The sequence below is a fragment of the Haliotis rubra genome, unplaced genomic scaffold (genome assembly GCF_003918875.1).
Source record: "Haliotis rubra isolate DU_JTF1 unplaced genomic scaffold, ASM391887v1 Scf478, whole genome shotgun sequence".
In the NCBI taxonomy this organism is placed as follows: domain Eukaryota; kingdom Metazoa; phylum Mollusca; class Gastropoda; order Lepetellida; family Haliotidae; genus Haliotis; species Haliotis rubra.
Genome location: NW_025767166.1, coordinates 172,771 through 431,314, shown reverse-complemented (window position 1 = coordinate 431,314; position 258,544 = coordinate 172,771). Strand labels below are relative to the sequence as shown.

The window sequence follows — 258,544 nt, the reverse complement described above, 5'->3', positions numbered from 1 at the left end:
CAAAATGTCAAACGTAAAATATATACCGATATCTTTAGGACTACATAAATCATTTGGAAACGTGAAAAACACAAACAGTCCCTACATTTTGGACTACATTGTACTACTCAGTAGGTTAGTGATACGACCTGAGCTATTCTCTTGATACGAAGCCAGCGAACACAGTGCTTCCGACATCAAGTGATGGATTTTTTCCCCTCAATTTTACCGATTTTCAGCCCGGCTTGGCATCGTAAACTAATCTTTCATGGCAAAAGTAGATATGTGACCTAAGCATTACAGACCAGACAATGATTTACAGTCCCTGAACCGCATCATTTCCGCCCAGCCTTTTCTGCAGGGCTAAAACGCTAAATACACAGTTCATTTTCACCCGTAATTCACGAGAGTATCAATGGTCATTTAATAAACTTTCAGGACAAAAGTGGGGTGCGCAGCATGACACATTATTGATGAAATCGTGCCAAACATTTATATAATATGTTGTTTTAACCCTGTCGTGTTTTGCACGCACCCCTACAATTTTCTGCCAACACTCTCTGATGATAGTATACTATTCACAGTTTGCTAAGGATCACAAAAATTCACAAATTTACCGAAACGTAGATGTATAATTTGAAATTGTATCCATTTAAAACTGGAAAAATAATGATATGGTAACACGTCTTTAGGCAAACAGCCACTTTAATCTAACCTTATGCACTTGATATATGAGTAGGGGAGACCAGTGTGCATTGGAACACAATTTGTTTTATGCAGCCTATCTCCCATTCAAAATGGATTCACAAAGAAATAAACACATCTTCTAATCAACACTTTAACAGTGTATCAGGAAGCCAAATATTTATATCATAATCGTGAAATTAACTGAGACAGAATGATTTAAAAACAAATAAAAAATTGTCCAATACGCCCTAGTAGTAGCCTGCATTGAGACACAGGGGTGGATTGGGACAATCATTAACACAATGACGAATATAACTTCACAAGCACACAAATGATTCTAAATATCTTAGAATATAATTAGAAGTTCTGTATCAGAACCTTAACTTCGAAAAACAAGTTCTTTCTCAGAATCATACCTTCACAACAAACAACTAATTAAACATCAATAAGTTGTCCCAATGCACCCCGGTCTCCCCTAACCATAAAAATGGTTTTCATAGCACCAATCCACCATTCTGCAAGTCATGGAACGAGTCACTGACAAGTACAAAACACCTGTCAATACCATGTATGGGATCCACAAAATGCGATGACGTACTGAAACCTAGGATCCATGCTTACAATAAACATAGCTATTTAAATCAAACTTGGGCCCACATCATAGTTTTATGTTGAATCATTGAATTGATTCTTAGCAAAGTGGGAATAGTATATTTCAAGTACACTGGTTCTACTCTCTCTCTCTCTCTCTCCATGAGGTCATCCCTGTGGGACAAAGAGCGACCATAGGCCACGTCCAGTAATTCCAGCACGAGGGTGGTCAGCGGTTTTGGGATTAATTTGAAAAATAACAAAAAATGTCTCGGTTGACTCTCTCATGTAAATAATACATTCGGACTGCATTCCGTAATTAAGATTTAATGTTAAATTACAGCGATACAAAGATTACTACTAGTACCAATGTTGGGCAGCAGGTCGTCACATGCTGACTGCATGTGGTTGGTTGTTGTTTAAGGCCGCAAGAAGCAATTTTCCAACAATTAGTTTAGTTAGGTTTTACCCCACTTTCTGCAATATTCCAGCAAAATCAAGACTGGGGACACCATAAATTGGCTTCACACAATCTACCCATGTGGGGAATCGAACCCGGGTCTTTGGCGCGACGAACGAATGCTGACCGCCCCAAATCCAACTCTGTGACTACGGTCTGTCAGTGACCCGTGACGATCCGGTGTAGAATAGGTCTTCAGCAACCCTTGCTTGCCACAAAAGGCGACTAACGGGATCGGGAGCTCAGGCTCGCTGACCTGGTTGACACATGTCTTCGGTTCCCAATTGCGCAAATCGATGCTCATGCTGTTGATCATTGGATTGTCTGGTCCAGACTCGATTATTTACAGACCGCCGCCATATAGCTTGAATATTTCTGAGTGGGGCGTAAAACTAAACTCACTCACTCACGGTCTGTCAGTGATGGAACCTGGACAAGACATTCCAGTTACTGATATCACGAATCTGCGCAACTGGGATACAGTAACACGCATCAGTAAACAACGAGAATCACCACCCGATCCTTTCAGTCGCCTCTTGACTGATGTGCACGAAGTAATTATTTTTTTTAAAAATAAAAAATTAAAAAATAATCATGAACTGAAACTGTATGAAACATTAATTAAATCGTTTCTAATTCGGGAAAAAACAAATCGCCTTGAAGCCAGTGAGAATCCTATCTGTAGACCCCCGCATTGGGAAATTGTCGCTACCTGGCAACAAATCTGCAGAGACCAACATTTGTCAGCTACTAACAGGAGAAAGGACCCAAATCATCATGAAGCGGAAGGGAGGAGTGAGTGAGTGTGGTTTTACGCCGCTTTTAGCAATATATTCCAGCAATATCACAGCGGGGGACATCAGAAATGGGCTTTACACATTATGCCCATATGGGGAATCAAACCCGAGCCTTCTGCGTGACGAGCGAACACTTTAACCACTAGGCTACCCCACCGCCCCGGAAGGAAGGGATTCCTTGTCTGTAGAAACCTACACATATTAAATGGTCACTAAGCCGAGAAATAACAAATCGCAATGACGCCAAAAAGGATAATACATGTAAATACGACGCAGGGGCGGATACAGCTTTTGAAAAAAAGAGAGAGAGAGAGAGAGGGGCGCACTCTTGAGAAAGGGGGTGCACACTTCATTTTCCCATTTTCACACCAGATTCAGTGTATACTGGAGAACCGTGTTCGCACATTTGCAACCTAGTTCTGCTATGCTGAAGTAAATGCCACGAAAATTGACAATTTGTATGTTGTGAGTATCATTTGTCAAACACAAATGCTGTCAATTTCGAAAAAAGCCACAAACACTTTTCCCACTCTTATCAACGAGTGGTGATATATTTGATATCAAAAGGCAAGAGACAGTTTCTGTTCATCATAGAATATCATAGTTTTTACTTAATCTGTCGTTCTAGAGAAATTAAAAACGAAACGTTACCTCTAACAAGTTCATTTAAAGACTTACATCCAAGTGAACAAGAGTGGTGGAAGAGGGAACGAGTGACACCATTACATCATAAAAAAGCACATAAAAAGTAGTGCTAACATTTATTGCTTTGAATACTGCAATGCATAAGTTTCACCATTTCGTGGTGGCATTTTACGTAAATTTCTCTGTTGTTAGAACAAATCATGAACAAAAAAAACTTAATTGACAGTCGCCATCTTTGTTTACAGCTAAGTGAGATGAAAGTAGTCCGAAAATATTGACCAATCAGCAGTTATGTAAATCATGATAATAATAAAACAATAATTCATCACATCTTGTGGTAGTGTTGGAGACGTTGGAACGAGTACGTCTTACAGGTCCGTTACTACGTCATGTGGTAGTGTTGTAGACGATGGTACGAGTAGGTCTTACAGGTCCGTTACTACGTCATGTGGTAGTGTTGTAGACGATGGTACGAGTAGGTCTTACCGGTCCGTTACTACGTCATGTGGTAGTGTTGGAGACGTTGGTACGAGTAGGTCTTGCCGGTCCGTTTCTACGTCTTGTGGTAGTGTTGGAGACACTGGTACGAGTAGGTCTTGCCGGTCCGTTTCTACGTCTTGTGGTAGTGTTAGAGACGTTGGTACGAGTAGGTCTTGCCGGTCCGTTTCTACGTCTTGTGGTAGTGTTGGAGACACTGGTACGAGTAGGTCTTGCCGGTCCGTTTCTACGTCTTGTGGTAGTGTTAGAGACGTTGGTACGAGTAGGTCTTGCCGGTCCGTTTCTACGTCTTGTGGTAGTGTTAGAGACACTGGTACGAGTAGGTCTTGCAGGTCCGTTACTACGTCATGTGGTAATGTTGGAGACGTTGGTACGAGTAGGTCTTGCCGGTCCGTTACTACGTCATGTGGTAGTGTTGGAGACGTTGGTACGAGTAGGTCTTGCCGGTCCGTTACTACGTCATGTGGTAGTGTTGGAGGCGTTGGTACGAGTAAGTCTTGCCGGTCCGTTACTACGTCATGTGGTAATGTTGGAGACGTTGGTACGAGTAGGTCTTACCGGTCCGTTACTACGTCATGTGGTAGTGCTGGAGACGTTTGTACGAGTAAGTGTTGCCGGTCTGTTACTACGTCATGTGGTAGTGTTGGAGACGTTGGTACGAATAAGTCTTGCCGGTCTGTTACTACGTCATGTTGTAGTGTTGGAGACGTTAGTACGAGTAGGTCTTACCAATCTGTTACTACGTCATGTTGTAGTGTTGGAGACGTTGGTACGAGTAGGTCTTACCAATCTGTTACTACGTCATGTGGTAGTGTTGGAGACGTTGGTACGAATAAGTCTTGCCGGTCCGTTACTACGTCATGTGGTTGTGTTGGAGACATTGGTACGAGTAGGTCTTACCAATCTGTTACTACGTCATGTGGTAGTGTTGGAGACGTTGGTACGAGTAGGTCTTCCCGGTCCGTTACTACGTCATGTGGTAGTGTTGGAGACGTTGGTACTAGTAGGTCTTACCAATCTGTTACTACGTCATGTGGTAGTGTTAGAGACGTTGGTACGAGTAGGTCTTACCAATCTGTTACTACGTCATGTGGTAGTGTTAGAGACGTTGGTACAAGTAGGTCTTACCAATCTGTTACTACGTCATGTGGTAATGTTGGAGACGTTGGTACGAGTAGGTCTAACCATTCTGTTACTACGTCATGTGGTAGTGTTGGAGACGTTGGTACGAGTAGGTCTTACCAATCTGTTACTACGTCATGTGGTAGTGTTGGAGACGTTGGTACGAGAAGGTCTTACCAATCTGTTGCTACGTCATGTGGTAGTGTTGGAGACGTTGGTACGAGTAGGTCTTACCAATCTGTTACTACGTCATGTGGTAGTGTTGGAGACGTTGGTACGAATAAGTCTTCCCGGTCCGTTACTACGTCATGTGGTAGTGTTGGAGACGTTGGTACGAGTAGGTCTTACCGGTCCGTTACTGCGTCATGTGGTAGTGTTGGAGACGTTGGTACGAGTAGGTCTTCCCGGTCCGTTACTACGTCATGTGGTAGTGTTGGAGACGTTGGTACTAGTAGGTCTTACCAATCTGTTACTACGTCATGTGGTAGTGTTAGAGACGTTGGTACGAGTAGGTCTAACCATTCTGTTACTACGTCATGTGGTAGTGTTGGAGACGTTGGTACGAGTAGGTCTTACCAATCTGTTACTACGTCATGTGGTAGTGTTGGAGACGTTGGTACGAGTAGGTCTTACCGGTCCGTTACTGCGTCATGTGGTAGTGTTGGAGACGTTGGTACGAGTAGGTCTTGCCGGTCCGTTACTACGTCTTGTGGTAGTGTTGGAGACGTTGGTACGGGTACGTCTTGCCGGTCCGTTACTACGTCATGTGGTATTGTTGGAGGCGTTGGTACGAGTAAGTCTTGCCGGTCCGTTACTACGTCATGTGGTAATGTTGGAGACGTTGGTACGAGTAGGTCTTACCGGTCCGTTACTACGTCATGTGGTAGTGTTGGAGACGTTGGTACGAGTAAGTGTTGCCGGTCTGTTACTACGTCATGTGGTAGTGTTGGAGACGTTGGTACGAATAAGTCTTGCCAGTCTGTTACTACGTCATGTTGTAGTGTTGGAGACGTTAGTACGAGTAGGTCTTACCAATCTGTTACTACGTCATGTTGTAGTGTTGGAGGCGTTGGTACGAGTAGGTCTTGCCGGTCCGTGACTACGTCATGTGGTTGTGTTGGAGACATTGGTACGAGTAGGTCTTACCAATCTGTTACTACGTCATGTGGTAGTGTTGGAGACGTTGATACGAGTAGGTCTTCCCGGTCCGTTACTACGTCATGTGGTAGTGTTGGAGACGTTGGTACTAGTAGGTCTTACCAATCTGTTACTACGTCATGTGGTAGTGTTAGAGACGTTGGTACGAGTAGGTCTTACCAATCTGTTACTACGTCATGTGGTAGTGTTGGAGACGTTGGTACGAGTAGGTCTTACCAATCTGTTACTACGTCATGTTGTAGTGTTAGAGACGTTGGTACGAGTAGGTCTAACCATTCTGTTACTACGTCATGTGGTAGTGTTGGAGACGTTGGTACGAGTAGGTCTTACCAATCTGTTACTACGTCATGTGGTAGTGTTGGAGACGTTGGTACGAGAAGGTCTTACCAATCTGTTGCTACGTCATGTGGTAGTGTTGGAGACGTTGGTACGAGTAGGTCTTCCCGGTCCGTTACTACGTCATGTGGTAGTGTTGGAGACGTTGGTACGAGTAGGTCTTACCGGTCCGTTACTGCGTCATGTGGTAGTGTTGGAGACGTTGGTACGAGTAGGTCTTCCCGGTCCGTTACTACGTCATGTGGTAGTGTTGGAGACGTTGGTACTAGTAGGTCTTACCAATCTGTTACTACGTCATGTGGTAGTGTTAGAGACGTTGGTACAAGTAGGTCTTGCCGGTCCGTTACTACGTCATGTGGTAGTGTTGGATACATTGGTACGAGTAGGTCTTGCAGGTACGTTACTACGTCATGTGGTAGTGTTGGAGACGTTGGTACGGGTACGTCTTGCCGGTCCGTTACTACGTCATGTGGTATTGTTGGAGGCGTTGGTACGAGTAAGTCTTGCCGGTCCGTTACTACGTCATGTGGTAATGTTGGAGACGTTGGTACGAGTAGGTCTTACCGGTCCGTTACTACGTCATGTGGTAGTGTTGGAGACGTTGGTACGAGTAAGTGTTGCCGGTCTGTTACTACGTCATGTGGTAGTGTTGGAGACGTTGGTACGAATAAGTCTTGCCGGTCTGTTACTACGTCATGTTGTAGTGTTGGAGACGTTAGTACGAGTAGGTCTTACCAATCTGTTACTACGTCATGTTGTAGTGTTGGAGACGTTGGTCGGACGTTGGAGCTCAGCTCAGCACTAACTGTGACCTCATTGTCGACAAACGATGACATGCCGAGAAACCGGTGGCCTAGAATACCCTGTGACGTCACAGGGGTCGACGACACCCGCTCTGACCACCTGGGTCATCCACCAGACGCAGGACCGAGCGACACATGTCAGTAAGTCGACTGGTCCCGTCTGTGGCCACCTCATAACAAAAGGGTGTCGTTGATAAGGGATTTACAGGCTGATAACGGAACAGTCTGATGATATTTCTCTAACCGCAAATTATCCCCTACTTGGACCTAGGCTGTGCTGTGTGTACAGACAAACAGTGTGTGTGTGTGTGTGTGTGTGTGTGTGTGTGTGTGTGTGTGTGTGTGTGTGTGTGTGTGTGTGTGTGAGAGAGAGAGAGAGAGAGAGAGAGATGTGTGAGAGAGAGAGAGAGAGTGAGATGTGTGTGTGTTTAGGGGTGGGAGGGAGGGGATTTTGACATTTTCCCTCATCAGCGTATAATCAAACTGGACTCCGCTTTTAGCAATATCCAAGCAATATCGCGACAACATAAATGTAGCTTCACACATTGAAACCATTCAGGGAATCGAACCCGGATTTTCGTCATCTCAAATATTTGGCTACCCCTGATTTCGAAAGGACAAGCTGAAATAGTTCGACACACAGTACACACGGACTGACAATAACTCCATTCTACAGGCTTGACACCGAACTTTAACTCATTAAAAATACCTGAATCGTATGAGATAAAGTCAGAATGCACGCTTGACCTGCCGGTTGAAGATTGATGTAGGCCATTGAAAAAATGTAGGCCATTGATAACTGTTCCATCAACCTTTATAGTGCACTCTTGGATCACTCTCCTGACACACATACAACATACAGCTGTTGAGCATGCCAGGCTGCATATGATATATGTCACTTGGCACTGTCCTGCAAGTGAGCTGTCACAGATACTTCACGTAGGAAATATGTCAGAGATAGGGCTGGGGTGTCAGAGATCCAGATGCGGAGGGCTGCCAGAGATCCAACACAAACATGTTAGAGATCCAACTGCGGAGGGCTGTCAGAGATCCAACTGCGGAGGGCTGTCAGAGATCCAGTTGCGGAGGGCTGTTAGAGATCCAATTGCGGAGGGCTGTCAGAGATCCAATTGGGCTGGGGTGTCAGAGATTCAACTGCGGAATACTGACAGAGATCCATCATGGAGATGTCAGAGATCCAACTGCGGAGGGCTGTCAGAGACCTAGATGCGGAGGGCTGTCAGAGATCCAACTGCAGTGGGTTGTCAGAGATCCAACAGGGCTGGGGTGTCAGAGATCCAACTGCGGAGGGCTGTTAGAGATCCAAAACGGAGATATCAGACATCCACTGCGGAGGGCTGACAGAGATCCATCATGGAGATGTCAGAGATCCAACTGCGGAGGGCTGTCAGAGATCAATCTCGGAGATGTGTCCCAGATCCTACATGGAGATATGTCAAAGATCCTACACTGGAGATATGTCAAAGATCCTACACTGGAGATATGTCAGAGATCCTACACAGGAGATATGTCAGAGATCCTACACTGGAAATATGTCAGAGATCCTACACTGGAGCTATGTCAGAGATCCTACACTGGAGATATATCAGAGATCCTACATGGAGATATGTCAAAGATCCTACACTGGAGATATGTCAAAGATCCTACACTGGAGCTATGTCAGAGATCCTACACTGGAGATATATCAGAGATCCTACATGGAGATATGTCAAAGATCCTACACTGGAGATATGTCAAAGATCCTACACTGGAGATATGTCAGAGATCCTACACTGGAGCTATGTCAGAGATCCTACACAGGAGATATGTCAGAGATCCTACACTGGAGATATGTCAGAGATCCTACACTGGAGCTATGCCAGAGATCCTACACTGGAGATATATCAGAGATCCTACACTGGAGATATGTCAGAGATCCTACACTGGAGATATATCAGAGATCCTACACTGGAGCTATGCCAGAGATCCTACACTGGAGATATATCAGAGATCCTACACTGGAGATATGTCAGAGATCCTACACTGGAGCTATGTCAGAGATCCTACACTGGAGATATATCAGAGATCCTACACTGGAGATATGTCAGAGATCCTACACTGGAGCTATGCCAGAGATCCTACACTGGAGATATATCAGAGATCCTACACTGGAGATATGTCAGAGATCCTACACTGGAGCTATGCCAGAGATCCTACACTGGAGATATATCAGAGATCCTACACTGGAGATATGTCAGAGATCCTACACTGGAGATATATCAGAGATCCTACACTGGAGCTATGCCAGAGATCCTACACTGGAGATATATCAGAGATCCTACACTGGAGATATGTCAGAGATCCTACACTGGAGCTATGTCAGAGATCCTACACTGGAGCTATGTCAGAGATCCTACACTGGAGCTATGTCAGAGATCCTACACTGGAGCTATGTCAGAGATCCTACACTGGAGCTATGTCAGAGATCCTACACTGGAGATATATCAGAGATCCTAAACTGGAGATATGTCAGAGATCCTACACTGGAGCTATGTCAGAGATCCTACACTGGAGATATGTCAGAGATCCTACACTGGAGATATATCAGAGATCCTACACTAGAGCTATGTCAGAGATCCTACACTGGAGCTATGTCAGAGATCCTACACTGGAGCTATGTCAGAGATCCTACACTGGAGATTCGTCAGAGATCCTACACTGGAGATATATCAGAGATCCTACACTGGAGCTATGTCAGAGATCCTACACTGGAGCTATGTCAGAGATCCTACACTGGAGCTATGCCAGAGATCCTACACTGGAGCTATGTCAGAGATCCTACACTGGAGATATGGCAGAGATCCTACACTTGAGCTATGTCAGAGATCCTACACTGGAGATATGTCAGAGATCCTACACTGGAGATATGTCAGAGATCCTACACTGGAGCTATGTCAGAGATCCTACACTGGAGATATATCAGAGTTCCTACACTGGAGCTATGGCAGAGATCCTACACTTGAGCTATGTCAGAGATCCTACACTGGAGATACGTCAGAGATCCTACACTGGAGCTATGTCAGAGATCCTACACTGGAGATACGTCAGAGATCCTACACTTGAGCTATGTCAGAGATCCTACACTGGAGATATGTCAGAGATCCTACACTGGAGATATGTCAGAGATCCTACACTGGAGCTATGTCAGAGATCCTACACTGGAGATATATCAGAGTTCCTACACTGGAGCTATGTCAGAGACCCTACACTGGAGCTATGTCAGAGATCCTACACTGGAGATATGTCAGAGATCCTACACTGGAGATTCGTCAGAGATCCTACACTGGAGATATATCAGAGATCCTACACTGGAGATATATCAGAGTTCCTACACTGGAGCTATGCCAGAGATCCTACACTGGAGCTATGTCAGAGATCCTACACTGGAGCTATGTCAGAGATCCTACATTGTAGATACATCAGAGATCCTACACTGGAGATATATCAGAGATCCTACACTGGAGCTATGTCAGAGATCCTACACTGGAGATACGTCAGAGATCCTACACTGGAGATGCTATACAGATCCTACACCTGAGATGTGAGAGGACAGATGTCCTTTTCGTATTAATTTCTAAAATCATCAATGAGCGTAGGAAACAGCGTGGTGGTCTAACGTGTTTATACCTGGAAAGGTACCGTACAACCTTGACGAATGGGTTCGATACTGAAACAGTTGATAGCAAATTAACAGACAATCCCATCTTATAACGGGATTGTCTGTCGTAAGTCTATGTTATGAAAACATGGATTTTACGATGGTAGCGCTACGTCTGTTTGTACGTTTATGTTATGAAAACGCAGAAGTTGCGACGTCTGTCGTAAGTCAATAACTGTATCCCAGTTGTAAACCTATGTTAAAGTACGCGTCTACGTTAATGTATGTGAATTCGTCTTTTGTTACAGAATAAGTCTAAACTAAAGTGTGGGAGTGACGATTGCCCCAGTTCTATGACTGTCGTAAGACTTAGTTAAAGCAGTGCAGGCAGTTGCCGCAGTTCTACGATCGCGTTACGGAACGGGTCGAGAACGTGCGTGTAGAAACAAGCAGCGTCACGATGTACTGATTTTGTAAACTCGGAAGCAAATGGGGTGTGTCGACTTCCACGGCAACTACACATCCCTAGAATTTGTACCTTCATCGCGCAGGATACATTATTCACAGTAGAGTTTACGATTATTCCTCTGCCATAGTTTTAAATTATGTACCACGAAAATTCCATTATAAATTGCATGAAAACTACCTGCCATATAGACAGGCCAGAGCATAGCTGATATAGATACGTGCATGAAAGTAAGTATCAGCTGTCATCCATTGGCCAAAACGGCTGGCCGTCAACCCATCGGGTCCCTTGACCGACCACAAGCTAACAGCTGATTGGTTATAAATAGTGCAGCACGTGGAGGTAGGACGGCGTGAGCAGTGTCGTCTGCTCGCCAGATTGAGTTCGGCTGCTGGAGAGGATATCGTGCGAACTCTGACGCCCAGGTAAGGGAAATAAAACTTGAATCGAGACAAATCAGAAATTGTCATTGTAACAATCTTTTTGATAATACACCCTTGAAGGAGTTTTAATAATTTCTTTTACAGTTTCGTGTGTTAAGAGATATCATTTTTAACAGCCCTAAATGCTCTCCTCACATATTTTCCTTGCACAATATCTAGTTCCCGCTTTGGACAAGACAAGGTACATATCTGGATTCAGTGGTACATTAGAGACATTCGGTCATCGTTCTCAGAAAATGTTTCTGTGAATAAACAGTTAACTGCACACCTGGAGCAAGATGCTTTGATAACAGGTAACGGAGGGCACGTGCAAACAGATGACATCCCAGATGTTTCTCCGAGCCGTCAATTAATTATCGAAATGTATCCATAGGTTGTACGCACTGTGCCGATAAAGCCAGCGCTTTGTGACCAAGCCCCCAGGTTTGGACGTAATACCTACTTGCTACTAATCTTTTAAGAGGGATGTGTCCATATTGATTCTAAAATTTAACCCAGCTAACATTGTTCGTCGGCAGTGACTGGGCTCTGTCTTCGTAACGTTGTTCTGTATTGTTTTGTTTGTATAGTATTTAAAACAATCGTGTCTGGACAGGAAATGATATTATGAACCATGTCCAATGCATCGAGATACGATGGCGCGCTTTCACCCATGCCACCAAGTGATCCACTGGTTCCATTCAGTGGACTCGAACAGCAGGCGCTATGTTATAAGTCTTTACATGGTTCCGAATCCACGCACAGATTGTCGTTTTCTAACCTCTCAGTCTGTAGCCAGAGAACAGCTTTCGAATCCTTGGGTTCGACAGACATGAGAAATTCCTTCCCAGTTTGATAAAAAAAATATCTTGGTATAGCGGAAATGCATCAAGAGCGGAACACTATTTATCTTTGCGATGTACAGTATCCAGTCACTAAATGATGAAGTTGATGAAGAAGATGGGTAACTTCCTCGCTTTCTCCTCAACTATAGTCAACTTGACAGTTGGTCCCCATTTTTTAGGAGATGAAGTGCAGATCATGTGTCATGTGCCTTTCTTGTAAACCAACTGCTTGTTTAGGTGTTGAAGTGTAAACCTGGTGTACATATCTTGTGGGTCTATCAAAGGGGAAGTGGAGGCATAAATCTGTTTTTGTTTCAGAAAGCTTAGTACATTCCCCATGAACCAGTATCTCTACTGGCCAGTGTTTGTGAAGGCTTCTGGTATCTTTAGAAGGTGTATTCTATAACTCTAAGATATCAGTTTTCACATACCCCAAGACACACAATATACTAGTACCTCAGCCTAGACACCACTTGTGTAACATACATTTTGCCACGGGTTCCTCACATATCTGGATAACCGGGTTACAACAGGTCTTCAGCAACCCATGTTTGTCATTCCCGTTGAAGATCCGGGTTACAACAGGTCTTCATCAACCCATGTTTGTCATTCCCGTTGAAGATCCGGGTTACAACTGGTCTTCATCAATCCATGTTTGTCATTCCCGTTGAAGATCCAGGTTACAACAGGTCTTCATCAACCCATGCTCATTCCGTTGAAGATCCGGGTTACAACAGGTCTTCATCAACCCATGTCCCGTTGAAGATCCGGGTTACAACTTCCTGTTGAAGATCCGGGTTACAACAGGTCTTCATCAACCCATGTTTGTCATTCCCGTTGAAGATCCGGGTTACAACAGGTCTTCATCAACCCATGTTTGTCATTCCCGTTGAAGATCCGGGTTACAACAGGTCTTCATCAACCCATGTTTGTCATTCCCGTTGAAGATCCGGGTTACAACAGGTCTTCATCAACCCATGTTTGTCATTCCCGTTGAAGATCCGGGTTACAACAGGTCTTCATCAACCCATGTTTGTCATTCCGTTGAAGATCCGGGTTACAACAGGTCTTCATCAACCCATGTTTGTCATTCCCGTTGAAGATCCGGGTTACAACAGGTCTTCATCAACCCATGTTTGTCATTCCCGTTGAAGATCCGGGTTACAACAGGTCTTCATCAACCCATGTTTGTCATTCCCGTTGAAGATCCGGGTTACAACAGGTCTTCATCAACCCATGTTTGTCATTCCCGTTGAAGATCCGGGTTACAACAGGTCTTCATCAACCCATGTTTGTCATTCCCGTTGAAGATCCGGGTTACAACAGGTCTTCATCAACCCATGTTTGTCATTCCCGTTGAAGATCCGGGTTACAACAGGTCTTCATCAACCCATGTTTGTCATTCCCGTTGAAGATCCGGGTTACAACAGGTCTTCATCAACCCATGTTTGTCATTCCGTTGAAGATCCGGGTTACAACAGGTCTTCATCAACCCATGTTTGTCATTCCCGTTGAAGATCCGGGTTACAACAGGTCTTCATCAACCCATGTTTGTCATTCCCGTTGAAGATCCGGGTTACAACAGGTCTTCATCAACCCATGTTTGTCATTCCCGTTGAAGATCCGGGTTACAACAGGTCTTCAGCAACCCATGTTTGTCATTCCCGTTGAAGATCCGGGTTACAACAGGTCTTCATCAACCCATGCTTGTCATAGGAGGCGATGAACAAGACTAGGTGATCAGGCTCGCTGATTTGGTTAATGATGGATGATCATGCTTTCAATCACTGATTGTCCAAAAGCGATTATTTTCATCATATATGGGGTGTTTAACAACAAACATAAGTCTTGTAGAAGTAAACTACCAAGGAAACATTCAGCATTTTGGTTCACAGTTCCAGTTGTTGTGCATGCTATCTCCACTAATATTTCTACCTAAGTTCGAAGCTCCAATGGTGACCGAGCACCACATACTGAACTGCCTTAGTTGGAAATGCTATTGACCTGTTCTCCACGTGCGTGAATTGACCCGGTATATTCTTATCGTCTAGTATATATATGGAAATATTCAGCAAATATTCCAGTAAAATGGCGTGTTCCATATTAGGCGTTTCTCCTTATTAGGTATACGACAGGCCGGCCTTGTATAGAGTCATAAGTGAGCCTTGTTGAAGACAGATAGAATTAACAGTGTCAGATACAGTAAGAGAAACCACGCCACACTATGTGAAATGTTCGGTATCTCTTGACGTAAAATGACATTCATTTATGTCTGAAAGCTGTGTCACTTGTGGAGTAATTAGCAGATAAACTGTGTTGGAAAGTCAGAGGTATAAACGAAATTATAATAGCTCTAAATTTGTTTAATAACCGAACGAGTATCTCCATTCTACCATAACCGCGTTATTAACATTTAAATATACAACATATTGTGTTGGAAAATCAGAGGTATATAACGTGATTATATACCTCTGAATGACTTTTATTAACAAATCACAATCTAGTATTTACTGAAGTCAAGGTAGAATGGAGATATATATTTATTTCATTGTCTGATTGTGTGACCTGACCTATTTGGACTTGATTCTGTTAGGGAAAGAAAACCGAGAAAATTAAAACATGCACAGTTGAAAAAGTGGCCAGGATACGGAAATCGCTGTTCAGAGCTGCGTCACTTAACTGTGCCAGGATCTGCTGATCTTGAGTTCGCGGATCCTTAGACTGTTAAAATCATACTTGTGTCCTTGGATGTCACCAGTTCATGAACGTCATCCTTCCTTCAGTCCATAGTATAGTGAGACACGCTGTGATAGGAATGACATACAAGCTCTGTGTCAACCAGTTTTATCTCGCTGCTCGGTACTGCCACAGACAAGTTGCCACCAGGAAGGTGGCATCAGGAAATCAGGAAGGAACTGTGTGGAACGCACTACTTTTAAAATGGCGACTTTTATTCCAGACTCTGGTTTCACAAAGATTTTGACAAAGCTTTCGAAAAAGGAAAATTGTATCACTGAACAACGGAAACTAGGAATGTCTAATAGTGTCTATACATTATCAGTAAAGTACAGATTCTAGCACCTCTTTAGGTTCGTCCTATCTGAGATTCGAACCAACACACTAAGAGTTAGTTCCGGCACAATAGATCGCTGACTTTGTGATCTGGTATCACACTCACTCACTCGATCACTCACTCACTCACTCCGTATGGCAGTATAGACATATGGCAGTATATGTGTGCGGCCTGGTCACCCAGTTCTGGCTATATGGCAACGCTAAGTCAGTACATTCTGCCATCAGCATCTCTGGAGGACAAGACGTGATCCTATTCAGGGCTGATGGCACGCGGCCCTGATCGAGCACACGTGTGGATATTGGCGACTACTCCACATAGTGATGACATTCCACGAAAAATTCGGAATACGTTTCAACATTGTCCTCCTTCCCGAATCGTTCTGGGTATGATGGTGGCGTTTTTATTCCTTTGTGTCGTGGAATTTTGAAAAGGTTTGGTTAGCCCAGTGGTTTCGGTGTTCGCTCTTCAACCTAAACACCTGGGTCAAATCCTTCCCATGAAGACAATGCATGGCGTATCGTCTTCAAACACGTAGTTTGTCTGGAGCTCTGCCGTATACTAAGTACTATATATGTACGTTCTATGTTATATTTTTTCACTTAACGCATATCCCACATGCCTGCATGTTGTAGACCCCATCATATGTGAAGCCGGCGTGTTTTTTCTTGAAGTAATTCAGTGGTTTCCCTGATGTCATGGTGAGTGTCTCGTTGAGCTGGGAGTAGAGCCCGAACTGATGCAGCCCGCTGATGTTCACCGCTCTGTTGAATAACCGTGTGTGTTTACAGGCCAGGGTATACACCAACCTCAGTGCTATAACTGTCATAAGCCTATGTTCAGGTATGGAGTTTACGATCACACCGGTGTCTGTTTCACAATGTTATCACCGGACTACGACATCCGTAACTCAAGACTAACGTCAGTTACAGCGCTACGATCTCTTCGTGAAACCGCCCCCCATTCAACAAAACGATCTAAGCGTTTCAACTGTCAAAGTACAGATATGTTAGATTGGTGATGTTACGATAGTCTCAGCACTACGATAGTCGTAAGTGTATGTTAACTTAGGTGTGTTACGATAGTCTCAGCACTACGGTAGTCGTAAGTGATTGTAACTTAGGTGTGTAACGATAGTCTCAGCTCTACGATAGTCGTAAGTGTATTGTTAACTTAGGTGTGTTACGATTGCCTTAGCACTACGATAGTCGTAAGTGTATGTTAACTTAGGTGTGTTACGATAGTCTCAGCATGACGATAGTCGTAAGTGTATGTTAACTTAGGTGTGTGTTATAGATAGTCACTACGATAGCAAGTGTACGATAGTCGTAAGTTACGTATGTTAACTACGGTGTCGTTACGATAGTCTCAGCACTACGATAGCCGTAAGTGTATGTTAACTTAAGTGTGTTACGATAGTCTCAGCACTACGATAATCGTAAGTGTATGTTCAACTAACTGTGTTGTGATTCTCACGATACGTCTCAGCACTACGATGTGTTACGATAGTCTCAGTACGTATCGTTAGTGTATGTTAACTTAGGTGTTTACGATAGTCTCAGCACTACGATAGCCGTAAGTGTATGTTAACTTAAGTGTGTTACGATAGTCTCAGCACTACGATAGTCGTAAGTGTATGTTAACTTAGGTGTGTTACGATAGTCTCAGCACTACGATAGTCGTAAGTGTATGTTAACTTAGGTGTGTTACGATAGTCTCAGCACTACGATAGTCGTAAGTGTATGTTAACTTAGGTGTGTTACGATAGTCTCAGCACTACGATAGTCGTAAGTGTATGTTAACTTAGGTGTGTTACGATAGTCTCAGCACTACGATAGTCGCACTAACGATAGTCGTGTGTATGTTAACTTAGGTGTGTTACGATAGTCTCAGCACTACGATAGTCGTAAGTGTATGTTAACTTTGGTGTGTTACGATAGTCTCAGCACTACGATAGTCGTAAGTGTATGTTAACTTAGGTGTGTTACGATAGTCTCAGCACTACGATAGTCGTAAGTTTATGTTAACTTAGGTGTGTTACGATAGTCTCAGCACTACGATAGTCGTAAGTGTATGTTAACTTAGGTGTGTTACGATTGCCTCAGCATTACGATAGTCGTAAGTTTATGTTAACTTAGATGTGTTACGATAGTCTCAGCACTACGATAGTCGTAAGTGTATGTTAACTTAGGTGTGTTACGATAGTCTCAGCACTACGATAGTCGTAAGTGTATGTTAACTTAGGTGTGTTACGATAGTCTCAGCACTACGATAGTCGTAAGTGTATGTTAACTTAGGTGTGTTACGATAGTCTCAGCACTACGATAGTCGTAAGTGTATGTTAACTTAGGTGTGTTACGATAGTCTCTACGATAGCAAGTGTATGTTAACGGTGTGTTACGATAGTCGCACTACGATAGTCGTAAGTGTATGTTAACTTAGGTGTGTTACGATAGTCTCAGCACTACGATAGTCGTAAGTGTATGTTAACTTAGGTGTGTTACGATAGTCTCAGCACAACGATAGTCGTAAGTGTATGTTAACTTAGGTGTGTTACGTTTGTCTCAGCATTACGACTGTCGCAAGACTATATCCAGGACCCCGTCCTCAAAGCAATCGTAAAGCTCCCAAAGTAGAACACAGACTTACGACAGTAGTTTCGCCACGACTGCTTCGTTAAATGGGTTCCTCAAAACAATCGTAACGTTAAGATGATCGTAACTCCCATACTTCAACATAGACTTACGCCCGTCGTAGGTCTAAGATGGCTTTCATGAACGGGGCCAAAGTTGACTGAGACTGAGCACGAGTTGAGGTAGCATATCCTAGGTCACTGGACCAGATGTGACCCCAATGCAGTAGTGTCCATTATAACGACCAGCCACCACCACACAACTGGTAAAGCGAAACACATGTTAACACACATTTTATAATCATAATGTATGTTTCAGAATGGCAATACAAATGTATGACCCTGGCCGTAATCAGCGTGTTATCTATACAATACCCTTGTGTACACATACATATCGCATACCCATCTGACCCCAGTGACCACTAACCTTGACCCTTGACCCTGCGGTACTGATTACGCGTTTTCCATAGTCAGCATATTCACGTGTTAACTGAATGTATCATGGGTTCACACATGGAAGTCCTCCACTGGGCATTACAACGTTTATACAACACCGACATCTATATCAGGTACTGAAATGTGACGTCATCCGTGACGTCATTATCGTTTATCTTCATTCAATTGCCATAGTGAAAGAAAGTTCCGGGATTATCGATAGATGGTAGGTGTTTACAAGAAAGGTAAAATAGAAAAATATAATTAAATATTTATTTTTGCACAGTTGAAAAAGATCTATAGTTATATTTCGTATTTCAAATTGTTTGTGGGTAACGTTTTACAACAATGTATCTTTCGGAAGATTGAAAAGAAATGTTCCTCGTTATTTAACCGTCCAGCATGTCTATTGACGGAGGTGTTTTGTTGGGGTGTTACCCATTCTGACATAGAAATCACGTGCACTGCTCATACCAGGGTAACACCCGTGTCATGTTCCATAGGGTAGTTTGTAATAATAATAATAATAATAAGAAGAAGAATAAGAGTACTTTTATAGCGCCTCATCCACATCACCCAGGGACATGCTCTAATAACATATATACAGGTTCTATGTACAGGAAAGTTGACGTCATAGATATTTCTTGAAGAGGTGAGTTTTGAGCTTGGACTTAAAGACTGGGAGTGATGGAGAGGTTTTAAGATCCGATGGTAGAGAGTTCCAGAGAGCGGCAGCAGCATGAGAAAATGAATTTGCACCAAAGGTTTTGAGTTTGAACACAGGAACAACTAGCAAGAGTTGATCGCTGGAGCGGAGAGATCTTTCAGGTTTGTACAGTGTTATCAAATCATGGAGGTATGCTGGACCAATGCTATTAACAGACTGATAAACAAGGGAGAGCAGTTTAAATTCAATCCTCTCGCGGATCCGGAGCCAGTGAAGAGAACTGAGAGCTGGCGTAATATGAGAGCATAGCTTTGTCCTTGTGACGATGCGAGCAGCCTGATTCTGTATTTTCTGCAGGCGCTGTAATTGTTCATCAGAGATACCAATTAGTAAACTATTACAGTAGTCCAAGCGTGATAGAACTAGAGATCGAACGACGGTGGCCGTTGCTTCCATGGTTAAGATGTTGCGTATGGAACCAATATTTCGGAGATGGAAGTGACACATTTTGCACAGGTGGTTGATATGACTTTTCATAGACAAATTTGAGTCCAAATAAACACCAAGATTTCTTACAGAGGGAGAGAAAGGGATTGAGGATTGTCCAATGGAAATGGAAGAAAGCTGACACTTCTGCTGTCTTTGACGTGGGGCAATAATGATGGCTTCTGTTTTACTATCGTTTAAGACCAGTTTGTTGTTTGTCATCCATGACCTGACATCATTGAGACACGGCCTTAGCCTTCTGCTGACTGTCTGGACTTGGTTTAAAGCTATCCACCAATTGGGAGTCATCAGCATAAAAGTGCCGCCCAATGCAATGATCAGAGATCAGTTGTCCCAGAGGGTTTGATGTACATAGTGTACAGTATTGGTCCTAAAACTGAGCCTTGTGGCACTCCACATTCAAGGACATGTCTGTCTGACAGTGCCCTGTTAATTTGAACAGACTGTACACGATCTTCTAGATATGATGAAAACCATTTTAGGACTGTGCCGTTTAGTCCATATTCGATCTGTAGCCTTGATAACAATGTTGCATGGTCAATAGTATCAAAGGCGGCTGAGAGGTCTAAAAGAACGAGCAGGGCAATATTTCCGTCATCTACGGACATCTTGATGTTGTCCAGAACACCACTGAGAGCTGTTTCGGTGCTATGTGCAGTCCTGTAGGCAGATTGATACTTATCAATCAGATCGAAGTTCTGTAAATGCCCAAGCATCTGACTTTTGACAACTTTTTCAAGGACTTTAGAAAGAAACGAAAGATTAGAAACTGGTCGGTAACTGCTGAGGTTTTCGGGTTCCAATGATGGCTTCTTTATCAAAGGTTTAATTACTGCCTGTTTAAAGCACTTGGGCACTATTCCAGATGAGAGACTGAGAGATGAGAGTTTGTACCATTCATCTTCTGATGAACAAGTATCATCCACACCATAAACTTCACCGTTGTGGCCAAGTCTGTACAGCGTTTCGTTCCTTGCCTGTACTAAAATCGTATGGTCGTGGATCGAAATTGAGATGTGCCATGTTAAATGGTCTTTAACATAGACAGACCTATTCGTTTAAAAATTGTTTCTGACATACGTTAACTTAAAACCGTTGTTGTTTAACGTCAGTTGGGGAGTACTCACACAAAAAACGATTTCAGTTGCCTCTTGACGGCTTGTCAGCGTCTAGCTCAGGCGGGTTGGCCGGATTGAACAGGGGTATGCAATGGGGCTGAACAAGACGTCAACGTTTACAGCGAACGTGGATGTCGTTAGAGCGGAACGTCCTCCTTTGTACAGACAGACGCAGTTGTGTACATCTTTCTGATACTAATTTGCTGATGTAATGTAGCAAATGAATGTTTACAGCAAACATTGATGAATACCGTACACTGAACCGTGGGTTGTTACACTGAATCGTGGGTTGTTACACACACAACCGTCTGTTTACCCGGTACTGAGTACTGGGTTTTTCAGTACAACTGTCTTAGTCACTATCGGAGCCAGTGTCGTAGGGTGCACGGCACTGACGATGTACACGTCCAATATACAGGTCGTATATACAGACTCACAGAGATGTGTCTGCAAATTCCGCGTTCGTTTTTTGTCTAGTGCATAACGCCTCACTCACTCATGCAGTATTCGAGCTCTATGAGGATTGATTCTGAACCAGATAATCCAGTGTCTTGTATGTGGTTCTTGTTACAAAACTGTATGGTTTTTTTTTCAGAAGGGAGAGAGGTATTACATGTTTTCGTGAGGTTTGGTGAATATTAACATCAAGTGGTGCCCGGTTGACGTCACCATAACGTCATACGACTGCAGTGTAATGATGCGATAACATCATGCGTCTCCAGTGTGACGTCACGATTATTCATGAGGAATAATACCTGGTATATCCATGTGTTATCAATGTCAGATTCTATATTCAATGAAAACATTCATTATTACGTTTTATCACTCGCCTTGCCATGTATCGGTCGCATATATACTCCTATGTCTGAGCGTCTATTGTGTCGTTTGCAGGTACTATGTAACTTCGTCCAGTGTCTTGGGTTGCTGATCTACCTGCCATGAGGACAGGGTAAACACATCAGTGATATAAAACAATCAACAAACGAAACATGAAGAACGGAATGACTTCTAAAGGCGAGAACGCTGCTGAGCCTAAGCAGCAGGGTGGCTCGGCGCCAGAGACGAACCAGTCTGACGACCATGATGACATTATACCAGACGGAGGCTGGGGGTGGGTGGTGTGCTTTGCCTCTTTCATGATAAACTTTATTCTGGATGGAACAATGTTTTCGTTCGGGGTTATAATGCTGGAACTCTTGGACTACTTTGGAGAATCGAAATCTAAAACCGCCTGGGTGGGCTCTACATTGCTCGGGATGAGCATGTTGATGGGTGAGTACCCGTATGTAGAACCCGTATGTAGAATAGTCGTTAGAGCCCGCATGTAGCATTGCCTTCCAGTACAGCAGGTTTGTAGTCTCAATTCATGTCTATATAATTTATTTCCCCAATTTGGTATGTATAGACGTTCATCAAATATGTATATCTGATTTATCAAATCTATATCAAATATACAACTAGGAGCAAAGGAAATTATAGCTTAGTTGATTTTATGTGCGACATGATTTCCCCCTTGGTCGGCACTTAATGAATACTGCTTCACGGTTATATATTTTATTTATTTTTGCAAAATGAAACATTCGCATAATATACAGTTGCTAATGTATAGGTTAGATATCTATATCTGAAAACCAATACAGTTTGTATTTTCACAACAAATTCAAACCTTTGAAACCTGTTACGGGTCACGTGGTTGCAAATTTATTTGCTAATTGTTGACGAATGCTGGTTAAACATAATAACTGTACTTTCAATATTAACGATACTTTCTTTCACTCATCTGTACCAAACACCTATCAAATACTAGTAATCATCAAAAGTTTAGACTCACCTACAACACTCACTATATGCTATATATATCTATATGGTTACATCGAAGATTGATTTCTCCACTTGGGGGAACCAACTGCAAACCTTATGCAGATGAATTGCACAAGGATCATGCATCAAATTGCTGAAAAACATGTGCAAATATCGTGCATGTGAACAGCTGCGTTTTTGTGTAAAGTTTTGTTAAGAATTCGCCAACTTACACTGATTTTTATCATTTACTGAACTCAATAATCTTTTTAACGTTACGAATTTGTTTTACAATACATCAGTTCATGTGTAAACAATACCTATAAACAGTATGGAATGTTTTGCAAAATGTAGTTTAGAACAGTTGCCTAAAGTAAGTGGCTATAATTACACTAGTGAGTCTAAACTGTTGAAAGGAAGTATATATTAATTATATATATCTAGTATACACCAAACCTATATCACATACACAACACCTATAGGCAACAGATCGTGGCGCAGAACCTCTCGTGCGGGCCATCAATAATTGCCAGTCGCTGATGTCAGCAACTATCTCGTCAGCTATAGGCTGTACCCGATATTGTCGTTAATATCCTACAGGACGAACTGACAAACTACTTTGAGATTTGAATACGACGATCCCTTATTTGGATACGACGATCCGACGAGACCTTAAAAGGTCTATCACGGATGAAGCTATCTGGACCTGCCCGTATAATTCAATGTCCGGATTACTGAGGGGCTATGTTGTAATGCATCGATGCCCGAACCTTGCAAGATAAACAAGCAAGGTCAAGGTCCAATGAACTCATATTTTTTTAGGGAAGCAACATTGATCGCAAAGTGAAACCTACTGAAGCATTCGTTATCGCTGTGTAACGTCAGCTCTATAACACATCGTGCTTAATAACCTTACGTACCAGCTATTGATAACAATCGGGCCATGAACAAATCCAGTACATTGATAGTTCAGTAGTCTGTCTCACAGTCCCTGAACAACATTAATTTCCCTACTGCCAAGCCCTCTTTGCAGTGCTAAAGCCCTAAATAAAGCAAGTCTAGATTTCCTCAGGTTCAGGATCTCTGGTCTCCCTAGGGCTCCTTTACAATATAAATGGGCTTGTTTGTTACTATCAAAATTATATATATATATTCAGAGACTAAGCCTTAGTCTAATAGTTCAGGTACTATTACAAACAGCATCGCCTTGTGATCACCGCCTAGTCACTCGCTTCACCTTTCGACCGTAACGTGTTCTACCACTTCCGGAATTTGACGAGTGGTTACGAATGATTCCGGGCCGTCATGTGCTGTTGTATACAACTGAAAGGACAAAGTGTCCAAGATATGAAAAATTATACAACAATCATACATTAACATATCCCTGTAGGCAATCATTAGATATCCCCTGTTGGGCCTAAGTTTCATTATGGACGGCATTCAGTCAGGTGCTTGCAAACATTTGCATGGATGAATTTTTGTACTTCATCATCAGAGAGCGCAACAGCATTTGATGCTGAGGGTTATAAACACGTGAATGCGGCTTTACCTCCTCAATGTCAGGAAGACCAAAGAAGTAGACAGTTGCACTTGGGGAACGCTGCGTTATGACGCAGACGCCTTTGCTGCCAACCAGAGTGTAATCAGCAAGGTATGGAATTGATATCAAACATTTGGATCAGCTGAATTCAGACAGTCGACAGCATTCCAGTGACCACCATACATCGGGAAGAAAGTTTTTCCCTAATTGTGACAAGACGGCAAGACGTTGTGACTGCCACCACACTCAGAAATGACATGCGGAACGACATGCGCAATATTTTCCCTGTGGATGATTTACACTGGGCTGAAGGTTACGTCAATTGGAAAACCAGGCCTAGACGCCACAGGTGAATCCACATACTGTACAGGCTTAACGTCTTTCGCGAATTCCAGAATTCCAAAGTTTTCAAACATGACCTCGATGGTAGGGTCTCAGATGTATGGTTTGGGGAGTGACGGGACGACCTGGAAGGACCAATTACTTTAATCGTATAGCGGGGCACGGAGCCATGTGTGCACAACAGGGATGGCATCCTGTGCTGGTGCAAACGTACCGGACGTGTGGTGGTGTGTGGTCCATGCGCATAGAGTTCAGGTCACAAGTTAAGCAACGTTGGGCGTAGAGAGCTCTTCGATGGGTGACCATGTTTGGCAGCTTGACTCCTGAGAGTTTCTTGGACTTCAGTCCTGTCCCACAACGGTCTCACCTTAGGCAAGTGATTTTGTTTATAATTGCCTCTGTCCACCCAGCAGAAAATGGGTCGCCCGACGGAATTTGACATGTGACTATTAAACTTCTAGTGCCTCACAAGCAGCTTGGGTTATCCGGGGTAATAATGTCTGATTGCGCTTGGAACAGGATATAAAGCATGGAAATATTCAGCATTATTATTATTACGTCATCCTCTTGGACGATGACCTCGTCGTGCCAGTATCGTGGATGTCTACTAAGGAGACCATTGTCCGCATGGAATCACTTGACCTCACCCTTGAAACGAGCTGCAGACTGACCACATGACCAGGAGTGACTGAATGAGTGAATTTACTTTTACGCCGCACTATTCCAGCTATATGGCGGCGGTCAGTAAATAATCGAGTCTGTGCCAGACAATCCAGTGATCAACAGTATGAGCATTGGGATACGGTGACATGTGTCAACCAAGTCAGTGAGCCTGACCACCCGATCCGTTAGTCGCCTCTTACGACAAGCATGGGTTACTGAAGATCAATTCTAAACCGGATCTTCACGGGTATCCGGCAACCAGGAACTCGGTAGTGTTCAGACCAACAGTGGAACAATCTCCTTTTGGCAAACATTCAGACACGTGGATCAGATAAGAACTATTGATAGGTTAACGTTTTTAACAATAAATTTGTTTCTGGCATTTTCTTTATATTTTAGTTTTGGTCAGATGCTGTTATCTGACGGAGATCAGGTTGCTTCTAGGTAGCATGTTGTTTGTTGGCATTCTGTTTGCACATGACACCATCAAACAACATCATACAGCTGTAATACTGCTGAAACAAATATCTGCTCATGATATAGTCAAAATTGTACAATCGACTCTGATTTTGGTAGAGATGTGGAAATGATTTTGTGGCTTCCATTTCAAATGATGCACAATATTTGGGTTATTACTTTTTAAAGTAGAGATGCAGAGAAAGGTTTGAATGGAATATAAGAAGTCGTATTCTGATCTTGATTTAGTGAATACAGTGTTTCATTGGGTAGATTTATGGATATACTGCGGCAAGTATTTGATTTGATTTCATTTTATAACACTAGGTTTCCAGTGAGTAGTGACACTTATAACACTAGGTTTCCAGTGAGTAGTGACACTTATAACACTAGGTTTCCAGTGAGTAGTGACACTTATAACACTAGGTTTCCAGTGAGTAGTGACACTTATAACACTAGGTTTCCAGTGAGTAGTGACACAGTGTTCTGTACCGAGGCAGTATTTCGTGTTATGCCACTGTGTAGAAACACTGTTTAACAGTTGTAGCGATGTACTATTTCATGTCATGACACTGTGAAGAAACACTGTCTATTCCCTTCCTACAGGTCCACTGGTCAGTTTCTTGTTGCGGCGGTTCAGCTGTCGTCAGGTCACCATATTTGGAACGCTGTTATCCACCATCGGCTTCGTCACCAGCATGTTCGCCCCCAACGTTGAAACACTCATCATCACGTACGGCGTCATTGGGGGTAGGTCACACAACGCCACCATGGGCTTTGTTAGAGGTTCTTACAAATATACCTGAAAGGCGTAATTGGGGATAGGTCACACAACGCCACCATGGGCTGTGTTAAAGGCGTTAGAGGTTCTTACGTCTAACAACTTCCCCACTTGTTGTGTCTAGGTCCTGTAGGATCATGTCCTACAACATCCCTACAACATTGTTGTGTCTACGTCCTGTAGGATTAGGTCCTACAACATTGTTGTGTCTAGGTCCTGTAGGATTAGGTCCTACAACAGTGTTGTGTCTAGGTCCTGTAGGATTAGGTCCTACAACATTATTGTGGGCAGGTCCTGTAGGATTAGGTCCTACAACATCAAAATGTAACGTGTTATAGAAGGTAGGTTTTACATGTTCTTTGTGTCTATTAACTCTTGGTGTATATTACCAACGCGTATGAAAACCCTTTATCTTTGTCATGTTTAGGTATTTACCTCTATATTTGTATTGTCTGCAGGTATCGGGTTTAGTATGGTCTTCCTGCCAGCCATAATCATTGTTGGACTATATTTCAATAAAAGACGTGCCATAGCAACGGGCATAGCAACCAGTGGTTCCGGTGTTGGAACATTCGCGTACGCGCATATATGTGACAATCTTCTTCATGCATTCGACTGGAGGGGGACAGTTCTCATCTTGTCCGGCCTCGTTCTGAACTGTTTGGTATGCGGCTTCCTGTTCCGGCCTTTTGTGGAACAGAAACTGCGCCAGAAGTTTGAGAGAGATAACGACACGGGCGGAAGTAGTGGCTACGGAGGGTCCAGTGAAGAGAACGAGTGTGTCAAATCTAAGGAGGATATATACGAATGTTTGAAACCCCTCCTCAGCAAGAAGTACCGTGATACAAAGCCGGATGTGTTACTACCCATGGATCCATCCAACATGAGACAGGATACCGCAGCAAGGATGACGAAGAGCGCCGAGAACATCAGTCGTCTGCACGTTGCAGTTCCCCTACAGCGTTTACACAAAAGTACCCACAACATCATGATGAAGAACTCGCTAGACGACCTACAGGTGGAGAAGATCAAGCGAGGACTCTCCAAGCCGATTCTGCGGAAGGATATCTTCTACTCGGGCAGCATACGTCACCTACAGCAGTTCCAGCACTGTCGGACGTTGTCGCAGTTTCTGGCCGAGATGACCCAGGATATGGACGTGGAGGAGATAGAGAGTATTGACGAGCGCTGCCGCTTCAAGAAGGGCTGGCTAGCTCGTCTGAAGTACACCCTGGGCACGGACCTGTTCAAGAAGCCGGTCTTCCTACTGCTCCTCATCACCTTCACTATGTGGACAGGTCGGTACATCCTTGCATATATTGTACATGGGGACAGGTAGATACTGCACACCTTCACCATGTGGACAGGTCGGTACATCCTTGCATATATTGTACATGGGGACAGGTAGATACAGCACACCTTCACCATGTGGACAGGTCGGTACATCCTTGCATATATTGTACATGGGGACAGGTAGATACAGCACACCTTCACCATGTGGACAGGTCGGTACATCCTTGCATATATTGTACATGGGGACAGGTAGATACAGCACACCTTCACCATGTGGACAGGTCGGTACATCCTTGCATATATTGTACATGGGGACAGGTAGATACAGCACACCTTCACCATGTGGACAGGTCGGTACATCCTTGCATATATTGTACATGGGGACAGGTAGATGCAGCACATCTTGTACATGGGGACAGATAGTGCAGACCGACCACATAACATTCAGTCTGGCAGCTGGGATTAGTGCCCCATGCAGATTGGTGCATATTGAACGCTGAATTGTTTGGAAGAGGGTTAGGGTAAATTCTACATTCAACATTTTGAGAACGGAACTTTCTTCCAAAATACGGCTCCAAGTAGGTTTAATCCAGACTCACTCCTAACTGTTCATTATCGTTGTATCTCGTCAAAGAGAACTCCGTACGCATCATAACACCTGCAGCCATATTGCTGATTCCATACTGACTCTTGTCTCCATCTCCTCCAGTGCAGTCCGTGCCGCTCACGTATGTCCCCGACTACGCTGTCTCTATCGGCCTGGACAGGTCCCAGGCTGCCTTCCTCATCTCCATCGTCGGCATATCCAACACCATCGGCCGCATCTTCGCCGGCTTCGTCACCGATTTTTTCAACATTCGCAGCATCGTCATCTACATCTTCGCATTACTCACGGCCTCTGCTGTCAACTTCGTCCTACCATTTTGCAATAGCTTTGCCCTTCTGGCCTGCTGTGCGGGCGTCTTCGGGCTTTGTATGGGTGAGTCTAGACACAGCACCTGGCACAACACACTTACATGCAGTGAAATTCTAAGATAGAAATATGAATCGTAATTGCTGAATTTAACCCCAAAAAAACCCCCGAATGGTTGAAACATGCAAATGATTTTTTCTTAAATGTTCGTGAAAACGGAAAATAACGTATTATTTGATGTCTTTTATCAGATGATTCTCGTTTTGCATCGAACAGTTAGATTTACGCTTTGAATAGAAAACATACCCGTCGCTGAGAGTTGTCACATGGGCTACGATCATTGTACATGTCTTCCTGTTGCTGTTTCAGCTGTGGCGGTATCAATGCGGACAATCGTGCTGGCTGACAACCTCGGTATTGAGTACCTTACGTCTTCCTTCGGACTGGTGGCGATGTTCCAGGGCATGGCCTTCACAGTCTTCCCTCCCATAGGCGGTGAGTATACATGGCCTTCACAGTCTTCCCTCCTATAGGCGGTGAGTATACATGGTCTTCACAGTCTTCCCTTCTATAGGCGGTGAGTATACAAGGCCTTCACTGTCATCCCTCCTATAGGTGGTGAGTATACAAGGCCTTCACTGTCTTCGCTTCTATAGGCGGTGAGTATACATGGCCTTCACAGTCTTCCCTTCTATAGGCGGTGAGTATACATGGCCTTCACAGTCTTCCCTCCTATAGGCGGTGAGTATACATGGCCTTCACAGTCTTCCCTTCTATAGGCGGTGAGTATACATGTCCTTCACAGTCTTCCCTTCTATAGGCGGTGAGTATACATGGCCTTCACAGTCTTCCCTTCTATAGGCGGTGAGTATACATGGCCTTCACAGTCTTCCCTTCTATAGGCGGTGAGTATACATGGCCTTCACAGTCTTCCCTCCTATAGGCGGTGAGTATACATGGCCTTCACAGTCTTCCCTCCTATAGGCGGTGAGTATACATAGCCTTCACAGTCTTCTCTCCTATAGGCGGTGAGTATACATGGCCTTCACAGTCTTCCCTTCTATAGGCGGTGAGTATACATGGCCTTCACAGTCTTCCCTCCTATAGGTGGTGAGTATACATGGCCTTCACAGTCTTCCCTCCTATAGGCGGTGAGTATACATAGCCTTCACAGTCTTCTCTCCTATAGGCGGTGAGTATACATGGCCTTCACAGTCTTCCCTCCTATAGGCGGTGAGTATACAAGGCCTTCACAGTCTTCCTTCCTGTAGGTGGTGAGTATACATGGCCTTCACAGTCTTCCCTACTGTAAGCGGTGAGTATGGCCTTCACAGTCTTCCTTCCTGTAGGTGGTGAGTATACAAGGCCTTCACAGTCTTCCCTCCTATAGGCAGTGAGTATACATGGCCTTCACAGTCTTCCCTACTGTTGGTGGTGAGTAAAGAAGGCCTTCACAGTCTTTCTTCCTATAGGCAGTGAGTATACATGGCCTTCACAGTCTTCCCTTCTATAGGTGGTGGGTTTTGCCTTCACAGTCTTCCTTGCAATGGTTCGGGAAACTGCGTTTAACTCACTCACTCTGTCATCTGCCATTACACATTACAGTCAAGCAGCACATCAGTTAAACCAATCAGCGAGGTATTGCTGCCTACAGCCGTCCTCCACACCACCAGCGAGGTATTGCTGCCTACAGCCGTCCTCCACACAACCAGCGAGGTATTGCTGCCTACAGCCGTCCTCCACACAACCAGCGAGGTATTGCTGCCTACAGCCGTCCTCCACACCACCAGCGAGGTATTGCTGCCTACAGCCGTCCTCCACACAACCAGCGAGGTATTGCTGCCTACAGCCGTCCTCCACACCACCAGCGAGGTATTGCTGCCTACAGCCGTCCTCCACACAACCAGCGAGGTATTGCTGCCTACAGCCGTCCTCCACACCACCAGCGAGGTATTGCTGCCTACAGCCGTCCTCCACACAACCAGCGAGGTATTGCTGCCTACAGCCGTCCTCCACACAACCAGCGAGGTATTGCTGCCTACAGCCGTCCTCCACACAATCAGCGAGGTATTGCTGCCTACAGCCGTCCTCCACACAACCAGCGAGGTATTGCTGCCTACAGCCGTCCTCCACACAACCAGCGAGGTATTGCTGCCTACAGCCGTCCTCCACACAATCAGCGAGGTATTGCTGCCTACAGCCGTCCTCCACACAATCAGCGAGGTATTGCTGCCTACAGCCGTCCTCCACACAACCAGCGAGGTATTGCTGCCTACAGCCGTCCTCCACACAACCAGCGAGGTATTGCTGCCTACAGCCGTCCTCCACACAACCAGCGAGGTATTGCTGCCTACAGCCGTCCTCCACACAACCAGCGAGGTATTGCTGCCTACAGCCGTCCTCCACACAACCAGCGAGGTATAGCTGCCTACAGCCGTCCTCCACACAACCAGCGAGGTATTGCTGCCTACAGCCGTCCTCCACACAATCAGCGAGGTATTGCTGCCTACAGCCGTCCTCCACACAACCAGCGAGGTATTGCTGCCTACAGCCGTCCTCCACACAACCAGCGAGGTATTGCTGCCTACAGCCGTCCTCCACACAACCAGCGAGGTATTGCTGCCTACAGCCGTCCTCCACACAACCAGCGAGGTATTGCTGCCTACAGCCGTCCTCCACACAACCAGCGAGGTATTGCTGCCTACAGCCGTCCTCCACACAACCAGCGAGGTATTGCTGCCTACAGCCGTCCTCCACACAATCAGCGAGGTATTGCTGCCTACAGCCGTCCTCCACACAACCAGCGAGGTATTGCTGCCTACAGCCGTCCTCCACAAAACCAGCGAGGTATTGCTGCCTACAGCCGTCCTCCACACAACCAGCGAGGTATTGCTGCCTACAGCCGTCCTCCACACAACCAGCGAGGTATTGCTGCCTACAGCCGTCCTCCACACAACCAGCGAGGTATTGCTGCCTACAGCCGTCCTCCACACCACCAGCGAGGTATTGCTGCCTACAGCCGTCCTCCACACCACCAGCGAGGTATTGCTGCCTACAGCCGTCCTCCACACAACCAGCGAGGTATTGCTGCCTACAGCCGTCCTCCACACAACCAGCGAGGTATTGCTGCCTACAGCCGTCCTCCACACAACCAGCGAGGTATTGCTGCCTACAGCCGTCCTCCACACCACCAGCGAGGTATTGCTGCCTACAGCCGTCCTCCACACAACCAGCGAGGTATTGCTGCCTACAGCCGTCCTCCACACAACCAGCGAGGTATTGCTGCCTACAGCCGTCCTCCACACAACCAGCGAGGTATTGCTGCCTACAGCCGTCCTCCACACAACCAGCGAGGTATTGCTGCCTACAGCCGTCCTCCACACAACCAGCGAGGTATTGCTGCCTACAGCCGTCCTCCACACAACCAGCGAGGTATTGCTGCCTACAGCCGTCCTCCACACAACCAGCGAGGTATTGCTGCCTACAGCCGTCCTCCACACAACCAGCGAGGTATTGCTGCCTACAGCCGTCCTCCACACAACCAGCGAGGTATTGCTGCCTACAGCCGTCCTCCACACAACCAGCGAGGTATTGCTGCCTACAGCCGTCCTCCACACAACCAGCGAGGTATTGCTGCCTACAGCCGTCCTCCACACAACCAGCGAGGTATTGCTGCCTACAGCCGTCCTCCACACAACCAGCGAGGTATTGCTGCCTACAGCCGTCCTCCACACAACCAGCGAGGTATTGCTGCCTACAGCCGTCCTCCACACAAATCAGCGAGGTATTGCTGCCTACAGCCGTCCTCCACACAATCAGCGAGGTATTGCTGCCTACAGCCGTCCTCCACACAACCAGCGAGGTATTGCTGCCTACAGCCGTCCTCCACACAACCAGCGAGGTATTGCTGCCTACAGCCGTCCTCCACCACAACCAGCGAGGTATTGCTGCCTACAGCCGTCCTCCACACAACCAGCGAGGTATTGCTGCCTACAGCCGTCCTCCACACAACCAGCGAGGTATTGCTGCCTACAGCCGTCCTCCACACAACCAGCGAGGTATTGCTGCCTACAGCCGTCCTCCACACAACCAGCGAGGTATTGCTGCCTACAGCCGTCCTCCACACAACCAGCGAGGTATAGCTGCCTACAGCCGTCCTCCACATAATCAGAACGCACTCAGCCATGATTGAGCTGGAATATTAATGCCGTTTCACGCCTGACTCAGTTTAAGCTGAACTGAAAGACAAAGAAAAGGCTCCTATGTTTGATTTAACATTAACCAGGATGTGGTCACAGCAAAATGATGTATTTGGGGTGTTTGGGGTGACTCTTGTCAGTTGTGTTTGATATGTTAGAAATTTGGTTCCAAGCGTATACATAATTTTGCTAGTGAGTTTATATCGACCGTCTGTAAAATATAGAGCTTTTTCTCATACAGTTTAATTGACATGGTTTACTTTCACCATTCATTTAATCCTTGTGCTATTTACATGGATGTCAATATTGAAATGTTCAATATGATTTGCCTTATTGCTGACTCGCCCTTTAATGTAAACTGAATCACAAACCACAAAGACCGCCTCCGTGGTGTAGTGGTTAGAGCGTCCGCCTGGAAGTGCGGAAGCTCGCGGGTTCGATCCCCGACCGCGTCATACCAAAAGACGTTAAAATATGGTAATTGTTGGTCCCTGCCTGGCGCTCGGCATTAATGGGTACAACAAGGACTGGTCGGCTCGGAGTCAGTATAATGTGTCTGAGTTGGGGTATTCATGCTTCACTGCGGCATGGTATCTCAGTGGGCTAGCACTATAAAACCAGTTTCAGGCTAGTACAAGCAGCCGCACATACACACGCATGCACGTCGTCATATGAGCGAAATATTCTCATACACGACGTTAAACCCAATTCCACCACCACCACCACACAAACCACAAATCTCTCACTCACTCACTTACTCACTCACTCACACAAAATGTTAGTCTGTTTTGGAACTGACAAGCGGCCCTGTCGCTTCGGTGCCCAGTCCTGTAATATTGGTTTTGTACAATCCCAAAGCTAAGGTGATGTAACAGTGGTTTATCATTGACATTGTGCAATCACAGCGGTAAGGTGATCGGAAAAATACTTTAACATTGCCTTTGTACAAACTGAGCTTGATGGATCGTGACAATACTTTAACTCTGACTTATGCTTATTGGCAAAACGTTGTCAATATCGTCATTATAACCTGGACATCGTAGCTGTACTATAACCCTCATCTATCACACGCAAAATGCTGTGCATGTTGAACTATAAACCAGAAGTAAAATTCTTGAGCATGCCACTATTGGATTGACTGAGTTTGGTTTTACGCCGCTTTTAGCAATATTCCAGCAACATCACGGCAGGGGACACCAGAAATGGGCTTCACACATTGTGCCCAGCCACTATTGGACTTCAGCTTGGACCCAAAAGATGTATTCTCATGGTCAGGTTCCCCTGTGGTCGAAAATAGACGGGCCAGGTAAATCCCAGAGTAAAGTTAGGCCAACGTGATGTAGTGGATAAATAGTCTGTCGGGAGTGGACTTCTCTACCTATGAAGATTTGGGTTAGAAGTGGTCTTCAGCAACCCGTGCTTGCTGTAAGGGGAGACCAACGGGATCGGGTGGTCAGGCTCTCTGACATGGTTGACACATGTCATCTTATCCCAATTGCGTTGATCGATGCTCATGCTGTTGATCACTGGATTGTCCGGTCCAGACTCGATTATTTACAGATCGCCGCCGTATGGCTGGAATATTGTTGATTGCGGCGTTGTTCAACAAACAGACAGACAGAGTTCTCCGTGGGCAAGTGGGTCGAGTCTCTGGTCGCAGATCGTAAGGCTGATGGTTCAATCCCGTTTTGCGTCGTACTTGTTATTACCTTGCCCGATGCTGTGTATTAAGGGGGTAAAACAAGGATCGGTTGGCTGGGGTCAGTATACTGTCTAAGCGGTGTATCCATGATAGATTCGTCAAGAACAATCACCTTCATCGCGGTCTTAAACCCTGTTTGAACTCACCATATACCATTCTAGCCTCTTGACTCATATAGGACCCCTGACTCTATCTTGACCATCTTGATTTGTGTTTAGCCGACATGATAGGTCACGTGTCACTGGAATATGGGTGTGAGTGTTATGTACATATATGAATAGGGTCATTCAATATTTGTCCAGACAGCTTACGATGATTAAATCCCGGCCTGTTCAGCGGGTCAGTGACCCCTTGATCTCTGACCCAGTCAGGAGATAATCTGTCTGAGGTTTAAGGGCGAGGGTGTTACTAAGGATGTATCGGGTATTTCGGTAACCTAATAACTCTTGACCTTGACATTGAGGCAAGGGAAGATAACTGCCTTGTTAAAGAGCTCTTTCACTACAATATATTACCACAAAATCTCCACAAAATCTCCCACTTTGCCTCTGCATGTTTTATTAGAATTTCTCGGAATCCAACACCCCAAGAAAGTGAGTGAGTGAGTTTTGGTTTTACGCCGCTTATAGCAATATTCCAGCAATATCACAGCGGGGGACACCAGAAATGGGCTTCACACTTTGTACCCATGTGGGGAATCGAACCCGGGTCTTCGGCGTGACGGGCGAACGCTTTAACCACTAGGCTACAAACAGGCTAAATATATGAATGCACATAATGGTGGAATTTTGATCCTGATGATTTAGAACATCATTATAACAAAATTAATCTTGGTTCTGAAAAGATTATATTATCCTACTCATGCGCGGATCCGGAGGGGGGGTGCGGGGGTGCGCCCCCCGCCCCGTTTTTATGTTTTATGCCCAGGGTTCCGAGGATTGGGGTGCACCCACCCCAAACGAAAATCCTGTATCCGCCCCTGCTACTAAATACATACTACCTTAATAAAATTTATACTATTAACAATAACAGTCATTCAATCACTGAGCGTGTAGTCATAACAGTCACTGCTCCAAACCAGTCTGGTTTTTAGAACTGCAAAATGTTTACATGCACTGGAAGCAAGTGGGCAAATGGCACATGTTACGTGCCTTAGGCACACCTTAAACCTACCATCGCCCCTGTTCGACTGTGGGGCGGTGGGGTAGCCCAGTGGTTAAAGCGTTGCCTCGTCACGCCGAAGATGCGGGTTCGATTCCCCACATGGGTACAATGTGTGAAGCCATTTTCGGGGTTCCCCCGCCGTGATATTGCTGGAATATTGCTAAAAGCGGCGTAAAACCAAACTCAGTCAGTCAGTCAGTAGACATGTTAAGTTCGTATCGAGGCTACACTGCGAGTAGCTACGGTCTACAAGGGCCGGGTGTAATCTGTTTGACCTGCTGACCTGTCGAACTCTATCTGATACTATAAGTAGCCCAATCTCCATCTTATCTGGCAAACATTCCACCACAATCTTGTACATCTTGCGGTAAATTTCCGTGGCGCGTGTTGACGTGACATCCACGGAGTCACGTGACACCATGACATACCCGGTCAACGACCTCGGTACCGATTCTGCAGGAGTTCACCTATAACGTCATATTTGTCCGTCGCATTTAACAACCCCGACGTCTTGTCTGTACAACAGACAGTGTTAAATAATAGGTTTGAAGTAATCTGCTTATAGTCTGTTTGCATTGAAAACGTACCGATGAACTTCACTTTAAGCAAAAAGGAAAATCAAATAAAGTGACATTAAGACTGTGAATCCTCATAAATTTACCTTGCAAACTGAACATTTAAATCTCAGAATTCTATTTATTGTAGGACAAAAGTTGTTTAACAAACGATCATACGTTCAAATCGCGTGCGGTTCGTGATGAGCGTTAACTTAGACCAACCCTTGTTCTCGGTGTTTCATTTACTGTGCATACACCTTGTATTACAAACCAATAATAGCGATTTGAAACTATGATCGTTTGTTAAACAACTTTTATCCTAAGTTGAATAAAATTCTGAGATTTAAATGGTCAGTTGGCAAGGTAATATTATGAGGATTCGCAATCTTAATTTCATCTTATTCGATTTACTTTTTTGTTTAAATTGACATTCATCGGTACGTTTTCAATGCAAACAGACTATCTTTTATAACACCTGTTGAACACCTGCATGTGGCGCTCGCTCTCCTCTTTCATGAACACCAAGATGTCGTTGGCGTTACGGTGATCTACTGTCACTATCGAGGTCTTGTGCTTTGTCCTTTTCCCCCTGTCTTGTACACATATTACCCCTGAAGATCCGGGTTAGATTTGGTCCTCAGCATCCCATGTCCGTCGTAAGAGGCGGGTAAAGGGATCGGGTGGTCAGGCTCGCTGACTTGGTTGATGCATGCGTTGAACAATAACTGACTGACTGTGTTTAGTTTTACGCCGCTTTTAGCAATATTCCAGCAATATCACGGCGGGGGACACCAGAAATGGGCTTCACACATTGTGCCCATGTGGGGAATCGAACCCGGGTCTTCGGCGTGACGAGCCAACGCTTTAACCACTAGGCTACCCCACCGTCCCCCGTTGAACAATATACAATCAAACAAGATCTTGTAGGCCTACACATATATTGCGTTTCCAATGTCATTGTTTTATTGTCACTTGCTGGTACTCATGTAACTCTGATTGTATTACACTGTCCAGTAAACATGTTGTGTGCAACTGCCAATGCCTAGTACACCAGCACTGATCTATTGTACGAGCCGAGTGCACTGTTATACTCTCCCAGTTAGATATTATGAATCTATTTTTATTCAACCAACCTTTTTATAAGGAAAGACACTTTCAGATTTGTATTTTATTTTAAATCCTCTTTTTGCTGCACCCTCAAAGAACACAACCCGTTTGTCGACCCACCATCAAGAAAACCCTTCGAGAACAGCGGTATAGCTACAGTCGTAGCGCTACGATAACTTTCTGAAACAGGGCCCTGATCTATTGGCTGCACCCCAAACAACAAATCAGCTGTTATTCGGCACACACTAAGCGCTGCTTCGGTCTCTCGTCCTCCGGCCTCGTTACCTGTATCTGTGTAGCTGGCCAGATGTTGGCGGTGCCCCACATTGTGTGTTGCGCGTGTTCGCGGCTATCTGGCTTGTGTCTCCAGATGCACCGGTAACTTTCCTGCTGGACACGTTCTGCTGATAGACCACCTTTGGACTTAGGCCAATACAAACGTCTTGCGTTTCTCGTTTCCGCCAGATTCTGCTCGATAGCTGTGTGTCTTGTATTACACGCCGATCGATGTATGGTCTCGGCTTTATTGTATAACATCGCACCATTACAGTAGGCTGATAGCACCTGCAGTAGTCTGGACACATAGACCAGGGGTAGATGTCATGAACACTTTCTCAATCTTCGGGGGCACTTTTCAAACAAGACCGATTCTGAGTTGTTGGGGGTGGGTGGGTGGATGGGTGAGTGAGTGAGTCGATGTGCGGATGGGTTTGGGTGTGTGGGTGAGTGAGTGAATGTTTGTTTGGGTAGGTTAGTGAGTGAGTAGTGGATGCGTGGGTGGTTTGGGGTGTTTGAGAGAGTGAGTGAGTGAGTGAGTGGATGTGCGGGTGGGTTTGGGTGTCTGGGTGAGCGAGTGAATGTTTGTTTGGGTAGGTTAGTGAGTGAGTAGTGGATGCGTGGGTGGCTTGGGGTGTTTGGGAGAGTGAGTGAGTGGGTGATATGTCTGAACACTACCCTGATCCAGCTGTCAATTGTATCTCTATGTTAAGGACATCTCAAAGAGATGGAGTTCTTGACAGTTCACCACTTTGGTGTAATCCATGAAAACATATATATATAGAGAGAGATAATATACAGAAATATTATTGTGTATGCCTGCTATAGCAGATGTGGTCATGTTCATAAGATTTGCTGCGCTTTGAGTAATAGATTCATCATGAATTTATTGATATTGATATACCTATCGGGTACCGTTGTATAAATGCGACCTTGCGCTAAGGTGACCGTAACTCCCATACCTTAACATAGACTTAAGGTAGTCTTAGCGCTAAGGTTGTTTTGTACAGAGGCACCCAGCTTATTTGTAAATCTGAACACGATAATGAGACCCGTGTAGATCCGTTATACAATTTGTCTTCAGCGTTGTATAGCTGTCGTAAGTCATGACTCGATTGTTTACACTCAGCCGTCAAGTAGCGCTTTAAAATAGCTGAGTATGGCGCAAACAGACAACAGTACCATAATGATAAAATTATAAAATATAGTTCTCATTATTTCTGAGACTAACACATGTCAATATACTTTGTAGATTTTGCTCAAAGCAGACAAAGTTTCGAGAGCATTCATTCGATATACGTCAGCCAATCAGCACTCAGGCCTCTCATGATGTATATTTGGTCTGTTATATTTCCAGGTAAACTGTACGATGTAACTGGGACGTTCATGTCGCCGTTCCTGATGGCAGGGGCCATGTACGCCATCTCCTTCATCTCCACCTGCATCGTCACCTTCCTCAGACGCGGCGGTCCAGTCATCACCGTGGAGGAAGTGGAAATCCCGGCGGAAGACAACGCCGCATGATCGGCTATCATCGTTGGATTCCGTCATTCACCTCCGGGATGTGTTCCACGAAAATCGTGGAGCGTTTTAACTTTGCCGTCTGCAAAGTAGACAACTGTGTGTTTTGAATTGATCATTGGACATAAGGGCGTTTTATGTGTTGTGGCTCTAATACATTCTTGGACGCCACGTCTTCCACAGAAGGTCAAGGTTATAAGGGTTTGCGACTGTGTCTGTTCTTAAGAAGACTGTGTTAGCGCATTGCCGTGTTCATCACGCGACTGTTATGCAAATGCGATTGGACTTAGTTATTTAAAGATGAAAAACATCCGTCCCAGCCACATTCAATCGGTGAGCGTGACATCACATACTTATCTCGGAGCATGCAAACTATCGTCTCAGAATGCATGTCGCTCGGATGACAGTTGCCATGGTTCACGGATCACGTGACTTGGTACTGCCATTCATGTGGGTCAAAGAGTCACTATTGTCAGGTTTCCTGTCGGAGTCAGCACGCCCAAGGGACCCAATCCACAAAGCGAGTGTAACATTACGACCTGTCACAACTCTACAGAGAGCTCCGGATACAAGGTGTCTGGTATAGCGAGGGTGTACTGTAGCGAAACTATAATGTCAGCCACGTTTAACCAATATTCCAAAGACCGGAATACTAAGGTTTCGCAATCATTTGGATTGAGGAGGTATCTGTGTCCTGTAACAGTATTTTAACATGTGTCTTCCTTCAGAACGGGTCTCATGAAGGCCATGGGAGTACATTTGTCATTGCCATCTTTAAGAGCCTGCTGAGAAAACTATCTGTCTCCATGTCCTACTATATTTCCTAATGTGCCCATCATCTGTGAACTGTTCTAGTAACACATATATAATCAGTTTAGAACTCCATATCTATCATATCTAAGGGATTGGGTGGTCAGGCTTGCTGACTTGGTTGACTCATGTCATCGTATCCCAAATTGCGGACATCGGTACTCATGATGTTGATCACTGGATTGTCTGGTCCAGACTCGCCATATTACAGCCCACCGCCATATAGCTGCAATATTTCTGAGTGCGGCGTAAAAATAAACTCACTCACTCATATATAATGGCCTCTGAGCGTGCGCACTCTTACATCACTGAGCGTGACAATTGTCTGGGGTTGCCATTTTGCAGGTGTTGATTTTGACCTCCATGTGGAGATTTGGACCTTCATTTTGCAGATTGGGACCTTCGTTTCGTAGTTGGGGAGTCTGGGACCCCCGTTTTGTAGATTTCGACCCTTATTTTACCCACCGAACGCTCCCTCCCATCTCCCACTTTGAAAAAAATAACCAGGTGAATATTAGTTGTTTGACCGCATGTACCAACACTTGTTGTGGGGATCTAGTTTTTGAAGTGTTTATACACATAAGGTTTTCATGTTATTCTGTTTTGTACCTTATTTCTGTGATAATATGAGAATGAAAAGTTAAGTCTGTATCTATGCAAAGTGAGACTGGATAAGTGAGTGATCGAGTGAAATGGGTTTAAAGTCGCTTTGAACTGGGTGTCATCTCGGCGTGTCTGCTAAATGTGGGAAGAAATCCCGAAGGCCTGCAGGACTTTGACATATTGTTGGTAATAGGCAAAACGTCTGATAAGTGTAACTCTGAAGTGTGTGTGATTTTTTCTGAATAAAACAATTAAACAATTGTTACTTGTTACTTGTCATTTCATAATTCTGACTTTCACGGCTTTCACGGGGACTTTGGTGTGGCACTTAGTAGAGCTGTAAAAATAAGTTGGAGATCTAGTGTAGATTGTTTCACTTTGTGCGATTTATTTATTTAGTCAGACCGCAGGAAGAATACTTCATCTGTAGCTGTGTTGTGTTCAAAGGTTACCGCCACGGTCATTAATAATTTATGACTGCTTCACTCAACAGGTTATTCTAAACACGTTTAACAAGTTGATCTTACTCAGTGCACATGTCCATAGTTGGAAGCCTGGCTGGAGACTCATCAAACGCACCACTGGTGAGGTGAGGTGAGATTGGATTTAACGTCGTGCTTGAGAATATTTCGCTCGTATGACGACGTGCATGCATGTGTATGTGTATGTGCAGCTGCTTGTACTAGCCATGACTTAAGCTGGTTTTATAGTGCTAGCCCACTGAGATACCATGCCACAGTGAAGCATGAATACCCCACTCAGACACAGTATACTGACTCCGAGCCGACCAGTCCTTCTTGTACCCATTAATGCCGAGCGCCAGGCAGGGACCAACAAGTACCATATTTTAACGTCTTTTGGTATGACACGGTCGTGGATCGAACCCGCGACCTTCCACCCCCTGAACTCCCCACTGGCTCTGCCAACCCAAAAATCTTCAATGTGGTCAAAAATCTTCTCAAAAGTGGGGGTGGGGGGGTCCGAACCCCCTGAAACAAACACACACAACACACACGTACACGCGCGCGCGCACGCACGCACGCACACACACACACACACACACATACAAATCTGGATCCGGCAATGGACATGCACTTGCTGACACCATGATGAATTCACTGGAATATTCATAAAAGCAATGCAAAACCAAACTCACTCAACCATTGTAGACATGAGATGTGTGATCCTGTAATGGTCAAGGGACACAAGAGCCTAGGGTGCACTACCATGCAATCCTGGAATGGTCAAGGGACACAAGTGCCTTGGGTGCACTACCATGCAATCCTGGAATGGTCAAGCGACACAAGTGCCTTGGGTGCACTACCATGCAATCCTGGAATGTTCAAGTGACACAAGTGGCTTGGGTGCACTACCATGCAATCCTGGAATGGTCAAGCGACACAAGTGCCTTGGGTGCACTACCATGCAATCCTGGAATGTTCAAGGGACACAAGTGCCTTGGGTGCACTACCATGCAATCCTGGAATGGTCAAGGGACACAAGTGCCTTGGGTGCACTACCATGCAATCCTGGAATGGTCAAGCGACACAAGTGCCTTGGGTGCACTACCATGCAATCCTGGAATGGTCAAGCGACACAAGTGCCTTGGGTGCACTACCATGCAATTCTGGAATGGTCAAGCGACACAAGTGCCTTGGGTGCACTACCATGCAATCCTGGAATGTTCAAGTGACACAAGTGGCTTGGGTGCACTACCATGCAATCCTGGAATGTTCAAGGGACACAAGTGCCTTGGGTGCACTACCATGCAATCCTGGAATGTTCAAGTGACACAAGTGGCTTGGGTGCACTACCATGCAATCCTGGAATGGTCAAGCGACACAAGTGCCTTGGGGGCACTACCATGCAATCCTGGAATGGTCAAGGGACACAAGTGCCTTGGGTGCACTGCCATGCAATCCTGGAATGGTCAAGGGACACAACTGCGTATGGTGCACTACCATGCAATCCTGGAATGGTCAAGCGACATAAGTGCCTTGGGTGCACTACCATGCAATTCTGGAATGTTCAAGGGACACAAGTGCCTTGGGTGCACTACCATGCACTCCTGGAATGTTCAAGTGACAAAAGTGGCTTGGGTGCACTACCATGCAATTCTGGAATCTTCAAGGGACACAAGTGCCTTGGGTGCACTACCATGCAATCCTGGAATGGTCAAGGGACACAAGTGCCTTGGGTGCACTGCCATGCAATCCTGGAATGGTCAAGGGACACAACTGCGTATGGTGCACTACCATGCAATCCTGGAATGGTCAAGGGACACAAGTGCCTTGGGTGCACTACCATGCACTCCTGGAATGGTCAAGGGACACAACTGCGTATGGTGCACTACCATGCAATCCTGGCATGGTCAAGCGACACAAGTGCCTTGGGTGCACTACCATGCAATTCTGGAATGTTCAAAGGACACAAGTGCCTTGGGTGCACTACCATGCAATCCTTGAATGGTCAAGGGACACAAGTGGCTTGGGTGCACTACCATGCAATCCTGGAATGGTCAAGGGACACAAGTGCCTTGGGTGCACTACCATGCAATCCTGGAATGGTCAAGGGACACAAGTGCCTAGGGTGCACTACCATGCAATCCTAAAATGGTCAAGGGACACAACTGCGTATGGTGCACTACCATACAATCCTGGAATGGTCAAGGGACACAAGTGCCTTGGGTGCACTACCATGCAATCCTGGAATGGTCAAGGGACACAACTGCGTATGGTGCACTACCATGCAATCCTGGAATGGTCAAGGGACACAACTGCGTATGGTGCACTACCATGCAATCCTGGAATGGTCAAGCGACACAAGTGCCTTGGGTGCACTACCATGCAATCCTGGAATGTTCAAGTGACACAAGTGGCTTGGGTGCACTACCATGCAATCCTGGAATGGTCAAGGGACACAAGTGCCTTGGGGGCACTACCATGCAATCCTGGAATGGTCAAGGGACACAAGTGCCTTGGGTGCACTACCATGCAATCCTGGAATGGTCAAGGGACACAACTGCGTATGGTGCACTACCATGCAATCCTGGAATGGTCAAGGGACACAAGTGCCTTGGGTGCACTACCATGCACTCCTGGAATGGTCAAGGGACACAACTGCGTATGGTGCACTACCATGCAATCCTGGAATGGTCAAGTGACACAACTGCGTATGGTGCACTACCATGCAATCCTGGAATGGTCAAGGGACACAAGTGCCTTGGGTGCACTACCATGCAATCCTGGAATGGTCAAGGGACACAAGTGGCTTGGGTGCACTACCATGCACTCCTGGAATGGTCAAGTGACACATATGCCTTGGGTGCACTACCATACAATCCTGGAATGGTCAAGGGACACAAGAGCCTTGGGTGCACTACCATGCAATCCTGGAATGGTCAAGGGACACAAGAGCCTTGGGTGCACTACCATGCAATCCTGGAATGGTCAAGGGACACAAGTGCCTTGGGTGCACTACCATGCACTCCTTGAATGGTCAAGGGACACAAGAGCCTTGGGTGCACTACCAAGCAATCCTGGAATGGTCAAGGGATACAACTCTCTGCCTTCAAGGCTGCCATTTCCCAAAAAGCATGAATGAAGAGAGATTTAATCTGTGTTATTTTATTAGCAAAACAAGTACAGCGATAAACATTTTTACACATATTCAACATAGAAGCATGGACATAATATTGTTGTGTAAATTTACTTTTAATTACCATCTTTCTTCTATAAATAAAGTCTACTAAAACATCTAATAATTGTAAACTGATCAGTTTGTGGGTGAGGGAAGAGGCTGGGTCTCATAAAACAGTAAATTAATGTCAACTGATCTGATCTATTACAGGCAAAGGGTCCATGCCTCATGCCTCATTGTCATCATAATTGTTGCATACAGGGCCCTGTTGAAAAGTGATCTTAGCATTAATATGATAAACATTTTTATCAGGCCATAGTCTTGCATGATTTAAAAGTGTATCATAAATTAACAAGTCAGAGAGTGATACATTTAGAAAATGACCCCCTGGAAATCCACTAGCCAGTCGGGCCAGTGACTGTGGAGATTTACTGGCTTGAATGGATTTTTACTACCCACATGCTAGAGGGCTAGTGGCTATTTCACACACTGGTTGTAATGGTTGGTTGTTTGATGTTTAACGCTGACCTCAGCAATATTCCAGCTAGGTGCCAGCAGTCCAGGGGCGGATACAGCTTATTGAGAAAGGGGGGGATGCACAGTTCATTTTCACCCGTTTTCACGAGAGTTTCAGTGGTAATTAAATAAACTTTCAGGACAAACGGGGGCGCACCCCTATAACCCCCCTCTGGATCCGCCTACGCTGTCTGTGAATAATCAAGACTGGACCAGCCAATCCAGTGATCAACATCATTGCGGTTGTACTGTACTAACATTAGTGGTATGTTTTAGCTCTTATAACAGTAGATTATTATAATAATCATCATAATAATGAAATATGGTAAATTGTCAAGCAATCGATAATTTCATCTGGGTAACCATAAAGAGACAAGAAACAAACTATTCAAATAAACAAAATCACCCTGGGAAAAACATCTACATCTAATCAGAGACCATATGGTCTCTGGTCTAATTTTGATTATTCTGGAGTCCAGATCCCTGAAACCTCTTGAGCTGTGATCACATTAAGTATTCAACATCAACTACACACATGTACACTGTACTTGCATCCTATTTCCTCTAGATTTCAACATCAACTACACACATCCAAACTCAGCTATAAGAGCGAACCATGTACAACATGACGTGGTCAGACTTACTATCCCATTATTATTCATACCCAGAATAGCACAGGTACAGGAGCTCCCCTATTGAAGTATTTGATATGGATGTAAATAACAAATTATATTAGATAAAGGACAAATGAACCAAATAACTGTATGCAAAGGGATAAGATTTTTTTCAGCACATTTTGAGGTACTTTTGTGTGAATGACTTCATATATGGTTGAAATAATTAATCCTTATGAAATCAGCAAATATTCGATGATACATTTTAGGATCCATTCCATAAATTGTGGCTTTCGACACAATACCATTAAAATCACAAAGTAATACGACAATTTAAATTAATATTCAGTCAAGGTCTGGATATTGTAACCAGCTTCATGTGAGAATCTCTAAACTTACTGCAGAGAAACTAGCATCATCATCATAATACATATTTGCAAAAATAAGTAAAAAACACCAATATATGGAAGGCAGTGTGTTGCAATACATATCACACATGACAGGTTAATATGGCGTAGGAAAACACCGAGAGTGCTGTAACTTCTTTTGATTGTATTTGTCACAAGATTGGAGTTCGCAGATAACTAGACAAGTGCTTGCTGGGCTCCAAGCCTCTTTAGAAGTGTAACAACTCTTGAACATAAGGTTTGAAGGCAGTCTTCACATTTTCGAGCTGATCAATAAATATTCCATCACTGCTTCAAGATAAAAACATCAAGAGTAGATAAATTCTTTTCAGGGCCTCCACTGAACAATCATTCCTTTAAAACATAACCTTTTTATAATTTTATGAACACATTTTCTTTGTACAAAATTCCAGGTATCTGTTCAGACAGCTGACTATTCAATGATGGACAGATATATAGGAAACTCCACACATGCCCAATGTGTCTGTTAAGGGAAATTTGTCTGTCATTACTAGTCGACTCTCTTCACTTCTCATTACTAACTTCAGTCTGTCATTACCGACTTGGCCTAATCAGTATGTATTTTTAATTAGATTATTGGTATTTCAACTCATTCTTTCTTGTGTCAAAAACACAACACTGGAGTTAATAAAACACAAAGTGTGCTGTTTGATGATACAGAGGCACGTAAAACATAGTTATCAGCAAGACGAGGACATCACATGCAATAACAACAGAGAGAGGATACACACCAGAGGCAGATCCAGGCCCATGCTCAACAAAGTGATGGCAGTGCTGAGGAGGTAACTCTGTATTTAGTCTCAGGGAAAATCAGACGAAACAGTTTCATCTCACATACATTATCAATCAGCCCACCGAACCGTGGAATAATTACCTTTTTAATTCACAGATGAAGAACAGGGAAGAAAACTTTGACCAACATGAAGAGATCTTTTTCTTTTGTTTCATATACTTATATTTCACCCCACATAACATAAGTCAATAATAAGAGATCATGTTAACATGTTTCCAATTAACCATAAACCCTGGGAACTAATCCCATGAACAAAATAATCAGGGTCCTGATCCACCCAATGTTCGTAATGTTACAATCTATTGTAACTCTATACAGTCGAGCACCGTTGTCTCGATATTCATGGGACCAAGAAAAAATATCGAGTTATCCGAACTTCGAGACATCCGACCAGGGCAAATCATCACATACCACTATGAAACAAAACAAAATGCTTCTCAGTATGTTTTGATTCGATACTATAATCCGTTATCAGTAGTGTTTAGTCGTAACAGTGAGTACTTCCTAATTAATTCCTTCTTAATTAATCCTAATTAAATAACAAACAAGTCACACCTTCAACTTAATTAGCCCTAATTAGTTTACACTACCGGATCCCTTTGATTCATGCCACACCGTCTGTAAACATGTGGAAACAGGTTCTATGCCAAAACTTCCACATCCCAAAACATCCACATCCCAATACTACCACACATTGTTAAAACAACAACTCCTCATCTCCCCTGTTTCAGTTCAGAGGGGATAATTGCCCATGAAAGGTAGGTGAATATCAAGTTTCTTTGCAAATATCGAGTTAATAGGGTACTTTTGCTTGATGGGACCATGATATTATATTGAGATATCCGAAATATCGAGACATCCGCATCGAGTTAAAAAAGCTTGAATAATGATAAATTATGAAGGATTTTGCCAGGACCGAGATGTTATATCGAGACAACCGAGATATCGAGTTATCAGAGTTCGACAAAACGGTGCTCGACTGTACTTTACTATAGGCTTGCATTTGGCATAGTGCTACACATACTGTGGATACAGATTCTGGATCATGTCAAGGAACATAACTGTTTCCACTTCTTGTTTCTATCTTTACTGCAACCCCATGGTTCTGGAAAATACTTTTGTGAACCATTAAATAAAATTGAAAAAAGTAAGACAATCGAAGAACCATAAACAGTGGAGGTATATTTTCTCAGACACACATCGCAATGGCACAACAATTTCACCATGGTTACCTAAACTAAGTAATAAATATGTTTGACAATAATCAACACAGTCGAATGATGTTGTAAAATACAAGCAAAACAAAATATAACAACAGATGAATCATGGCTTGATTCATGAATCATAAAACAGTCTTGACAGCTGATATCGGATGAGAAATGCAACAGCGCTGCAGAATACCTGAAACAAAACAAAAATACAACATTGAGGGAGTAAGCAATCGTCCAACCAATATTACAATAAAAATTCCCAAAAGTTCAACAATGAAATCCTCTTACAAAATAAGAGGAAAAAATTTGAAACAAATAAGATACCTGCTTTTCACTTATATTACAGCTTCTAACCTGTCTGGGGCGGTGGGGTAGCCAAGTGGTTAAAGCGTTGGCTCGTCACGCCAAAAACCCGGGTTCGAATCCCCACATGGGTACAATTTGTGAAGCCCATTTCTGGTGTCCCCTGCCGTGATGTTGCTGGAATATAGCTAAAAGCGGCGTAAAATCAAACTCAGTCAGTCAGTCAGTCTAGTCTAACATGTCTAACTGACACTGACTGATATTGTGTGTTAGATACTGAGAATACACTGAAAATAACATAAATATCACCACTACTAGTCTTCATGTAAGTAGATATTTATTAGAATATTTGTTTGCTGTGCTAAACGATGTGTAAACATGTGGTACAAACTTTGTGGATTCAGATCCTGTGGGTGAGACATGTTTCATCTTGTGACAACATCATAAACTACGTATATCTAAGCAATCACTTTTCTTCCTTCTTCACTTTTTCTTAACAGTATAAATACACAAATTTACAGTTATTATAAAGACAAACAAGCCACGGTTTTAGAGTTTTTGGAGCAGGCGAAAGTTCTCTCACCTGAAAACCCAGAATTATTATAACGAGAGTCCTCTCATGTAGAGGTCCCATAAACTTGAGGATCAGGTTGTTGAGAGTCAAGTTGTTGCACTCTGTCAACTTCCCATCTTCCCCCTGCCCGTCCTTCACCTCCACCAGGAATAATAACCTCAGCACCTTCAGGCACAGGTCACCGACAGGGTGAAGGTCACCCTTTTTGAAGGTTGTGTAACTCATCCCAACTTTATCAGACTTGGGGTCATATCTGAAGTACAAATGGATACATAGGAATGACTATATAGCTAGGTTTCAGTCTATCTGCTGATCCTCAATGACTGGTTAGTATACAGTAGTTCTAAAAAGACCCGAAATTTTGCAGTTGTGGTTATTTGGTTCAAACATATGTTCATTTGTCTGTTTGTTGTTTAATGTCGCACTCAACAATATTCCAGCTATATGGAGACTGGACAAGACATTCTGATACTTTCAAATGATGTATTTAGGTGTTACAATTAGTACATATTTAGAACAAACAGTAACTTAACATTTATATATGTACATATGGTAAGTATTCTGAAACAGAGGGGTGTGGATTAGTGTTGAGAATTGGTTGAAATCTCATAATTGATGATTGCTTTATTACTAACGAACAATCATCGATAAAAATTGGTTGGCATCAATTTTCAGATTTTCTATTCAGGTCGTTATTGCAGATATGTATCACATGATGCACCTTGCTACTTTAAAGTGATGTTGATATATCATGAACATAAACCTTCTGGGGTCTTCAAGAAATATTCAGTCATGACTTTTCAGTTAGTGAAGTGAGTTTTCTAAGAATTAAACAAGTTTTCAGGCCCTGACAACGTCCTAGATATGTTCCATCATCAAGTGTTTCAAACACTAAAACAGTAGTTCCAAAATCGTTTGTGTTCGATTATGAGAAACTGTGATCGATTGCCTGGTCGTTTGGTCACTTTGACCAATCTTCAATTATTTCAATTAATTGGAACACCACTAGTGTGGATAGGGACGCACACATGCACCTCTCACTGCCTGTGTGCCTCCATTGAACCTGAGTGTTTCATATATTTGTGCAGCGTACAACTATGTGACGATCTGTCTCAGCCATGTAATACCTACTTGGGTAAGCGATGTCGAGGACAGGGCACCAGCTTAAACAACTGTGGCACAGAGTATAGGAAGTTGAAGACTTGGGGGACAAAGAAGAGCAGCATGGTCTTGCTGAAATGTCCCAGGATGGCAACAACTGCAAATGTCATCCCAGCAAAGTAGCAGAAAGTGTCACCCACAAACACTCTCGATGGGTACCTGGGGAAAAACAACACACAGGTTCACATGGAAGGCTGCAGGTGAAAGAAAAGGGTTGTGTGTGCTGTGTTGTGTTGTGTTGTTATGGTGTTGTGTTGTGTTGTGTTGTGGTGTGGTGTGGTGTGGTGTATGAATGGGTGGGTGTGTTATAATCAGATCATACAGTTTTTGATAAAATCTCTTACAGACAAAATGCTATGACTTGCTGCAATTACATTGGTCTGCAGTAACCATAGTAACCTGTGCACTTGATAAGAGGTGACCAGGATTGGTGGTCAGTATGTCAATATGGTTGACAGCATGTCACTGTGATGGAACAGTTCAGATATACACCATTGCTTTTGACATTGAGAGCTGAACATGAGTATTTATGGAAAAATCGTCTGCTATGATTTCTCTGAAAACACCTTTTTAGTCTCTTTGATTGGCATTTCAGAAGCTGATTAGTAATAACAAAGGAAAGATACAAACTCACTGTCGCTGTATGGCTGAAACAATGCTGATACGACGTTAAATTTTAACTCACTCACTTACAAACTCACCGTCGCTATATGACTGAAACAATGCCGATACAACGTTAAATTTTAACTCACTCACTTACAAACTCACCAGTTGTGATAAAGCAGCGCTGAACACACTCCAAAGAAGGGCATTATGAAATACATGGAGAACACATGGTTTGACCGATAATCTCCTGCAATGACAAATAGAACATCATGAAAATACATGTCCAAGATATCAGTCTGACTGGTCCAGCAAACATACAGAAACACTTCCACTGAGCGATTACCTTCACACACAGGAACACTTCCACCTGATGCAGCATGATGCAATAATAATAATAATGAAATAATATGACAGTCAGACACTGTTCAAGATACAATAACCAGTCAGCAGTGTAGCCCTTGCTTGTCATGAAAGCTTGTTAATATTTCAAGAGTTTATACATACAATAAATCCCCCATAACCTGTGAATACACATCACAGTTCTAAGTATTAACCAATGAACCAACCAATAGCATGGTTACAGCACAAGGGAAGCAAGTGAGAGGTCAGACCACTGTGGCAATGTTTCTAACTTAACAATGTGTGCAACATTTGTTTGACATTGCAACTTGACATTCACAACATCACTTCAATATCAGACAGTGTAGGGTTTCAAATTCATGTATAGAGTAGGGTTTATTTGACCTTTATGTCACAAGAGTTGGAAATAGGTTCCCTTTCATAAACTTGATTAAAACAGACTATATTAGTCTATAAATAGATACATGCCCCTACTAGACGACACAGCAACTGCGTGAACTGACAGGTAATTGAAGAACAATAGTTTAAAGTGTACACAAGTCTGTACAGTACTGTCAATGGTTGGAAGGGAATATACATGATCTACACCTACATGGCTACGTTAATAATAATAATATACATGTACTTTTATTCAGAGACATTTGTACAACAAGACATTTAAAATATGGCTTAATGAGGATATGGCACAGTATCCCTGTGATTTACCTGACAGCTCTATAAAGTTATGGATGAGTACAGAGATCGCGATGACCCAGGACTGTCCAACCTCCAAGCCATTGACTCCAGACAAAATGTTGATCGCATTGGTGCAAAACACAGCTAGCATCCCCATGTAGACATAGTACAGCAGCCCTGTGGAATATATACATAGTACTGCAGCCCTGTGGAATATATACATAGTACAGCAATTCTGTGTAATTTATAATATATAATCAGTAATCCTGTACACATCCTAGCAGGAAGACTGCAACATAATGCTCAGTATAAGAAAAGTCATGCCAACATAGTAGAGGAAACATTTTGATCATCAAACATAATGAACAGAATCCGGACATATTTCATGTATAGTGTCTGTAATATAACTGTGGCTTGAGACCTCTTGTACTTGCACAAAATAATAGTGTAAAGTTGATAACTAATACTGCTTCACATCACCCTTGTATTGCATACTGGCATCAACACTGCCCAACAGTATCTAAAGGCACTGAATATTTGATGAATCCTTACACCCTTAACATTCAACATAAGAAAAGTAAGTTTTCAATTTAGGGCTGTAACGAATACACTATGTTGCGAATATGATACGTATCACGAATATTAGGTAACGAATACGAATAATTATTCATGAATACAATATTGTAGTTAAATGATTGATGCACAATATTGAATGCCAATGGTGACAGTGTTAATTTGTCTCAGCAATAACCAGTCATCTCATGACACTCAAATTTGGTATGTAATAGTTATAGTTGACAGTACCTTGCGTGGCCTTGGCAAACTAACATGACTTGGGCTACTACAAGGCTAGTACATATTGCATTCTTGCATATCTCGTTTTGAAAAAAGGACATAGGGTTCAAGTAAAACACACTCCCTTATAAAAATTGTAAATATTCATGAATATTTGGTTCTTATGACCACGAATAATGAATTGAATTCATTAAGGGCTACGGTTCGATTCACCGAATATGCGAGTGAATCGTTACAGCCTTAGTTTTCATAGAGGTAAAATTACAGTTTTCATTTGGAAAATGTAGTACATACTTACAAAATGAATGATGATGACAGAACATCAGATAATACTCTGATGATCCATATGATAACATGCCTGTCTATAATATGCCCGACCCACACCTTAATGCATGCTCAAAGCACATCTGTATTACCCAGGTCAGAGGATCAGTTTGCATTTGACTTTAATTCTCATCTTTGAGGGCTGCAGGAGGTTAACATTCACATTACCATCTAAATCTACCAGGTACCCATTCACTGCTGGGAGAACACAGGGATACTTCCAACAGAGCCACAATGCTGCATGTGCTTCACTGTGAGGCTGGACATAAGCCCTAGAAAGTCTCAGGAGCTAGGCTGACCACTGACACATATTCAGCTTCTCTCCACAACCTACAGTGCTGAAGTTTACCTAATTTGTGACCTGAGTACTGTATGGATCAGACGCTGAACTGACACTAGTGACAGTGAAAATGAATGAATGTAAAGCTGCCACCATGTCTTACCTAAGTTGACATCATACCCAAGCAACAACCTAAGAGGTTTGGGTACAATGATGGTTGTAGAATTGAAGTTGACGAAGTACACCATCAGTAGTGGCAAGGATGCCATTGTCGGCAGTAGCAACTTGTGTCGCCATTTCAGATCAAGGACATCGTCGGCAAATCCCAGAAATATCATACAGCAGATAGACAGGAGGGCTGCTATAAACTCCACATACTGAAACAGTGTAAGGACTTGCTTATATTTCATGATTAATTATTTATTTAATTAAAGAAAGGGCTTTGGATTGACTATTAATTTAATAGCAAAACAATACATATTGAGCATAAATTCTTCTTGCCGAATAGGGCTTCAACGAGTCCATTTTCTTGGACTCGAGTACTCGAGGGGTGAGACTCGACTCGGACCCGAGTACTCGAAATTCATACCTTTCAAGCAAACAATAGCGTAATTTGCATGACATGTGTTCCGATCACACAACTGACTACTTACTTCATTCCGACTTCATATCGTTATGTGACTAACATTTCCCATTGGTCAGAATCAGTATTAGGATGTTTACTTGACACTTGTTTTTTTCATCGTTCTTCTTGTACTGCCTGCAAAACGCAGTGATATACCGCACAGGCGGCATTGGGTTATTTTTCTCTTTTCTCTATCCAGATCAAGATACGCCCATACATTTGATTTTTTTATCTTTCTCTATGTCTATCAATTGTCAAGATAGTTACCTTATCATTTTAAGAAGTGAAATTTCAAACGATGTATAATATTAACTCTCATCTGCAGACTTGTAACAACTAATACCATACAGCCACACCGTGTGAGGAGTAAACTATTTAATCTAGGTGTTAATAAAAACATTATCAGATGGGTTAAAGAATTCAGGGTACATAGTACTCAGTATGTCAGTGTAAATGGCTATCAATCTTCTTTTCTCTCAAATTCTACTGCAGAACCAAATGGCTGTGTTCCTTCATCCGTACTCTTCGTTTTGTATACCAATGACTGTTACTTGTCAATAAATGACGTGTTTACTGTGAAATTCGCAGTGACGCCACTGTACTGGCCTAATTTCCGATTCTGAACATTATTATCGTCAAGGCATTGACAAAACCGTAATGACAGTTTTTTATCAAACCTTTATTCAAAGTGTGTTGACCAACAATTTTCTATGTTGGTATGGGGGTCTGTCTCATTGCAACAAAAACAAGCTTTTCAAAATTGTTAATACTGCATGCAAAATTTCTGGGGTGTCTTTCAAGTATATTCCCTTTATCTCTGAGCGCCAGATTGTCACAAAGGCAACTAAAATTAGATTTGATAGTTGACATATTTAATCTCACCATTTTGAACTACTTCCTTCTGGACGCTGCTGTCGATTACCTTCCCTCAAAACAGAGTTCGACAGTCTTTCATACCATCAAGTATTCGTGAATACAACACATATTTTTTAATCACCATCACGTGATTATAACTAGAATTATTCAGCCTCTTTACCAATGTGGTTAATTGAATTATATCATGTCAGTTTTATTGTGTAAATAGCATTCGTTTTGAGCATGTAATTATTGTGTATATTTTTGTGAACTGTGTACATATTCATATTGAGACAGTTGGATGTATAAGAATTTCCTCCGGGATAATAAAGTTATATCTTATCTTAATATTAGACGTTAACGGCCGCCCATGCTTAGCACATGGCAGGCAGTCTGTCAACGTCAATAATTCGAGTTATCTCCCCTTTTCGAGTCCTCGAGTCCTTGAAAATGGACTCGAGTCCAGCTAAACCCGACTCGTCCTCGAGTACTCGAGTACCCGTGGAAGCCCTATTGCCGAACATAAAAAAATCTCTTGTGACACTTTAATATTGCACTGCCATGGCAACATTCCAAGCAGCCTTTTCATTGTCATATATATTCAAAATATTAAGTTTACTCAACTAACCGCTCACAATTGTAACTAATGATGGACATAATCATATATTTCATCATCACTAATTCCTTCGTTAGAAACCAAATTAAAGAATTGAAGTACTAAAACACAATGATAAGCATGATAAAAAACATCCATATATTCCTGTATAATGAATGAGATCATACATCTACTGGATGTTTACTGACAATGACAATGATCCTATCAGATATCATTCGCTGCTGGGTGACCAGACACATATTTAAAGCCAAGTCCCTGGCCTAAGGAGACAGCACATGCTACATGAGCTTCAACGTGGGTCAGGTATGAAGCCCCAGTAACATGGAGGCATCGAAATGCTAACATGGTCACCCATCTAACTACTCTCCTAACTCCACCTTCTTGGTGATAACCATTACCTCATGATAGGGGAACTTGGCAGCGTCGGTGTCCGACAGGTGCTTGTAGAAGGGTACGGGGATGAAGAGGAACATGACAATCAGGAACACAGCTCCACATATCACACCCAGTGCCTCTGGTCTGAAACGGAAGTATGTACAGTCAGGCCATGTTAATCCGAACACTTCCGTTTTTCATCAAAAACATTTGGATAGTGAAACATACAGACTACTGAAACAAAACATTATGTACACCACTACAGTAGAGTTACTTCCCTTTGACATACTGAGACAAGAACATAAGATCATATACATTTACATGTATCAAATGACTTTTTTTTACAGTTTGTATAACAATCAAAACTCAGAAACTCACTCGGGTTTAAAGAAATCGTGATGATTAACGGCTTAATTTTGATAGTGCCAGTTGAGTTTTCACAAGTGAGACCTATTAATTGATCAAAATGACACTAACGACATGTTCAACTCAGAAGTGTCACCTCACTTATCAATTACCATTGAAGTTTAACGATGAAGATCAGCACTAATCAATGGTGCTCACGAGGTAAGGTGATTATCCAAACTTTTTTTTGACGTACCGCCAGATTAATGAAGCAAAACCAAGTGTAATTAGCTAATCTGCTATTGCTAATAGCGTTAATAGCACATAGTATGCATAAAATTAAACTCATATGAGTTAAAAAAAAGTCATAGCTATGGTAGTGACAGTTCAAAACATAATCATGCAATTGGAGGGCAAAATTAGACTGAGTGTGGGTAGGTCATAGCTCTTAAGAACTGTGGTCTACATGGTGTGTTCATAAAATGAGTAATCAAACTGGTGATTTGTGAGAGCTGGCATTCCTATTATGCACTCAGTGTTTCCCAGATATATTCTCACACAAACAAGTTAGTGATATTTGGCATAGCTAATGTGCATAAGCCATGTCCTATCAGTGTAGTCTCCACTTGGTCTCCTAATACAGAATATAGTGCAATTTCCATTTATATATGTATACAGAGTGATCTACTTAAGAAGTAGTAATTGTTCATATTTAACACTAAAACAGACATTTTGTTGGATATTGTTTCAGTGACATTTTGTTTCAAGTTGCCATCACACTGACCTTAGATTACAATCTTGCAAACCCTTATATCCCATCTGTGCCTATTTTTAGTTAGTTGCAATTTTAAGCTTACTGTCATGATCATCCCTGACACAGTGGGCAGTTCTTGTATCCTCATGTTATAAGTATTCAGACACTTAAGAACCTCAGTTGCTGTCTAGATTATAGCACAAACCATCATTCAAGAATTTGCAAAGTCTTTGTTATGCCTCATTAAAGTGCAAGTGAGCAAAAAAAACAACAAAAAACGTATGACGTCTGAAAAATCTATGATCCGACAGTATAGGTTCCTTGTTAAAGAAAAAATAGGCTGAACAAATAATGATACGTGTTCAGCAGTTCAACCACATTCCAAATGTTCTGCAACTATATCACACATGTCCAGCAGTATTGGCATGTTTAGAATAGAAGAAACCTGTCTTTATGCTAGAGCTCTTTGTCCTACGTATACTTTCAATTTAGTCTTTGTGAAAACATTAAACATATTAGGCATTTCATGAAACGAAACGTGTCGACATGGGTACATATAAAAAATCAATTTCAATTCGTTTGTTCAGACATGTCCGAGAATTGATCATGTGAATGCACTGAAATGAAATGACAGCTGATGCAACACAACCCGCGGTACGTCAGCTGTAGGCATACTCACACTTTGGCTTTAGATCGTTTACTCATGTCCACACCAAACAGATTCGCCTTGACAAACATGCTTCCAAATTTTGGAATTATGTTTAAACATAGCAGGAAGCCACACGCAGACATAGCTGCGTTGATGGCAAGTGTCATTCCTGTGTCGCTGAAAGCCAGATTCATGGTTGTAGTAAATTGTTTCTGCCACGAACCAAATGCAGTCTGCTACGACGCCATGACAGATCACGCGAGACCTAACGCGAGATTCTGATACGGACGTGTTCGTGCTCTGCCACAGCACGTGTAGGCCGATCATTCGTTACTGTTTAGCTGTTCAGAAGGCGTCAAGATATCGCTGAAAGGAGCTTATAGGGAATACTGCTTTTATTTTCTCTGGGAGAAATTGTGTTGTATTACAAAAAGTAAAATACACATTGTAAAAACGCATTAACACAAATTGCTCAAATCCATTAGATAAACACCATTATAACGCATGTTTGTACCAAACAGAGGAGAAGTGTTACCTTATAATGATATACCAAAAAAAAGAAGAAAAAATCATTAAAAATTATGACTTATTACTGAAGTGAGTGAGTAAGTGAGTTTAGTTTTACGCCGCACTCCGCAATATCCCAGCTATATGGCGGCGGTCTGTAAATAATCGAGTCTGGACCAGACAATCCAGTGAACAACAGCATGAGCATCGATCTGCGCAATTGGGAACCGATGACATGTGTCAACCAAGTCAGCGAAACTGACCACCCGACCCCGTTAGTCGCCTCTTACGACAAGCATAGTCGCCTTTTATGGCAAGCACATGGGTTGCTGAAGACCTATTCTACCCCGGATCTTCACGGGTCTATTTAAGAGGGGAGGTAGCTTAGAGGTTAAAGCGTTCGACTGTCACACCGAAGACCCGGGTTCGATTCCCCACTTGAATACAATATGTGTGAAGCCCATTTCTGGTGTCCTTCGCCGTGATATTAGCGAAAAGCTAACTTCACTCAACCAATCTTATTTAAGAACTTAATACTGCAGGGATCAAAGACGTCAGGGATCGCGGTTAGTCTTTTAAAAGGTTTGCTTAAAACATCTGCGGAAGAGGGGAGACGGTTGTACTCCTTGTTGAGGAAATGAGAGGTGTAAGAGGCAGTTTTTTTGTGCTTGCCTTGTCTCTCTTTTCTCACTGTTAGATTATCAAATTAAGCACTGCATATTTTGCGAGCTGAAAGGACACTTTTGCTTTTTTTTGGTTTACCACAGACAGACTTGCATACCAAGAATGAAAACAGAAAGTTAAAGCACTTTGAATAAGGATAAAATGTTAGCAGTGACATGGAAAGAATGAAGTTTGCGTAAAAAAAGCCTCTTTGTTGGTCTTTAGCATAAATGTAATGATTGTTTGAATTCCAGGTAAGTTTAGAGTCTATAGCATCTGAGATATTTGTGCTTATTTGTACTGTAACAACATCTAAATGTTCATTATGAATATAAACAGGTTGTATTGCTGTGTTCTGGGACGTAAGTCTGTAACCGACGCCTTAGTTTTTTAACGTTTATAGTTACATGATTATGGCATCAGTCTGTAAACCTCTTAATATCAGCCGATTACTGTCCTCTGAGGGAACTATTAGTCCCGTTAGTGTGGCGCCATCCGTGTATTGTAGAGCCAGGCACAGCGGTTGGTATATGACATGAACAAAACCGGTGATACAACACAACCTTGGGGAACCCTAGTCTGTCGTACAGGCCCTGAAGCAAATATATCCAAGAAAGCCCACACAAGTCTAGAAACTGTGGCAAATCTAGATCTGAAAATGAAGAAAGTCTCAGGGCTCCTTTTCATTATATATATTTTTTTTTACTATGAACTTTTTTCAGTAAAATATGTTCATTTCAGAGACTAGTTGTTAGTCTAGGGGAGCCCCTGTAGTGCTAATCAACGTCGGTTACAGCGTACGAACTGTGTGCGTTGCGTCAGGAAGGACCCAATCCAGTTAATGATATTACTGTTGACCTTCATAATGTTTCTGCATTAGTATGTGGGACTTTATCGTACTGAATGCTGAAAAAAAGCCTCACATGTTGGCCAGGGGCCCATCTCTCATATCCCGGTGGTGGGGTAGCCTAGTGGTTAAAGCGTTCGCTCGCCACGCCGAAGACCCTGGTTCGATTCCCCATCTGAGTACAATGTGTGAAGCTCATTTCTGGATATTTCTGATACTGCTGGAACATTGCCAAAAGCGGTGTAAAACCAAACTGACTCACCCTCTCACTTCATATCTCACATTCGTCCCGGAATATCACAAGTTGGTCCCAAATGATTTGGGTAAACAGTTCGCCGGTTTTTTTTAAATACACCCCCTAATTGTCCCAAGCGGTTAAGATTTTTTATTATAGCTAGGCTTGTCCAAAAACTGTGGGCAAATACAATATGTTCTGATGTATGAACGAGATAGCCATTTTCATTATTTTTTTGAAAAAGGCATTGTTTATTCGTATGTAGGTAATATATAAGTGTGGACACCGGTAGAGCCATGCATACAGTATAAATCGCGATATAAATCGCGCAATGAACATTCCAACTTTCGTCTTTCATCGCGGACATCAAAAAGGTATGTATTTTAGACGGAGAGGTCTCGGTGTACCAACATTGGCACAAAATATTGACAAGTGACACTAACAATCTTGATATAGCATCACAAACTTTATAGTACAAATATCACACAATAACTGGAGGAAAATCTCTGTTTGATAAACATTTGTTTTTAAGGGATAAAAATAATAATAAACTCAATGACAAGAAGCGAATATTTATAGTTTGTGGACATAAAAAGGGAAAGTACAGTAAAGCTGACGTCTTTTCAAAACCACGACATGTTGCAATGTAAAACAGCCATGTAATACCCCTATACATGAATGTGACTGGTGAACTGAGGGCGACATGTTCATAAAGCAACAATGATAAGAATTAAAGCAGCAAGTAAATAATTGATTTTTTAAAACTCTGTGTTCAAACAAAACGCATTTTATCAAAATAAGCATGCCCATGAACTCTATCTGTAATAAATCGTACGGCAGGCTTGAGGGTGAGAGAGGTGATTGACAATGTATAACATGCATTATTTAAACTTTTATATACTTGTATAGATACTCATGTAAGTTGAATGGACGACATCCAATCACGAACGCCTGTTTGAAATTACTGCAACGCAAACTGCTACACTTACACAGATTTATAGTATAGATTTTCAGTAAAAGATGAAAAAAGATTATGTCTCTGTTTGAGGCTGAAAAAAGCCCCGAATTCTCCTAGATGATGCTTATATGGAACTATGTATATGTACATATACAGTGTAATGACTGTTAGTTTGTCAATGAGTGAGTTTAGTTTTACTCCGCACTCAGCAATATTCCAGCTATATGGCGTCGGTCTGTAAATAATCGAGTCTGGACCAGACAATCCAGTGATTAACATCATGAGCATCGATCTACGCAATTAGATATGATGACATGTGTCAACCAAGTCAGCGAGAAGGACCACCCGATCCCGTTAGTCACCTCTTACGACAAGCATGGGTTACTGAAGATCAATTCTAACCGGGATCTTCATGGATGCAGTCGTCAGTAAATATTTCGTCAGTAGGCATGTCCTGGTATACTTTGTTATTAGGAATATACTTTAAACTTGATATCTGAATGCAGAATGCTTATTACGTGTTTGTGATACTATATGGATGTTTTTTTATAATGCGTGAGCGTACTCGGAAATAGGATTCAATAAAAAAAATTGAGATGCCAGTTTGAGGGCTCTGCTGTTTTAACAACTAACTGTAAGCAGATGGGACGGGGTGTCTTTGTTCTTTGTTGTCTGCGTGCTTGTGTCGGTGATTGGACTGGGTCATGAACTGTTTCTGCTGGTATGGTGAAGTCGTGCATGCAGATTGATTGTTCCTCTCGTGTGATTAGGGCTGTTCATGATGTGGTCTGAGATGGGTGATTTTCGGTCTCACGTGCACGGTGGTAGATGTTTTGTTTTGTTTTGTTTGTTTGTTTGTTTTTTTCATTCTGACGATCATTTGATGGGGAATGTCAGTTACATATATAGGTGTAATAATTGTTGTTAATACCTTTCATATACCCTTATAATGTTTTTGCTCATTCCCGTTATATGTATATAAGTCTGTACTGTGCTGTCTTAAGTCAAACCTGTTTGACAACGACATAAAGATCAATACCGGAACGTGGCAGTGAGTGAGTATGGTTTTACGCCGCTTTTAGCAATATTCGTGCAATATCGCGGCGGGGACACCAAAAATGGGCTTCACGCATTGTACCCATGTGGGGAATCGAACCCGGGGCTTCTTAGTGAAGAGCCAACGCTTTAACCACAAGGCCACCCCACCGCCCAAATAGAATCAGGAAGTTTGGATAACTGTTTCTTCAAATACAGAAGTCCGTCAGTGGTTCCACAACACGATACTGAACGTGTGAATCTAGGCTAGAATTGGCCTTAGCAACCTATGCTTATCATAAGAGGCAACTAACGAGACAGGGTGGTCAGGTTCGCCGACTTGGTTGACACATGTCACCATATCCCAGTCGCGTCGATCGATGCTCATGATGTCTATCACTGGACTGTCTGGTCCAGCCTTGATTATTTACAGACTGCCGCCATATAGCTGGAATATTGCTGAGAGCGACAACAAACAACCAAACAATACTACATGGTATTAAAGCAATGTCTAGGCAGCAGTTAGCCACCTGCCCAGCCACTGTCGGAGGGTTCAGTCCCGACTAACACAATGCATTCTCTACTTATTCTAGTCTGCCTCACAGTCCCTGAACCACATTATTCCCCTACTGCCAAAAAAGCCCTCCCTGCAATGTAGTCTGTCTCACAGTCCCTGAACCACATTATTTTCCCTACTGCCAAGCCCTCTCTGCAATGCTAAAGCCCTAAATAAAGCAAGTCTAGATTTCCTTAGGTTCTGAATCTCTGGTCTCCCTGGGGCTTCTTTTCAATTTAAATGGGCTTGTTTGCTACTATCAAAATTATATATATTCAGAGACTAAGCGTTAGTCTATACTTATTCCTAAGGGTCGAATCATGGCTGGACTGTCACGTGTCGCTTTGTCGACAGATGGCGACATCATCCATGTACAATGTCATGCTTCAGTGGCCAACCGGCCATTGTCTGTGATAAACACTTAAAAGTTTCTTTGTTCAAAGAAAGCTAAAAATGCTAAAGATTTGTCAAAATTTATTCAATGTATCAATAGAAGTTTAGATATAAATACATGTAATTAAATATTTGTATCACTCTCTGATGGCATCATTGTAAATATGTATGCATATTGTATTGTACATTATCCTGCCTCAATTATATTTCTCCAATGCCATCTTGGTGTTTATATGTATACAAGTTGTTTTCCACTTTACTCATGTACCACCGTTGGTGGAAGTTGAGAAAAAAACAACCTTGGAAACCTTCGATAAACAGATGACGGTGCTGCTAGGCAGGACGATAATGGCCAAGCTTTTATTTTACTTGCAATGACAGCAAGGTCATAATTTAGATAGATATATTTAAGTAAATCGGGAATATATAAACTCCCTGATAAAACTGGACTAACTCTTAGTCTCTGAATTAGAATATATATAATTTTGATTGTAACAGATAAACCCATTCACATTGAAAAGGAGCCCCAGGGAAGTCCTGAACGTGGGGAAATCTAGACTTGCTCTATTCAGGACTTTAGCATTGCAGGGAGGGCTAGTCTGTAGAGAAATAATATGGTTCAGGGACTGCAAGACAGACTATGATAAAACCTGCGCCGAAGTGCCCACGATAGTGACAGTGTTGCCAGTGAAGGCCAAGTTATGCCCTTCTTCCTTGTTTATGTATACATCCATCCATGTCGCGTTTTGGGGTGATGGTGAAATCTCGATTTCGGTCATTCATAACTGAATGTATTTTGTATTAAATATGTATACCTGTAACCAGTGTTTTTATCAATGTATGATTAAAACTAGAGAAATGTGCAGGCTATTTATGCTTAACAAAAGATCGGACAACGCTTGGCCCCGTCTCATACTTGAAATTAATTTTCCACCCATTGATAGGAAATTAAATATTCGACATCTGTGCTAAAGAGTGCCGCCAGTGTGCCGAAGTGATTTGGACGTCATCACTTGCTTGATACCGATATGGTCTCTGATAATGGTGTTAACTGGTATCTACTGACACCGAAACGTTGCATTCACTGCAATAAAGAAGTTGACTATCCATAGAACCTGGTCGTGTTAGATGTATTGTCACTTTGAACAATAGTCAATTCGAGAACAATCGGGTATTTCCGGTCATCTTTGAATCAGCTCTCTGAAAACCAAATGCGATTGTTAACACAAGCGTCTGTATAACCTCACCCTTTTCCGTAACCTCAAAGGTACTGACGCGGAAAGAGACGAGTGGCGACAAATGGTCCTACTGTTGGCGGGTGTCACTGTCATTGTGAGAGAAGGGCGCGATCCTGGACAGTTAGAAGTTGGTTGTACAGGTACAACGCGTAACGTCGTTTTCTTTCCGAAAAATAAGTGATCGGGAAATACAACATCACAGTGAGACCAGTGTTGTGTTCGCTGTGAAGGGAAGAAGACCTATCGTCGAAGGGAATCGGTCATCCGTGAAAGTACAAAGTGACAAAGCCTTCAAACTACCCAGGTAAAATACTACCCAAATATTGTAATCAGATTATATGGATACAAATAATTAGCATGACTTTCTTCCAAGTGAGACCACCATAATGTTTAAGTCTAGTCTACAGATCTTGGGTTATATGAAATCCGAAGAATAAGAAATTGAACAAAGTAAGAGAAACACAAAGAATTAAAGCTACTCTAGTAACGCTGAGGGGGTCGTTGTCGGCACGGGTACTACAGATTGTATACAGCAATGTACCCTAGCCAAAATCAGAATACAGAAACGTACCCTTGGATGATTCCATTCTGTAATGTGGAGTTTTTTTAATCGGAACGGTCATACTGTTGTATTAGATGCATTTGATATCGTTATATAAGAGCATACACAGTAACGAATATTTCACGGTGCACAACGTACACCGCTCGCAATCAGCTGAACGGGAATAACTACATACGGTTTCGGTTTTGGGTTGCGGAATATGGACTCGTCCGTCGTTTAGGGTACCGGGTACGTTTCTGTAGTTTGTCTTTGTTTAAGGTACATGTCTGTATACAGAAACGTACCTGGGGTACCTGTGCCGACAACGACCCCTTCAGCACTAGTAACGTCAATGAACAAAATTTGGTTGAAGAGGGTTGGGCACGACCGACCATCAAACAGCGCTGTAATACGATTCTTAGGAATAGTTGTTAGGTTTGCAATCTTTTGTAATTCCGTATCCTTATCATTAGTCTGAATTCGAGGAAAGTCTGTAATTGAAGTTCACAGATTAAATAAATGGCTAAATTAAAATTGGACAATGAGTGCCAGATCATTGAGAGAGTATGAGGTGCCTGACCCAGAATTTAATATATCAAGTAATCACAAAATAATTTATTACTGACATAACAAATTCTAATTTATATCACAGAGTGTGTTATCACAAACTCTGTATTTAGATAGTCATAAAATTATTGTTCTTTTCTATAACAAATTCAATTTTTGGATATCATTAAATGATGTATTGATGTTACAAAGTTGATCATAAAATGATTTATCGATATCACAATGGCAAGGGTTGTGGGTAATTAAACCTGATGTGTTAATCTCTTAAATTATCAAGCCTAATTTAATTATGTTATATAACAGTTAATATAGGATGAAATCTTTGGTTCTATTTGTTGTAATTTATTCATATATTCAGATTTATTTGTAGGTGATAAGCTTTACAAACAATATTGTTAAAAAGTCATGTAATTATTTGCTGCAGTAAGTCTTCAAGGGAGAAGTAATTTTCCTTGAAATCAGAAGTGAATAATCAACATCACAAGTTTGATTTGTTTTATAACAATAATACCTTTTCAATTTTATGATTTTAAAAAGATACATTTAGTGATATCAAATAATGGAATTAGTGAACTCATTTTTGTATCAATAATTCGATTTTGTTATGTCTAAAAATACATAAAATTTAAAGATATCTCAAGACTGGATTTGTGATATCAATAGATCAAGACTGATGTTAGGTTTTATGATATTAAATGAATTATTGATACCATAGAATAGGGAATGAAAAATATTGCGCCTCCTATAATAGCATCTATAATCCCATGATAAAATGTTGGATAATTAACTCAAAAGCGATAATACATGAATTATTAATCCTTCAAAGTTTACAGTCCTTATGCTGACATGTTAACAGTATGATAACAGTTAGTGTTACACATTTAGTGTGTACATAACCCTTAATATATAGTTTTAAAATACATGATGCAGCCTTATGTTATGAAGAGATCAACATCAACATATTTAATAAAATTATTTTGAAAAATGTTAAGATTGCGCATGTAAAATTTCACGGATTGATGTATAAAGACTTAGAGTATCCAGAGTTCCATCTTTGATATACCCAGTATTCATATTGCATCTGGCAATTCTTGATGTAAATGTGAAAAGTTTACACTAAATTTGAGCATGCATGATCAAAATCATACTGCATTTGGCAATTTATTTCTTTTAAGTAAATGTGAAAGGTTTACACTAAATTTGAGCAAGCATGATCAAAATCATAATGCATTTGGCAATTTATTTCTTTTAAGTAAATGTGAAAAGTTTACACTAAATTTGAGCAAGCATGATCAAAGTCTGTGATATTGGCAACATGTTTCTTGATGTAAATGTGAGAAGTTTACACTAAATTTGAGCATGCATGATCAAAATCACACTGCATTTGGCAATTTATTTCTTTTAAGTAAATGTGAAAGGTTTACACTAAATTTGAGCAAGCATGATCAAAATCATAATGCATTTGGCAATTTATTTCTTTTAAGTAAATGTGAAAAGTTTACACTAAATTTGAGCAAGCATGATCAAAGTCTGTGATATTGGCAACATGTTTCTTGATGTAAATGTGAGAAGTTTACACTAAATTTGAACAAGCATGATTAAAGTCTGTGATATTGGCAACATGTTTCTTGATGTAAATGTGAGAAGTTTACACTACACTTGAGCAAGCATGATTAAAGTCATAGTGATATTGGCAATATGTTTCTTGATGTAAATGTGAGAAGTTTACAATATATTTGAGCATGCATGATCAAAGTCTGTGATATTGGCAACATGTTTCTTGATGTAAATGTGAGAAGTTTACAATATACTTGAGCAAGCATGATTAAAGTCATAGTGATATTGGCAATATGTTTCTTGATGTAAATGTGAGAAGTTTACAATATATTTGAGCATGCATGATCAAAGTCATAGTGATATTGGCAACATTTTTTTGATGTAAATGTGAGAAGTTTACACTAAATTTGAGCATGCATGATCAAAGTCATAGTGATATTGGCAACATATGTCTTGATGTAAATGTGAGAAGTTTACACTATACTTGAGCAAGCATGATCAAAGTCATACTGATATTGGCAACATGTTTCTTGATGTAAATGTGAAAGGTTTACACTAAATTTGAGCAAGCATGATCAAAATCATAATGCATTTGGCAATTTATTTCTTTTAAGTAAATGTGAAAGGTTTACACTAAATTTGAGCAAGCATGATCAAAGTCTGTGATATTGGCAACATGTTTCTTGATGTAAATGTGAGAAGTTTACACTAAATTTGAGCATGCATGATCAAAATCACACTGCATTTGGCAATTTATTTCTTTTAAGTAAATGTGAAAGGTTTACACTAAATTTGAGCAAGCATGATCAAAATCATAATGCATTTGGCAATTTATTTCTTTTAAGTAAATGTGAAAAGTTTACACTAAATTTGAGCAAGCATGATCAAAGTCTGTGATATTGGCAACATGTTTCTTGATGTAAATGTGAGAAGTTTACACTAAATTTGAACAAGCATGATTAAAGTCTGTGATATTGGCAACATGTTTCTTGATGTAAATGTGAGAAGTTTACACTACACTTGAGCAAGCATGATTAAAGTCATAGTGATATTGGCAATATGTTTCTTGATGTAAATGTGAGAAGTTTACAATATATTTGAGCATGCATGATCAAAGTCTGTGATATTGGCAACATGTTTCTTGATGTAAATGTGAGAAGTTTACAATATACTTGAGCAAGCATGATTAAAGTCATACTGATATTGGCAATATGTTTCTTGATGTAAATGTGAGAAGTTTACAATATATTTGAGCATGCATGATCAAAGTCATAGTGATATTGGCAACATGTTTCTTGATGTAAATGTGAGAAGTTTACACTAAATTTGAGCATGCATGATCAAAGTCATACTGATATTGGCAACATATGTCTTGATGTAAATGTGAGAAGTTTACACTATACTTGAGCAAGCATGATCAAAGTCATACTGATATTGGCAACATATGTATTGATGTAAATGTGAGAAGTTTACAATATATTTGAGCATGCATGATCAAAGTCTGTGATATTGGCAACATGTTTCTTGATGTAAATGTGAGAAGTTTACACTAAATTTGAGCATGCATGATCAAAGTCATAGTGATATTGGCAACATATGTTTCTTGATGTAAATGTGAGAAGTTTACACTATACTTGAGCAAGCATGATCAAAGTCATACTGATATTGGCAACATATGTCTTGATGTAAATGTGAGAAGTTTACACTATACTTGAGCAAGCATGATCAAAGTCATACTGATATTGGCAACATATGTCTTGATGTAAATGTGAGAAGTTTACACTATACTTGAGCAAGCATGATCAAAGTCATACTGATATTGGCAACATATGTCTTGATGTAAATGTGAGAAGTTTACACTATACTTGAGCAAGCATGATCAAAGTCATACTGATATTGGCAACATATGTCTTGATGTAAATGTGAGAAGTTTACACTATACTTGAGCAAGCATGATCAAAGTCATACTGATATTGGCAATATGTTTCTTGATGTAAATGTGAGAAGTTTACACTAAATTTGAGCATGCATGATCAAAGTCATACTGATATTGGCAACATATGTCTTGATGTAAATGTGAGAAGTTTACACTATACTTGAGCAAGCATGATCAAAGTCATACTGATATTGGCAATATGTTTCTTGATGTAAATGTGAGAAGTTTACACTATACTTGAGCAAGCATGATCAAAGTCATACTGATATTGGCAACATATGTCTTGATGTAAATGTGAGAAGTTTACACTATACTTGAGCAAGCATGATCAAAGTCATACTGATATTGGCAACATATGTCTTGATGTAAATGTGAGAAGTTTACACTATACTTGAGCAAGCATGATCAAAGTCATAGTGATATTGGCAACATATGTCTTGATGTAAATGTGAGAAGTTTACACTATACTTGAGCAAGCATGATCAAAGTCATACTGATATTGGCAATATGTTTCTTGATGTAAATGTGAGAAGTTTACACTAAATTTGAGCATGCATGATAAAAGTCATACTGATATTGGCAACATATGTCTTGATGTAAATGTGAGAAGTTTACACTATACTTGAGCAAGCATGATCAAAGTCATACTGATATTGGCAATATGTTTCTTGATGTAAATGAGAGAAGTTTACACTATACTTGAGCAAGCATGATCAAAGTCATACTGATATTGGCAATATGTTTCTTGATGTAAATGTGAGAAGTTTACACTATACTTGAACAAGCATGATCAAAGTCATACTGATATTGGCAACATATGTCTTGATGTAAATGTGAGAAGTTTTACACTCATATTTGAGCAAGTAAAGTCATACTGATATTGGCAACATATGTCTTGATGTAAATGTGAGAAGTTTACACTATACTTGAGCAAGCATGATCAAAGTCATACTGATATTGGCAATATGTTTCTTGATGTAAATGTGAGAAGTTTACACTATACTTGAGCAAGCATGATCAAAGTCATACTGATATTGGCAACATAAATGTTTACACTATACTTTGAGCTTGATGTAAATGTGAGAAGTTTACACTATACTTGAGCAAGCATGATCAAAGTCATACTGATATTGGCAACATATGTCTTGATGTAAATGTGAGAAGTTTACACTATACTTGAGCAAGCATGATCAAAGTCATACTGATATTGGCAACAGTCTTGATGTAAATGTGAGAAGTTTACACTATACTTGAGCAAGCATGATCAAAGTCATACTGATATTGGCAATATGTTTCTTGATGTAAATGTGAGAAGTTTACACTATAATTGAGCAAGCATGATCAAAGTCATACTGATATTGGCAACATATGATATTGAGAAGTTTACACTATACTTGAGCATATCAAAGTCTACTGATGGCAACAAATGTAAATGAGAAGTTTACACTATACTTGAGCAAGCATGATCAAAGTCATGATCAAAGTCATACTGATATTGGCAACATATGTCTTGATGTAAATGTGAGAAGTTTACACTATACTTGAGCAAGCTGATCAAAGTCATACTGATATTGAGCAAGTCATGATCAAAGTTTACACTATACTTGAGCAAGCATGATCAAAGTCATACTGGGCAACATATGTCTTGATGTAAATGTGAGAAGTTTACACTATACTTGAGCAAGCATGATCAAAGTCATACTGATATTGGCAATATGTTTCTTGATGTAAATGTGAGAAGTTTACACTAAATTTGAGCATGCATGATCAAAGTCATACTGATATTGGCAACATATGTCTTGATGTAAATGTGAGAAGTTTACACTATACTTGAGCAAGCATGATCAAAGTCATACTGATATTGGCAATATGTTTCTTGATGTAAATGTGAGAAGTTTACACTATACTTGAGCAAGCATGATCAAAGTCATACTGATATTGGCAACATATGTCTTGATGTAAATGTGAAAAGTTTACACTAAATCTGAGCAAGCATGATCAAAGTCATACTGATATTGGCAACATATGTCTTGATGTAAATCTGAAAAGTTTACACTAAATCTGAGCAAGCATGATCAAAGTCATACTGATATTGGCAACATATGTCTTGATGTAAATGTGAAAGGTTTACACTAAATCTGAGCAAGCATGATCAAAGTCATACTGATATTGGCAACATGTTTCTTGATGTAAATGCAAAAACATTACACTAAATTTGAGCAAGCGTGATCTGTTGTCATTGAAAGAAGACAAAGAACCAATGCCATGATTGTTGTTTTTAGGTACAGAACGTGGATATTGTCTCACTGGATGCTCATCCACATACAGATGAAAGGACGAGAGATTTCTGCAACAGATACGGAGACAGTTTAACTCGCCTCTCACCTCATCACCTCGGTGCATGTGTCCTGATGCCAGATAGCATACAAAAGAAGAGTAAATAGCTTTAGGTTAGCTATTACCACAAAAATAACAGACATTAGATATAAAGATCTCTAAATTCACCCTGGACATACTGGACAAAAATAGTTAGGGATATATGTAAATTTTGAAATTATGAATAATGATCTATTTACTCATTTAAACACTGATAAAATATCAATCATAAAAATACCAATATCCCTAACTTATTTTGTCCAGTATATATGGTATGTACTTGGATTTTCTTGATATTGTTAAAATAGGGTTAAAAGGATGTTTTCTTATCAATTGGGGGTGAGAACAACTTTCCCATTACACAGGAAGGTGCAAGGACATTGGTTGGAGCAGATGGGAAAGAGTTAGATGTGTTAGGTATATCTCAGATTCCTCTTAGAATTGGCCATTTATGTGTTATACAGGAGTTTTATGTCGTGTCAGCATTATCTGTTGATGTATTGTTAGGTTTGGACTTCTTGAAGAGCCAGAAGGCTGCTATTGACGTTAGTCGTAACAGATTGACATTGTGGGACGGACTTACAGAGGCAAAGTTCATTGCTTCTTATACAAATTCCAATGTTGTTACGTGTATACGTGATGTCATCTTGCCACCTCACTCAGATACCTTGTTACCAGTATATGTTGATGACCCAAATACTGATTCCAGGTGGTTCGACATGTGCTTTGAATGGTGAAGCAACACCCCAGCTTTCTGTTGATGTACCTGAGTTGGAGGATGCCAATTTGAGAACTAAGGCAGGTGAACTGAAAATCTCTTTAGCTGACGCTGACATGACTGACAGTCAGAAGAGTGACTTTGAATTGTTTTTGGGACAGAATAGAGATGTCTTTGCAGTTGACATGTCAGAAATAGGTAGGACACACCTGTTTTCCCACAAAATAAATACAGGTAATTACAGTCCAGTATACCAAAGAGCATACCCATGCTCACCTGAGACCAAAGATGAGATTGATAGACAGGTGGATCAATTACTTAAGTATGAGATGATAGCTCCTACCTTTTCTCAGTGGAGCTCACCTTTCTTGCTCGTTAAGAAGGCTGACCATACTTTCAGTTCAAAACTAGTAATCAAACTCAGACATACTAAGTGTCTTCGTGTGTAAGAATTGATTCCAGTTTATATTCAATTGACATCTTGTTGCATGATTTATGGATTTATACTACTATCTATGTATAAGATTGTATGTCAGGTATATTTGCTATTGCAATTTTCTTCTGATATCTATGTGATTGATATTTACTTGTGATGTGTTGATTGTATCAGATGCATATGTCTTCGTCGGGTATTTGATTTTATTAAGAGTTGATTGGTCAAAATAGTAGATGCAGATGAGTTGTCAAGTGTTTTAATACTTAACACATTGTATATGATTCACATAATTTACAACCAGAGGGTATGTGAGTTACTTTTGACTATGACGCATGATTAATTATATGTTAATTGTTGTATTGATATTGTAATATTCCAAGTATGGAATATACACTGGCAAGTTATGCACCAATCTTCTTAGTCTGATTGCAACTGTATATAGAGCTGCTTGACCGCAATTAGACTATGCGCTTTTAATAAAGCCATGTCAGCTCGCATGGGGGTTTTGTGTGGCTAGCTGGTACCCCGAACGATATCACTGCTCGAATAGTGCTGCTTTTTTGCTTATTGCTAAATACAAGCTAAGTCCACTGCTTTCCGCGCCCGTTTTTATAAAGATTATTAGAAACACTATTCTGTGGTATACTGTGGCTAGTCACCGGTCGTTGACCATAGGGGTACACCTCCATTAGTTAGGCTTTGTTGTGTTTTGCTATTGTTATTGTAGTTATTATACAGGGTACTAAAAATTGTACTCCTTAGATCGTTTGTAATACCCCTAGCTGCTATCGTTATCGGTACTTGTGAACCTAGGACATTTATCATGGCTTCTTCAGACCCGCAATATGTGGTGACTACCATCGACGAAGATTTTTATAATTGGTCCCCTCCGGTTAGCATCCCCTACAAATTGTGGATCAGATTATGTCGCCTCTCGTTATTTTTGAGATGTCTTGGTACTTATGTTTATAGCATGGGGGGACCCAAGAAATAATGTTTCATCTGAAAGTTCAAACAGTAAATTAAAGAGAGGCAACTTCTCTTTAAGACCACCGATTCTATTCACGCCCAGCCCACCTGATTTGTCAGATAGAATAAAAAGAGCTTTGATGGTAGCTGCACAACCGTCACGGTTGGACGAGAGAAACCCGTCACACTTGGGTTATATAGATAAGGCTATGGAGATCGGGGTGGCGGTACTCCTAATATATGGCCTATATTTTGACTCCTCGTGGCTCTAGGCGTTAAAGCGGCTATTCGAAACAAAGATTTAACTATCTTGTTTCACTTACAAGAGCTACATACTGACATGGGCGTGGAATTACAAGGTTACATGGAAATTGATTGGCGACTGCTACACATCTCAAGGATGGTACTTTGGCAAGCTATCTCTGGTCCACAAATCGGACGAAATGGCTGAAAGTTTCAGTGAAGCTTCGTGTCACCTACTTTACTGTGGGAACAGATATTCAGGTAAAGAGGCATTGAGATATTGTGCTCTCTGTACACAAGAAATATTTCCGATCCACAATGATTGTAGGAACTTTTCCCCCGTGTTCAACATGTAGGATGTGCAGCCACACTGTTGAAAATAACGGGGCAATTTCCGTCAGGTAACACTGGAAGATCAGGCACCCGGGGAGACCAGAGACCATATATTATATGGTCTCTGGGGAGACATGTACATACAATTTGATATACCCTGTATTGAAGGTTTGGAGGCCTTCCTGGCCGAGGGTCCGCCACCCTCACGGCTACCAACCTATTTCAATATTGAACAGTGCCCGGAGTGTCAAGTCCCATATGAGGACCCGTTTATTGGAGTGCCGGATGACATTTCGCCCATTCTCCGCAAGAATCCAGTGTTGTTCCCACCCAGGGATATTTTGGACCGATTTGATGTGAGGACACTGATAAATTACTATCGTCCCAAACGGGTGGAACCAGATCCAGAGATGTCGTTTGTTCACCTCTTTCTGGACACTGCGTCACCAGTGCCTGACCTTCCCGAAGGCCTCATCTTCTATGTTAAGAGACTGATGGCACCTTATTCGGTTGGTCAGTTGGCACAGAAAATAAGCTTATTCTGCCCTCCACAGAGCCATGCTTTCTGGGACCGTTTTAACTGGAACCAGGGAGAGGCAACCCTGGCTTTGGGTTCACAAGAAGCATAGGGAGAAACGAGTAGTTTATTGATCTTGTAAACTTATTGTGATTTGCATGAAAAAAAAACACATGAATACATGACACTTTTATCTGGTTGATGTCACTTATTGCCATGAAAATCAACGATTTGTACAAATGAACATGTTTTACCTCTCAATTTGATTTATGATATCTATACTAACCATATCTGCATCTATTACTTCCAATTAGCAATTGATTAAAAGGTTATTCGCTATAACATGTCTGTTACACTTCTCAGATAGGTACAACCTAAGACAGATCCTATCTGAGATATTTACCTGTATTTGAATTTTGTGTTTTCTGGTCCTCAGATACATAGTTACTCAGTTGTCTCGTTGATATTGTATTCTTGTATGATTGATGTATAATTGTTCTGGACAACTTACGTGTGTGTAGGTCTGAGCTTAGGTCATTCGTCAGTCGCATGGGACATGCTCTACAACAGGAGGGGCATGTATAACCAGGATATTTAGAATTGAAAACTTAATATATATTTGGTAAATATTTAAGGAAAATTTGAAGTTCACTTAAGAAGTGTCATTGTGCTTGGAAAGTGCATTGACCAGAGTAACCAAATTCATATCGATTCATTTCCCTTGCATACAACAAATCTAATAAGGGAGATGAGTGGAACATGTGGATCGGGTGACTCATATACCATTTAGGAAATTACTGGTAATTAAGATACTAAGAATCAGAAAAGGGACACACGTAATGATTCGATTAAGCATCTTCTGGCGCCTGCCAGTCGGAAGTTTTATTCGGTTGAATGCTTCACAAATGATTTAAGCTCACTAATAAAGTACATGTAAAATGGAAGAAATTGATGGTACCGATTAAGTCTTGGAAGAGAGGAAATGATTAGTTAGTGATGCAGCTGGGATATGAGTCATTTGAAAAGGGACTAGTGAAAGTAACTTATTATTCAGATTGGTTATGAGTCATTTTATATGGTGTAGGACAGTATTTCAGGGGGAGGAGCCAAAATTGTTATGAAGACTATTTTGTTAGTTGACTGGAAAGAGTGCGCGATTCTGAGCCCCACCCTTGACTTGGGAGGTTCTCTCTGTATATTGAGAGAATGGCTCAGATGAACTTGTAACTTTAGGAGTTGTACAAGAATCCAACAAGTTCTTCCATGAAGTTTGTGAATCTGTGTTGTGTGTAGACCAGGAATGTTAGGTAATATCTGAGGACCTTTGAGTGAGAATTCATTCCAAAATAAATGGACTTGAACAACATACCGGACTTATCTTTGACTATCCATCTTAGCTACATCATCCCCGGAACAAGAGTAGATAGACAGATTGCCTAGGGAGAAGGGTATAACACCCAGACACCCTCAGGTAACAGAATCCTTTCAGTGGTGTATTTCCCTCAATTTTCACCTTGGGACATGTTACACTTTTCAGATAGGTACAACCTGAGACAGATCCTCTCTGAAACATTTACCGGTCTTTTGTTATCTTTCATTGATGTTGTATTCTTGTATTATTGATGTTTATACCTATTTGTAAAATCATTATAGAAGTTTTTTGAAAGGCATTTAGAAGTTGGACGAACATGAATACATGACACTTTTATCTGGTAGATGTCACTTATTGCCATGAAAATCAACGATTTGTACAAATGAACATGTTTTTATAGTAAAATATTTAAATTACTTACATAGTTTTCTTTATTGGTTGTGAATATAAATATTGTTGGAAAATGTAAAATGTTCATACTCATTTGTATGTCTTAGGACTACAAGACTGCTGAATTAACAGACTGAAGTTAATAAAATGGCTTAAGACCCATTTAATTGACAGTTTACAGCTTTAGCTAAAACTTTAATTTTCCATCTGTATCTGTGTCAGGCTGTAGATACACATGAACAACCTGTTGTAACAGGAGATTCTCATACATTCACAGACAGTCTGGATCTACAAATCTCACCATGTACGATGATGAACAACCTGTTGTAACAGGAGATTCTCATACATTCACAGACAGTCTGGATCTACAAATCTCACCGTGTAGGATGATGATTTGAATGACGGACTTCATTGTACATCATGCAAAGGAACCAAGGACACCTGAGACTAAATGGTAGAATGGTATAGCACCACTGAAACCTCAGGTTACCAGAGTCTCCTGATCAAACGTTTTGCAGACCAAAACCCAATAGTTACACAGTTCCTTGTCAACTTTGGGGAAACAACATTCCAGCCTGGCACACTGAAGGGGTTCAGGAGATGTTCTCTGATAGAGTTACCAACTATAGCACAGCTGCCTCACCCGTTTCTATCCCAGAAACATGTTTCCATGTAATATGTCTTACTTCAGTCTGATATTTAGGGATTAGAACCCGACAGCAACATAAAGTGTCAATGACTACCAGAGTTTTGTCAGGAAACGAAGGGGAAGTTGGTGGTTGACCAACTGACAGATTACAAAGACTTTCTGAATGAGGATGTAAGTCAAACATGAGGATATAACTCTTGAATATTTTTATTTTTATATTTGAAAGGATATAGCTCTTAAAATTCATGATAGGACTGGTATAAGAGTCAAGAACTCAAAATGGGGTTACATTGTCTTTTTATCACCACTTACATCAGCATCACATCCTCAGCCACATGATGGACCAGACAATCCAGTAACTGATATGATGAGAACGGATCTACACATTTGGATATGATGTAATGTTTCAACCAAAACACACCATCCAATCCTGTAAGTCGCATCTTGTGACAAGCACACGTTACTGAAGGTGTTCTAGAAGGTGTTCTAGATCTCAGTGTACCACACTGTAAGCAGGTGTGTTAAACTATGTACATACAGGAGATCAGTGTAACACACTGTAACCAAGTGGTGGTACCACAGAGCTGAGTCCAGTGTATCCCACACATTGACACTGCATTCTAGATGGTGTTCATGCTCCAGTGTACAATCAACATTCACAGACTAGGACCATAAATACATTTATTCACATATTTCCATTTGTACAAGTAAAACAGCTGTCATGGGTCGGTAGCCCCACCCAACATGGGACCATTTTATCTCTAGACTCATGTCACTAGCTGCTCAGTTAACACATCTCTGTCTCCTAACAACCATCACCAACAGGTGAGAGTTTTGCAAGGGGTCACCCTGTAGCCACATTATCAGGACACCCTGGACACTAAGTGCACTTAACCAGTTTTTGCAGAACATGTCACAAGATGACAATATGGACGGAATGAGATTCAACATGGAGGCTTTCCATACAACAATTTCTGTCAAGGTGGGACAGATTATCAACTCAAGTAATAAAATATAATCTGGTAGTCCTTAAGTTCTTTTGAGTACTATATATAATTCCTTCATCTTCTTAACCAATGTATTTTACATGTCATAACAACAGCATAGATCTAGCCGATGTTTCCAGATCAGTTAGTGAGTTTAGTTTTACACTTTTAGTAATATTCCAGCAACATCACGGCAGTGAACACCAGCAATGGGCTTCACACATTGTACCCATGTGGGGAATCGGACGTTTTAACCACAAGGCTACCTCACTGCCCCGTTTTCTAGATCAAATTCCACATTAATTTGTGTTTGGAAAGATGGATACATTTACCTACAATTATCTCAATATAACACACCTATTGGCTTAGATTACAATAGTTTTAGCCAATCATCAAGGACAAAACTCCCCCTCACTTTGTAACACTGACTACTCTGTTGTACATGCACACAGCAGCATGATGAAAATACATGATCTGGGCTGATAGTGAATAACACATGTCTGTCACAATGGCTTTGTAGAGACACAATGGAGATGTGTGACCTTGGGAATGTAGAGTCCCACGTAAGTCATACACAGGTGACGACCTTACCTGAATACACAGGTATCTGTACACAGCAGTAGTTGTGTTGCCATGGTTACTGTCATTATTCTCAGTAATCAAGTACCAACTCACTACAAGGATATATTACAACTGAAAGAGTTCTTTCAGTCAGTCACATATTAGCATCACAGTCACTATATTCTGGCCCTAGTAAAACAGTATGCAGATGTTGGTAATATTCTTAACAAATCACAACACGTAGTATTCATATAGTACACAAATATACAATAGGAACACAATCAGATCTTATTGTCCAAATGTACCCCAATAAAGATGATTATAAGTAAACCCCAGTTGTTTTGAATAGAACTGGCTACTTATATTTCTCCTGTTTTCTTGACATGTTCTACTCAAAACAAGTTACGGACATCCAATTCTTTCATCTATTATAGTTAATCTGTCATGACATGAGCAATCAACTATAAAAATACCATCACATGATCCTGAACTTCTTATCAGTAGTATAGATGAACCATGGAAATTTTTTCTGTTATGTCAGTGTGTTTGGTGCGTGATTGACATGAGAACAGCGTTGTAAGCTGTCCCATCAGTGAAGACAAGCCAGTTCAGTAATGTCTTCACTCATACACATAGAAGGCACAGAAGTATTTTCTGATTACACAATGAAGTAAGCAAATGTTTGTCATCAGGAAACCTGGCTATAAATGTTAAACCTCAGTAGACAGGAACCCTTTATAATTGTCAGCAATAATGGCTTCTTTACTTTCATAATCCTTATACTGAAACCAGATTTCATAGTCGACAAACATCAAGCACTTCCCTTTCATTATCATTCAATGTGATGTGTTATGTAACAGGTGGAATGATGAGAAACATTTGGTTAACATTTCATGGCCTGCTCTTCACAATGAATGCATGTACTGTGTCACATCTGTGGTTCATCACCATTAACATCATGGTGATAAGCCATTTGAATAAAATAAATCAAAATGTGTAAACTTCAGTGAAAGTGATGACATGTTCCAGAATTGCCTCCCAAGATACATGAGCCCAACAGGACTTCTGTAGGTCCCACCCTCCTCCGTAGCCTGGTGTGTAGATGCTATAGAATCAGTCTCTCTTGGTCATCTGGGTTGTCGTCAGGCTTGAAGGAATTATCCAAGCGATTCTCCTCAGCCAGGGTGCGGAAATGCTGAAAATGAAATAAGCTCTCAATAGTTATATCAAAATATAAATTCACCATTCTCTGTCCCTTACAAACCCAACACTATCATTAACTGAGTTTATTATTATTGTCGAATTCTGACTGGTCAATAGTCAAAGCATACCAAACCATGTAGGCAGATCTGCCAGAACCGTACACCTCATCAAATCTGTCATGTGACACACTACATGGGTTGTACGAATGACCTTGACCTTAGATGGAACATGGCTGCCAAACGGCTGATCGCTGCAGTGTAGTGTTACTCTGCAATGAGAAATGTTGATAGAAAGGTGTACAAAGGTGTGTGTCTGTACCTGTGAGTTCTTGAACTCCGAGTACAGTGTAAACAGCACATGGAGAGCCTGTATCTTCTCGTTCTGGTGCGTGCTGTTACGGTAGATGGGGATATCCAACATGGCTGGAACAAACCATCAGAGTCAGTCAAACTGCAGTGTTCTTCCAGTTAATTGACATAGTAAGGTCCAAACAATCAAGTGAATGAACACCAATTTCCACAATCAAACAAATTAACTTGTACCCTATATTTTGCAGTTTAGAAAAGTTGAGAAATTGAGAGAGGGTATGATCAAAGTTTATTCACTGACAAAAACTTTGTACTGGGGCAAAAAGAGAAATAAAGAGCTATTCCAAAGTCAGTCTGGAAATTTAAATACTGAGGTAAGTATTTGTGTTTATTATTGCTAAATGTGATCTTTGTTCACAAAACATAATATTGAAAGATATCAAAATCAACCAATTAACTGATGAAGGATGTGATTTAACAATGAATGTCCAGCGCTAAAACTTACAGCACACAATCTCCACGTACTGACCAAGGTCACAGTCCAGCTCTGCTGTCGGGAGACCAACCTGACAACACAACACACAACCATCTTCAATAACGGTACATACAGACATATCTAAGTTTTCTAAAAGGCCCCTACCTTGTCCAATTCAGGTTATAATAACTATCATATTGTAAGGGCTCTTCAGTTTAATCCACTTGCTTTCCAAGTTTGTTTGTTTGCTTGTTGTTTAACACTTCAGTCAGCAATATTCCAGCAATATGGAGGCCTTCCCTGGTTGTCTGCCAGTAGGGCTGGGTATTGCAGAGAATTTTCATATTGCAATATATTGCGATGCGGAAGCATATATTGCGATGCGGAAGCATATATTGCGATATGTATTGCGATATGTATTGCAATATATTGCAAGGATTATTTTTTTAACAAAAACTACTTATAATCGAGTTAATGCTTGATTAAGCAAAAACACAACAAAATCACTATGATTGATTAACCTTTTATAAAAACTTTTAATCATGACAAAATAATAATGTAAGTAACATTTGGCACTAATGAAACAGGGAAAAGAACAATTCAAAAAACGGAAATATCCGAAGATTTCCGACTGTTACGAAGTTTTCCGAATGCATGTCAAAATACCTGTGTTCGATCAGCGTATCGCAATACGTATCGTTTTCATATCTGCCAGACACATACAAGATACACCCAGGAGTATATATGTTTGTGAAGGTCTGGTGTCCTTCCAGCCAGTTATTGATGACAACTCCGATAAATGGGACATTACCATGATAACTATGGACATATTGGAATGGGGACTTAGAAATATCTTCATCACCAAGGCTACCCTGAATTAATTCTACTTTTGTGAAAATAGTGCTGGCAGAACAAGGATGATAATCAGGAGGAATCTCAGATTGATCAGAAGATTGTGGAAGCTGAGTTACATACCTAGACCAAGGTACCCAATGATGCCACCCAAAGTACCCAATGATGCCACCCAAGGTACCCAATGATGCCACCTAAGTACCCAATGATGCCACCCAAGGTACCCAATGATGCCACCCAAAGTACCTAATGATGCCACCCAAGGTACCCAATGATGCCACCCAAAGTACCCAATGATGCCACCCAAGGTACCCAATGATGCCACCCAAGGTACCCAATGATGCCACCCAAGGTACCCAATGATGCCACCTAAAGTACCCAATGATGCCACCCAAGGTACCCAATGATGCCACCCAAAGTACCCAATGATGCCACCCAAAGTACCCAATGATGCCACCCAAGGTACCCAATGATGCCACCCAAAGTACCCAATGATGCCACCCAAAGTACCCAATGATGCCACCCAAAGTACCCAATGATGCCACCCAAAGGATGAGAAGGAAACAAGACTTAAACCCTAACATTACAACTGACAGATGTTTGGGCTTGACAGCGATGGGCTAATAGTTGAGTCGACACCTGAGCTAGGATGGCGTGCATCACATATCTGTCACTGTGATATTCTCACCTCCTTCAGCAGCTCCTCAAACTCTGGCGGCCACTCCTGCATCAGTGTGTCAATGTCAGGCATGTTCCTGTAATATAAAGCTACATATAGTACTGTAATATATAGCTACATGTAGTACTGTAATATAGAGCTGCATGTAGTACTGTAATATAGAGCTGTACTGTAATATAGAGCTACATGTAGTACTGTAATATAGAGCTGCATGTGACTGGAGTCCTGTCATATACAATTATGCTATCATTCCTGTTATGTCAATGTCAGGCATGTTCCTGTAATATAAAGCTACATATAGTACTGTAATATCTAGCTACATGTAGTACTGTAATATAGAGCTGTACTGTAATATATAGCTACATGTAGTACTGTAATATAGAGCTGTACTGTAATATATAGCTACATGTAGTACTGTAATATAGAGCTGCATGTAGTACTGTAATATAGAGCTGTACTGTAATATAGAGCTACATGTAGTACTGTAATATAGAGCTGCATGTAGTACTGTAATATAGAGCTGTACTGTAATATATAGCTACATGTAGTACTGTAATATAGAGCTGCATGTAGTACTGTAATATAGAGCTGTACTAGAATATAGAGCTACATGTAGTACTGTAATATAGAGCTGCATGTAGTACTGTAATATAGAGCTGCATGTAGTACTGTAACAGAGCTGCATGTAGTACTGTAATATAGAGCTGCATGTAGTACTGTAATATAGAGCTGTACTGTAATATAGAGCTGCATGTAGTACTGTAATATAGAGCTGTACTGTAATATAGAGCTACATGTAGTACTGTAATATAGAGCTGCATGTAGTACTGTAATATAGAGCTGCATGTAGTACTGTAATATAGAGCTACATGTAGTACTGTAACAGAGCTGCATGTAGTACTGTAATATAGAGCTGCATGTAGTACTGTAATATAGAGCTGTACTGTAATATAGAGCTGCATGTAGTACTGAAATATAGAGCTGTACTGTAATATAGAGCTGCATGTAGTACTGTAATATAGAGCTGCATGTAGTACTGTAATATAGAGCTGCATGTAGTACTGTAACAGAGCTGCATGTAGTACTGTAATATAGAGCTACATGTAGTACTGTAATATACAGCTAAATGTACTGTAATATAGAGCTACATGTAGTACTGTAATATATAGCTACATGTAGTACTGTAATATAGAGCTGCATGTAGTACTGTAATATAGAGCTGTACTGTACTATAGAGCTGTATGTAGTACTGTAATATAGAGCTGCATGTAGTACTGTAATATAGAGCTGCATGTAGTACTGTAATATAGAGCTGCATGTAGTACTGTAACAGAGCTACATGTAGTACTGTAATATAGAGCTACATGTAGTACTGTAATATACAGCTAAATGTAGTACTGTAATATAGAGCTACATGTAGTACTGTAATATAGAGCTACATGTACTGTAATATAGAGCTACAGGTAGTACTGTAATATAGAGCTACATGTAGTACTGTAATATAAAGCTACATATAGTACTGTAATATAGAGCTACATGAAGTACTGTAATATAAAGCTACATATAGTACTGTAATATATAGCTACATGTAGTACTGTAATATAAAGCTACATGAAGTACTATAATATAGAGCTACATGAAGTACTGTAATATAGAGCTACACATAGTACTGCAACATAGAGGTACATATAGTACTGTAACATAAAGCTACATGTAGTACTGTAACATAGAGCTGCATGAAGTACTGTAACATAGAGCTGCATGTAGTACTGTAAGAAAGAGCTACATGTAGTACTGTTATATAGAGGTACATGTAGTACTGTAACATAGAGCTACATGTAGTACTGTAACATAGAGCTACATGTAGTACTGTAACATAGAGCTACATTTATTACTGTAACATAAAGCTACATGTAGTCCTGTAACAGAGCTACATGTAGTACTGTAACAGCTACATGTAGTCCTGTAACAGAAAGCTACATGTAGTACTGTAACATAGAGCTACATGTAGTCCTGTAACAGAGCTACATGTAGTCTGTAACATAGAGCTACATGTAGTACTGTAACATAGAGCTACATATAGTACTGTAATATAGAGCTACATGTAGTACTGTAACATAGAGCTACATGTAGTACTGTAATATAGAGCTACATGTAGTACTGTAACATAGAGCTACATGTAGTACTATAATATAGAGCTGCATGTGACTGCTATCATTCCTGCTATGTTTCTGATTACATGCCCTCCAGGAAGGATCTCATACATACTTGGAGTAGTGGACATTTGGAGGTGGCTTGGAGCGATGTAGTTCTCGTATACTCTCCACCCAGTTCTCTATGTGTTTGGGGTTGCGGTCAGCATTCTCCAGACTCTTCACAACCTACAGGACACAACACAGCTACATCCACACATCATAACAGGGACATACAACCACTGTCGTGAAACCCAACTTCTAACATGCCACTCAGAGAAGAAACCCATAACCACAGTTCACAAACCAGGAAGTTGATCAGGGTAGATCTAGAATTCAAACACAACAATTTAAGGGCCCACTTTCAGTGGTTTGTTTGTTTGTTTGTTGTTAAATGCCGCACTCAGTAATATTCCAGCTATATGGTGGCGGTCTGTAAATAATCAAGTCTGGACCAGACAATCCAGTGATCATCAGCATGAGCATCAATCTATGCAACTGGGATGCTATGACATATGTCCACCCGATCCCGACACTTTAAGTGAAGGAATCAAGTATCAAGTGTTTTTTCATCTAAACAAGGACATATATACTCACCAACTGTTTGGCTGTGGTCTGTTTCGAGATGGCCCTGAGCTGCAGATCCAGCACGGTGGGGTCCGACTGTTTGGCACAAGGCTCATCTAACACGGTCAGACCCAGTGTGTCTGGCTTCCCATCAGGCCGGGCGATCTGCACAGACATATCACATACAGTACACTTCATATATAACAGACACTTTCCTTCAGATTCGGGGTAATTTTTCAGGTTAATACTGTACTTAGCAATATTCCAGCTGAATGATGGTGGCCTGTAAAATATTGAATGTCCACCAGACAAACCAGTGATTGATATCATGAGCAGTTTTCACTGTGACAGTTGTAAGAATGCTTCCTGAGGTAGCCTGCTTGTGTTACCACATGTATTATTGGGGATGTTATTTCTCTGTTGACAGGCAGGTGAACACATTTGAACCATCAGCTTTTCATGATTTAACACCTTAACTGTGACAATTATGGGTTAACCTCTGGGCAACAAACATTAACATATATCTTGTATACAATGTTTAAAGGCAAATTTAATGAAGAAATATCCAATAAATAGATGTTATCAACAATATTCATTGTCATGTTTGTTTCAAATGGCTATACGACTCATGGCTGACCTTGATAAATGCATCAATGTCTCCCACTGCAGGGATGAAGTCTGGGATGAAGGGCCTCAGTTTGTGGTCCAACTCGATAGACTGGGGAGTGTAGCTGGCAAAACACAACATATAGTCATTACACTCTAAATCATAGCAGAACAAACACTAACAAGAATATATTCTGCTTCCTCTATGTATCTCTGTTGTCACCATTAAGTAAATGTCCTTGAGCACACAGCAACAAAAAGTTACTTTTTCGTCAGTCTTTTGTTTGGGTAATATATTCTTATAAAATCAGTCCTGGGTTTTATTAACGAGGATTGTTGTTGCAGGTTAACAGTCTAAGGTCTAATTTCTGATACGTAAGTTACGTCCCCTTGTCGTTCAAGCTCATTTCAGTGTGAAAACTACCACGTAATGTGCTATGGCCAATGATGAACAGAAACAGTGTTGATGTTGACAGGAGCACACAGGAAAGAAGTGAGGACTCCCTGACAGTACATGTGCTACAAGCTGATGAAGGAACTTGTTATGGATATTCGACAGTGAAGAGGACATCGGGAGATCTTTCACAGCATGATGTCAGTCAAATACAACACTCTAGTTATGATGTATTCAAGGTTTGTATTTATACAAACTGACATAACTTACAGACATTTCATTCATCATGATTTATCATCTTTCTGAAGTATCATTTGACCAAAGGTAACCATGATATTTGTCTGGAATCAGCTAAATCAATGTCCTGCTGTAGCCTCACCGCGTGATATACATGGAACAGCTCCTTGATCTCTGGGTTCACCACCAGGCTCTCGTAGTCATTGGGGTCATACGCTCTGAAACACAATGTTATTCACACTATTTATCTCGTGCTTTGTTTCATAGTACAGTCAAATCCCGATGAGTCGAATCTCTGGGGACCAAGTAATAAATTCCACTTATCGATGTATTCGAGACATAGGTATGTCTATGAGGGTAGAAAAAAGATGATGCAGTCCTAATTCCTCCGCCTAAGCATTTGTTTATCTAATGATTTCCATATCACTAATAGGGGCACCTTATCAGTTCCAGTCTGATTAGCACAGACAGTGATTTCCGTAAAATCACTAATCTGTCTTTTGAACTCACCCGTCAATGAAAGGTGTGAGCCGCGCTGGTTTGCTCAGTTTGCTACACCAATCAACTTCTCATTGACTGACTTCGGCTTATGTATACAAGATTACTGTTGTTTGAATCTCATGGGACCAAATTTCCTTCTCGAGTCATCGTGTGTATTTATGAGACGAAATCGTGTAACCGGAAATCAAATGATGACAACTATAACAAGGAATGGTCGGGACTGACAGGTACTTCGAGTTATGCATAATATTCGAGACACCGGCATTCGACTCATCGGGATTTGACTGTACTTCCACACCACATACACATTTGGAACACTGGCTACAGATTTGCCTCTACTTAATAATTCTAATTTTACCAATTTACTCTATACTATAAATTATCTCTTAGGCTTAGGGCCTGATGAACAGCTGGCATCTCCATGACTGGACACGAGAAACACATAAACAGTGTGTGAACTCACCCCTCAACTGGAGGGTGGACTTCATCCTCATCGTCCTCCCCTGATGATCCTTCTTCATCATCATCATCCTCATCCTCGTCCTCCTCAGAGTTGAACTGCTTCTGCTGTGGACCACTTGCTCCCCCGAACTGTGGGGGAGGAGGACCCCGACCATGTAGCGGCTTGGGTTCTCTCTGAAGAAAGGCAAGATGTGCATCAAGTAGACTGAATGTAAGTATCTCAATTGACCAAGACGGGGCGGTTGGTTAAAGCGTTTGCTTGTCACGTCGCAAACCTGGGGTTGATTCTCCACATGGGTACAATCATCCTCGATAATCTCCAGGGTATACGTTACGATCACTCTCCACTATACCCTGGGTGCATCCATGGCTTGGTCCGATATTTATTACCTCCCTTTGCTGACTTTTTATCCAATCAGGTGTCTACGCTGGGAAGTTGAGCGAACCAATCACAACTCAGTTTCGCATCTTAAATTATTTAACTGATTAAACTTGGCAACACAAGTGATGCACAGGTACTCTGAATGAGGTAGAAGGAGTTCTTTCATATATTTTTTTAAAGTTTCAGATCTGTCAATTTGTCTGTATTATTTCCCCCAAAATCTGAGTGGCACTGCGAACAAACCTTCTCGTCTGCGACCGCTATCTTTGTTGACACTGGCAAGCTCGGATGTAACAGCGGCTTTGCAGATTGGCTACAGTGAGAATGCAGAGCAAGCAACGGGAGGTTATAAAGTTATCGGGGCAAGCCGTGGATGCATCCAAGGTATAGTGGAGAGTGATCGTAACGTACACCCATTTCTGGTGCCCCCCGCCGTGATATTGCTAGAATATTAGTAAAAAGGCGTAAAACCATACTCACTCACTTGACTAAGGCAACAGTGGAGTGGAGGAGACTCACCAAAACAAAAAACAACAAGGGTCACTAGTAGAAGACAAATAATCCCTGAAATATCTGCCAACATCTACTGAAAAATATTGAATGGTTTTCAAGTTGTGCCCTGGAAATAAAATTATGATGGACGGTTGGACAGATGAGATGTCCACTATATGACCCTGCACTAATAGCCGGGGTTAACAATCTTGACTAATTACAACAGAAGAGGAGTCATTTACCTCACTTTAATTTTCTAGGCCTCAAGTCGAGACAACAGAAGCAGACCTTGACCATGTTTATAAAATCAAGAGAAGAGTAAATAAAACCCCTTCCTCCCCAAAATATCTCTTGTTGATGACTGTACTAGGACTTACTTTGGGAGGCCCACTGGTAAGGTGACCACCTGGATGGCTGCCGGGCTCAATAAAATCATCCTCCTCCTCGTCATCATCTTCCTCCGACAAGTTAGAGGTAGGAGGAGAATCTCCTCGACTGTGTCCCCTGTCTAGAAGTAGAAACACACATGATGCATGTCAGCTGGTGAGGTCAAGCTGCTGGTTAAAGGGATATTCTCCTCTATAATTAGATACAGTAAACTACGTGATTAATGAATACACTCATAACAAACTGTCAGATGTAACAAACCAGGCTTTCTAATATTGCCACTTGTATACTTTAGCCATGTGTATAATGAACTATTGCTACAACGAACTAAAATGATTGATCCCTTTGAGTTAGATATAATTATACATGGTGGATGTCAATTCGTGAAGCAGCACAGTGATGAAGCTACAGGTTATAGTAATACAGAACTGAGATCTGATTTAAAACTTCTGGATATCCCAGTTAGCTTACAAACCAGTGCTTCCTCTTCTGTTTGTCAAAGGCTTACAGAAATATTTACAGTGTGAATTGTATATCAATAGAATGGAAGCTGTGTACAATTTACTGTTACTATTAGTAATGTGATAATGAGTGAGTGAGTGAGTTTAGTTTTACGCCACACTCAGCAATATTCCAGCTATATGGCGGCAGTCTGCACATTATTGAGTCTGGACCAGACAATCCAGTGATCAACAGCATGAGCATTGATCCGCGCGATGTTGATAATGAAGAGTGATGATATTAATCATCATGTTGGACATATACCTCCTGTAGAATACATGCTCACTAGCAGTCAAACAAATAGCTCAATGTGAAGGTCACAACTTCTCATGCAAAATTTCCAGATGTGGATTCCATGGTTTAGATACTCAGAGCTCCGGACAAGTTGGGCATTTGCTTTAAAAACCATCACATTTCCATTACCCAATTAGTTTTGAGGTGTGTACAAATATGAATTAAAACATTCCCAAAACCAAGCAGTATTACAACACACACATAATTTCAATGTGAAGACGTCTTTACAGATGTCAAGATGCCGGCATCACAAGTACATGAACTCTACTGCAGTGAATAATGTATAGAAAGTCACCATGTTTGACATGCATACTGGAGTATATGCAACATATTTCATAATTGTGGCAGAACATGAACATATTTAAATGTAAATCACCTGTGACAACATTTCAAATCAGAATGATCATAACCAATGTCTGCTAACTGGTGCCGGAACACCCAGCTGCCTGGACCTAATGAAGTAACACATTACTTGTACACCCAGTGTAACATGGGAGTCAACACTCAACAGGTGAAATATTTACTCTGGTCTCTCTTTACCGAACACAAAATTAGCAAACATAGTCTGTCATTTTATCATAATGATAAATATATAATGAACATGATGACAGTGATTTTATCATTTAAGAGAAACCTGAAAAAATTTCATGTTTTGAGTGTATCATTCACACCACTGTGCTTGATTCATGGAACATAATTTGATCTGCACCTGGTGCATATTAACGTGAAAGGCTGGTTGCAGTGGCCCAAACCAGGTGGCAACATTGTCTTTATCTTCATGAAAGTTGATGCATAAACAGGTCAAAAGAAGTGAAATCTTGGATCTCTGAAGATTTTGTCGTGTTTAATGAATTACACATTACACAGGTTTTAGTGAAGTAGTACGGTAAATAGTGGTGAAAACATGGATACTGTATGGATGCATGTGTCAATAACAGGCTGCTTTGGTGCATGTTTTATATACCTCCATCAGGCCTCAGATATTACCATGATAATCATTACAGCAAGTCTTTGGTCAGTATTTCCTTGTGACCAGTGTCCTCTCAAGTATCTGTATCCCAATGTACTGGAGAACTCAAGTGTCCTGTATGAGCTGGGGAGGTTCCAGGGGGTGCTAGGACCAGCTAGAGCCATGGTTTCCTGGTACACTGTCAGGCTTGTAACACTGTCAGGATATGTCAAGTGAGTCCACAGTGTTTGTTCATGAGCTGGGGAGGTTCCAGGGGGTGCTAGGACCAGCTAGAGCCATGGTTTCCTGGTACACTGTCAGGCTTGTAACACTGCCAGGATATGTCAAGTGAGTCCACAGTGTTTGTTCATGACTGAATCATTAATACTGGGGACATAAACTTCATCAGCTAACATTTGGATTAATACTATTACTAAAAGTATGTACCAGTTCTGCATATTTGAATACATGTTTTGTCTGTTTAAACATATTTATGCAACAGTTGGCAATATCTTAAAATGATGGCAGTGAACTGATAAATGTAGTCTGACCATTTAATCCAGTGATTGACATTATGAGCAATAATCCACGCCTGTGGGGCTAGAACAACATGTCCTCATGTTATCGGGGTAAAGTGGCCTTGTATGACCACCACAGGCTGCTTGGGTCTGTTTTAACTTGGAATAAGCTACTATTGTTTGTTTGTTTGTGTAGCTATAATCTGTGTTTAATGGCTTCAGCTTTAGCTGTGTGTCATATTCTGAAAGGTACAATATTGTCATAAAGCTGAATACACGTCTAAAGAATTAAACTGAAAAACACCCTCAACCAAACATAAAAAACATTGAAATAGGACAGTTTAAATTCTTCAAAAAACTTCTAGAAAGAAACCGTGCACAAACAACAAATGATAGCCCAATCTTGTGTGATAAACAAACAGGGTAGAAAAACTCCGCTTCCAGTCACTCCATGTACCTGTATGCACTGGACTGACTGAGTTTGGTTTTACGCCGCTTTTAGCAATATTCCAGCAACATCACGGCGGGGGACACCAGAAATGGGCTTCACACATTGTACCCATGTGGGGATTCGAACCCGGGTCTTCGGCGTGACGAGCCAACGCTTTAACCATTAGGCTACCACACCGCCCCTGTATGCACTGGAAGCTGACCAGATACCTCTACACAACCCATCCTCAAGCCTCATGTTACATACAAGCTCTGGTTTGGTTTGTTTGTTGTTTAACGCCGCACTCAGCAATATTCCAGCTATATGGCGGCGGTCCGTAAATAATCGAGTCTGTACAAGACAACCCAGTGATCAACACCATGAGCATTGATCTATGCAATTGGGATACGATGACGTGTCAACCAAGTCAGCGAGCCTGACCACCCGATCCCGTGAGTTGCCTCTTACAACAAGCATGGTAATGTAATCTGACATCCATACATATTTGCCTTTAGGTACTTTGAAACACATTCCAACTTAGAACAAAAATAACAATTCCCTCCAACTGCTTGCCAAGGGCTCTTACTGGTCTTAGTATTGGAACCCTGATAAATGCCTTTACTCACAAATAAATAGTCACTGTCCATGTTGGAGACTATATCAACTGACTACAGCTAGTGAGCCAGTACTCAGGCTCCACCAGCACTGTTTCAGACACAACGCCACTCACTTACAGCAGAACACTTTAAGTTAGAAACAACAAATTAAAAGGTTTAGTTAAATACAACAAATTGATGGGGTAATTTTAGTTAGATACAACACTAAATGGTCTAGTTCTTGCAAGTGTGGTGATGTTTCTGCTCACTAAAGCTGTCCTAACACAGGTGTTGTCTGAAGCTAATGTCTGTGAAATCTCTCATCTAGTAACTTGAGTACAGCTACAATCTCTCAACACATACTGATGGAAAGTAATACAGGAACTGTAAGCAACAGGTAAACAGCACCAGTATTTACAGACATTTATGGATTATTCAGCATGAAGTGAACATTTTCACCTTCATGAACGATTTAAACTGAAAACAATTCTGTATCGAACACCATGAACTCAGGCATGGCTTCACTATACTGTGGATGTCATGAACAAGGAACATTATTATTAGTGAGTCTTGTGTCACTTTGAGCTTATTACAGCAATTTCATGTTAGGGGACAACAGAAATGGGCTTCATAGATAATAACCATGTGGGGAATTGAACCCGGACCTTTGGCATGCCATGTAAACATCTCACCACTAGGCTTCCTCCACAGGATCTACTGTAAACGTATTATATTTCGCGCAGGTTTTATTTTCGCGCTTTTCGCGCAAAACATTTTAGCGCGAAAATGTATACACCGCGAATAAACCTGTCATTCATTCAGTCTAGCCACGCTCGCCCCTGAGTTGTTACCATAACACATCACGTTTGAAGACAGAAATCAACGGGAATCTTAAAATGACGACTGATCATACTTAACTGTCGCTGTAATGGATTTCCCAAAACATAATTAAATAATGAGCCAAATCCCATTGCCGAATTAGCGAAAACAGCAATGTGTGTTGTGGCCGCCATGGAAATTGGTCACATGACATGGTTTGATACAAAACAGATTACCGTGAAACGACTCGGAAAGAAATAATACAGCAGTATTTTATTTATTCATTAAGATTTTATTCACCAGTACATCATGAAGCGAATAGTCACTAACACTCAATCATCTCATTCACAACAACCCGGAAATCACAAAGAGCTTCATATACAGTATACTAGTAAGTTAATTCGTCAAATCGTCAGAATTCGGAACATAAGACTGATGTGTTTTTCATCTCTTCCGGGGGAGTAAACGAATTACTGTGTACTAGTATATCGCACAGATAGGGATTTCCTGTGAGTAAGCAATAAACGCCGCCTGACAGGTTAAGCCACTCTGTTTGTTTTCACTGCTATTAGTGGCGGCCAAAGAGACAGCTGGCAGTTCCAGCAATTACTGATTGCGCGAATAATTGACCGCGCGAAGCAGTCTAAACTGTCAATTCCGCGAAAATTGCACCACGCGAAAATAAGTACGTTTACAGTATGTACTATCATATCATTTTTACAATAAGACCCTTTTCCCTGGAGTCAACTAGTGAACTTGTTGAGATTGAATCTTGAAATTAAATTTAGTCTCAAACATTTCCATCATGTCTCTTGTCTACTATTCCTTATTTTTTTCCATCAGTATATTGTGAATGAATCTATTAACATGAAGCTAAAGACATCTGGACAAGTAGAAGTGAAAGTATGTGACGCAGAATATTACATGGACACCTTCTACCCCAGATTGTCAGAGAGATGGAGAGTGTCGAAAATGTTTTGTCCAACATATATTTTACTAGTGGTCAGTTAATATAAAGCTGAAACAGCTGTTGCCTGCAGGTCTATTAGTCTGTCTTACAGTTCTTTTCTCCTCTCGTGAGATCTTCTCGCTCAATGCACAAAGTCCAAATGCACTAGTATGATGTTCTATATATGTCAGCAAAGCTAGTTTGTGTCACCCGTCTGTCCCGTTGCCTACATGTCTGTTTGTGACAGTTTTATCTATCTGTTTGTGGGAAAGTTTTGCCTACATGTCTGTGTGTTGCCTAAACATCTATGTGACATTGTTGCCTACACATCTGTCTATGTGACAGTGTTGCCTACACATCTGTCTATGTGACAGTGTTGCCTACATGTCTCTCTATGTGACAGTGTTGCCTACACGTCTGTCTATGTGACAGTGTTGCCTACATGTCTGTCTATGTGACAGTGTTGCCTACACGTCTGTCTATGTGATAGCATTGCCTACACATCTCTCTATGTGACAGTGTTGCCTACATGTCTGTTTGTAACAGTTTTATCTATCTGTTTGTGGGAAAGTTTTGCCTTCATGTCTGTGTGTTGCCTAAACATCTATGTGACATTGTTGCCTACACATCTGTCTATGTGACAGTGTTGCCTACACATCTGTCTATGTGACAGTGTTGCCTACATGTCTCTCTATGTGACAGTGTTGCCTACATGTCTGTCTATGTGACAGTGTTGCCTACATGTCTGTCTATGTGACAGTGTTGCCTACACGTCTGTCTATGTGATAGCATTGCCTACACATCTCTCTATGTGACAGTGTTGCCTACATGTCTGTTTGTGACAGTTTTATGTTTGTGGGAAAGTGTTGTCTGTGTGTTGCTTAAATATCTATGTGACATTGTTGCCTATGTCTGTTACAGTGTTGCATTTGTCTACACAGTGTTGCCTATCATGTGATCTGTTTGTGGGAAAGTTTATGTAACGTGTTGCCTACATGTCTGTCTGTGTGACAGTGTTGCCTAAATGTCTATGTGACAGTGTTGCCTACATTGTCTGCCCTACACATCTCTCTATGTGACAGTGTTGCCTACATGTCTGTTTGTGACAGTTTTATCAATCTGTGTGGGAAAGTTTTGCCTACATGTCTGTGTGTTGCCTAAATATCTATGTGACATTGTTGCCTACAGATCTGTCTATGTTACAGTGTTGCCTACACATCTGTCTATGTGACAGTGTTGCCTACACGTCTCTCTATGTGACAGTGTTGCCTACATGTCTCTCTATGTAACGTTGTTGCCTACACGTCTGTCTATGTGACAGTGTTGCCTACATGTCTGTCTATGTGACAGTGTTGCCTACACGTCTGTCTATGTGATAGCATTGCCTACACATCTCTCTATGTGACAGTGTTGCCTACATGTCTGTCTGTGACAGTTTTATCTATCTGTTTGTGGGAAAGTTTTGCCTACATGTCTGTGTGCTGCCTAAACATCTATGTGACAGTGTTGCCTACATGTCTGTCTATGTAACAGTGTTGCCTACATGTCTGTCTATGTGACAGTGTTGCCTACATGTCTGTCTATGTAACAGTGTTGCCTACATGTCTGTCTATGTAACAGTGTTGCCTACATGTCTGTCTATGTGACAGTGTTGCCTACATGTCTATCTATGTGACAGTGTTGCCTACATGTCTATCTATGTGACAGTGTTGCCTACATGTCTGTCTATGTGACAGTGTTGCCTACACGTCTATCTATGTGATAGCATTACCTACACATCTCTCTATGTGACTACAACATCGAGGTGAGCAAGTGGACAACTAGAGCAGACAGATCACATGAGCAGTGAACTCAGACAGAGATGTGAGCACCATACACTGACAGAGAGATGCAAAATATACAATGTTACCATGGTTACCTGACTTCTGTATATTAGATTTGGGAGCAGAAAGACCCAGAGCTTGTTTAGATCGAGCTGAACAGGGAAAAAACATTATACAATACTATTATAGCTAACTATTTGAAGTAAAAGCAATGATTTCATCTACACAGCTAACTATTTTTCATTTGAAAACTGCAAGCCAGATTTTCCACTGTATTTTGACTTATTATTCATTACAGATCCCTCTTCAAAGTCAAGGGCAGTGCCATGTTTGAATAGGCAATCAACGTGATTGTGCAGTCAATGGTTTTGGTAAAACATCCTAGTCAGCAAATTTCCAGTGATCTACAAAGAATCATGTTTCATGTTTGCACCAAGCAAACCCCCTGGTTGACAGCAACTCCCACTGCACTAAACTCCAGATCAACACATAATGATGCTGTGTATGATAGTTATTATTACACAAACCAATTACTTTTGGCAATATAGGAACTCTGTCACTCTGGTAACAAATGTCTTGGTTTAGAGGAGCAGACAAACCAGCAGTGTAATGTGTCAGAGCCAGGGTAGGTGTGGAAAGGGCCACATGGGTCGACTTGCACAAACTAGTTATTGCTAACTAAATTGTCATGACTTCACTGTAGTTCTGGAGTTACATTGTACTTTGTGAACACAAGGATACAGCTGATGGTAAACATCAACTGACGTCACTCATCCTCTAATGCCATTTTGACCATCCAATCCACGTAATGGATCATCCAAACAAGGTGTAAAATATAACTGGGATGTAGAGCCAACATTGCCTGGAGCAGCATACACCTTACTGACTTGGATATAAAAAGAGATGCTGGTTCCTCGAGTCCAAATCCCTGAGAGAGATGACCAAAAGGTCAACTACATAAACTGAAAACATATCATTCTCACACAGTAAACTTCCAGATTTGGATGAGTAGATTTTGACAGTTTGTGAAAACATTGTACTATCTTGACATCACTGGAAACTGTTACTGTAGTGAGCGAGTTTAGTTTTACGCCACGCTCAGCAATATTCCAGCTATATGACGGCGACCTGTAAATAATAGTCTCGGACAGACAATCCAGTGATCAATGGCATGAGCATTGATCTACACAACTGGGATTCGATGACGTGTGTCAACCAAGTCAGCAAGGATGACCACTCGATCCCGTTATTCGCCTCTTATGACAAGCTACTGAAGATCAATTCTAACCCGGATATTCACGGTTAACTGTTACTGTAAGCATGGCTGCTGTAAACTGATAGTCATATGGACATGATATCCCCAGTGAACTAGGTTTAATTTGTACCTGCAGGGTTTGGGACCCTTGGGGTTGGGGAGTATGTGCTTGCAATCTCCTCGGCATCCGGAACATCAAGGGACTCATCATATGGCTGATTTTGATGAATCTTAGCCGCACGGTCCTGGAATATTACAAAACATATAAAGGAATTGTCAGAGATTAACAGCATAACATAGTGTTAGAAACCTTTCAGTATTTTCCACTAGACCACTGGACCAGTGTGTGGACAATAATTAGTGGTCCTGTCTGTATTTCACTGGTCGGGGGAGTGGTCCAAAACAGCATTCGTAGATTTACTTAACTATCAATACTATTATATTCATTTGAATTTTTAACAACTTTTAAATTCTTAAAAATTCACTGGCCACCAGGACCATTGCAAACTTATCATTTAAGTGGTCCTGATGAATTTTCACTAGTCAGGGACCACAGGACCAGCATCAATGTCGCACACTGTAACATCACATGTTGTTTTTCATCATTTAGAAATTTCTCTAAGCCTAAAAAAAACACACAAAAAAACAAACAACAACTCCTATTAAGTCAAGCATAATATCATGGAAATGTACACGTTTCAGGTCAAGCTGTGTTCCTTTAGCTAAGCCAGTCCCTAAAAACACCATCAAAACATGCATAACTGAACTTCAGCATGACAGAGAGGCAGGTAGAATCCAGCTCATAAAGCTAGGGATAAAGAGCATTTCAGTGCCAGATGAGTTTTAATGTTAACCTGACACATAAGGCTGTACAGCAATAAGATAAGTTCAAACGTGATGAAGGTAACATATATCTAAAATTAAAACTTCAGACATGTCCAAAGACATTACTTGGAACTATCTGTTCATATTGAATATCATCCAACATGGTCGAAAGAATTTCGTAAAATTGTATAATAATAAGGAAAAATGTGATACCAAAAGTTGGCAAAACCATAAAAAATATCCCGTGCCATATGTCCACACAAAATCACTGAATGTGCAAATACATTGTGAAAACAAACGGAAATTAGGGCTACACCAGTTGCAGTTGACTTATTGTTTACATTAGTAACATCACAAACTTCATAACATTTCCAAATATCAAATGAAGATATTTACTCAAAGAGGCAAAATATGCATGGTAACATTTCCTGCAATTCAATTAATTCAATTTCCAAGAAAACAGAGCTTCATAAGCTATATATGTTCACAAATACCATTTCCTCATCCGACAGATCCCCTTGGAACGCCATTTTGTGTTGAAGAATTTATCACGGAATCATGGGTAAAATACATGCAGAGCTATCTCCAATCGATAATATTTGTTTTCGATTTTATTTTGTCAGTAACAATATCAAAATTTTAATAAAACAAATAGAAACAAAACTGCCGTTTCAAATTATACGTAATAGCCTAATGCGCAACTAAATTTAATTTCGAGTTGCTTCGAATTATACTACTTTCCAAAAGACATATTATTGACGGTTACTGTTCAGTATGACAATGGACTTTGATTTTGTTCTGAATGGCACATATCCTTTGTATTGGAAAGGGAATTTCATTTATTACGCTGCAAATAAATCATTTGGACATGATTTATAATTATGGAGGCTTAACACTGTGAATATATTTATAAATTAGCAAATATAACGGAAAGGAGACATATATTGTACGAACCACCGTAAAATCTGCAAGAAAAAGCATCAGCACCAGAAGCGATAAATAACGAAATGTTCGTATTTTTTTTGTTTCTTGATAACTGCACTCTAAATACATGTTGACTAGTGTAACCTTCATGGTGGATTTTGTTTCAAAGTGTTACTAAAATACAGATTATTCCTTCATTCTGGCGATCACCTGTTCTGTGAACACGAATGTTACCAAACAGGCTGATTGTGATTAGAAATGTAAGGAATGAGACTGGGTCGAGTTTATTGGCCCTCCCAGCTCTAGTCATAAATTTAGTGACATGTTTCTTTGAACAGTAACAACTATTTACATACATCAAGCATGTTTTACGTCATGTCCACCTATCCACGATAACTGCACCCACGCTGACCAATGTCCACATGTAACCCCTTTCCAAGCAAATCAGTCAAGGAGAACGTTTATCATATCAGTCATAAAAAATCAAACTATAAAGGTTGGATAGCTTTCTTCGTATGCAACACATGTTCAAATAAACAACAGTAATCTTATTCAAATAACTCAATAGCATCACGTGTGACATTTGCATATTTCACTAATGCTTTTACCACTTTGTCTCTGCCTCCATGACCAGTAGAAATGTGGGCACGTTTTATGATATTAAACATCTCATCAATATAAGTGAAATAGCTGCAGATTCTGATTCTGGCTTTCTCTTTCTGATTAACTTCTCAACGTCACCACACTGCATGATCTCATACCTCCCAAGAACGTTATACCGCCGGAACGTGTTCTTCTCAGCTCCTAGTGTAACCTTGACTTCAACGAAATTAAAGTACTCTTCTTTAGTCAACAAGATTGACTTTGAATCTGACTGTCGTCTACTCGGGAGATGTTCACGAAATGTTCAGACTCCACGATGATAACAAGAATGAAAGTCAAGTCCATTAAGAAAATACTTGCAGTTTATAGCATTTCTAAGGAAGCCTGTGCTCTAAGGAAGAATCATTTCTAGGGAAACCTTTGGTTTAAGGAAAATGGATTAATCTAAACTAAAAACATCTCTTTATTAAAAGAAGCCTCAGTGATCACAGAACGAAACCCATGCTAACTAAACCTTGTCTTCTCAGCAATCAGTCAATCTGTATAATTGGGTTAATTAATCAGGCAATGTACACAATGCCTGGAAATTTTAGACAATGTACACAATGACTGAGTGAATCAGGCAATATACACACTGACTGGTTATTTCAGTCATTGTACACATTGCCTGTAACTTATATACGCACAATAGACAAGATTGAATCGTTACCTCTACCTTAAGGATGTATGGTGTGCAATAATGTGACAAATTGAGTCATTCGTTTTAACTTTAAATATTATTTCAGTCTACACACGGCCCAGATGGTCGCGTAACAAATACACAAAACACATTTCGTTGTCCTGTCCGCTGTCGTGATAATGTTGCTTTGGGACGTAGTATATAGTTCAAAGGTGCACGTGGGACGTTACAGTGTTAATGGAATTCCTATTGACAGGTTAATATTTTGATGTGCACCTATTCAACATGTACTGATGCTTGACTCCCCGCAAAGAAAATATTTGTTTCTAAAAATATTACATATATATAGTTTTCTATATAGACAATCCATACAGTTAGTCTATAATTTACTTCCCACCCTTAAAATGCCAGTCAAAGAAGTTATAGAATCTGTACGCGAGATCTAGCGTAGTCATTATTCTTTAATAGTCCTAAATAATGCAACAGGCGACTTCTGTAATGTGTATATGCACGTGTCCAACATATCTCATTAGCTCAGAACGATTTATATATATATATATGTATCGTTATCATTTATCTTGTCGAAGTGTTTTATAGCGCGTTAGTGATCACTGCTGTAGAGTAATTCCGTGTGTGTCGCCATCAGTCGATCAAATAAGGATATACTTGGGTAGTTCGGCAGGTACACCTTTCGGTTTAAATGTTTTCATGCATATTTGTTCTCAGGCAACTAAACACGGTCATATTTACTAAAATGCTCACCATATCTGGGGTACAATGTGTAAAGCCCATTTCTGGTGTTCCCTGTCGCGATATTGATGGAATGTTGCTAAAGCGGCGTAAAACTAAACTCACTCAACTTTTCTGGAATTCTGTGTATGTTAGGAAGGTTTTACGACGTTTTTCGCAATATTCCAGCAGTATCACGATCTGGATCTCTAAACCGTACCTTCACGGGTTTTATGCTGTGTTTAAAGTCATTATCACAAAGTTCTACTGATTTCCAACACTGTTATGCGCATATTCAAATCATAAATGTGTCAATGTATAGCTGAAGATGATGAATCTAGAAATATGTTAATATTTCAAATGGTATAAAACAAGTGAATGTAGTGACGTTTATCTACGTGAGAATACCTGTGAAGAAGAGGAAATTTTACATTTTTACCGTATTTAAAAATATAAATAGCTTTCCTTTTATTAATTATAAGAGCTGTTTCTTTAAAAAAATGTTTAGCATACGCTGATCCAGGGATGTGTGCAGAGTTCATTCATGAGTGGCGACATGAAACAGACATGAGATTGTTTCTCTGTCCTTGTGAGCTCGATAACATTTGTATAAATACACCTTGAAAATACTGAAACTTACTCAATTCCATCAATAAATATTTGGAACATGAGAAAGGTATGTGATTATTTCCGGATCCAACCGACGCCCTAAACAACAAACTCAAACTGTAATTCGTCGTACAACAAGTAGTGTAAAGTGCCGACCAGCTGAGTTGTTAGGTTTTGGAGAATATTATTATATGGTGCACAAGTGCACGATGATGTATTTTGTGCTAAGCGGATAATTTCCGCATGTCAGATATTGCCCAATGAGCAGATATAGCCGGAAAACACTCTTGGAGATATCTAAGTCAAATTCCAGCCCGGAAGGATTTGACAAGTTCCGCGAGGGCAGTGAGCCGAGAGAGTTTATCGGGAGTAAGCAGACAACATCGGTGGATTCCGTTCACAACTCTAAGTATCAACGTTTGTCGCCCCAACCCCACAAGCGCCAGTGAGTTGTTTATTAGATATTTTAACGATCTGCTCTTTCATCTGCAGTTGTTCTTAATGATTGTGACTGATGCGTTCTGCTTTGGCTGGAATACTGCGATGACATGTCAAGGTGTCCATTTGTTTTTGTTTTGGAAGTCAACAGACAGCGGTTAGTATTTGGCTGGTTACCGTTAAATAGTGATGTTTGAGAATCTATAAAGTTTGCTTACCGTGGCGATGTTATGTTTACAATGACAAAGAGTTGTAATGTACGACTGGTCTTTCGCAATCATGTTTCACAACTGGAAAGTTAGGTCAATATTAATTCCTGATTAGGTATTCAAAATTTACTTCCAGTTTGGAGACTTGTTAGCCAGGATAGGGTGTAGAATTTACCTGGAATGTTTGACAGATACACTTATTTACTGGACAGAGTTATTTATCTCTGCACAGTTATTCAGTTAATATTAATTCAGTTATGATACAATTGTTTTGAGAGATGTTGACTAGATACTGCACAATATTCCCACATATTATGATAGTATATCATATATCATCATTGACGACCAGTTGATAACAACATGGACCGCCTCCGTGGTGTAGTGGTTAGAGCATCCGGCTGCATCATACCAAAAGATGTTAAAATATGGTACTTGTTTGTCCCTGCCTGGCGCCCGGCATTATTGGATACAACAAGGACTGGTCGGCTTGGAGTCAGTATAATGTGTCTGAGTGGGGTATTCATGCTTAACTGGGGCATGATATCTCAGTGAGTCGACTCTATAAAAGCAGCATAAGTCTGGGCTAGTACAAGCAGCCACACATACACATGCATGCATGTTGTCATATGAGTGAAATATTCTATTCTCAAGTACAATGTTAAACCCCATTTCACCTCACTTGATAACAACATGATTATCCCAGATGTAGACGGTACATGTCATGTCTTGTATAATGTCCTTACATGATGCTTACTTGAAAGTAATGTTATTGTTTTGTGTAGAGCATGTGGTGTCACAACACGAAGGTTTTCGACGGGGGGGGGTGGAAGTCTCATAGTTCTACGGAAACAGTTGTCTGTGATGGGTACTCTGATTTATGACTTAACAAGGCAGTACAGTCATACACGACCAGGAGGAAATACTGAGATATATCTAGGATTCCAAACTAAGTGCCCCTGCCAGGAGAAAATTTGATAATTGTATTCATATATTTTGTTAAATATAAGAATTGGGATTATTTTTTTATAACATATTTGATAACTGTTACTGTTATCTTGCTGCAGAAATGGGTCAAATTTTAGGTCTTTGTTCTGAATAAACCCCGGAAATGATAATAAATGAATTAATAAACCTATCCCTAAATTAAGAAGTAGAGTTTGCAGTAATGAATTCAGTTAATTCATATGGAAAATGTTGAACAGTGACAATAACTTACCACCTTGATAATTGAACTTTTAATTTTTTGAACTTGTCATAGGATAGGTTATTGTGTGAATATAGTTAACTTCAGTATTTGCTATTGTCTGTTTATGGTATATTTCAGTGTTAGCTTATTGTGTACTTAAAGCTAAGCCAGATTCATGGGTAAGTCCAGTCCACTAACACCCTACCGAGGGACCACAGGCACAATCACAAGAAATTTATCATATGCACCTTCTTGTTTACTGGGGGCGGTGGGGTAGCCTAGTGGTTAAAGCGTTGGCTCGTCACGCCGAAGACCCGGGTTCGAATCCCCACATGGGTACAATGTGTGAAGCCCATTTCTGGTGTCCCCCGCCGTGATGTAGCTGGAATATTGCTAAAGCGGTGTAAAACCAAACTCAGTCAGTCAGTCTTGTTTACTGTCACGTACATACACAGTAGCTGCTTTGTCTGCAAAATTCAAAACTTAATGAAAATTGTTTGGAATTTCCTCTGATTACATTGGATTAATTCAACAAAAGAGATACCTCGTAACTAACCTTATTTATTGTGATTTGGTGTTTGATCGCAAAGGGATACTGAACCCTATTGATTCTAAGGGGTTGTTGGTCAGAATGGTATCCAAGGTCAAGAGTTAAAGGTAACCTATCCTACCCTGAACACAACTAACAGTAAAGATCAAAGAGGCACATTAGATCTGTGAAACGAGAGCTACAGTAACAGTCTGGGCCAATCAACGCTGCAGTAAGCTGAGCCCGGTAAATGATTGTTTCCATGTAAACTTCAGGCTATTCATTTTAATGTGAGTCATTGGGCCAGACATTTTCTACACACTAGACTTTGACATAAACAAATGTTTTTGATTGCTTCGTGAATGCATAGGTCGATGACTCATGATCTTTACCAGGCAATTTGATAAAAAACACTTTTGTGACCTTGTCAAGTTCATTGGTACTTTCAGATTGCGTTCAATACAATAATGTGTTTTCCTCTATATTGTTATCAGTGAAGTAAAGTCATCTCTAAAAATCTGTAAAGTTAGTTGTGACTAACTTTAAAATGAATTCAGGAAATCTATTTATAATTTGGGACATTTTACCAAGATATGTGTGAACTGTGAAATCCATGACTTCCTACCTGAAAGAAGAGAAAAAAACTACATCATGCCACACCCATTGCAGGTTTATGGATTAAAATTTTCATTCTTCATATAAATGGTTCTCATAATGATATTCCTGAAATATTGCCTATACTCTCTCTCTCCCTCTCACACTCACTCACTCACTCACTCACAACATTTTCAGGCTGTCATGTTCCTCACCCTGTCATTTGCCTGATGAAGTGACAAGAATTAGCCCAGAACTGTTGTGTGGAATAATTGTTGTTATCCATAATGCAATGGGCGTGGCATTTCTAACGATGAAGCACTCTCTGACTTCCTTCACAAAGTTCATTTCATGGATTTAAATGTTAAACAAAAACTTACAGTATTATGGAGTAATTATGTATCAATGATTGATATGATGGATAATACAGTATATTGATTGATTGGTTACTCTGTGCTGATGCAATGATTGATCGTGTATTATGGGTCGTATTGCTCGTTTAGAAAAATAGTATCAGGCATGTTTCATTCAAACTGTTTTAACATTCTTTGATCTGTAAAATAAGTATTTTCAGACTAAGACTCTTAAGATCTGAAATAAAATCTTTGACATACAATTTGTAAGGATGACATAAATTTGGTCTATTAAACAACAGTGTATGCCACATGGACAATGTCCATGCTTTTGTACAGGAATACCCATGATATGTGTCACAAAGCAGACGGAAAACATGTCTTCCTCAGTAACCAGAGAGGTAAGCCTGTATTATGAAGAAAGGGATAAGGGTGGCCCAGTTGTCGATGTTGTCCAGAGCTACTGCCTTGTGTGCCAGAAACCTATAAATCTGGGTTTGAATCCCGTTTTGCCATAATTATGTTTCTAGATTTGTCAGCACCCTATGCCCATATGGCGCTGACATGGGATTTACCCAAACTGGTAAACGTCAAGAGTCTTAGACCGGCATCAGTTTAGGTTTTCTTCCCAAACCAAGCAGGCATGTTATGATATAACAACTGGTTATTGTTTGAGGGGTGTAGGGTAGCCTAATGGTTAAGATGTTCGCTCGTAACGCTGAAGACCCGGGGTTAGATTCCCCACATGAACACAATGTATGAAGTCCATTTCTGGTGTCCCTTGCCGTGATATTGCTGGAATATTGCTAAAAGTGGCGTAAAACTAAACTCACTCACTATTGTTTAAAACAACTTCAGGGGCGGTGGGGTAGTTTAGTGGTTAAAGTGTCTGCTCTTCATGCAAAAAACCCGGGTTCGATTCCCCACATGGTTACAATATGTGAAGCCCGTTTCTGGGCACCCCTGCCGTGATATTGCTGTAATATTGCTACAGGCGGCATAAAATTAAACTCACTCACTCACTAAAACAGCTTTAAACGAAACTCAGACTCACTTAAGCTGCAAGATGGTCCCAGGTGTATTGAATGTGGAATACGGTACTGTAATACTAGCTCTTGGTCTTGAAAGAACAGTATTAGTTGATTGAATAGACTCCATACTGAGTAATGTCAATGAAGGGTGATCAGCACTGAGACCAAAATCACTCCCTTATGTTAAATACATCACTGTACTTACGATAATCATAGCACTACGATTGCATTGTGGGACATGGTCCTAGGTATTTATCACGATATAAGGGAGATCAGGATTATGGAAGACCGCTGCGACCTACTAATTCCTATTTATCAGTGATGATGTGTTGTTTGTTGATGGATTTATTCACCACCATCTGCTGCAGTCTGGCCTCAGGTTTACCTGGCTGTCACATGATCTACATTACATGGAACAATGGGTTCATACTGTTCTTGAAAAACTTGGTCAGATAGTACACGTTAGTCATGGTTTAACCACGTTAACATCAAGTTACTTAGAAATATCTGAGCTATCCATTATTGTTCAACACTGGTCTGCAGGTTCGAGTCTAGTGTTTTTCCTGAAGATTATACACGTTAGTCATGGTATAACCACGTTAACATCAAGTTACTTAGAAATATCTGAGCTATCCATTATTGTTCAACACTGGTCTGCTGGTTCGAGTCTAGTGTTTTCTCTAAAGGTCAAGTAAAATTGTGTAAATGCTGGTCAGGTGGTCTAGTGTTTGTTTGGGGATGAACAAAGTAATATAAATTGTAGTCTTTGTTAAGTCAGTGACAGTTTGACTCTGAACTCTTAGCAAACCAGCAACCTATACAGAACCACAGCAGTTACAATCCTGGCTGGTTTTTCATTGAATTGCACATACTCACTTCTATGAACATAATTAAGTATTTGCAAACTCTTTTTCGGTCATCAGGTTTGTTGAATTACCCAAATGAAAGTTAATTCTTTCAATCCAAGTTGACATGGTCCTTACCATGTGTGGTTTGTGTCAATACCTTCTGTAAACGTGCAATTGATGCCCATAGAATTAAATACTGGTAGGTTCATTTCTAATTCAGATGGTTGTGAAATATACTGTGTGCTAACAAATCTGATCAAACAAGACCTCCATTAGAGGTGGAACGGGTTGTGCTTGTGGCATGACATTACCAGGGACGATGGCCTTGTGCCAGGGTATCTTGTCAAGCATGTCGTTTGTCTTGACAATCAGTTTTGAGAGACCGATTGAGCGAACTGATTGTCAGTTTGGACCATCTCCAAAACATGGTGAACAGTGTCTTGTTAGAATATGGCTGGATCGGGTATAGATCAGGGCCTCGTTCCTCAAAGCGATCGTAGTGCTACGACTGTCGTAAGTCTATGTTAAAGTATGGGAGTTACGATCATCTTAGCGCTACGATCCCTTTGTGGAACGGCGCCCTGGGTGTTACTTACTTCAACTCAGATCAAACAACCTGATGTTATAATTTGTTAGTTTGTTGTTTAATGTCAGCAATAATTCATTGGTTGGTAAATAATCAAGTCGGTGCTACTCAACCCAGTGATTGACGTCATGAGCATCGATTGATGCAGTTGGGATGTGAGGACATGAATTGACCAAGTCAGCGAGATCTGAGTGATCTGTAACAATAGTGTTAGGTCTCCATGGACTAACTGACTAGGGTTGCGCAATAAAACCGGTTCAGACATGAAAACGATACGTATTGCGATGTGCTGATTGAAAATTGGTATTTTGACATGCATTCAGAAAACTTCATAACACTCGGAAATCTTCGAATAGTTCCATTTTTCACACCGAAAGTCTTGCCCTTTTTGTAAAATGGCGACCCCCAACAAAGAACAATTTATTGTGATGCCAAATACTAGTGCAAAGGCTTCAGTATAAATTAACTCGACTATAAGTCGTTTTTTGTTATTGCAATACATATCCAGGGCTACAGATAAGGGGCGTACATGCGTAATGTACGCCTCAAAATCAATTAAGTACGACATAATATAAGATTTCAAGCATATCGTATACGTACTCATAAATACCTTCGTATGTCTAACATTTAATTTCCGTGCGTATCGTGCAAATGGAAATCTATTTCGGATAAATACTTGTTCAGTTTCTTTTGCGAAACATGATTTGACACATAACAAACCCTGACAGTAGGAATCCCTTGCGTTGCCATGCAACGATATGCGTCACTATTTTTCGAATGGCTAAAAACTACACTGTTCCCATTTATATCCAGTCGGACCTGACATTTCGCGCATCACACGGTCGCTCATTTATTTCTCACGCGTCTTCAAATACAAATACATGGTTGGAAATAGTGATGGATGAATCGTCCGGACAAACCACATCAACTCGCTCACACAAAAACATGTCGGTACTCCTTCAAAATTCTCAGTACACCTTCACTTGCAATATGATGTGTAAGTACACTCACACCCCCAAAAGTTATCTGGAGCACTGCATATCACAATATATGATTTTGCATTGCAATATGAAAATTCTCTGCAATACCCGCCCCAAAAACTGACAAGCTAATGTGCTAACAAGGCCAGGATATGAGTTTGGACTACAAAGTTATGGGGATACATTGCGTTTTCTGATAATGATCACAGATCTGTCAGCACATATTAAGGCATATGTTTGGTTCACCTGGATGGTGATCATTTTTAAACTGAATTTTTAATGTAATAACCAAACATGTCATTAAGTTTTGAACTGGAACACAGAATTTATTTTGTAATATTTATTGTTTTAAATGTATATTGTGTAAAATACTAGTTTGGCTGTAATGCTGTGCAGTTTTACTTCTTGTGAAGAAACTAAAATAAGGCTATTGCTATTTTTGCATGTGTATTATGACAATCCTATGTGATGTGTACACCTGAACACTCACGCACCCAGCAACAGTGTATTATAGCAGCAGTGTGTCATTATGTGTCCTCTCAGGTTTGGGATGTGAGGTGTGTAGGTTAAGGGTACCAGTCTGTAGTACACTACCTGTGGAGATTGTCTACCTGTTTTGGTGGACACAGCTGTACTGTGTCCTCAGGATAGATTTTCAACATGTCAGTCATAACACTTGGATTACCCAGGGACTGTTATCTGTTATACACAGCTAAAAAAACACACACTCGACACTTTCTCCTTACCCAAAGTGGTATGTGTGGAGGTAAGTGAAATAAGATACACATCAGGTGCATTAACTATAGTGGTGTGTGTCATGTCTGTGGAAGTGAGTTAAGATACACATCAGGTGCTAGCTCCAGACAGAGTGGTGTGTGTTATGTCTGTGGAAGTGAGTTAAGATACACGTCAGGTGCTTGCTCCAGACAGAGTGGTGTGTGTCATGTCTGTGGAAGTGAGTTAAGATACACATCAGGTGCTAGCTCCAGACAGAGTGGTGTGTGTCATGTCTGTGGAAGTGAGTTAAGATACACATCAGGTGCTAGCTCCAGACAGAGTGGTGTGTGTCATGTCTGTGGAAGTGAGTTAAGATACACATCAGGTGCTTGCTCCAGACAGAGTGGTGTGTGTCATGTCTGTGGAAGTGAGTTAAGATACACATCAGGTGCTAGCTCCAGGCAGAGTGGTGTGTGTCATGTCTGTGGAAGTGATTTAGATACACATCAGGTGCTTACTCCAGACAGAGTGGTGTGTGTTATGTCTGTGGAAGTGAGTTAAGATACACAGCAGGTGCTTGTTCCAGGCAGAGTGGTGTGTGTCATGTCTGTGGAAGTGAGTTAAGATACACATCAGGTGCTAGCTCCAGACAGAGTGGTGTGTGTCATGTCTGTGGAAGTGAGTTAAGATACACATCAGGTGCTTGCTCCAGACAGAGTGGTGTGTGTCATGTCTGTGGAAGTGAGTTAAGATACACATCAGGTGCTTGCTCCAGACAGAGTGGTGTGTGTCATGTCTGTGGAAGTGAGTTAAGATACACATCAGGTGCTAGCTCCAGACAGAGTGGTGTGTGTTATGTCTGTGGAAGTGATTTAGATACACATCAGGTGCTTACTCCAGACAGAGTGGTGTGTGTTATGTCTGTGGAAGTGATTTAGATACACATCAGGTGCTTACTCCAGACAGAGTGGTGTGTGTTATGTCTGTGGAAGTGAGTTAAGATACACAGCAGGTGCTTGTTCCAGGCAGAGTGGTGTGTGTCATGTCTGTGGAAGTGAGTTAAGATACACATCAGGTGCTTGCTCCAGACAGAGTGGTGTGTGTCATGTCTGTGGAAGTGAGTTAAGATACACATCAGGTGCTAGCTCCAGACAGAGTGGTGTGTGTCATGTCTGTGGAAGTGAGTTAAGATACACAGCAGGTGCTAGCTCCAGACAGAGTGGTGTGTGTCATGTCTGTGGAAGTGAGTTAAGATACACAGCAGGTGCTAGCTCCAGACAGAGTGGTGTGTGTCATGTCTGTGGAAGTGAGTTAAGATACACAGCAGGTGCTTGTTCCAGACACATTGTCGTCCAGTCTACCGACAGATGGAAATGAGTTAATATACATGGCAGGATGATGACCTGGCGATACATTATCATCCTAGTCAGTGCAGCATATGTTTGTCACCTGTATCATGACACGCTTAGCATGTATGTTTATAGTGATGATTATGTGCATTGTGTTATCATGGTTATATGTTCCAACTAATGATGCCTGATCCCTGCATACAAATAATCTGATACTGAATGAGTCATTGTTACCATGGTTACATATATGCGAGAGTGGAGATCAGAGAAGATAGGATGTCCCCGAGCATTGTACATAAGTATATTTCAACCAGTGAACGAAACTAGCCATGAAAGTACAAATTTGTAAAAAGTGTGAATGAATGTTTCTTTGGAATTCAAGTCAAATGGTATTAATAATATTGAAACTTACATTATATATGTTATTACCCAGTTTACCTGTGTTGATATCTCAGTTTGTAGTTGTCCGTTTAAACGGTCAGAAACAGTATTGTTTATCGTTTGAAGACATTTTAATAGACAGAAGTCTACTGTCACATGTTAAACAATACCACCACCACCACCAACAACAACAACAACAACAACGACATGTGAACAAAAATCAGTCATATCAGCCATCAGGATAAGACAAGTAAAAATATCAAAACAATTCCTAATCCAAAAGAGGAGCTCTCACTCTCAGTATCACGTTGGTGATCAGTGTGATGTGATGTCATTGTTTGGTCCTCCCTGAAAGTGTCTGGATGGTTGCCAAGGGAAGATTGTTCAACTATCCAATGGGAGCAGTGTCGAGTTTGTGTAGAGGTGCTGAAGGACAGGATGTCACAAGAGGGTTAATCTGCACTTCGTTCCACATGTGGCCACTCTCTTCCGCACAATCGTCTCCTGTTTTAAGTAGGCATCAATGACCCCGACAGGTCTTGTGTAATTGTCCATGATGATGGCTCTGATACTGCCTCATGTACACATCAACAATGTCATCCTGTAGCCCAAACCTGTCACTGTGCCCCGCTGTAGCACATGCAGCTCAAGTGATCATTGAAAAGTACTGGTCTTTCCAAATGATGAGGTCTTCAGCCCAGTCAAAGCAAACCTGCCTCTGATGCTGGGTAAGTAGATGCGATTGCATACCTTCTGCAACCGGAGACTCCCAGAGACAATTATTACTGTCAGTTGGAGCGTCAACATTACAGCCCTCATTGCAATAAAGAAGTTGACTATCCATAGAACTTGGTTTTCCAACACCATTGGAGTTTTGAGGGTCATGTTTGAGTGTGGTGGCAATCATGAAGTAATGATGTCTTGCTGCAGTCAGGAGAAAGTGGTCTCGTGGTGGAATGTTGTCGCCCACCAGCATGCTGCTGGGAAATTGATCCCTACATCTGATATCAGCTCCATGCCATGCTCATCACGATAGTTTCAAGCCAACCTGTGCATGTAAGTCTTTGGATGTCAAACAATCCTTGCAGCAGATGTTGTGTTCTCTGACAATGATATGCAACAATTCTGTCACGATACATCCAAGCAGTTTTTCAAGCACCTGTTCACGTCATGCCCTTGACTGCATGCCTGTGTTTATCATGACATTGAGTTCCCATAGGGCTAACAAATCATTATGTATAAGCATAATTCAATATTCATTTGCTGAATGATTTTCAGATATCACCGCAACTTGATCTATACCGCACATGAAGTAGTATATCTTACTGTTCTATTTGGAATATCTGCCATTGGGTTGAAAGACCCAAGGTTGCTGTCTATTCAGGTGAACTACAGTACCTCTTCACCTGAGTTTGTCTGGTCTTCCCTGGCTGGGAAACTGGATGGGTTGTCTTTGTTCTTCTGTGGTGACATGCTGATTAATAATTTACATTATACAACTGTTTTGTCTCGTCACAGGCTCTGGTCTCTAAGTGACCATTGTATGGTGAAACAGCAGGCTGTTGACGTGAAGGTGAACTACTCTGTGTTGTGTTGCCATGGAGACAGCTGTGGTTGCTGTTACTATGGAGATGAACCACTGTAAGAGGATTGCCATAGATATGAGTTTAATCACTTCATGTGGCCATAGAAATTGACAATGGGCAGTGTTTTCTTTATAAAAAGGAAACATATCTGTTGATGTCATGGAGTCATGCTCTTTTGTTAGTGATATCGTTGAAACTGATACGATCCCAACCTGTTCCTTTGCATGCTCACCTCTACTTGGACAATGACATATGAAATTCAAAACTGAATGATCTCGTATTAACATGATTAAGGGCAAATAGGATATTAGTCTTCCTCAGCATTCCATACAGCTACAAGAACAAAAGTTTAAGCTAGTCCTGCCACGTTCACTTGGATGGATATCATTCTGAACCGGTTTGATATGAGCAATCAAATCCTTCATGATCATTTGCAGATATGTTCTTGCATATTAATGTTGTGATGATCTGTTTTCTCTGTACAGTACATAGTTATCATAAGTATAGAAGACAAGACCTAGAATCTGCAGTTTGTAACAGCTGGTTGATGATATAATGATAAAACAAAGTTTAACAACAAATCTATTTCAACTGTCATCATAATCAAATACAGAGAGAAAATCATAGCCAACTAGCAGTCTAAGTAAACTTAGGCTCAGTATTAATTGTTACACTGCTATATACTGAGTCTAACAAAACCTTGTGGAAATTCGCGTCAGCTGACCTTTTCAATAGACCAATCAGAACACAGCTTACCAAATCGCGAAAGTTGACATTCGCACATACCTTTTGAACTTTTACCTCGAATTTTGTTTGTACCCGAACGATTCCGAATGCTATTTTCCGTACGATCGCTTCCGAGTGATGCACATGGAGCACGCCACAACAGTGAGTAAACAGTTGCTGAGAATAGAGTTTTATCAGTATTCAAGGATGTCAGCTTGCGAAAATATTAGCTAATGATAGCCATGTCAACAGAAACCAAAAAGCGTATATTCTGCAGGTCATATATCTGTGTTTTCAGTGGGTTTTCATTTGTTATGAGATCAGTGTTGGCGTCTGGGAAAGAGAAAATTCATTTTGTAAGTCCCGCCAAACCCTAAATAGTAGCTGTTGTCTGATTCGTTAAATCCGTTTGGCCGTCTAGCGTTTGATTGGACGGTCATAGGTCGCTCAAAGGTTACCTGACGCGACCTTCCACAAGGTTTTGTTAGACTCAGTATAGCAGTGTAACGAATAATACTGAGCCTAAGTTTACTTAGACTGAGCCAACTAGATACTTTGCCAATGCACATGAAGCTAAGGCCAGACCAATTTTATTTCTTGTTTTACGAATCCACTGGTCGTATTTTTTCAAGAATACTAAAAAAACAATTAATTCTCCCAGCTCAAAAAATTAAATCTTAATGTTAATGTGATATAAGTGAAATACTCTTGAAATCAGTGTGAAACCTGAACTCGCTCAACTTATTTTTAGTTGATATCAACAAACCAAAAGAGTTAACACAGAAACTCATGTAGGTTGATGCTTTTACTGGTGATTTAGGTTTTCTGAAGACAAAAATCCATAAAAGAAGAAATAAAATTGGTCTGGCCTAAATGTGAAAATCAAAATTCTAAGTCTCATTTGTATACCTGAGTTATAAGTCCACCAGTCAAATGAAAGTGAGACAACATTTTATCATTAAGTGCTGTATATAGTCATAAGACTTATAGATGTATCTAACAGGATCGGGTGGTCAGACTCACTGACTTGGTTGACACATAGATCAGTGTTCATGCTGTTGATCACTGGATTGTCTGGTCCAGACTCAACTATTTACAGACCGCCAACATATAGCTGGAATATTGCTGAGTTTGGCGTTAAGCAACAACCAAACAGGAATCCAACTGAGGCACATATTGTATCTCATTTACAGCATACTTACAGCATACTGACATCCACGTTCACACATGCAACAGCCTGACATTAAATAAGTCCATGTTAAGCAACCTAAAATGAAGTAAATCATGGCCAGGAAGTCTTGTGGAGTTGCTTGTTCTGTTTGGATGGTTGTACCATTTAATGAAAAATATTTCATTATTCATTATTCATAAGGTGGTTGTGTTATGTGACAGGACACAATAAGGTGGTTGTGTTATGCTATAATGGCGTATTATCACATGCCATTCCATATCACAAGGGAGTGTATGGTCGTATTGGATAGCACAAGCTGATATGTTAAGTTGATCTGACAGAGCAGCATATGGCTTTCAGTGTTTTATCAATATCATGAAAACTGTCATGATGAGGAAGTCAGGAAAAAACTGAATGTCGTTTTTGGTTTGTAATTACATAATCTCTCATCTGTTATCATCGCGTGACTACTTATGCCGATGGTTATGCAAGATCTACTGGGAGCTTACAATCAGTGATAAATGCTTAGTAAACACTGTCGGCAAATAATGGTCACAAAGTGAGGCCACACAAATACTTGTGTTTCAGGTAACACTTATCACCTCTAGGTCTGTAGGTAGGTTATTTATTATTATAGGATAGGATATTTATATAGCGCACATATACATGCAACTGGTGCATGCTCAAGGCGCTGGTATTTATTCCCCGATAATTGGATGTCAATCTCAACGGCACAACGTTTTATCAATCTCAACTCCCTGGGGAGTATACTCTTGCTGTCACTAGGCGCACCGAGTTATTGTGGCTTTCTCATCCTTATGAAGTACCCATTCACAGCTGGGTGGACACGGACACATAGTTACAGTACTTTGTCCAAGTTCACTGCACGTTGCTTTACCCACAACTAGGTGTTTGCACGTATTCATGTGGCCACCATCTGGTTATATACCAACGGATTTGTGGGTTCTTTTAAGTGTACAGGGTTGTGTACTGTACACTAGGGGTTGTGACAACACGGAAAGAGTCTGCACAGAAAGTTGACTCCAAGGGTTTTACACCCGGTCACAGGTGGGCTCGGTCCTTGCTGGATCACTAGCCTGGCGCCTTAGCCAGCTCGCCCACTGCGCCCCCCACATCTATTTTATTAAAAATAACATACAATATTTAGCACAGCTTGTTTAGGGTTTGATGTTTAGTTGAATTCTTGAATTATTGGTCGAAACAACTGCAAGGAAAATATTTGTAAACGACAGCTGTTTCCAGGCATGTTAAAAACATTTGTGTTTCAAGTGCAGCGTGGGAACAGTCTGGTTACCTGAAATAAAGGAATTTATTTTAGTTACGTGATGTTCTGAACCATTTCAAAGTAAGATGGCTTAATTCCGGCTTATTGATCGAGTGGTGTCAGATAACGTGAATCAAATAAGTCATGTTGAGAACAGATTAGGCTACAATAATGAAATATTTATTTTCAAGTCATTTTATTGTATATATGTATACATACTTAATAACTGTTCAGTGTATATATGGGCTGATGGTGGACGTGGTTCATGTGAAGCAGGATCTTTTTTATAGAACCCTCCGTCCATTTAGCTGGTTGTAACCTTGTTGTTTCAAACTTATTGATACCTGGGAAAATCTTATCCAACTTACAGGGGCGGTGGGGTAGGCTAGTGGTTAAAGCGTTTGTTCTTCATCCAAAGACCCGGGTTCGATTCCCCACATGGGTACAGTGTGTGAAGCCCATTTCTGGTGTCCCCACACCATGATGTTGCTGGAATATTGCTAAAAGTGGTGTAAAACCATACTCACTCATATACGTATCCAACTTAAAAATGACAGTGAGGGTTGCTGTTTGCTCAGTCTTTTCGTAAAGTGAGCTGAAATTTTGGCCCCTATTTAACCAGTGTGGTTGTGTGGATGTATTTTGTTTAAACTGTACTTATCAGGGTTATTTTATGCTCCATTAGGATACTAAGACTTCAAAGTGCATTCGAGACAAATGGGACTTCTCATCCAGGTCAGGCCAGACAAGCCAGTGATTGCAATATCTGTTTTCACACATCTGTGAAGACCGTAAACATGTCACTTGTAAACATGATAAACAAATCCATGAATACCGGTTTCCAGACTGATGAACATAGGCAAATGAGTTATGACAACGGAACAATTCTCTTTTTGTTCACCAATGTTTTCATAGAAGGTGTTTCATTAATTCATGATTAAATGAAAACATAAGTAAAATATTGTGAATAACTGGAGCTTGTCAAGATTCTCTGTCAGTATTGATTGTCCTTGTATTGTTAATAATTGATCAAATATTCAAAGGTTTCTTGCCATCACTTACACTGTGCTACAGTGAACTGATGTGTGGCTGAGTGTTTTGTGGAGGACTGATTGATAACCTATTCATTAATTTGTTTCAGCAGTTTGATCAACTTTATTAGTTGTGTTTTGACTGGGTATTCATTGTCTCACCTGTCTTATTAGAGTTGATCATTATCATAAGACACTGACCTACAAACATGTCTCATGTATCTGATCAGTTCTTATCCTTGACTGCTGTTACATGCCTGTACTGGCGATCACATCGACTTGTGTACAGGGACCAGTACTGGTGATCACATCCACCTGTGTACAGCGACCAGTACTGGCGATCACATCCACCTGTGTACAGCGACCAGTACTGGCAATTACATCGACCTGTGTACAGCTACCAGTACTGGCAATCACATCGACCTGTGTACAGCGACCAGTACTGGCGATCACATCGACCTGTGTACAGCGACCAGTACTGGCGATCACATCGACCTGTGTACAGCGACCAGTACTGGCGATCACATCCACCTGTGTACAGCGACCAGTACTGGCGATCACATCGACCTGTGTACAGCGACCAGTACTGGCGATCACATCCACCTGTGTACAGCGACCAGTACTGGCGATCACATCCACCTGTGTACAGTGACCAGTACTGGCGATCACATCCACCTGTGTACAGTGACCAGTACTGGCGATCACATCCACCTGTGTACAGTGACCAGTAGTGACAATCACATCCACCTGTGTACAGTGACCAGTACTGGCGATCACATCCACCTGTGTACAGTGACCAGTACTGGCGATCACATCCACCTGTGTACAGCGACCAGTACTGGCGATCACATCCACCTGTGTACAGTGACCAATACTGGCGATCACATCCACCTGTGTACAGTGACCAGTACTGGCGATCACATTGACCTGTGTACAGTGACCAGTACTGGCGATCACATCCACCTGTGTACAGTGACCAGTACTGGCGGTCACATCGACCTGTGTACAGTGACCAGTACTGATGATCACATCCACATGTGTACAGTGACCAGTACTGGCGATCACATCGACCTGTGTACAGTGACCAGTGCTGACGATCACATCGACCTGTGTACAGTGACCAGTGCTGGCGATCACATCGACCTGTGTACAGTGACCAGTGCTGGCGATCACATCGACCTGTGTACAGTGACCAGTGCTGGCGATCACATCGACCTGTGTACAGCGACCAGTACTGGCAATCACATCGACCTGTGTACAGCAACCAGTACTGGCAATCACATCGACCTGTGTACAGCGACCAGTACTGGCAATCACATCGACCTGTGTACAGCGACCAGTACTGGCAATCACATCGACCTGTGTACAGCAACCAGTACTGGCCAACCTGTTCAGCTGTGTTTAGTGTGTTTAACCTGACTTACAAGAGTGGACCCCCATCAATAAATTTTATGGGTCTTTGCTGGTCCTTTAAAGTATTAAAATATTGTTTTGTATTGTACGTTGAGATAATTACTTCAGAGCCTGGAATGAATCAGTGGTCATGTGGACGGTGGTCATGTGGATGGTGGTCATGTGGACGGTGGTCATGTCTGATGGGTGAAATAACAGACAAGGATAACTACTAACTGTTTGATCAGCATTCTAGAAGTTGGTGATTTAATAAAAAAGCATACAACTTTATGGATAACTCCTGATGCTCTCAGTATTGTCAGTCCAGACATGGCATTTTGGGTTTTCCGTGTCCATTCTCTGTATTTGTGTGTACCACATGCAGATTTCTGCGTCCCATAAAACCCTTCATGTATGTAGAGTGCCCAATACTCCACCTATCTCACCCCAGGTAAACCACTTTATCGTTGGCTCCCAGCACAGGATGGCTTATTGTAATGGGAGACTAGATTAGAGGTGACAGTCCGACCTGACTGTGTCATCATCCTCCATCAGCTGTGTACCAGTATCAGGCAGGTTCACTCAAAGATCTTGGAGTTACATACACCAGCATTGCATGACCTGACTGAAAATATACCCGTGACATTATTTCATGGCAAATTGCCGCTTGTATTCATGGATGATAGGGAAACATTGTGTATGAACCCTTGACATATTGATTATGCAATTCCTATCACTTAGCTTTTTCTGCAGAATATCACATATGTACACCATACAATGTAACTACAAACCCACACACTGTATGCATCTTTCCTTCTGAAGCTAAAGGGGCGGTGGGGTAGCCTAGTGGTTAAAGCGTTGGCTAGTCACGCCGAAGACCCGGGTTCGAATCCCCACATGGGTACAATGAGTGAAGCCCATTTCTGGTGTCCCCTGCCGTGATATTGCTGGAATATTGCTAAAAGCGGCGTAAAACCAAACTCAGTCAGTCTGAAGCTGAAAAATGTCAAATTTTGTGCCTACTTTCATTCTACCATGACTTCACAGGGCTCGATTTAGTGCTTTGTTACTTGCACTGGTGCAACCCAATATTACAAAGTGCAACCTAGTTATTAGTCTAACTTGCAATTTTTGAGTGGGTAAACTTCTGAATAAAACATCAAAATAATTCAATAGCATATTTCTTTCATTACATTTTCCAATAAAAACAGTGCAACTGGAATTTGACTGGTGCAACTAGGTTTTTATCTTAGGTTGCACCTGGTGAAAGTAGGTTAACATCTCTTAAATCGAGCCCTGCTTCAGTAAATACTGGATCATGATTGGTTAATTAAAGTCATTCAGAGGTGGATAATCACATTATCATAGTTATTTTCCTCTGATTTTCCAACACAGTATGTTTATCTCCTAAATATGGCCACTTTGACATCCTGTTTCAAGCCAAATCTTAAAATTTGTCAGTTGTTTAACACATTTGTTGCAGTTTGTAAACCAAGTTTTTTTAAAATCAGTTTAGAATAAGATAACTTGGCAAAATATGATACTTAAACATGTGTCAAACAATGTTTGATGAACTTGATACTGGATGGAAAGTCAATGAACATCAATGGGGTAGACACATGGCAGTGTTTGATTCTGTGTAGCTTTGTCTCAATCAAAGTAACACCCTTGGTGTAGAATTACACAAACATTGACCACTCAATCCACTATGTCACCTTGTACATGCAGCGTGGGTGAGTGGGTTTTGTGACACTGTTTTCGGGAACACCAGAAATGGACATATTGCATCAATACGGGGACTCGAACCTAGGCCTTCGCATGATACGAGAGCACTTTAACCATGAGGCTACACCTGGACGTACTGTTTGCAATTAGAGGCCACTTGGGACATTTCTTATCAGGATGCTTCTGAAATGGAGAAACCAGAATATTGCTGATAGCTTCCTGTGTGTCTTTTGTATGGAAACTCCCAGTTGTGTTAGTTTATCTTTAAGTACAGTTTTAGAATGGCCTGTGTATTTGTGGCTCAGACTTAACTGCATAAAAGCGGAATGTCGTCATCATGGTGTAACCGTAGGGAAGATATGTGTGGATGTTTACACATGATGGACTTACATAAGCAGCACAGTATCTCCAGCATGTGTCATGCGGCTAGATATCTAGCAGCGCCCTCTGTTGGATGTGAGCCAGGCCATGACGGATGATGATATATTCCAGAAACCAGATTATAGAACTGAATCCAAGTTCCAGTCACTGTGAAGCTGAAGATGTCGTGATGACTCGAGAAGATGCCTGTAATAACTGACTTATCATTGGAGTCCTGCGCTAATTACAGAAACATATACAACTGGTATATTTCTGAAAGTGCAGGTCTTCACAAAAGGCATATTGAGAAAACAGTTACCTAATTACCTGATGTGGGGATAAGATGGTTCCACTGAACTAATCAGTTTGGCTGTATTATTTATGTTCTGATTGCATCCATATCACCAGTGCTTCAGATATTTGTACAACAATATGAGAACTGGTCTGGTCAGGATCACAGTTGACGAGTACCAGACGTTATTGTAAGTAAAACAGGTTATATTTTGGATTACATCGTGTACCCTTCGCCGGTGATTAGATCTGAGAGTCCCAGAACGTACTCACACTCTCAAAAGTAATAGAATCTGTACAGCATTGGGAAAGTGTTATCCCAAATATAACATGTGTTACATTTGACCACTTTCTAAATGGCATTGTGTATTCATAGCTTTCGGACGTGGGAGCTTTGCCAATTTACACTTGTCAGAGGGGTACACAAAGTAAGTGGCCAAGACTACCAGTTGTCTGACTTGCAGTTATGTGGAAGCAGCGGTGGCTGAGTGGGTTAGATGTCTCACTTTGTGTGCTGGTGATAAGGGGCCTTACTCTAGAATGTGGTTCAAATCCAGGATGGAACTCAACCCAAGTCAAAGTACTGTACCTGCTCATTAGTGGACTGACAAGTACTGGTGTGACTGTCACCATTCAAAGAACTTGTGCATTCAGATTTTGTTACCTTAGCAACAGAAACATAACATGAGAGAATTACTGTTTGTTATTATTAACCAATTACAGTGCAGGCTTTGAAAGAAATCCATTTGCTGCTGTCCTGAAAGCATGTGTTCAAGTGTTAAATATGTGTTAAACATTAAAGAGGAAGGTAATGCCAGGTACAGGGAAGGAAAGTTGTTAAACACAAAGAAACAAAGAAATGCATGTTAACATGACAAGGTATGGTAACAATTATGGCATTGTTTGCCCACATATTTGATACAGTTGTAATTTGCAGTCGATCTGTGTTTGACTGGTTCTCATTTGTACAATGTGCTGATACAGCCTGTCTGGAGCATTTATCAACATATAGTAAAATATGTTTGTGGTGAACATGCGTATAATGAACAAATTAATGTAAGAAATGTTTTTTATTTCCATCCATTTACTAAAGTTGATTTCATTTCAATATCAAATGTTCTCGTCACGATATGGCTGAAATATTGCCGATGTGACGTTAAATATTAACTCACTCACTCACTCACTAAAGTTGAAATGCATATAATGAACTACTGTTATCACAAACTATAATTTGAGTTTGTTATAAGTATATAACAATAGCTAGCTTAGCAGTGTGTGCTAAAACCTTCTGAGACCACAGCCTGAACATGGCCCCAAGCATCAGTTTCCGCAGGATTTTGTGGTATTATCAGCTAAGAATATTACTAGAGGACAGACAGCTTATAAACTCATAGACTGGCCTAGTGTTGCTGAAAGCTTGTGTTTGATTCACATTCCTGATGATACTGGTCCCCTACAACCTGAGCTAATTGTAAGGGGGAACAAGAATTGAATGGTATGGCTTGGTGACCACCACTCAGTGGTGTATGCAGATCACTGGATTGTCTGGTCATGCTTTTTATGGTTTTATAGGCTTGTGTCGTATAGCTGGAGGGTGGTGGACTAGCTAGATGGTTAAAGCATCATTGGTTATGCTGAAGACACGTGTTTGATTCCCAGTTGTACAATATGTGAACATTGCTAAAGCGGCATAAAACCATACTTAATCACTCATAACTGGAATATAGCCGAGTGTGGCATTTGAGCGGCAAACACCTGATTTGCCACATGCCCCTTGCTGTGATAATGATGCTAAGTATGGGGCTTAACCAAACTCACCCACTCACTCACTCACTCACTCACTCACTCACTCATTACTGGAATATAGCCGAGTGTGGCATTGAGCGGCAAACACCTGATTTGCCACATGCCCCTTGCTGTGATAATGATGCTAAGTATGGGGCTTAACCAAACTCACTCACTCACTCACTCACTCACAACTGGAATATAGCCGATTGTGGCATTGAGCGGCAAACACCTGATTTGCCACATGCCCCTTGCTGTGATAATGATGCTAAGTATGGGGCTTAACCAAACTCACCCACTCTCTCACTCTCTCACTCACTCACTCACTCACTCATTACTGGAATATAGCCGAGTGTGACACTGAGCGGCAAATACCTGATTTGCCACATGCCCCTTGCTGTGATAATAATCCTAAGTATGGGGCTTAACCAAACTCACCCACTCACTCACCCACCCACTCCCATTAGGGTATACTGATCCACAGCTGTGGCTGCATGTACTTACATGTCTATTGCCATGGAGGAGTACCAGCTTATTCACCATAGTCAGAGGCCTGTGTTCAGGGTTTTTGTGAGATGGGATCAGTTAAATCGTCACTGGTACTTGGCAAGTAAATAAAGTACCAAAATACTTTCAGTTGATTTAGATTTTTATGATTTGATGGCATTATCAATTAAAGTCAATTTACTCATGCCCTGTTGCCCCTGTTGAACCGAGACCAGTTATTTGAGCTGTGCTGCCATTTATGCAACCATAATTTGGTTGTTAAGTTCTTCTTAATCAGTTTTTGTTGGTTTATGGATCTTACAAACCTACATGTTTTGTAAATAGTGTCTGACATGTATTTGATATACTGAAAAATTATGAAGAGCACTTATTACATTCTCATGACGTTCATGTTTTCTGGGAGTGATTGATTGGCACACACATTAACTCCATTAATCTTCTCGATAGATTTAAGATTTACATGCCGAAAAATAATTGTTGGGAATATTTTATTACATTTTTTTTTTCAAATTTTATTCCATTAAAGATATTACATAGTCAAGATATGTATGTATTTTCCAGGACATGTGAAGTAAAAAATAATACATTTCTTTCACACAATCATACCAATGCATACAAACCAAAAAGTGAATAATTCATGATTTTTCATTAACAAAATTTTCATACATGGCCCATTTCCTTACAAAGTCATTTGGGGCGGTGGGGTAGCCTAATGGTTAAAGCGTTGGCTTGTCACGCCGAAGACCCGGGTTCGAATCCCCACATGGGTACAATGTGTGAAGCCCATATCTGGTGTTCCCCGCCGTGATATTGCTGGAATATTACTAAAAGCGGCGTAAAACCAAACTCAGTCAGTCAGTCAGTCAGTCAGTCAAAGTCATTAAAGATTTTTGGGAATATTGTTGGGAGTATTACTTATAACTGGCCCCTAGCAACATTTGCTGGTCGTTAGAAGAAACTAAATGGCTCAGGTTGTTAGGCTCCGTGACCTGGGTTTGCTTCCCCACATGGGTACAATATGTGAAGCCTGTTTCTGGTGTCCCCTGCCGTGATATTGCTGGAATATTGCTAAAAGTTGTGTAAAACATACTCACTATTAACACCTGAGATAATCTTATCCAAATTACAAATCACAGTGATGTGAACAAAATTGCTGTGCGGTCAGTAGGTTGCGTGAAGTGAGCTGAAATTTCGTCCCCAACTCACTCTGTGCATGTCAGAAAGATCTGACGTGCTAAAGGAGGGGTAAACCACAGTAGATCTCTCCTATCCCTGGACTCTACCCTGTGTGTGTCTAAGTCATCACCACACCAATGACTGTACCTGTCCTTGTGGGCTTCCAGGGGTGGACCACCTCCGTGGTGTAGTGGTTAGAGGGTCCGCCCGGAGAGCGGAAGTTTGCGGGTTCAATCCCCCACCGCGTCATACCAAAAGACGTTAAAATATGGTACTTGTTGGTCCCTGCCTGGCGCTCGGCATCAATGGGTACAAGGACTGGTCGGCTCGGAGTCAGTATAATGTGTCTGAATGGGGTATTCATGCTTCACTGCGGCGTGGTATCTCAGTGGGCTAGCACTATAAAACCAGCTTCAGTCTAGGCTAGTACAAGCAGCCACACATACACATACACACGCATGCACGTCGTCATATGAGCGAAATATTCTCAAGCACGATGTTAAACCAAATTTCACCTCACCTCACCTCCAGGGGTGGAAATAACCCATTGCCCCACGTCCGAGACCAGTGTTATTTTCTGTTGGGCAAGCAAATTTGTATATCACACTGTACCGGTGTCCAGTTGACTTTCCAATGTTAATTATGTTGTTTATTTCCAAAATCAACAAGAAAACGGACGGTATAGCGGAAAAATGATCAGGGCAAGTGATTTTACATGTGCCACTGTACCCGAGTACACTAGCAATTTTGAAGTTATTTCCACCCCTGGCTTCACCAACAGGGTAAACATCTACCTTCAACACCCCTTCTGCCCCACATCAAACTTTGAACGGCAACAACCTCCCAGAATACTTCGTCCCCATTTAAGAGCCTGGTCTGCAGATAAAGTGTAATAGAAGAGTTGTAGCTGGATTTAGATCCAGGGTTCGATTCCCTACATGGGTACAATGTGTGAGCCCTTTTCTGGTGTCCCCGGCCGTGATATTGCTGGAATACTGCTAAAAGCGATGTAAAATAATACTCACTTACTCACTGAACACAGTTATCTACCTTGACCAAGTACCCTGGTACCCTGCCCATCACCTTCTGGCAGCTGCACAAAAGACAGATCATTTGAAGCTGGTTTATTACACATCCAACATTGAATAACTTCACCATTTAGGCCTTAATGTCGGGAATTCTCCCCAAAATAGGCTGCCATGTCATGTCACTGGGTGACGTCATTAATCTACTGGGTGAAATGGTGTCCGCCACCTGTAGTTTGTACAACTGTAGGGAGTGGTAGTGATCTGGGACAGACAAAACAGTGTAGTTCTCTCAGCACTGAGGAAGACCAGTTTCCTGGTGTAGGGTAATCTGCAGATACATGTGTAGGGCAGGAGACGAAGGTACAGGTCGGGGAGATAGTGGCGTTCCCCCTCGATGACCTGCCATTGCTGACATCTGCCCTCACATTACCCGTATCAGAGAAGTGGTCTGTTTCAGTCATAAGGATTTTGACAAAAAACAGGCCATTTTCGTTGTAGCAGGTGAAATGGGATTTTTACTAAATGAAAAAAACCCATATTTTCTCATTTTCTTGAGTGTAAGTTATTACGTTCATATTGTTAAAGTTTGTCGTTACCATATAGTGTTCACTAATTCAAACATTGTTTCACCTTGCCATTTTCTCTCTAATTCAACACCAAAGGTCCAGCATGCTGTACAATATGTGAGGTATTTCTCCACAAATGGGTGACATTTTTATTAAAACACACTCCTACAAGTTTCTGTTTGCTGAGCTTACCTGCCCGATGGAGGTATTTCCAAACATTGGCTCTGTGTTCGTGGCGAAACATAGTCGGCACTTTATACATTCTTTAACTGTCATATGTATTTATTGTTCCTGTGAACACTAACTAAACAGGAGAAATATGCTAAGTTGGAGTTTTAGGACAATATGATGACTAAATTTTTCATGGCCATATTTTATGGGATGCTTGTCTCAGAAAGATTTCAGCCAATGCCTTACAGCTCACACTAAGGGAGCATTCATTGTTTTAGAAGTCCTGGAATTCCGTATGAAACCAGAGAGCGATGAGGTTAATGTGTAGGGCAAACAAACTAGTGATAGCTCCCTCTGTGAGGAGACTTGCTATGTTGGACGGAGGCAAACATGAGCAGAATGTTATGTGTGAAAGTTGTGGAAGTTACCCACGTTACTTTCATGTTGTACTCCCCATGCTTGACCATCACTCCCCACCCACAGACCCTGACCCCAGCCTCAACCACCACCCCCCACCCACAGACCCTGACCCCAACCTTAAAACCCCAAAACACATCTCTACAGGAAAACAATTAGAGCCCCCTTCTCTCAACCACCACTGTCCAAACCCTGACCCCAACCTCATCCTCTCCACAGGTTCAGTTAAAACCTTCTTACCTCAACCTCCATCCCTCACCCCTAACCTCCAAGCCCCCCAAACCCCAATCCAAGGTCCAACCCCGATCCAAATCCCAACCCTCTATTTAACACCACCCCTCACCCCCCATCCCACAGCAAGCACGAGCGAAAACATTTACATCTATTTGCCAAAATATATATTTTGACACCATACTCTGTAGCATTTAGTGTGGATATATCGGCAAATATTAACAGAGGTAACAACATGTACAAGGAAGGACAAGGTGAGGTGGGTTAGGCCCTCTGGAAGTAACAAATTATGAAATATTGATTTTAAGACATGTTTAGTCTAAAAATACAGCCTTTTTTCACATCTTCTTTGCTGGCTTTGGTCTTGAGGACAAGTCACAAATTGCTTAGCCCTTTGAAACCGGAGAACATTATGCCCGTCATGTTTTGTGTGAATTCAATAAATATTTCAGCTAACTGGTCTATGTTCAACCAGTAATCTGCATATTTATATCAATTACCAACATTTCCTGGTACATAAATCCCATATGAAGCATGTAAGCTAGGAACAAAGTGATGTGTAGAACAATGTTGCTTGTGGTGTGAGCACACATGGTATTGCTGCTGGGACACTGGGATCCTCAGCCTCACAGCACAACTGCTCTATGTAGATTCAAACATTCTACTTCATTTTTCGCCTCACATGCAAACCTTGTGTTTTGTTACAGCTTTGTGCTGCTTGTTAGGATGTTAGTTTCCCTGAAGGGGATTTGGGAGGTTCTGTGTAAAGACATGTTAAGCCATGCATGGCATGGTAACCATGAGATAGTTTGATCTGACATTGAAACGCTGATACAAAATGAATTTGTTTCCTTAATTATGTTAGCACCAGTGTGCAAAATGGTTTCCAAATTTTGCTAGCCAGTCAGGCTAGCTATGCCTGAAAGTTACTAGTCCACAAAATAATTCACTAGATCAAAATTTAAATGTACAAACTAAGCAAAAGATTACAAAAATAGATGAGAATAAGATATTGTCAGTGTGACACATGTTTCATCATTTAGCTGCTAATATGATGAACATTTGATCAGGCCATAATCTTCCATATTTTAAAAGTGTAGTATAACTTAACAAGTCGGAAAGAGTGATATATTTACAAAATGACCCGCTGAAAATTCACTAGCCAGTCGGGCCAGTGACTGTGGAGTTTTATTGGCCCAACTGGATTTTTACTAGCCACGGACGCATGGTCCTGTCCATAGAGCTCAGGTGACAAATCAGTTGAAGTTAAGCAACGTTGAGGTCGGAGAATCCTTGGATGGGTGACCGTGTTTGGCAGCTTGACCATGTTGGCTCCTGAGAGTTTCTAGGACTGCAGTCATGCCCCATGACGAAACACATGTGATACATGTGATCTCACCTTAGGCAAGTGAGTTTGTTCAAAATTGCCTCTGTTCACACAGCAGAAAATGGGTACCCGTTGGGATATATGACTATAATCTTCTAGCGCCTAACAGGCAGCTTTGGTTATCTGGGGTAATAATGTTGTACTGTTTGTGCGTGCTTAAATTGAGCACGCCCCTTTGTGGGGTGGAGTATTGCGCAGTATAAGTAACTTCATTATTGTTATTGTTATTATTATTTCACAGATTGGTTAGCACACAGTAAATATATTTGTTCACTGGGTCAGGATGATCACATTTACCTGCTGATGAGGTACTGTACAGTATTCAGTATAGAGAGGCAGGTAACTCTTGGTTTGTGGGGGCGGTGGGGTAGCCTAGTGGTTAAAGCGTTGGCTCGCCACGCCGAAGACCCGGGTTCGAATCCCCACATGGGTACTATGTGTGAAGCCCATTTCTGGTGTCCCCCACCGTGATGTTGCTGGAATATTGCTAAAAGCGGCGTAAAACCAAACTCAGTCAGTCTTGCTTTGTGAAACACATCAGCATGACAGCCGTAAACCAAAAACACTTGTATGCATGGACCATATCTACTGTAGTCATGCTTTGAATTTTTATAGTGGAGTTTATGATCCATTGAACTCAAGTATTTGCTTGCTCTGTAAGATAAAGTACCTCAATGGGATTTTAACACACTGCCCTTTGTTCTGTAAGATAAAGTACCTCAATGGGATTTTAACACACTGCCCTTTGTTCTTGCAACGGTATGTATGTCTCTGCAGCTCTGATATATGTCCACCCGTGAAGGTCCGGGTTAGAATGAACCTTCAGTAACCCATACTTGTTGTAAGAGGCGACTAACGGGATCAGGTGGTCAGGCTTGCTGACCTGGTTGACACATGTCATCAGTTCCCAATTGCGCAGGTCGATGCTCATGCTGTTGATCACTGGATTGTCTGGTCCAGACTCGATTATTTATAGACCACTGCCATATAGCTGGAATATTGCTGAGTGTAGTGTAAAACTAAACTCACTCACTCACTCACTTGTTATGAGACTGACACAGTAGAAGAAAAACAGGGTTTGGCGGCCATTTTGTTACCAGAACACTTGGATTTCAGTTCATGGCTTCATGTGTAAGATAAGTAGAAGTGTGGCCTGTGTATTAAGATGTGCATCGTTTCTTAGCCCCCTGTATTGTTGTACCGCCAGACAAGTGGTAGAAGTGACCTTATTTGTTGTATTATAGATATACTTCCACGATCACTGATGTGTAGACATGTGTATTATTCATGCACAGTTCTAATTTCCCCCTAACAATTGCATTACTGCCAGCATGTAACTCCAGAGTGTCTATGGCATCAAAGACTGCTAAGTATAGGTGGTGTATCCAATTATTAGAGACCGTTTGTAGACGCTGAGACAACATTGTGTTGGAAATAGAGGCACCATGTTCCGATCTTGACCAGCACAGCCCGTTACTCAACCAGTCCAACTGCTTCTTTGTACTTCAGTGGATGCAGCTGGTCCAAATGTGTAATGTGATTCTGTTTGCAGAGTTGTGTCCCTTGGACAGGCAAGGATCCTATAATGGAATGTACTGATCCAATGGAGTCTGTCTTGGTTAGTGACTACCATCCTGGGTTTCAAACAGGGTACTCTCTGATGTTACAGAAATACTGTTGAATGAGGACCACGTTAAACCAAACACAGTTCTTCTACACGGGTGGTCGATTCCCTATTGTGATGCCCAGAGTGAGTGAGTGAGTGAGTATGGTCTTACGCTGCTTTTAGCAATATTCCAGATATCTCACGAAGAGGGACCACAGGAATGGGTTTCACATGTTGTACATATGCAGGGATTTACCTTGAGTCCTGTATTTGAGGGTCCCTGGGACTCATGCTTATAATTTTCAGGGATCAAAATGGGGGTCTCATAGACTTAAAGATTATTACTAATACTGTTATTGTATTGTGTATCATTTTCATCACATTAATTGTTACAGTAATGAAATTGCAAGTGATATCATAACTCAGCTAGTAGCAAACTCAGTGATAACTTATTGTTACCTGATTGGAATTTTTACAAAAGTATTTCGACTTTTTCTGCGTCCCTGTGGATGCGCTAATAAATTTCGTTGCGTCCATTGTCACTTTTTATGAGTATAGGATGCAGGTATTCGCGTCCTGTAAATCCCTGCATATGTAGGGAATTGAACTTGGGTCTTCAGAGAAATTAGTGGACTCTTTAACCATTAGGCTACCCCAGATGTCTGTGAAGGTACCTGTAATGACTCCGTGATACCTGGAAGTCATGGATTTGTTTGATCAGAAGTCCATGACAAGCAGGCAGTAAGAAGGTTGATCACATACAAGTGTCAATGCTTTTGAATGAATGAGAGGAGCTTCAAAAGCCTGTTAGTTTATGATAGTGTGGAATTGCCCCAGCCAGTTGTGTTACCTGTTGAAGGTGTACTTATGGAGGTGAATACCTTGTGATATGTGGAGGCACTGACATGACTTCATGTTTTGTCAAACTCAGGTGGTAAATTGTTACTGTCAGGATTTGTTGACTTCCTGGTAGAAAACTTGGAGCAGATAAGAATGGAATGTTCTCTGAATGGCTGTATGGCAGGTGAGGGTTGAAGGTTCTTAGAATGTCTGAGTGTTAAGGTTGAGGCAGGTAGGGGTGGTAAGTACCTGTAATGGCTGTGTGTTAAAGGGTTGAGGCAGGTAGGGGTGGGAGGTACCGTATATGACCGTCTATAAGCCAAATTTTGAGGACCAAAAAAAGCAGTCTGTAGAAGGGGGTCGTCTTATCCATGGGTTACGCTTTCGGCAAACTTTTTTCCGGGGGTAAGAAAACAACATTGTATCACTTCGCGTGAACAAACAACAGAAGACGACTTTGTCAGTAGAGACGTCAAATTTGCAATTAAACATCACTAGACAAGATTATTTACCTTTTAAGTTCTAAGTTGTTTTTGCTGGGCATTGTATTATTTGCAGGGATTAAGATTACAGTGCGTATCTGAGCAGGAAATAGCAATCAGCTGTGCACATGTTTCCCAGTGAACAAGTTCAAACATGCACAGATAATATAACGGGACGAATTCTGACGCAGTCATCAGTAAAATATAATACAGAATACTATTATTTAACCCAAAGAAATATATCCCAGCATTGTGTAATTTTAGTTACAGTTTTTTGCTCTATAAATTGAATAAGACTTAAGATTACCGTGTGTATTTGAACCGGAAATAGCAATCAGCTGTGCACACGTTTCCCGGCGATCAAGTTCAAACATGCACAATAATATAACGGGATGAATTCTGACGCAGTCGTCAGTAAAATATAATACAGAGTACTATTATTTAACCCAAAGAAATATAACCTAGCATTGTGTAATTTTAATTACAGTTTTTTTTGTAAAATATATATAATCAACACTAAGGTTATACGGACCCTCATGAATGTGGTAAGCAGAAGTTGTACTCACATGGAATGGGGTAAAATACGGAAGCCATTTAAATTCACACATTTTTACCGATGTTACCAGTGTAGGAAAGATAGCCCGTCCCAACGTCCGAGACGGGTGAATTTTGTGGAGGACGGGTTAAAAAAATATCTAGTCCGTCCTCATGTCGGGTCAATTTTAGCAAACCAATGACATATATATAATGATTATAACCTTTTTGAATATTTACTGCCGAAGGTGTTTTATTTATATTTGGAGGACAAGCTAGATTTTGGCAGGACTGGTAAAAAATTTGACCTGCCAGTCCTGTGGACAGGCTAGATTTTCTACATCTTTCCTACACTGATGTTACTGTAAACTAGCAGTCAATGGAAAACGAGGCGGTAATCAGTTCGTGATTGTTGAATGGGGTAAAATAAGCAAGCCAGTTTGTTGCTACAATAAATATTATATTGAGAGAAGCAAAATATATTATGCATTTTCTGTCAACTACACTTCGTTCCGATCTGTGAGTAGACACAATATAATTGTGAATTCTTTGTATAATATGGACTAAAGTTATAATTATTGGTAACTGCCAGTTGTCTGTAGTCTGTGTTTGCCGCGATTAGGACCCCATCGCGGGGGATCGACTTATGCACGAAACATACCATTTTGACACTGATTTTAAGGGTCAAGTTTGGGGGTCGTCTTATCCATGGGGTCGTCTTATAGACGGTCATATACGGTACCTGTAATGGCTGTGTGTTAAAGGGTTAAGGCAGGTAGGGGTGGGAGGTACCTGTAATGGCTGTATGGTTGGGGGTTGAGGCAGGTAGGGGTGGGAGGTACCTGTCATGGCTGTATGCTTGGGGTTGAGGCAGGTAGGGGTGGGAGGTACCTGTAATGGCTGTATGCTTGGGGTTGAGGCAGGTAGGGGTGGGAGGTACCTGTCTTGGCTGTATGGTTAGGGGTTGAGGCAGGTAGGGGTGGGAGGTACCTGTCATGGCTGTATGGTTAGGGCTTGAGGCAGGTAGGGGTGGGAGGTACCTGTCATGGCTGTATGGTTAGGGCTTGAGGCAGGTAGGGGTGGGAGGTACCTGTCATGGCTGTGTATGAAAGGGTTGAGGCAGGTAGGGGTGGGAGGTACCTGTAATGACGGTATGGTTAGGGGTTGAGGCAGGTAGGGGTGGGAGGTACCTGTAATGGCTGTATGGTTAGGGCTTGAGGCAGGTAGGGGTGGGAGGTACCTGTCATGGCTGTGTATTAAAGGGCAGGTAGGGTGGTACCTGTAATGGCTGTATGGTTAGGGGGTTGAGGCAGGTAGGGGTGGGAGGTACTGTAATGGCTGTATTTAAAGGGTTGAGGCAGGTAGGGGTGGGAGGTACCTGTAATGGCTGTATGGTTAGGGGTTGAGGCAGGTAGGGGTGGGAGGTACCTGTAATGGCTGTATATTAAAGGGTTGAGGCAGGTAGGGGTGGGAGGTACCTGTCATGGCTGTATGGTTAAAGGGTTGAGGCAGGTAGGGGTGGGAGGTACCTGTCATGGCTGTGTATTAAAGGGTTGAGGCAGGTAGGGGTGGGAGGTACCTGTCATGGCTGTATGGTTAGGGCTTGAGGCAGGTAGGGGTGGGAGGTACCTGTCATGGCTGTGTGGTTAGGGCTTGAGGCAGGTAGGGGTGGGAGGTACCTGTCATGGCTGTGTATGAAAGGGTTGAGGCAGGTAGGGGTGGGAGGTTGTAATGGGGTTAGGGGTTGAGGCAGGTAGGGGTGGGAGGTACTGTAATGGCTGTATGGTTAGGGCTTGAGGCAGGTAGGGGTGGGAGGTACCTGTCATGGCTGTGTATTAAAGGGTTGAGGCAGGTAGGGGTGGGAGGTACCTGTAATGGCTGTATGGTTAGGGGTTGAGGCAGGTAGGGGTGGGAGGTACTGTAATGGCTGTATATTAAAGGGTTGAGAGGCAGGTAGGGGTGGGAGGTACCTGTCATGGCTGTGTATTAAAGGGTTGAGGGCAGGTAGGGGTTGGAGGTACCTGTAATGGCTGTGTATTAAGGGGTTAGAGGCAGGTAGGGGTGGGAGGTACCTGTCATGGCTGTATATGGTTGGGGGGTTAGAGGCAGGTAGGGGTGGGAGGTACCTGTCATGGCTGTGTATTAAAGGATTGAGGCAGGTAGGGGTGGGAGGTACCTGTAATGGCTGTGTATTAAAGGGTTGAGGCAGGTAGGGGTGGGAGGTACCTGTAATGGCTGTGTATTAAAGGGTTGAGGCAGGTAGGGGTGGGAAGTATCTGTAATGGCTGTGTATTAAAGGGTTGAGGCAGGTAGGGGTGGGAGGTACCTGTAATGGCTGTGTATTAAAGGTTTGAGGCAGGTTGGGGTGGGAGGTACCTGTAATGGCTGTGTATTAAAGGTTTGAGGCAGGTAGGGTGGGAGGAGGTACCTGTCATGGCTGTATGGTTGGGGGTTTTGAGGCAGGTAGGGGTGGGAGGTACCTGTAATGGCTGTGTATTAAAGGTTTGATGCAGGTAGGGGTGGGAGGTACCTGTAATGGCTGTGTATTAAAGGGTTGAGGCAGGTAGGGGTGGGAGGTACCTGTAATGGCTGTGTATTAAAGGGTTGAGGCAGGTAGGGGTGGGAGGTACCTGTAATGGCTGTGTATTAAAGGGTTGAGGCAGGTAGGGGTGGGAGGTACCTGTCATGGCTGTGTATTAAAGGGTTGAGGCAGGTAGGGGTGGGAGGTACCTGTAATAGCTGTGTGGTTGAGACAGATAGGGGTGGGAGGTACTTGTAATGGCTGTGTGGTTGAGGCAGGTAGGGGTGGGAGGTACCTGCAATGGCATTGTGATTTAGGTTGAGACACTTTAGGGTGGATGATACTTGCAATGGCTGTGTGTTAGGGTTGAGACAGGTAAGGGTGGGAGGTACCTGTAATGGCTGAGTGTTGGGGTTGAAACATATAAGGGTAGAAGGTAGACAGAATAGCTGTGTGGTACCCTGCCTTCTAAGTGTCCTTGTTACAAATACCTGTGTGAATTCTGCAGCAAAACTGCCCCTCAAGATTATCGTGACAGATGACCCATACAGCTTGGATCATTCTTGCTAAATCATCCATCTTAGGTCTAACATTAGCTGGAGGAATGTTTCTGATCTGAACTTCAATCATATCAAGCATGCACTGTTGCAAATACTGACTCTATGTAATGTTTCTGATTATATAATGATAGCTTCACATTATAACTTGACTTATCATGGCATCTTAAAATACTGTGTATCCTAGCTGGTTGGCAAACAGTTACCCTTACCTCTCCACTAGGGCTGGGCAGTATCACCGGTAAACCGATATATACCGACTGGTATATGAATATCGCGATATGGTTCAGATTCTGGAATATTTGGGGTCATCCACTGTTAGCTCCCTTTAAATTATCTGCCCTTGGTTTCCATAGCAACAACATGTACTCTAAAGTGCCAATTTTTTTATTCTGTTGGTTTCATGTAACATTTTACAGGGCTCGATTTAGTACTTTGTTACTTGCACTGGTGCAACCCAATATTACAAAGTGCAATCTAGCTATTAGCTGAACTTGCACCTTGTGCATCTCAATTTTTGAGTTGGTAAACTCTCAATAAAACATCTAAATAATTCAATACCATATTTCTTACATTGCATATTGCAATAAAAGCAGTGCAACTGGAATTTGGCTGGTGCAACTAGGTTTTTATCGTAGGTTGCACCTGGTGCAAGTAGGTTAACATCTCTTAAATCGAGCCCTGTTTTACAAGTGGAAGTATCTTTATAACTGGCTCCAAAAGTGCCAAATATTCTTCCAAATGTTTTATAGTTTGTGGGTTTGAATGGTTTCATAGGTGATGTTTTGGAGGAATTAAGTGGCCTCAAACGAACCAATTCTTCACTAAACTCATTAGTAGAGCTTCTGGCTCTGAGTGACCATTTCACAATTAACATTATTTTGTTATTTTTGTTTATTTTTATTAATTATCCAAAGAGAATTGTTGTTAGCAGAATCGCCAAGTTGACGATGGATTTCACGCTGAAAAAGACGACTCTGAGAGTTAAATGAAATCTGATGTTTTTACTTGTATGAAGAATCGAATCGAAAATGATCCAATCGAGGGTCTAATATCGAAAATCGAATCGATTCGAGGTCTGGGTGAATCAGTGCAGACCTAATGAAACTCATTCAATACTATTACCTTTATCATTATTTTCGCAAACCTTTGTTGCAATACTTCAATCAAACATTCCACATTAAGGCTCTCTATCATTTTATTTATCTGTAAGCCATTGGCATACAGCCATACAGAATGGGGACGGGGAGCCTGATAGTATGGTGTAACAGCAACTAAGAAGACAATGTCACACACAGAGAGCTATTATGGATTTATGATGTACACACTTGGACAGAAACCTTCCAGTCAATATATCACAATATGTATTGCAATATCTCTTAAATTATTGCAATATATCGCAATATGAAAATCAGGGCAGTTTCCAGCCCTACTCTCCACAAAGACAATAGCTTGCTCATGGATTTTTAAAATAGGACATTAAATCTCCAGCAGCTGACTATGAAGTAAAGGTTGCATGATGTTTACAAAGCAGTGAAAGTATGTTGTTTACCGCAATATTCTAGCTATGTGGTGGCAGTCTGTAAATAACCAAGTCGGGACCAGACAATACAGTGATCAAAAGCATGAGCAGGGATGGAAATAACCCATTGCCCGACGTCCGAGTCCAGTGTTTTTTTCTATCGGGCAAGCAAATTCGTTTATCACGCTGTACTGGTGTCCGGTTGACTTTCCAATGTTAATTATGTTGTTTACTTTAAAAATCAACAAGGAAATCAGACGGTATAGTGGGAAAATTATCAGGGCGAGTGATTTTACATGTGCCACTGTATCGGAGTACATTAGCAATTTTAAAGTTATTTCCACCCCTGATGAGCATCGATCTACATAATAGGGTTACTATGAAAGTCACATGACAGCAGAAGTTAAACGTGGCTCAACTATAGCTATTGACTATCTAATTATTTTACATTGGCAGACTGAAACAAGTCAGCAAGATAAGCATGTGGGTGAATGTGTCCCAAGGCTGAGCTGGTACAATGTATAAAACACAGGATCCCCATGATGAGCTGCTGCTTCTACTGTGTGTAGGGCTGGTGTAACTGTGAGACTGGCGTCAAGTGATTCAGGAACCTCGCTGCAGCACTTGTGTTCAAGGCCACAACAGAACACCATTTGAAATTAACGTCGGTCCTTAGGTCCGAAGCCGACTGAAAACCACTCGGACCCACAGCTTTGTTTTCTGCAGGTCCTTATTGCCGACAGCTTTTTTTTTTATCCCTAAGAGTATTATTTCAATATTAAAATAAGGGCCTACACAATCTGATCAGGACCCACAACTTTTTTGGGTTCTGTGTCCTTAGGGCCTGCAGCTTTTCAGGGTTAAGGGCAAACACTGCAACAGAATAGTCTTTGTTTCATGTTCAACACTGGAAAATAGAGGAAAACTAGCCAGTTATTTTTGGCAAATTTATATTTGTCTTGTAAGTCCTCAAACAGTGATTGTCTAAAATTATGTAATAGTTTAGTTTAGACATTCTGTCCTTTACTGACCCAACTACGGAGAACTTGCTGCCTCAATAGCTGATGGCCTAATACATAAAATATTTAGCCCTGTCGTACACTGGGTGCCTGTTTCTTTTGTGATTGACTCCATACATGATCGCATGACAGTAGGAAAACTACAGATTGCATGTCAAGGAGCTGGTTTGGCCCTATTTGAGTGTAAATCTTAGCATCGAAGGCAAATCTCACATTTCGTGCTGATAATTGTGAGGTATATAATACGTTCATAGATAATTAATGTTCAGTTTCATGCCTAAATGGAGCGACTGATTGGTTCACTGAATTGTTTTGTTGATCAAATTGGAAACATGACTTGCTATATTGTCTGAAAATTAGATCATCATGAGGTGAATAAATGAATGAAAATGAATGAAAACGAATGAAAATGAAAAAAATAATGAATGAATGAATTCAATGTTATTTTAATGTGATTAATAGTTCTGTATTTTATGGCAACATTACAGAATTTCACCAACGACTTTAGTTGTTGTCACAAGTGGTAGAAAAAAGTTTCTAATTTGATCATTTGTCAAGTTCCTGAGCTTTGCTATGTCAATCATCCATTGAAGTGTTGTGTTTATTATCAAAATCTGCATGTATTCAGTGGTATGCGGTATGTTTTGGAAGATAATGTTGTGTGAGTCAGTTCAACACATTAAAGTCAAAATGAAATGGTACTTGGTAACCATGGTAACATAATCATAATTGTACATACTGTACCATGTCCAATGATTGGTATTGCTCAACACCACTTGTGTTATGTTCTTTTGTTGGCTATGTTATGGGAACCAGCTCTTAGGATTATCGTTGTGGAGGTGTTTCGCAATGTTGACACAAAGCCCTACCCACTGCAAGATAATACATACAGGTCTGTTGAACTGTAAGGCAACTTGTACTGTTATTGCAGCTCAAGCATGTGTGATTGAACATTTGTTTTAGCAGAGTTTAAGCTTGTGATTATATATGAAGCCAATTTCTGGTGTCCCCCACCGTGATATTGCTGGAATAGTGCTAAAAGTGCAGTAAAACTAAGATTCACTCACTCACTAAGCTTGTGATTGCTCATTGCAAGTTTGTTTCCTGAAGTCATAAATCTGTCAGTGATAAAAGAATATACATGTGTAAGGTAGGTCTGTTGAGATTGTTATGTGTGTGACTCTGCAATGGATGTGTGACAGTGTATTGGGTATGATATTGGAAGAGTGAGTGGGCGAGTTTAGTTTTACACCGCACTCAGCAATATTCCAGCTATATGGTGGCGGTCTGTAAATAATCGAGTCTGGACCAGACAATCCTGTGATCAACAGCATGAGAATCGATCTACGCAATTGGGAACCGATGACATGTGTCAACCCAGTCAGCGAGCCTGACCACATGATCCCATTAGTTGCCTCTTACGACAAGCATGGGTTACTGAAGATCAATATTCTAACCCGGATCTTCACAAGTTGATATTGGAAGAATAGCATCATCTTTGCATCCATGTTACTGAGGTTGGTCAGTCCCTGCTATGCTCCAGCTACTGGGTAAACTAACAAGCTGTGCCACTGAGCGTGGTGTGTGATCCACGTATTGCTTTGAAGGGTTTGATTTCGCTATTTACAACATGCACTGGTGCATGTTAAAAATCACACTCCGGCACAGCGATGACTAACATAACATCACTGCCACAGGCTAATTTGCATATCACGTGATCGGACTTTTCTCTTGTTTGTAAACAAACGCGCATATTCATAATAAGAAGAGACTGGACTCACAAAAGCTTTTCGGCGCTCTCTTCATAATGTTTTACATTGTTACATATATATTCTTCCACAACTGCGACAGTAAGGTCTATGACAGTACATATTTAGATATCAAACTGGCTGCATCGTTTGCTCTCCATCAGCTTCGATGACAGCACGTGGAGCCGTACAACCTATGTAAACAAAGGATCGCTACGCAAATCGGAATAGTGTTACATGTTTTAGGATATTTTCTCTGTGGAACTAAACCAGTCTATTAAAGATGATTAGTTAGATGTGTAGACTTGTCAAAAATAAAAGAGTAAAAGAAATATGTACATTATATTGAATGGACATAGCAAGATGTGACGAATCATCACATTTTTCTGGCCTGTGGGAGAGGTACTATGCTGGCTTGCCGCATGTAACTCTGGGTAGGAGAGTGGTTAAAAATGTCTGGTGTAGGTTAACTTTAGTAACATGTTGCCCCTGGTGCAAGTTACAATTATATCCTCCAACATCCACATAGCTGGCATTGTGTGTTTTAATTGGGAAGTAATATGTTTCTCTCTGCATGACTTGTTACAAGCATAAATATTTGTGTACTCATAGAAGAGTAATGTAGCAGTAATCATATAATTGAGATTTATAAATAAAGGTAATACAAAATTGAAACAGAATCATTCGTCATGTATCATCATGGGGTCAGATTCTGTTGAATGTATCTGATAGTGAGTTTTTGTTATGAAAATTGCTAAACAAGTATTTAGGTTACTTTTTAGAACCAGTGACATTATTTTTTGGTGCAACCAAACTTTTGATGGTGCAGCTAAACCTATAAGTCAGATTGCACTTGGTGCAGGTAGTGAAAACAAACTGAAACCGCACACGGACTTTCTGTTCTGAGTAATCAAATGTATTATTTAATTATCAATATCTACACACGATGATGTGATGCTCAACAAATGCTACATGGTGCACAGAGAGACTAATCATAATGATTTCAGTGGAATTCATACCAAAACTGGGGCGGTGGGGTAGCCTAGTGGGTAAAGCATTTGCTCGTCACGCCCAAGACCCGGGTTCAATTCCCCACATGGGTACAATGTGTGAACCCCATTTCTGGTGTCCACACTGTGATATTGCTGGAATATTGCTGAAAGGATGTAAAACCATACCCGCTCATGCAAGACCTGCATGTCAGTGACCTGTGTTATAGGGGCAGTACTACTTTACATAGGACCAAAACGTTCGTAAAACCCTGGCTACAACTGTAATACAGTAGACTATGGTTATAACGAAGTCCAAGGGACCACTAGTTGGTTATCATACATTTTGATAAATATTCAGGAAGTGGCCTGAGGGCCAAGAACCAGATTGTTGTATTTGTCAGCTTGTTAGAAGCATGTTGGTTATAAACATAGCTGAGTGTACATTGAGATGAACACGATGTACAGGTGTTTGATGACATTTGTGTAGATACAGGATTTTCTTTGCTGTTTTTAGAGACATTATCACTTGAGTGTTGATAAACTGTGATGGGACATCAACTTATCTGGAACATGAATATTTTGGGTTTCAACCACTTCCGAACTCCTGTCTAGGCAAATATAAAAAGTGAGAAGCATGCAATAATAAACATGTGTATGAAATAAGTCCCGTCCGACCGCTTCGAGAGGGGCCTTTGATTCTGTGTCAAAAATAGCTATACTAAAGTTTTGGAAAGGTTTGGCTTTGGCCCTCAGATGATAAGGTAGGTACACATTTTGATAAGCAATGCAACCTCTTGTGTCATACAAAATGGCCATCTCTCTTCATTTTTTGACAATGGTAGAGGCTGCAGACAGGGGGACCCAATCTCCCCATATTTATTTCTTTTTGTAGCCGAAATACTGGCCACTATGATTAGAGACAATGATACGATTAAAGGCATTTATTTAATAAACATAGAGCATAAATTAGGGCAGTATGCTGACGATACACAACTTTGTTTGGACGGCTCAGAAGAAAGCCTAAGAGCTGCACTTAACAATTTGGAAAGTTTTTACTATTATTCAGGATTAAGAATGAATTCAGATAAAACTAAGGCAATATGGCTTGGGTCAATGATTGGAAAGAATATTAAAGTGTGCGAAGACGTTAATATAGATTGGGTTCATGGTGACTTTGGACCGCCTCCGTTGTGTAGTGGTTAGAGCGTTCGCCCGGAGAGCGGAAGGTCGCGGGTTCGATCCCCAACCGCGTCATACCAAAAGACGTTAAAATATGGTACTTGTTGGCCCCTGCCTGGCGCTCGGCATTAATGGGTACAACAAGGACTGGTCGGCTTGGAGTCAGTATAATGTGTCTGAGTGGGGTATTCATGCTTCACTGCGGCATGGTACAGTCATCCCTCGCAATAACGCTCTTCGCGATACCGCGGATTCGGTTAAACCGTGGGGTAATCCGTGGCTCCCATAAAAAAAAGTTGCCCAGTGATCACACATATTCACGTCATCAAAAATAGCACATCAACAAATCCGCTGTTGAGCTCTGGTTAATCACGTAGTAAACTAGTGAAATTCAGTGCGGGTTGCAATTAACAGTGTTTAGCGTATATATCCATGTTTTTTTTCAGATGCTTAAAACATGCAGGGTCTTTTTCAATAATAATTGATGAACAGCGAAACATCGTAATAACTTTATCATAAAGACATGTCGATTATCAGCCAAGTACTTACAACGTTTGCTATGATGAAACACACCGCGTAATTGCGCGGGTATACACCGCCATCCGAGAATGTATGATGTCAGAAAACACATTTGATTTGATTAAATTCAAACCCATTTTCATTCATTAAAACTGTTTACAATAACAACGGAGAAACCGTGAGTGAAATGGCATTACCTCATTCCATACAACACCCGCTTACCACATTCGTGAGGGTCCGTTTTTCGCGCCTACCGCGATAGCACCAATTTCACATTTTCCTCAGCAATCACGAACAGATTACAGCCTTGTCATCCATTGACCCCAAGACCCGCATTATTGACTCGTTGAAGTCATATTTGACAATTAATTGCTAACATTTTGTTTTTACAATCAAAGTGGCACGTACCGCGGGAAGTCAGCGGTGACTTGTCAAACTGTCTCCTACGTAAAATGTATCCAGCCAGGTAACCCAAAGTGCTTAGCAATGCTTATTATTATGTTAAATATGTTCGTAGAAAACATGCATTATACTTATACGATAGCAATATATAAGATCTCTGTTAGAATAACTGCTTGACATATCAATTATTCTGATAATGGAATAGAAATTCTTGGATGTTATATTTTCGGATTGTTTTTTAAATGAATCACCGGTACATTGGACCAAAACATCGATGTGTGCCCAGCTGATTGCTATTTCCGGCTTAGTTGAATAACAAGTAGCGTGACAGGAACAACAATTGAATTATCATGTCTTGTGATGTTTGATTGCAAGTTTCATGTACATACATCTATTTTTTATTTACAAAGTTTTGTTTTTTTTCACCTCCAACAATACGATATAGTTTTGACTGGGCACAATACACGAAATAGCAGTTTTGTTATGTCCATGGAAAATACGATTTTACTTGGCCTTTGTTCCGCGTTATGTAATCGTTACTTATAACGCGGGGGGTCATCCATGGACCCCAAGACCCGCGTTATGGCGAGGGATGCCTGTATCTCAGTGAGCTAGCACTATAAACGAGCTTCAGTCTGGGCTAGTTCAAGCAGCCGCACCTACAAACACACACGCATTCACGTCGTCATATGAGCGAAATATTCTCCAGCGCGACGTTATACCCAATTTCACCTCACCTCATGGTGACTTTGAAGTTCTTGGTATTCAACTAAACGCAAATTTAGAAAAACTATGGGTTATCAACACCAGAAAATGACTAGAAAACATTAAGAGATTATTAGCAAATTGGCGTAAACGTAAATTGACATTAATTGGAAAAATAACTGTGATAAAACATTAGCATTATCTACTCTTGTTCACATATTCTCTGCTTTGCCTCAACCACCCAAAGAATTTGTTGATGAACTAAGTTCAATTTTTTAAAAGTTTATTTGGAACTCCAAACGTGATAAAATTAAACGGGCGAATTTGACAAGAAGCTATGAGAATGGTGGACTGAGAGTGGTAGATATAAATGTGTTTATATCATCGCTTAAGCTCAGTATCCAAAAAAAACCATGTTTAAGAGCCTATATAATAGCTACTTTCCTATAAAACTCCTTTTTCAACTGGGTGCCCATGTACCGTCTTACAGACTTTGTAAAATTGATCACCCCTACTGGCAGGATTTGATATATATTTGGAGTAAATACTATAGGTCTCATTTGACAGATGCAAGAGATATTCAGGCTATTCTAGCTGAACCGATATGGTTTAACCACCAGTGTACAGACTCAAATGTTATTATAGAAAACTGGTTCTGTATAGGAGTGCATTATATAAGAGACCTATGTGACGAGAACGGGCTCTTATCCTTTGTAGGCTTGAAAAAAAAATTCAACCTCAAGGGTACTTATTTGGACCATCATCGAGTTGTTAGTAACCTCCCTAAAGAATGGACAAAGGTGATAGACAAGTCTAAACCTATATGTGTCTACGATCTTAGGATTAATAACTTTCTAATGGAGTGGACTAAACCAGCAAAGGGATCTCAGAAGATATATGATATACTTGTGCAAAATAATTATCTCCCTATTATCTGTAGTAAATGGCAACAAATGTTCTTAACTGACTTAAACTGGAAGGAAATATTTAGTCTTCCTAAACAATGCTGTAGAGATATCAAGCTACAAGATTTCCAATATAGATTTTTGCATCGCATTATATACACCAAAAAGGAATTACTTAAAATGAAGTTGATTGACAATAGTGTTTGTCAAAGATGTAACAATGAAAACGAATCGATTGTGCATGTATATTTTGAATGTCTACAGGTTAGTCACTTTTGGTACAATCTGGAACAATTTTTGAGACAACATCTGTGTTATGAGATTCAGCTTTATCTTAAATCAATCCTCTTTGGTATCCAGGGGGACCGCAAACTTCAAACTGGTGAACCACATTCTTTTGGCCGGAAAAAGATATATATATATATAAGTTGTATTAGAAATGAATCTCTATCTTTCTCTCTATCACGGGAAAAGATAGACATATTTATATCCATAAGCTGTATTAGAAATTTAATATTGTCCTTAAAATCCTCCATCGCTTCTTTTAAGAATATGTTGGCAGAATGAAAAACCAGCCGGACGAATGTGGAGTAAACGGGCACCCATTACACAATATGATCTGATGTGTTATGACTCTTCAATGTATACTAGTTATGATCTTTGTGCAGTAATACTTGAATGTACCTACTCATGTTTGAAGACTGATGTGTTGTGAACTGTCGACATGTACAAGCTTGTATTAGGCATGACATCTGTATAATAATGTATGAATGTTTTGTACCTCTTGGTTACCCAGAATGATATGGTGCTATTATGAAAACAAACCAGATGAACCCATGAGCAAACAAGTAATATTACTAATACCCATAGCACCGACTTGCTCAAGCTTAGACGATACGCAATTATACAACCTTGATTGTATGATTTTTGTATAAAATGATTGTAACTAGAAATGTCACCTGTCAATGTGTACGATTTTTGTATAAAATGACTGTACCTACTGATGTGAATAAAAGATGTGGAAAAAAACAACAAAAACTTTTTGATCATATTTTACACTAGAGAACAATTGCATACAAGCCAGCGCATCCTAATACAAAAAAGAAGTTGTCATCCACGCAGTATCCTTCCATTCTTAGTACTCGTCAATTTCTAAAATGCCAAACAGATCATGAACCATTATCCATTATCACATATAGGTTGCTTGTTTTGACAAGTTCAGATACAGCTAGTTAGACAAGCATTCATAACAGGTCATTTTGGTTTCAGCCGGCGTTCACGTGATTTGACCCCTGCCTCGAGTCAGGAGTCTCTCCACATGGCTGGTGGCACCCCCTCACCTTCAGCACGTGACAGCCTCATTATCAGCACCTCAGAGATCCGCGATGACGAGTGAGTTACCTCCTTTAGTTGTTACCATGGCAACAGTTGTGATGAGCATTACCACCTGTAGTTCTTACCATGGTTAATGAGCAACAGTACCAGGTGATTCTTTGCTTGGTGTAGTGTAGCTATTAACAGTAAGAAATTCCAAATAGCTTTTAGAAATAACTAAATGCCATTCTTAGCTCACTTGAAAGAGGCGACTAACGGGATCGGGTGGTCAGCCTCGCTGGCTTGGTTGACACATGTCATCGGGTCCCAATTGCAATGATTGATGCTCATGCTGTTGATCACTGGATTGTCTGGTCCAGACTGCTGCCATATAGTTGGAATATTGCTGAGTGTGGCGTAAAACTAAACTCACTCACTCACTTTGCTCACTTGACTGGAGATTTTGATTTCATAATTGATGAGTTGTTTTATTATGTTTATCTAAGACTTTCTTATCATGTGTAACAAAGGAGTGTTGGACTCTCTAAAATGTGTTCAGTATTGGTACGAATAGAACAGTCCCTGACCCAATATATTTCAGACGCAGAAAATCCTCAGCAGACATCTCATCTCGACCCCAAAACACAACCATTGAAGAGGACCCAAGGGAGACAACTCTGGATGATCCTGAGAGCCCATCCAACAGTGACAAGGTGAACGGCAATGTGGAAAATGCCAGTGAAGAGAGTGGAGGTGACAACAGGGAGCCCTCACCACAAGTGTCCTTCGACAATGGCTCCCCGATGGATGACAGAACGTCGGAGAGACGCATGTATACCATAGACGGAGAATCGCAGTTGGAGAAGGAGAAGCTGCCGAACCGACATGCGCGGGAGAAATCATTCGAGAGGTCCCTCGACAACATCATGGACAAATGTTCGGAGAAGTCGCTGGACCTCAACTTAAGCGTGGAGTCGTGGAATGGGTCTATGAGTGACGCCAGTTGTCGGTCTCCAGACAACAGTCTTGCAACAGGCTCCAACTCAATAAAATATTCGAAGAATGAGAAGAAGAAGAAATCAGCATGGTATACGGTAAGTGTTGTGTTCTCTTTCTTTCCTTCGCTCCAGGTGTAAGTGATCAACACATAGGGGCAGTCCATTTCTGCTTTTTTCCGGTAATTTGGCATGATATGAATCATTCATAAGGCAGGGTTAATGGGGTCATGGGTCATGGAATCCTGGGAAAGTCATAGAATTTTAGTTTGAGTTTCCTTGGCCAGGTATAAGTAATAAAGATATCAACCTATATCATATCACAGGGGAGTTGTGACTACTTTAGGTTGGGATGGCTGACGGCTTCTGAACATCAGTTAGAAGCAGCCCATGAATAATGACATTGTAGATGCAAGAACACAACTCCAAAACTCGCATCGACAGGGATTTATTAAAGTTACGAATTTCGGTAGTCGTTGACAAGTCATTGGCTAATTATCATTGACATGACTCGGTCCATCGATGAGGTTTAAGAAACTAAAAGAAACAAAATGATTCTTTCAGATAATACATTAATTACAGCATTTAAATATAACTTTTCTGAATTTTCAAATATAGGATTTCAAGATTATCAAATAAAGCATTTCAAAATTGTTAGGTAAACCGTTTGAAGATTGTCAGACAATGCATTTCAATAACGTGCTTCAATCGCAGCTTTCTATCAAAATACACATTAATACTAGTCAAAATATTCCAAATGATAAATCCTACAACATATACTATTCAAATATCACGTAATGCGCACAAGATATGATTAAAAGTACTCACATTCGTGTTGCTATACAGAAAGGTTTGTAGACAGCCAAGTGACCATGTGGATATCACAGTGCATCAGACTTTGCATGAAGATTTTGTGCAAGGGTTAGGTCATGTGATCATCAATAAGGAAAGTGAGGCCATATATTTACTGATTAAATTTGCAAAAGTTTTTATCATTAAGCTGGATTTGAACCCAAGCACTTTGGATTCCAAGTCTAGTGTGTTAACCACTAGGCCACCGTACAAGACACTCATACATGCCTGGTTTAACAATGCTGAACATTACTAAATATAACTTAACTTGTATTTAGAATTAACAGACATGTTTTTATGTATTGTGTGTGTTTTCCTCTCAGTAATCATAAATAATTCTTCCTAGTGACAATATTTCAGATTATTGATCCAGCCCTAGTTTCTGATAATATGTAGATGTGAGATGCAATTAAAGCCTTGAAAAAGGTGAAGTAAAGTTTGAATCTATTGTTAAGATTGTGATTTTGTTGTGATTGTTTATTGATATATGATTGGAAAACTGGCGTGATACCCTGGGTATGTGATGAAGCCTCAGACCATGATACACAAGCCAAGGTGAAAGTGGTAGGGTCAATATCATCTATTGTACAGCCGTTTCATGTACAGAGTTGCTTCCCTTGTACATGCCATCAGAATTCTGTCTGTGATTGCTTGGGAAAACCAATCAATTGATGAGCAGCAAATAGGGCCTTGTTAATAGTCATTTGCCTGCCTGGTACCCACCAATTACTGAAGAAATAGGGCCATGTGGAGGTCATTTGCCTGCCTGTTACCCACCAATTACTGAGGAAATAGGGCCATGTGGAGGTCATTTGCCTGCCTGGTACCCACCAATTGCTGAGGAAATAAGGCCATGTTTTAAGTCATTTGGGGGGCGGTGGGGTAGCCTAGTGGTTAATGCGTTGGCTCGTCAGGCCGAAGACCCGGGTTCGAATCCCCACATGGGTAAAATATGTGAAGCCCATTTCTGGTGTCCCCCACTGTGATGTTGCTGGAATATTGCTAAAAGTGGTGTAAAACCAAAACTCAGTCAGTCAGTCAGTAAGTCATTTGCCTGCCTGGTACCCACCAATTGCCGAAGAAATGGGCAAAATTTATTATTGTTACTTGGCTACCTGGTACCCATTGACCCTAAAATAATGTTTATAGTACCAATTCTCTGTATGGTAAAAGGGAAGTTGAAGGCTGATGACTCGACCCTTCATGAGTTTGGAGATCAACAAGCCAGGTTTCATGTGAAGAAATGAGTCTAAATGGCTTCCTGGGCCGGACCTACTTTTCCAGGAGCAATGATAGGTGTTACTTCATTGGTTGCTTTCTGACAAAAAAAAGGGGCGGTGGGTAGTCTAGTGGTTAAGGCGTTCGCTCGTCACGCCGAAGACCTGGGTTCGATTCCCCACATGGGTACAATGTGTTAAGCCCATTTCTGGTGTTCCCCGCTGTGATATTGCTGGAATATTGCTAAAAGCAGCGTAAAACCAAACTCACTCACTCACTCACTCACTCAGTCTGACAAAAAGGGTTGTGTTTAGTTTATGAAAAATTGAATTCAGTCATGGGGAAATAAACACATAGCACTTTAGTCGTCTTGGATGAACACTGATTTAGGGTTTACACTTCTCCTCTGAGGTTTATTTGTCTTGTCTTGGGTTTATGTTTGAATTGAACAATTGTATAAATCAATATTCAGTGATATTCACAACCAAAGTCAGATTTTGGAACCTATATTCTCAATGTCTGTGTGTATTTTTTTGCAAGGAAAGAAAGAATATTGGATAGAGCAGTTTGTTTAATATGTCGGCATATGTGAAACAAAGAATATGAGATAGAGCAATTTGTATAATATATCAACACATGTGAAACAAAGAATATGAGATAGAGCAATTTGTATAATATATCAACACATGTGAAATAAAGAATATGCAGGATCAATATGCTTGTCTTAACACAGAAGCAGCACTTTGTCAAGGACATATCCATACCGTCAGGTAACACATGGCGGCCCAGCCACACGGTACACACTATAGATTTACTGTAGGCCCAGTCTCACACGGTGGTGATTGCCTTCAACAAGTTTGTTCTTTGACAGATTATGATTGGATTGCCAAGGTTGATCTATTGCAGGGTGGTGATAGATTATAGATCTACACTGTTGGAAGATGTGGGTATGTAGTGAATAGAGCTTGTATACTTTGAGGATTTCACCCAGTAGATCCTGGGAGAGACAAGGTCCCTAGTACCATTGCTTGTGTCCCTGTAGATCCTGGGAGAGACTAGGTCCCTAGAGATGCTGGGAGAGACTAGGTCCCTAGAGATGCTGGGAGAGACTAGGTCCCTAGTACCATTGCTTGTGTCCCTGTAGATGCTGGGAGAGACTAGGTCCCTAGTACCATTGCTTGTGTCCCTGTAGATGCTGGGAGAGACTAGGTCCCTAGTACCATTGCTTGTGTCCCTGTAGATGCTGGGAGAGACTAGGTCCCTAGTACCATTGCTTGTGTCCCTGTAGATGCTTGGAGAGACTAGGTCCCTAGTAACATTGCTTGTGTCCCTGTAGATGCTTGGAGAGACTAGGTCCCTAGTAACATTGCTTGTGTCCCTGTAGATCCTGGGAGAGACTAGGTCCCTAGTACCATTGCTTGTGTCCCTGTAGATTCTGGGAGAGACTAGGTCCCTAGTACCATTGCTTGTGTCCCTGTAGATCCTGGGAGAGACGAGGTCCCTAGTACCATTGCTTGTGTCCCTGTAGATTCTGGGAGAGACTAGGTCCCTAGTACCATTGCTTGTGTCCCTGTAGATGCTTGGAGAGACTAGGTCCCTAGTACCATTGCTTGTGTCCCTGTAGATCCTGGGAGAGACGAGGTCCCTAGTACCATTGCTTGTGTCCCTGTAGATCCTGGGAGAGACTAGGTCCCTAGTACCATTGCTTGTGTCCCTGTAGATCCTGGGAGAGACTAGGTCCCTAGTACCATTGTTGTGTCCCTGTAGATCCTGGGAGAGACTAGGTCCCTAGTGCCATTGCTTGTGTCCCTGTAGATTCTGGGAGAAGTAGTAGTCTTCAGTAAGCAGTAGTGGTGGTCCGATTAATTGAAATAATCGAAGATTGGTCGCAGTGACTAAACCACCAAGCAATTGATCATGTTTTCTCATAATCGAACACAAACAATTCTGGAACAAAATATTTCACAAGGCTGGTTTTGTCTGTTACATTTATTAAGCACTACAAACTCGTTCCAAATCATGATTGAATTTATCTTAAAGACTCCAAAAAAATTATGTTCGTAACATACTTGTCATCCTTTAAATATGTGAAATTTTGCCTAAAAAACCCCAAAGAACTACATGTTTGTTCCTTATTTTTTGTGTGCATTACTAACCAATTATTTTCGATGATTGATCTGTTGTAATGAAGCAATCATCAATTATGAGATTTTAACCAATTCCCAACACTAGTAAGCAGTGAACTTCTTATGGGGATTTTGATGTAGAATATATACCCAGGATGGAATAGGTTGTCTGTCTGATGCATTGAATCTCTTGTGCTGAACAGGCTCCTGTTATCTGAGATCATGGGTTAGAATTGGTCTTCAGCAAAGATGTCCGTGTGTGAGGGGACTAACAGTTTGGTCCGGCTCACTGACTTGGTGGATGGTTGTCCATGTTAGCCAGATAGTGTAGATGCTCATGATGTCACTGGATTGCATGATCCTGGTTTGAGTATTTTCAGACTGACAGTATTCAGCCAGAATATAGCAGATCATGGCTTTAAACAACAAACAAACAGAACTATCGACATACATAAGGTACTGGGGTGTCGTCTTTTAAACACTTTTAGTTATGGTTTTAAACATGTTCCATCTGATTATATGTCTTGGTCCGTTTCTATGGCATCAGTAGAATACTGCCTGGAGTGATGTAAGACCTAACTTGTCCCTCACACTATCAGTTAGTCTGTCGCACAGTCCCCGAACCACATTATTTTCCCTACTGTCAATCCCTCACTGCAATGCTAAAGCCCTAGGTAAGGCAAGTATAAATTTCCTCAGGTTCTGAATCTCTGATCTCCCTGGGGCTCCTTTTCAATTTATATGGGTTTGTTTGTTACTATCAACATTATATATATTCAGAGACTAAGCGTTAGTCTATATATCAGTTTGAGTGTTGCAATCATCTTTGGCAGTGTAAGGGATGTAACTCTTGTCTGCTTCTTTACACAGAAGACATATTTTGAGTTCAGTGCCAGTGAAACATTGAGTCTGTTCTACAGACCCAGAGACTGATGATCCATGACAGCCCGTGCAGGTCTAGAATTGTGGGCAAGTCTGGATTACCGCAGTTTATGAAAATGAAGATATTCCCCAGGCTCCTTTTTGTTTTAGTTAATTTATTTCAACAACTTTGTTTTCTGCTAACTATTCCTTATTTCAAGTTTAAGACTAGATGGTAGTCAGTGAAACATTGTATGTTATAATTGAGATGGATTGCATTGTGTGAATATGATTGACGGAATCAGAAATATCCTGTATAATATGATCCTCGATGGAGATGTGAAACTAACAACCATGGGAAATGATAGAAGCACTCGTAAAATATTGTACTGTTAAATTTTGTCTGGCTTGCCAACAGCACCATTTATCTCCAACTTGTTATCAGTACAGTTTCGTTTGGCAGTAAAATTATAACTTACTGAGAGTTTATTAATGTGTCATAGGTTCAATTGTTCATACAATGTATAGCACAGCACCTCTGGCATATTTCACAATTTCTGTCCCTAACAGCTTGCCATAGTTGAGCTGGCTGCCGGCAGGTACGTCCTTAGTCTGTCTCACAGTCCCTGAACCACATTAATTTCCCTACTGCCAAGCCCTATCTGCAGTGCTAAAGCCCTAAATAAAGCAAGTCTAGATTTCCTCAGGTTCAGGAATCTCTGGTCTCCCTAGGGCTCCTTTTCAATATAAATGGACTTGCTTGTTACTATCAAAATTATATATATTCAGAGACTAAGCCTTAGTCTAGTACATCCTGGGCTCTGACACATGTTGCTCCTGCAGTCTGTGCACTCAGGTGATATAAAAGCTGATTCTTTTTGTTCAACACATTTAAATATTTGCAGTCAGACAGGTGGAGTTATGTTTTGGTTTATGTTAGATTGTCAATAAACCTGTGGTGTGTCGATTTGTGGAGCAAAAACTTAAATCAATCTTGCTGTTTGGTCAAAGTCAAGTCCAGCGAAAACATGTCCTCTTGTGTTATACTATTTACAAGTCTTGAGACTGTTGGATATGTTTACCCTGTGTATTAAATGCACAGTGCTTTGGTTGCAAATGATGGTTTTAATCCTTTCTCACTCACTCACTCACTCACAGCCATTCACTGTGCAGAGTTGCCTCCCTTATGCATTCAAGGATCATATTATTGCAGATGAAAATCACCAGATTCACATACAGAGCACCAAACCTGTGCTTTTGGATTTCTCCATGGTTGTAAATGTCTAAGTCATGAACCAATTGTGGCTTTCTTCCTCACTACCCTGTATTAAAGCCACCTCTCCCACCAACCTGTGTTGAGTTGCGTTGAGTACTGTGAGATGTGTATGTGACATCAAAGTAAAGTTGAACATAGGAGACGGGCTGTTGTCAACATTGTCATGTACTCAGGTGTCCACTTCCTGGACCAGGCACAGAAATAACATCCAGCCATTGATGTTGTCTCTTGTGATGAGACAGAGCCTGACATTGATGTCTCGTCTTGTGATGTGTGTTGATACAAGCTGGGACATATGTGATTAGCAGGTTGGTGATGATAAGGTTAAGGGTCAATCTTTCTTTCGTGGGCAAGAATCGCGGCAAATGTTTGGTAAGTGATGATGTTTTTCATTTGTGGCGAGAATACTGTTGGGGACAGAGTTGCATCCCTTGGGCATGCTGAAGCAGGCGATTTGGCTGTTGTGATTATGTTCCAAGCTCTTTCAGCAGAATACTTGGGTTCTTGCTTTCACCAATGTAGTAAACAAAGTCATGTGGCAAAGTGTGAGTGTGTGAGTTTTACGCCGCTTTTAGCAATATTCCAGCAATATCACGGCAGGCGACACCAGAAATCTGCTTCACACATTGTACCCATGTGGGGAATTGAACCCGGTCGTTGGCGTGGCTAGCAACCGCTTCAACCCCACATTGGTCTTATCAGAACTGTTACCTCGGGTCATGTGGGCTGTACCGGTGCCAGGCTTGATACACAGTAACAGTATGCAGACCTGTGGAAACAAATCCTGGGTTAAATGTGGTCACTGGCAACCTATGCTTGTCAAAGTGGCAACCAAATGGATTTGTTGGTCAGGCTTGATCACCTGGTTGATTTCAATTCAGTGGATTGATTGGCATACACAGTGTTCACGAATGGTGTTTTAGAGTATCAGGACACTGGGTCCTGTAAGTTTCAGATGTCTGTCTGACCCATTGAAAATTTACAGGACCCATAGAATATAATTAGACACACATTTCAGATTTAACATTTCTTATAATTGGCATTGAAATTATTAACAAACATAAGATTTATAAACAGCAAACAAGTGTCACATGTCACATATAACAACTTCAGTCAAAGTCATTGTGAAATTTACAGTCAGACACTTGGGCTGGCGGGTTGAAGACTTCTGTCGGACCATTGGCAAATCTGCCAGATTTGTCAGAGGGTCAGATGCTATTCGTGAACACTGGGCATACATCAATCACTTGATTGTCTGGTCAAGACTTGATTGTTTACATATACATTGAATTTTGCAGAGGGTGGCATTAAACAAAAAAAACCAACACATACTGTATTCACGGAATGTCCAGCAAGCTATAAGTAACTGCAGATTATCTTCCTTGGGTTAATCTATGGAATAAGAGTGTGAGATAATCCAGCTGTTTGGGAAACTCAGTTCCTAGATCTGGTATCTACCCTTGTACTCTATATAGTAGACTTACACAAGTCTCTAAGGAAAGAAATAATAGTTTAAATGATAATTTCTAAAAAGGAATAAATCACAGACTGGGGTCCTTCAAGACTCGCCTGTTTGAAGGATAGAATTACTATAAATCCTTTGCCTCAGCATTCAGTATAGCCTTGGAGAAACTTAGACGTATTTGGCCCTGTTGACAAGCATGAAATTCTAACATGTTCCGATTTTGTGAGTTTTAGTACTCGTGAAGATCTGGGTTAGAATTGATCTTCAGTAAACCCTGCTTGTCGTAAGAGGCGACTAACAGGATCGGGTGGTCAGGCTTGCTGACTGGTTTGCCACGCCATCGTATCCCAGTTAGCCCAGCGGATAAGTGATCAAATTGTGCACTTTGTGTTACAAGCATGAAATTTGGCATGATTGTAGCTTATGCCCTTCTTATTAAATATAGATCGAGAGGCCTCGCAGAATTTTTATATTTTTCATAATTTTGGGGGGAGAAGTGAAAAAAAATGATCATATTTTCTACTATTTTCATCATAACTTCTTTTAAAATTCTCCAATTCTCATAAGTCATATTTCAAATTGTAGGAAACTCATAGTTGATCATTTTCCATCCATATATGTTTTTTTTATTCTTTAACGGTTAGGTCTACGGATGTCAATATATATCATGACTACCCGAAAATTGGAAAATTGGTGGCCATTTTTAAAAATGGCAGCCATATAGACTACATCAGTAAAATAAGTATGAGATCACCCCATGATTTAACATATTTTATCATTTCTTTGCAAATTCAATACGAGATTTGGGCCATTTTTCCTTGGGGAATTGATTTTCAAAAAAATGTCATTTTAACTCAATTTTAAATCCTCATAAATTATGTATCTAGAATATTGTGAGAACAGATGGAAGTTTATTTGATGGAATATATCATTATATTTACTTACATGTATAATGTATGAGCTTGGTTAGCTATAGATCACTTATAAAAATCATATCAAAATCAATGCAAACATGTTTCATTTCAACATCAATGTCAGAGTAGCTATCTCATCAATCTTTGGAAGGTTACACAATCATGTCTTGAGTGTTATTGTATCTGACTGAGTTTAGTTTTTACGCCGCTTTTAGCAATATTCCAGCAATATCACGGCGGGGAACACCAGAAATGGGCTTAACACATTGTGCCCATGTGGGGAATCGAACCCGGGTCTTCGGCGTGACGAGCCAATGCTTTAACCACTAGGCTACCCCACAGCCCCGTTATTGTATCTAGTTTGACTGAATCAGAAATGTGCAGTACACTTGAGAAATGCTCTTACGCACATGGACCAGTATGAACAATTTTTACACATGCATTTCAGCAATTCCTGGCAGCTCCTTCATGCTCTTTCACCGCCACTATAGTTGGAATATTGCTGAATGTGGCGTAAAACTAAACTCACTCCCTCACTGTGTTTTAATTGTCTGCCTTTACAACTTTAACATTTCACAAGCAGTGTCAAGTGATTTCACTGTCCTTATCAGTGCTAACTTCTATATTATTACATCTAGAACAGAGAGCAGTAGGGGTGTCAACTCATAGACTGAGTTAGTTAGTCACAGTAAACTGTCACAGGGGTACACTATCAATAAGATACTGTTAAAAGAAATGTGTCAAGTGATTTCACTGTCCTTATCAGTGCTAACTTCTATATTATTACATCTAGAACAGAGAGCAGTAGGGGTGTCAACTCACAGACCGAGTTATTTAGTCACAGTAAACTGTCACAGGGGTACACTATCAATAAGATACTGTTAAAAGAAATGTAAATCACTCACTCACTCATGCATGAATGAGAGATTATGAAGCCCCATTTTCTTCACTCATTTATCATGTTATTCTGAACTCATACCACAAAAAGTTTCATGTGTCTCTCTGTCTTTAAATTAACAGTAGTCCTACACTGCATAATATGACCATGTCCCACCTTACAGGTTTTAAATATACTTACCTGATGTGCCACTCATGTCCTGTTGTGAGCGTAGTGACCCCTGGTGGCAGCACCAGGAAACAGACTGTCTTTCCCCAATATCGCCATAGGTACTTGACTCTAGCTGACCCTTCCTACCTGACTGTGCATACCAGCAGTACAGTCTATATGACAGTCTGGTGGATACGGTCATGTCGGACCGCTAGGATATGTTATTGATATGGTCAATATTAACTTGCTCAATTGGACCTATTACTTACTTGCTTCAAATTGAAATATATTAAACAGTTGTGAATTGACGTGTGATAAATGTTTATGTGATATCTGTTGTGTTAATTGGAAATGACTGTTGCAGACAATTGTTATGTGGATCTATTTTTGAAGGCTTGAATAGAGTTGAAATGTTCAAGGTAGGCCTTTTGTATAACTGGAGCACTCACTCAACAAGGACAGGTTTAGCTGTAAGACTGCCTGGGTGGTGCATGCAGAACAACAGGAGTCCCACTGCCTCAAAGGTAGCTGTCATTATCCAGCACACTGAGAGTGCTGGTAGTTCACTCCTGCCCAACAATGTGTTGACTGTGTTGCTACAACCATACAGGTTTTCCTGGGAAGTGTTTTCGACAAGAACTCCAAAAGCCAGAGGAACACCTTCTACAATAACTGTTTGATTCGTTGACTTTTATCAACTGGTGAAGTCAGTGTCAACCAGCCTGTCAGTGTCTGGGGTTTTGTCATAGAATCACTGTCTTTTGTCCAAAGGATACCATTACCTCTAGGAAACATCCATTTGTTTCCATTTCCACACTGTCAACAGGTCTCTGTGATATCAGTTGTTATATCATAGAGGTGTGTTTAACAACTACATAAAACAGTGTTGCCTGTTGCCTGACTTTCAGGATCATGTTTGTGGCAGGTCAACTAAGGTGGGATAACACCTTGGACATGTGATATACAATAATTTCTACAGTGAACTAGGGAGTGGTCAGTGGTCCATTGTTATCAGCCAGCTGGGAGATATGGATGTACATTTCACCAGTCAGGAAGACTCATGTCAGATTCATCGACACTCCAATTCCGAAGGGACTACAGACATGGACAACAGTCACAGAAAACTAACCCATAAGTTGTCCTCATCTACGCTGAGTGTGTCTGATGTCGTGGGCAATGTTACTGGTACGGTGGCTGATGTTGTAGGTGGTGCTGTTGGGGATGCAGTGGACAGTATATATATGGTATGTTGCACTTTGTTTAACAAAGGAGTTGTTTTCAGTGGTGATTGTATTGACAGGAGATGTTGGGGTTGCTATGGTAACTTTTCAATTTTTGACCCAAGGGTTAAACATCACTTAATGTATTTTTAACCTGTTGTGGTCTCCAGGAGAATCTCATTTGCATCATGTGATTGTACTGACAGTACGACTATAAAAGGCAATTTTGCTCTCTCTGTCTCACAGTCACTGAATACCCGTGAAGATTTCGGTTAGTATTGGTCTTCAGCAACCAATGCTTGTCACAAGAGGCGACAGTCAGGATCAGGTACATGTAATCATATCTCAGCTGCATAGATCAATGCTCATGCTGTTGATCACTGGATTGTCTGGTCCAGACTTGATTATTTACAGACCGCCATCATATATTCTCAATATTGCTAAAACAACAAGCAAATGTGCATTAACATTGTTGTTGAACCATATGTTGTCCTTTCCTCCCAGCCATTTGTGTAATGCAAAGTCTAATTGAAGCAAGTCTAGATTTCCTCAGTTAAGCTCCCATCACACCATCAAAATTCTGTGGTTCAGAGACAAAGCATCAGTCTATCTCTTTCTGTAATCCACATTGAAGGGAGATAACTCCTGAATATGTGGGACATATTTATTCAAGTTGATTTTATTCACCACAATGGGAGCTAACTCCAATACATCCTGAGAAAAGGCTTGAAATAAGTCAACTCGTAGTCTGCCTTCAAGGATGAGAGAGTTATACATTAAGAACTGTTGCTCTCACAGCATGACTGTAAAACTAAACAAACTCCAACTTTGAGAGCCTAAAGATATGGATCTGAAAGTTATGGTTTCTGAAAAATAAGTTTTTGTCGTTGATTAATACATATGAGACCTCAAATGTGAACATCAATATTATGCACAGTTTAATCCCTTGGAAACTTCAGGCTAACAAACAGGTGACAACAAACTTTTTTTCTTTTCTTTTTTTTCATGTTTTTATTCCCAGAATTATGTTTACAGACTTTACCTCAGTAGTACAGTACAGGCAGCTTCTTAGTATGCAAGTACAGTGTTTCTTTGATCTCATTGTCAAATAACATGCTGTTCACAAATATGTAAAAAACGTTAAAAAACTAAGCATGTAGGTGATAACAAACTTAGTCAAAAAGATGTGAATCTGAGATAAATAAAAAAGATTCAGTTCTGGTAAGCATAGTTTTATATACAGATATATATTTAATAATAAAAGCACTTTGGAATAATTGATTGATATTGTCAGAAAAGAATTACAGATGGAACAATTTGATCAGTAGCCTTTGAGGCATCACATATTCCTTCCTACAGCAAATGAATGAAAACAAAAGGCAAATATCTTAATTACAACCCTAAAAGCTCTAAGTATGACATCAGACAGTTACCTTGTTTGAGGAATATGTCAGTTGATATCTACACATAGGAACGGCATCCGATAATGTACAAGCCATATAGCTGGAATATTGACGAGAGCAGCGCTAAACAACAAACAAAAAACATAATCTAAAGCTGTACAAAGGAACTAGTTTCATGTCACATGTCTTTGTAATAATCTAATATTTAAAGGGCGGTGGGGTAGCCTAGTGGTTAAAGCATTGGCTCATCATGCCGGAAGACCCGGGTTTGATTCCCACATGGCTACAATGTGTAAAGCCCATTTCAGGTGTCCCCTGCCGTGATGTTGCTGGAATACTGCTAAAAGTGACGTAAAACCATACTCACTCACGCACTAATATCTTAAAATATCTGGGGTAGAATAGGTCTTCAGCAACCCATGCTTGCCACAAAAGGCGACTATGCTTGTCGTAAGAGGCGACTAACGGGATCGAGTGGTCAGGTTCACTGACTTGGTTGACACATGTCATCGGTTCCCAATTGTGTAGATCGATGCTCATGATGTTCATCACTGGATTGTCTGGTCCAGACTCGATTATTTACAGACCGCCGCCATACAGCTAATATAAAAAAAATATTAGGTCGGTAGGGAGGGATAAAAAAAGAAAAGAAAAAGATTGAGCATGGAGATGTTGTGTGCACACTTAAGTATATCCTATATGCCAGGTGTAGCATGCCAGCTGAGCAACCTGTGGCATCACTTCTCTCTGTTCCAGTCTGTTTCAGGGAATATTTGAAAGGTATGAGGCTTTTTTTATTTTTCATATTATTTTTTCACTTTCTTTGTTTTTTTATCAGGTCGGCGGCATATAATGGCAAAAAAGTGTGTCAAACAATTATTCATTTTTTTCCATTTTCCTCACATTTCGGGTCGGCTGGTCCGTAAACCATAATAAAAAAGGGCCCTATATGCTATGAGAACCCAATCAGATGTTTAGTGTGTGATACAGATAATATAGCATAGGTCAGACTTGGTCTCAGTAAACACTGGAGTCTATATTCATCTACCACCTGTCACATGAATATGTATACCACAAAATAACTATTACTTGACATGAATATGGTTGTGGTGCATAGAGAATTACTACGCATTTTCTAGCTGGAAGCGCCAGATTGTGGTGGGAAGGAAGTAGGACCCTCTCAAGTGTTAAAGGATGTGTCTGTGTATGGAACATCTGCTGTATCTGTGACGAACACAAGGAACTTGTCAGTCAACAACCAAGGTGTTTACAAGAGTACAGTTTGGATGCTTGAGCAACAGGAATAAGTCTTCAAGCTCCCTTTGTGTCACAAACCCATGAATATATGGAGCTAAGTTCTTGAGATCTGGCTGATTAAGACTTGGAATCTGGTCATGCTCACAAGGATATACCTGGAAAAGTCTTTGATACTGCTCACAGGGATATACAAGACAGGAATAAGACTTTGATATCACTCACAGGGATATACAAGACAGAATAAGACTTTGATACCGCTCACAGGGATATACAAGACAGGAATAAGACTTTGATATCACTCACAGGGATATACAAGACAGAATAAGACTTTGATACCGCTCACAGGGATATACAAGACAGGAATAAGACTTTGATATCACTCACAGGGATATACAAGACAGAATAAGACTTTGATACCGCTCACAGGGATATACAAGACAGGAATAAGACTTTGATATCACTCACAGGGATATACAAGACAGAATAAGACTTTGATACCGCTCACAGGGATATACAAGACAGAATAAGACTTTGATACCGCTCACAGGGATATACAAGACAGGAATAAGACTTTGATATCACTCACAGGGATATACAAGACAGAATAAGACTTTGATACCGCTCACAGGGATATACAAGACAGGAATAAGACTTTGATATCACTCACAGGGATATACAAGACAGAATAAGACTTTGATACCGCTCACAGGGATATACAAGACAGGAATAAGACTTTGATATCACTCACAGGGATATACAAGACAGAATAAGACTTTGATACCGCTCACAGGGATATACAAGACAGGAATAAGACTTTGATACTGCTCACAGGGATATACAAGACAGGAATAAGACTTTGATACCGCTCACAGGGATATACAAGCCAGGAATAAGACTTTGATACTGCTCACAGGGATATACAAGACAGGAATAAGACTTTGATACTGGTCTGTAACACTCAAGGATATACAGGGGTGAGACTTTGAATCTAGTCTGTCTCACATACACAAACATATACAAGAATAAGACTTGAATACGGATCTGTCCCACACAAGGATATACAGCAGCAAGGAGACCAGGAGATACAAACTGTTTTAACCTAACAGGATTATACAGAAATAAGACTTCTGGTCATACAAACAGGGACATTCCACAGTAAGACAGTCCAGGCCTGTGTGACTGTATAGCGTTCTGTACTCCCGGCCCCTACAGCACCTGTAGCACCTACACCTGTAGCACCAACACCTGTAGCATGCTGGACGTCAGTGACTACAGCAAGATGGAGGAGTTTGATGTGTTGTATACATCCTTCACATGTGAACCTCCGGGGATGAACCCACTGCTCCACAAATCTCGACCAAGAAAGGTAGGACAGGCATGCAATAATAGGCATGGAGGTCAAAGGGCCCTTGTCATAACGCTCATATGAAACAGAGGATAAGGGCATCCTTGGTTTCAAGGAGCAGCAAACTTCAAGATCCCTTCATGTTGCCCCTCTTTTGTGTTAATGTCATGGTGTTAAGGGTCAGCTCAGGACCCCTCCATGTCGCCCCTCGTTTGTGTTAATGTCATGGTGTTAAGGGTCAGCTCAGGACCCCTTCCTGTTGCCCCTCTTTTGTGTTAATGTCATGGTGTTCAGGGTCAGCTCAGGACCCCTCCATGTCGCCCCTCTTTTGTGTTAATGTCATGGTGTTAAGGGTCAGCTCAGGACCCCTTCCTGTTGCCCCTCTTTTGTGTTAATGTCATGGTGTTCAGGGTCAGCTCAGGACCCCTCCATGTCGCCCTCTTTGTGTAAATGTCATGGTGTTAAGGGTCAGCTCAGGACCCTCCATGTCACCCTCTTTGTGTAAATGTCATGGTGTTATGGGTCAGCAGGGAGCCCTCCATGTCACCCCTCGTTTGTGTTAATGTCATGGTGTTAAGGGTCAGCTCAGGACCCCTCCATGTCACCCCTCTTTTGTGTAAATGTCATGGTGTTAAGGGTCAGCGCAGGAGCCCTTCATGTCACCCCTCGTTTGTGTTAATGTCATGGTGTTAAGGGTCAGCTCAGGACCCCTCCATGTCACCCCTCTTTTGTGTAAATGTCATGGTGTTAAGGGTCAGCTCAGGACCCCTCCATGTCACCCCTCTTTTTTGTAAATGTCATGGTGTTAAGGGTCAGCTAGGGGCCCTCCATGTCGCCCCTCGTTTGTGTTAATGTCATGGTGTTAAGGGTGAGCTCAGGACCCCTCCATGTTGCCCCCTCGTTTGTGTTAATGTCATGGTATTAAGGGTGAGCTCAGGATTCTTCCCTGTCGCCCCCTCGTTTGTGTTAATGTCATGGTGTTAAGGGTCAGCTCAGTACCCCTCCATGTTGCCCCCTCTTTTGTGTTAATGTCATGGTGTTCAGGGTGAGCTCAGTACCCCTCCATGTCACCCCCTCTCTTGTGTTAATGTCATGGTGTTCTGGGTCATATTCACACATTCTCTTGATGTAACTTCTTTGAGAGGCATTTTAGAAGTTGTATAGATGAAGGAAAACCAAGTTCTATGGATAGTAAACTTCTTTATTGCAATGGGTGCAACATTTCGGTGTAGGTACTAACACTATCACTTGCTTGGTAGTACTTGCTTGTAGTACCTACACCGAAACGTGGCAATTTTACAATAAAGAAGTTGACTATCCATAGAACTTGGTTTTCCTTCTTTTGTGTAGTTTATCTGGTTAGAATGTAGAACCCAGGACGCCTGCCCATCCATCAGATGATGACAGGCAGGTAGAAGTTCTGCTTGGTCAAATTAAGCCTTTACCTTTGACCCAGTCAGCTTGACTGATCACCCTTGAATATGTTCAAGCCCTAATCTGTTGCTATGGCAGTGTGATGCTGGGCAGCTGACTCTGTCATCTGTGACCAGGTCAGTTCGTCTGGACCTACATTGATAGGGCAGATGACCTTGGACTAGGAGGCCGCTGAGTGGGTGTAAAGTAGCAGACAGTTTCAATGAAGGTTGGTAGTACTCCATCCAGACCATGACAAAACTGTCCCAAAACTCCTGAAAAAGTCTATATTACGCAAACTCTTGATTTCTTCCTTTTCTGGCTCACAAAGAACAGTTTCTGCAGATAATATTACCAGAGACTTTGTTACTTGTATATTGTCACGAAGGTTGTCAGTCATGTAGATATCACCTTGTCATTTTAAACATTTTAAACACAATGGATAAGGATTAGGCTCTAATTCATTGTGCATTCAATAATTCATCCTATGTATATTTCATCATAAAAGCCACTGTGTTAAGCATATATTTCCCTAATGGACAAATTAACAATGGGTTGCAAGGACAATTGTATTGCAAGCTGGGATGGGATGTGATTTTGAATCTAAATAAGGGGTCGTCTCACAGCTTTGATGTCACTTTAATTACTGACATTTAGGGTTTAGCAGGTTTGAAAGTTTTCTGACAAAGACAATATTTGCTTTTCAACTTGTAGTCCCAAGATTTAGGTCTTAAAAAAGAGCATTATAGGAATAGACTGAGTTGAATGACATGACAGTTACCTGTCAGTCAAACAGGTAAACTCTGAAGCACTGCTCTGTGCATAGGATACCCTGGTCGGAGTTGTAAGGTTATCTTCTTATTGTACTGAGCACTGTGTTCATACAGAAAAATTATTTTAGTGCTACCAGTTTCTGAAAAGAACCATTCATTCAAACCCCTCCCATTGGTATGAAATATGTACTTCTTAGGGTCCATCCATCGGTCTTTTTTAAAAGTTAATTGTCAAGCTGTATGTGTCTGGTATACCCCTGGTATTATTCACAAGGCTGGTCTAGCCTTGTGTTGGGAATTGGTTGAAATCTCACAATTGATGATTGCTTCATTACCAACGAACAATCTTGGAAAAAAATTGATTAGCGTCATTTTTCAGATTTTCCTACCTAGGTTGTTATTGCAGATACGTATAACATGATGCAACTTGCTACTTTAAAGTGCTGAGTAATATATCATGAACATAAACTTTCTGGAGTCTTGAAGAAATATTCAGTCATGACTTTTCAGTTAGCGAAGTGAGTTTTCTAAGAATTAAACAAGTTTTCAGGCCCTGACAACTTCGAAGATATGTTCCATCGTCAAGTGTTTTAAACACTAAAACAGCAGTTCCAAAATTGTTTGAGTTCAATTATGAGAAAATATGATTGATTGCTTGGTCGTTTGGTCACTTCGACCAATCTTCGATTATTTCAATTAATCGGAACACCACTAGTTGGAAGTAAGTGTCGGTGCCTCCAAGACTTTCTGTGAGTATGTCAACATTTTCAGGCATTGTCTCTACTTTCAAATTTTGTTCTACTTTCACCACTACTTGTTATACAGCAGTCATCTAGGTAATGTCTCATTCATGTTCTGTATTGTTGTAACAGGAGGTGAAATGTAATACTTGGATGTAATGTAAAACAATTTGTATGGCAATCTATGGAGATGAAACCAGCAGTGGGATATAACTCGTCTTTCAATAGTTCCCAGTGCAGATAGGTGCTATGAGGTCTTGTCTACTAGTAGTTCCAAGTGCAGATAGGTGCTACGAGGTCTTGTCTACTAGTTGTTCCCAGTGCAGATAGGTGCTACGATGCCTTGTCTACTAGTAGTTTCAAGAGCATATAGGTGCTACGATGCCTTGTCTACTAGTAGTTCCAAGTGCAGATAGGTGCTACGAGGTCTTGTCTACTAGTAGTTTCAAGTGCAGATAGGTGCTACGATGCCTTGTCTACTAGTAGTTCCAAGTGCAGATTAGTGCTACGAGGTCTTGTCTACTAGTAGTTCCAAGTGCAGATAGGTGCTACGAGGTCTTGGCTACAAGTAGTTCCGAGTGCAGATAGGTGCTACGATGTCTTGTCTACTAGTAGTTCCAAGTGCAGATAGGTGCTACGAGGTCTTGTCTACAATTAGTTCCAAGTGCAGATAGGTGCTACAATGCCTTGTCTACTAGTAGTTCCAAGTGCATATAGGTGCTACGAGTTCTTGTCTACTAGTAGTTCCAAGTGCAGATAGGTGCTACGAGGTCTTATCTACTAGTAGTTCCAAGTGCAGATAGGTGCTACGAGGTCTTGTCTACAATTAGTTCCAAGTGCAGATAGGTGCTACAATGCCTTGTCTACTAGTAGTTCCAAGTGCATATAGGTGCTACGAGTTCTTGTCTACTAGTAGTTCCAAGTGCAGATAGGTGCTACGAGGTCTTGTCTACTAGTAGTTCCCAGTGCAGATAGGTGCTACGAGGTCTTGTCTACTAGTAGTTCCAAGTGCAGATAGGTGCTACAATGCCTTGTTTACTAGTAGTTCCAAGTGCAGATAGGTGCTACGAGGTCTTGTCTACTAGTAGTTCCAAGTGCAGATAGGTGCTACGATGTCTTGTCTACTAGTAGTTCCCAGTGCAGATGGGTGCTACGAGGTCTTGTCTACTAGTAGTTCCAAGTGCAGATCGGTACTCACGATGCCTTGTCTACTAGTAGTTCCAAGTGCAGATAGGTGCTACGAGGTCTTGTCTACTAGTAGTTCCAAGTGCAGATAGGTGCTACAATGCCTTGTCTACTAGTAGTTCCAAGTGCAGATAGGTGCTACGAGGTCTTGTCTACTAGTAGTTCCAGGTGCAGATAGGTGCTACAAGGTCTTGTCTACTAGTAGTTCCAATTGCAGATAGGTGCTACGATGTCTTGTCTACTAGTAGTTCCAAGTGCAGATAGGTGCTACGAGGTCTTGTCTACTAGTAGTTCCAAGAACAGATAGGTGCTACGACGTCTTGTCTACTAGTAGTTCCAAGAACAGATAGGTGATACGACGTTTTGTCTACTAGTAGTTCCAAGAACAGATAGGTGATACGACGTCTTGTCTACTAGTAGTTCCGAGTGAGGAAAGGCGCTATGAAGCAGATTATCTTTTTTATTGCCAATTTTGTGTTATTTCGCCCTATTTTCAAAATTATGCTCTATTACTTTACTTTCATCAATATATGTGTACCCATGTTTCATGTACATGAATGCATAGCGAAAGTGATGGAGCAAAAACTTCATGCCGTGGAACTAGTAACATTACTCTTTTCAATGTGAAATTTCAGATGCTTTTGCTCCACTGATTACCTCAGGGCTTGAGTTACTGCTGGCATCTGATCTTTGCTCTTTATTGTATATACTGGATGAGAGTTGTGAGTCCTTATTAAGTCACAATAACACTCGTGACAGTTTTGTCCAGGCTCTTCCTCCTGATGAGGGGCGGTTGGGTAGCCTAGTGGTTAAAGTGTCCGCTCGTCACGCTGAAGACCCGGGTTTCCCACATGGGTACAATGTGTGAAGCCCATTTCTGGTGTCCCCGCCGTGATATTGTTGGAATATTGCTAAAAGCGGCGTAAAACCTGATGATACTCACTCATCCTCCGAGTGACCCCTCACTGAAGAGTTCCCTGGGTCAGTCATCCTCATGTGCTTGTAACTATCACTTAATCATTTCATTTTGATAATTGCTTGTCTGTTAAATGTTGATGACCGTTCATAAGATTAATGTACAAAGCATGAGACCCCCACCACAACTCCCACACTCATGCATGTCATGTACAAAATCAATGAACCCCGTGCTGACACCCACCCCCAGAACAAAACGGATGACCCCCCTTAAAATCGTCATCACCCCCTGGCCTTAATTTATGAACGATCCCTAAGTATATCTGTTTTTCTTTTCCTCTAATTGAAGACCATGATGAGAGTTTTATTTGGCTGATATGGCTATGTTGAGGTAATTCCATTGACCAGCTTCATGTATGTGTCTAGGAAATGTTCCAAGGGTTCCCCAGGTGTTATTGAACATATACTACCCATCAAAAGTTTAGACTCACTAGTGTAAATGTAGCCACTTACTTCAGTCAACTTTTCTAAAGTATATTTGCAAAATATTCCATACTGTTTAAAGATACTGTTTACACATGGACTGATGTATTGTAAAACAAATTCGTAACGTTGAAAAGATTATTGTCATGAGTTCCATAAATGTTGAAACTCAGTGAAAATTGAAGAATTCTTAACAAAACTTAACACCAGCTGTTCACATGCACCATATTTGCACATGCTTTCAGCAATTAGATGCATGATCCTCCTGCATTTCATCTGCATAAATTTGCAGTTGGTTCCCCCAAGTTAGTGAAGAAATTCATCTTCCATGTACCCACATATATATATATATACATAACATATAGTGAATACTTTAAGTGAGTCTAAACTTTTGATGGGTAGTATATTTCCTAATGAGGCACCGCAGACACTCAGTTTGAGCACTGAATTCACTACACTGATTACACTCTGTGAAAAGGCTAATCATACAAGGAAGAGTATTTGCTAATGAGTATTTCACTTACATACTAGCCTTCCAGTGATTAAGCTTTACAATGCAGTTTACATGTCAGTCATAGGTCAATATCACCTCGCCAGATACGTCATGCACTTTGTTGTACCTATTTTGGGCCCCGGACTGTGAAACTATTGCCCTGATTGAGCGTTGTTATCGTGACCAGGAGATAAGTTGTGTTCTCACCACCAGCAGTGTGTGATATAAGCTCGTATTTGACAAGATGGTGTTACGAGATGTGGTGTCTGCAGGGATTCATGTTGTCTCAGTAGGTTTGTCAAACATTGTTCTGTATTTACTCCCACGTGGAGATCCCGGCTAGAACTGCTAGGGATTGGTATAAGAGGCCACTAACTATATTTACTCCCACGTGGAGATCCGGGCTAGAACTGCCAGGGGTTGGTATAAGAGTCCACTAACACGATCAGGTGGACTGGATCACTGACTAGGTTGATGCATGTCATTGTAGCCAAATTTCTGTATTGATGCTCATGATGTCAATCACTGGATTGTCTTGTCTAGACTCGTCAGCGATTAAGGATCAGTTAAAAAATATAAATCATGTCCATTGCTGTCTAAAACCGATGATGCCACTTATTGGAATCTTACTGTTTATTAGCGATACAGGTGACATCTTCAGTTTAGTCTCAATGTGGGAAAAGCACACCAATCTATTGAAAAATGGTCTGTTTTCACGGAACTTAAATATAGTACCAACGGTATGAATGCATCATGTCAAAGTGCCTGACCATTACATCAGGCAGCACTGATGTAATCCTGGTCTTCCCTTCGAGTTTTGCCATTAATGAAATTGTTTTGTTTCAGATGCTGGCGCCAAGCTACAAGACAAAAACAGATGATTTTCGCAAAACATTCAAGGATATTCCTCATGAAGAACGCCTCATTGTCGGTAGGTTGTGTTTTGTGTTTTAGTCGGGTAGGTTGCTATTGTGTCCAGTTGTTAGAGACCGCCTCTGTGGTGTAGTGGTTAGAGCGTCCGCCCAGAGACCGGAAGGTCGCGGGTTCGATCCCCCACCGCGTCATACCAAAACACGTTAAAATATGGTACTTGTTGGTCCCTGCCTGGCGCTCGGCATTAATGGGTACAACAAGAACTGGTTGGCTCGGAGTCAGTATAATGTGTCTGAGTGGGGTATTCATGCTTCACTGCGGCATGGTATCTCAGTGAGCTAGCACTATAAAACCAGCTGAAGTCTGGGCTAGTACAAGCAGCCTCACATACACATACACACGCATGCACGTCGTCATATGAGCGAAATATTCTCAAGCACAACGTTAAACCCAATTTCACCTCACCTCACCTCCAGTTGTTAGAGCATCGGCCTGGATTCCCTTAGTGAGTGGTTCTGTTCCCTACCCACATCTGGGTCTGGAAGATAGGGCATCTGTCCAGAGAATGGAAAGTTGGTGGTTTGTTCATACAGAAGATATCAAAAGATTGGACTTGTGAAGGTCAGGGTTAGAATGAATCTTCAGTAACCCATGCTTGTCGTAAGAGGAGACTAACGGGATTGGGTGGTCAGGCTCGCTGGCTTGGTTGACATATGTCATCGGTTCCAAATTACGCATATCGATGCTCATGCTGTTGATCACTGGATTGTCTGGTCCAGACCTGATTATTTACAGACTGCCGCCATAAAGCTGGAATATTGCTGAGTGCGGTGTTAAACTAAACACTCTCACTCACTCACTCACTCACTCACTCACTCACTCACTCACTCACTCACTCACTCACTCACTCACTCACTCACTCACTCACTCACTCACTCACTCACTCACTATTAAAAGATGGTACTTGGTGTTAGCCCACTGGTTACCATGGTGTCCTCCTGCCAGTTGACTGGATAACACAAGCCTGCTTTGCTAACTGTCAGTATACTTTATTGACAGTAGTGAGTGACCTGGCTCAACTCTACCAATCTAACTCTGATTCATTTCCCAGTGGACATCAGTATGTCATGTGATTACACTGTCAATCAAATTGAGAGTTACATAAGTACATTTGGGGCAATTTTTCAATGTCTAAAAAGTCAAATGTTAAATGGGACGGTAATATCATTGGGTCTTCCTGACAGATTATTTGTACATGATAGATGGATCACTGAAAGTAAGCATACACTTGTAGAGAGATTGCTCTTCTTTACAAACGAGTGAGTGAGTATGGCTTAACGCCGCTTTTAGCAATATTCCAGCAATATCACGGCGGGGGATACCAGAAATGGGCTTCACACATTGTACCCATGTGGGGAATCGAACCAGATCTTCAGCGTAACGAGCCAACACTTTAACTACTAGGCTACCCTACCGCCCCACCTAGCAAAAGAAATCCTGCAGCTCCATAGTGATTCATGCATCATGGAATTTGCTCATGTGAGGCACTGTTTCCATCAGTAGATAAACGCCAACAATTACTTCAGTCCTTTATCTATTGTAAACTGTGGCATTGTTTCTTAGTGGACAAGAGTACAAAGCGGCAATGTAAGTGGAATAATCTTGAAAACAATGTAAATCCCTACTCTACTTCCCCAATTTGTGAGGCTCAGAGCACATGGCTTTCCTGTGTGTTGTGAAGGAGAACAGGAACTCCCTTGAGCAGTCTCTAACATGCTGTTGATCACAGGGTTGTCTGGTCCAGACTCGATTATTTATAGACCGCCGCCATATAGCTGGAATATTGCTGAGTGCCACGTGAAACTAAATTCACTCAGTCTCTAACAAGTGTTCCGGCCCAAACTTCTCTCTTGCCATCAGAGAGACTAAACAGACAACCAAGTCCAATGATGGTAAGCGTTCGATCGTCACGCCAAGGCCCGGGTTCGAATCCCCACTTGGGCACAATATGTGAAGCCCATTTCTGGTGTCCCCCGCCGTGATGTTGCTGGAATATTGCTAAAAGTGGCGTAAAACCAAACTCAGTCAGTCCAATGATGGTAGTCCTCATTGAGTGCAAGCATTTGAGGGCTACAGCTCTGAACCAGTTCTCATTGCTTCAATTATACTACAACCTGGATCTGAATAAGACTGAAAACGTACACAAGCAGAACCAGCTGCAGACTTAGTCTGTCTGACAGTACCTGAAGCACATTATTTTCGCTTCTGCCAAGCCCTTTCTGCAGTGTTAAAGCCCTAAAGCAAGTCTAGATGTCCCCAGGTTCTGAATCTCCCATCTCACCGGGGCTCCTTTTCAATGTGAAAGGAATTATTTGTTACTATCAAAATTATATGTATTCAGGAACTCTGAACACTACTGACATACTGAAATAAGATGTATACAGTACAATGGGTATGACTTTAAGAAGATGACATTTGACGTGGTGTGATTGTGTTTCAGATTACTCGTGTGCGCTGCAGAAGGACATCCTGGTGCAGGGACGGATGTACATCACACAGAACTGGATCTGCTTCTACGCCAACATCTTCAGATGGGAGACTGTGGTTTGTGAAACTTGTCTTTACAAACTTTTCTTGCAAACATGCCTCCTGTATTACATGACAGGGGGCGGTGGGGTAGCCTAGTGGTTAAAGCGTTGGCTCGTCACGCCGAAGACCCGGGTTCGATTCCCCACATGGGCACAATGTGTGAAGCCCATTTCTGGTGTCCCCTGCTGTGATATTGCTGGAATATTGCTAAAAGCGGCATAAAACTAAAAACTCAGTCAGTATTACATGACAGACATTAGTCGTGTTTGTGGGCTATCATGAAACTATAGCATGTTTAAATTTTCCATGGAAGTGATATTCACTACCAACTAAACTTTAAGAAAGTAGGACAGTTTATGTTCACCTATGCGGAAACTTGCTTTTCTTAAATATTGTCTGTATAAATGAATTTCTGGATACCAGAGGTGCAAAAAATAGCGACACTTTATTGTATAATGCATAAGTATATATGTGTGTTATGCTCATTAAAAACAATAAAATATGAAATTCTACCAAATTTTTACATTCCATTACGGTATACCGAACCAAAGGCAAAATACTGTGGTATACCCTTTCCCCCCAACCAACACTGGATTGTAATGGGGTTGTACTTAACAAATTATTTTTTGAAAAGTTTATAAAAATTTACGTGTTCTTGAAAAAAACCCAAAAAACCAAAACAATAAAAGGCAGTTTGATGTGAAGGAATGAAGGATCGCAATATAAATTTGAAATTTGAAACAAACTATGTTGGAAGTAGCAATCAGTTGGACACACCTTTTCTGCCAATGTACCAGTGAGTCAGTGGAAATTATTTTTTATAACACAAGGAAGTTTGATACAATGTAAAGAATACATTGTGTCTAAAACGTATTTGACATCAGAAACAATATATTCCAGTATTTTGTTACTTTAGTTACAGTGTTTACAATATATCTATCTGAAATAACCATTCATTTGAATACAATTTGTGTATAACCAGTTTTTGTGTAATGACATTAGTAGATTAACCAGACCAAATGAAAGGCCCCCCTTATGTTGCTTGCGTAGTTGTTGTCCGCTTAGTGGGACACAAGACTGTTAAACAAAATGTGAATCCTGGAAACATTTACAAGGGTCAAACCATCACTGAATTGTCTTGTGTATAATACATCATTATAAGTAAATATGGAGCAGTGTAGAAGGAAGTGTATAGAAGAGCGGAAATTACAGTGGTGTAAATAATCTATAATCATTTCTATTTTGCTTGCTATTTCCTGTTTGTTTTGAGCTGAAAGTATGTAGTTTTTAACTTAGCATTGTATCCAGGATACGTGCTATCTTGTGTTCTAAGGGTACTTACTAGGGTAGCCTAGTGGTTAGGGCAGTCACTCGTCACGCTGATGACCTGGTTTTTTATTCCTCACATGGGCACATTGTGTGAAGCCCATTTCTGGGTCCCTTGTCGTGATGTTGCTGGAATATTGCTAAAAGCGGTGTAAAACCCAACTCGCACTCTCAATCACTCTTCAATAGGAGGGAAGAACACAATGAAATATTTTTATATGAAAATGCTCAATGATGTAACATCATAGCTTCCACTTATTTTCTTGAGGAGTAATCTTTTTTTTGTAAATCTTTTCCCGTAATCATGGTTGTCAATGTAAAAGTTTGGCCATTGTGTATTCCTTATATTTTTATTGCGGTTATGTCAGATAAATCAAACTAGTTTTACAGAGTCAAATAAACTGATTTTTATCAGTTATCAGTGAGTCTTAATTCATCTTCAAGTGCATCTTTACCCGTGAAGGTCTGGGTTAAAATGAATCTTCAGTAACCCATGCTTGTCGTAAGAGGCGACTAATGGGATCGGGTGGTCAGGCTCGCTGACTGGTTGACACATGTCATCGGTTCCCAATTGCGCAGATATCGATGCTCATGCTGTTGATCACTGGATTGTCTGGTCCAGACTCAATAATTTACAGACCGCTGCCATATAGCTGGAATATTGCTGAGTACGGCGTAAAAATAAACTGACTCACTCAATGCATATTGTCTATAACTGATGTGATGTGACCCATTTTGTCTGTACTCCTCCCATCACTTTCACAGCTAACCATACAGTGCAAGGAGATTACAGCTGTCACAAAGGAGAAGACAGCCAGAGTCATCCCCAATGCAATCGCCATAACAACCGAGCGGGAAAAGTATTTCTTTACCTCCTTTGGTGCCAGGGATAAAACGTTTATGATGCTGTTCCGAATATGGCAAAATGCTCTCTTGGACCAGGTAGGAGTTGTTTCCCCTTGCTATCTCTTCAGGTCTGGAATGAATTGTTTATATCCTTATATAGTGAAAAATTGGGTATGTCAGAGGTAAAACAATTGCTTATATATTTTCAACACTTTAAAATTTGGAAAGCTTTTCTCTGATACTATCACTGAATCGTGCTTTAGTCTCTTCGGTTGGTGGCAATATGTAATTGAAATTTTATATTGTGGTTCATTAACCTGATGTTATCATGTTTTCGTCACTAGTTTAAAGTCAGTGTGTCATGAGTTGCTGGTGATTTTCCTGCCCTTTGAATACAGGTTCACAAGTAGTAGAAATGTGTTACCTGTGTCCTCTCTCACTTTGCTGGAATATTGCTGAGAACGTCCTATAAACGTTGTCGCTGATGTCAGTAAAGTGGTGGTTTGTTGCGACAGCCGATGAGTCCGAAGGAGTTGTGGCAGTGGATACACTACAGCTATGGTGAGGAGCTGGGTCTCACCTCCAGCGATGACGACTATGTGCCACCGCCCGGCATGGACGATCTCCGGGAGAGACTCAGCAAGGAGGAGATCATGCCACCCAAGGTACGGTACACACAGCATACCCTTCTAGTCCCATCTAGTCCCATCTTGTCCCTTCTAGTCCGATCTTGTCCCATCTAGTCCCATATTGTCCCATCTTGTCCCATCTTGTCCCATCTAGTCCCATATTGTCCCTTCTAGTCCCATGTAGTCCCATCTTGTCCCATCTTGTCCCTTCTGGACCCTTCTTGACATTTCTTGTCCCTTCTTGCTCAGTTTTGACTGAGTATATACTGCAGAGCTCCAGATAAGATTTAGCTCATGTGGGTACTGTACCCACTGTATTTTTTTGGAGTGGGTATTATGAATGTTGAGTGGGTATTTCATTTTCCGTTACCCACTGCTTTCAAATATGTGCGTATTTCAGTCATTTTACTCACCTAAGTATTATGTCATTGAGTTAGTTTACTAAGCAGGTATGTTCTGCCTTATGTCATACCTAATCAAAACCAAGTTGAATATAATGGAAATGATTTCATAAAAAATCCCTCATCCTATACTGACAGTACAACACTAGTCCTATACTAACAGTACAACTAAATATATTCCGTACGCATTTGTTTTAAACTTTTTGCGTATCTAACATTTTAAATGCGTAATTGGTACGCAACAATTATTTTTTAATGCGTAATTGGAAATTTTCTATATGCGTATTTTACCCGGATACGCAGCTTATCTGGGCCTCTGATGCTGAACAAATAAGTTAAGGATCATGAATATACTTGTGTGCTCAGTCTTCAGTTCAAAATAAATATCCCTCAACATACTGATCCTTAACTTTTTTGTTTTGTGTAAAGAGACAAGGGGGAAATTAATGGTTTTCAACTTCTATAATATATGGAAAACTGACAGTTTGGAGTATATTCTTGCCTTGCCTACAGTATTGTACGTAACTTGCTTGATAACGGTGTTACTGGCTAGACCAAGACGTCGCTCACATTTATGATAAAGAAGTTGTACATCCATAAAACTCTCCTCATTGTTCAGCTTCTAAATGCCACTCAAAGAAGATATATTCTTGCTCCTTCATCATAAATTTTCTTCCAAATGCCATTCAAAAACTTCATGAAAAGCCGTACATGTGTTTATTTATGTGAGACTGACTGACTGACTGAGTATGGTTTTACGCCGCTTTTAGCAATATTCCAGCAACATCACGGCGGGGGACACCAGAAATGGGCTTCACACATTGTACCCATGTGGGGATTCGAACCCGGGTCTTCGGCGTGACGAGCCAACGCTTTAACCACTAGGCTACCCCACCGCCCCTATTTATGTGAGAAGAAACAACTGTAGTTGAAGGGAAGAGGCCATCCACTAAATGCATGCTGCCCATGCTCTCCCTGTTTGATTATGTGTGTGTCACTGTGTTACGACTGTTCCAAGATACACAAGCACTTCCTGCATGCTGGTGCTGGCAATGTCACCATTATTGGTTGTTTCTTTAAAGATGGCTCTGATGTTTCAGGGGCTGTCTGATTCCTCAGATATTCATTTGCAGGGTGAGCTTGGTCAGCTGATCAGTAACGACGACACCGATGTCCTCGTGTCGGACGAAGTCTTTTGCCAGTCGCCAGTGCCATTAGATTCTCCCCTCGGTATTCGTGGTACTGAGGTTCCCACTGATTTTGGGGACACAACGGAAGACAGTGAAGGTATGTATGTTTAAATTTGGTCTAAGTGAGGTTAGGTGAGGTGAAATTGGGTTTAACGTCGTGCTCGAGAATACTTCGCTCATATGACGACGTGCATGCGTGTGTGTGTGTGTGTGTATGTGCAGCTGCTTGTACTAGCCCAGACTTAGGCTGGTTTTATAGAGCTAGTCCACTGAGATACCACGCCTCAGTGAAGCATGAATACCCCACTCAGACACATTATACTGACTCTGAGCCGACCAGTCCTTGTTGTACCCATTAATGCCGAGAGCCAGACAGGGACGTACCATATTTTAACGTGTTTTGGTATGACGCTGTCGGGGATCAAACCCGTGACCTTCCGCTCTCCGGGCGGAGGCGGTCTTGTCTAAGTTGATGTAATGGACTTACTACTTGGATTATTATTCCAGGGGACTTGCAACCGTTAGTTATAGGGGTCTCGGTGTAAAATGTACATGTACCAGGCTTCAGAATTGGGTCCTTAAAGAAATGACCGAAATTGATAAAATTAAAATAATGTTATTGAACTAAGACAACTCACGTACATGGTGGTGTTTGACTCACACGATGCTATATTTTCCAGGTGAGGTGACTTGTTCTGGTCATGAACACCTGGAGAAGTGTTACCTGGATGAGGTGTTCAACCTGTCCGTGGACCAAGCCTTCGAGTACCTGTTCACAGACTCTGCTTTCTTTAGGCAGTTTGTTGCATCACGGAAGACTTTCGGTAAGTGGATCAACAAAACGATGCTCAGTGATCTGATGTCTACTTTCAGAAAAATATTGACATTGGAATTATTGTTCTGTGTGAGATACTAAGGGTGTCTTTGTGTTACAAGGGTAATTAGTAACTGCTAGACCTACAGCTAAAGTGATGTATGAATCAAATAACTTAGCTACCAATCAGAATGACTTAGCTGCCAATCAGAATGACTTTGCTGCCAGTTCCCAGCCTGAAAGTTCTGTTGCTTCACATGCTCAGAATTCCAATCATCATCTCAATATTGCCTTGAACAGGTAGCATTCAACTTCATATCCATTTCTGTCTAGTACATTGTCTATGCTGTATTTAGGAGAAATCAAAATATATGCATTTCTGTTTCTTTAGCTATGTGATATCACTGGTGATCTTTTTTCTCCAAAATGTGGTATAGGGTAGCATCATTTTGACTGGTTGATGCCTATGACATCACAGAGTAATTACACATCTTGTGAGCTGACACTGATCTGTCTTCTGCCCAAAACTTGACTCGACTATCAATCAGAGGTAGCCTTGACCTCATTCCAACATTTATCCTGACCAGTTTTGTGTCACGATAACCTGTCTGTGACCTTGAACTTGATTTTTGATGTAATGTGACCAGGATGTGTTAAACTGTTCTTAGTTTGTAATATGACTCGGATCATACGTGCACTGGTTGTGATCATGATCCACTGTATACTGAATAAGACTTGGACATATACTGACCTTGACCTTGGATTGTGTTTGTAGAGTTGGAGCTGCCAGATTGGAGCGAAGTTGATGAGAACGGAAGTCGGGCTCGAATCATCCGCTACACCCTTACACTTAACCATTCCATAGGGCCAAAGACTTCCCCCTCAGAAGAAAAACAGGTGCAGTTAGCTTCAGACTTAGTGACTATATCCCTTCCATTGTGACGAATGTTATCCTACACATTTTCTATTCACTTTCGTTTTTGTGAAGGTCAATCCAATGTTTTCAGTATTATTTCAAAGTTATGTATTTCATAGAACATTAAGATTTCGATGATAATCTTGAGACATTTCACTAGGTGTACATGGGTTCAATGTGTGACGCCTATTTCAGGTGTCCCTCACCTTGAAATCATAGGACGTAGGAACATTGCTGAGAAAAACCCCTATTTAGACAATGTCTTCATTACAAGTACCAAATTTAGCATTGAAAGTGTGTGTCGGTATTTTGAGAATGACCAGCTGAAAACAGTGCCTTGGTTACTTCCTTTTTTTGTCACTTCTGCTGTAGAACAGGCTCTACAAGTACAATTTTATTCTCCCTTGACAAATTAATTGTTTACTGTGTAGTTCTGGTGAATATTGACAAGGAGTCATTGATTTTAAGAGCATGATGTATGGATCCTGTCCTTAAATGACAAATTAGTATTACCTCCAATTTCAAACAAAATAGAATTGAATGCATACAAACAATTTCTAAGTTTTTTTATAAACTGGTACACTTATCTGTTGCATTTGGGTTAAGTAATATTGAGCAGGTGCTTGAAATGGCCAAACTGAAGGCTGACGGTGGTTGTCAAGAGATGGTAACTGAGACTAAACTGTAAAATGTTAAATCAAAACAGTGATACAAGGGTTCATACCATGATATCTGGCCATATTTTACTGGGGACAGACATTCGTTTATTGCAACACATGTCAACAGCAGGTCACATGCTGCTAGCAATGACTCCTGACCAACAGCTGTAGCTAGGGATAGATTGTTAGTGAGTTAGTGGTAACCATGTCTGTTGTCCACCACTGTGACACTCCAGGCGTTGTGACATTGACCTTGTGTTGACAGACGTGTATGAAGGAGAGTCAACATGGGCTCATGTACATCATCGACACCGACTGCATGAATGGAGGTATCCCCTACGCTGATGCCTTCTTCGTTGCCAACCGCTACTGTCTGACTCGTGTTTCTAAGAACAAGTGTCGGATCCATGTCTCCAGTGAAGTGAGGTACAAGAAGTCTGTCATCGGCATTATCAAGGGTGAGTCTGTCATTGGTATTATCAAGGTTAAGTCTGTCATCGGTATCACAAAGGTAAGTCTGTCTTCGACATTATCAAGGGTAAGTCTGTCATCGGCATTATCAAGGGTGAGTCTGTCATCGGCATTATCAAGGGTGAGTCTGTCCTTGGTATTATCATGGGTAAGTCTGTCATCGGCATTTTCAAGGGTGAGTCTGTCATTGGCATTATCAAGGGTGAGTCTGTCATCGGCATTATCAAGGGTGAGTCTCATCGGCATTATCAAGGGTGAGTCTGTCATCGGCATTATCAAGGTTGAGTCACACATGGTGGTAATCTAAGTCTGTCATCGGCATATTGTGACTTGTGTATATGTAGGTATAAAACCCCAGCATATGATTTGTGACTTGTGCATATGAAGGTATAAATCCCCAGCATATGATTTGTGACTTGTGTATATGAAGGTATAAAACCCCAGCATATGATTTGTGACTTGTGTATATGTAGGTATAAAACCCCAGCATATGATTTGTGACTTGTGTATATGCAGGTATAAAACCCCAACATATGATTTGTGACTTGTGTATATGAAAGTATAAAAGCCCAACATATGATTTGTGACTTGTGTATATGTAGGTATAAAACCCCAACATATGATTTGTTACTTGTGTATATGTAGGTATAAAACCCCAACATATGATTTGTGACTTGTGTATATGCAGGTATAAAACCCCAACATATGATTTGTGACTTGTGTACATTTAGGTATAAAACCCCAGCATATGATTTGTGACGTGTATATGTAGGTATAAAACCCCAGCATATGATTTGTGACTTGTGTATATGCAGGTATAAATCCCCAGCATATGATTTGTGACTTGTGTATATGCAGGTATATAACCCCAGCATATGGTTTGTGACTTGTGTGTTGCAGGCATGATCGAGCGGAGCGCTGTAGGCGGACTGACGGACTACTTCCGTGCACTATGTGAGTACACAAACATCCTGACAACAGGAACAAAGTCTCTTGTTCCAGTACAATCGTAACAGGCCATACCTAAGGCTTCAAGATCCTTAGTGATATTTAGAACTTTGACATTTAATTGTATTTGCAGCTAACTTTTCAAGTGTGACAAAAGTGTTAACATGTGTTTTGAAAGGGGTGCCATGTTCCTCCGAAACAACTTAGTGTTAGCACCACCAATGTAATAGAGACATAATGTGTGTGTACTTATAGACCCCACCATGTGAAATATTCCTAGAAATACTGTGATTATTAGAGAGCTAAGATAGCTGTGTTCTGATACGTATAAAGTCAAACATACCATTCCTATGATAAGGAATATTTCTTAGGAGTAATAAAGGCCTTGCAAAGTGCACTTAACAAGAAATATCCAATTTGCAAGCCATTAACATAGTTGTTCATTTTGACCATGTGTTTACATTCTGAGTGTTAGTTTGCCATCAGATAAAAGCCAGCATGTGTATTTAGTATTCATTTCTTTTTGTGATTCTATGTTGAGTTGGGAGGATTATAGTGCCAGAAACGTATTTGGTCAAGCAGACAAACAAAATGATATTTGAGCAACTTAGATCAGACTTGTTATGGCCTGCATATTGCTGACGTGAAACAAAAACCATAATTGACTGTTTCGTGAGGTGTAGTGAGACTGGACTGTGTTGTAGCTGCCCACCTACGTCGAGAGGCTGAGAGACAGGAGACAGTCAACAGCAGTCAGAAACCAGCCAAGAAGAAACTACGTAGACGCAGGAAAATCATTGGGAGCATCTCAGAAGTTGTAACACCGTCACGGCAGCCGGAAAGACAGATGTCAGCTCCCCCCTCCCCAGTGAAACGTGAGTGGTGCAGATTATCGCCTAGTCTCTGAATATATATGATTTTGATAGTAACCAATAAACCATTTATATTGAAAAGGAGCCCAGTGAGATGGGAACCTGAACCTGAGGACATCTAGACTTGCTTCATTTAGGGCTTTAGCAGGGAGGGCCAAGCAATAAGGAAAATAATGTGGTTCAGAGACTGTGAGACAGACTACGTAGCAGGGAGGGCCAAGCAATAGGGAAAATAATGTGGTTCAGGGACTGTGAGACAAGCTACATAGCAGGGAGGGCCAAGCAATAGGGAAAATAATGTGGTTCAGGGACTGTGAGACAAGCTACATAGCAGGGAGGGCCAAGCAATAGGGAAAATAATGTGGTTCAGGGACTGTGAGACAGACTGCATTGCAGGGAGGGCTAAGCAATAGGGAAAATAATGTGGTTCAGGGACTGTGAGACTGACTACATTGCAGGGAGGGCTAAGCAATAGGGAAAATAATGTGGTTCAGGGTCTGTGAGACAGACTACATTGCAGGGAGGGCTAAGCAATAGGGAAAATAATGTGGTTCAGGGACTGTGAGACAGACTACATTGCAGGGAGGGCTAAGCAATAGGGAAAATAATGTGGTTCAGGGACTGTGAGACAAGCTACATTGCAGAGAGGGCTAGGCAGTGGGGAAAATAATGTGGTTCAGGGACTGTGAGACAGACTACATTGCAGGGAGGGCCAAGCAATAGGGAATATAATGTGGTTCAGGGACTGTGTGACAGACTACATTGCAGGGAGGGCTAGGCAGTGGGGAAAATAATGTGGTTCAGGGACTGTGAGACAGACTACATTGCAGGGAGGGCCAAGCAATAGGGAATATAATGTGGTTCAGGGACTGTGTGACAGACTACATTGCAGGGAGGGCTAGGCAGTGGGGAAAATAATGTGGTTCAGGGACTGTGAGACAGACTACATTGCAGGGAGGGCTAAGCAATAGGGAAAATAATGTGGTTCAGGGACTGTGAGACAGACTACATTGCAGGGAGGGCTAAGCAATAGGGAAAATAATGTGGTTCAGGGACTGTGAGACAGACTACATTGCAGGGAGGGCTAGGCAGTGGGGAAAATATTGTGGTTCAGGGACTGTGAGACAGACTACATTGCAGGGAGGGCTAAGCAATAGGGAAAATAATGTGGTTCAGGGACTGTGAGACAGACTACATTGCAAGCAGGGCTAAGCAATAGGGAAAATAATGTGGTTGTGGGACTGTGAGACTGACTACATTGCAGGGAGGGCTAAGCAATAGGGAAAATAATGTGGTTCAGGGTCTGTGAGACAGACTACATTGCAGGGAGGGCTAAGCAATAGGGAAAATAATGTGGTTCTGGGACTGTGAGACAGACTACATTGCAGGGAGGGCTAGGCAGTGGGGAAAATAATGTGGTTGTGGGACTGTGAGACAGACTACATTGCAGGGAGGGCTAAGCAATAGGGAAAATAATGTGGTTCAGGGTCTGTGAGACAGACTACATTGCAGGGAGGGCTAGGCAGTGGGGAAAATAATGTGGTTCAGGGACTGTGAGACAGACTACATTGCAGAGAGGGCTAAGCAATAGGGAAAATAATGTGGTTCAGGGACTGTGAGACAAGCTACATTGCAGAGAGGGCTAGGCAGTGGGGAAAATAATGTGGTTCAGGGACAGTGAGACAGACTACATTGCAGGGAGGGCTAAGCAATAGGGAAAATAATGTGGTTCAGGGTCTGTGAGACAGACTACATTGCAGGGAGGGCTAAGCAATAGGGAAAATAATGTGGTTCAGGGTCTGTGAGACAGACTACATTGCAGGGAGGGCTAAGCAATAGGGAAAATAATGTGGTTCAGGGACTGTGAGACAGACTACATTGCAGGTAGGGCTAAGCAATAGGGAAAATAATGTGGTTCAGGGACTGTGAGACTGACTACATTGCAGGGAGGGCTAGGCAGTGGGGAAAATAATGTGGTTCAGGGACTGTGAGACAGACTACATTGCAGGGAGGGCTAAGCAATAGGGAAAATAATGTGGTTCAGGGACTGTAAGACAAGCTACATTGCAGAGAGGGCTAGGCAGTGGGGAAAATAATGTGGTTCAGGGACTGTGAGACAGACTACATTGCAGAGAGGGGGTCAGTACAAGAAAGTACCATTTTGTTTTTATTTTATTGAAGGGAAATAGTGATCCTCCTTTGGCACCAAACCGTTTGCTGATATTTATACAGAAACTATCACAGAGCTTGGTCACACTACTTAGAACAGTAAATAATGGAAGGAATATTCTAAAATGTGTCAAAGCTGTTGAATTGTTTTCTGTCTGTTGTCGGACGAATCTCTGTTGTCTTGGTTACCAAATATTACTACACCAACAAGAATATCAAAAGGGCTTAAGGTGAAAATGCATACATATTGGCATCTGACAATTACTGCAGAAGTTGTCTCACTAAAGATATTTCTCCTTATTTCAGACATGGGAACCCGAGACATGAAACTTAGTGTGAATGCTGAGTCCTTTGTGCGATTAATATTTTTCATGTAAGTATGAATAATGCAATTACTGCTTTAAGTATTCATATTTGTGTGTCCCAGTCTGTACACCTCCGAGCATTAACGACTCAGAACCCAGATCTGTACTGTAAAATCGAAGGGACCAGAATTCATTATCAAGACTTCATTGGCAAGGTATTGACTAAACTGTCAATGTTTTACTCAAATGTTTTCTCAAATGTTGACATTCATTTATTTAAGATCAACATATTGTTGACATTTAAATAGGTTTGTAGTTATAATTATAGGATAAAAACTGCTTTGTGAATAACAAATATGTAAACAGTCTTAATTTCACAAATAGTATACACCATGTACAACAGTCTTTATTTCACAAATAGTATACACCATGTACACCAGTCTTTATTTCACAAATAGTATACACCATGTACGCCAGTCTTTATTTCACAAATAGTATACACCATGTGCACCAGTCTTTATTTCACAAATAGTATACACCATGTACACCAGTCTTTATTTCACAAATAGTATACACCATGTACAACAGTCTTTATTTCACAAATAGTATACACCATGTACACCAGTCTTTATTTCACAAATAGTATACACCATGTACACCAGTCTTTATTTCACAAATAGTATACACCATGTACACAAGTCTTTATTTCACAAATAGTATACACCATGTACACAAGTCTTTATTTCACAAATAGTATACACCATGTACACCAGTCTTTATTTCACAAATAGTATACACCATGTACAGTCTTTATTTCTAGTATACACCATGTAACATTCTCAGTCTTTATTTCACAAATAGTATACACCATGTACACCAGTCTTTATTTCACAAATAGTATACACCATGTACACCAGTCTTTATTTCACAAATAGTATACACCATGTACACCAGTCTTTATTTCACAAATAGTATACACCATGTGCACCAGTCTTTATTGCACAAATAGTATACACCATGTACGCCAGTCTTAATTGCACACCCGCATATACCGTGGATGTACACAGGGAGGGTGATGCATCACTCAGTCTCTGCTAGAGCACCAGTATCTGTGTTGTTGTTCCAGATTGGCGGTAATGGTCGTACTCAACGCCATCCTGTTCTTCAAGGTGTGGTGCCTGGAGGACATCGTCAGGCAGAGGTACCTCCATCACACAGCCAGGGACTTTGACAACATCGAGTAAGTCAGGCCTTGGATGATATATATTGAAAACATCACATGGCATGTCTGTTAGATCACATAATATGTTAGAATGATCATGTGACATGTTGGAAAGATCACATGCCATTTGAGGTAGAGCACATGACATGCTGGAAAGATCATGTCATATGGTGAATAAATCACATGACAAGTTGGAGAGGTCACATTATGCTTTGTATAGATCACATGATAAAAACAACACCTTCCAGAAGCTGTAATAGGTGCATCACATCATGTGAAATTGTTTCTGATTGATGTCGGCCTTATGGTTTGTATAAGGTGTGATGCTGTGTTTCAGGGAATATCCCCGGTCTCAGGAACAGTGGGCCAACTTGTTGAAGCAGCAGAAGAGTATGTACAACCGGGAGATTGACAAGTGGAGCGACGTGTTGTCTACCTCCATACAGTTGATAGAACAGGTAGGGAGATTGACAGGTGGAGTGACGTGTTGTCTACCTCCATACAGTTGATAGAACAGGTAGGGAGATTGACAAGTGGAGTGACGTGTTGTCTACCTCCATACAGTTGATAGAACAGGTAGGGAGATTGACAGGTGGAGCGACGTGTTGTCTACCTCCATACAGTTGATAGAACAGGTAGGGAGATTGACAGGTGGAGCGACGTGTTGTCTACCTCCATACAGTTGATAGAACAGGTAGGGAGATTGACAAGTGGAGCGACGTGTTGTCTACCTCCATACAGTTGATAGAACAGGTAGGGAGATTGACAAGTGGAGCGACGTGTTGTCTACCTCCATACAGTTGATAGAACAGGTAGGGAGATTGACAAGTGGAGCGGTGTGTTGTCTACCTCCATACAGTTGATAGAACAGGTAGGTAGACTGTAACATATATTATATATGTTATAAGTGGAAGCCGCAGTGGCCAAGCGGATTAGAAGTCTGACTTTGTGTGCTGGTGATTAGGTGCCTGACTCTGAGAGTGTGGGTTCAAATCCTGGATGGGACTCAAGCCAACAAAAGTACTAGAATCTGTACTTTACTTCGGATATGCAATTCCAAATGTAAGATATGTTTCATTTGACCACTTTCTATATGGCGTTATGTTTCAAAGGTAGGTAGACTGACAAGTAGAGTGATATCAGGAAAAGCATGTTATTGGCTGCTAACACACTTAGCGGTGGTCAAATCAGTAGCTAGTTAATATCATATTTAAATGCCACCCTCATTAAAGTGAAAATATTTAGCTTTTAATCTTACTCTTCCAGTTATTTATATTTCATGTCTTGTCTTTCATTTTCAGATGAAAGGCACCTTAGAAGCACTCAGGGACGGACTGAAATTGAGGAATGCTGACAGGAAGTCCTGACCCACAATGCATCTGTGCGAGCACTAACCTCAAACCTACCTGTCCAGTAGTCAATGGTAGAGGTCACAACTCCACAAAACCAGCAACAATCTTGGGATCAGCAGCAAAGGTTTTTGTGACATTTGATTGGTCAGTGGTTGTTTTCTCTCTGACCAATCAGGGACCAGGATTTTCCAGCTTGTGAAACTGTTACTGAATGTGATATAATGTCTCTGGTATACAAGAGAACGTTGTTGATATTTATTTGACAATGAGAGAAGTCTCTCAGTTAAGTTATGACTATAATAGATGTCTATGCAGAGTTTACACTGCAGAATCGCATCCAAATATCTGTTCTTTGTCATTAATGGATTTTCTTCACAACAGGAGGTATGCCAAAATCACCAGTTTAAGTATTTAACAAACATTTGGGACGCAGGTAGGAATGATCACCAAGATATGTCATGGGTGAACATTATGATTTGAGTCAGCACTGTGCTAGTATTGTTTCATTCCAACTTATTTTACATGTGAAAGGGTATGGAATTCATTAGTAGGCATTCAAGGTTTTGAGAATTTAGCTTCAGTGGGATGGAGGGTGGAGGGTTCAGTTGCAGAATACAAGTAGACACATCAATGCAAGGCCACATTTGTGTGACTGTGGCAGGTTGTGTATTCATGTGTGAGTGAGGAACGTTGTGTATTCGTGTGTGATTGGGGAACATTGTGTGTTCATGTGTGACCGTGGCATGTCGTGTATTCCTGTGTGACTATGGCACGTCATGTATTCTTGTCTGACTGTGGCATGTCATGTATTCCTGTGTGACTGTGGCATGTCACATATTCCTGTGTGACTGTGGCTCGCCATGTTTTCGTGTGTATTTTGTGTGTCAAAGACTGATGTTTTTTCCGTTACCAATGTGTACTGATGAAAAAAGTAGGGAGTATCTCACCAACCAACATCAGCTGCGTCACCCAGTCAGGAGTAAATACAGTTAAGTATAACACCAATGTATGTGTATACGTGTGTACGTGTGTATGTTCATCATGTAGTGATCAGTCAGTGAAGGTCACAGCCAGATGAGGGGCTGACTAGCATGATAGGGGCCATGGTGGAACCAATGTCACAGCCAGATGAGGGGCTGACTTGCATCATAGTGGCCTTGGTGGAACCAATGTGTCAGTTTTCACAAACATCCCCAGCATCTGCTTAGTCGCTTCATACATGATGGTGTGAATCCATATCGAAGTGACTTCCACCTCTTGGTGATGTGGTGGGTGGTTCCAGTTTGAGTTTATTTTGCTTCACATCCATGTTTTATTCCCATATGGGCAGGGTGCTGGTGTACCTAGTCACTGCCGTCATGTCCCGTTGGTCCAGGGCTGGAACACAGCAACCTGCAAACTAACAGACCTAGTACATTTTGAGACTTTCACTACAACATATCAGAATATTCCATGTCAGCGTATTATCTACTGTACGTATTGAAACTTGCGGGTCCTGGACCAGGCTTGAGACTAGGCTGTAGGGGTGGTCATGTGGGGCGCATGTTTTGTTTTTGAGTATGTTATTCAGAGTTAATATATAAACACATATTTGTATATAGAGATCATAGTTTTGTATGAGGGGTTACCCTGTCTGCACCTTGTTAGAATATTGTTTGTACAACATTACATTCCACACCTAGTTGAGATGTAGATTGCTTGCAATGTTTGTCTCATAGATACAGCACTGTGTTAAGTGATGGGAAAGCACAGCTTGTTGGCTACACCTGTGTAGGTCATGTGACATGCTTGTGGGTAGTGGTCATGTGACATGCGCCTGGATCTTGGTCATGTGACATTGACCAGTGAATTCATGTGACATATGTTATGAAGTTTGTGACCTTTTACAGTGAAGGTCATGCTACTTTGGGAAGGTCATGTGCAGGGATGGTAATATTCTGCTGATCCGCAGATTTCTGCCGATTCTGTTTCAAATTGATCAATTCTGTGAATTGTCTAAATCTGTTGAGAAACCCTGAACCCCCATTTGATGACACAAAGTTATATTTCCAGCTGAAAATAGATTTTCTGTTGCCATCCCTGCATGTGTTATGTTGCAGTGTGAAGGTCATGTGACATCATGCAGTGTGAAGGTCATGTGACATCATGCAGTGTGAAGGTCATGTGACATCATGCAGTTTGAAGGTCATGTGACATCCATCATGCAGTTTGAAGGTCATGTGACATGCAGTGTGAAGGTCATGTGACATGCAGGTTGAAGGTCATGTGACATCATGCAGTGTAAGGTCATGTGACATGCAGTTTGAAGGTCATGTGACATGCAGTTTGAAGGTCATGTGACATGCAGTGTGAGGTCATGTGACATCATGCAGTGTGAAGGTCATGTGACATCATGCAGTGTGAAGGTCATGTCACATCATGCAGTTTGAAGGTAATGTGACATGCAGTGTGAAGGTCATGTGACATGCTGTGTGAAGGTCATGTGACATCATGCAGTGTGAAGGTCATGTGACATGCAGTTTGAAGATCATGAGACATGCAGTGTGAAGGTCATGAAACCTGACGGGAGTCTTTCAGAAATGATACTTAATGATTGCTGGAATGGGACATGGTTCGACCGCTTGCAATCTTGCCCTCTGTAGACAGTCATATGCTAATCATCATAACATGTCATGTGACTGTAGACTCATGTCATGTGACATCCTTGAGTCATGTGACACCATCAACAACCAGCTTGTATCAATTATAAACAATCAGGGCTTTGTCAATATCACAAGCAATCAGATCATAACACGTTCCTCATGCAGTTTGGTAACAAATGACAAACATACTGCCATTGTGTGTCCTTCAGCCATGTATCTAATGTTCCATTGTGCGATATGTTTGTTCCTGAGTTGGCTTGTTGTGATTGAAAGTGTATATCTTAACCATGTTCTTGTATGAAGGTGAATAACACCATAGTGTACAGGTGTGGCTGAAACAGGTGTTTCAGCAATTTAGAAAATATAATTATCAAAATGATTGTATATTTTTTTGGGCAACATGATGAAACTTGTCAGAGAGGAGAATCAAATGAAAAAATGCAAACCTTTGTTGTAGAGTGTCCTTGACAGTTTATAGAAAATGTTTCATTTTCCCCCCAAGGAGGTGTGTCTCTATGTCCCTATGTACAACCCAACTAAATGTCATGTATCCTACTCCAGAGAAATTAAGGAATAGTTAATTCCCTGTTGTCATCTGAAAATAGTATGGTGTTCCTTAACCTGTTGAGTAGCATATTTGCCAGATGGTGCTGCAGACAGTGTAGCTTCTATACTGTTCAACATTTGATAGGGATGCTATTCTCTGATACACCAAACCAATTAATAGCGTAAATATGTTATGAAACATCTCAACATCCCTATCCATAGTTTAGCAGAGTAGATGCTCCAACAATTATTTCAAACTGGTTTCCAGCAACAAGTGAGTGAGTGAGTATGGCTTTAACCTGCTGTTAGCAATATTCCAGAAATATTAAGGTGGGGGCCCCAGAAATAGGCACACATTGTACTTATGGGGGGAATCAAACCCAGATGTTAGGTGTTCTGAGTGAACGCTTCAACCACTAGGCTACCCCTGCACCCTACCAGCAAGTAGTGGAGGAGACTTGTGGTCACAGTGATGATGACTCCTCACCCTAAGGACTTGATTCCATTTACTTTCATTACAGTCATTTGTCCTAAACTAGGATATGATTTCTTCCATAATTTAATCAAGTGATATGCCAGTCTACAAACAAATAAAACACCAGTACTTAATTTCTATGAACTCTGGTGAGGAGAAAATCATTATTTAGCCTTACACCGTCTGCTTCAAACACATGAGATGTTCCTGGAATGTTGCTTATATATGTAACATATGTGTATATATAGTGGCGTTTGGAGTAATGTCTTCAGATACTGAGCCAGTCAGTTGACGTCATCAACAGTGTTCCAAGCCTTCTTGGTATAATGGCCATACCAGAGTCTTCTGTTGTCGCTAGAGAATAATGCCGAGGTGAAATTACATTTAATGAGGATTGACTTGTCAGTGTCTGCCTGCATCACATCACGGTCAAGCCACAATTGCTCTCACCTACTCTCTAACTGAAGTGGTAGGCTCGGTGCCACAGAATTATGTTTGGGGGGGACAAATGTGGAGACCAAATGAACCTTATTTGCTAGCTCTCAGTCCTGCTTCCATGACAGGGATAGAAATACTTTTTTTTCTAAGTGTGCCTTAGGGCACCAGACAAATATTTTAGGTGTGCCTTTCTGAAATCGAGTATGCCCACATATTTTTAGAATAAATGACAATGATAATGATCATTTTAAATTTATTGTTAAATAAAGAAATGGGTTTATGAGCATTCAAATATGTATGGTATTATTCAATTTGGAAAAAAATAATTGTTTTGGGGATTAAATGACTAAATGTGAGTTATGTCTCTTAAAAAATTTAGCCTGTCAAAAGGGCACCGAGAACATTTTTTAGCCGTGCCATTTCTGTATTTACCGTGCCATGGCACACTAGTATATGGGGTATTTCGAACCCTGCATGAGATAAAAATGGAAACTACTATCAATTATATTTAGTTCTGTTTTCAGCAAAAATGAAGTACTGAGAACTGGTTTAGAATTTCAGCTTTCAGTGAAGCCAACTGTCATTTTTACATGGATTTGCAGACTATTGTGAATTTGAAAGTCTGGCAACATGAAGACTTCACAACTCAGTCACCTTGTTCAGAAATTTTTTTTTGGTTTAAACCAGATGGAAATGTTGTACAGACAGGATCCACTGTCTGCAGCCATACATAGACTGTGATAACAATCATTTAGTGCAATATCTTGTCCTCTCAGTGTTTGTCACAACAGTTGTCTCCCTTCTTCACACAGTGACCACCAGATGTCATGGTGGATGTGGTGGTAGATATACAGAGTATACACTGGTGTTCTCCAGCACTGTAAACAGACAATATATCATGGTATCTGCACTGTCATCAGCTTGGCTGTTTTAGTTTGTGTTGTTTAGTTTCCATTGTTACATTGGTCAGGCTTATTTCCATTAATAAGATTGTACATATTGTAAGCTTGTATTTGTGTGTGATGCGTGTGTATGTAGGATGTTTGTCGAGGATACAGCCTTGTTAACCTCCACACCTGTTCACTGCCATGGTAATACATCACAGGTGTCATGATATGAGACCATTCTAACAGAGTGGGACAATGCTTCACTGAGCAGATCAATGCTAGGTCTAGACATAAGTAGAGACTGTCAACTTGGATGTGTAGTAGGGTCCACATGTCAATATCGAGCCATGGCAATGCAGGGGAGGGACTGGTAATTTTCGGTTTACAAAAAAAAAAGATAATCATGAAAATATCTGGAGGCTTGCACCCATATGAAAATATGTTTTCACTGGAAATATTCATGGTCTGAAATAATGCACTGTGGGTAGAAAACTTGATTTGATAGATTGGTATTGTTTCACGTTCTGTCTCAAACAAAAGTCCCAGTCTGCCCCATCCCTAAGGATATTGTCAGGTTGATATGTATCCTAATATTTGATTAAACCCCAACTTCCTTGGATTGCTAATTGACACTTTAGGTCTCTTCCTCTCAACACTCCCTTGACATACATTCCTGTATCATACAAACAGTTGACTACATACTTTCACAATGGTGTCTGTTTCCGTGATTAATAGGAGAATGATATGCTGAGTATGTCAAAATATATCATCAGATAGAGATAATTTATTTGTTTTTCATTATTCAGATTGTTGTTTAATGCACATGTATATTTAGAATGAATGTAAAATGTGTATGTGTGTGATATGCTAACCTCTCAAGAAACAGTTTGAGGTTAGAGACCCTATCTCATCCCCCCTTGTGTAGTATGGCTTCGTATCGTCCGACCTGAGTGTGTATACACAGACTGTTATCACTGATAACTTGGCCTTATGTGTGGCTACCACTGTTGGCCGGCATGTTTCTTGAGACATTTTCCATTGCAGCTTTACAATGTTTATTTTGTCTGTGTTTCAACTGAAAATTGTTATCCTTGGCTTGGCAGTGGTTGTGCTTTCATTTTCAGATTTACTCAAAATTCAGAAATATTTGCAGAGAAGATGATTCGTGTTGTATTGTAGGTGTTTCTTGGTTTGTCATTTCGGGATTAGGTTGATAACATTTGTATATTGTGCCATGATGGACGGAGCTCTTACTGTTCCCCAAGACATGAAAGGGAAGACGGACTGGTCACTTGTTATTGGGGGATGGGCTGGTCAGATTATAGGGGTGGGGTGGTTAGATTATAGGGGTGGACTGGTCAGATTATAGGGGTGGGCTGGTCAGATTATAGAGGTGGGCTGGTTAGATTATAGGGGTGGGCTGGTCAGATTATAGGGGTGGGCTGGTCAGATTATAGGGAGTGGGCTGGTCAAAATATAGGGTGGGGGAGGATGGGCCAGATTATTGGGGATGGGCTGGTGTGGTCAGGTCAGATTGTTGGGGATGGGCTGGTCTGGTCAGGTCAGATTATTGGGGATGGGCTGGTCTGGTCAGGTCAGATTATTGGGTTACTAAAACATGGGAGTTTGGGAAGAATGTTATGTTAAAAGGGGATTAGGTATTATAGCAATTTTACATCTAGATTTGGGACATGCTTGGGACACAGGAAGAGTTTCTTCTCAGTGTGTTGTATAACACCAGCTCCATGCTGTGTGGTTACGGTGTTGGTCCAGACTGTAGTAACATCTTAACATGTCGGGATCACACCAGTCAGTTGTACTTCCGGAACAGGACTGTGGTCGTGACGGACTCCGATGTAGATAGACATTCAAGGTGTTCAAGTCCCAACTAGAGGGCCAGACATCTTATCTGCCTGTGATAATTTCTGTGACAGTTGTCAAGATCAAATATATAGATGTAAAGCCAGATGCTACAGAGGAAATATAATATATTATGTCACCATGGTAACCCCAACTTCACCCACACAGGTTTTGTCACTTGTAACCTACGTTTATTCTGCGACAGTAATTTGGCAATGTGTATCCATTTGCTATGTAACCATGGTAACATAGGGAAAATTGGGGAAATTATTTCAGCTGATAAAATGTTCTGATGAATATGTTCTTTTTGCTTTTGTGAAAATTCACAACTATGCTCCTATCTCGCATGTTCCAATATATTATTCTTTTGTTCAAAGAGTGAATTAAACTTTTACTTTGAATAAAAGTCTGTGTGGGGTTGCCATGGTGACATGACTTAGCTAAGGCTGTTTTGTCCTGTGATGTGTCACCTACCAGTCTTGTATATAGTTGTAAGGGGAGTAGTACCTGGAGTTTATGATGTACATAGTTGTAAGGGCAGTAGTACCTGCAGTTTACATTGTACATAGTGAAGAGAACATTTGCACTGTCATATTTTCATCATTTTTCTCAGATTGAAAAAGTATATAAACTATTTCAAAATATGAGTTGTTTCTTGTTGTGCAATTACAGAATGCTTTCACACGAAGGATTAGAGAATAAGACCAAGACCATTACAGAACAACGGTATGAAGCCTAATGAATGAATGTTTCATTCCAAGAGTGACCAATGTTTAAGTTCAATGATGCCAATACAGAATTTTTATTTAGTTGACTCAGATCTGCCCAGCAAAACACAAAAATACAGAGATAGAAAAAAAATAAGGATTATCTTTTCTCAAAATTATTTATTTGGTTAAAGAAAGAAATGAACAAGACATTTTTGTAGATTTTTTGAAACAGTAACCAAACCACTTTGTCATCACAACTCTTGCAGAAAACTCACTAAAGGTGTGTTTTGGTTCCCCACTGCAATGCACCTGTGTAAAAGTATTAAGTCTCCTCGGTTACAGTGCAAGTGGCTTTGAGCTTCTTGATTATCAGACAAATTCACCAGATTTTGCATTGTCAGATTCCCAAACATGAAGAAAGTAATGTCTGACAAGCTTTCTGCAAATTTTATCCACCCCTATTATGACACTAGAACAGAACAGAACAGAACTAAAAACAAATGACCCCAGACTAAATCATGATGAATTCCTGTACAGTAGAGGGTAGGAGTTCAGCCTGTGCTTGTCTCATAAATTCCATAATTGATTTTGAACAACTGATCAGTTATGATGAAATTAACCCCAAAATAAATTTCACATGATTATCACATAACCCTCAAAGTGAACTTAGTGGAATAAGATGGAAGGGTTTGCTTCTGGGTTAAATTTGAAACTCTGAATATAACTCATCGGTACAAATTGATAGAAAAAAATCCAGTTGTGTGTCAATGAAGGCTGAATTCGTGCAAACAGAAGTTGTACACTTTGGAATAAACGCTGCTTCAAATGACACAAATAAAACACATAAAAGAGTGACATTACAACTATTACAACATTAACTGACAAAAAGATTTCCTCCCCGCACACCCTGACACATCCCACCATCAACGACAATAAAGTAAATGAATAAATAATTACAACAAAAACAACAACTGGGTTACATACAAGCACCTGGCATACCCAAAGTTTATGTTTCCAGTGAATTCAATGCCATGTGTCAGGTCTCAATGAAATCGGGTGGTCAGGCTTGCTGACGTGGTTGACATGTCACTGTATCCCAATTGCGTAGATTGCTGCTCATGTTGTTGATCACTGGATTCTCTGGTCCAGGCTCGATTATTTACAGACCGCCACCATATAGCTGGAATATTCCTGAGTGCAGCGTTAAACAACCAACCAACTCCACAGAGGATAACTCGGCCACTGTCTTTCTGCTGTGTGTGTGTGTGCGTGCGTGTGTACACAACAAGGCAGGAAAACCTTTGGGGCAGACATCAACGCTGCCACCATGCTGTCTGTGTTCACAAAATTAAGACGAATTGAGAGACTGACACAGATTGAAGTTTATGCATATGTTTGCATGATAACAGTACATAATATATTCACACCGTTAAAAGTTATGTCCAGTCTGGGAGATGACCACTAAGTCTTGCTTCACACAATGAAAATCTACATTATTCATTTAAAGGAAGTAAGGTCGCAACAAGCAACACTGGTAACTCAAACCAGACAAGACGTATCATCATAAGGATGGTGCATTGGGAGGATAAATGGAGATCTGTCAAGTTGAGAGCCACCCTCAAGGAACAGGGATATGGAGTAGCACACGACCTCACAAGATTCAAAAGGCAAGAGCTCTACAGACTCCGGGGGGCAGTCACGATAGGGGTGTGGCCAGGGCCGATCGAATGATAATGACTATACGGCGCTTCAGAAGGATTCCAATGACAGTGATAGTGATAAACAACCACTTACTAACTGTGTTGGTGGTGTAAGATTTATATTTGGGAACATTTTGCACATAACCAGACTGATAATGACTTTCTTGATTATATTATTGGTATAATAGAGACATGGAGTAAGAATCTTGATCTTAGTGATGCATTTAATGATTATGATTGTGTTTGTAAAAGTGCAGATAAATTAGCATTATGTGGAAGACTGTCTGGTGGTATACTAGTTATGGTATGAAAAAACGCTATCACACCACATAAAATGGTCCAAAATAACGGATAACACAATATTTATCTTATTTGATAAATGTCTCTTTGATCTTGATGCTGGCTTATTATATAGCTGTACTTATATACACCCAGAAGGATCTTCGTGGTACTATAAATTGAAAGCATACTGCAGAAATGGTATTACAATTTTCCAGGAGAAACTATTAGAGCTGATATCTGATTTACCCAACATGTACGTGCTATGTGGGGGCGACTTCAATGCTCGAACAGGTACTAATTCTGATTTTGTTGACGATGATATCATTCTTCACACTGAAAGTAAAGATCATTCGATGTATGATTCTATCCTAGATAACTTTGATCTTGAACGATTCTCCTGTGATAAGATTGTGAACCATTTTGGTAGATGCTTGTTAGATATATGTAGTATTCTAAATATCCACATTGTAAATGGTAGATGTGGATCAGATTCTAATATTGGCCAATATACACATATCGGTACAAATGGTACTAGCGTTATTGACTACGTTTTAGCATTGACTAGAATTGTTGATAGCATACAAAGTTTTGATATACCTTCATGCGCTGAATCGTCTTATTTACCACTGACACTAGAATTATGGGCGCATCACTGTCGTGAACGTAAAAGAAATGAAACTAGGACAAATAACAAAGCATTTAAATTTGTCAGGGATATGAAGAATTCTTTGACAGGAAAAAACCAGTTACTATCGAAGAGAATTTCAAGACTTTTTATGTAAAAATGTGTCTTGTTATCAATACAATAACAAAGTACTTCAAAGTAGAGACAGCTCTACTTGTGGACTGTATTGTGTTTACTACATTATGATGAAGTGTGGAGGACATGTATTGTATGACATTCAAAGCAGTTTCACTTCAAATACAATGGTCAATGATGACATGATGTATGACTATGCTTCTAAGTATTTTTATGCATGTATGTAAAACTGTCCATACTATCTAGATTTAGTGATGGTTAACTATGTTTCATGTTCATAGTGATGAGATAATGTACTTGGAAATAAACATAAAAAAAACTTTAAAAATTTAGCTAGCCCACAGAAGTCCCCAATCGGAGAAGGACGGTTGGGAGGTATGGCACTGCATTCTGTTGTTATTATTATTGATGTCAACAAACATACAACAAGGTATACATCTTTTCAATGTTTAACGACCCCGTTTCACAGGAGTGGAACTACAGGTTAGGGGTCAACCCATAGTCTACTTTACAATCACATAAATTTACAATGTAATCCATTTGAAAGGCTTCTTCTTCTTCCTCTGTTGGGTATGAGCTGGTATTCCAGGAGGTTTAGACCTCAGTGTCATTTCAGATGTTTTGGAATTCATTTCCACTTCCAGCCGTTGTCTGTTGCCTACAAGTCCTTGAGGCACATGTATGTCTTTTAAGGCCTGATAGAATTCAGTCATTCCCTTGGGTTGAAAACGTTTATACAGATACCGTGAGTCCTTGAGTAAGTCTGCAATATGACTCCCCTGAATGACTTGACCCTGGTAGATGAGTACACCTTTCCAATTCCATGACAGTCTTTGGTCGGGATCATTTTGTATGTGTCTCAATAAAGCAGCACCTCTCTGTCTGTAAGGTTTGGGGAGCACACTCAGAATCAAACTGGTATCCATGGGTTCTGACTCATCAATGGTGGTATGATGATTCACATCTGATGACGTATCTATTACACGACCACTCAGTGGATTCACATGATTTTTCAAGAGTCGTTTATATTTATCCATAGGAATGAGCACCTGTTTTTGGATATGTTCCATTACAAAGTCTTCAATAAAGGCCCAACAACCTTCAACACTTAACTAATGACAGCCACACTTTTGGGTAGTAATTGCTTTTGCTTTGTCTTAGATACGGTTTTATCACCAAGAAGACGAAGCACTTTTCTGTGTTTTCTCAGTGCATTCAAATGTTTCTTTGAAAGAGGAACATCGGAATGTAACAGATTATAAATAATCTCTGTCAAGGCTTTTAATTGGCCATCAGTCACACTTCGCAACAGCACCTTCTTTTGAACAGGGGATGTACTCTCCTGCCAAAAGCACAAGAAGTATCCGTTCTGTCTGAGTGTCTTTGACATAATGGCGTTCCGTTCAATGTTCAGCACAATTTATAAGCACAACTGTCTGACTCATGGATGACTCCCTCATTGAACATAGCAAACAAAGTCACTGCTATTTATACTCTCCTCCAGTTGAGTCATTCGTGTAGTGACTGTCATTCACAATGTAGTCCATGGGTAGAGGAGTACCTACCAATATACTTCTATCCTTCCATGTTAGAGTTAGTATGTATCCCACAGTTATTAACAACACAAGTATACACCATAGAGAGATAATGGTACGTTTCAATACAGGGGGGGAGTTCCACGTTGGTTGTTGTAGGAATATTCAGAGACACATGACAGTCTTCAGCTTGAGACTCCATGTCTACAAATGATAAAGTCTGTCTTAATGACGACTATTTATACTCTTGCCACGTACACAACGGGATCTTCCCCTGGGAAAATGCGGGTTCTGAGTCTTAGTTTGTCTTCTGTACGTGTAGACATGTCCAAGACCAAATATCCATAGGGTTGTTTCATAGCATCAGTGTAAGCTTCCACTAATACACCAGCCCGGCCAGGAAATAATTGTCTTCCAAGGGTCATCGTCTGCGAGGTATCACGCACATTCTTGAACAAGACCAAGTACCAAGTGTTCAGGGCTATAGTTCGTGCTGACTTGCCTTGACCATACAAGTTCTGAGTTATAAATATAACACTCAGAAGTCGATGATGACATCCTTGTGTAAATAACAATTCCATGTCCTTAGAACGTAAAAGTTGATGTAAAAGATCATCCAGGATAATGAGTCCATGTTGTCCATCAGAGGAAAACTGTTCAATGTCTGATTCCGTGGGTAATCCCTGTTGGAACACAATGTTTGTCACTGTTCTTTCCATGTCGTCAAACACAGACTGATAAACACATTAACAGTACAGAACTTTTTTGGGTGGGTCCTTCACATACATACCGTTCACATGTTGCAACAGTCCATACACCCACTGCGTCTTTCCTGACCCTGTTGGTCCAGACACACAAATACTGGAACAGGGTTCAAAAGGTGTTAAACTTTGAGTTTCCCACCAAGGTTTAGTCAGATCGAACACAGCTTTAGGACTCAAAGTAATAGCTGACTTGGGTGTAGTGGGTTGAACTTCAATCATTCTGTTCTTCTTTTTGAGCCAAGGTTTCTTTCAATCAGAATCTATCTTGTGTACTTGTGATAAATGATTGGATAGTTTTGAAAGTTGTTTTGCAGTACAGCCAGGCACAGGACAATCTTTCTTGACACGACCCATGTTTTGACTCCTCAGTTCAACTGATAAAACAACTTAGAGGGACACGTATATAGCTTGGGAGGACACTTGAGGGACACAGAGGGACACTTGAGGGACACTTGAGGGACACAGAGGGACACTTGAGGGACACAGAGAGACACTTGAGGGACACAGAGGGACACAGAGGGACACTTGAGGGACACACAGGGACACATACAGCTTGAAGATTAGTTCAGAAGACCCAGTGAAGTAATGGATTGAGTAGTTGATTTGTTAAAACCACAACCCCTACAAACCATTACTATTCAATTACAATTCACGGGTCCTCCGGCCCGGTCTCTGATGATATGACATTGGTTGGCTGGCTGGATAGTTGACTGATGGTGGGATGACTGTTTTTTTAGTTTGATGTTGGGAAGTATTGGTTAGTTGATGATGGGAGGAATAGGCAAAGTATCCAAGTTGGACTGAATGACCCGTTTGTTATAAACCATCTGGTACTTTTTCTTCTCTTCTCTATTGTAGATTTTCTGTTTCCTTTTCTCTCGTGAGATCTTGGAAGGATTGGTTACTATAATGGTTTTGTCTCTTTGAGGTGAAAGTACAATGTCCCGAATGGTTTCAAAATTGATGAGTTGGGTATACTTGAAATTCAAAGAAAAAAAACAGACTTACACACTTGTTTCCCCTTTTTAGTTTCATAACTATAATTCTTGGGCCCTGCAGACAAACTCCTCAGTGTAGTCATTGTTGTCCAGTTCATTGGTAAGATCACCAAAATAATCTCCGAGAGGTGGCTTGTAATCATTAGGTTTGGCTACATAGATCACAGAATCAGTGTCATAATACAACACTTGTTGATCCAACTTTTCTAGGACACTGTATAACTTCAGCCTTGCCCAAGCAGTGGTGAATGTGGCCAAGAAGATGTTGGTCTTGTTATCTTCTGGGACAAAGCTAGATTTGTTGCTATATTCCAACTGTAAAATCCGATCTGTCAGGATGTGAAAATCTGTCACTTCCTTGGTAGGATCTGTCAACATCCGGAAGAACTTTTCTGCTTCTGTGTCATGGATAAATTCTGATTGTTTCATGTTCAAATGCTGTCCAAATTTTCCCCAGAAACTGTTCAAGCATAATTTAGCCAGAGATCGTTTTTTTCTATGCGATCCTTGTCCAGTTGTATACCTTCCTTCTCTCTGTAGTCTGCTATGTATTTCTCCTTGTCGTCTTCCGTTTCACGCCATACTGGCCATCCACTGGCTTGTTGTTTTAATTTCAAGAAGGTGTTGATGTAGTCCGTAAACAATCCACACTCTCCTGTCTCAGGGTTGTACTGGGCTGTTTCGGACCAGTGGTAAACCTCATACACCTTGATCACTTGGTATCCTTTCTCAATGGCTTTCACTATTTCAGGTGTACACCAAGTTCCTAGGATGGCTCTCTGCTCATCTGAATGTTCACAAAGGGTCTGTTGCTCCTTGTCAGCACAGGTACAACATAAAGGAAACTTTAGCTTGCCTTCAGATCGATAGGGGAGTACTGGATGATAGAGTTTTCTAGGTGGTAATATCTTCACCTTGGCAATTCCAAAATAGTGATCCAAAGACTTGAAATTCTTGTGAATGATGTGGGGATGTCCAATAGGGTACTGGCAATACTTGTTGACCCATGGGTAGTGACTTGTAAAGTTCACGTAATGAATTTCTTCACTTTCTTCCACCTTGTAGTGAAGTGTACTGGCATTGGTCCTGCCACCAAAAAAGGAGTCTTGTGGCTCTAAGCGATCCTGTATGTCCAGTGTACTGACAAAAACCTTCATGTCTGGTTTATCCTTTAATTGTTGGTGGAACTCGTGTTCCCAGATGGCAACCACTTTGTAGCCTTTCTGTTTCAGCACCCGTGATTTCTTACAGGTGAGAGCATAAAGTTCTTCCACAGACTGTTTGGTCCTGGGGGGTATGGTGGAGGATCTGTCGTGTGGAAAGCATGTCTTACAACCATGGTAGCAACAACCATGGAATTGCAGTACTGTGTTTGTTTTTGGATAATAAACATCCACTCGGTAGTTGGTTCCAGGCACCTCATGTTCACCTCCATTCAGGGCATGTTGTATGTCAATATTTTCTGAATGCATGATCCATTCTAACCACTGAATGGAAACTTTACTATATTGCCCATGTCCAACATACCCCTGACATGGTACTTGAGCAATAGGGCTTGGAACTGTTTCTGCTTCGTGGACGCCAATACCCCTCTTTTGAAGTTGTCTTTGTGAAATCCATTGACCACTCTCTAGCTTGACATCGTATGACCCATCTCCTTCTTCTTCGGAGGGTCTGGAAGACCTCCAGTTTGTGATACTTTGTCCATCAGTCAGCCTGACATGTTCGTGACGTTTCAGAAACTTGGTTTTAAATATGTTCATGCTTAAAGAGGCTATAGTGATAGAGTTTGCAAAGGGATCAACACCTTCAATGATCTTTCCTTCTGTTTCCTCGCCTGTGGCCTCCATAATCAGTTGCTGAAACTTCAGACAGGCTTCTCTGAGTACAGTGACATCTGAGATACAGTACTCCTTCATTTCTTTAGAAAAATCAAACAGTCCATGTTGTTGGCCGTACCATGACAAGAATGCATCTCTGTCTTTAGCTCCGATGTAGTCCACTCCATACATGTGAGGATCTGGAAAAGCTCCAACGTAATTTTGGTTCTCCTTCAAATTGAACCAATGTGGGAAGTAACCCTTCTTCAGTTCTGTGAGTCCAAAGGCTTTGGGTACGGAGGCCAATTTCATTGGAAGAAAGTTGAGACTGTCTATGATTATGATGTTGAGGCCTTTCTCAATCTGCACTTACATAATTTTAGAACCAGCGTAAATGATTTTGCTTGGATACATGGATTGATCTATCATATACTCCAAAAGAAAGTATCCATCATAGGCTTTGCTATTGTGAGCAATGGCTGTGAAGTCTACATGATTGTCACTGAAGAGCCATCTTGAAAATTTAATGATAGCTCCACCTCCCTTGAAAATCACTTGACGAAATCCACAACTTTCTTCACAGGGAGGTTCCTTAAATTGTTTGGTTTTCTTGTCCCTTGCATTACATGCAGGGCATCTAGAACCACAGTGATGACATTTGGATTCCTCATTGACCGACTCTGTTTTGCAAACAGGACAGACTGACTGAGCCACCAAGTAGTTGGGAACATGTTGACATTTGCCACACCAGGATTGGTGACAATGTTGACAAGTAGATGACTGATGGGGACAGTTATCAACAGGACAGGTAGGACAGGGCCCTTGTGGCGAAAAACCTTCTTCACACATCAGCTGTTCATCCTGTCGGCATTCAAAGTCGCTAAAGATGAATTTAATCTTGGCCTCATCCTCTTCATTGGGTGTCCGGTAACAGAGATGATCTTGTTCCACAACCTGTTGACATCCAGGACATTTCCATTCTCTGCAGTGGTGTAGTTTGGGGTCCCTTTCACTTCGACATAAAACTTTCTTACACATGGTACATTTCCAGAAACTCTCACATTTTGAGGGTGTGTATGTACCATTCTTTATAAAAAAAAATCCAGTTTGGTGGCGCTGGAAACATTCAGGTGATCTACAGGTCATATGGCAATGTCGACAAGTCAATGGAGTACCTGTTTCAGGACACTTTTGGCTATGGCATACAATGCAGGTCTCAGAGCACTTGATCAAACTGGCATAGCCGTTTTGGATATGTAACCGTTTTGATCAAACGCACTTGATCAAACTGGCATAGTCATCAAAAAAATCTATTACGGCCTGCAGATCCATCTGAAATATAATGAGTATTCACCCTGAACCATACTTTACAGTATTGTGTCATACTAATACTTTTCAATCATATTGTGACAACATGACAATTAAATAGTCTATTACTATGCTGATATAACCTTATGCTAATACATCATTCAGAAATGTTCACGTGTGAATCGTTTTGGTCTACAAAGCCGTTTTGGATATGTAACCGTTTTGAGTCTGAACCGTTTTGATCAAGTTTGATAGAACCGGTTTTGATAGTACCGTTTTTAGGCAGAGCCGGTAGGAAGGGGCGTAACTCTAGTCTACTAAAACCACGTGTGTACGATTCCGAGAAATGGAGGGAAAGTGATTTTCATGGTTTAAGTAATGCAAATGTGTGGAATTTATACGATGGATTATTCTATGTCGTGATGGGAATGTTCAGTATTCTGATGGGATCGTACAGTGGACGTACTTTATTCGTGAGAAAAACTCTGGTTCATACCGCTAATGGGAGAAAACATGTTTACATTGGCATGTTGTTTAATAACACCACACATGGCGGTATCATACTGGTATGTATGAACGGATGATTATATAACCCCATCGTCATCTATATTTATATGAGTACAGTATAGTACAAGATGACAGACCTAGATGTGTAGGCAGTGAGGGATTGGCAGTAGGGAAAGTAATGTGGTTCAGGGACTGTGAGACAGACTAGGGTTAGGGGTTCGGGTTAGGGAAACCCAACAGCGCTAATTCATCTGAAAAGGTGCGCCTGGTAAAGTGCAGTACTCCCGTTATTTCAGTTACAATAAAATAGTTGTTGTTTCATTGAAAACACAACTAATAATAAATAACACAAAAACACACACAACAAAAATAATACTGTTAACAATGCCTGTAACATGTGAATCATAATAAAATAAATAATGCAGATACAAAAAACAAACAAATAATATTCATTATGTGATTATAATTTATATAGTGATGAATTATGGTAAAATCACCGTGTCACTTGGTTTTATGTATAAATATAGTTCATAAACACTATTCCAGACACCCAATGAAGAGGATGAGGCCAAGATTAAATTCATCTTTTACGACTTTGAATGCCGACAGGATGAACAGCTGATGCGTGAAGAAGGTTTTTCGCCACAAGGGCCCTGTCCTACCTGTCCTGTTGATAACTGTCCCCATCAGTCATCTACTTGTCAACATTGTCACCAATCCTGGTGTGGCAAATGTCAACATGTTCCCAACTACTTGGTGGCTCAGTCAGTCTGTCCTGTTTGTCGGTCAATGAGAAATCCAAATGTCATCACTGTGGTTCTAGATGCCCTGCATGTAATGCAAGGGACAAGAAAACCAAACAATTTAAGGAACCTCCTTGTGAAGAAAGTTGAGGCTACTGAGGGCATGAGCACCCCTGTTGAGTAAGTAATATTAATTTGAAAATGCTTTAATACTATTGTATGTAATACATGATGTTAAAGTATTAACTTAAATCCAAAAAGGTTTTTGTGTGTGATTATGGCCTTTAACCATTTCGTGTTAATTTAGGTATATTGTTCTCATTTCAGTGATGATGACTGTATCATCACAAGGGTGGACATGCCTTCTACCCCATCCGTCTCCTACCCCATCCGTCTCCAACACCAGTGACGCCACCACCGAGGGGGCATCTTCCCTCTCCTCGTAAGTGTATATTAGATCCATTAAAGTTAAAACAATCTGAAGTAAATGTATTATCATCATATACAGGATTTGTATCTTATTTTTTTCAGACTTATGGGAGTCTTCCAGACCCATATAGAGTGGAGAATGGGGGAGGCGAAGAAACAGATGAAGAGTCCTTATTAGATATTTTAGAAATTATTATTAGAGATTATTAGGTTTTTGTAGTGTTAGTTTTGCAGAGGTACAGATAAGCTGCGTATCTGCGTAAATTACACAAATATTTATGTGAAAACTCAATTCCTATTCAGTCTATTGCGTACCCTTCTATTGCGTATTTTTGTAAATACTCAATAAATTTGATCTTACATGCGTACACACAAAAATGTCAAATCTTAGCTTGCGAACCGGTGGATAGATAAAATAACTGAGGTGTATTGAGAGGTTCTATTTCAATACATGAACTTGGCAACTTGCAGTGTTTTATCGTTTCTCATATAACAGATCAAATAAAAATAACAAACACGTAAACCAACATTTAACCTTTATTATATTTTTACAATTAATGGAAAATGGCAAAATACCCAAATGAGTTTGTGTGAGGTGGGTACAATTTATTTGGTTACTCAAAGGAAAATTAGGATACCCAATTGAGATGAACACAAGCGAGTACATAACTCAGTGACCCAAAAAGTTATCTGTAGCCCTGGTTTTGTATAATTTATTGTATTATGTTAAATTTGTACATATTATCTTTGTGTATATATTGTTAACTTTTGTTCATATATGTGTCCATGGGTACAATGTGTGAAGCCCATTTCTGGTGTTCCCCGCCTTGATGTTGCTGGAATATTGCTAAAAGCGGCGTAAAACCTAACTCAGTCAGTCAGTCATATATGTGTCTTTTGTTTGTGTAAATAAAGGTGCCCAAGGGTGGGCAAATGATTCATTCATTGTGGAGTACAGTTATATCACACCTGTTACTTCACATGAATGGGTTACTTGTCCCAACCCATCAAAACATCTAGACATGCTGGGATAAAGGCTGGTTAATATATTCTCAATATTGGATATACCTGCTGGACTGGATCTATCCGTTCATGGAAATATGTGTGATTGTGTTGCTGGATACATGATACAATGGATATATGCGTGAATCTATCTGTTCATGGACATATGTTCGAAGCTTGTGCTAAGGGATTTCCTATGGATCACATGAGGTAAGTTGTTTCAATTCCCTATTCTGATGTTAGTAAGTTTACACAAATGTGAAGGTACACTTACCTTTATGTTCTGTTGAAAATATATATCCAGTGAATTGCACACAGTATAATCCAAAGATGTTTTGTAATCCAGTGAGAAATATCCACAATGTTTAATCACTCCAGAGATGTGAAGATGAGAGGCCGAACTATTGAAAATATAAATCCAATAAGAAATACACCAGTATGTATATCCACAATGTGTAATCACTAGGTCTAGGGACTGAGCTGTGTATGACATGGGGCTGTTTGGTGGACTTTATATACCCACCAGAGTCTAAAAATAAGTTGTGGGGAATCCTATGTACGACATGAGTCATGGTCTAAATATAGACTCTTCTAAAAATATGTATCTGTACAAGCCCTTAAGGTTTTGATAAATATAATTAGAAATATCATATAAATGTGGGGCTCGGTGGGGAGCTGGTTAAAGCGCCAGGCTAGTGATCCAGCGTGGTTGAGGTGCCGGGATCGAGCCCACCTGTGACCGGGTGTATAAACCTTGGAGTCAACATTGTGTGCAGACTCTTTTAGTGTTGTCACAACCCCTAGTGTACAGTACACAACCCTGTGCACTTAAAAGAACCCACGAATCCGTTGGTATATGACCAGATGGTGGCCACATGAATACATGCAAACACCTAGTTGCGGGTACAGCAACGTGCAGTGAACTTGGACAAAGTACTGTGACTATGTGTCCACCCAGCTCATCGTTAAGATGAGAAAGCCACAATAACTCGGTGCGCCTAGTGGCTGCAAGAGTTGTATACTCCACAGGAAATTGAGATTGATAATACGATGTGCCGTTGAGATTGAAATCCAATGATCGAGGGATAAAAATACCAGCGCCTTGATTAGTGCGCTATATAAATATCCTATAATAATAAATCATTCTTTAAAATATTTGATGTTTAAGTACGCCCAATACTCTTATATGGATCAGAAATATGGGGTTTGAATAATTATGAATCTTTAGAAAAAGTCCATTTATATGCATGCAAAAAATATCTCGGTGTGAAATCTAGCCCATGTAGCACTATGGTATATGGCGAGTGTGGTAGATTTCCATTATACATATATTCTACTAGTAAAGTTATAAAGTACTGGCTACGATTGTTAACTATGCCATGTCATAGATTTCCTAAGAAATGTTATAATATGATGATAGTATATGATAAAAATTTGGAAAAGAAATTGGGTAACTAATGTAAGGGAATTGTTATTCATAACGGGATATGGTTATGTTTGGAATAATCAAAACGCCCAGCCAGAAATTCTTTTATTATTTCACTGACCCAAATAATGAAGGACATCTATCAACAAAAATGTCTTGAATCTATCTATCTATCCTCTAAATGTCTGTATTATAAACATTGGAAATCTGAACTATGCCAAGAAAATGATTTATCAAAAATAACTGTAAAGAAATTCTGTGTAGCTTTATCCCGTTTTCGCTTCTCATCACGCGACTTGTTTGTTCAAACTGGGCGTTACCACGTAACCATAGAATTTGCAACCTCTGTAATGTTAATGCTGTAGAAGACGAATACCATTGTCTTTTTATCTGCCCTGCCTATGAATACCTCAGAAAGAAATACCTAACATCCTACTATTATACCCATCCAAATGAAATAAATATGACTAAATTATTAACAAATGAAAATACTATTGAATTACAGAACCTGTCAATGTATATCTATATTGTATTTATACATAGCAAATCGGCATTAAATTTGTTATCTGTAAATATTTGACATATGCTTTTCTGCTGCTCACTTGTAAATATTGTGTTTATAAATGTGGCTTTTAAGTACCGAATAAAGATTGATTGATGCCTTAGATGTTAGCCGAATGTGGGTAATTTTTAAACTGTAGGCTAAGTTGAATCAAAGCTTTCTGACCTCTACCCCCCTGACCTCTGCCCCAACTCCGATAGCACGACCTGTCATCTCATAAGGTGCCGGTTGCTCAGATGATCACGTGACGCTCTGTGCCTGTCATTCTCTTTCTTGTCGCTGGACGTGTGTTGTTCTCTCAGTTAGACATTATTTGATTGTCAATATGGGTAAATCGAATCGGAGTTCTTCTAAGAAAAGCAAACACTGTGATCAGTGCAACAGCAACTTTTCCGCTGCTGATCCACACGCTTTGTGTGTGGATTGTATAGGCTGTTGTAGTTGGTTACATGGGTGTTCTGTTTGTTCACACTTCAATGATGATGATTTTTCTGAATATCGACGGGTTGCATCTAGACCCAGATCAGACAGAGATCGGCGTTGCTGAAGGTCCTTCAACTTCTAAGCGTGCTAAATCGGAACGCTGTTCGAAGAGAGCAGTTCGTCGATCTAAATCACCGTCCCCGGACGAAGATTTTTCAGAGGTGGCCCCAGATGCCTACTTGAGCGAGAATCTCCGTCGTCTCTTTCGTCCTCAAACATCTAGTCCCGTCTCCAGACAAGTTTTATCTCCTCCGAGAGTGCTAACAACCTCTGCAGCACAGTCCTTGGTGTCGACTCCTAGTTTGCCTGAGGTGGTTGTTTCCAGTGCGCCGCTTTGGTTGAGTGCTCCAGCCCCCTCTACTATTGTGGTGTGCGCTTGGTGAAAGCTTTCACTCTCATGCGGCGAGTGCAGTCATTTCGTGGCTTTCAACCACAGGGATCAGTATGGCGCTTTCAACCTATGTGTCGCTGGCTTCCAATGCGGCGCTTTGTTTCAGTTCGGCGCTCTCATATCCTTCTGTGGTGACATCATGCATGACGGCAGTATCCAGTGCACGTACCTTGCACCACCTGTCTATGAACCACCGCCTATTTTCAGTGTGCCGCTTACTACCAGAGCGGCACTTGTTTCCAGTGCATCGCTTACTTCCAATGCGCCGCTTACTTCCAATGCACCACTGGTTTCCAATGCGTCGCTTACTTCCAATGCACCACTGGTTTCCAATGCACCACTGGTTTCCAATGCGTCGCTTACTTCCAATGCACCACTGGTTTCGAATGCGTCGCTTCAACCTTCTACAGCGGCGGGTGTGAGTTCTGCGCCTCCTCCCGGAGCGCCGCTCTCTCTTTCGGCGGGACTCTCCACTAGGGAACTACCTTCTACGGGAAGCGGTTTGCCACCTAGTGCGCTGCTTGCTACCAATGCGATGCTTACTTCCCATGCGATGCTTTCAACTACAGCGTTAGCTCAATCAACGGGGTATTCAGGCGCTTCATGATGAACAGTTCCGTCATCCTCCTATGTCAGACATGAGAGTAGTTGTACCTCCGGTGACTTCGGCTGTTCCCGTATCTACATTTACGGCTCCTTCCTGACCTATTTTACCGGTGTCCTGGAATCCAGCGTCCAATGTACCGGTATCTCAGCCGTTTGATTTTGACTCCATTGTTCGGGCAGTAGCATCAGCGCTGGGTCAACAACCTCCAGTTCCTACTACGAGCGTTCATTCAGTTGGCCCTTCTACCGCTCCTGTTCAATCTCTTGATGTCGCCCTCCCAACTGCCAGGCCTTCCCTACTTCCAGATGGGACTTCAACGCCAGAGGTTAGTGTTGATGTGGTCAATCGTCGCAGAGTTGTTGGTTTGATTGCTGATCAACTTTTGTCTACCTCAGTGAAGTCCTCGCCAGCAGACTTGTTGACTTCTTTGATATGAAACCGGCGATTTCATTTCTATTACATTCCCCGCCGACTCTGTATTACTCAGCTTGGGGCTTCATTAGATGAGGTGTTTGACAACCTTCGAAAGTCAAGGATGGGTTTTCGCTCGCTTTAACCTGGAAGGCCCTTTCATGTTCATGGGTTCTCCACATTGATTGCATCCCAGCCTGTAGATGATGATGTTACTTTACTGGGAATGAAACCAAGAGCGTATTCTCCCTTTGATAGAGGACAAATGAATTATTATGCTTTGATGCTGCCATTCGCAAGATTTTGGTGCCCTCAACATGATGTTAACAGCAACAGAAGCAGTGGCCATGTGTGTATCTGTATCATGCAGTGTCTCCTTATGTGGTTTTATTGAAAGGTCAATTTCAAGTTATATTGGATCAGTTTATGACTTCTTATACCTCACAGCAGTTCGGGCATAGGGGTCCTCTTCACTTGTCCTCTTGGGAGGATAGGTTCCGCACAATCTCTTCCCACAACCATGTCTGGCAGGTCACTCTTCAATGGGGCTATACATGAGGTGGCAACCAAGGTGGGGCAGGATGCTCATCTTCAAGTTTCTGTGGAGCTGTTAAAGTTCCAGCACTTACAAGTGGAGGATGCATTACGTCAAGCGTGCCCCAGCACGCGTACCTAACAGCCCAGATTTGCGATCAGCACAGTTTTTTTACCTAGAGGGCGCAACCCAGCGATTTTACTTTTCAGGGCCTATCCAGCAGTCTTCCGGCGTTGAGAGAGAGGCCTGACTGGCAGATATTTCAGCCCGACTGGGTCCTTGTCAAGGATTCCCCGTCAGGATTCCCCGGAAGACTTGGGCTTTATGCCCTCAATTGGACCATCTTGGACGACCCTTACGTGCTTTCCACTCTGTCCAAGGGATTTCGGCTTCCAGTAATAGGCAACCCGCCTCTTACTCTGCATCCAGACCTCAGGACGTATCCGGCTTCCCAGACGGCTGTCCTCCGGTCCACCATAGAGACTCTAGTTCACAAACTTGCAATCGAATCCCTGGGTCCGGCACCCAACCACCCAGGGTTCTACTCACCAATCTTTCTGGTCCCAAAAAAAGACTCTGACAAGTTGAGACTCATTTTCAACATTAAACTCTTCAACCAGATGTACCTACAACCACCTCCTCATTTTCGAACGGTGTCGGTGGCGCTCCTCAGGACAATCCTCAAACCAGGGGACTACATGATCAGTCTCGACCTTCAGGACGCTTACCTTCATATTCTGATCTTCCCGGACCATCGCAAGTTTCTCTGGTTTGTTTTTGAGGGCACCCATTATCAATGGTGTGTCCTCCCGTTTGGAATTTGTTCGGCTCCGTGGCATTTTACACGGGTGATGAAACCCATCACCAGATTTAAAGGGGGATAATCTTCGAAGCCTATATCGATGATTGTATCCAGGCACAGAACTATCATGCCCTTCTACCTCGCCACAGACATTTCACGTGCAGCTACTTCACCAGTTAGGTTGGCTCGTGAACATGCAGAAGTCTGAACTAGTCCCTACACATCGCCTACAGTTTATCCGGCGGTGTTCGACACAGACCTCAACAGACTGTTCGCTCCGAGGGACCGTTTTATGAAACTTCGGGCGGTTAGTTCCCTTGCTCCTTGGCCCAACCCTCAGGACTCTTCTGGCTCCACACATCAGAACTCCTGGGTCTCCTGATCATCGGTGGATGGACCGTGGCCTTGACCCCACCTCAGGGGTCAACTCCAACTTTAGTTGTTTGTGGCTCCACACATCAGGGTGGGCGATCCGCTTGCTTCTGATGTGATTGCAGATTCACTGTCTACAGAATCTCCTCAACTCCTGGTGGACACAACGATATTTCGTCCTCTCCCACACGGAGTGGAAGCTGCATTTGCAGGTGTTCTGCAGGTGTTCTAGACGTTGTGCTTTCCACTGATGAATCTGACGGTGGATCTGTTCGCCACTCGCTTCAACCACCAGCTGCCCCTATTTGTGTCTCCGATTCCGGACCTGTTAGCTTGGGGACTCGATGCTCTAGCCATTCCATGGGATGACCTAAACACGTACGTGTTTCTGCCAGTGGCTCTATTTACATGCATGCTACTGAAACTACGCACGACACAGAGGATAACACTGACTTTGGTCGCGCCTTACTGGCCGGCCAGGAGTGGTTTGTAGATCTACTAGAACTGCCCGATCCAAGTCCGGTACCACCTCCCGATCGCGACGATCTACTGCTTCATCCTCACTCAGACCAGCTGCATTGGTCTCTGCTCACACTCCATCTGCACGTCTGCTGCATTTACATAAATCACTAACTGCTAAGGGATATTCCAAGCGAAGTTGCTACAGCTATCACCACAGGTCACTCACTCAACAGGTCACTCCTATGACACAGTGGAAGAATTTTGAGGCGTATTGCAGAATGAAGTGTGAAGGTGTCCCTGAGCTCCAGTCTCTCCTCAGATCTTATAAAGTTGCTGACCAATCCCGGAAATTCACCGCCAGCTTGGGACCTTTCCGTGGTACTTAACCACCTTACATCAGCGGACTATGAGCCCTTGGAGGAGTAGAGCTTCAACATGTCACCTTTAAGACCTTTTTCTCATGGCTTTGGCTACTGCTGCACGCATTTCCGAGTTACATGCCCTTGATGTCTCTAGAGTGCTTTTCGAGAGGTCCAGACATGCTCGAGTATTCCTTAGTTTGCGGTGGGATTTTGTTGCCAAGAACCAATTGCCAGGACAGCCAGACCACACTTTCACGATCCTGTCGCTGTCTACTATCTTGGCTCCTGACGACACAGTAGATCCGTGCCACTTTGCCCTGTTCGGGCATTACGGATATACTTGGCTGATTCCAAGGACCGACATAGGTTGCGGAAGACACTTTTATTCCGCTGTCTACTGCCTCCACTTCTGAAGTTTCTCGCACCACTCTAGCGTTTTGGATGCGTTCCACCATCTTCTTATGGGCTTACACCTCACGCAGACCTTCTTCCACCCATGACGCTTAATCCTCCCGAGACCCGGCCTTAGCCTCTACCATTGCTCCATCGAACTGCTGCCTTACAGCCATCATGGAGGGATGCTTTGGAGATCGGACACAGTCTTAGCCTCACACTATTACGGTGCGGATGTGGAAGGTCTGCACCAGTTCGGTCCTCTAGTCTTGGCTCAGCAGCTGTCGCCGACCTGTAATCGCAGATGAGAAGCAATCCTTCCTTGCGTTGGTCTTGCTCTATGTACATAAATAAAAGATATCGATGTTATCCATATATTGGTACTGTGTTCGTTTGGGCATAGACCGCCTCACCTAGGGAACTAGATCGTGTTTGCACTGTCGTACCCATGACTCGTTAGACTGAGAGACCAGTCTTGTGCTACATGCAGAGGTGGTCAATACTCCACTTACTGACCTCTACTCTCCGAGCAAATACGTCAGTGAAGTGTTGATTTCGATTACTTAGGTGGTTTTCAAAGTGTTCCGGGCTCCTAAGTCCTTTCTCACCTTTTGTAAGTTAGGGGATTGGTACTGAACGTTAAACAAGTTGAGCAACCGGCTATTCCCTCTTTCACCGCCTTCCAGCGTGTGTCTGTGGGGGTAGTTTCGAAGCAGGGACTGTCCAGATTAAGGTCTTTGACTTTAATTCACTGGGGTCACTTGATGAATCACGGGGGAGGCGAGGTCCACGTGCCAAACTGCGTCCTTTGCTTGTCAAAAAGTTGCGGCTGAAAACCACATTAATTCGGGACCGCCCACTCCCTAGAGTTTTGTGCTGCTGTGTAAGCTAAAGGGTTATCTGAAGCAACCCATCACAAGTTCGGAGTTAGCGTATCGGAGTTGGTGCTTTCTCCAGGCCTCCTTGGGTTATGCGACCTCACGGTTGTAGAGTTGACACAGAGTAATCTGCGGCCCACCGACCAATCGTAACTATAAATTGTATATTTTTATACCTATGCTATCTCATGCAATGGATACACACTACCCACCCGACCTACCCCACATCACAGATTACTGGAAGCTCCAAGACGAGAATGACGGGCACAGAGCGTCACGTGATCATCTGGGCAACCGGCACCTTATGAGATGATTGACAGGTTGTGCTATCGGAGTGGGGGCAGAGGTCCACGCGTGGTAGGCCTGTCCGAGGCAAATCTCTCAAGTTCCCATTATGTTGAAAACGTCTCCATAGAGATGACACCGTGTTTCAGTGGACACCATCTCTCTGGCCACTTAATTTCAGGCCATTCCAGTCTCCAGCATATCCACGGCGCGGAGACGCTGCAAGCTGTGCGTGACGTGACGTTTAGGTGATTTTAGGCTGAAATAAACGTGTTTTCAACAACATTCAAATGCTAGAGAATTCAACCGTTCTTCAATTTTCAATATTAGGCGTGTGAACATAAGGTGTAAAAAAGCATGCGAAAAGTAAGTAAGTTCATTCATTGGGCACAAAGTGCAGTGCCCTACGCGATAGTTAACATCAAATTTCACTGAAAGTTCTTTGCTAAATGTTTATTTGGGGTTATTTTAATAACTTTTCAAGTAACTTTTATTTTATGCAAGTTTATGTTACTTTTTCCGTTAGTATAGTACAGTTGTGAATTTAGGATGGAAGTATAAGTGTCGAAATAAATAATACCAATATTATTCCACCTTCCTACCTATTTAGTTATATACTACTCAAAACAAGTTAAGGGTCAAAACATTTAATAGCCATAACTACAAATATAAATAACTGTGGAATGTAGCGACCATATGACGACTAGAGCCAACATTTCATGATAACCTTAACGGGAGACAAAAACAGCAGGAATGTCAGTGATTGCTGATCAATAAGGTCAAAGTGACCTACTGTCAGAAGTGAAAATTCAAACGCCAACATTGGACTAATAACTGATGTAACCACCTCGAGCAGTAAGACAAGCAGTACACCTCTGTCTCATACTGTTCACCAGACGTTAAAAGAAGGCTTGGGGTATTGCCTGCCATTCTGCAATGAAATAATGGGCCAGTTCTGCACGGTTGTTTGGAGGGGCGTGGTTGTTACGAAGCCGACATCCTAACTCGTCCCAAGAATGTTCCATAGGGGCTAAATCTGCTGAATATGCTGAACATTGTTCTGTTTAAGGAAGTCCGTCACAACACGGGCACGGTGTGGTCGGGCATTGTCATCTTGGAACATGGATCCGACACCGATACGTTGTAAACATGGCAAAACAAGGGGTCTGATAATCTCCCGTAGATAGCGATTTCCGGTCAGGTTACCATTAATGACATAGAGGTGTCCTTTGATGAAAGGAAAACTCACCCCAAACCTTGACACCCCTGCCTCCATATGGCAAACGTTGGTTGACGTTAACGTCAGCAAACCTCCCTCCTGGACGCCGATACACACGAGTTCTACCATCTTTAAACTGTAGAGTAAACCTAGACTCGTCGCAGAAAAGAACTGATGCCCACTGAGCACGTTGCCAACGAACATGGCGTCTACACCAGTCATGTTTTGCCGTCATGTGTCGCTGAAGGAGCGGTGGTCAAACTGCTGGTCACCGTGCCCGAAGATTGTTCCTCGTCAGTCGGTTCCTGACAGTCTGATCAGATACCACTCTACTTGTGACAGTTCTCAGTTGGTCACGGAATTGTCTGGCAGTTACTCTGCATTGTGGGAGGGCCATATTTGTCAGGTATTGGTCTTCTCTAGGAGTTGTTGTTGGAGGCCTGCCAGAACGTGGTCGATTATTCAGCATTCCAGTGACAGGAAACCGGTGTCATAACCTTCCAATGACACTCTGACTCACATTTAGTCTCCGAGCCACACTGCGTTGAGGTTCGCCATCTTGAAGCCAAGCAAGAGCTCTTCCTCTGTCTGTCATGCTCAGTTGACGCCTTGCTATTGTTGAATTTCAAATGACAATAACAATGCGACAATTACAAGTTGTATAGGGAAAATAAGCATGCACAGCACTAATTCCACGAAGAACGGGTGCAAATGTTGTTCATGATGAAACATCATCTTCTACAAGCACAGTGGTGGCTCTTCTGTGAAGCACTCGATGTTTCAATTTGTTCATTTTGTAACATCCTACCACATGATGACTATTGGCACCACGGTTATCTGCAGCCTTTATCCAGGCACTGCAATGGTTTTGAATAAACTACCATACACATAATGTAAAGTTTTATTCATGCATAATGCAATCAGCCTCATCAGTTACATCACATGATGACATCGCATGACCCTTAACTTGTTTTGAGTAGTATATATACGTAGAGAAGCAAGCAGGGTTATATTTGTGGCATGAGGTGTAGCCTTGGAGATGGGATAATACAACATTTCAACGTCATAATTACAAGATTAGATTTTGCATTCCCTTGATAGCAGCACTCGCATTTAAGTAGAGATGTATAAAACTGGATGCGATTAAGAGATCTAGAACAATGTATAGATGATGACATGAATCTGGTGCTGCCTTTCATTCATATCAGTCAGTTAAGTAAGTAGCTTAATAGTTCATAATTCTTTTACGTAAATAAAGTTACTATATGCATTTTCCATTTAGACTTTTAAAAAATTAAACAGTTTGGAATGTGGGTTTTTTTGGTACTAAAAATCCCTTAATATTAGCGCTATTTTTGTCAGAATGAATAAAACAAATTTAATATTTTATTTTTTTGTTCTACGTACAAACACGTCTTTGGTGCCTCGAGGTGTATTCAGTTCACGGTGTCCCTAATCCAGTTACAACAATGCACCGGGTTGCCAATGCCCCGCGGTTTCGTAGTAATTTCGGATCGGCACGAACCTGTGGGATTTTTGGGACCTCAGTTCTTGAGAAGAACGCGTTACAAATATCAGGCAAATGAGCGTCGTTGTGCTCAGAGGGAACTGACACTTTTCGGATCCCTGTGTAATTTCGGATCCGTATGTATTGCTGACTGCGACTGTCTGTAACTTCGGATTTCTTAATCAATGAGGATGATGTATGTTTGCCCGGAAAATACACGCTCCGCATGGTTAAGGAGCACACGTAAGGACGGAGGAAAATAGTCCTCATTGACTTTGGAGGTTGCTTTACGGAAATTCGGATCTGGCGGAATCGTGAGCTGCGCGAAGCTACTTGAATAGGCTGTACATGGACCGCGGCCCTGTTACGTAGAGACGCGCGCGAGTCCATGGCCGAACGCCGGGCAGCTGATGTGGGTCGACACATGATTCAGAGAACTCAGCACGAGATACGAGAATGCAAGCTTCCCCATAACTTCGGATCGCCTTTGACGACGCGAATGCGTTTCTTTGTTCCTTGGCGCGTCGGGTACATCGAACAACTAATCCTGTTCATGAAGTTTATAGGTCGATAGACTGACATATGGAATATGACTTGGTTATTTGACACTCTCGATATTGACAATTTTAAACTTGCAAACTCAGTAATGTTCTTAGTGTATGTAGTTGAGCACAACGTTGTGGCTATATGGATTGGCGATAGTGAAAAAATATTTTTGTGACTGATGTAATTGCAGAATTTATGTGTCATGACGTTTAATTTGCATAACAACAGGAATTGTCTCTTTTATTCTTAACCACGCATGCCGCCATATAGCTGGAATATTGCTGTGTTCGGCGTACCACATGACTCATAGCTCAGTTTTACTTCAATACATGCCATGATTATGGTGTCAGTAGTGTTTATATATAGTATTTTAAGGTCGGTGTTGGGCTGTCGGATATTTTTCACCTCAGCGGCTTGTTTACCTATCTTATTAAATAAACTCCACCGCCAAACAAGTGTTTGTTATATTCTATTTTTAATATGGAGGTGGTCTAGCAAATTATTTTGTTTTAGTTTTTAACCAGTTGGTCCAGTGTTTTAAAATCGGAACTGGTCATCAACTCCAAGATGATTATGTTCTGCTGGCCTGCGGTTCCCCAAGTGTGTGGGTCTTTCATGAACCAGTCACCACAAAATGGGGTAATCATGAACTGTGTCCATCTGACAACCTTGAATTGCGCATGGTTTCCCCGGACCTATCATATATAATATACGTGTATAGACTGCCCTGTAGAAGGTGATTGATTATGTGGACAGTGTGACAGATCTATTTTCTAGAAGGAATGATTATATCCAGCTCATTATGAGGCTTCTGATGACGACAAATGTTTCTTAGAGACACGCATATTCTGGAACTTATTACGGTGTCAATAGCTAGTTGGTTGGCGTAACAAAGCATACAAAACAACCTAAGGACAGTCCATTTTGGCAGACCATATGACTGACTAAACCGTTGTTCCCGCGGGCTACATGAACCGGCTCAGGTTACACACATAACTTCGGATCTTCCGGCACTTAGCGTTGATTATTTGATAACATCGGATCGGTGCAGAAGTGCGAATTGAAGTCGATCTTTTGAGGAATCCCTCCGCTCAACGCCGTGACTGTGGCGATTTGTTCGGCATGTTTTAGGACATCGGCAAATGGGAACGAATACCGCGCTTAGCATCGGATCCGTCTCAGCAAAACTTTGTTCACGCTCTAATTTCGGATCAGGGACAAAATATGCAATAGAGGTGCGTTAAACCGACCATCGTGACCACATGGCACGGAGGATTGTCGAGAATGCTCGGGAGCGGGCACGACAGCTTCAGCGAAACCACCAGGAAGTGCTAGCGACAAACAAATTTCGGATATGCCGACTCCCTATGCAGCTTCAATGGTAATATCGGACAGGTGGGGAAAACTGCATGACTCATAGAAACTTCGCTGATTTTTGAACGTCGGGATTGGCGACTACATGCCATCTAGTAGCGGGGAAGTTAGTGTCCATTACGGCAAGATTAATCTCACTCGCGAGAATAATTTCTGTGCATGGGCCCGACATGTCTGGTTAGTTTCGGATCCGGTGGCCAGTTCATTCTGACAAAATGCGTTGTTGTTGGCTTTAGTGTGTGTGTGTCCTAGGTGTTTGTTAATGTGCGAAACAATAACAATAACAATAACAACAACAACAAACAATAACAACTACTGGACCATTGACGTCAGAGCAATTACGGCAAAACAGATACCTAATTGTGACCTCCCCCCACTTCCAATTAGAGGAATTGCAATTATGCATGTTACGTAAACCAGGTTAATTAGAATAATATTATAACATCGAGATTTAAATCTGGCCGAGCATGGAGTTTCACTTAAACCCCTCCCTTCCCCCACCACCTCCCTCCCAACTTAGATCAACCCAACCCAACCCAACCCAACCCAACCCTACCACCAATCAAACCCACCACCCTAATCCAACTGATACGGACACGTGCAAGAACGCCGATCATCGGCTGTTGGTCTGCACTGGTCACACAGATGAGGAGGGTCTGGCCTAATATCAATTGGGGTCACGACGAGGGGAAAAAAAACGTTGGTTTTTTTTTTTAAAGTGTAGGGCAGTATTTTTTTCGGATCCCTTGCCACGGGAAAAGAGGCGAATGAAAAGCGCCTGTCGTTGTTCACGTTGATGATTCTCAGGTACCTATGACGAAACAGAAGCCAATATCTCGGATTTTGCCATCGGTTTTCGGATTCGCTTTACCATAGTTGTTTTCTGCGTTTGCTCGGATTTCAAACGCTGCTTAATCTACGGAGACGAGTACCGTGACCACGTAGCGATGGGCCGTGAGCCCGTTGCCTGGTTGTGACGTATTTTCTTCGGATCATTAGTGGAACTTCGGATCTTCTAAGCGGTAAGGTTTGTTCAGTAGTAATATCGGATCCGTGGGGAAAACTGCATGATGGAGAGAATCGTCGAAAATTTGGACACTTGTTACACGTTATGCTTGCGTATGGTCGACAACCGGGTCTTATGCCCTGCTCGCTCAGATTAATCTGAGCCCAACAGTCATGCTAGCTACTTCTGATAACTTTTCATTGTTATTTCGGATCGCATATAAAATTTGACGATCAAGTATGTCGACACAAAATCTTGAGCCGCCGCGTCAAAGCTACCTCACACGAGGTACACTCACGCCCCTCTTCCCGTGCTTTCCGCGGATCCGCGGATTAAGCTGCGAAGTTCAGTCCAAGTCGCGGACATTAACAGCACAGTGTGAGATAGCTCCGCTCACAAGTGAGCCAGCGCGCTGGCGAGAGCAGGCATCCTGCCGTGTCAACTACAAGCAGTTCGGCTGATGAGTTGTGAACTGACAAGCAACTCGCCAATCCCGTACTGTCCTTTTTTATGGCGAGGCGAGTGTCTTTATTGTAAAATCGAGCCAGTCGCCCAACCCCCCTCTCCCCCATACATCCCATCCCAAATTAACATGTGTGTGAATATTGTTTTACGCATTTTAATCAGACTATTCAAGTAGTATCAGGGAGTTGATATGGGGGTAGAGGCTAGACTGAAATGGACAGTCTTGAGTTTCTTATCAACCTGAACGAATAGAGAAGCTTCTCTAACCAGGGGCGGATACAGGATTTTCGGTGGGGTGTGTGTGTGTGTGTGTGTGTGTGTGTGTGTGTGTGTGTTTGTGTTTGTTGTTGTTGCACCCCAATCCTCGGAACCCTGGGCATAAAACATGTAGTACATTCGGAACACTCGGGGGTGGGGGTGGGGGTGGGGAAGACCTGGATCCGCGCATGTCTAACCATGACAGTTTTGATCGAAATTATTTCTAATTACTTATGGATGGTTTTGCATTTGTAAGTAACCATGTCCAGACCAGACAATCCAGTGATTGACATATCCATCGCTGATAATTATCATTTCACAACTAGATGGCAGACTCCAATACCACCCACAGGCCCCAAATGCGGGTGAGAAAATCGATAAACTAGGCCCCGGTTTAGTATCAACACCCCTACTATATAATATAGAAAGGGTTCACTACAGAAATACAGTGACATGATCGAAAACCGGACAATTACGCACATGTCAATGAATATATCGTATTTTAAAGGTCTCACAAGTATCAAAAGCTTTTGTCCATATCTCCGATGTATGTATGAGGAATATACATGGGCTTTCCGTGGGGATGCATTTGATGGTTTTTATTAAATCGCCAAAGACCGAGTTGCTGTGCCGGAAGTGTACAAAACTAGGTCGTCAGCGCAATCAAATTGGTTAATAAAATGACAACAAATGCACGTGCGAAAATGAGAGGGAAACTCAAACGTCTATCATCCAAGATGTCACTATCTGATGTTTTATCTTGGTAAGAATAATTTTAAAAACGAGTACAAATATTTTTTAAAGAAACACATTCATTCAGTGTAATGTGTTAGCCAATCATATCGCCGGAGGTAGTGAAGTCGAGCTAGTTTTGTACACTTCCGGCACCACCCCACCGATCTCTGACAATATCTACAAAATAACAACGAATCCCCAAAACATCCAATACAAACCCCTGTCTTTTTTTACATAACATACCTAAAATCAGTCAGTGTTTGTCACAGAAACACAATTTGCGATTATCATTACTCTTATTATCGATGTTTGCATCATCACGCGATACTGCACAATGCAATTTCGGATCGGATAGTGCAAGCTCTGCACATCACATACAAGCGTTGCATCCTTATCGCTGTATGGAGTCTCTATACACAAGGAAGATAACTCCTGCTACTTCCTTTACAAAATCAACATGGTTGACGAAGTCACCAAGAACACTTTAGCGCAGATTCCTCTGTTGAAAACGAAAGCCAGCCCACGTGATGGAGAATTGTGGGTACAGCGTTTAAAGGAGGAATATCAAGCGCTGATAAAGGTTTTATTTCGCTTACAATTAACGTGATATCGTGTCCAGCCCAGTGGATCCTATAGTATACCATATGGTAGAATGAATGATTCAATGTACAAGCTCAACCTAATCAAACCGTCATCATGGTCATTACTTGGTTGTTACGTATCTGATTTATGTGAAGCCTGAAAGGATGCTGCGGTTTGATATGAGGTCTATATGAAAAATATCGGAGTCTCCTCTATGATTCTTAACCACGCCCACATAGGTACAATGTGTGAAGCTAATTTCTGTTGTCTTGGACAGTGATAATTTACTACTGATTTTGCTGGAATACTGCTGAAGGACGGTTGAAAGTATACTCAAAAGATTCATTGGTTGATGGTACACTAAACATTGTTTGCAGTGTGACAGCCGAAAACCTCAAAACACACACACACACACAACATTATGTAAAGCGGAAACCTGCTCATCCAGGTCGCAGGTATCCCAAAACCTTGCCAAACCAACAATATTGGTGTGAAATACATGTAGCAGGACTGCGTCAGTCACAGACAGTCAACAGACGCTACTTTTTTGTTCTTCAATGGCCGATGGTTTATTAGAGATGTGGGTAGTGAAAACAGCAACCCTGAAACAATCATGTTACAATATAATAAATGAAGCAATATACACAGATCCTAAACACAGATATACACATATAATTCGTACATATGCTATAACATTACAAAACAGTTGCTTCAGTAAACAATTACTGTGTACAAAATGTATTTCATTTGATATACATGACATATTAACAATATATAAACCTACCAGGTGTGTGGGCCTAGGTTTATTTCACACCTGGGGACACTGCTGTGTCTGTATGAACTTTTCGTATGTAGAGAAAATAATAATATGTACAGTCATGCTAATAATGAACATATACAAAAGCATTCTCAGCAATAATGCAGTAATCAAACACAAATGTGGCCGTAGCTGAGCAAGATATAAAACAATGCAAAATAAGACCTCATTCATTCATTTATGATTACAAAGCTATACTTGTGTTCATCCATTCACAGGGCTCCAGATAATTTTTCAACATCAGGAGTACGTACTCCTTATTTGTTCAATATTGAGTACTGGAAAACCTTAAGTGTACATTTAGAGTACTGAATGGAAGCTAATGGACTATCAGTAATCTTGTGTTTCGTTTCATATATGCACCACAACATTGCTACTCTTGTGTAAACAGGTCAATAAACAATAAAACAATACTTTTTTTCAGATAAATACGTCTGTAAGTGATTCTAAGACCGTACACCATTGCTGTGGTGCGTATCTGCTACGTTTTCTAAATTATTTCCTACCGTATCGTGCATATTTTTTATCCGTACATACGCCGATACGGCCCTTATCTGGAGCCCTGCATTCATCACATGCTCACATGGTTAACCTTGCCTTTTATTAATCATGTTACTAATATTACATTATAATGAATGTAGAGTATTTATCACCAAATTCACAGAACTATGGATTTGAGACTAACACACACTGATACAACTACAAGTTATATCTACAAATGATATACATGAACAATAAATAGATAAAATATCCAAATTACCTCAGAATGTGATCCAAAGATCTGTTAAGAAAATCCACATGGAATGTCGCTCATCTGACGATTGAATGTGGAGTGACCACAAACCTTGTAATGTGTAAAAGTGTAAAGCTTAGCTGATTGCCCAAGCTGGCTATAGAGACAAAAGGACCTAAGTGGGGAAGGGCTTATGTTATTGTGCTGTGTTGTGCAGTAAGCATGCTCAGTGAACTGGCTGTGAGTGATAGTTAGTTAAGGCAGGCTAAGTATCATGGTAAAATAGAATGACTAAAGCTGTGCAATGAAATTTAAAGCATTTATTTACATGAATTCTAATCAATAAACAACATGTTAAAATATACACAATATGTTACTGCCACATACATACCATAATAAATGCTTCAATTATCTGGAAATTCGTTTTTTTTATCTGGACAGTGAGTGTCTATTACCAGTAGTGCCAAATACACACTACTGTGTCCCACTTACCGGACAGTGACCACACTTGACGATATGTTTTGCAATTTATCACGTAGCAAGAGCATCAAACATCAAAACGATGGTTATTATGATATTAGTATTATTACACATACTGTTTACACAAAATAATAGGACTGCCGTTGTGATTTGTTATTTAAATTTTATTCAAACTTTCTTTCAATATTGTTCATCAAAATTGTGTGTGACTCATATATCTTTACTTCAGCCACTCTCAGATTATTACTGCTGTTATTACCTGCAAATGAATGTTAGCTGACAGAAATGGACCCACCCACATACCTTAACTGCCATGCTTTGACCCGTTTAGAACCTTATTTGTAGTACCCTGAATTTTGTATGCAATTTGCAAACATGATGTTTTCTCGACTGAAATCTAAACAGTGACTGATCAAATTGTTTTACATAAAAAACATATGGAAAAAACAATTATTTGCTGCTAAGTATTTTGCAAATGGTCATGGTTATTTCAAATACCGGTGTACCTGGTATTATATATGGTATTAGTAAACGCTTGAAATAGAATAAAACAAGATTGGATTCATACACAATATATTGTGATCAGTACATCTAAATTCGTTGAAATTATTTTCAATCAGAAACCAAGTTTCTCATCACCTGTTTATTGACCTGAATTTGGTGAAGGATGCAATGGAGAAATTGACTTTGCAAAACATTTGAATAATCTTTCGCTTTAGTTGTATGTGCTTGTGGAAATTTGTTTATCAAGACAAAATGTGTGACATTGCAAGAGTCCGTATAACCAAGGTTCAACTGTATAGACATTAAACACTAGGCTCTGGTTTCTATCTGGTTGTAAAACACTACATCTCAATGCACAACTGAACAGTAATATACAGAGATTCTGACATTTTGGAATTACCCCTGCTGGTTATAGTTTGATAAAAAAGATATACCGGTACCCACCAGCAAGCATGCACTGATTTCTGATTGTGTTGACATAAAGTTGACAGAGATTGATTTGGATCCAATTTATCGTGTTTCAGAACTTTATACTTTATCGACCCGTGAAGGTCTGGGTTAGAATTGATATTCAGTAACAAATCGGGTGGTCAGGCTCGCTGGTTTGGTGTACACATGTCATCGGTTCCCAATTCCGCAGATCAATGATCATGCTGTTGATGACTGGATTGTCTGGTCCGGATTCGATTATTTACAGACCGCCACCATATAGCTGGAATATTGCTGAATCATCAGTGAATGCGGCGAAAACTCAACTCACTCACTCACTCATACTTAATCATGTCATGTCAAGAGACTTATAACATTAAACATATGCATTTGATTTATTAGAGGCTGTAAATGAACTAACATATTGCCTTTTTATTGTTTTTGTATACTATCAACTAAACTAAAGGTAAATTCACGGTGACTAACTCATAGTGTTACCATGGTTACAATGTCTGTGTATATTTCCAGTATGTACAGAACAACAAGGAGGGAGACAATGACTGGTTTCGACTGGAGTCGAACAAGGAGGGTACACGCTGGTTTGGGAAATGTTGGTATATCCACGAGCTGCTCAAGTATGAGTTTGATGTAGAATTTGACGTAAGTAAAATGTTTCATTGTTTGTTATCACCTAGCAGTATCTGTACTTACTATAGTTTTTTCATCCTCGATAATCTCCAGGGTATACGCTACGATCACTCTCCACTATACCCTGGATGCATCCACGGCTTTGGGGCGATAATTTTATTACCTCCCTTGGCTGACTCCGCATTTCTCACAGTAGCCAATCAGCTAAACCGCCGTTACAACCGAGCTTTCAGACAAAGATAGCGGTCGCAGTCGCGAAGGTTTGTTCGCAGTGCCAATCAGATTTTGGGGGAAATAATAAAGACAAATTCACAGATTTGAAACTTTCAAAAAATACATGAAAGAACTCCTTCTACTTCTTTCAGAGTACCTCTGCATCAATTGTGTTGCAAAGGTTAACGGTTAGATAATTCAAGAAGCACAGTGCGTTGTGATTTGTACGCTCAACCTCCCAGCGTAGGCACCTAATTGGATAAAAAGCCAGCCAAGGGAGGTAATAAAATCATCGCCCCCAAGCCGTGGATGCATCGAGGGTATAGTGGAGAGTTATCGTAACATATACCCTGGAGACTATCAAGGATGTATTTTTTTAAGCTATTAAGATATATTTTGAGCAGGTTTCTATTATTTCTGGTCTGCAAAAAGTGAAAAAGCAAAAACACAACAGTGCTTTTGATTCATTTATACACATCGTAAGTAAGGGAATTGGTGTATTTGTGAACAAAGGTTATACATTTTCTAGGGCTGGCTATCGATATCAAGCATAGAGATCAATAATTGTTAACTGAAATTCGATCGATTGTTCATAAATATTGGAGAAGTAACTTTGAGCAAAACAATCTGAAAAAATCAACCTAGTTCACATACAGGTGTGTGTGTTAACATATGTAGGCTCATATGACTAAACTACTGTTGGAAATAGAACAAAACTGTTTTTTCCGCATTGATATCTACAATTTATGTAGTTAATATGTGTAAGTGTGAAATATCTGTTAAACTAAGTTCGGCCTAACTACAGTCTCAGTGGTAGGGAGATTGGAAACGTAGAAAAAGGACTTTACTGAGGAGAGATTAGTGCAGAAATGAGAAATGCGTCCAAAGCCACTTATTTGGAACAGGCCATGGCTTTATGCAAATTAGTGTGCGATGATATTATATTACAAAGGACAATTTTTAAATGTCCACTTTGAAATTAAACTTAGCTTCATTATAAACAATAGCTGACGTAAAAAAATAATAACTTTAATACTGAAACTATGAAGGATGTAGCTTTTCATGGTGCTTCATCAAATCTGTGGCCTGTGAGATGAAGCATACGTAAAATTCATAGAAGACAATGGACAGCACTTGTCAATTTCTAATATAACGTGTCATTACGGTATTGTGCTGAAATCCTATCCTCAACAAAGTTTAAAAATTTTCCATGGTTTGAGTTGTCTCCCCAATGTAGACACTAGACCATTGTTTACAGCTATTTAAACCCGTGCCAGCATGGTCAGTACTATGATATCATCGTAAGATTACTTTATTCCACAAGTTACCTCCCTTGGATAACTCTCTGTTAGAACCACTTGAATGGTGAATTGTCTGGCCGTGTCGTGTTTGATGATTATCAAAAGTTGGTTCCCAGTGTTAGGGAAATGATACTGGAAAGTAATTCAATGTAGGTCATTCTTGATTGGAATTTTATAGTGTTACCCAGAATTGTTACTTTTGCCAATATGTTAATTTCAGTCGTGATATGAGTGCCAAAATGATGTTGGTGGTGCAGAGTAGGATTCATATAGTGGCATCATGCATCAGTGAAGAAAAACAACATTGCAAGAAGTTCTGTTGCATGATAATGGCTAGCCAGGAAATATATGTGTTTTGTACCAGTAACCATAATAAATACATAGGCAACATCTACAATAGTCTGCTGTGTCCTGATTGGCTGAACTGACTTAAGGAGGTTGCATACTAAATCTCAAAATGTAAAGAAATTGCTAAATTTGGTATCATTTTGTAGAAAAATGTGTCCCAAATCTAATTATGTAATAAAAATAGCAAGTCACAACGGCATTTGTTTGACAAGTGGCGCCCCCTTGTGGCACCGTCTGTAAAAAGTAATATGTCAATAAAAGTTCTCTTAAAAGTAAATTGTTTACTTTTATTATTCAATATGTGTATTTTTATAAAGATATTTCAGTATTGATTGAAATAAATCTGGAAAATCAATTTTCAAGGCAGTATGTAGGATTTGACACATTAATTACCTTCTAAAAAGACAGGAATTTAAAAACAATATTGATTCATCAATGGAAAAAAGATTTTTATAATAACATGATTTTTTTATAAAATGAATTTGTATATAGTAAATTCACACTAGATTAATATTCAAAAATAAATATATGTTGCCAGAGGGTATCAACATTATTCCCAATTAAAACAGCATACCCAAATTAAATTTGACAAGGGGAGATAACTATTGCCCAGGTTTACCTTAGGATCAATGCTTGTGTGGCCAAAATATCATGAAGTGTGATTAGAAACAAGATAAAGGGAATGCGCACAAACCACGGTATCCAGCCTCTTTAAATATGCTTCATTTCTGGAGTTAGCTTCTAGCAGATCAACTCACAGACTTCATGCAGCTTTAATTTCTTTAGTTCAATAAAAGAAAAAAATATCAATCACTTCGTAAATACCATTTTTCGATCAACTTCCAGATTCCTGTGACCTACCCAACAACTGCACCAGAAATAGCACTGCCAGAACTAGATGGCAAGACAGCCAAGATGTACAGGTAACCATGGCAACATGATATCCTTTGTCAGTAAATGGTGTTTATAATAGAAACCATTTCTATTATAATAAAATAGTGTACAATTTCAGGTAATAACTTGCCAGTAGTCATGGCAACATGTTATCAGTTGCTAATACTGTGTTTACATGCTACTGACAGAGGCCCAGATAAGCTGCGTATCTGGGTAAAATACGCATAGAAAGTTTCAAATTACGCATTGAAAAATAACTGTTGCGTACCAATTACGCATTTAAAATGTTAGATACGCAAAAAGTTTAAAACAAATGCGTACAAACTATATTTATAAAAAATCGCTTTCGTAATGAAAGAGACATCGATTGCTATCAAGTTGTACTGTTAGGATAGGACAAGTGTTGTACTGTCAGTATAGGATGAGTGATTTTTTTATGAAATCATTTCAATTATATTTAAGTTGGTTTTGATTAGGTATGACATAAGGCAGAACATACCTGCTTAGTAAACTTACTCAATGACATAATACTTAGGTGAGTAAAAGGACTGAAATACGCACATATTTGAAAGCAGTGGGTAACGGAAAATGAAATACCCACTCAACATTCAAAATACCCACTCCAACAAATTACAGTGGGTACAGTACCCACATGAGCTAAATCTTATCTGGAGCTCTGCTACTGTGGCAACATAATGAACACACTGAACTGACTTCCTCAAATGGTTTGATGTTTTGTGTAATTACAGGGGAGGTAAAATCTGCTTAACGGATCACTTTAAACCACTGTGGGCCAGAAATGTACCGAAGTTTGGAATAGCTCACGCAATGGCACTAGGGGTAAGTGTGACAGGTATTCCCTGACATGACTCAAATTAAGTGTTGGTCAGCTGTAGCAAATAAGTGTTCGTCAGCTGTAGCAAATAACATCTTTTGTTTGTGACTTACATTAAGTGTTGATCAGCTGTAGCAAGTGATGATTGTTGTTTGATGTGACTTACATTAAGTGTTAGTCAGCTGTAGCAAGTGATGAGTGTTGTTTGATGTGACTTACATTAAGTGTTAGTCAGCTGTAGCAAGTGATGAGTGTTGTTTGATGTGACTTACATTAAGTGTTGATCAGCTGTAGCAAGTGATGATTGTTGTTTGATGTGACTTACGTTAAGTGTTGATCAGCTGTAGCAAGTGATGAGTGTTGTGTGATGTGACTTACGTTAAGTGTTGATCAGCTGTAGCAAGTGATGAGTGTTGTTTGATGTGACTTACATTAAGTGTTGATCAGCTGTAGCAAGTGATGAGTGTTGTGTGATGTGACTCACGTTAAGTGTTGATCAGCTGTAGCAAGTGATGAGTGTTGTTTGATGTGACTTACATTAAGTGTTGATCAGCTGTAGCAAGTGATGAGTGTTGTTTGATGTGACTTACATGAAGTGTTGATCAGCTGTAGCAAGTGATGAGTGTTGTTTGATGTGACTTACATGAAGTGTTGATCAGCTGTAGCAAGTGATGAGTGTTGTTTGATGTGACTTACATGAAGTGTTGATCAGCTGTAGCAAGTGATGAGTGTTGTTTGGTGTGACTTACGTTATGTGTTGATCAGCTGTAGCAAGTGATGAGTGCTGTTTGATGTGACTTACGTTATGTGTTGATCAGCTGTAGCAAGTGATGATTGTTGTTTGATGTGACTTACGTTAAGTGTTGATCAGCTGTAGCAAGTGATGACTACTGGGTGCTGTGACTTACAGTACGTGTAGACCAGCTATAAAAAGTGGTAACTGGTGTTTCAGCTGGGGCCGTGGCTGGCTGTGGAAGTCCCAGATTTGATACAGAAGGGAGCCGTGACACACAAAGACACCTCCACCCAGTGACCTCACAGACGTCTAGGAAATATTTATTTCTTTATCACACATGATAATTTTTATTGTTGACATGGAGACTGAAGAAGAAAAATACAACTGAATTTGTTAAAACTTTGATTGTGACATATTATCTGTACTTTCTACGCTGGGAGTTTCACAAGAAGCTGTCATTGTTATACCTTAGATGTCAGTTGCAAATGACCAAATTATTGAAGTAAAATATTTTGTGAAAATATCTATCTCGTCATGTACATCCTGACAGGCAGATCTCTCAAAAGCAAAATAGAAAATCACCTTGACATTATGTGTATCGTAAATTATTATGATGTTTTGTTTTTGATAGTCCATGAATGGAAACAGGTTTCATCAGCAACATCTTCAGCATGATACATATTCCTTACTCACACCTATTAACATGATGCAGGTTTCATTACTGATCAATGTATTACCTATAAAGCCTGGGCTCTCATAAGCACGATGCAGGTTTCATTACTGATCAATGTATTACCTATAAAGCCTGGGCTCTCATAAGCATGATGCAGGTTTCATTACTGATCAATGTATTACCTGTAAAGCCTGGGCTCTCATAAGCATGATGCAGGTTTTATTACAGATCAATGTATTACCTATAAAGCCTGGGCTCTCATAAGCATGATGCAGGTTTTATTACTGATCAATGTATTACCTATAAAGCCTGGGCTCTCATAAGCATGATGCAGGTTTTATTACTGATCAATGTATTACCTTTAAAGCCTGGGCTCTCATAAGCATGGTAGCTTCCTGATATTTTGATGTTTATTTGTTGTTTCTGTGAACTTGCTGATATGCCATTCTCCAATACTGAATATTCATGACTCAGCACTTGCATTCAAGGGTGATGGGGCACATCGTTTCAGAGACACTGTAACAATGTTTCATTGCATCAATGTCATTAGCTGCTTTTCCTCAACAATAGTAAAACATGTTTAATGTTTCACCAGGTCTTATATTATGAAGTTCAGCACTGGTTTCCTTGCCTGAATGTTCCTGAATAGGGTGAGCTGTATGAGGGGAGGTGAAATTGGGTTTAACGTCGTGCTTGAGAATATTTCGCTCATATGACGACGTGCATGCGTGTGTATGTGTATGTGTGGCTGCGTATACTAGCCCAGACTTAAGCTGGTTTTATAGTGCTAGCCCACTGAGATACCACGCCGCAGTGAAGCATGAATACCCCACTCAGACACATGATACTGACTCGCGGTCGTCAGCTATATGAAGCTCAGAACAATGACGTTAATCAGGTTTAAACGATAGTTCTTCAGAGCAAGGTCAAGGTCAGTCTTAATATATGCCTTGTCATATGTCTCCTGCTTGGCTTAGTGGGGAAAGTGTTCCACTGTAATGTTACAGACCGCCGCCATATAGCTGGAATATTGCTGAGTGCAGCGTAAAACTAAACTCACTCACATATTGTAAACCAAAAGTCACTGTGTTCTTTAATCTGATTGGTTGAAAAACGTGATCGAATGGTATTCGATTCCCGGAAATTCGCTGCGTATTAATACATACAAACATTGCTCACACCATTGTATTGTTACGTCCTCAGCTGTGATGACGTCATTCAAATCATAAAGTCCGAATGACGTCACAAATGAGCAGTTCCAGATGCTACCATGAGAGACAGCCGAAACGGCCGGTTGATGACATTTCACTGCTGTACCCGTACACGATGTCAATGAGTGCAGACACAAAAACGTGTGTGGACCTTTTGGTTTACTTTTGTGTTTACAATGTCGATAAACATCATGTGTTGGCCAATTTCCGGGTGTTACTGAGTATTTGAAGCACGGGAATATTCCAGCTGACGCCGTCGGTTCCAAATTAATTCCGTGCTTCAAATACTCAATAACACCCGGAAATTGGCCAACACATGATGTTTATCTCCTTAATAAACCCCGTAAGTCCCCTGATGGGTACAAAGACCATCGAATTGTCACACAGTTATGATAAATGTGTACCTTGTGTCAGCGGCCGTCGAGTGTCTGTCTGGCGGTAGACAGGTCCGTCTGGATGTGGTAAATCCCATTGTGACTCATGTAACTGTGATTTAATCGTCAATGAAATTTTGAACACGGAACTTCCGTGTGTTCAAGATGTACAAAATCAAAGTTCTGATATCGTTCCCGAACGTAACTCACTCACTCCACTGTAATGATGATGACTTAAGTTGAATCTAAGCAAGGACAGCTGATGTTCATTGTTGGCTACCCACCCTGTCTGTGGAGACCCACCTTGTCTGTGGAGACCCACCCTGTCTGTGGAGACTCACCCTGTCTGTGGAGACCCACCCTGTCTGTGGAGACCCACCCTGTCTGTGGAGACTCCGTAGAACTCGATTCAGGCACTAAACAACCAACATCAAGTGAAATATGAACGTTACTTTGTCTCAACGAATTACGTTAATATGTTGAATAAAATGCAACTGCAAAACTATTGTTTTTGTCCCCTCTCTAACCACCATAAGTCATTGCACCTGAAGGATAAGCTCACCTAATTATTTGTCCACATCAGTTGTCAGCCTGCTGAGTTCTGAGTAAATTGCGATGTTTTCTCAGTGCGCTTGCACCATGATGCCGGACTAACGCAAGCGGCCACGCATGCTTTCACGTCGCTATGTAAGTAAAATTATCTTTGACACAGCGTTAATCTCTATTTCACCTCACGTTATAAGTCACAACAGCAGGAGTTATGTCAACTGTGTCAGCCGTGTGATTATTAATAGTCAAACGAGACCAACAGTGTTCTATGGTCTAAAATGTACCCACGTTCTTTTCCGAGCGTTACAGAAATGCTCAGCAAATCAGAGTACAGATTTTCGGAGTGAGTGTTTACGCCGTTTTTAGCTATATTCGAGCAATATCACGGCGGGGGACATCAGAGATCGGCTTCACACATTCTACCAATTGGCGCGATTGGTGAGCTTATAGTGTAAACTGACTGACTGACTGAGTTTGGTTTTACGCCCCTTTTAGCAATATTCCAGCAACATCACGGCGGGGGACACCAGAAATGGGCTTCACCCAATGTACCCATGTGGGGATTCGAACCCGGGTCTTCGGCGTGACGAGCCAACGCTTTAGCCACTAGGCTACCCCACCGCCCCTATAGTGTAAACACTGAAGCCAGGAGTATTTGCATCATAGCGCCTTGGAAGAAGTGTCGAGTTTGGAAAGATAGCAGTTATCCACTCCACGACAGCATCTGGCCCTCCTGGTCCTCCTCTCAGTCGAATCTGACTTCGGGTACCAAGTACAGGGGAGCTTCCCTCTTCTGGAGCAAACGCACCTTACACGTCTGTCACCTACCAGCGATATGAGTGAGTAAGTTTCCATCAATATTCCAGTTATATGGCGGCTGTCTATAAATAATCGAGGGCCAGACAATCCCGTGATCAACATCAAGAGCATCGATCTACGAAATTGGGATATAATAACGATCCCGTTAGTCGCCTCTTACCACAAGCATGGATTACTGAAGATCAATTCTAACCCGGATCTTCACGGGTAACCAGCGATATGTGACGATTAGTTACAGAGTACACAGTCCTTTAAATATATTGCTACATGCTTTTTAGCTGTTTCTTTTTTTTTAAATCTACAAGTTGTGAAATTAAAAGAATAAGTGAAAAAACCCCAACCCCTATTTGTCTTTATGTACATTGAAAACAATGGTTGTAAGGTTCTTGTCGAACACGTGTGGAAAGTTAGCGGTACAGTGACTCTGTTGTATTCCGATAGTCGTGCTTCTCGCCGTTACAGCATATCCTTATATCAGCATATCATTGTAAGAGCCCTGAAGGGATTTCAATATTCGAAACGAACCTCATTTCAGATCTAGCGCGTTTCACATTACCCGTAATATATCACTTAGATTGTGGCAGTAATGCTGTCATCACTGCTACATTATCTTTATATTCATTTTTTGCAGAAATTCTGTAACTGAACTTTTTTCTAAACAAAAATGATAGTCTGTTATTTTTCCGAATTTCGTTTGGATTAGGTCATGTTTTTTTAAATATCCACGTAACTTACTGAATTATTTGAAAATTTAACGAATCAAACTGTGCGATTTATTTCATCCAATCAGGGAAACCTTTGCTTTTGGTGCATAGTAGCAGTAGTGCATTCTGGGATTTTTTGCCACCGTCGAAGTACGGATGTGCTCCTCCGCGTGAGTTGTCACCCCAGACGTCCTCAGTGTCGGTCTGTACGTATTCCTCCGCCAGGGTCATCCCACTGACGTGCTGACACCCTCGGTTGTACTTGAGGAGGAAGAAAGGCTTGGTCGTAGGGAGAGCGATGTCGTGGACTGGAAGTCCGTCGTCCCTGAAGGGGGAACCAGTCAAAACGTGGGCAAATGGGCAGAACCATGTGTTAAACGTATATTTGCTTAGAAACATGTTAGTATATGCATAAATCGTCAGCACAGCAGTATAGCACACGACAGTGTCTTAGTGGTCCACCATTCTTTGTTGCGGAGGAAGGGGGCATGACAATGTCGAAACAAATGAGTCATGGAAATTTCGTGAAACTAATAATTATGCTTGAGATTGTTAAAAAATGGACTTTGTCTGCTACAGAAATTACTTTCATGCAACATGTTTACTTTAAGGCTGACAGTTAAATTATATCATTAAAAATATGGATTTTCAGCCATGTTGACAGAAATTACTTTCATGCAACATGTTTACTTTAAGGCTGACAGTTTAATTATATCATTAAACATATGGATTTTCAGCCATGTTGACAAAAGTAACTGTTCTCCAAGCTAACTCTCTCCCCCACCCTTAGTGAACAAATAACTGATGAGCGACAACGGCGGAGTGTCTTATGTTTGTAAATTTAAGCTGCGTTCTGTGACCGCGAGTAATTGAATCCGGACTAGGCAAACCGGTGACTGATATTGTGGCAATGCCGTCGGGTCCGATGAAGAGCGATCAACCAAATTACTCAGCTTGTGCATCCGATGAATTGCGTGATAAACGATGACCAGTAATTTAGTACTATTTAATCCAGCCTCGCGCTGGTTTAACCAATGAAGGTGTGTATTGGAGTGGTTTGGTAGCTCATTGGTTAAAGCGTCCGCTCGCCACGTGTGCCGATATGGACACAGTAGACGTATCTGGATTGGTCCGACAAATGATATTGTGGATAACGTCTCAGTCAGTAACGACCGATCAGTTCAATCTCCTCGGACAAGGGGATATTCTGGCATCACTGTTAAAGAGCTGAGAACAATGTCAAACCTATAACCTCAGACCAGTGTTATAAAACATGACCTGGCGATTAACATAAAGGTTCTGGGACCGTAGACGAAGTATATACCGGCAGCAGTAGTTGATCCGCGTGTTGGCATTGTAGACGCCGTCAGGGAGGGCGCCACCTGCATTGTTTTTGTTGTTATGGCTTTCGTCATTCCAGTATACCCACCCTTCCTGGAAATCTGAAACAATACACTTAGAAGTTGAAACCTACCACAAGCCGTGAAACATGGTGATAACATGGCAGCAGAGTAGAAGAAATCCTGACTGCTGCCTTGGTCTCCTGTGTCTCCCAAGCCCTGCGTGATTTCTTCTCTAAATCCCTCAACACATGTACAACAACAGAAAGACCATTCCGTTGGTAGTAAGCTAAAATAGAAGATCGCCTGACGCAGACACACCTGGTTGACAAACTTACTTTAAAGGCAGATTCATTTGATGGACAGACTCTTTGATAGGTTCACTTGTGTCACATTAAGGACAAGTCTTACCGGAAATGTAGACTCAAGGGGAGGGTAGACTCACCAAAAGGACATACTCACCGGAAGGGTAGACTCAACGGAAGGACAGACTCACATTAAGGACGGGCTCACATTAAGGACGGGCTCACCAGACGGGTAGACTCGTCGGAAGGACATGCGCCAGAAAAGTAGACTCACCAGAAGGACGTACTCACCAGAAAGGTAGGCTCACCGGAAGGACGTACTCGCCAGAAGGACGTACTCACCAGAATGGTCCACTCACCGGAAGGACAGGTTCACATTAAGGACTGGCTCACCAGACGGGTAGACTCATTGGAAGGACATGCGTGTCAGAAAGGTAGACTCACCAGAAGGACATGCTCACCAGAAAGGTAGACTCACAAGAAAGACATGCTCACCAGATTTGTAGACTCGCCAGAAGGACGCACTCACCAGAAAGGTAGACTCACCGGAAGGACAGTTTCCGTACTTGAGGATGCAGTAATCTCCAGCAGGCCACACCATGTCGAAGTCGGTAGACTTTACATCACCCTTCATGCAGAAGTCGAAGCGTATGTTGTCTCCAAATGACCCTTAAGGAAAACAGGCGGCTGAAACACGCTTCCAGATGCATTCGAACTTGGTCATAAAGCCAGGCATGTACTGCTGTTATTGCTAAAGAAAATTTAAAAAAACTAAATGAAACGCTCTCCTGTTACTCTCATTGAGATGCATCCAAACTTGTAGAACCGGATCTGTCCCGAAACCTCTCCAACGATCAAACCTGCCATGCTTGTAAACAAATAGCCGTGGTAACTCTTATCATTTATGTGAAAATCTTGCCACGACAGCATTTGACAATTTGCTAGCCATTTATGGCCTGTATGACGAGGGCAATAAGTTATCTCCCCTACCCGCTAGGTGAAGCTGTCCAGACGCGTGGTTGTGAGTCATGACGTCCTCGAAGTCCTCGTACCTCCATCCCTCATGCCACGTGACCCGGCCCCCCGGGCATCCAGTCCTCGCCTTCATAAGCCCATATGTACCCTGGGGCCACGTCACAGGGATTATCAGCTGGGGATCTGTTGAATGTCAGTCCCACCAGATGATCAGTAACATATTGCATAAGCTAATGCAAGAATATCTGATGTCCTTTGAAATACAAGTACACTGAGCTCCACTCTACTGCTGTTACTCACGGTATTTCATAACCAACCGACCGCATTTCTAGACATAAGCTAATAGAATAAAATGTTGTTGTTTTTTATACTACTCAAATAGAAACAGATTAGGGTACACAGCAAAAAATTGCGTCTGCAAGAGAAGACTTATATTGTTACATTGCTACTGTTCAGTACCAGTGTCTGGGCTATGGAATAGCCTTGTAGTTCCTCACAAGGGTACAATGTGTGGAGGGGGCGGTGGGGTAGCTTAATGGTTAAAAGCGTTCGCTCGTCACGCCGAAGACCTGGGTTCGAATCCCCACATGGGTACAATGTGTGAAGCCCATTTCTGGAGTCCCCCGTCGTGATGTTGCTGGAATATTGCTAAAAAGCGGAGTAAAACCAAACTCAGTCAGTCAGTACAATGTGTGGAGGCTCATTCCCCTGCAGCGATATTGCTGGAATAGTGCTAAAAACGGCGGAAAGCCCAAAAATGTCTACGATTGAGATTCTCGAGTATCTCATTATTATTCGTAAAACCAGTGTGTAAAATGTCGACATCCGCGTAGCAGATTCACGCAAAGTGTACTCATCGGTTTAGACGTTGAAACCTCTGTATACGCAAAATATATAAAAATCAATTTTATAAATAAGAACACGAAAAATAACTTCACAGACTTCTTATTCAATTATAAACACACAAAACTGTATACAGTTTTTCGACATCAGTGTCATCGTTCAGCGCAATAATGCAACACAAACTCCGCCCACTCTGTTATTAGCAAGTCAGGAAACAGCAGTGTGGGGGCAAGGGTAATGTATTTTGGGTTTAAGACAACATGAACACACAAATAAAACCCAACAATGCTTGATAAGCCAGCAAAATGGAATCGCTAGTAATAATATGATGTAATATAATATAATAAATATAATATAATATAATATAATATAATATAATATAATATAAGGGTAAATATAATACGCTAGAGGTACTAATTAGTAGCTTGTAACAACAGGGGGCTAGAGGGGTGAATCGGTCTGATGTACGCTTCTTTGTAGCAGTGTCACCCGAGCCGGTAGGGCGGTTACCGTGGCAGCGTTTAATATGTTTTCAAGTTGTCACCCTCCTGAGAGGGTTGACACGGAAATTTAACACAACACGGCACAGCACAGCACAGCACAGCACAGCACAGCACAACGTAATATAATCACTATGTTAAAAAGTACCAAACCATACCATACCAACTATATTCTGTACCATACCATACCATCATTAATCTTTTACTAACACGTGATTGTCTTACGTTTAAAAAAAATCCTATCGTTATAAGGTAAGCAATGATCCCATGCAAAATGCATACTTTCATGAATGTAATGGGCTTTCAGGTGTTTATGAAAGACCTACCGGTTGGTCCTTGTGCCATTTTGTAGGCAGCGTAGCCCTGCAGCGCCCTTGCAATGTTCGCCTGACGATTACCAAGAGCCATTGTGTCCATCCCATCCTTACACTGAAGGCCACGTATGAAGTCATCCATTTTCTGCCAGTATTTAGAGTTGAAGGCCGTGTCAATGGTAACGACCTTGACCCCGATAGGTTCTGGAAGTTCCGGGGTTCCTGCCTCGAGCGTGTACTGGAAGTCCCCAAACTGCAGTTTGTAGCTGTCACTGCCCTTGAACTTCTCAAAGTTGACAGCAAGGGAGGCCCCGTACCCCATGTAGGATCCTCCCAGGGAGATGTCGGCACCACCCTGAAAATACCAAGAACCTGCAGGAGCCTTTGATGTTTTAGTTCCGGTTTTGGGTGAATGAACGCCGTTGATGTAACCATCTCCTCACAGTGCCAAAATAGCTTCTTTTGGCTTTTGAGAGATCAGTCTCTCAAATGACTACGGGTCGTCTGTACTGACACCAATCAGGTGCCGTCACTGTAGCTTCATCCGGCTACGCGGTAAAATACCCGTACGTACCGCCCGGAGCGGTAGTGGTAATCTACTCGCAGGGTTGCGTCCCTCAGATGGAACAGGAACCAATATATATTATGTTAAATATTACTTGCTGACCCATGTTCAGTAGAATTGAATGATTTGGCTTAAATACTGCAATACATACTAATGTTTCTCAGTGTCGCCTGTTGTCTCACCTGTTTCCGGACATGCTCGACAAACTGACTGAGAGTGCTCTTGTACCTCTTGATCTGCCTACTCCCCAGCTCCACCTCCATCGTCACGTGCTGACAATACAAAATATGGAACATATGAAACGAAATAAAGAACAGCTTTATGGTAGTCCGGCGCTGGGGAATCTACAAGCACGATCGCTGAAGTTGACAGAAGAGATACCAACCACGAACAACGACAACGGTGGAGCAACAGATCATCCACAAGCAAAATGGGTTGATATGTAATGTCAGTGGTTTTGCCACCCATCGTACACAGACGACACTCACCGTGCCCCACTGGTCTATGAAATCCATGTAGTTTTCCTCATCGTACACAGACGGCAGTCGACAAGCGGCAGCGGCAAAGTTCCTACTGACTGAGAAGCCCAACGACTGCGCCAGTTCATCCGCGTATCTCGCCCGTCCTAGGTTACACACGTTCTGGTTGTCCAGGAACACCTGGTGGTTCTGATTGGTCTCCTCACGGGCATGCTGGTAACCTAATTTGATTTACAGCAGCTTTGATTGGTTAATTTAATTTGACATCAGCCATGATTGGTTAATTTGAGTGACAGCAGCCCTGATTCGTTGATTTAACTGACACAAGATCTGATTGGTCTAATTAAATAATTTGTTTCTTGTTCTTCGACATACGATAACTATATCAGAGTGTGGCGTAAAACCAGAGTCACTCTCTTGAAATATATCAATGCGGTAACATGATACATTGTTTTGTATGCACATGCACAATGGTTGATTTCAATTAAATATTCTATGATGACAACGTGAGATCCATTCAAATGAAACTTACGTCCACTGAGAGTGAAGGCGAACTTAGCTAGAACGGCGCTTACTCCACCTGAAAGAACCAATGGTACACATGCTCATCATACACTGAGTGGAACTGACGACAGGACAATTCTTATTATTTTATTTTTCGGTCACAGCCTAAAGACATTTTTTTCCTCGAATGGAACCCCAAGGGTCCTGTGTTCTGTCCAGGACTGTGTCTACCAGATGTGCAGATCAGGAGTCGGACTCCTGTTCTGGACGTCTGGTAGACACAGGAATAGACAGGAGTCCGACTTCTGATCTGGACGTCTGGTAGACACAGAATTAGACAGGAGTCCGACTCCTGATCTGGACGTCTGGTAGACACAGGACTAGACAGGAGTCCGACTCCTGATCTGCACATCTGGTTGACTCCTGTCTAGTCCGGTGTCTACCAGACGTCCTGATCAGGCATCGGACAGTTATCGAGAAGCCCACATACCAGAAGACTTGACGTCTAGGCCCAGTTTATCCTGGTACGATTTGCTGCCGTAGAACACGTGATTCTCCTGGATGTGCACGCAGCTGTGACGCTTCTCTACCACGACTTCCGGTGGGTTGTTGCCAGGGGTGATGTCAAATACCTACCGCGTGTACAGAAGCCAGAGGGATTACATAACGATATCAAGACATGTATTAACGGGTTTCTTTCAACAATCTACAGTAGTACATATGCAAAGAATTCCATAACATAAAGACACAACATGAATTTCCTTCCTACGCGTTTAAGCTTTATCTTCAGGGAGTCTACTCTGAAGATAAAGTTGAAACGCCTGGGAGGGAAAATTGTGTTATGTCATTATTTTATGAATTTCTCTCTCTATATATGTATACATATGTTTATATTCATCTATTCACACACATACTTCTCCAAATGGGTCCTATGGGTGGTTCTGAATATTTAAGCTCACATATATTGTTTGTAAGAAAATTCCTGTATATGACTAGACGTGAGACGTTAATAAACTTTCATCCTTCTGTCCGTGTAATACCTTCCTGGTGTAGAGAATGCCCGGGTCGACTCCCCCTAAGACGCTGTCCCCTCCGTCTGGGTTGGCGGTAAGCAGGTTGTAACCAACGCCCACGAATTCCACTCCAGGCTGACTTGCCGACACGCTCACCACCAACAATGACGTCAGCAAGGATACCATTATGACCTCACTAATGAGAAATAATTGGCAATAACCAATATTGACGTCATTTCTCGATACTACAAATATTGTCACAGAAACGGAAGTGAAGCCAGAAACACCGGATACAGGGGCGGATACAGCTTTTTGACAGGGGTGGGGGTGGGGGTGGGGTTACACACTATTGAGAAAAGGGGGGTGCACACTTCATTTTCACCCGAGTTTCAATGGTCATTTAATAAACTTTCAGGAGAAAAGAGGGGGTGCGCACCCCTGCACCCCCCTCTGGATCCGCCTATGGGATATATAAACGGATATTGTCCTTAATATATGCACCCCAAAGGGGTTCGAATCACTGTTTGGACATTAATTTTTAAAATATAAATCTTGAGATCACGATATCGGTGAAGAAATGAATTTTCAAGAAAATTCTACCGCTATCTCGTTCAAATTTGAAATATAGGTTAATCATAACATACAAAAACAATATGCGATTGCAAAAGTCTAGACTTTTATTTAAAATAATTGTCCAAACCGTAATTCGAACCCATGTGATTCATCCCACTCACAGAAAAAAGACCTAAAAAACCACAACAAATCTACAATGGTGATATGTATCCCAATAGACTGGTTACTGGCAGTAATGGTAATGTTAAATATAACTAACGGTTGAATGATACAGGAAATAACAAAGAAACAAAACAACTGACTCTACCCTTCAACGCATCACAGCATGTAACACGTGTGTAGACCAAGGTATTTTATAGAAACGGCAGACTGGGTTATCTATGGACTAGTGTAAGGGACATTCTCGCTCTCTCCGCCTTTGGAAACAAGACTAATGTACACAACACGACTGTGGGATCGCGAGAATGTCTCACATTTTCCATTGTCAGCCCGTACAGTTTCTTCCCAAGCTGCTGAAAGGTGAATATTCTTACTCCCCGTTACATGCAGTTGACCTACCTCAAAGCGGTGTTGGAGACTGGGGTCTTATCTACAGATTACACTCTACCTGCCTTGTCACGACGTGATAACACTGTCTAGCGACCGACTTGGTTCAGTGCTGTGCAATATTCCAGTTATATAATAAAAAACTAGAGACAATGTCAGACAGCAACCAACAGGAAGAGCAATACTGAATCAATGTTGAAATGGCTGTAATTTACATTTGTATGGTGAAATGGTGTTGAATCAACCGTCCTTGAATGTTGAATTTTAGTCGGTTCGGTTTACATCTCTATAGCTCTAAACGGGCGGTGGGGTAGCCAAGTAGTTAAAGCGTTCGCTCGTCACGCCGCAGACCGGGGTTCGAGTCCCAATATGGGTACAATGTGTGAAGCCCTTTTCTGGTGTCCCCGCCGTGATATTTCTGGAATAGCGACGTAAAACTAAACTCATTTGATTACGACACCCCTTGGGGTACAACGCTGCAAGCGAATTGTGGAGCCTTAGAGGAATAGAAGAGAATTCGTCCAAATGACCTCCCAAACCCACTCCGTAGTTTCATCTAGTTTCCGCTCAAACGTGCGCTCACACAGTGCATATCTGTTTCAAGCACCAGCATTTAGTCGTTCAATGTTGGAATAACCGGCGGAACTTTTATGTTATGAAACGTTAATGTCGGATTACTTTCTAACGTTGAAACAACGTCAGATTTCCACATATTGTCAAAAATCGAAATGATGGTGTTACATATGTTAAAATGTTGATACAATGGTTACCAACGCAGCAACCTCCACAATAACGAACGTGTCTGTTGGGAAGGCCTCGCCATCAGGGTGGATGACGTCACCCAGTCTGTCTACCCGACCACTCGGTCAAACGTCGTGATCACTCAGCTCATTGATAAAACAAACGATTCAATATGACCATCTTGTAAAAATATTTATTCTGGAAAATAAGATGTATACATACTCGCGTTATGATTATATCCAGGTTTACAAATCTTGATGACCACCACCAAGCTTCAGCCACACACTAACACTATATACACCGCAATAACCCTGACCTGTCATGGCGGCCCTCTGTTCGACTTTGTCTTCCGCAGAGAAAATGAATGTCGGATATTTATTGTTGGAAATTGCTTGTCAGGTGACTTTCGTGGTTACACTGTCAAAGCCGTGCGCCTCCACCCAACGTTACCCTCCCATGACCATTCCAGTCATCGGCAGCCGTAACCATTCGCCCGTTTCCGGAAGCAGAATGTTCTGATTGTACTCCCCATGTCACGTGATCTTCAGTTCCGCTTCCGGACTATGACGTTTCCCGTGCTATGACCTGACAACTTGATGACGCTGGGGATGAAAATAACATGAATATATAACATGTATATATAACATCTATATACTACATCATATACAGGTGGTCAGTATATATCATACATAACGAACCCGTCAGAAATATAGAGTATAAAGCTTGTATCACACAGAAGTTCGTTTAGAATTTATTACTTGGCTTTTAAAACTTGTTAAACAGAGACTACGTCAAGCGTTTAAATACAACATGCACTGTCGTGGGTAAATATGCATTGACTCAATCCATACCACAAACTGACTGAGTAGAAAAATGTTGAAAAATACACCTTCAAACATTTAAAGTTGACACTTATGAATCTAACATTTTAACTCACAGCCGCCTAACTTCAGAAGACAGCACAAAAACGTTTACAAAGACGTCATAAAACCCTTTGAATTAATTTGAGAAATGTTGTTACAAGATGAACCGGTGGAACAGTGACGTCAGCGTGGGAACAGGGTTGGTGAGGTCATCGAGTGTGCATGGGCTCCTCACAGTGAGCTATTGTCTCTCACACAATGACAATTAATGAGCCCAGAGTTTTCGATATGTTTCAGCAAATGTCTCAGCAGTACACGCGCACATTCTGTGGTATTACACAATGCTTAGTGCAGCTATATGGTTATCAAACGGATGAGTGATAAATGGCCGTGATAACACGCAAGTTCCTCAGGTACTTTCTCCCAGGAGGGTTTCACCGTTGGGACATTTCCTCAACGACCTATACGGCCGTTAATGTACAGTATGGTCAGACATAGTGTTGTATGTCATAGTATTTCAACTTGCTCCAAATATCAATCACGGGATGGTCATCTGTATGATATGTGTCTGGAATGGTGTTACACAGGGAATGACAACACCAAACACGGGGGAAGCCACCCTGACCGAATGATAACAAGACCAGCGACCAGGTAACTACGAAGACCAACAAAACATTAACTATAGCTGACACCAGGTGTTCACGGATTTAATCACCTTAGTCGATAATGAAACATACAAACTTGGACTAGTAGACTTAACTACATATTTTCGCTGATGATTTTCTATAAGGCCCTAATTCGTTTAAAATTCGTTTTGTGCTTGCAATTTACGTTGAGTACTTTTAATGCACCTGCTACAACAGTACTGACGTATTGGAAGAGCTCTGAAGAAATACTTACATTTCACATCCATTTCCAGTGGAGACAGTGATCACGTTCTTTTTTATCTTTACCGGGAACACTGGACATGTGTCTGAAAGGAGAAGTCAGATTGCCGGTGTCACATAAATATATCTGACGTCACATATTGCTGATGTCACACATTTATATCTGCGATCAAATATTACCGGTGTCACATAAATGTACCTGACGTCACATATTGCTGGTGTCACACATTTATATCTGCGATCAAATATTACCGGTGTCACATAAATATACCTGACGTCACATATTGCTGGTGTCACACATATATATCTGCGATCAAATATTACCGGTGTATATATATATATATCTGACTTCACATATTGCTGGTGTCACACATACATATCTGCGATCAAATATTACCGGCGTCACATAAAAATATCTGACGTCACATTTTGCTGGCATCACATATTGTTAGTGTCACATATATGTCTAAAGTCACATATTGCTGCAGTCACGGGTATATCTGCCGTCACATTTTGCCGCTGTGTCATATATATCTGGCGTCAAGTATTGCTGCAGTCATGTTCACATGTCACATATAACGATGTCACAAATGTATCTGACGTCATATATTGCTGGCGTCAAATATTTCCACAACATATTTCCCAATCACAAAGCTGCTATAAATGAATCTATGTTCAATGATTATGTCTGAAAGTTAAAAATAAGAGGATACACTGGTGCATCTCTAAGGTTACAAATACGTATCATTATTGATATACTGACGAGTAAAGGTCAACATGACCCGGGTACATCGTGCCCCTAAATGATATAGCAGATATAAAGTAAACTACGGTTATAACGAATTGAAACCAGTGGACTTCTGAGTTCGTTACAACCGTAGTCTGTATTTCGACTTCAAACATACAGCAGTCAGACCATAAACAAGTTCGCAATAGCAGTCGAAGTAGTATAGTAGTTACACGCTTGTTCGTTATATAAACAGATCGTTACTGTCTCGTTGATTCAACGTCATACATATGCCTGTAATCTTCTACACTATGTGATAACAACAGATATAACCTTGAGTAATTTGTCAAATCAATAGAAATATGACGAGTTATGTTTCCTTACGTGATTAGACATATCGTGAAGGCACACATTCTGTTCGTGCAATCAACAATGTGCGTGGTTGACAAGCGGGTCACGGTGACCTAAGCATGATTGATGAGAGTGTAGTGGATGTACTCCCTGTCCCCTGAACACGTCATGTGAACTGTCTAGAATCATGTCCAATGCGTCTCAGTTTACCCGACGTTCAAAATAGTAAGATAAGTTGAAGTTTAGTTCTATTAAATCCTAGTCTAGTCGACAAACCAAGAATCAGGGCGAATCATGGATTCGAACCGTCGTTCGATAAGATTAAGGGGCGGTGCGGTAAAGCGTTCGCTCGTCACGTCGAAGTCCTGGGTTCGATTCCCCACATAGATACAATGTGTGAAGCCCATTTCTGATATCCCCCGCCGTGATATTGCTTGAAAATTGCTAAAAGCGGCGTAAAACTAAACTCACTCACTCACAAGATTATGACGCCCCAAGGGGTACAACTCTGCAAGCGAATTGTGGAGACTTAGAGGAATAGACTCTTCACTCTCCCGTAACGAATTATGAAAGATATTTGCTTGATTCATGAAATCAGTGATGGTGTACCTTTATCGTCGTTCTCGTCGTCGTCGTACAGTGTCATCGCTGGCGACGTTTCGTTGCCATCATCATCAACGTCGCTGTTCAGTGTGCGGCGTTGGGACTGTAAACGGTGCATCAGCCTCAGTCGGATACTGTCGTCACCGCCATAGGCCTCATCATCTTCATCGGTATCGTAGTCACGACTGCCGAGGGAATCGTAGTCCTTGTCGTCATCTTCATCCTCATGTTTGTCGCCATTAGCTGCAGTGAGGTCGTGGAATGTCTCTTTGAGGTCACCTAACCGTTCTTGGGATTCCCGTACCTTCTGACTTAGCAGCTCGAGACGCGTCAGTTGTGGCGTCTGAATGCCATCAACGTCGGCGTCGTCATCGCTTTTGTTTCTGAGATTTTCTAACTTTTCCTTGATCGACTTCATTCTGTTACTGATAGTGCTCTGTGCATCGGACGCTTCATCATCATCATCGTCATCGTTGTCGTCATCATCGTCATCGCTGGCATTCATTTCTTCTATCCTTTCTTTCATTTCTTCCATCCTGTTGTTTAGACTGAATGTTTCACCAGCATCAGCAGCTTTCATGTCTTCTATTCTTTCTCTTATATCTTCAATTCGTTCGCTGAGATTAGATTCATCATCATCATCATCATCATCATCATCATCTGCCTGAATTCATGTTTTCTATTCTTTCTCTTATATCTTCAATTCGTTCGCTGAGATGAGATTTCATCATCATCATCATCATCATCATCATCATTGCTTGAATTCATGTCTTCTATTCTTTCTCTTATATCTTCCATTCGTTCATTGAGATTAGATTTTCATCATCATCATCATCATCATCATCATTGCCTGAATTCATGCCTTCTAATCTTTCTCTTATATCTTCCATTCGTTCATTGAGATTAGATTTTTCATCATCAATCATCATCATCATCATTGCCTGAATTCATTTCTTCAATTCTTTCTTTCATGTCTTCGATCCGTTCGTTGAGATTATTGTTTTCATCATCATCATCATCATCATCATCATCATCATCATCATCATTGCCTTGCCTTCATTCATTTCTGCTATTGTTTCTTTCATATCAAGCCAGTTTTCCTGCAGACTAGAACCTTCTTTAGTATCACTATCATCACCATTAAGGGATTTCATCTGTGCTAGTCTTTCCTTCATATAAGCCACCCTCTCCTTAAGAGTAGCTTTTTCACCACCTTCCTCCATGTCATCATCAACCTCATCAAACAATTCATCAATGTCGTCATCGGATATGTCGATAGTTTTTCTGATGCTGCCGTTGGCAGCAAGAGATTTGAAATCCTTCATGAACTTGTCAAAGTCTTCATCAAGTTGATCATCCCCCTCGTCATCGCTGCTCTCCATATCGAGCAACAATCTGTCGATATCCCCAAGGAAATCATCAAGATCTTTGTCAGATGAAGACCCCTTATTGGTCTCCACATCGGATCTGTCATCGCCACCTCCATTGCTGCTAGCATCTGCTAGCCTTTCTCTGATGTTGTCACGGACTTCCTTCATCCTGTTATAGACGCTGTCCTCCTCGTCCTCATCATCTTCATCGTCCTCATCTTCATCATCGTACAAGTCATCAACATCTATTTCAGTCAGATCTTCCCCCATGTCATCGGAGTGTTCCTCTTCATCGCTGTGATCGTCGTGGTAGTCGTCATGGCTGTCATCATCCAGCAGGTCATCAACATCGGCATCAGTCAGATCATCCCAAATGTCGTCATGTGCAGATGTCTTTTCTCTGCCATCATCAGTCATGAGTATCGATCTACCATCGCCTTGCCTATCTTCATCATAATCGTCTTCATCAAACAGATCATCAATGTCCATATCGGTAAGGTCGTCGTGCATGTCATCATCTGGTTCGTCAGCAGGTTCGTCGCCGTCATCTAGAAGATCATCGACATCCGCTTCCGTCAGGTCGTCGGCGATATCTGCAACTTTTTCTGAAACAGAAAGAACAGATTTGATGAGTGAGTGAGTGAGTTTAGTTTTACGCCACTTTGAGCAAAAATCCAGCAATACACGGTGGGGGACACCAGAATTTGATGACTGGTGTTTTAAAGGATGTCAAATGTCGAAATTTGATTTCTTTGATCTGCCAGTCATCGATTACGACTCTCTGAAATTAGAATTACCAATGGTTGATGTGTTGAGCACCGTTCAACGCCGTTGTTTATGACGACACATAGTCATGCTGGGTACAATGTGTGTTCCCGGCCGTGATATTACTGAAATATTGCTACAAGTGGCGTACTTAACATTATATAACGAAATACACTATACCTATTTGGATGTATCTATGTGCGTGCGTGTGAACTAGTTCATGCATTTGTGTCAGACAATTCCTATTCTATTACAAACACGTTTGTTTTAGGCGTTTTGCTTCCAAATACAATTCCTTTAGGCCCCCACAGCATCCTAATATGTAACTCCCATAGCGCTTAAACCGCGTAAGTCCCCTGATGGGAACGAGGGATGGAATTGTCACACAGAGATACTGTAACTTGTGATAAATGTATGCCTTGTGTCAGTGGCCGTCGAGTGTCTGTCTGGCGGTAGACAGAGTCCGTCCGTCTAGATGTGGTAGATCCCTTTGTGACTCATGTAAATGTGATTTAATCTTCAATGGAGTTTTGAACACAGAACTTCCGTGTCTTCAAGACGTACAGAATCAAAGGAGACAGCCCTTCCATTAAGTTTCGGGAACAAAATCATTCCTTTGATTCTGTACGTCTTGTTGCTGCTAAAACTGAACTAGTTCACTAGAACTAGTTCAGTTTTAGCATCAACAAAGAAATTTTGAGACAGCCCTTCCATTAAGTTTCGGGAACAAAATCATTCCTTTGATTCTGTACGTCTTGTAGACACGGAAGTTCTGTGTATATTAGATTTGTCATCGAACATTCTTCGTGAGCGGTTGCCTTTGAAACTAAATGATTTACCATAAGTACCTGACACTGAATGAATTCTCCAATATACCTGTTACGTACCTCATATATACCTGAAACATATATACCTGAAACTTGATGATTTCTCCTATATACCTTTTACGTACCTGTAATATACTTGAAACATATATACCTGAAACTTGATGATTTAACTCATATTAGCCTGTTATGTGCCTGTATATACGTGATATATACCCAATGTATACCTGATATATACCTGATCATGAACGTTTTTTAATGGATAGACACATTTTTTAAGCAAGAAAATTCGTCCGTGTTCATCATGCCAGCTTTTAAATGCCACTCAAAGAAATGATATATACCTGTTTTACATAATATATAGTTAATAAGTACATAATATTAATCCTAACATACAGCCAACAGGGGTCCCAAGTTTTCATGAAATAGGCGTGGCTGTTAGCCGACTCCACATAAGGCGGACATTACATGACATATCAAATTTATAATCCATGAAAAACCCTTTCTGTTGTGTTATCATGTAGTTACACAAATCACAAGGTTGGGGGTTTCTGACGTAACCAGTCTGATACAGTATTCCCCGACAGTATTATTTACAATTAATGTTTCACAACACAAACCAAGAAATATGGCCAAGCTTTGAAGATCCCTAGCATGAAGGTGTCCCCTATTCATCTCATGTAGCCACGGACCAACAGGTAGGTTTATGTCTACCCATATGTCAACAGGATGTCTAACTGGGCTTCTACAGTGATGAATGTGTGAGGTGATCCTGGCTGCTGGTGACTTATGTCAACCTCATGTTGACCCCATGCCGGTGATGTAGGAAGCTCTCGCATGTCGTAATTCTGTGTTTTGTGTTGCAGAATGGTGTGCGAGGGATAGCTTGGGGACAGCCGACTAACACACAGCCACTGAGTATCGTGCGTATTGAATACTGTACCTTCCTATTGAATACTGTACCTCCCTATTGAATACTGTACCTTCCTATTGAATACTATACCTCCCTATTGAATACTGTACCTCCCTATTTAACTGTACCTCCCTTTTGAAAACTATACCTCCCTATTTAACTATACCTCCCTATTGAATACTTAACCTCCCTATTGAATACTGTACCTTCGTATTGAATACTGTACCTCCCTATTGAATACTTAACCTCCCTATTGAATACTTAACCTCCCTATTGAATACTATACCTTCCTACTGAATACTTTCAGGACATTCTCGTGATCCCGGGTATTTAAACGCCAAACAAAAAACATGCGAAATTGCGATTGGCCACATCTCGCGGTCTCGTTTTTTCGGGGTGTGCATAGCACTTTTTATCAAAGTCCAAACGTGAGAATGCAATATTTGGACATGAAGTAGAGTCGTGCAATCGCACCTCAAAATCTCGAGAAGACGAGAATGCAATATTATACTAGTATTTCATTTTTCGCATTACCGATATTACAATCTGTTATAATGCTGGAACGTAGCGTAAAACTATATTCACTCACTCACCCTAGTTTCTGCATTGTCCACCTAAAGTAGGAGACATACGCCGTACAGTAACTTCCTAAGGGACACATGACTGAGGCTCAAATTTATACGACAAACCAAAGTCTACTAACAGTATGTACGAAACAGTTCTAATCTTGACTTGATAGCTCTGGTGATTTCGGATTGGTAACTGTGTTATACACACGTGCCAGTTTCACAAGAACCTTCTGATTATTTTGTTTGGAATCAAAAGAATGAGGGTTCTACTGATCAAATCGATCTACTGATCGTTCTTGAAGTGGATCAAATGATTTTAGGGTCGAAGTGAAATCTTATTTTTGCATAATTAATAATCAGTCCGTTTATATTGCGCTAAATCCACACCGACAGCATGCTCATAGCCCAGACAGTTTGTTATTACCCCGGATACCCCAAGCTGTATGTGAGGCGCAAGAAGGTTATAGTCACATGACTTATCCCACCAGGTACCCATTTTCTGCTGGGTTGTGAAGAGAATTATTTTTAATAACCATTGACTCACCTATAACAGTGGCTCCTGGTGTATAATGAACATTTTATGGAAATTTTATACCTAAAACTGACGCTTATATTTCGTGTTTGTCACCAGGGCCCAACAAGAGAGTGGCTCTGATTATGTTGCACAGAAACTAGCCCAACGCTCTGCACGTGAGTAGAGTTCAGCTCCGCTTTAAACATTATTTCCGGTTTGCCACAGCCAGGCTGCTCGGTGTGGGCATAGTGACTGCGTCAGTTCGGTTTAAGTCTGCTTTGAAGAATATCTCAGCTCTATTACAGCTGTCATTTTGATGGTGGAGTAGAGTCCGATGTGACACATTGCTTTTCGGAGAAGATGCATGTGTCTTTCTGCATGGCTTTGGGGTATTATTGACAAACAGCACAGACAGCTGCAGCGCTCCCCGGATCGTACGGGTTGTTGTTTATCGTTGCACTCAGCAATATTCCAGCAATATGGCGGCGTAATCGAGTGTGGACCAGACAATTCGGTGCTCAACACCATGAGCATCGATTTACGCAACTGGGATACGATCACATGTGTAAACCAAGTCAGCAAGCCTGGCCACCCGATCCCGATGGTCGCCTCTTACGACAAACATGGGTAACTGAAGAGCCAATTCTAACCCAGATCTTCGTACGGAGAGTTTAGTCATGGTTATGATTGCTGTGGTTGTGTAATATTCTGTATCTACCTGCTAGAGTGGTCGCATCATTACCAACACCCAGGGCGGAACGGATGGATGACAGGATGTTGGCCGCAGGGTTACCTCCCCTTGTCAAGGCAGGGGTCAAGGGCGTTGTTTCATCTTGCGTGATTGGTATGGCAGTGACAGTACCTGGAAACATGAAATCAAATTTGTTACTGTGCATGTTAGAGATACTGATACAGAAAAATATAACACAACAGTCCTACAGACAGAAACAAATCAGGAACTCCGTGTTAAAATGTAACCAAAGGAAACCTGTGTTCAACCAGCAAGAAGATGATACTCGATAGGATGATACTGTCATGTAACCTCACAGGCCGATATGGAGCGATCCCTTATCTAAGTGTGAGTGAGTGAGTGAGTTGAGTTCTACGCCGCACTCAGCAATATTCCAGCTACATGACGGCTGTCTGTAAATAATCGAGTCTGGACCAAACAATCCAGTGATCAACAGCATGAGCATCGACCTACGCAATTGGGAACCGATGACGTGTCAACGAAGCCAGCGAGCCTGACCTCCCGATCCCGTTAGTCGCCTCTTACGACAAACATGGGTTACTGAAGATCAATTCTAACCCGGACCATCACGGGTTCCTTATCTAAAGAGTGAGCAAACTGTTTGGAACTCAGGTATATAAATTATTACCATCACTATGTCATTTTATTTTGAGTCGCGTTGTTACTGACGCTCACAAACTTCCAAAAATGTCCAATAAAGCTGTCTTAACAAAAGAGGCCATTAGCATATGTCTTGTGGAAGGCATGTTTACAAGACAGACATTTGAATATACGAGGCGTTTATATTAGGACAATAATCACAGCATGTTTTTTCTGGAAGTTAGATATGTTTTCACGAACATTTATTTCCTGAATATAAAATAGCTATTGTTGTTAACATTGCATGATATATTCAGGAAATACAGAAACAACACATATTTTTAACTACATACATATGACAAAATAACACAGTAAATCAAATTACAAAAATGAGATGAACAGTCAGATTTTAACAGGATTTTCAACATTAACTAAACAAATGCTATAATGAATAAAACCGCTCACGGTAACGGTATTAAAATGGCGTACTGTTACTATGGCTGCAGTTAATAACTGCGTGAAACATGATTCTGATTATTAGCTACTGATTCAGAGCCCGACTATCAATATGAACATTTGCCATCCAAGTTAGGACAAAGACGTCCCAGTAGAGGAGACAACAATGATGAGCATTATTCCTAAATGGGGCCAATAAGTTGCACCAATGTGGAAACTCGAAGAAGGACACACTCCGGAGCGACCGACCGTCTCACAAGGCGGAAAGCGTTTTTTGCCATTCTTCCACCACACACATCAAGTAACTAAACCTGCCTGACGTGATAATGCCACCTTCCCTCCCTCATCCCTCCTACTTCACAGTCTAACGGGCACCTGTGCGACAATGGCAGAAGAGAAACAGTCCCGATTATATGCAAAATGAGATTTGATTTGACGCAAAAAAAAAAAAATAATAAAAAAGCCGTGAAAAGGACTGGACTGATTCAATGACACCAGGTCTTCACGGAAAGTATAAGCATGTCCGAATGCATCCGCTACACACTCGTTACATTAAAAGAGGTAATTCTTTGTACCCTGATCCTGCCTTTCAAGTGGGTAAGCAATTCAGAGACACCTGTCTTCATCCAAAGTTCTAAATAGTCTGTGCATAATGTTTTAACATCATAAAAAACATGAAATGTATTTCTAAAGTGTTAACACAGAGACGCCACTTTTTGATCCTCTGATACAGCATTAGGTCCGGTACTTACCCAAGGAACAGAGGATCAGAAAGACCAACATAGCTGCAGACCCCACTGTCGGACTAGTATGTGAAGTGAATGAAATGTGTCTCTATTTAAATAGCATGCGAAACGATTAAAAACCTTCTCACCTGTTAATACCAAAATAGCCAAGAAGGTGGGCAGGCCGTTAGCTGGGATCATGTTTGTCCGTGAGTCACTCGTCACTCAACTCACGCGGTCTTGGGGTGCTAGTGTCTCGAGCCGACGTCGCACATCCGTTATAATTGGTCAGTAGTCACGTGACGACTGGCCGATTCTGCATAGGTGGGTAAATCAAGTTGGTTCTGCGCATGCCCCGACACGCTGACTTGAGCTGTTCCAGAGAGTCGGTGACAAACTTGTGTTTCTGCGTGTGGGACATTAATCATATATGACACTGACATGACAATAAAATCTGCATAATAATCAAAATAAAATATTAATCTTTGACGCTCGTGTCACAGGAAACAGATTTCCGACCAAAAGTCAAACTGTCAGAAAAGTTTTCCTTCGTTTTTCATATCACAGATCCCTTACAATTAATGGGTACAGTTCGACATACTTCCGTCATACATCATATCGTACCATGTCGCCATGTCTCAAAACATCAAACCCACTTGACTGGCGTTATTACATTTTTATGAGGACGTAGCAACGGTTTCAAGGTATATTCTACACTTTGTACAGACGTTTAAGCTTTTCCGAACTGAATTTGTAAGATCTGTTAAAAACATGTATTGTGGTTGACTTACCTACCCCATCCCCAGATACAGGGAAAATACATCCCAGATACAGGGAAAATACATCCCAGATACAGGGAAAATACATCCCAGATAAAGGGAAAATACATCCCAGAAAATACATCCCAGATACAGGGAAAATACATCCCAGATACAGGGAAAATACATCCATGATACACCCTAGTCTATCAACCATCATTCATAACAAGAAACATAAACATCAACAAAAACATAATTTTTAAGTCATAACAGTATTTTTAGGCATAACGGTATTTAAGTCATAACGGTTTTTAAGTCATAACGGTATTTTAAGTCATAACGGTATTTTAAGTCATAACGGTATTTTAAGGCATAACAGTATTTTAAGGCATAACGGTATTTTAAGGCATAACGGTATTTTAAGGCATAACGGTATTTTAAGGCATAACGGTATTTTAAGGCACTTATGATAAAAGTAGGCCAGAAATGTACAACTGATATAATGAAAGGTTTAAACATATTTATATTTCCAAAGAAATCAGGATCGGTGAAACGGTAAACTTGCTTATGTAAATATCTCTCCAGGTAATGAGCTGACACGGCTTGTTAGTATACGTTGTATAAGGTAGTGCTGAACATGTCAGTGGACATATATAATAAATGATACAGGATGAAAGTCACAAGTAACAGTCAATGGCCTGTATAACAAACGAAAAAACAACAGTACACAAAAACAAACAAACAAATAGTGATTTGTTCCGTCGTGGGAGACGCATGAAACTAAGTCAGACCATCGAGGCTGGTAAATTATTCTTAATCCCCCAAGACAATAGCAAACTGTACATGTGGAATCGCTTTGAAATCTTAAAATATTTGCAGGATTTCTTTTCAAATCGCCAAATGCCGAAGAAGTAAAGAATTTGTATACATTTGTCAGTATAACTGCAATGTCTCATCAAAATCTGGAAAAAACAAACACACAAAATCCCAACAAAACCAAACCATCTTCACTTAAAACCGAAAAATACAAATCAACAACAACAAACAATAATACCCGGAAATGTAGACAAAACACCGGAAATGGTGGCAATTAGGAACAGCTACAGGCATCAACATGTGTCTGCCTTTATATCAATAATATAAAACAGTTACACCCTACACAAATGACGCCTGGGGCGGGTCTGCTCACTGCACCAATATAATGTGTTGTAGTCAAAACACGGCAAGGTAAATATTTATACATGGAATCACCTATTTTAAAGTCAAGAATCATTTCACAAAAGCCCCTGTGCTTAATATCCTTTTAAAACATTGTGACGTGTTTGTTCAATCTACTTTGTGACGTGTTTGTTTCTACTTTGTGACGTGTTTGTTCAATCTACTGTGTGACGTGTATGTTCAGTCTACTTTGTGACGTGTTTGTTCAGTGTACTTTGTGACGTGTTTGTTCAATCTACTTTGTGACGTGTTTTTTCAGTGTACTTTGTGACGTGTTTGTTTCCACTTTGTGACGTGTTTGTTCAGTCTACTTTGTGACGTGTTTGTTCAGTGTACTTTGTGAAGTGTTTGTTCAATCTACTTTGTGACGTGTTTGTTTCCACTTTGTGACGTGTTTGTTCAGTCTACTTAGTGACGTGTTTGTTCAGTGTAATTTGTGAAGTGTTTGTTCGATCTACTTTGTGACGTGTTTTTTCAGTGTCATTTTTGAGGTGTTTGTTCAGTCTACTTAGTGACGTGTTTGTTCAGTGTACTTTGTGAAGTGTTTGTTCGATCTACTTTGTGACGTGTTTGTTTCTACTTTGTGACGTGTTTGTTCAGTCTACTTAGTGACGTGTTTGTTCAGTGTAATTTTTTAGGTGTTTGTTCAATCTACTTAGTGGCGTGTTTGTTCAGTGTACTTTGTGAAGTGTTTGTTCGATCTACTTTGTGACGTGTTTGTTTCTACTTTGTGACGTGTTTGTTCAGTCTCCTTAGTGACGTGTTTGTTCAGTGTAATTTGTGACGTGTTTGTTCGATCTACTTAGTGGCGTGTTTGTTCAGTGTACTTTGTGAAGTGTTTGTTCGATCTACTTAGTGACGTGTTTGTTTCTACTTTGTGACGTGTTTGTTCAGTGTCATTTTTGAGGTGTTTGTTCAGTGTAATTTGTGACGTGTTTGTTCAGTCTACTTAGGGACGTGTCTGTTCAGTGTACTTTGTGAAGTGTTTGTTCGATCTACTTTGTGACGTGTTTGTTCAATCTAGTTTGTGGCCTGTTTGTTATGTTTACTTTGTTAGGTGTTTGTTCAATCTACTTTGTGACGTGTTTGTTATGTTTACTGTGCAAGGTGTTTGTTCAATCTACTTTGTGCCTTGTTTGTTCAATCTTTCATAACGAGACCTTAGTAAATAGCTTTTCCTTATGTTGCCTTTTTTTCATTCCATGAGTATACTTAAAATGCTAAGTTCCCTGTATCGTGATCTGCAGCTGATTGATGATCACAACTCACAGTGTCAGACAAGAACATATATTCACTGTGATGTGCACGACATTTCGACACGTTGGTCGTCATTACTGCAGCAACACAACCGGTCTGGTGACGAATTTCCTGCTGCTGGCGAACAGCGTCGCCGTATTTGATATTTTGGGGGCTGTCTATAGAACTAGGATTATTTGATAAAATTTAACGTAACAGCCGGGCTGTTATATGCAGACAAGTACTTACGCACACGTTTCCGCATGTCCACACACATTGACATAGACAAACCCAAACATACATGCATACAGGCAATCTCGTGGACAGACACAAAAATATAAATATAAATATAAATATAAATATAAATATAAATATAAATATAAATATAAATATAAATATAAATATAAATATAAATATAAATATAAATATAAATATAAATATAAATATAAATATAAATATACGTTTTTCATAAACTTATGATCATTTGTCTGTGATACGTGACTGGCCTCTCATGCAAATGAAATTCTGGGAATGTTGTGTAAATTTCAATGACAGTACATATGTACACTTCATTCTGTAGAAGAAGAATATCGGATAGTTTATCATCAATCTTCGTAGTAGTTGCAAACGCTGAGGATACATGTGAGGCTTTTGGTAGACGAGCACGCGAGAGACGTGATATTCACACAGTTCGGGAAACATGGGCACTATTCTTGTATATCCATTTTGTGATAAGAGCTGTTTGCTGACAAGCACCATATTGTAATCCATGTTTTCTCAATACATCACATAAACATCAGATGGTTCTTAACTTTGTGTCAGTGCCCCAGGTATTTATTCTCAGTAACAGATTTGCACAGATTTTATTCGTGAACGAAAATTATTGGCAAACAAGCCTTCACATATATACACAATGTTGTACATAATAATTATAACAAGTTGTGAAAATACGAACAGGTTATCTCTGAAGGATAACAATCTTGGATAATACCAAATTACCTTAGTTTTGTTTCATGGCCAGTTGGTACAAATAAGAAAACAGTAGAAACTACAACACGTTTATGAATCAAATCGTTTTGATGAAATAATGAATTGATGCACTGACTGTAGAATATCCATATTTGTCTGATATGACACTGAGTTATTACCACTTAGCACATCCCGCAGGGAGAAACCTTTCTCATAAAATTATTATTCATATCGAATGCAATTATATTTAGGACACATGAAGAAGTAGTGGAAAACATCCTTATAAACATGTGACCAGGAACAAGGAGCATTATCAGACATGAAACGATTTTATTTATCACGTTTTAAGTCACTGAATCCCAGTCTAAGGCGACAGTGTTTCTGTTTTTGACAAAAACGACAACCGAAATCAAGATCGAACATTCTATTGGTATCAGCTTGAGGTGTGAATAGATTCTTATACTGTCCAACAGACGAAGTACCTGTGGTAAATACAACCACTGTGGCTGTGAGGGGCCAGAAGGTTATTAATCTGGATCAATTTGACGTGTGTAAACTGCTGACCCGGTACAGAAACACACCATGTTTTATTGTCATCGTAATAGTCTGTGCCTGACCTTCCTTTCATGTGAAGGTGCCTGACTTTCATCTGAAGATAGGTTGCTGTCGGCCTGATGTTTAAACAGGGCATGTTTCTCTGTATGGTCAATATACATCATGACATATTGTGACGGGGGAAGATAGGTTGCTGCCGGTCTGATGTTTAAACAGGGCATGTTTCTCTGTATGGTCAATATACATCATGACATATTGTGACGGGGGAAGATAGGTTGCTGCCGGTCTGATGTTTAAACAGGGCATGTTTCTCTGTATGGTCAATATACATCATGACATTTATGTGACGGGGGAAGATAGGTGAGGACGACTCTGTGTATCAGATGTTTGATAGGCATTGAGAAGTTGGTAGGGTAATACAAGACACTTGATGTAGATGTGCAACTTCTTTACTATTTACACACGACGTATTAGCCCAGAAACGTCGTGTGTAAATAATAAAGAAGTTGCTCATCCACATCAAGTGTGTTGTATGACTTTATGTATCAAGGAACATTTTGATATATTACGGGGAAAGTGATTAGGACTTGTTATATGGCGGGGGAAGTGACGGGGGACATGTGATATGACGAGGAAAGTATAACATGTGCCAATCACTTTCCCGTCATACAACATGTCCCCATCACTTTCCCCCCAATGCAACATGTCCCCATCATTTTCCTCATCATCTCCGATTCATGATGTATAATAAAGTATCATAAGCAAATAAACGAATGTTACTATCTATACCATCTGTAATATCATTTATGTAAATTATAAAGAACAAGGGTCCAAGAACTGACCCCTGTGGAACCCCAGCTAACACAGCCCAATGCGTCTACAGGTGGGTCGAGTGGACCCAGACTGATGGAGGCCAGCAGTTCCTGCACACAGTCGGTGAGTGTGAACCGATCCTCATCTTCACCACCTGTCAGAACATGGAACTCTTCTTGAGAACATCATCGGGGACATCGTCTACACAGACCACGCGTCCGAACTGCTCAATATTTCGTCAACTTGAAGTACTTGAACTCATTATAGACAATACTAACGAAGCCTACGACATGTTAAATAATCATCTTGAGAGAATTTCTTCTTGGGCTGAAAAATGGAAAGTTAAATTCAATCCTACAAAAACTGAAACCATCCTGTTTACAAAGAAACGAACTAAGACCTTACTACCAAGTTTAACCATGAATGGTCAAATCATTGCAGAAATCGAAAATCATAAACAACTTGGTTTAACTTTTCGAAAGGATGGCCAGTGGCGTGGCATTCTCATATTGAACAAATTGTAAATGGAGTTAGTCCAATGATCAACTGTCTACGTAGTCTTAAATATCGATTAACACGTATAAGTCTAAAGACTTTGTATAGTTCCTTTATTCTTCCAATCTTTGATTACTGGGATCAAAGGTGGAATAATTGTTCCAAAACACAGGAGAAATCTTTGAAAAACTTCAGTTACAGTCCGCTAGCTGTCGCTTTCTCTGCACTCCTCCCTCGTAACAAATAAGGAACTGTGACAATATTTTAATGATAGATTGTTAAACAACTTTTTTATTTTTAGGACAAAAATTCTGCAAAAACCTCACAGAGTGGGTATGATGTTTTGATTATGATCAGCGTTTCATTGAGTATTTTATGTTTATTAGTTTTCGAGTTAGATTGCAATTCATCGGTCCGCTTTTGAGCCAAACGGACTATAGATGCGTTGAGAACTATTTGTGATGCTGTGAAGGGTACAAATCGTCAAAAACTATATAATGAAACTGGGTTCACTTCATTAGCCATAAGACGGTACAATCGTAACATGAACTTGTTTTATAAAATGAATTTAAATTTGACGCCCGAATATTTATCGGAGCTCATACCTTGTACGAGCCATCGCTTATCACTTTATGAAACCAGAAACTCTGATAAAATTCAAGTTCATAATTGCCGTATTGCTTTAAACAATCTTTCTTGCCGTCTGCTATTGTCGAATAGAATAATCTCGATGAATCTATAAAGGATTCCGAATCGTATTCAATTTTTATAAACAGATTGCATTGTGACAATAGTGATGGACACGAAATTGTGCAGAATGTTGGACTTAGAAATAATCAAATTCTATATTGTCGTATTAGATTGGGATGCAGCAACTTAAATGGTCATAAATTTGATAGATTTATTGTCAGTGATTCACGGTGTCCATGTGGTCACGAGTATGAGGATGCACATCATTACCTATTTATATGCTAAACTTATAAAGATATTCGTCATATAAGCTACTTTTTTGTCAATGTCACAACTTGAACACTGTACTATTTGGCAATAAGAACCTATCAAATCATGTCAATGCAAAAATAATCCAATCTGTTCATAAGTTTATGTCACTAAGTAAACGTTTTACCTGAAAATATCAGTATGTCACAATGTATAAGTTCTGATGTAAATAACCTGTTGTAATATGTATTCGTTTGGGGAGAGACAGTGATATAGGGGAAACCCTGTTTGTCAATGCCATTGTACATGAATTCAATACAAGAATATATATTGTCTGCCCACCTGTTTATGATATCATGTACTTTGGTAATACCGTTATGAAACGGAAAAATGTTATTTGTCGGAGAGGATAAGCGTTTTGCTTGTTTGCCGATCCAGTTTCTGAACAATGTATCAGAAATAAATATGTTTAAACCACGAATAAATATTGTTTAAACTAAATATGAAGTAGGCTACACTGACTGTTATTGTGGTGGAAACCTACAACGGCTTTATATAGTCTTAATATGGGAATGGTAAAGAAAATGTATATGAAAAATATACCTGAAAATGTGTAAATAAAACTTTATTTATATGTTTATATGTGCCCAAATTAAAGAGTGTTCACGTTTGACAACGCATATATGTGACGTTGCTGTAACGTTGTGAAATAACGTTAGAACCTGAGACAACGATGTGTCATGACGTTACCAATCTACAACCTTCCCACAACGTTGCGAAAAAGTAGCTGGTAGAAGAACTTTTTGAAAGTTAATGCAAACAATTCGGGAAATATGGACACTGTTTATGTAAATACATTTAGTGGAATAACATAAGATATGTTACAGGGAAACATCATGGTTTATTCCATTTTTCCAACTCTTTACTTAAACATCAGATGATGTCAAAACTGTTATTGAAATAAAAACCCAAAACAAAGCGCACATGGACATATAATGACAGTGTACACAGCTTTACAAATTTAAAATTAGTTGTTTGAAATAAAGAATAACAATCGGGTCTGTTTTCACCATCAATCTTTGCGCTTCCAATTAGTATCGAGCCACCTGGGAATCCCAGTATGTATACAGGACCTTTGTTTTAAGTAGTGATTCTGACATACGTGAAAGAGTACTTGACATATATAACAATGTACTAATGGAAGGTGTGGTTGTTGTCAAAACAAATGTATACAACTTGCTCATTAGCTAAAGAAAACATTCTTCCACACAAATATCTGATCCAATAAAAGGATTGTGTACATACCATGTTACTGCATACACAAGGAATCCCTGCCAACGAGGCTACTCTACAGCCCTTTACAAACACACAGACAATGGAAAGTAGACACTTGTCGATCTGACAAATACATTCTAAACGTTATCCAAGCGTCACAATAAGGAGAGAACTGTTGTAAAAACAGAGCAAATTCAAAGTTTGTTGTACGCGTACAGTTGTTATTATCGTTGTTAATAATTCAAATATTCTCTTTTTCTGTGATATTATCGTCCTTGTCGTTCTTCATCTTCGTTATGTTATTAATGTCATCGGGGTGGTGAGGCAGCCTAGTGGTTAAAGCGTTCGCTCGTCGCGCCGAAGACCTGGGTTCGATTTCCACATGGGTATAGTGTGTGAAGCCCATTGTATGTGACCCCCGCCGCGATATTGCTGGAATATTGCTAAAAGCGGCGTAAAACCAAACTCACTCACTTTATATGTTATCGTTGTTGTTCTTATTATCATTATTTATATTATTACACATTTTTCTTATTAAAATTATTCTCATGAAGCATATATTATATGTATATATATATTTGTGCCTCTATAAATTATTAACCAACCTCCCTGTTAACTCTCAACATGCACAACATCAAACCATAGCGTTTGTTGTAATAAAAAGTACCTTTCTTCATTCATAATGCTATGTCAGTGTTAAATATAGAATCCCGAACATGATGCGTGAGTGTATATAGATATATCTTGTCACGATGTATCATGTATAATATACTTATAGCATTACGTAACACTCGTGACTTGTGTGCGTGCATATTATGACGTAGTGTTCATTAACGACATGATAGATGACAGGTATCACATAAACATTGTCTCGTCGTCATGTTGCTGCAAACTGGTCGTTACAGCCCACGCATTCTTGAATAACGCCATCGTGATTACGTTGGACATTACTTTGGACAAATAT

The 258,544-nt window shown here is 41.0% G+C and overlaps 10 protein-coding genes and 4 long non-coding RNA genes across 27 annotated transcripts; 7 read left to right on the top strand and 7 right to left on the bottom strand.

Annotated features, from left to right (window-relative positions):
- The first annotated feature begins 11,236 nt into the window (after window positions 1–11,236).
- On the top strand, window positions 11,237–40,887 carry LOC124290925 (monocarboxylate transporter 12-B-like). Of its 3 annotated transcripts, none has more exons than XM_046727770.1 (7): window positions 11,237–11,625; window positions 21,791–22,171; window positions 26,307–26,450; window positions 26,940–27,779; window positions 28,484–28,753; window positions 29,057–29,182; window positions 39,050–40,887. In XM_046727770.1, the coding sequence occupies exons 2-7, from the start codon at window positions 21,889–21,891 to the stop codon at window positions 39,214–39,216; spliced, it is 1,830 nt and encodes a 609-aa protein (XP_046583726.1). In that variant the 5' UTR covers window positions 11,237–11,625; window positions 21,791–21,888; the 3' UTR covers window positions 39,217–40,887. The 3 variants fall into 3 exon arrangements, with proteins under 3 accessions (XP_046583726.1, XP_046583725.1, XP_046583727.1); XM_046727769.1 differs by lacking the exon at window positions 11,237–11,625 and adding an exon at window positions 21,241–21,359; XM_046727771.1 differs by lacking the exon at window positions 11,237–11,625 and adding an exon at window positions 21,363–21,452.
- A 6,714-nt stretch (window positions 40,888–47,601) lies between these two features.
- Window positions 47,602–57,384, bottom strand: LOC124290917 (UDP-N-acetylglucosamine--dolichyl-phosphate N-acetylglucosaminephosphotransferase-like). The gene is made up of 8 exons (XM_046727756.1): window positions 57,155–57,384; window positions 55,400–55,520; window positions 53,069–53,282; window positions 51,537–51,683; window positions 50,634–50,718; window positions 49,836–50,024; window positions 48,714–48,957; window positions 47,602–48,017 (listed from the first exon to the last, which is right to left on the bottom strand). Exons 1-8 carry the CDS (start codon window positions 57,316–57,318, stop codon window positions 47,952–47,954), a joined length of 1,230 nt encoding a protein of 409 aa, XP_046583712.1. The 5' UTR covers window positions 57,319–57,384; the 3' UTR covers window positions 47,602–47,951.
- A 6,360-nt stretch (window positions 57,385–63,744) lies between these two features.
- On the top strand, window positions 63,745–71,862 carry LOC124290931. Its single transcript, XR_006902086.1, has 3 exons — window positions 63,745–63,860; window positions 70,440–70,607; window positions 71,243–71,862. It is a non-coding gene; the product is annotated as an uncharacterized LOC124290931 (long non-coding RNA).
- Window positions 71,863–76,828: 4,966 nt separating this feature from the next.
- On the bottom strand, window positions 76,829–96,983 carry LOC124290916 (intraflagellar transport protein 46 homolog). Its single transcript, XM_046727755.1, has 14 exons — window positions 96,898–96,983; window positions 95,709–95,823; window positions 94,419–94,475; window positions 87,435–87,565; window positions 86,185–86,357; window positions 85,375–85,438; window positions 85,014–85,024; window positions 84,621–84,714; window positions 84,014–84,148; window positions 83,493–83,605; window positions 81,234–81,300; window positions 79,724–79,784; window positions 79,229–79,332; window positions 76,829–78,902 (listed from the first exon to the last, which is right to left on the bottom strand). Exons 1-14 carry the CDS (start codon window positions 96,931–96,933, stop codon window positions 78,813–78,815), a joined length of 1,251 nt encoding a protein of 416 aa, XP_046583711.1. The 5' UTR covers window positions 96,934–96,983; the 3' UTR covers window positions 76,829–78,812.
- Window positions 96,984–100,112: 3,129 nt separating this feature from the next.
- On the top strand, window positions 100,113–183,510 carry LOC124290909 (protein Aster-B-like). 5 transcript variants are annotated; one of them, XM_046727751.1, is made up of 18 exons: window positions 100,376–100,392; window positions 127,653–127,745; window positions 142,784–142,906; window positions 143,430–143,922; window positions 165,657–165,741; window positions 168,184–168,287; window positions 170,364–170,540; window positions 170,960–171,109; window positions 172,575–172,761; window positions 173,345–173,488; window positions 174,254–174,375; window positions 175,319–175,511; window positions 176,425–176,478; window positions 177,177–177,347; window positions 179,820–179,886; window positions 180,945–181,058; window positions 181,378–181,498; window positions 182,342–183,510. In XM_046727751.1, exons 3-18 carry the CDS (start codon window positions 142,833–142,835, stop codon window positions 182,405–182,407), a joined length of 2,322 nt encoding a protein of 773 aa, XP_046583707.1. In that variant the 5' UTR covers window positions 100,376–100,392; window positions 127,653–127,745; window positions 142,784–142,832; the 3' UTR covers window positions 182,408–183,510. The 5 variants fall into 5 exon arrangements, with proteins under 5 accessions (XP_046583706.1, XP_046583705.1, XP_046583707.1 ...); XM_046727750.1 differs by lacking the exon at window positions 127,653–127,745 and having other exon boundaries at window positions 100,113–100,392; window positions 172,608–172,761; XM_046727749.1 differs by lacking the exon at window positions 127,653–127,745 and having other exon boundaries at window positions 100,113–100,392.
- On the bottom strand, window positions 144,112–153,710 carry LOC124290913. Its single transcript, XR_006902083.1, has 3 exons — window positions 153,614–153,710; window positions 150,868–150,925; window positions 144,112–144,360 (listed from the first exon to the last, which is right to left on the bottom strand). It is a non-coding gene; the product is annotated as an uncharacterized LOC124290913 (long non-coding RNA).
- Window positions 183,511–184,209: 699 nt separating the features above from the next.
- On the top strand, window positions 184,210–186,167 carry LOC124290910. Of its 5 annotated transcripts, XR_006902079.1 has the most exons (3): window positions 184,210–184,576; window positions 184,607–184,700; window positions 184,746–186,167. It is a non-coding gene; the product is annotated as an uncharacterized LOC124290910 (long non-coding RNA). The 5 variants fall into 5 exon arrangements; XR_006902081.1 differs by having other exon boundaries at window positions 184,210–184,550; window positions 184,678–186,167; XR_006902078.1 differs by having other exon boundaries at window positions 184,210–184,550; window positions 184,607–186,167.
- Window positions 186,168–186,972: 805 nt separating this feature from the next.
- Window positions 186,973–189,884, top strand: LOC124290912. The gene is made up of 2 exons (XR_006902082.1): window positions 186,973–188,908; window positions 188,975–189,884. It is a non-coding gene; the product is annotated as an uncharacterized LOC124290912 (long non-coding RNA).
- Window positions 189,885–196,453: 6,569 nt separating this feature from the next.
- LOC124290898 lies at window positions 196,454–198,121 on the bottom strand. Its single transcript, XM_046727739.1, has one exon. It carries the CDS (start codon window positions 198,119–198,121, stop codon window positions 196,454–196,456), a length of 1,668 nt encoding a protein of 555 aa, XP_046583695.1.
- Window positions 198,122–199,423: 1,302 nt separating this feature from the next.
- On the top strand, window positions 199,424–201,105 carry LOC124290921. Of its 3 annotated transcripts, none has more exons than XM_046727759.1 (4): window positions 199,424–199,683; window positions 200,171–200,547; window positions 200,695–200,809; window positions 200,899–201,105. In XM_046727759.1, the coding sequence occupies exons 1-3, from the start codon at window positions 199,540–199,542 to the stop codon at window positions 200,774–200,776; spliced, it is 603 nt and encodes a 200-aa protein (XP_046583715.1). In that variant the 5' UTR covers window positions 199,424–199,539; the 3' UTR covers window positions 200,777–200,809; window positions 200,899–201,105. The 3 variants fall into 3 exon arrangements, with proteins under 3 accessions (XP_046583715.1, XP_046583716.1, XP_046583717.1); XM_046727760.1 differs by having other exon boundaries at window positions 200,695–200,815; XM_046727761.1 differs by lacking the exon at window positions 200,695–200,809.
- A 16,193-nt stretch (window positions 201,106–217,298) lies between these two features.
- LOC124290919 (ubiquitin-fold modifier-conjugating enzyme 1) lies at window positions 217,299–226,661 on the top strand. The gene is made up of 5 exons (XM_046727758.1): window positions 217,299–217,457; window positions 220,951–221,082; window positions 223,779–223,855; window positions 224,576–224,666; window positions 225,614–226,661. The coding sequence occupies exons 1-5, from the start codon at window positions 217,335–217,337 to the stop codon at window positions 225,692–225,694; spliced, it is 504 nt and encodes a 167-aa protein (XP_046583714.1). The 5' UTR covers window positions 217,299–217,334; the 3' UTR covers window positions 225,695–226,661.
- A 3,121-nt stretch (window positions 226,662–229,782) lies between these two features.
- On the bottom strand, window positions 229,783–237,787 carry LOC124290928. The gene is given in 12 exon segments (XM_046727773.1): window positions 229,783–229,864; window positions 229,866–230,052; window positions 231,052–231,169; window positions 231,919–232,041; window positions 232,363–232,530; window positions 234,017–234,359; window positions 234,752–234,841; window positions 235,058–235,269; window positions 235,581–235,628; window positions 236,043–236,184; window positions 236,593–236,761; window positions 237,697–237,787. Coding segments are annotated over 11 exon segments (1,653 nt in total). The 5' UTR covers window positions 236,752–236,761; window positions 237,697–237,787; the 3' UTR covers window positions 229,783–229,801.
- Window positions 237,788–238,603: 816 nt separating this feature from the next.
- LOC124290930 (transcription initiation factor TFIID subunit 11-like) lies at window positions 238,604–242,575 on the bottom strand. Its single transcript, XM_046727777.1, has 3 exons — window positions 241,863–242,575; window positions 240,189–240,261; window positions 238,604–239,027 (listed from the first exon to the last, which is right to left on the bottom strand). The coding sequence occupies exons 1-3, from the start codon at window positions 242,434–242,436 to the stop codon at window positions 238,970–238,972; spliced, it is 705 nt and encodes a 234-aa protein (XP_046583733.1). The 5' UTR covers window positions 242,437–242,575; the 3' UTR covers window positions 238,604–238,969.
- A 230-nt stretch (window positions 242,576–242,805) lies between these two features.
- LOC124290929 (coiled-coil domain-containing protein 1-like) lies at window positions 242,806–249,607 on the bottom strand. Of its 2 annotated transcripts, none has more exons than XM_046727774.1 (3): window positions 249,472–249,607; window positions 247,530–247,673; window positions 242,806–243,831 (listed from the first exon to the last, which is right to left on the bottom strand). In XM_046727774.1, exons 1-3 carry the CDS (start codon window positions 249,521–249,523, stop codon window positions 242,825–242,827), a joined length of 1,203 nt encoding a protein of 400 aa, XP_046583730.1. In that variant the 5' UTR covers window positions 249,524–249,607; the 3' UTR covers window positions 242,806–242,824. The 2 variants fall into 2 exon arrangements, with proteins under 2 accessions (XP_046583730.1, XP_046583731.1); XM_046727775.1 differs by lacking the exon at window positions 249,472–249,607 and adding an exon at window positions 249,350–249,395.
- Between the last annotated feature and the right edge of the window lie 8,937 nt (window positions 249,608–258,544).

Excerpts from the sequence above, each read along its gene's own strand:
- LOC124290925 (XM_046727770.1), top strand. The coding sequence starts at position 21,889 with ATGAAGAACGGAATGACTTCTAAAGGCGAGAACGCTGCTGAGCCTAAG. Across the intron at positions 28,754-29,056 it reads CGTCTTCGGGCTTTGTATGG|CTGTGGCGGTATCAATGCGG; the intron begins GTGAGTCTAGAC and ends TTGCTGTTTCAG. Across the intron at positions 29,183-39,049 it reads AGTCTTCCCTCCCATAGGCG|GTAAACTGTACGATGTAACT; the intron begins GTGAGTATACAT and ends TTATATTTCCAG.
- LOC124290917 (XM_046727756.1), bottom strand. The coding sequence starts at position 57,318 with ATGAATCTGGCTTTCAGCGACACAGGAATGACACTTGCCATCAACGCA. Across the intron at positions 53,283-55,399 it reads CCAAGTTCCCCTATCATGAG|TATGTGGAGTTTATAGCAGC; the intron begins GTAATGGTTATC and ends ACACTGTTTCAG. Across the intron at positions 51,684-53,068 it reads TGGGTATGATGTCAACTTAG|GGCTGCTGTACTATGTCTAC; the intron begins GTAAGACATGGT and ends TATATTCCACAG.
- LOC124290916 (XM_046727755.1), bottom strand. The coding sequence starts at position 96,933 with ATGGCGTTCCAAGGGGATCTGTCGGATGAGGAAATG. Across the intron at positions 87,566-94,418 it reads ATCTAATATACAGAAGTCAG|ACAGGGGACACAGTCGAGGA; the intron begins GTAACCATGGTA and ends TTCTACTTCTAG. Across the intron at positions 84,149-84,620 it reads ACATTGATGCATTTATCAAG|ATCGCCCGGCCTGATGGGAA; the intron begins GTCAGCCATGAG and ends ATGTCTGTGCAG.
- LOC124290909 (XM_046727749.1), top strand. The coding sequence starts at position 100,208 with ATGAGCAGATATAGCCGGAAAACACTCTTGGAGATATCTAAGTCAAAT. Across the intron at positions 172,762-173,344 it reads CACAACGGAAGACAGTGAAG|GTGAGGTGACTTGTTCTGGT; the intron begins GTATGTATGTTT and ends TATATTTTCCAG. Across the intron at positions 174,376-175,318 it reads CCCCCTCAGAAGAAAAACAG|ACGTGTATGAAGGAGAGTCA; the intron begins GTGCAGTTAGCT and ends TTGTGTTGACAG.
- LOC124290898 (XM_046727739.1), bottom strand. The coding sequence starts at position 198,121 with ATGAAATTGGCCTCCGTACCCAAAGCCTTTGGACTCACAGAACTGAAG.
- LOC124290921 (XM_046727759.1), top strand. The coding sequence starts at position 199,540 with ATGGGAATGTTCAGTATTCTGATGGGATCGTACAGTGGACGTACTTTA. Across the intron at positions 199,684-200,170 it reads CACATGGCGGTATCATACTG|ACACCCAATGAAGAGGATGA; the intron begins GTATGTATGAAC and ends ACACTATTCCAG. Across the intron at positions 200,548-200,694 it reads GGCATGAGCACCCCTGTTGA|TGATGATGACTGTATCATCA; the intron begins GTAAGTAATATT and ends TTCTCATTTCAG.
- LOC124290919 (XM_046727758.1), top strand. The coding sequence starts at position 217,335 with ATGGTTGACGAAGTCACCAAGAACACTTTAGCGCAGATTCCTCTGTTG. Across the intron at positions 217,458-220,950 it reads AATATCAAGCGCTGATAAAG|TATGTACAGAACAACAAGGA; the intron begins GTTTTATTTCGC and ends GTATATTTCCAG. Across the intron at positions 221,083-223,778 it reads AGTTTGATGTAGAATTTGAC|ATTCCTGTGACCTACCCAAC; the intron begins GTAAGTAAAATG and ends ATCAACTTCCAG.
- LOC124290930 (XM_046727777.1), bottom strand. The coding sequence starts at position 242,436 with ATGAAAGCTGCTGATGCTGGTGAAACATTCAGTCTAAACAACAGGATG. Across the intron at positions 240,262-241,862 it reads CGACGAGAACGACGATAAAG|ACACATGTCCAGTGTTCCCG; the intron begins GTACACCATCAC and ends TTCTCCTTTCAG. Across the intron at positions 239,028-240,188 it reads ACTGGAAATGGATGTGAAAT|CGTCATCAAGTTGTCAGGTC; the intron begins GTAAGTATTTCT and ends TTTCATCCCCAG.
- LOC124290929 (XM_046727774.1), bottom strand. The coding sequence starts at position 249,523 with ATGATCCCAGCTAACGGCCTGCCCACCTTCTTGGCTATTTTGGTATTA. Across the intron at positions 247,674-249,471 it reads GGCTATTTTGGTATTAACAG|GTACTGTCACTGCCATACCA; the intron begins GTGAGAAGGTTT and ends TCATGTTTCCAG. Across the intron at positions 243,832-247,529 it reads TGATGCGACCACTCTAGCAG|AAAAAGTTGCAGATATCGCC; the intron begins GTAGATACAGAA and ends TTTCTGTTTCAG.